Source organism: Emys orbicularis, chromosome 4 (genome assembly GCF_028017835.1).
Source record: "Emys orbicularis isolate rEmyOrb1 chromosome 4, rEmyOrb1.hap1, whole genome shotgun sequence".
NCBI classification, from domain to species: Eukaryota; Metazoa; Chordata; order Testudines; family Emydidae; genus Emys; species Emys orbicularis.
Genome location: NC_088686.1, coordinates 25,494,810 through 25,783,167, shown reverse-complemented (window position 1 = coordinate 25,783,167; position 288,358 = coordinate 25,494,810). Strand labels below are relative to the sequence as shown.

At 42.7% G+C, this 288,358-nt stretch overlaps 2 protein-coding genes and 1 pseudogene across 3 annotated transcripts in view; 2 read left to right on the top strand and 1 right to left on the bottom strand.

Annotated features, from left to right (window-relative positions):
* Window positions 1-3,129, top strand: part of LOC135878536 (extracellular tyrosine-protein kinase PKDCC-like) — a 10,097-nt gene extending 6,968 nt beyond the window's left edge. The window contains exons 6-7 of the mRNA XM_065404233.1: window positions 778-954; window positions 3,026-3,129. Of these exons, the coding sequence (XP_065260305.1) occupies window positions 778-954; window positions 3,026-3,129 (281 nt within the window). The remainder of the gene's footprint in view (window positions 1-777; window positions 955-3,025) is intronic.
* A 120,136-nt stretch (window positions 3,130-123,265) lies between these two features.
* On the top strand, window positions 123,266-245,473 carry EML1 (EMAP like 1). 2 transcript variants are annotated; one of them, XM_065404517.1, is made up of 23 exons: window positions 123,266-123,332; window positions 172,860-173,042; window positions 184,369-184,501; window positions 195,104-195,166; window positions 199,092-199,226; window positions 201,418-201,446; window positions 207,586-207,715; window positions 216,428-216,577; window positions 218,077-218,146; window positions 219,445-219,555; window positions 219,841-219,936; window positions 220,561-220,695; window positions 224,641-224,740; window positions 230,118-230,272; window positions 231,791-231,916; window positions 232,222-232,353; window positions 238,785-238,852; window positions 240,487-240,575; window positions 241,064-241,161; window positions 241,271-241,358; window positions 241,551-241,646; window positions 244,898-245,028; window positions 245,348-245,473. In XM_065404517.1, the coding sequence occupies exons 1-23, from the start codon at window positions 123,266-123,268 to the stop codon at window positions 245,471-245,473; spliced, it is 2,511 nt and encodes an 836-aa protein (XP_065260589.1). The 2 variants fall into 2 exon arrangements, with proteins under 2 accessions (XP_065260589.1, XP_065260590.1); XM_065404518.1 differs by lacking the exon at window positions 195,104-195,166.
* LOC135877081 (protein FAM200B-like) lies at window positions 159,047-161,491 on the bottom strand (annotated as a pseudogene).
* Window positions 245,474-288,358: the final 42,885 nt, after the last annotated feature.

The window sequence follows — 288,358 nt, the reverse complement described above, 5'->3', positions numbered from 1 at the left end:
TCATTGTGCAACCTATCTGCTGCTTTGAGTCATTGGTGGACCACGGATCATAGTTTGGGGCTTTGTTCCTCTGTACTAAAGAAGGGGACCCTTTACATTGTGGGGAAAAGTGGCTAATCATTCTTCCTTATGAAAAGGTTCATTCCTTGCTGCTTTGAGCACAAAAGGTGTTGTGGCCCAAGTTTCCCTAAGTGTTCCCATGCAGGCTTGGGATGGGCATGAATTGCAATATCCGTGGAGTGCCAGATTTACATCTTCTCTGGAAATTGCATGCTTGCAAGCCGAGCATGTGCAAAAATGTAGGTGCACTCTTGCACAGAGGGGCCTGCATTTCTAACAGTCGTATTTTCTAACAATGTCTCTCCCTCAGTTTATCCATCAGTGTTCATTAGCAGTGTACTAAAATTAGCACCTCTGCCCTATTTTACACCTCCACAAAGGGGCAGAAATCTTAACAGTGAGTGAGCGGTAGCCTTAAACATTGCCTGCTCTGTCATATCTGTCTGGAAGGCATTAGACAAATCTAGTGGTTAAAGTGGGGGACGGGGGGGTTAAATCAAAATGTACGTGTTCTGTGCTTGGTTCCTCCACTGACTCAGTTTGAGCAAGCTACTTTAACTTCTCTCTGTTTTACTTGAATGAAGGATGTCACGCAAGGGCAAAGTATTAACTTTATGATGTAACCGTAACATACTGCTGGGTATCTTCCTCTTGGATTATATTAAAAGTTTCCTAAAAGCTGTGTCCCTATGTACTAGTTTTTATTCTGTTTCTCAGAATACATCACCCTAAAGGGATTCCGAACCATGGAAATGCAGGACTATAAATGCTGGCCCTCCTACAGCCATCTGGGATGTTTGCTCTCCATTTATAATGCAGAGGAAGCTGCAGCAATCTGTAACTCTCAACCACAGTGCCAAAGTTTTATTGTCACTCAACAGAGAACATGGACAGGTGAAATGATTTTATTTTATTGAAAACCCAGTAAAGATCTTTCAGTACAGAGGCCAGAGCTAGTTGTAAGTTGCTGGGACTTGTGACAGCAAGCGTGCAGGAAGGAAGTAAAAAAGGTTCCCTTTAGATCCTGTGTTTAAAAAAGCATGACATTCTACTTAGGAACTGGTATCATGTCCCATTGCATAAAGCTGCTGTTCTGTTTGATTTAATAGAAGCTGGGTTCTGAGGTGGTTAGATTTCACAAGCTGTATAGGGTCTGGCCTGATCAGTACTGAGATGAGAGGCTGCCCTGCCATGAAAAATCCAGAGTGCCTAGGAAGTGGTGTGGGTGATTCAGGAGGTGGCTCTGTTCTCCGAGTCAGTACTTTGCCAGTGCCCCTGCATGGTGCTAGGTGGCACGGTTATCTTGGAAGTACCATCTCAAAGTATTGTCTAGGAGAGGCAGTGTGGCCTAGTGACTAGAGCACTGGCCTGGGACTCAGAAGATTTGGGGTCTATTCCCAGTTCTGCTGCTAACCTGCTGAGCCAGTCACTTCCCTGTCTGTGCCTCAGTTTCCCCTTCTGTATAATGGCGATAATGATACTGCCCTTCTTTGAGATTTACGGAGGAAAAGCACTATATAGGAGCTTAATGTAAGATAATAATATTGTCTTACTGTTAAGACAGGAAGCTACCTTTTGTGGTCATTAAAGATACCATTTATCTTGCAAGAATAAGGAGATTTTAGTGTCTGTGTCCATGTTTGGTTAATTACATTCTCCTTCTGTGAATTCCATCAGCATCTTCAACAGGATGTGATAATTTTCTTCACTTCCTCTACTACAGTTTTGCATGGTATTGGTTTAAATAGTTGCTAAGATCCACCCCAGAGATAGCTGCATTTAGTAGTGGGTGAGGCAATTGCTGTGGTATGTACTGTTTGTAAAAAGCCTTTGGGTCCTTTGATGTGAAAGAAGATATATAAAAGTAGGCGTTTACTATCGTTATACTCAAAAGAACCATAGTTTACAATAGTTTTGCTCCTTTTTATATCAAATTAAAGCCCCAGACCAATGAGTTTCACAAATGTCACTATAATTAGCTCTGATTACAGCCTTTCATTGAAGCCAGCTTGCATGGTTTTAGAATTACACTGTAAATCCCCTCATTTAACTGACACTTCAGCAGCAGTCCAAGCTATTACTTATAATGTGAACACTGAATAAGGTAAATGAACATTAACCAGGCATCGGTACGATGGTGCTTATGATCATGTAGCTTGTCTGCTGACATGATACATGGCTGCCCTTTGGCATTCTTTGCTTTAAAAAAATATTCAAATCGTACTCTATAAGTTTGTATGAAAATTGTACACGGATAACTTTATCGTATAAGAGAGTATTCATCTGCTGACAAAACAATACGTCAGGCCCCTGTGCACAGAGCCAGTTTCACAATAGCAATGGTTTGTGCATGCATATTGTATTCTGCATCTCTTCTAGGTTTTATAACGTGACAGATGTTAGCACATGAAGCATGTGACTATTAGAAGGAGCTCAGCTACTACCGTGATGAGCCCGATATAAAAACCTATATAGAATGGAATAAAACATCCTGCCTGTGTCGCTTGATTCTGTTTCTGCAACAGGCTACCCTGTATCAAGGCCATTCTGTAGTCTGTTTTTATTCTCCTAAGCCTTTTCTTCCTCACATTTTGTAATAAGTCTTTGTTTGAGTGGCCGAAAAGGACAATTCTGTTACTTGTGGTCTGTTTTTCTGACATGCCGAGGGCCTGGATCTTGCATTCACATTAACTGGAGCTGCGGGTGTTGGTAACTTGTTAATGTAACTCTGTAATACAGATTGAGACATAAAGTCTATGGTGCCTGATCCTGCATTGTGCACTCCTACGGAAGTTGGTGAGGATCATGGATGCATAGGGAATGTAGGAAGAATGCCTCATATGCACATAGCTGGTGTAAAAGGAACCTGCTTAGAGAGTGCTTTATATATAAATCTGTCTTGAATCTAAAGAACCAAGATGACCCGTCTCCTCTGTTTAAACTTACATTTTTATTTTCTTACCAGGACGCCCACTCGCCTCATTTCGAAGTAGCCTGACTGACTTAATACCAGACGTCAATGCTGTACTCTATATTAAACGATCTGCTCCCTCGAGGGAAAGACTTTAAAAACAGTGAGAGCTCACATAAAGCGATTTGGGGAGGAGTCATTGGGGAGAACATCATCTACCAAAAGGAATGATACTTTTTATTTTGCTTTAGATGCGATCTCCATACTAGCTTGGACTGTGTAAAATGGTGTTGTCTGCTTGATCAAAGCAGAGATTATCCATAGCCAAATGCTCTCCTCTACACAACCCCACCTGGTTGTTAACCTGTTCCCAGACTCTGCTGTTCCTTGTAAACATTTGCAGTTTTAGTTCAAATGTTGCAATTTGCAGAACCTTGGCTTGCCGCTTTCGGAACTTGTCAGCGAAGGAATAGAAATGGCCATGAGGGACTTGGCTGTAGTAGTCCTAGTTAGTTCATCTGTCTTTTGAAAATCTATGAATAATGCACCGCTGACGAACATACAACTCCCCAATGATGGGGCTGCCAAAAGGGATTTAGTAACATCATAAATGTAAAGAATCCATACATTAGTGATGAGGCCCAAGGTGCACTGTTTGGATCCAGAGCCATGATTTTGGATCTGCCCATGGGGGTGGGAGGCAGGAGGTCTAGGTATGCAGTTCAGAATGCGGGGTTTGGGTTCAGTCCATTGTGCAGGGTAAGGGGGTAGGTGTGTGGTTCAGAATGCAGGGTTTGGGTTCAGCCCATTGCGGGGGAGGAGGTATGCAGTTCAGATCCAGATGCAAAGATTGGGATGTTTGGATGCAGGGTTTGGGTTTGATGTGTGCATTTTAAAACACCCGATCCCTTGTATCAACCTTGAAGGTTGTTCAGTGTTACTTTCAGTGAAAGAAATTCTGCTGAGCAAAATGTTCAAAATATTTGTCTGAAGTTCTATTCTGTATGGTAAAGAACTGCTACTTTCCTCTTGACAATGAGGTGAAGGGGGAGGGTTGTTCTGTTGCTTTGATGAGATAATATATTGCATGGGCTCTCTGGGCTGAGTTCCTCTGAAAAGGCTTCAGGATTTCTATGCATTTTAAACTGCAATAAATGGAGACATACCCAACATTGTGCCTGGACAGGAATGACTGGGAGTACTGCACTGCCTGTTCTTTTTTCCGGACCATTTTGTGGTCCAGTTCAGGAAAGCCAAATCACAATGTGCCTTAACCCCCATCTGCAGAGGAACTTCCCTCAACTGAGAGCCCCAAGCACTGTGCATAGAGCGGGACCACGCAGTCTGTGTGCGCTATGGAGTAGGCCTTCATGGGGGTTCTCTGCACTGCTGTGAAGAAGGTGAGTATGTTTTGGACATGACCAAGGATTTCATGCCATCTAATGGTGAGTGTGCAGGGAGCAGTAAGACCATATTGGCTACTCAATCCCCATACTCTCATTACCCTGCAGTGGCCAGCTGTAGGCCACAAGGGGCCACATCCAGGACTGGCTCATGTCAGCTGATGCGGGCTGCGGGGCTATAAAATTGCACTATAGGTGTTCGGGCTTTCTCCAGCCCAAGCCCAAATGTCTCCAGTGCAATTTTGTAGCTCTGCGAGCCCAAGTCTGCTTACATGGGCCAGCCGCGGGTGTTTTATTGCAGTGTAGACATACCCGATTGGGGTCTAGCTACCCCAGAGTGAGATTCCTGAGCATTTGCCTCAGGCTGTGCTGTGTCCCATGCTATTATGTGTTTCCTAATGTAGCTGCTCACCTGTTAGCTCATTAGTGCTCCTAGGGTTACCATCCGTCCGTATTTCCCTGGACATGTCCGGCTTTTGCGTCTCTAAATAGCCGTCTGGGAGGAATTGGTAACAAGGTTAAAATGTCCGGGAGTTTTTTCTCTTTCGCCTACCTCCCTCCCTTCCATGCAGAGTGCGGAGGCTGATTGGGCGGCTGGGCCGATTGAGCCACTCCCATTGGTCTCCAGCAGCCAGAGCCCTCCCCTGCTCCCCCCTCCCTCTGTCTGCAGCCCTGTGTAACACACAAACCGACCCACTGGGCAGCGTGTTTTGCCTACACGTGGAGCCAGAATGGTAAGGGGAGTCCGGGGGGGGGGCAGTTAGGGAGCGGGGGAGTGTTGGATGGGTCCCCGGCCTCCACCTGCCACCCCCTCTCCGCGCGTACCCCCCGTGGGGCCCCCTCTCTGCCTGCCTCTCCCTTGCCTGCTTGTACTGCCAGAGCCAGCAGCAACTGCTGTCTGCTGCCCCCGGGTCCTAGTGTCCACTAATCGGAAGACAGGCTGCCCTTACCCTGCCCTTCCACCCTAGCCCTGAGCCTCTCCAATGCCCCAAACCCCTCATCCCCAGCCCTCAACCCCCCGCAACCTAATCCTCTGCCCCAGCCCTGAGCCCCCTCCTGCATCATGAACCCCTCATCCTCAGCCCCAACCCTCATCCCCCTGCACCCTAATCCTCTGCCCCTGCCCTGAGCCCTCATCCCCCTGCACCCTAATCCTCTGCCCCAGCCCTGAGCCTCCTCCTGCATCATGAACCCCTCATCCTCAGACCCACAGCCCTCACCCCTGCATCCCCTCCTATCCCCAAACTCTCTCCCAATCCCCCTCCCCCTTCCCACACCCCCCCTCCTGCCCTCAAATTCCCTCCCAAAGCCTGCACCCCCTCCCTTTGCACCGCCTCCCACCCCCAAACTCCATCCCAGAGCCTGCATCCCTCACCCCTCCTGCACACCCACCCCCTGCCCCAGCCCGGAGCCTGCACCCAAACTCTATCCCAGAGCCTGCACCCTGCACCCCTCCTGCACCCTAATCCCCAGCCCAAGACCTGCACCCCAGACCTCCTCCCCCCACCCAACCCCCCCCCCAGAGCCTTAGGCAGGTGTGGGGGGGTGGGTTCTGGGCACCACCAAAATTTCTACAACCCTGCCACCCATGCGAGTGGATAAGGGTCGGGGCAGTCAGGGGACAAGAAGCGGGGGGGGGGGGTTGGGGTTCTGAGGGGGGCAGTCAGGGGGTGGGAAGCGGGAGGGAGTGGATGGGGGCTAGGGCGGGGCTTTCCCCCCCCCCCCCAGTGTCCTCTTTTTTGATTGTGGAAATATGGTAACCCTATCTTGGGGAGGTGAGGCTCATGTCCTGTGTCTTGCAAAGGACTGTGCACACACAAAGGGCTAACAAATAATAAATATTATTTTAAAAATGGTGTATGAAGGGTTTAAAGGATCCCAATGAGCTGATTTGCACTTGGCAAGCGAGACGCCACATGTGAAAAACTTAGCCTACACATTTCAAATTAATAGATACATTTTCATACCCCTAACTTCTAAAGTGCGTATGCAGGTGCCTAACTCTAAGCATGCAAGCAGTCCCACTGCATAAGTACTATGCTGAACTGGGGCCAGTCATGTACCTATATGCGCACTAGTTCATGCATACTTCCAACAGAGTAACACCTCTGCATGTGTTAAAAATTGCACCCACAAAACGTAATGCTCCTAATCAATGTGGTAGGTGCAAATTCTAACACTTATGAATATTCAGGTTTCATTATGCTATTGGAAGTACACACACAGGTGTTTGCACCTACAAATTGAGTGCAGGTATGTATGTGCCCAGTTGTGTTGAGGCGCAAGTGGAGACCTAGTACCCACTTTGAAAATGTGCCACTCCAAGTCTTTGGGCACAATTCTCCCTGTATCCACCGTGCAGCTCCCCAGGGCATATAATATGGACATTGCACTTCAGTGGAGGGTCTGTATGTATGCAGAATGAGCTCATAGGATGCAAGGTTCTGCAGTCAATGGGAGTTTTGGGTGTGCAATGAATGCAGGATCAGGCACCTAGAAGTGAAAGACTGTCCTGCTGAGTTTTCTAAGTTATCCAGGATCAGACTTCTCACTCAATCAACATTTCTGAATTCCTGAATTGTCGGATAGTGAATTTAGTGTCTAGATTCTGATCGTCAATGGTTCCAATTCAGAAATAAACATGATTGTCTTTTTCAGTTTATTACTTTTCTAGCATTTGGATCTATAGGTTTGTTGACTAATAGATACCAAAAACTCTCATTGCACTCACTGGGCATTTTGGGTATACAGCAATTGCAGAAGCAGACCTTTGAGGGAGAAGCTGTGTTCATGCCAAACCCAATGAAGTCAGGCATTCTTCCTTCTGCTCTTTGGCTTAGTGAGTATGTGGAATCCAAGCAAACAACATTGTATCTATTTTTAATTAGTTGCTTTAACAAAACACTATCCAAACTTGTAGTTGGAGAGTGATCCCTTTGGGAGTCAGTGCCCTGGAATGAGAAAGGACTTTAGACTACACTAAAGCTTCATCAAAGGTCTTTATAAAGTCAACTGCAGTAAAATTTCCCCCTAATATCTGTATTTCAGTAACTAAAGTGCATGCTAATGTAAATAAATTTGTTGCCCAAAACCAGCTGCTGGAATAAATTTACCTCTGCTATCAGTCACACTGTTGCAGTCACCATTGTGGAAGAAGTAAGGTGGGGGAGTGCATAGAAGGAAACAGCAGGGGAATCAATTGCAAAGGAAACCATGTGGTTGGAGGTACAATATTTACCCAATATGTCTATCACATCTTCCAAAAGGACAATACTATTGGGAGAAAATGTTGTCCCTGTAGATAAAAGTAAGGAATGTCATTAAAAAAAAAACACTTTAATATTCTTCATTCATTCCAGATTGCAATAGCAGAGATAAAGCTGTATTCATAAAACAAAATACTATGCACTGCAAAGACATACAGCATAATTTAATGAATAGCAACAGATGAGGGATGACTAACTTCAAGTGTGTGAATGGGGAATTCGTACATGATTTAGCACTTGATGGGGAGCAGAACTTGATAATGAAAAAACAACACGCTATGTATCTAAAAAAGCACTTATGCTGACAAAAACAATGCTTTGCACTTGTAATACATCTTCCATTTGAGGATCACTTCATATTTTACAAGCATCAATTAATTCTCAATGACTTTAACGTCCCCATTGATGAGTTGGCTGAGTTGGTTCCGGATTCTCATGACAACCATGGGATTATCCCAGGTGCTAGGTTCAACTCCTACAGCTGGTCACACTTTGTGTGGGGTTTGGGTTAAGATTAGTTATCGGAGAGTTGGGGATTGTGTCATAGACCAAATGTTGATACCTGTGGTTAGAAGTTAGAATATAACTCTCCTTTTGATGGTCCATTTTCATAAGTGAATAGAACACAAATGCGTCTAGATGGATCTGAATACAATACTGTATCGCCAACACACTTCTCTGTTGGGAGTTTAATAAGACTTATCTTTTGTCCTGAACTATCAGTAGACTGACCCTTAGATACCATCTTCCCTGGCTCTGCCTCACAAGTCACCATGGTCTACAACTGATCTGTGACAGATGATGAAGCAAAATGGCAGCTTGTTAGAGCTCTGCTGATAGAAACCTCATGCAGAAACTGATTGACTACATCATTAATGATTTTTAAAGTCTTATGCCATGATTGTGAGGAAGGCAAAGAAATGTTTCTGTTCCTCCTCTGGAGGAACAGCTGCATAGTCTAGGACATTGGCTTTGTTCTGGGTGGTGGATAGTCTGGGTAGCCGTCTCGCTCTGTCAATCTGTTTCCTCACTTCCCCAGGTAGGTATTGTAGTTTTAAGAATGAAGAGTGACAGAGCGAGACGGGTACCCAGAAGTTACCTACTACAGGACAGGCTCAACAAGGAAAATAACAGAACATTCCTGGCCATCACATACAGCCCCCAGCGAAAACCTCTCCAGCACATCAACAATCTACAACCTATCCTGGAAAACGATCCCTCACTCTCACAGACCTTGGGAGGCAGGCCAGTCCTCGCTTACAGACAGCCCCCCAACCTGAAGCAAATATTCACCAGCAACTACACACCAAACCACAGAAACACTAACTCAAGAACCAATTCCTGTAACAAACCCTGTTGCCTACTCTGTCCCCATATCTACTCTAGTGACACCATCAGAGGCCCCAACCACATCAGCCACACCATCAGGGGCTCATTCACCTGCACATCTACTAATGTGATATATGCCATCATGTGCCAGCAATGCCCCTCTGCCATGTACATTGGCCAAACCGGACAGTCTCTACGTAAAAGAATAAATGGACACAAATCAGACATCAGGAATGGTAACATACAAAAGCCAGTAGGAGAACACTTCAATCTCCCTGGACATTCAATAACAGATTTAAAAGTAGCCATCCTTCAACAAAAACACTTCAAAAACAGACTTCAAAGAGAAACTGAAGAGCTACAATTCATTTGCAAACTTAACACCATTAATTTGGGCTTGAATAGGGACTGGGAGTGGCTCACTACAAAAGCAATTTTCCCTCTCTTGGTATTGACACCTCCTCATCAATTATTGGGAGTGGACCACATCCACCCTGACTAAATTAGCCATGTCAACACTGGGTCTCCACTTGTAAGGTAACTTCCTTCTCTTCATGTGCCAGTATATTTATGCCTGTATCTGTAATTTTCACTCCATGCATCTGAAGAAGTGGGTTGAGTTAAAGGCATATTGCCTTGTCTACACACTAGGTGGTTAACGCATGTTAACTAACATCTTCCAAATCCTAGTCTACACAAGGCCTACCACAAGGACAAATACACTATAATGCCAGCATTTATATCCAAATCCCATCAAAATCAATGAAATTACTTGGACGACTTCTATGGAATTTGGATCAGACCCATTGTTCTATTTATTGTACTGGAAATACATGAACTGTCCTCAAAATGAATTAAAGGCATTGGGCTATCCCAAAGTTATAAAACTAAATGACCAACCCTCCCAATTCTCATATATGTAGGTTACTCCTATCTAACAAATGCCTTTAGCAAGGGAATTCTCCGCTGGGAAAAAACATCCTGTGACACCCTTCATTGCTTCAGATGACAGATTTGAGACTTGTGGCTCAGATTAAAAGCTTGATAATGTACCCTTGGGACACACGTTAATCAGCATGTTGGTATAGCTGGACAGGCATTTTACTATCAGTCTTGAAGACTAAAGCACACAAATGAAATTTCCTAAAACAACAGATGGAAAATAGCAAGAAGCATTTCAGATAACTAGCTGCTGTGCTATGTTCAACTCAAACTCCTTGCCAGAGAATGTTGTGAAGGCCAAGACTATAACAGGGTTAAAAAAAGAACTAGATAAATTCATGGAGAATAGGTCCATCAATGGCTATTAGCCAGGATGGGCAGGGATGGTGTCTCTAGCCTGTTTGCCCGAAGCTGGGAATGGGCAACAGGGATGGATCAATTGATGATTACCTGTTCTGTTCATTCCCTCTGGGGCACCTGGCATTGGCCACTGTCAGAGAACAGGATACTGGGCTAGATGGACCTTTGGTCTGACCCAGTATGGCCGTTCTTATGTTTTTTTATTTGTAAATAGAGTCACAAACTCCCCCTTAATCTTGCTCTTGTTTCTTCTAATTCTTTAAATAGCCGGGAAGTGATTTGCTGTCCCATCCAAGTGAAGTTAATGCACTGTAAATAGGACTGAGTAATCAAGGTAATAGGGTAATCAAGTCCAGTCCCCTGCTATTGCAAGCAACCCCACCACATAAACCCATTCAAAAACTTTGGCCTGGTCTATGCTAGAAAATTAGCTCAGTTTAACTCTGTTGGTTAGGGGCGTGAATAATTCACACACCTGAATGGCAGATATAAGCCAACCTAAGTCCTCATGTAGACAGCGCTAGGTGGATGGAAGAATTTTCTGTCAGCCCAGCTACTGCCTCTCAGGGAGTTGGATTAACTACATCAATGGGAGAATCCCTCCCATCGGCATAGGTAGTGTTTACACTGAAGTGCTGCAACTGTGCCGCTATAGTGTTTTAAGTCTAGACAAACCCTTAGCAAGCTCCATCTTAAAACTAGTTAGATTTCTTGCCTCCCATCCTCCGACAGAAGGCTGTTCCATAGCTTTCAAGAACAGATGGCTGTTTCAGACTGGAAATAAGATGTACGTGTTTAACAGAGAAGGCAATTAACTATTATAACAATTGGGTCATGGTGATTCTCCATCACTGACCATTTTAAAATCAAATTTGGATGTTTTTCTAAAAGCTATGGTTTAGGAATTTTAGTCTGCAGAAGTTCTCTGGCCTGTGTTATGCAGGTGACCATACTAGATGACTACAATGGTCCCTTTTGGCCTTGGAATCTATTAATCTTATTCCTCTGATTGTTAGAAACCTTCTTTTAATTTCCAACCTAAATTTACTCATGACCTATTTATACTCATTTGTTCTTGTGCCATCATTATCCTTTAGTTTAATTAGTGCTTCTCTCTCACAGGTGTTTACCCCCATAGCATGGTGTTATATTTACATAGAAGTTAGGTTGACACCAGGAGACACGTAAATTGACACCAGGAGACACGTATTCATGTTGTCATGTACTTCTTGTACATGGTAGGTCACAGGTCAGGCTTCTGTATCAGATAAAGATTTACTACAGAGCTTACTTCTCAGACAGAAACACTCACACCACATGTTCACTATAAAATCCTTTAATGCCCTGCCAGGTACAGCTGAAGTTAGCTTAAATTATGTGTTTCATGCACAGCGCCACCTTGGTGGCTGAACAGTGCAATGCAGATTAGCATTCCATTACACGTCTATGTTCAAATGTGTCTCCAGTTAGCGAAAGCGCCTTATTGCAGCAACACAGTAAAACCACTGCCCCGAACAGCATAGAGCCATGGTCGACCTACTGAGATCGACACAGTGCGGGTGTAGATACTGCATGACCTTTGTCAACCCTAACAGTTCTCCAGCAGCTGTCCCACAATGCCCCGTTCCCTGCAACAGGGATCACTGTGGTCATAATTTTAAATTCCACTGCCCAGAGGTCACAGAGACCAGAAGTCACCCCCATCCCCATTTAAAACCTCCCACATGTTTTTGAAATGCCTTTTTCTGATAGCCCACCTTGGCAAGACTCCTAGCAGCTGTCCCTTGTTGTGTCCAACTGCCCAGGCTGGCGCCACGCACTTGACGCACTCTGCCTGGAATAGACAGGACGCATTGGATCTCTGGGGCCTGTGGGGAGAAGAGGCTGTGCAAGCACAGCTACAGCTCAGCCATAGAAACGTGGACAACTATGAGCAGATTGCACTGGAGACGCAGGCAAAAGGGTACGACAGAGCAACAGCAGTGCTGCCTGAAAGTGAAAGAATTTCACCAGGGATTCCACAGCAGAGAGAGCAGCAATAGATCTGGTGCTGCCCCATTGACCTGCTGCTTTTACAATGAGCTGTTGGCAGATACCGAACCAACACCGCAGATCATTGTGGATACCTCAGAGGAGGCCAAGACAGATTCCCTGTCAAGGAACAGTGGGGAAGAAGAGGAGGGAGACGCAGCAGGGGACTCCAGCAATGCCGCAAGCCAGGACCTGTTGACTCTGCCAGAGTCTAGCCAATCCTCCCAGATGAGCACAGATGAGCCTGATGGAGGGGAACGGAGCTTGGGTAAGTGTGTGCATGCATTTTTTCCCTACAAATGTTTAAATGTAAAGATGGAGGCCAGTCCACCCCAATCTAAAGACAAAGGTATCAACCTTTCATTGTTTTACTCATAGGAGAAGAGGTAGAGGTACAACAAACAGAGGATTCAGTTGGCGTCTTCTTTTCATTCCCCTGCCGGGTTAGGCGGTGGTGGTTAGAGGGCATACAGGGCACTTTGTTTATGTACATATGGCTCTCCCTTTGATCCTCCTGAGAGATCTTGATGAAATTTGCATGGAGGTATTCTGCAATTCTCTCCCAAAGTTTTTTAGGATGGCTGCCCTATTTCTTCCTCCAGGATAGGACACTTTCCCACACCACTCTGTGATGAGTTAAGCTGGCACCATTGCAGCTGTGTGGCAAGGTGGGCTGATGTCAAAATATGGATACGTGTGCCATCTATCACCCCACCACAGTCCAAGAACCACATTGCTGCAAATCCATCCACTATGTTCTGCGCATTGCCAAGAGTCACAGTCCTGCATAGCAGGAGGAAATTAATGACCCTACAAACTTGCATGACAATGGCCCTGCAACTCCAAAATGATTTCTCACTGACCAGTAGCAATCCACTGTTGCAAGCTTCCAGAGTGCAAGCCCCACTCGCTTCTCCACTGTCAAAGCACCTCTAATTTTGGTATCCAGGAGCTGGAGGGCTGGGGTGAGTTCGACACACAGATCCAGGAGCATGGCCTTGCGCATCCAAAAGTTCTGCAGCCACTGCTCGTTGTCCCAAACCTGTCAGCTTCTGTAACTGTTTTAGTACTAGCTAGGAGACTTTAATTAATGTGAAATGCTGGTCTCCAACAGAAGGTGTTATGGCCTGCCTGACAAGGAAAGCCCATCAACACCAGATGGACTAGAGTGGAACATTAAAGAGGATGCAAGACTTTGTTGTTACTCTCCCCTCCCCCCAGCTCAGTGAAGATGAGTCTTGCAAATGAATTCCTCCCATCAGCTGAGTTTGCAGCTCAAATCAGAAGGGGGAAAGGGAATAAAACCCCCTAATAAGGAGGAACTACATCTCACTGCTGCTTGGATTCTGGGGGCAAGGTTTCTAGGCATAAGCAAGGGATCCCCAGCTGCTTTGCCTGGGTTAGCCCTAAAGGACATATAGATCTTGCTTATTCTAGAAGCTTCTATTACCTTTTGAAATGTAAGACTGTAACTTGTTCATGTGTCTGTTTACCTGCTTTGGCCTTGTAAATAACTCTCATTTCTTTTCCCTTTTAATAAATTTGTATATAGTTTATTATAGGATTAACTACAAGCATTGTGATTGGTGTGAGAGCTAAGGTACAATTGACCTGGGATAATTGACTGGTCCTTTGTGATTGGAAGTAACCTGAATATTGCTGTGATTCATGGTGTAAGGGACCATCCAACACAAAGGTAGGCTTGCCTAGGTGACAAGATAGATTGGAGTACCCAAGGGGACTGCCGGTGACTCCATGTTAAGGCTGTTATAGTGCCTGAAGAGTTTACACTTGATAATTGGTTGGTGAAATCTAAGCATAGAATCCCCAGCCAAGTTGGTGTTTGTGCCCTCGTTCTTAACAGTCTGCCCTGAGGTTGGTACTCATGCTCTTGCAGGACAGCTTGACCATAGTCAGTTGTTTGATTGCTTTGTGCATGTCACAAGCAATAACCTCTTGACCTCACTGCATCCTGCGTTTTAATAGTGATTTATTTTGTCATTCAGTACTAATAGAAAAGCATGCGTTCACATGTCAGACAGGGCACAATGGTTAGAATGAGAGTGAAAATGAATTGCAAAGTGTCCTACGTGATGTCATGCAAAGTGTCAGAAGCTGTCAGCCACAAGCCAGGGACATGGAGAAAGCATCCTTGCCATACTCTGTGAAGTGAGCCTTGCCTTCTCTGAGCAATTCACACAGCATCACTCCTTACACTTCGCTACCAAGAGATAAGGAAAGACAATGGCAGCCCTGTCACACCATTCTGTAGCCAGAATGCATAATTAACGCTAAACACATGGGGGGTTCAGCTGGACTGAGTCTGCCTCTGACAGAAGGGTTGAAGGCATAACACAGAGGGAGATCGACCATCCGTTGTTTTCTCTGACAGTGTGAACTGTGAAAGATCTCCAGCAGTCCACAGTTTTGGAGAGAGACTCTCATTTGGAGCAAGTTCCTTTATTTTGACATCTATATAGGGGAACATCATGTCAGATATTGGCCCAGATTCTCCAGTAGCCTCAGTGCCAATACAGGCTCTGTCAATGATTTTCTAATCAGTACAATACCCGGCATTGTTTTGTATCTGATATTTGTATGTTTCAAACGTGGGGATCACTATTGCCTGGGTAATTTTTTGTTATTGTTTAGTCAAACAGAGAAGATCCAGACAGTTTATATGAGGAATCTTGGAGAGTTCAACATTTTCTGTCCCAGGAATCAAATCAAAGATTTATCTCAAAAATAAGTTTATTAGGTTTTACCTTGCCTGACACATCACATGCTATTGAGGATCCATAACCTGTGTGGGTCATCTCAGCACTTCTCCCATGTTTATATCCAGTACAGGAAAATGAAGAAGGAAAAATAAACCTCTACTTATTTAAGATCAGAGGGAAAGTTTAGAACCAGCCTGGAGAACTTAATTTATGGATTCAGAAGAACCTAGTTATTTTCCTTTAAATGCATAAATATGCAGATGAAAGGAGATGTGATCTGGCCACTGGCCATACTGCTTCAGGCTCAGTCTAATTATCAGCTGCCAGATCTGCTGCTTTTAAAGTGGTGAGAGTGATTAAAGATGCAAGGGCAATTGAAGAAAGTTAGATCAGTTCTTACAAGGACTTGTTTCTATTTTATAACCCCACATGGCAGCTTGGCCTTACGAGTGAATCTGCCCATACAAGCTGAGGGAGAACAGTTCTGCTGATCATAAGGGTTTTTTTTTTATTTTTTATTTTTGGTTTCAACCACATGCTTTTAAGTAAATTGTTTTCATCAGGAGATTTTACAGTGATATATTTGCCAAGGTAAACTAACTTCTTGCCCCGAGCCAAGTACAATGCTGAGCAATGTAATATGGCAGGCATGGGCAGGGTGCGTTTTCATGAAGAGCAACAACACAACCAGAACAGAAGCTGAGTCAATGAAAAGCATCCAAATGTTCACACCATCCAAACCAGAGAGTGTTGGACTTGAGATAGAATATGGCGAAAGCAGGCTCTCTCTCATGAGATTTCTGGGAATTCTCTTTTCAGGTTGAACTGGAAATGCCCGTGGAACAAAATCTTCCTGCAGTGCTTGGAGAGGAATGACAGTCTTGTGGTTAAGGAACTGGCCTGGGGTTCCTTTTGCAGTGGCTGCCATTTTCCCCATCTTAGATTTGTAGCCCTCTGTTTTTGTATTTTAAGCAAGGTCAAATAGCCTGGCAGCATCCGTCCTCTTTTTGGCCCATATTCACAAGGGGACAGAGTCTGGTTCCACAAAGTACGGCCTAGGAAACCCAGAGGAGAATGAGTCTGTTAGATTCATTTTCTCTTTTGTTATTAGGGTCACCATTTCAGAAAGGAAGCATGGGCTAGCAAACAGGGCACTGAGCTGGGAATCAGGAGACCTGGATTCTCTTGCCTGACATGTTGTGTAGCCTTGAGAAAGTCACTTCACCTGTTCCTCTTTTCTCTGTCATGTCTAGGTAATTATGAGCTCTTCAGAGCAGAACCTCTCTCTTATGATGAGTATATACAGCACCTAGCAGCACACTGGGGCATTGATCTCGGTTAAGGTTTTAAGGCACCATTGTAACCGAAATAATAACAATAATAAGGCTCTGTGCACACAAATGATTGGACACATTTGCATATATGAAACTGCAGGCGCAAGCAGAGACCAGGCCATCGCACAGACAAAAGCTGGGCCTTCAGCAGCCATTTGCATATTCATTTTCCTGATTTGTGCCTGCACGGACAGTAAGTGGACAGGCAAGTGATGCAGACACACCCAGTTGCATGCAATTTTGCTACTGAAAACGTGACCCTTCCTCCCATTTGAGTTCTTAATTTCAGATACCAAGGGAAGCAGAAAACTCTGTCTCCTCACACCTGTGTCTTCTAAGGTACAGACTCAGGGAGTCACTTTTTCCCATCAAGAATGGATGGTGCATTAATTAATGTAGGTATATCTGCCTAGGAGTAATGTGTAACCAGGGCTGGTGCAACCACTAGGCGGACTAGGCGGCCGCCTAGGGCGCCAAGTGGTTGGGGGCGCCAAAAAGCGGTGCCCCCAAAAAAATTCTTAAACAGCGGAGCACCAGGCTGCCGCTGCTCCCTGCCTCCCGGTTCCAGAGGGGCCGCCAGCGGCGCGGCTAGTCCCTCCCCCAGGGGGAGCAGCCGGCGGCGGAGCGGGGAAGGGGAGGGTCTAGCACTAGCAGCTGCGCCTTCTTCCCTGCGCCGCGGGCCGAGCTGGGCTCCCCGCCGCCCCCGGGGCTCTCAGCGGTGGCGGCTGCAGCGGCAGCAGGCTCGGGCGCGGGGGTGCTGGCTGCCTGTGCCACCGCTGAGAGCCCCGGGGGCGGCGGAGAGCCCAGCTCGGCCCACGGCGCAGGGAAGAAGGCGCAGCTGCGCTCTGCTCTTCGGGCGGGGAAGCTGGGTGTCTACTCCGCCTGCAAGGTACCTAGCCGGGCTGCGGGGAGCCACACGGGCCCGCGGAGCACCGGGAGGTGGGCAGGTCCAGTCCCTGGCTTGGGGAATGGTGTATGTGGGAGCAACCCGGGCACCCCTCCCCCAGCCAGACCCACCCTCTCCAACACCCACCGACCGGCTACCTTCTCCCCTGTGCACCCCCCGCCCCAACAACCCACCCTGTCCTGCCACTTTTGCCCCTGGGCAACCTCCACCCAGCAACACCCCCCCCTCCCAACCACCCACGGTCACCTTCACCCCTGCATCAACCTCGGGACCGCCCCCCCTCCACCTGCCATCTCCCTTCTGCCCACTCCTCCCTTGTGCAAACCCCCCCGTGCCACCTTCACCCCCCTGCAACAACCCCGGGCACAGACACCCCCCCGCCTGCCAGCCCCTTGCAACAACCTCCTCCTGCCCACTCCTCCCTTGTGCCACTCCCTCCATGCCACCTTCACCCCCCTGCAACAACCCCGGGCACAGACACCCCCCCGCCTGCCAGCCCCTTGCAACAACCCCCTCCTGCCCACTCCTTCCTTGTGCCACTCCCTCCCTGCCACTGCACCCCCTGCAACAACCCCGGGCACAGACACCCCCCCACCTGCCAGCCCCTTGCAACAACCTCCTCCTGCCCACTCCTCCCTTGTGCCACTCCCTCCGTGCCACCTTCACCCCCCTGCAACAACCCCGAGCACAGACACACCCCCGCCTGCCAGCCCCTTGCAACAACCTCCTCCTGCCCACTCCTCCCTTGTGCCACTCCCTCCGTGCCACCTTCACCCCCCTGCAACAACCCCGGGCACAGACACACCCCCACCTGCCAGCCCCTTGCAACAACCCCCTCCTGCCGACTCCTCCCTTGTGCCACTTGCTCCCTGCCACTGCACCCCCTGCAACGAGCCCCTTTTGCCTCTGTGCAATCTCTTCCCTGCCACTACACCCCCGCCCCCTCCACCTCTTGGCCACCTCCACTCCCTGCAACAATCCCGTGCACCCCCCTCTCTGCCACCTTCACCCCCTGGAAGAGCCCCCATACGACCCTCCTCTTTGCAGCCCCCCCCCCCCCGGTGCCCCCTGCACTTTGTGAACATCTGGGCCCTTGGGGGGAACTTGGCCGTAGGAAGGTGGGGGCTGGACATCGGAGGGGGGGGCGCAAGGTGGAAGTTTCGCCTAGGGCGCAAAATATCCTTGCACCGGCCCTGTGTGTAACCATTCTCCTCGGATTGCCTAGTGCCGTAAGCAGCTTACAGCATATCATCAATGTGATACAAAGACTGAAGAAAACCTTGATTATTATTGTTTGTATTGCAGTGGCACCTCGAGGCACCAGCCCCACTGTGCTTGTTGCTGTAAAAACATCTAGCAAACAAACTGTGATGTCCTTTCCCTTTAAATGTGCAAGGGGCTCTGTACTCTCCCCCACTCCACAGCCCAAAGCCTCACTTTCAGGTTGATTTCAGTTTTTCAGCCAGAACAATAAAGCAAGTACAGGAAGAAGCTGTGTGTTCATCAGCTCCCTCTGTGTCTGTTTGTTGTCTATCTCCTTCTCTGCTGGCTCCAGAGATATAACAGAAACAGTCCCTGCTATGAAGGGCTTACCATCTAAGTAACTTTCTTAGATCACGTTTTGTTAGAGGATCAACCATTTAAGGAAATGCAATAACTCTATCCCAAAGTTATGCTTTAGAAGGCTCCCACTATAATTTTATGTTCAGTGCCAAGGCCTAATATTTAAACTGAGAGACAATAGTATCATTGTTCCAGAAGTAGCCAAGAATCCTTAAAGAGCTCTTCTAGGATAAGGCTGGGATTTGCAATTTTCCATTATGATAGCCTTATGGTTCCCTGACCAGATTATAACAGGAGTACTTGTGGCACCTTAGAGACTAACACGGCTGCTACTCTGTGACCAGATTATATTTTCTAAGAATGAAGAAGTGCTTGGCCACTAATTTATAATCAAAACCGATTTCAACTCCTAATTTGTTTCACTATTTGGCAAAACAAATGTATTTAGTCCAAATGAGGAATTCATTCCAAAAAGATGAACACATATTAAAAGAGTTTAGGTACCTGCATTAATTAATTTTGCTGTAAAGGACATTTCATATTTCACACTGCTCTAGTGCATATAATCATGCCACAGAAGACTGCTTTTGAAAGTATTAATAATACATAAACATGCTGTACCTTCTAGTCCCAGCCAGATGTCTGTGTTGTATGAAACTGCTCTTGTTGATGTAATTGCTAGTAGAGGAAAGGAAGTATTAATCACATTAATCAAGGGCAGGAATTATATGTTGTGATTCTTCTCTGTCTTCTGTTCTTATTTGTTTGCATTTAAGTGTAAGGGGACTGTTGCCCCCTTACTAACATTCAGTGGGGGTGTTTTGATTGGCTTGCTCCCAGTATTAAAAGGGGAAGGGTCAATGGCAAATCAGGAGCCTGAGACTGACAGTCCCCAGGAACAATGGGGAGAGGCCAATGCTCCAGATCAGCCTGATTGACAGGGCGGGCAGGCTAATCAGAGAATCAGGAGGCGAGGGAGGTCCCGTCCTCCGTGTGAGCTGGAATTGCCTGGGTCAGACAGAGTGGGGCCGAGCTAAGGAGAAAGCAGGGGCCCAAGCTGAGCTGGAGAGCAGAACCGGGCCAGATCCAGAGGGGCCAGAGGCGCAGCCACAGAGCACAGCCAGGACAGAGAGGGGCCTGAGCTAAGTTGCTGGGAGCAGAGCTGCAGCCCCAAAGCCAGAGCACAGCCAGGAGAGAGCAGGGGCCTGAGCTAAGTTGCTGGGAGCAGAGCTGCAGCCCCAAAGCCAGAGCACAGCCAGGAGAGAGCAGGGGCCTGAGCTAAGTTGCTGGGAGCAGAGCTGCAGCCCCAAAGCAGAGTTACAGAAGCAGCCTGCAGAGCAGACCTGCCCTGGGAGGAGAGCTGCAGCAACCAGAGCCAGAGAGGCCAGAGAAGCAGCCCAGGGAGCTGGAGGCAGAGCAGCAGCAGCAGCCGTGCTGAGGCAGAGTGGAGCTGGAGCTGGGGCTGGAGCAGTCCGGAGCTGGGTGCGGTGAGCAGCTGGGGAGAGTGAGGGGGACCCTGGCAGTGGGCCCAGCGCAGGGAGACGCCTCAGCCAAGAGGCCTTGCAGGCCAGACTTGGAGGGGGATCGTAACCCTGACAGGGCGGGGGCGACGCTGGGAAGAAGGGTCCTGCCACCTAGAGCCTGAGAGCGTGTGGCCACCGCCAGAGCAAGTGTCCAACCCACAGCGTCCCTGCAGCACAGCCAGGGCCTGAGAAGGAGGCCCGGGACCTACAAGGAACAGACTGTGAACTGCCCTGACGTTCCAGAGACACTGCTTGTGATGTTCCCTGCCTCAGAGCAGGGTGATGTGTTTCCTTTAACCTTTTCCATTTTTCCTTATTCTTTTTTAAAAGTAATTGTTAATTAAATAACTTGTATTTGCTTTAAATTGTATAAAATGATCAGTGGGTCAGGGAGGTGCCCAGTGCAAAGAGAGTACCCCGGAGTGGGGACACCCTAGCCCCTGTCCTAGGTGACCACAGCAGGGTTGGGGGTCAAGCCCCCCAGGAATCCTGGGCCCAGCCTTGTCGGGGTTTACGAGGACTCTGCCAGACAGGAGAGTGGAAGGGGAGTCCTCAAGGGCAGGGAGGCCTCGGGGTAAAGGAAGTGGGAGCGAGGACTCGGATCCTTTCGTTAGCCCACTTCACCGGGGTAGTGCAGAAGCCAGGAAAGTTCCCCACAATAGCGGGACCATTCCCCCGCTTACATAAGCATGAGGAGAATCTTCCTGCTTCAGTTCATGGGCCTAAGAACGGTTAGGCTGCATTCTGTCTGTCTGTTTGTCTCTCTCTCTGGGGCATGGGAGCTATTCCTGGGTTAGTAGCAGGATAGGGAATGAGGCATTAGGACTCCTGAAGCTTCATTCCTCACTATCAACTTGCACTGCAGTCCCAATTTCTATCCCCAGCTCTGCCACCCTTTGTCTATGGGGAAATCACTTAATTGGTTCAGCCATTTGTAAAATGGCTATTCTAATACTACCCAGTGGTTAGGGTGCTAGCCTGCACTGTAGAACATCCAGGTTCAATTCCCTGCTCTACCAAAGACTTCTGTGTGGCACGTAGTCTCCCTGTGCCTCAGTTTCCCAACTGTAAAATAGGGCTACCAGCACTTACATTAGAGATTGTGAGGTGCTCAGATTACTATGGTAATGAGAGCAATATAAATGCTTACTCACACTGGCATTTTGAGGATTAATTAGTTCATATTTCTAAAGCACTGTGAATGCAGCTAGGATGATGTAAGTGCTAAGTATGTTATCTGCACTAAACAGTGTGAATAAATGCACATCATTTAAATGTCTGACTGGTCTTATATATCTTCCATGCATTCATATGCACACAGACAGCACCTAACACAAATAATAAAAATCTGTTCTCCAAGTAATACCAGAAGTGCCTCTCCCCTCACCCCCCCCCCCCCCAGCGAGTTTGCTTACCCCAGTTAAGCCAGTAGTAGCACAAACATTTTGGCATCCACAAAAGTAAATAGGTGCCTACACTCCAGATGTAGGTCCCTGAGTCTAGAGTTTAGGAGCCTAAGTCCCAGTTTTGTTTCCACTGAGATCCACAAAACACTTGCCCAACTCACTTGGTGCCTAAGTTTTTCAGAGTAAAAGTTCTCCAGGCACCTATGTTTATGCCTGTGAGTGTGTGTACTGCTGCCTCCATCTAGGCATTTGGATGCCTATCTCCCGGCTAAGCCCCAGAGCGATTCACGAACCAGGGAAAGTTAGACATTCACGTGGAGGGATTCAGAAGCGATATGTAGCGGGGGCACACAGGGTCAATTGCCTCCCCCAGATTGGCCTGCTGAGGGGTGGAGAGGGAGAGGGGCTCTGTCTTCCCACTGCGCCTGCCCCCGGCACGCTCACGCTCGGCACCTGTCCCTGGCAGCCGGGCTTGGGCCGGGAGCAGAAGGGGCGGGACTAGTCTCTTCTCACCCCCGAGTTGCTGCTCCATGCAGCACAGCAGCTGCCTGAGAGAGCTTGGCTGGGGAGGCCGTGGCCCACCCCATCCCCTCTGCTCCCTGCCTGGGCCTGGCTGCCAGGGACAGGGGCTGAGCGAGTTGGAGTCCCCCTGCTTCCCCAGCACATATCCGGCTCGCTCGGCCCCTGTCCCCAGCAGCCAGGCCCAGGCGGGGAGCGGAGGGGACAGAGCGGGGCGGGCCACTGCTGCTGCCACCTCCACCAGGCTCCTTCTCAGGCAGCTGCTGCATGTACAGAGTGGCAACCCTGAGCAGCCCGCTTCAGCCGTGTGAGAAGCAGTTCCGTCCTGCTCCCCACCTGGGCCCGCCTGCCAGGGACAGGGGCCGAACATGCCGGGGGGGGGGGGGGGAGGGATGCACTGGGAGAAGGACAGAAACCCCCTCCCCACCCCGACTTGGGGTAGGGAGGGCACGGCAGCCCCAGGCTGGGTGCAAGGCGGGGGGGGGGAAGGGTCGCTGGGCAGAGGAGACACTTGGGTCTGTCAAGTGTTCTCCCCTTTAGATTGTGGCCCCCAGGTCTGGGGAGGCATGAGTTGTCTATGGAGAGGCCATTCCAGCAGGCGTTCTCAGAGGCCACCTATCTGATTGGGTCCCATTCAAAATCCAGCCAGAGGAGGAGGTGGTGGGGGTACCTCTGCCCATATTATAACTTTTAGTCCACCAGTTAGAGCACTCCTCTGGGATATGGGAGACTGAGGTTCAATTCTTCCCTCTCTGCCAGAGTGGGGGGAAAAGAGAACTCTTCTCAGAGGGGGTACCCCTCTTCAAATCCTAACCAGTGAGCTCCCTGCTATTCTGGTGAAGGGCTCCCCCGCTATCTCCTGTTGAAGCTGTTGCACTCTGGATAAATAATGAAAAAGTGATTAAAGCAGTGAGACTGGACCCAGGATCTCTCACCTGCCAGGAGTAGATGAATTATTGTGGATGAATTTTTAAGTATATCGAGATGGGACTGGGCTGCAAAATTCAGGGGTGTCCAGACCCGGTGTTTGGGCCCATTGCTGATAACACTGAATTTACAAAGGCCAGACATATGAATGAAAAGGAAGGAAAGGAAAAGTACTGTTGGTCTATAAGAATATTGAATTCAGGGACCCTATGTTCCTTCTGCAGTTACACATAACTAACCAAGTTCAATGAGAATTATTCATGGGCAGGAAGAGAATAACACCCTAGGAATTGGACTCTATCTATATAGTTGACACATTTAATATAGCTCTCTGGTACAAACATAAACTATGTCCTCGCTCTCATTTCTACTATTATACCAGCCTTACAGGTAGGAATGTGTGTAGTGTGACCAGCTGCTCTTTGCTTTCCCATGTATTTTGAATCCTGCAACTTGGAACAGTCTCAGGAAATTTGCCTGCATTGGTAGTCAACTGTATTGCACTCAATGAGCCTGATTCACTACTGTCCTGAACCTCGTGAAATCTTTAACACCTGGGCAAAGTGTGTGTAAAATACTAGCAAATCTTGGCATTCAGTTTACACACAGTTGGAAGGTGCAGGGCAATGGCAAATCAAGCCCAGTGAGTCTGTTTGTAGTTTCTGTTGGGCTATGGATTCAGGGAGGGAGCCCCTCTAAGAGTATTTCTTAATTGCGAAGTTAGACCAGGTGGTCAGCACCCCAGTTAGCCCAGCCCAGGTGTGAGCAGCCACAGGGCAAAGCCATTCCTGAGTTGTATTCTCACTGGTGTGTTGCTAGGACTTCTGGGGATATATCCCAAGATTCTTTGTGCTGTAGTGAGCTGAGTTGCTTTATGATTTTTTCCCAGTGATTTGTGGGAGAACTTGTCTGTCCTGTGGACACAGAAGGGGAATTGTGGGAAGGAATTGGAGGACTATCAGCACATGAGTGATTTATCCTGCATTGTCATTGTGAAGAGTGTGGTTTACCAGCCTGAGTGTAAGTGGCATCCAAACTAATCCACAATCCCAGCAGAGCCAGCTAGCCTGGGTTGAAAGCACCTCCGAACTCAGGTGAGTAGGTTTTGTGTGTGGATGAGAGGAAGTTTGGGGATAACACCTGAGTTAGAACTCAAGCTAATTCTGCACTGAAGACACCCTGAGCTGCTTGATTAAAAAGAGATCCTTACACTCCACTCAGTCATACTCTGTGCAAAAGAGCTTTCATTTCAAACAATGTGGACAAGGCTTATTTCAAAGTCTCCTTGACTTGAACTGGTTTCCTAAATGCTGGGCTTTTGTCCAGATACAGATAAAGAGCAGAGTTCTACCTATGCTGCATCCACCCTTACAATAAAAAGGGAAAGTAATGGAAGCTTAATATTCATCAAAGGAAACTTTCCTGGCTTGCATTTCAAAAGAGATTCCTGGCCAATAGTCCAGATTTGTTCTTAAATTTCATCCAAACTGCAGCAAGGTGGTAAATTGATGTAGGAAACCCCCTCAAAGACACAACCTCAGTTCTCCAGCTCCCTGATCAGAGGCTTCATTCCATCCATCACCTATAGCATTCCCTTTCTGTACCAAGGAACTCAGGAACAGCTGAGTGAGCAATGCTGACCTCTGTCAGGTAATCATTAGGCAATTTTGTTACCACAAAACTCCTTTTGAAAGCTGATACTGTATTTAAGGGAGGATGCCCAGATTTTCTTAAAGGATTGATGTGTTCAAAGTCACTGATAATGGATTTCATTTCCTTTTGTGAGATTAACCTGAATTATGATTTGGTTCTGTCTGTTGTGCAGTAAATTTGAACAGGACAAATTCATTGTTGGTGTAGCTCTGTTTAATTATCCTTGCAGCAAGGATGAATTTGGTCCTACATTTGAGTCAGTAGCTGAAAATCTTTAGCCATGTGTAGTCATGATTCAAGGTGACTTCAGTACAATTATCTGGGAAACTTGAAAGAAAGAGAGTGTTTTACAGTACACTCAGCAGAACTCCAGCTCTTTGAAGTCTTTTCTTAAACACAGTGGGCTAGAGCCTTGGCTGTGGCATATCTGCCTAACTATTGATTTCAGTGGAACGATGCTGATTTAAACCAGCTAAAGATCTGGTCAGTATGTGAGCCATGCACTCAAATGGAATAAAAGTTGTAAAATTATTTAGAATATTTAGATGCTGGAGTACAGCACACTGTAGAAATGAGAGGAATGGGCCTTCTGAATACTGTGTTGTACAAGGCAGGGAATCTCCTGGGTTAGGAGGAACCTGTGTTGAAAGTGGGTGTTTTGATTCTAAGCATATAAGCCATTAGAATTGAAGACCCACCTTGCAATAGTAACCCTGTATGTCCTTGGGGTGGTAGGGTAATACTATGTTTAACATTTTTCCATGAGATTTGGTGAGGAAAAAATATTGCTGTTACAACAACTGGCAGAAATATTTGCACACATTTCCAAGGTCCCCTTTTGTATCTGGTTTGATTTGTCTGAGAGGGATCATAGTAAATTACATAGTATTAATCCTTGTTCCCTGATTGGCTGATCAGCCCCACATGATTGGGTGGGTGAGCAGAGCCATTGCAGATCATTTGCTCAGAGCTTATCCAGGAAAGTTGCACCAGTTTGACTAAATTGATTTTTAATCTGATCTAGTTAAACCCAGTGCAAATCACTAATGTAGACACACAGTAAACAAAATGACCCCCTAGTTTAAATCATCAGCAACATACCAAAGAAAGCCAAACTGAGGGTTTAAGCAAGGTTTAAACAGGTTTGAGTGCATCTACATTAGGGGTTTGCACTGGTTTAACTAAGTCAATATAAACAGGTGCAACTCTTTTAGTGTAGCACCCTCCTGGAGCACCCCTGATCTCCAAGAGTATTAGAATCCATTCATTCCTCCCTCCTCACTAGCTCTATGGCTCACCATGGGACTAATGGGCCCTGGCCTATCTCTGCACCTTCTCTCCAAGAGCAACTCAAAGGCTGTGGGTCCTGTTGCTAGAAGCCCACTCCCAGCAATCAACTCCTGCTCTCCTTTCCCCAACTGTGCCTATCTGGGCTCAGCTCATGTGTCTGGGAGATCCCAGCCATGCACAGGCTTTCTGGAGCCTGCAATTGACTGCCCTGGCATGTCAGTCAGCTTTCTTGTCTGGCCCCCACAGGTGTCTCAGGCAACGGAGTGGGCAGACAATTGGTGTCCTTGGGATCTGTCTCTTCTCTCAAGCCTCCAAAAGAGCAGGGGGTTCCAGTAGTACAGATAAGGGCCCAGCAGGAATGATGGCAGCGGAGATCTTTGTGCAGCGCTGTCTGTTGCGGAGCACTGTGGAAGAGGGACCACATTTTGCTTCTCAAATACCCTGCACGCTGCTTTTCCTGGCAATCCCTTCACCCTGAAGACACCAGATGAGAAAATAGTTCATCAACCAAAGATGCCAGAGAAGGGCAGGGATAGCAGGTCATGCTTCCCCGCAAAGAATGAGTGCTAGGTGTAGGGTGCATTGTTTAGGGACAGAGGACCACCTGGCCTGGTGGGCTGGATGGTTCAGACATATCAAAATTCTGAACCATTTGAGTTTAAATTTGTCACCAGGTTTCTGTGCAGTTTGAGTAAGCTGATTTAGAGCGTGACTTGCTTTCACATGTGCTTTGGCTATGGTAGTCTTGGGGGTGGCATGTTTCTGGGTATTATCTCTCCGGTAATTCTTGTGGGCAGGTTATAAAGATCAGCACAGCTTTGGGTGTATTGTCGGGATCCTGGTGAATGACAGGCCTGCTTATCTGCTACCATTTGGTTCCTTTGCTCTGGCTACTCAAAATTCTGATTTAAAGCCAGTTGTTCCCTTGATTGGAGGGTGCATGATTCATCACTAATCCCCATGCCAAGTCTGGAAGTTGAACTATCCTGCACTTCTAGTGCAACTTCTGCTCTCATCTGACCTGCTGTACATGTATGTACAGCTTAATGTGTATTATCAATGGATGTGTTTTCCATGTGTTTCATCTCTCCATGCCTTCTGTCCACAAGCCAGAATCACCCAAGGTATTCCTGCATGCTCCATTTCGAACGCACAAAATCTGTATCCTGAAATGAATTGCATGACTCAATCAGGGGGGAATTTTGTGGTTCGCAAACTGTCATAGTGAATGAAATGCTCAGGATTGGAAAAACCCACAGGAACGGAACTGGCAAAAATGTTCATGAACAACTTCAGCCACACCCACAAATCACCAGTATCTATTCATCCTAATTGCTCTATTTCACAGGTGGGGAAACTGAGACACAGAGAGGCTGCCAGTTCCCATTGGTCACCCAGCAAATTTGTGGCCAATGTGGGAATAAAATCAGAATTCCTGATTTCCGATCTCCTGCTCTAACTGCTAGATTACACTCCCTCCCACCCTCAGGCAGGCTTTTCAACAAACCCCAGTGTTTCTGGGCTTGGCTGAAGGGTTAAGTTACCTACCATAACAAGTTATGAGAAAGCTGAGCCATAACTCATCCTGCAATAAAACATGAAGACATCAGACATGCTGTGGGAGTCGTATGATTATTTAAAGCCTAAGCCACAGTACATCAAAAGATTTGTTCAATTAAATGACTTCACTACGCTCCCTTCCATTTAGCAATCAATGGAATTTTTCCCTCCAGGGGAAAACCTTGAAGGGGGGGGGGAGCGGAGTTGGGTCTGCTGTCTTGCCTGTGGTGCCAAAAATGAATCCAGATTTGCACGTCAGTGAGAGATTCTTGTTCTGCTGTGCATTTGGCAAGATGCTGCAGAGGAGGACTGTGGGGTTTAGCAGTCAGAGGAAATTAATTGATCACAAAAGCAGGACAGTTTGCTCCCTGGTGAGAACTGTAAGTAGGGCATTCAAAGACTGACAGAGCACTGGCTGGTTTGGCTTTCTGTGTAGCATTACTGCTGACAATTACTCAGCTGGCTACTGTCAAAATACCCAGAGTCCTTCTCCGGCGCAGGTTATTGATAGAGCATTTCACATCTCCAGTCAGCATCCAATCAATGGTGTTTTCAATTAGAATAAATGCTTATTGATTGGGACAGGACATGGCTGCTGCTCGGCTTCCCGGGGCGAGACAAGCAGCTAGCCTATGGGACTGGGAAAGAGCCTAGGGTTCTGAACGTTTCCAGTGAGTTGGACGTTTTCTGGAACATCAAACCAATGAAGATGGGCTCTGATAAAGGTGAATGGTTAATGTTGTTAGGCAATGAACGATGGGGCTGATCTAGAGCCCACTGAAATCAGGGGGAGTTTTTCCATTGACTGCAGGGAGGGATCTCAGGAGCCAGTGGCAGCCTGGTTATCAGCCTGGCCATGTGATCATTGCTGTGATAGCAAGCAGTCCCCAGAGGAACATATGGGATGAATTCCCTGCATGCTTCTGTTTGGGAGCTACAGGATTTCCTGTGGCTCCCCAGTTCATGTGACCACTTCAGGACCCCTCTCCACTTACCCCAGGTGGAAGAGAGGAGTCATGCATTATGTATATAGTGCCCACAGTGTGCTGGTAGGTGGTGATGCGTGGCAGTGGGGCACATGAGATATGGCTTCCCGATACAGAATATGAGTGTGGGGAGTGTTCGGCGGCACTGAAGGACCTGCCGCCGAAGATCCAGAACGCTGCCAGGTGAGTAAAAATAGGTCCCATCCTATTCTCGTGGGGGCCCCTGCGGGGCCTGGGGCAAATTGCCCCACTTGCCCCCCCCCCCCGCCCCCGGCGGCCCTGTTAGCTAGACAGAAAAATTTTGAGCATGTCATGCTCACACTGTCCCCCTCTTCCATCTCTGCCAATGGGGCCCATCATTAATACTGTTAGATCTGGGCACTGTGTGCTTGAAATTACTGCATCTCTGGGTATCTGAAACATTTAACCCATTAATAGACTTGTGCTATATATCATATGCACCCCTGACTTGATTATACACATTTGCCTTAATTTGGATTAATGCTCAGACTAGCTAGGCCTGACTAGAGTGTCAGGATACATTACACTGGGAGTGGGAATCCTACCTTGATCGCATTGTTACCTCAGAGTATTGCCCCAGGCCTAGGGACTTATTTATGACGATATTCTGATCAAGAATAGTTGTGTGTTTGCAAATAAAGCAGAGTGCTGGTAAGATTTCTCCCTTTAATGCCATCTGTTGTAAAGTATTTGAACCTGCAATGTATGGGTGCCCTCCCATGACTTTTCAGCTTTCCACCTTTCTCTTATAGCTCATCAGTCCTCCTCAAATCTGACTCAAAGGATTCCTAATCTTTTACTGGGAGAGGAAGGTATTCCTTCTACTGCCACCTAGTGGATTTGACAGAACTCTTAGGGGGGGGAAATCAGTGTTTGGTTTGTTTATCAAAGACTAACTCTAGGGAGTTCAATGCTGAAAACATGCGGAGGAGGAGAAAACTCGCTGAGCAGGAAAAAATAGGGGGTTGACTTTTGTTCCAGCCTGCAAGGAAGCTGGTGCAGCAGGCTTGGGGGGTGGGGGCTGGAAGGGGCCCACTCTGTGCCCGGCAGGAATTTGGTGGTTTCAAGTTAGTTGGAAATATTAGTGCACGGCGAGGAAGCAAGTCAGAGAGGAAAAGGGGGGGGGGGGGGGGGGAAGAGAAAGCCCTGAAGAAGGGCTCACATGGTTGCCACCAAGATAAATGCAGGAAGTTTTAGTCTTAACAGAGAGGCAGGGGGGTCCAGTGGGTAGACCACAGGCTGTCAACTCAGGAAAGCATGGTTCTAGTCCCAGCTCACCACTGGTGAGCTGGGGTAAGTCATTTCCCCTCTCTGTTCCTCCATTGCCTCCCCCCCCCCCCTTCTGCTCTTCTCTAGTTAGATTGTGAGCTGCTCTGGGCAGGGACTGTCTCTCCCTGATAGGGTGACCAGACGTCCCAATTTTATCGGGACTGTCCCGATATTTACTTGTTTGTTCTGCATCCCGACCGATGTTCGGTCGGGATGCGAATTGTCCTGATATTTTGCCCTCTGGTGCACAGGCAGAGGGGGCTTGCGCCTCCCTTGCCCAAACTCCGCCCCGGCTCTGCCCCCACCCTTGCCCCGCCTCTTCCCCAAGCACACCGCATTCCTCCTCCTCCTCCCCCCCCCCCCAGGCTTGCGCTAATCAGCTGTATGGCAGCGCAAGTGCTGGGGGGAGAAGGAGGAGGCGGAGCGGAGGCGAGCTGGGGTGGGGGGGCGGGGCATGGAGCTGCCGGTTGGTGCTCAGCCCCCACCAATTTTTCCTTTGCTCCGGTGGTTCTTGGTTGTGGTGTTTTTGTTTTTTCCTCTAACACCAGCTCTTTTTAAAAAAAAAAAAAAAAATTTTATTCCCCTCCCCCCTGCTGCCGGCACACCCTCTTCTTCCCCACCCCACCCCCTGCATCCCGATATTTCACGTCTCTCATCTGGTCACCCTACTCCCTGAGTTTGTACAACTCCAGCACAATGGAGTCCTGATCTTGTCTGGGCTCTTGAAGTGCTATTGAGAAACAACAAACCAGGGCCTTGATCCTTTAATGAAATGGGGTCAGACAAACCCTTGGGCCCTTACAGAGAGCTGCTGAAATCAGTGCGGCTCCGTGTGGGCACCAGGGTCTGTCCATGAGTGTCCAGTTGCAGAACGGAGGCCGATACGTGCTCTTGTGGTCTCTACATTCAGGCTAGTGCTTGTCCATCTCCCCACCACTTCTCCGGACTTAGGCATTTCCTTGGCCATGTCCCAGGGTAATTTTTGTTCTTTTCTTTTTTTCTGCCTACCCAAGTGGATGATCCCATAGAAGTTGCTGCCAACCAAAAGTGCATTTATATTTGTTCTCTTTTTGGGGGGACGTTTGTCACATTTAAAGCAAGGTGGGGATTTGACAAGGAGTTGGAATGGGATGTATCAGCATTGAGCTGTTGCATTTCTTAGCTGAATGATCACCAGTGATGCCATCTGTCTGTGGATTTTAAAACTCTCATCCGCATCGGTAGGAGCAGGATGGAGCTGTATGAGCTACTGTAACCCTCTAGTGCAGGGGTCGGCAATCTTTCAGAAGTGGTGTGCCGAGTCTTCATTTATTCACTCTAATTTAAGGTTTTGCGTGCCAGTCATACATTTTAACATTTTTAGAAGGTCTCTTTCTATAAATCTATAATATATAACTAAACTATTGTTATATGTAAAGTAAATAAGGTTTTTAAAATGTTTAAGAAGCTTCACTTAAAATTAAATTAAAATGCAGAGCCCCCTGGACCGGTGGCCAGGACCTGGGCAGTGTGAGTGCCACTGAAAATCAGCTCGCGTGCCTCCTTCGGCACGCGTGCCATAGGTTGCCTACCCCTGCTCTAGTGTGTGTGTCTGTGCCTAATCCACAGAGGATATGAGGCAGATACAACAGTGGCAACAGAACCATTGCTCTTTAGCTCACCCTGTGGCAGCTCATGCTTTTAGCTTCTAGTTCAGTCTCTGCCACATTGGCCAACGTGGTGTCTGTTGCACTGTCTTAGCAAGTCCCCATAATGGTGACTACGGCCTTGGCTACACTCGCGGATTCACAGCGCTGCCGCGGCAGCGCTGTGAAGCGCGAGTGTAGTCGCGCCGCCAGCGCTGCGAGAGCTCTCTCGCAGCGCTGCAAGTACTCCACCTCTCCGAGGGGAATAGCTTGCAGCGCTGCGAGGGAGCGTGCAGCGCTGCAGGCGCTGATTACACTGGCGCTTTACAGCGCTGCACTCGCTGCGCTCAGGGGGGGTGTTTTTTCACACCCCTGAGCGCAGCAAGTGCAGCGCTGTGAATTGCCAGTGTAGCCAAGGCTTACAGAACAGGGCCTACTCCTTTTCAGTAGACAGTATATTCTTTACCATGCCCAGCTCCCACCGCCATAGCCGCAAGATCCCAGTGTCACTCTCAGTAGCCAGGAATCCACAAAGAAAGAGAAAATAGCTGCCTGGCTACCAGGCCATGTGGAATTTAAAAGAGAAGTCAAATAATTTGAAGACTGAGCCATGAATCTCTCTATGGGAAGCAACAGCAACCAAGCTGTGGGATCCATATCCTCAAACCTCCAGGTTGATAGGACCTTTCCAGTCCTAACTAAATACAGTATGACCTTGTGCGTCATGAAAAGACAAAGTGTTTTGGACAAGCAGAAACAAAAGCACTTTCATCTGAAGGTCCAATACTGATTAATTGACCGTAGTAGCAATTCGCTAAATTATTAATGAATTCCTTTATTATTCCTGTCTGTGTCATAGGTGCTGCTAGAGAAAGTCCCATGGCAAGTACTGCATAATGGATGTCTCCAGTGATAATGCAGGTGCTAGGGTCTCCTCTGAGAGGGCTGCAGTTTTGCTCTGCCAATCCCATATGTAACATCAGTGGCACAAAAGTGTCTGTTGTGCTGAAACACTGCTTTTTTTTTTTTTTTTTTTTTTTTGGTGTTTTTTCCTGCTTGCATCCTTTGTGCTCTCATTTCAGTGTCGTAGCTCTGATGGGTCCCCTCTGGGGTGCCACCTGGAACTGAGGCACAGCTGAGCCCTCTGTTTTGTTAATCTGGGTTCCCTCTTGCGCTGTGATGTTGTGACAAGCTGCAAAGCCTTCCAAGCTTGCACTCACACCAGCATCCACTGGCAGGGACCACACCCAGCTGTGTTCATGAATGCTCTGACCAACCACTCATGAACCCACAATAGAAAGGCTACAGCCAAAGTATCCTCGGCACCCTAGCCTGGGACCCCAGAGCTGTACCATCCTGCCCTGGTCAAAACCTGACCAGTATGAATTTATTACTCAGTCCACCACTTCTATAAAGGAAAGCAGATGTGCACCAACTCTTATTCATGAGCTGAGATGTATCCCCCTTTGCACTTCAAACAATGCAGTGTTTTAGGTAAAATATGAAATAGCTTTATTAACTACTGAACGATAGCTTTTAAGTGATTATAAGCGATAGCCAACAGACCAAAGTAGATTACCATAAGAAATAAAACAAAACACCAACTAAGCCTACAATATTAGATAGGATCTGAATCAGTAATCTCTCATCCTGACTGATGATACAAGCAGTCCACCAAGTTTCCATACACAGGCTGGAAATCCCTTTAGCCTGGGACCAGCAAACCCCCCCCCCCAATTCAGTCCTTTTCCTCTGGTAATTTCAGGTGTGTTCTTGTAGGGAGAGTGAGATCCCCTCATGATGTCATTTCCCTCTTTTATATCTTCTTCCATCTTGCTGGAGAGCTCTTTTGCTGTGACCTGGGTCAAACAGTTCCCATTGTGTAGTGCTATCTTTGAGAGGTTTCTATTGTACACAGTTCCTGGAGTAATCCTTGTGCTTGTTTTGTATGTCCTCAATAGGCCATTAACATTGTTTGGCCTTTCTAGTGTTGTACTTGAAAGGCAGCTTGTGGGTGTTCTCAACCTCACAACATGTTTCAGTAGCACATACATAGCCAAACTTCATAACTTCACATACAATGATAGCACATACAATCCAATGAGAGATTAATGTCTAGCAGATGATGTCTAGAATGATACCTCACAAGGCATACTTTGTACAAAACATATCCTAATTATATGACAGTGGTGAAGAAGAGGGTGCCAGGGTGTCACAGTAGCATCATAGTATTCAAAATACCAGGTCACATCATGGATCCAGGGCCTGTATTATGCAGGAGGTCAGACTAGACGATCATGATGGTCCATTCTAGTCTAAAATCTATGACACACTGAATCAGTCTAGTCTAGTGTTGTCTACAGCAGGGGGAGAATGAGACTCTTTCCTTCACAAATCACCAAGACAATAGAGACGAGCATGAGACACAAAGTTTGATCCAGATTTTCCCTACACCCCAGAGTTTTCAGGTCTGTCCCCATTTATAGTACAAGACAAGTGTGCAATGATCTACCCAGCAGGGAAGCTCAAACATGACTTGTGTGGGTCCCACACCCTGAAGCATGAGCTCTAAGTGCCCACATCATTATCTCAGCTTGCACTGCTGAAAATGTTATCTGGGAGGGGAAGGAGCACTGGGATTCCCTGGGAACATTCATGCCAATGTAGGACAATGTAATTATTATTACCTTCAGAGGTGGGAGTGACTAATAAGGATGTTTCATCCATCCTTCCCTCTGTGGCTTCAAAGGCCACTTTAAAAAGCATAATTAAATAGCCTGAGTGCTAAACCTGCCTTGGTTCTTTTAGTTAATTTCTTTCTACTATCAGGACATAAAGTGGACGATAATTTCCCAGCAGGCTTACATCTCTACACTTAATGAGCTAATGGAGTATCCATCTGTCTATTTTTCTGCTGTGCTTTTCTACCTGTTGTTCAGTTTTTCCCACTGATTCAAGCTCTGGAGCCCTGTAAAGGTGAACGTTTCTTTTCATCACCGCTCCAGCTTCTCTTTGTAGGGTGCCACCTCCCAGACAGAGTAGCTCTACTGATGTTTGGATGGCTGTCTGCACTGAGAATTAGTCTGACTTTGGAATGAGACTCGAGTGCAATTGAACTTATTTATACCCAACATGGGCTTTTCATTGGTTCACTAGGACAAAGTCGAGGTCTGAGTCGTTTCTGGTTTTGGAGGAGGAGATGGAGATAAATATGATGAAAATCACCACTGATAGTTTGTAGGGTTTTATTATTATGTGTATTAGCATAAAGTCTAATGGCCCTAGTCGTGGTCCAGGACCCCATTGTGCTAGGTGCTGTACAAACTCAAAACAATCACATTACCACCGTGGGCGGTGATACAGAGGCAGCATTTTAATAATTGTGAAAACAGTAGTTTTAAACCAAATGCTATGGTCTGAGGTGTTACAGCTGAAATGTCTAATACAGTGGTTCCCAAACTTGTTCCGCCACTTGTGCAGGGAAAGCCCCTGGCGAGCTGGGCCGGTTTGTTTACCTGCCGCGTCCGCAGGTTCGGCTGATCGCGGCTCCCAGTGACCGCGGTTCACTGCTCCAGACCAATGGGAGCCGCTGGAAGCGGCAGCCAGTACGTCCCATGGCCCATGCCGCTTCCAGCCGCTCCCATTGGCCTGGAACAGCAAACCGCGGCCACTGGGACCCACGATCGGCCGAACCTGCGGACGCGGCAGGTAAACAAACCGGCCCGGCCCGCCAGGGGCTTTCCCTGCACAAGCGGCGGAACAAGTTTGGGAATCACTGGTCTAACACATTGGGCTAAAGAATAGAAGGACTCTGTGGGTCGTATTGGGAGGCTGTGGATATAGGCAGGTTCCCTTGTTTAAGGTGTTTGGGGGCTGCAGTTGAAATCTTGAGTTTTCTGTGATGGTGGGGAGAGGAACCATGCCAACTTGCAGCAAGCCAGGCTCAAAAGCACAAAGATCATGTCCAGATTCCTTATTGCTCACACACAGTGGCATCAGTGGCTGTCTCTGCTGTCGTAAGGGTTTTACACAGCCACCCATCACTGTAGTGTCAGAGGGCCAGATTTGTAACAATATTTCTGCATCTAAAGATGCAGACAGGTGCCAAGTAGGATTTTCAAAAACACAGAAGCACCTAACTCCCATTGAAACCAATGAACGTATGTCCTGCAAGCAACTAGCTTCCTCCTTAGCTTTTGCCTCAATGCCCTGAATGTCTCCCATTCAAGTTCACACTTCCCTCTATGGCAGAAGGGTGAGCGTGCACACCAGACAGTGCTGCTTCCCTGCCCCAGCCCTCCGTGCGACCTGATAACCTCCTGTCACATCACCAGAGCAGCACTGAGCAGGTCTTTCCCACAGGTGGAGTAACAATCTTCCTGAGTCACCTGTGTGATGGCAAATCTAGTGAAATGTTCTTATTCAGTGGCAGGTGTGGCAGGACCATGCTGCCATCAGATGAGCCTTCACAACTCAATAAGAGCTGAGCCTGTGCATCCGAGGTCAGAATTTGATTGTCAGTGCTGAAGCTGGTAATAAAGCAACTGTATTAGAACAATATTTGTTTCCTTTTCCTCTAACACTGGAACAAAAGGAAGGCATGGTCTGTTCTTTGGAGCACAGGACAGGTAGCCCCAAGCTTCTGAGTTCTGCTCCCACTTCACTGTTACCTTTGTAAGCTTCTTTGCCTCAGTTTACCCAATTGTAAAGTGTGATGAATCAATGCTTTTCTAAAATGCTAAGTATTAAGATGTACGAGGTGATACGCTTCAGAATGAAAGGTTTTAATATTTTGTTCAATTTTTAAAAATGAATGTCTGTTTTGGGAATAAAGCAAACAAGCACTTTCCTTGCCTCAACCCCCTAACATTAGTTGACCAATTTACATAATTTTGGAAAAGTAGTGCCACCAGCTTACAAACCAATCACCAGTTGGGGACAAATAGTCAGCCAAGCCCAGCTTAGTTTCTGTCTCTTCCTTCAGGGCTCTGTTTATATCAGTGATTCTCAACCTATTTACCATTGTGGGCCGCATCCAATACTACCTGTATAGCCCTGAAGATGTCACATGGGCCGCAGCTGTGTGCTGATTGGGCCGCAGGTTGAGACCCACTGGTTTATATAATGGAATGCTAAACTGTTATACTGTTTAGCCACTAGATGGTGCTGTGTGAAAAAACCTTATTTAAAACTAACTTCCGCCATACACGGCAGGGCATTAAACGATCTTATGATGAACACATCTGGTGTGCGTAAGCAAGTTCTGTGACCCATCCATACCTGGTACAGAACTGCATGATGTGGTGTCAAGATTACATTAAGAAGAGAAACAGAAGGAACAAAGAGAAACAAAGGTTGCAAAGAGAAGGAACAAAACAGCAAAGGTGGCAGGATCTCATCAACATGGCACTCTTCAACATGGCCCCAGAGAACTTCAGCTTTGACACCACCAGCAACTGAACTGTGGCCCTGCCCCCCCGCTTCTTCTGAGGCCCTGCCCCTGCGCTGCCTCTTCCCCAAGAACCTGCCCCCCACTTGCTCCTCTCTGCTCCCTCCCCTCAGTTGCTCACCCTTACGGCTGGTAAAAAGTAATGGGGCCCTGGCCCCCTGGCCTCCCCCTCTTCTGGTGCCCCTGACTGGAAGCAATATTTTGCAGGATTTCGAACTGCAAACAAACTCCACAAAGAAGCTGGAGATATACAGATATCTTCTTTAATTTATGCTACAGGGAAGCAAGAAGAGCATATCTTTAAATCCTCTTACTTTACTGAAGACGGTCACAAAGTTATCTATGGTCCTGGCTATGTTTGAGGTGTATATTTATACCTAGAGAAATGTGGTTTACAAAAGAGCATTTTTTTTCATCAGAGAATTCAAGAACCAGGGGAAAATATTGTGTGTTGTATAAGAGCTCTGCATGCATTGGCTGAAAACTGTGATTTGGGGAACGAAAATATCAGAGACAGGCTGGTTATTGGGTTAACAAATAAAAACCTTTCACAGCAACTACAGCTGAAGAGAGATTTAACTCTAACCTGTATAGCTATACAAAAAGCAAAGCAATCTGAGCTGGTGAGACAGCAAAACCAAGAGCATGTTGCCAAACTTGAAAAACAAGAAACTGTCTTAGAAGCTATTACCATCTGCAGCGTGAGTGATAAAAGTCATGACCATAAAACCCCTGAGACAAGGAGAGAGAGAGATCCCAGGCTAAGAGGGGCACATTCCAGCCTACATGCACAAGGTGTGGCAAAGAGATGATGCATATCCAGCCAGAGGCACATGATTTAATACATGCATGAAATATGGACATTTGCAGCTATTTGCCACTCCAAAGTTGTCAGGGGGTTGACTTACTACAGACAGTCAAGAGCCATCGTTTCTGGGATCTATCACTTGTGATGACATAGAGCCTGCCTGGGGAGTGAAACTGAATATTCATGGCAAGACTATTGCATTTAAAATCAACTCAGGTGCTGATGTCACAGTCATCTCAGAAGGAGTTTACAATCCCCTTCAATCCCTCTCAGAGCTGAAGTAACCTGACACAGCTCTGATTAGTCCTGGCAGTATTATGAACGATGCATGAGCCAGTACACCACATAAACAACTTACACTCTGAACACATTCCTTTTGTTTTTGTATGTGATCAAAAGACCACAGACCAATATTCTTCTCAGCTGCAATGTGGCAGCCATAATGGACCTAGTGAGAAAGGTGTAAGAACTCGATGAAATATTTGGTGATATTGGACTTTTGAAAGGAGATCCAATACAAATAACCTTGAGACAATGTTGAATTATATAGTGTACATACGCTTTGCAGGATTCCTATCCCATTACTTCATAAAGTGGAAACAGTTAAATAGAGCAGATTGGTGTAATTAAAAAAAATCTGAGCCAACATCCTGGTATGCCCCAATGGTACCAGTTATAAAGAAAAATGGAAAGGTATGAATCTGTGTGGATCTTAAGACTTAATGAGGCAGTTGTGAGAGAAAAATGTATCCTCCCAACTCTGGATGATTTTTCCCCAAAGTGAAAGGAGCTACTGTATTCTCCAGGCTGGGTGCAACAAGAGATTCTGGCAAATTCTTTTAGCCAAAGAAAGTGCTAAACTGACTACATTTATCACACCCTTTGGGAGATTTTGCTTTTGAAGATTACCTTTTGGGATTACCAGTGCACCTGAAATTTGCCAAGGAAAGATGGTAGAACTGTTAACAAACACAAATGGAGTTGTAATTTTCATGAAGAATATTTTGATATATGGATCTTCGACGGAGGAACACACCAAAACCTTCCAAAAAAAATCCTAAGCCTAATCAGTCAGTCTGGACTGAAGCTAAACAAGGAAAAATGTATTTTCTGCCTACCCCAAATGGAGTTTTTGGGACAGACAATAAACAAAGATGGAATCAGTCCTAGCCCTGAGGAAAGTAAAAGCAATTTGAGAATTGAATGCACCAGCTAATATACCACACAATATACATTATGATATAGCTTATATCCTGGGGACGGTAAATTACCTTGGTCGATATCTACAAGACCCTTTTACAATGATAAAACCCCTGAATGAACTACCATTACCCAACACATTTGGCTATGGGGCCAAATCAAGAAATTGCCTTTGGAAAGGTAAAAGAAATGATCTCAACAGCTCGGGTTCTCAAGTACTATGATGTGAACAAACCCACAGTAGTCAGTGCAGATGTAAGCAACTATGGCCTAGGTGGTGTACTGTTGCAATAACATGGCTCTGAGTGGAAGCCAGCTGCATTTTGCTCTTGCACACTTACAGAAGCAGAAAAACCATATACACAGTGTGACCAGTTTGGTCACAGAGACCCCCTTGGGACTGTCACCTGACATGCTGGAATTACCTCTGAGCCCATTTTCCATTGCCAGCTTCGGACTCCAGAACCCTGCCTTGTTGAGCCAGACATGCTAATCTGCTGCCACACAGACCCAGGTCTGGTCCATGCCCCCAAAGCTGCAGACTTTAACCAAAAACTGCTCAGCAAGTCACCTATCTCCAGCACCCAGACACCCAGTTCTCAATGGGATCCAAACCCAAAATAAATCCGTTTTACTCTGTGTAAAGCTTATACAGGGTAAACTCATAAATTTTCCGCCCTCTATAACACTGATAGAGAGAGATGAACAGTTGTTTGCTCCCCCAGGTATTAATCACTTTACTCTGGGTTTACTAATAAACAAAAGTATTTTATTAAGTATAAAAAATAGGATTTAAGTGGTTTCAAGTAATAACAGACAGAACAAAGTAAGTTACCAAGCAAAATAAAACAAAAGACGCAAGTCTAAGCCTAATACATTTAAGAAACTGAATATAGGTAAATCTCACCCTCAGAGATGTTCCAATAAGCTTCTTTCACAGACTAGACTCCTTCTTAGTCTGGGTCCAATTCTTTCCCCTGGTACAGTTCTTGTTTGTTCCAGCTCAGGTGGTAACTAGGGTGACCAGATGACAAAACTGAAATATCGTGACACGGCGGAGGGGAAAAAAAAAGCCGCCAGAGCACGCCTCCCCCCCCCGCACCAGCTCGCCTCGTCTCCACCTCCCCCCGTAGGGGCAGGTGCCCAGCTGGTGGAATCCCGTGGGCGGCCCTGGAGTGGGGGCAGCAAGCCCCAGTCCCGCTTGGGAACGAATGGGGCTGCCACTGCCCCCACGTGGCGGGAGGTGAAGCCCCCGCGGTATCCCCGCGTGGACAGCTGCTGCCCCCCTACCCCCACCAATGGGCGTGTACAGGGAGCCGGTTCCCCAGGCCAGACCCAGGGCTGCCCCTGCAGGTACCGCCCCGACCTCCTGCCTGCGCTCGGGGCCAGGCCGGACTCACTCACCCCGCGCTCCCCTGCGTCCCCCCGGGCCTCCCTCCAGCGCTTGCGCTGCCATACAGCTGATCGGTGCAAGCCTGGGAGGGAGGAGGAATGGCGTGCTTGGGGAAGAGGCAGGGATTTGGGGAGGGATCCAATGGGGCAGTGAGGGGGCGGGGCCAGAGCGGGGATTTGGGGAGGGGATCCAATGGGGGAAGGAGGGGGTGGAGTTGGGGCGGGGGGGGGGGCGAGAGCCCCTCCGGGCTCCGCCTGTGCATGGGAGTGGAGGGCAAAATTGCTTGTTTGTCCAGTGTCCCGACCGAACATCGGTCGGGACGCGGGACAAACAAGCAAATATCGGGACAGTCCCGATAATGGGAAATCCCCTAGTGGTAACTAGGGGATTTCTCATAACTGGCAACCCCTTTGTGCAAAAAGTAACATACAAAACAGTCTGGTTAAGGGTTCAGATTTGGGCCCTCTGGCCTCCAGTAGCTACTAAGCAGGGCCTGCCCCAATGCTGCAGTGTGGCGGGGGAGGGAAGATCCACAGGATGTGCCTGTCTGCAGCCTCCTGCTTTGATTATGTGGTTTATGCTCCCTCATCTCTCTTGGTTTCTTATTCCTCTTTATTATTCTCTTTATTTATCAGAGTGTCAGCATATCAGCTGCTGTTTACCTGCATCAGTGGATTCCCAGGACCCTGCCTGCTGGGTTTCTCCCAGAAGCAGGGTGGGCTGCCCCCTGCCTGCCCTGCCCACATAATTAATGGGGCAGATCGCCCAGTTACACAGGTAGACTAAGAAGAATGTGTAAATCGACCCATAGGTGCCTCTATGGGCTCTTCTTATTTGATTCAACTTCAAAGACGAGACAGATGTTGTGAAATTGTTTATACTGATGTCCATCACAAGTGACTTCATTGACATCAATATAGTAACACCAATGTAGAACAGGTATAAGTGAATGAGGGCCAATAGGTCTGATTGGTTTCATTATTACCTACCATGTTCCTAGAGTGATTCAAAAACGGCTATTAGCTGGTATTGTAAGGTGCTTGCAGGCACACAAAAGAAAACCTCTGTGACTGTAGTAATGAATATGGGGCAAACCTAATGAGCTTCTTAAATGATTAATGACGTCCTCTTTCCCACACTGAAGACTAATTAGCCAAGTCAGACCTTTTCATTCTGTAGTCGGAAGTAGGACAAGTATTTTGATCATGCTACTGTACTTTTGCCTTTGTTATATAACGAAGGAAGAAGCGAACGAATTGTTCACATCTCTGCCATCAATTAGGTGTTTGCAGCTGGGGGCCGGACAGGAATCCAGCTTGCATTTAATTCAAGCAAGTTTCTGAAACTTTGAGGACTCCATATAGAAAGCAAACTCACTTGGAATATTTGTTCATAGATAAAAGTTAACTCTGGTTGCTGCTGATCTAATGCTGCCACACAGCAAAAGCTGTGCCCAGGCTACCCTACACAAGCTAGCTTGACTCCAGTTAGCACAAGTAACAGTGAACTCAGTGCAGCAAGGGCTTCAGCACAGGTAGTACGAGCTTGGCATGGACTCTGGATACGTACTTGACTCACTAGCCTGCTCTGAAGCCCACGCTGTGCGGTCTTCACTGCTACTATTGCCCAGGCCAGCTGGATTCAGCCTCGCTTGGACAGGCTAAACTGGGTACAGCTCTTGCTGCATAGACATGTGCTGGGAAGGGGAAACGAGAGATGGTGTTACTTGTTAATAGTAGTGCCTAGAGGCCCTAGCCAAGGCATGGGCCCATTGTGGTACACGCTATACAGAGTAGAGGCAGTCCGTGCCCTGAAGATGTATATTTATAATGTAAATTGTCAAGTCAGACCAAGGAAGGATTATTAGCTCCATTTTATGTATGGGGCAGTGAGGAAACTAAGCAACTTGCCCAAGGTCACAGAGGAAATCTGTGGCAGAGCCAGGAATTGACCTCTTGTTTCAGTGGCGTTGGAACAGTTTGTATAGTGGGGGTGCTGAAAGCCATTGAACCAAACTGTAAACCCTGTATGTGATGGAAACCACCTCAAGCCAGGGGGTGCTCCTGCACCACCAGCATCCCTAGTTCCAGCACCCCTGCCTTGTTTCCTGCATCCCAGTCTAGTGGATGGGGGGAAGTGGTAGATGTGGTATAGCTTGACTTTAGTAAAGCTTTTGATACTGTCTCGCATGACCTTCTCCTAAACAAACTAGGGAAATACAACCTAGATGGAGCTACTATAAGATGGGTGCAAAACTGGTTGGAAAACCATTCCCAGAGAGTAGTTATCAGTGGTTCACAATCATGCTGGAAGGGCATAATGAGTGGGGTCCTGCAGGGATGAGTTCTGGGTCTGGTTCTATTCAATATTTTCACTAATGATTTAGATAATGGCAGAGAGAGTACACTTATAAAGTTTGGACGATACCAAGCTTACAAGTGCTTTGGAGGATAGGATTAAAATTCAAAATGATCTGGACAAACTGGAGAAATGGTCTGAAGTAATAGGATGAAATTCAGTAAGGACAAATGCAAAGTACTCCACTTAGGAAGGAACAATCAGTTGCACACATATAAAATGGGAACTGACTGCCTAGGAAGAAGTATTGCAGAAAGGGATCTGGTGGTCATAGTGGACCAAATATGAGTCAGCAGTGTAACACTGTTGCACCCAAAAAAAAAAAAAAAAGCAAACATCATTCTGGGATGTATTATCAGGAGTGTTGTAAGCAAGACACAAGAAGTAATTCTTCTGCTCTACTCCACGCTGATTAGGCCTCAACTGGAGAATTGTGTCCAGTTCTGGGCACCACATTTCAGGAAGGATGTGGACAAATTGGAGAGAATCTAGAGAAGAACGACAAAAATGATTAAAGGTCTAGAAAACATGGCCTGTGAGGGAAGATTGAAAAAATTGGGTCTGGAAAAGAGGAGACTGAGAGGGGACATAATAACAGTTTTCAAGTATCTAAAAGGTTGTTACATGGAGGAAGGAGAAAAATTGCTTTTTTTAACCTCTGAAGATAGGACAAGAAGCAATGGGCTTAAATTGCAGCAAGGGAGGTTTAGGTTGGACATTAGGAAAAACTTCCTAACTCAGGGTGGTTAGGCACTGAATAAATTGCCTAGGGAGGTTGTGGAATCTCCATCATTGGAGATTTTTAAGAGCACGTTAGACAAACACCTGTCAGGTATGGTCTAGATCAGGCCTGCACAACTCGTAAAGCGGCGAGGGCCATATTACTCCAAAGAAAACAGCTGAGGGCCGAAACCCTCCGGCCCCGCCAACCCCCCCCCCCAGCGCCACCGAACCCCACCCCTCAGCGCCACCCAGCCCCCCTGAAGAAACACCCCCCCCAGCGCTGCCCAAACACCCCCCCCAGCGCTGCCCAGCCCCTCCGAAACAACCCCCCCCAGCGCCGCCCGCCCCGCGGAAACAAACCCTCCTTCCCTAGCGCCACCCCACCGAAACAGCGGTATTGAACCTGGGTAATATGTTATAGCGGGCCCCTAAGGTAGTATAATTAAGGTAAAAGAAAACTGTCTTTTTGCTAGAAAGTAGAATAAGATCTTCCCCTCGCTTTGTAATCAATTGCCCTGTTGAATGAATGAGGTGTGAATGAGGAAGGCGTGGAAGGCAGGCACCTCCAGACAGCTGCAACCCTTGGAGAGGGGATGGGAGCCAGACCAGATCAGTAGAACAGGTCAGCCACCAACTCGCCGCTCCCCTCCTCAGCCGCCGGCTCACCTGCCCCCCCGCCATTGCCCACCCGCTCGCCTCCCCCGCCGCTGGCTCACCTGCACCCCCCCACACTGCCTGCCCACTCGCCTCCTCAGCTGCCGGCTCACCTGCCCCCCCCCCCCCACTGCCTGCCTGCTTGCCTCCTCAGCCCCTCCCCCCGGCTTGCCTACTCACCCCCTGCCACTGCCCGCCTGCTCAGCTGCCTCCTCCCCCGCCGCCGACTCACCTGCCCCCCCCGCCACTGCTCCCCTGCTCACCTACTCAGCCCCCCGGCTTGCCTAATCACCCCCCCGCCACTGCCCGCCTGCTTGCCTCCTCAGCCGCCTCCTCCCCCGCCACCGGCTCACTTGCCCCCCCGGCACTGCCTGCCTCCTCACCCGCTGCCACTGCCTGCCCGCCTGCCTCCTCAGCCCCCCGCTTGCCTACTCACCCCCCGCGGGCCACACAGTGAGCCCACGTGGGCCGCATGTGGCCCGCGGGCCACATGTTGTGCAGGCCTGGTCTAGATAATACTTAGTCCTGCCATGAGTGCAGGGGATTTGACTAGATGACCTCTCAAGGTCCCTTCCAGTCCTATGATTCTATTCATGCACAAGACCAACTTTTCTCCCTGATCCTGGGCCTAATCTGGTAACTTCTTATGCAGCCCTGGTAGTTACATAAACCCTAAACAGGGGCACAGCATTGTACTACAGGTGGTGAAAGCTCTTGTCTAGCTAACTAAGGTTTTCATAGAGCACCGTCCAGTACACCGTATAAGCACGTTGCAATGGGATGCCCAGATTAAACTCCACTCATATTTAATACCCGGATGCATAATAATAATATAATATACAATTTTGCACTTGTGTAGGACCTGCCATCCCGGGGTCTTAGAGCACTCAGTACATACAGATTTCTACAGAAATGCATGCCCTTTCCACTACAATTAACACTGAGTGAGTAAATACTAAATCCATTATTTACAGCACTTTATTCTTCACCCAATACTGTACAGTCACAGTTTAATTTTTATTTTGAGTTTAAAACAGCCTAAAGACTACTCAGTAATTTGCAATGGTGTAAGAAATGCAAATGTATCCTTCATTTAACCCCAGTATTGTAATTACTGTCGTTAATATATAGGTGAGAAAGAGGGTGTAGGTTAAAGATGGATGTACTTGTAGGTATTAGTAAAATACCTTTCAGTAAAGCTGGTAAATTGTAGTCTAGCAAGAGCCATCTGATTTACCTCCTCCTCTTGTGATACCTTATAAAATCAATCTATAACCACATACTTAGAGTTTTCACACTCACCATATAGGGAGAGCCCCCTGACTCAGGACCGTGTGCTTAGGGTGACCAGACAGCAAATGTGAAAAATCGGGACTGGGGTGAGGGGGTAATAGGAGCCTATATAAGAAAAAGACCCAAAAATCAGGACTGTCCCTATAAAATCGGGACATCTGGTCACCCCACGTGCGCTCCAAAACTAGAAGCCTACATCAATACACTCAATTTCTGTAGTTCCCCCTGGCTGGGGAAATAAATCCATTAGCATTTCCAATATGTTCCAATAGAGGGCAGTGCTATGTATGGTATTTTGCCAGCAGAGAAACAATACAGTGTATACATAAGAAAAAGGATTATTTTTAAACATTAAGATTTACCTGCTCACACTGTTGTGGCTGCATTGACTTCACTGGGTGCTGTTGGACTAAAAGATGACTCCAAACTGTAGGAGCCTTCGATACTGCATCAAAACATTTTCCTTAACTGATCTAGCTGAATCGTTCGTTCGCAGCGGCAGCCTGAACAAGGCACCAGAAGTTTCATTAAGCAACTGACAGGTATTACAATATGAAGCTAAGCCACTAGGGCAGTTATTCATTCACTTGTATTCAAAGCTCCAGGTGCATCTGTACAGGCTCTTCTCTAGACGAACGTGCAGGGTACGTTACATTGCACCTAACCCAACGTACCGGCAGCGCCTTTGTAATAGACGTTCTAAACTGCAGCTGAATCACTGGGAATCATTTGAAAGGTGTTATTAGTCTCTTTTATTATGTTAATGTAAGGTGGAAGTGAACACAAATATTAATTGTGATCCTCTTTAGTTGAATTGCTTTGAACCAAGCAGTCATCGTAATAAAGCTGAGAAGCTTTGTGTTTTATTTTAATTAACTCGACAAGAAAGGCAATTTAAATTAAATGTTTTCTGTTGTGTCTCCAGTGCTAATCAGCTGCTCATTATCTTTAATAACACTGACATTAGTATGCTCCTTTTTGATTTTGGTGATACAGAGCCTGTGCGTGGAGGAGGAGTAGCCACGCGCCTTTAACCTTTGCATCAGTACAGCCCACCGAGACAAACAGTAAGAGGGGAGCAGCCTAAGGTGGGTGTGGAATTAAAAGGGGAGCGTGGAGTGGGCCGAGCCCTTTCAGAAAGCAGCAGACCTGGTCACTGACATCTATCAGAAAAGTGAACCAAGCTGCTTTTCTTTCATTTCTGGAGTGTGTCGTGCTTTGTGTTACAATGTGTGTCAGTTTCCAGTTAGGCATTTTTTCCAAAGGGGCCTTTAAAAGAGGTGTATGGCAACAGGACCTCGCTGTCACAGAATGAATGTGCAGTTTATAAGGACTGATTAGCTAAAGCACTGACTTCTAAGGCCCAGATTTGTAAAGGTATGTTGGCAGGGCTCCACTCAGCATTGGAAGGCTTAAGTAACTTAGGATCCTAAATCTAATTGAAAGTCAGTGGGACTTAGGCTCCTATGGCCCAGATCCTCAGAGGTATTTAGGTGCCTGAGTCCACCATATAGGTGCGACTGACATTTCCAAAACTGCCACTCTGCTGGCATAGTGCTCATGTTTCCACCAGTCGACATTCGCAAAGCCTCCAAAGCCCTGATTCAGCACCCCACCTGGCTCACAGCGAAGCCCCAGAGGCAGGGCCGGCTCCAGGCACCAGTGAAGGAAGCAGGTGCCTGGGGCGGCCAATAGAAAGGGGAGGCACTCCGTCCGTTATTGGGGCAGCACGTTCGGGTCTCCAGCGGCAATTTGGCGGCGGGTCCTTCGGCGGCAGCTCGATCGGGTTTTCTTTTCTTTTTTTTTTCCTTCGCCGCTTGGGGCAGCAAAAAAGCTGGAGCCAGCCCTGCCCAGAGGCCGCAAAGCGGGACTCTAAAACTAAGCCAAAGGGCGTCCATCTTACCTGCAGGCCCAATCCTGTAGGCATGCTCTGAGCACACCTAAGACCTGATCCCAGTCAGAGAGGCGAATGCAGGCCACTGGTAAGTGTGGGGCTTGCACAGCACCTGCACAAAAGACAGCCTGTGGCACAGAGAGCAGGTGGGCTAGAGGTATCAAGCATGAGCAGGAGACAGAGAGAGAGAGAGAGATGATGTCGGCTGCCAGGGCATGGGCCACTTGAATGGCTGTCCTGGCTTAGGCACCTACCTCCAGAAGAGGGTTTGCAGCTGAGGCAGGAGTAGCAGAAGTTCCCTAAAAGTCAGGGGCCACCGGCACCCAAACTGAGGCCCTGCCCCCGCACTGCCCCTTCCCTCCAACCGCTTACCCTTGCACCGCTTCTTCCCCCCCCCCCCCCCGAGACGTCGCCCCCTTGCTCGCTCCTCTCTGATCCCTCCCCTCCATTGCTCACACTTATGGATGGTAAAAAGTTGGAGGGCATAGCCCTCTCACTTTTAAAAGTGTGGGGGCCATGACCCCCTGACTTCCCCTGTTCCGGTGCCCCTGAGCTGAGGATCCTGAGCAGGCAGAGGCTGGGGGGACAGCTATCTCTGGTCTGTCAGCCACTTAGGCGCCTAAGCCCCTCTCCTCTTCCAACCCCCCTCCTTGGCATTTACTCCTGGCTAGTTTAGGTGGCTCCTTTCTCAGCAGGCCAGCATGTAAGGATCCCTCCCTTAGGCCCTTAACTCTCCCCATGCATTGTATAGGGAGTCTGGGTACCTAGCCCAGGGCTGAGGATTCTGCTAGGTACCAGGCTGTTGAGGGGATGGTGTTGCAGTGCTGAGCGGAGCAGTGCCTAAGTACCTGTCAAGATCTGGCCCAGGATCCCAGCCGTGTTGTTTACATTATACAACTGTTTAAGACCCACTACGTCACATCACCTTCCCAGCACTTGGTGGCTCACTGAGAGAATACAGTGTACTGGGTACTCTACCTCTCCCAGCCTTCAATACTAATGCCCAAACTGCTAGTTTTATGTAGTCTGGCCTGAAATCCTGATTTTGATATTGCCTTGGATATTATTGGCTATATCCATTTCCTTTATGGCTAGCTCAATATGAATGTTCTATATCATGCACCGCATTGTATCACTGCATAGGTCATAGGGCATGCTAGAAATATTTTTTTAAACATGTCCAAAGATCAGGTAGTTCTTTCCAGTTAATGCTTCATAATGCAACAATATTTATATATATCATTGGAACCAGGAATCCTGCAACCTTTATTCATGCGAGTAGTCCCAATGAATTCAGTGATGCTACTTGTTTAAGGATTATTTACAAGGGTGAGGGTTGCAGGATTGGGCTTTTAGCATGCATATTACTTTGCAAAGTGTCAAAGATGTAGTGCCAGAGGTGTAGCGATGGATATCAAGGAATGAAATCCCTGCTTGCAAGATCTGACCGTGAAAATCACAATTACATACAATGCAGAAACACAGATGGAAAAAGAGACCAGGTTTTGGCTTCTTCCAGTCTCTGTACAAAATAATATAGTACAGAATAAATACAGCATGGCTAGTGGTCGCGAAGATAAACTGAAGGCTCAGAAAACATACAGCACCAGATAGTGAGATGGGGTATTAAAAAGTTGCTGGGTAAATTAATGGACATATTCCTTCATTGCAAATATTATACATTACTCAATATAGGCCTGCTCCTGCTCCCAATAAAGCCAATGGCAATGCTCCCATTGACTCCAGTGGTACAGAATCACGCTCTGCATCTGACTTTTACTCATCTCCATGTAAGTAAAGTCTACACACACAATCTGCTCGTGGCCTGGCAAGGTGGCATCCATCAGATGAGTGAGGGTTGCTGAGTAACTGCAGAATGCTATGGCCTCTGCTGTGATAGGGAAACCAGGCTGACCCACCAAATCTGTTACCCTCTAGAAAGCTCTTTGCTGAACTCCCAAGGAATCTGAGTGAACTTCAAATTCCTTCTCAATAGTAGCATGAAATCTGTAATTTAACCTTGTAAATTCCAGCGCTGGGAAATCTCTGGCTGCATTTATGCACCATTAGTTCTTCTGAAAGTTATATTCTTTGCATCTTAATGTACTGGGTACTGATTCACTTTTTAGTGTATTCAGGAGAGATTCCCACCAGCGTGTATACCTTATACTGACCGATCTGAAATAACTGATAGAGGTATGTTTTTGTGTTTGGACTAATTGGAAGAAATACTGGCCATACAGTCCACATTTTGCATGTAGACAGGATTTCTGTATTACTCCTCATATTTTCAGAAGGCCCAGCTAACCTTTATAAAGAAATACTCATAAGGAATGATGACAGATCCAGATCAAAGAACAACAAGCTAAATGCAGCTATAGTATCAGTGTCTCAGCCAGAACAGTCAAGTTTATACATGTGTGAAGCTCAAGTTCAAATTTCCTGGCGACAGCATCCAACACGGTATAAACACAGTGGGCCAAGTTCATTCCTGGTGTAATTTAGTCAAATCAAATAAAGTACATTTGAATCAATAGAGTTACCCCAGGGATGACTTTGGCCCATGGTGTTTAATTTAGATCCTGTTATTTCACACAGCAGGCAGGATTACAAAGAGGAGTTTTCTGTTCACCTAATGCTGTGTGTGTCCCAGTGCATCATCGTCCATCTTTGGAAAATTAAATACTTAGTCCAGTAGTGGCTAAGCAAAGTATTCATCAATAGAGGAGAAAATGTGGATTAGCCCTACATCTGCTCCTGTCTGTGCTAAGGAACCCAGTGAAGTGGAGGAGGAGTTTTGCCAGGGGAAACAGTAATAGAGAGCTGTGTAGATGTAGATAGAAGTAAAAAGTCTGCCCTGAGGACAACTGTCAAATGAATCCGCCCCCCCCCAACCCTGTTGTCACTAATTACAATTCTGAGGTGCAGAAGGAATGTGGACGTGATGGAAAAGGTTTACTTTTCCATGCATTGTTCAAGTGTATTTTTAAAGAGCCAGAATCGAGTCAGGTTTTCATCTCATAAATCTTGGCTTTTTCCTTCATCATTAATTGTTATGCCTACTAATTTTTACCTTGCCATGCTCAAAATAATATTTATACAGTAGCATGGGCTACATAATGCATTGCTGGTTTCATCTTGGGGTATTGGCCAGAAGGATTCTGAAACTAATATTCTTTCCATGGCTATATCAGTTATGTCAATGATAGCATCATTTCAACCATCCATAGCTGAACAAATAGTCCTAGATGCATTCTGTTTGTTAGTGAGATGGATTGAGGTAGAATTATGTATGAGATATGACAAGTTTAGTAATCGGGAATGCAATACACCTTTCTTTAGTAGAGTGTATTTCATACATGCTCCATCACAAAACACGTTTTAGCCAGAAAATATGCAAGTACTTAGTGTTACAGTACCATAATTACAGCCAAGAACCGGGCCTCTTCGTGATATGTGCTGTTAACAAATAGTAAGAGACAGCATGTACCCCGGAGAGGTTACAAACGAAATAGATAAAACAGAAGGTAAGTCTTGTTATCTCCATTTTGCAGATAGGAAATGGAGGCACAGAGTGGTTGGATGTTTCGCACAGGGTCACACTGCCACAAACTGAACCTAGATTGCCTGAGTCCCAGTCCAGTGCCTTAGGCACAAGACCATCGGCTTTTCTCAGACATAGCTAACTAGTATACAGCAGGGGGAGAGGGAACTCAAAAGGGAGCCAGGGAGTAATAAGATGCTCTCAGCTGAGGTTCGAAATGACAGGGAGAGTCAGTGCAGTACACGGATACTAGAAGGGTAACAGGATTTGCAGAGAAGGTGGCTCTTCCACCAACTGTTCAAGATGGCGTGGAGTGAGTGGTAGTGAGTAGCCCAGTGCTAGAAGAGTGGGCAGCCCAGGGAGAATAGGAGAGAGAAAGACGATTCAAGAGAAAGGGACTCTCAAAGACAAAGAGAATAATGTTGCCCTGATTCCTGAAATGGACTGGGAGCCATAAGTGGAAGTGTCTGAGGGTGGGGGTGCTATGCTTGGTATGGGTAAGCCAGCAGACAGCAGCATTCTGCACATACTAGAGTCTGGAGGGCTGGGACTGGAATAAACCCATCCTCACTGTGCAGATGAGCATCCGCAGTGTGTGAGCCCAGAGTAATGGGAGGAGATAGTGCCCCTGTAGCTGGAGTTATTGCACCAAGATGGCAGAATCTAGCTCTGCTTTGTAATTTGTCAGTGACAGAGCCAAGGCATGAAATAACTCTGCAGCATGTTCCCCAGGGCCGTAGACCCTTTGTTTGAAAAGGATACTGTACCAATGGTGGAGTTACCAATTTAATATCCCTGTGAGTTTATTGGTAAATAAACAACATTTTATTGGCTCCGAGTGAGCATGGGACCAAATTCTGTCTTCACCTGCACGTGCAAATCTCAGTGGCTTCAGTGGGAGAAGTGCACACCCTTCTGAGGGCAGAACTTAATCCAATGAGCCTTTTAGAATGGAGGGTCAGATTGCAGTGCCTGTACAACAGGACCACTTGCAAAATTCGGGGCTAGTCAGCGTGAGAGTGGCAGAATGAGGCCGTAAGAGTGGGGAGAAAGAAAGGAGTCTTAACCCTTTACAAATACACAGCAGCTTTTTGTGCAAATGAACTAAAATGAAAACTCACCATTACAAAAAACTTTACTCTAAGCAAAGGTTCACTCTGACTGGAAATGCAATCGACACGTTGCCCTGCACTGAAGAAATATCCTGACACTTGACTACACATGAATTTCCTTATACATGGACTCTGCTGTGAGACCGATTTCTTTGAGTTTCTGCTGCTCTCTAAATTAAAAAATTCCCTGGGGTTTTAATTTTCAGCTCTGTACCCTTTGCACTTTTCCTATCTGTTCTTGGCAAGTTAACATCACCAGTAATAAGTTCTTGTAATTTTTGCCAGTATAATTTTCTGATAAAAATAACTATAAACTGATACTGTGTTTAAAAAATGCTGGGACCCATTATTAGTTCACATTAACTGCTGCTTTGATGGCCCGGGGGTGTCATTTCAGCACATCTAATCCAGCTCTGGCAAAGCACTCCGCACAATGCGCTAGCAATTCCACGCGGACACCCCCTGCTGAATGTCTATATTCCAGGATTTTACAGCCAAGGTTTCACTCCCCTGCTTCCATTAGTTCCTGTCATTGCTGTGAGTTAATTTACCTTCCAGGGAACCACTGGACGTCACTGTTAATGTGATGCTGTAAAGTCTTGCCTAAAGTCGGGAAGTCTTTCTAAATGCATTTTCCCTGGAAAACTTTTGAATTTCCACTGAAAAATTAAAATCAGATTTCTGCTGAAAATTTTTCATTTTTTTTCCATTTGGAAATGCTGCTATGGCACCTCATAGCAGTTATAGTTCAACTGTCTCGTGTCTCCATTCTCCTTTATAAGCTTTGAGTACATCTCCCATGATGCACCACAATCTCCACCTTTGAAGAGGGGGCGGTGCATCATTGGAGTCCCTGGCCATGAAGCATTGTGGGAGTTGTTATCCAGTTGAGGAGCCGAAACCCTAGAATGAAAATGAGGACATGAAGCAACTGATGACAACTCCCACTTGTCTTCTCAGCAGCATTTCCAAAGTGAAATATTTTGGGTTTGGGGCTTTCAGTTTTTCAAAGAAAAAGGGGAAAAAATACTGTGGAAAGACCCTTTTCACGGAAAATTTTGTTTAGTTGAAAATGCAATTTTCCATTGTAAACCACTTTGACTGGAAATTTTCAACAAGCCTTAACATACTCCTGCATATGTTTCCTGGTTCTTTCACTGGTTTGCTGATCTTGGGCAAGTCAATTCTCCCTGTGCCTCAGTTTCTTAATCTATAAAATGGGAATAAAAATACCGACTTCCTCAAGCACTTTGAGATCCATGGATGCCTTGATCAACCCTGATCTAGAGAGGACACTTAAATGGCAATGGAGTTGCTCATTCCCTATTCCCACTGAGTCTTTGGCCTCTTCGCAGACATTGACAGAAAGGTCACCAGTTTATGCTAATTGTGATGGTGTTTCTTATTCTCCAAATAAATAAAAACCAAAGTTCCTCTGCAACCTTTCCTGCCATCCAATGCCATTGACAAATGTTTGCAAAGAAGTAAATGAAAATGGGTGTGAATGTGACCAGATTGAATTATGCTGCAGATTTTATGAACACCCTAGTGAATAGTTTTCCTCCATTGTTTGCTCAACTCTGCTTCCATTAGCAATCTCTTAATTCATCCCATCTCCCTGGATGGGAGACCTTGACTCTGCATCTTGAAGGTTGCAGTTGATTTCAGAGCAGGAAACTATCTGGAGGATCATCTGATTTTACCACCTATTTGGTGCTTGCTGTTCGCTGCTGATGATTCCCAAAAGTCTGAAGCTGTGGTGATGAGATGTGATGAGATTCAAACTGGGATTGCTATCAAGCAAAGGCTCTCAAACTGGGAGGCAGGCCCCCCGGGAGGCACAGAATGTATTTGTGAGAAGCTTTGGGAAGAAAAATGTACTGCACACATTTTATCCACAGCAATGAATAACTAGCAGGTCCTCAGATGGCATTGTGCATTTGACTCTAGATGGTGCTGTGCATTTTGATGGATTTCTGTTAAGCTTGCAGAGCATTATAGAAAGTCATTGCCATCTGCATGTTAATCTGTTTGCTATGACATAGGGCTTGTCTACACTTACCGGGGATCGACGCTGCGGAGAATCGATACACTGGAAGTCAATTTAGCGGTTCTAGTGAAGACCCACTAAATCGACCGCCGATTGCTCTCCCATCAACTCCGGTACTCCACCGGAAAGAGAAGTGTAAGGTAAGTCAATGGGAGAGTGTCTCTCATCAACCCAGCATGGTGTAGAGACAGTGCAGTAAATCAGCCTAAGCTACGTCAACTCCAGCTACGTTAGTCACGTAGTTGGAGTTGCGTAATTTAGGTCGACTTACCCCGTAGTGTAGATAAGGCCAGAGCGTGCACATGGACCACAGTCGCAGTTTTGCTTTTGCTCTTATTACAATGGATCCTTGGCTCATTTGTGCAACAGACAAAAAAACCCAACTCAAGTGGAAAAACAAGCCAAAACTGATTTTGAGTGAAGCACTGCTGCCTATATCAGTAGATGTACTTGTGTGGCGAGAGGACGGGGGGCGTAAAGTACTACAGACACAAAGGGCTGGTCTACACTGCCGCGCTAGTTCGGCGGCTGGGGATCGAAGTTCCGGGTTCGATTTATCGCGTCTGGTGTGGACGCGATAAATCGAACCAGGAAGTGCTCGCCGTCGACTGCGGTACTCCAGCTCAACGAGAGGAGTACCGCGGAGTCGACGGGGAGCCTGCCTGCCGCGTGTGGACCGCGTCTGAACCGCGGTAAGTTCGAAGTAAGGTATGTCGAATTCAGCTACGTTATTCACGTAGCTGAATTTGCGTACCTTACTTCGACTTGGGGGGTAAGTGTAGACCAAGCCAAAGAAGGAGGGGCGCAATCAAATAAGTTTGAGAACCACTGCTATAGAGGGGTAGATGTATCAGCCTCTAGCCTGGTCATCCAGCACACCTCTTGCTACCCTTTTAAATAGGGTGACCAGATGTCCCGATTTTATAGGGACAGTCCTGATATTTGGGGCTTTTTCTTATATAGGTGCCTATTACCCCCCCACCTCCTGTCCAGATTTTTCACACTTGCTATCTGGTCACTCTATTTCTAAACGAGTCAGCATGTTCTGGCAGATATCACATGCTTTGCTCCTGTTTCAAATATGGAGGGAAGCTATGACCTTGCAGATGCCCCTTTATGGTCACTGTTGGCGAGTATTTTTTTTTTTTAATGGTGACAATGTCTTTCTTGATTTAAATGTGCACAGGTGGAAAATATTAGAGACGAAAGATAGTGAAGCCTTATTCATTAAAACATGGGGCTATTCGGGCCTGATAATGTTCTATTTTTATTGTTCTATTTGGGCCCACTTTTAATAAATCTCCTTCTCTCAGGCGCAGGCAAGAGGTTCATCTCTGTCTCGCCTGCTCTCTCTAGTGTTCTAATTGGCATTGATCCTCATACTTTCAATAAAGGAGTGTGGTTTTCCTTCTCTTAAAACAAGATTTAGTATTCCCAGCATGGTTCCATAATTCATGGTATCTGGCACCTCACCTTCCTTTATTACTGAATTGAAATCCTTGGTCACAGACGGCAGCAATTAGTCTCCGAAGCACTTACAGTCCATAACTAAAGCGGTGGCTTTTGCCTTCTGAAAGGATGACATTGCCCCTTCTTAATTCCTCCCGGGACATTCCAGCTCTCCAGTCTTTTGTCAGTTAACCTTGGAGATCCAAGCTGTCTGGGGATGTAACTGATTCTACTCCTCTCCGCCTCCCTGCCCAAAAAGGCTGATTTATAGGAATTTTGGTAGGAAACACTGAAAACCTTGCAGAGCCCTTTCATTTGTGAATCTTTTAAGACCGGCCTCATTGCAGAGAGCATCTGTCTGCCTGAATTTGGTTTTTGCAGCTGCCAAGCCGCCTTGGTTTGCTAGACTCTCACTTGCTCCTCAGATCCACCACTCGATAACATAATATTTACCTTCAGGGATTCAAGCTCTTTTTCCTCCACAAGTGCAAAGTAAATTCAGCTGCAGGGGAATATAAAGGGCTCGATCCTACTCCCATGGAAATAAATGGCAAAGCTGCTATTGAAACCAGGGGCAGGAGGATCAGGCCTAAATTGTATAATTGTTCTTTTGCTCCTTCAGTTTCCCCTTGAGACTACCTATTAACACATGGAAAGTTTACATTGGCAACCCCCATTAACACTAATTGGAATTATGCTTGGAGATCTACTGTATATTGATGGAAGAATGGCCTTTACATTGGTCTCGCGCTCTTTCTCTGCACTGAGTGAATACTGCAAGAATGCTGGTGAACATTTGCTCACATTTCTTAGTCAGTGTGAGAAGCCCAGTTTGTCCCCTTTTGTATTCACCTTCTGCAAATAGCTGTGCAAACAAATTTTATCCAGACAAATGCTCACGGCAAGTCGGATTTAAGCTTACATGCTCAGTTTGAATTCCAGTATATTAGCAGCCATTGCTGCAGCTAAAAAACAATCCCACCTTTCAAATGGTAGTTAGCATTAATATTTTCTTAATTATAGGACCACTTAATTTCAATGGTCCTTTGTAACTTCTCCCTTGAGAAAGCAGCTGCTTATAAATAGAATGGGACTGAAATGCCACTGAGACTCATGGACTATCTACTCTTTCCTTCTCAAAGACAAATCCTCTTCCAAGTCTTTGATCTTCTTATTTTATTTACTGTATAGAAACACCTTTGCATAAAACATTTTCTTTGTGAGCCAGCAATAGACTTGTGAGATATACGTTTCTTAGAGATGGCTGGAATTTCTCCCCTCATTTTTTCTCTTTGAATGTGCAAAGTTCTATTCTGTGCTGCTGGATTGTTGCCACCTGACACAGATAATCTTCTAATCTTCTCTCTGGGGTGACATCAGAGGAGATGGAGACTTTTTCTCTCTGGAATACCAAGCTCACATTCAGTTGTGACCAGTAAGAATCTGGCTTTAAAAATCCCAAACTATAGAGCAAAATGTGTGTGTCTAATATCAGGATCTCGTATGTACAAAACTACCGTAAATTCTATTCTGTGTGTATATATATATGTGGTAATTACTATCACTTTATATATTACTGTCAGTTATAAATGTTATTGTAAATGTAAATGTCATATTCTCCTCCCTTTTTTTCAATCATCTCCCACTTCCACATCTGAAAATAATTTGAGAAAATAATCCTTAATGCTTCTTCGTGATGTATTGTCATTGTTACAAGTTACCTTGCAATATTCTTGGGGGAATTCTGTGCCACGGTGCATGCGCAGAATTCATGTCCCCCACAGATTTCTTTGCTTCCCTGCAGAAAAATGACTTCTGACAGGAGAGAAAAGGGAAGCTGCAAAAGCAGTCATGTGCCTCTCCCCAGTAGCACAGGCATGCCGTTTTGGGCATCCGAAGCAGCCAGTGGAGAAGTAAATCGTGACGGGGGAGGGGATGGGGATGCCCCGGCCGGTAGCTCCTACCCTGCACCAGGCTCAGCTACTAGTCTTGGCTGGGCTGGAGATGCGGGAGCACAGAATGACGACTTCTCCTGCAAGGAGTGGTCAGAGGCAGGCTGGGTCAGACCCACCCCCAGAAACATCCCCTGGCTGCAGGAAGCTTTGCCCCCTGCTTCTTGCCCCCATTGTTACTCAGCCATGGGGGGATCATTGCACAGGAAACAATGATCCCCAGCCCCTGTGCATCCAACCCCCCCTATGCCCATATCCCCTATTGAGCCTGACCCCCTGCACCCAAACCCCTGCCCTGCTGAGCCAAACCCCCTGCAGTGAGACCATCCCACACAGAGCCTCACCCCCCTGCATTCAGGTACCCACTGAGCCCCTCCCCTTCCCTTGCATCTGGACCGCCACTGCTGAACCCAGACCACCCTCCACTGAGACCCTTGCACTCAAACCCCCTCCCAATGAGCCCCACCCTCCTACACCTGTATGAATAATCAAGAACTGAAGTGTAACTATCACAGTGTAGGTAAAAGTTAAGATTAATTCATGGCTTTGTCCTAAATACTAGGAACTGGATGATGGCTCCCCACTTCAACCACTTCATGTCATTCTGGTGGTGGAAAGGGGCCAGAATGGCCCCCTTGGAAATGACCCCAGTGAAGCAGAGGCACCGGGTCACCATAGGCAGCCTTACCCCATGCTCCTGTGCAGCCCCCAGGGTAGGGGTAGGGCATGAGTGGGACCTGGGGCAGGAGAGAGTGGGTTCATCCTCTGGAGACTCCGGTAATTCTTGTATTTTGGAGGAGTGTTCGGTAACGGGAGATGCATTAGGCCTGATTCTCCTGTAGTTTATGTGCATTTTACAACAGTGTAACTCAAGTGACTCCAGTAGCATTACTCCTGTTTTATACTCGGGTGACAGGAGATTCAGGCCCCTTGTCTTTCGACTGGCCACAACCAGTATGTTTGTTCAGGCAAAAAATGTTTTTAATAATGAATCCATAACTTTGAAAAAAGGGGCATCCTCTGCTGTTGAGAGCATAGACTGTCTACTTCACATGTGCCTGATTCATACCTGGAGATTACCTGGGGATACTTTTAACTTGCAGGACTGACTATATTTTTTTTAATGCTCTAAGTGACTGATTTTATATGCTGATATAAATATACTAATTTCAGCCGACTGCTTCTTTCCATCCCCCCACTCAACCCCCAATTTCCTATTTGGTCTTGTATCTCCTCCAACACCTAATAGACAGGAATCTCTTCACACAGTGAAAAATATTCCAACCTGATTTACATAAATTAGAAGGGAGGAAATGTATTTCAGTCATTTTCTATTTAAATGGCATGGAAATCACACCGATGTGAGCTATAAATGCCTGTGGAATTGGACTATAAGATGCTCATGGAAAACTGCAAATGTAATAATCAGATCTGACTTGATTACCTCAAGAAATCATTCTCACTCTCAGTGATTTCCCTCTGCCAAGAGAGATAAATGGAGAGTGAATGAGAACACTTCATCTGTACCACCAGATAAGTGACGAGATTAGCTGAGCCCTTTCACGGGTAATGCTAGAGCATGCCTTACCACACTCCAGCGGGGTGTGAGGTCCAGCCAATGCCAGTCATAGCTTCCTCCACTGCATGAGGGGTTTGGACCAGCACAGCTACATCCATGGCTGGAAATGGGGCAAATTCGATCTGTAAGCCAGGCCTAAGGGCCTGAGCCTGCAAACCCCTATGCCTATGGGACCACTCAGGGAGTAAAGTCACACATGTATATGTTTCCTAGAATCATCGAATTCAAGAAGTCATCAAGTCCAGCCCCCTTTGCTGAGGCAGGATCAAGTAAACCCAGACCATCCCTCACAGGTGTTTGTCCAACCTGTTCTTAAAAATCGCAAAAGATCCATAGATTCTGTTCCCCAGTGAAGAAGGGCCGCCTCCAGCATGAGAGAACCCCATTCCTTTACCCCTTCTCACAGGGCGGTAGTCTCCCTTTCCTTGCCATAGAGAGAGAATTTCTGCTCCTCCCACAATCAAGCCATCTCTTTTGCCATCCACCTCCCTACCCTTTTCCTCTCCAGTAGGATAATTCTCTTCACACTGATGGATCTCCCCATTTTCAAAGCAATTCATGGATCAAGCCCCAGGTACATTAAAGATGGAATTTTGAGCTGTGAACCATTGTGATAGCTGCCCTCTTCAGGGACAATGAAACTTACAAAGCCCACGTTGAAGTGAGTGAATGACATCTCGGGACAGAGCGTGCTCAATCAAGGGAGTCTGGCTGTGGAACAAACTTCCAGAGGAGAGAGATGAATCCAGAGCCCTGATCAATGACCATCTTTAGAAAACTCTGCAAACCTTCCTCTTCTAAAAAGCTTTTCCACCATAAGAATAGCGGAATTGGCTCCATAAGGCTGTGGATAAAATTTTCATAAGCACCTGTGTGATTTAGGCACCAAGAGCCAGATTTTCAAAGGTATTTAGATGCCTAAAGATGTGGCTAAGTACCTAGTGGGATTTTCAAAAGTGCCTAAACAGATTGGGCACCTAATTCCCATTTGAAGGCATTGGGAATGAGGTGTCTAACTCACTTGGTCACCTAACAGAATTTACAGAAGTGCTTATCTGCCCCTTTAGGTGCTTAAATCTACAAATACCTTCGTAAATTTGACCCTTTCTCATTGAAAGTCAATGGGACTTGGGCTCCTAAGTCACTTAGGTGCTTAAATTTCTTTTTCCCTGTGTGTTTTTAGTGACCATGACTTTTGGACCCTGTGTGTTTTTAGTGACCAAGACCATGACCAAAAGCTTGCTCATGCTCAAGACTCCATGAATTCTTACAAATGTTCTGTGAATGTCCTTTCTGGCAGAGTGCGGAAGAATGATCTGAGTTTTTTAAATAGCATTAAACCACATAATGTAAGAGTAGATAACATGTTCTAGGACACATAAGACATGCTTTCTAGTTTTTAACACGTATTCCATATGGAGTTTGGTGCTTTGTTCTCTATCTGCTTTAAGGGTGGGATGTTCCAAGGCGGCTGAGGGAGAGCCAGCTCTGGAACAACCTTCCAGAGGAGATCAGATGAATCCAGAGTCTGATCATCTTTAGGAAATGTTACAAAACCTTCCTCTCTGAGAGAGCCTTTCCATCAGAAGTGACCCTCCCAATTTGAACAACCCTTTTATTTTCCCCAAATCCTTCCAAGAAAACCCTGACCCCAAGCAGAGCTCCAACCCTGTAAAGGGGGGGTGGCCCAGGAACTCCATTAAGAGACTTTGCTATTTCTATAGGTTTTACGTGGGAGGTGCTTAGATAATACAGTGATGGGTGCTGTAAGATAGATAACAAGGAGTCCGGTGGCACCTTAAAGACTAACAGATTTATTTGGGCATAAGCTTTCGTGGGTAAAAAACCTCACTTTTTCAGTCTCCATGCATCTGAAGAAGTGAGGTGTTGTTTTTTTTACCCACAAAAGCTTATGCCCAAATAAATCTGTTAGTCTTTAAGATGCCACCGAACTCCTTGTTGTTTTTGTGGATACAGACTAACACGGCTACCCCCGATACATAAGATAGACCCCCAACTCCCATTGAATTTTATGGAGCCTCACTCCCTTGCTGTCCTTTGGAAATCACAGCCTAGAGCCATTATTGACACCTATTTAACACTTTTCTCATATTATCTTAACAATTATTCAAATGTGTGTTGTGATTTTCCCCTCCCTTTTATTCTTTAACTCAAATTATGGCTCTTGCACTTTTTGCCATGGTGAACATCCAGCCTTACTCATAACTTCACCTTTGCTCTCTATCAAAAGGTGATTCCCCTCCCTCCCTGCCCACCAGAATCCCCGAGTAAATAAGGTTCTGCTCCTTTTTGAGTATGAAGAGAGTGGAGAGAAATATAGTTTTCACACGGAAAAAAAATTCTTATAACCATTTAAAAAAACCAAACAACTTTATGGCCCAGATGACTCAGGGTAGAAAGTTTAAACTGGGGATGGAAATAGCCCTCTTTGAGGATAAGTGTCATGAGTGTAAAAACGAAAATTAGTTTTTATTTGACCAAGCTACAACCATTTGGATAATTGTATGTCCTGCATAAGCATCTTGCACAGGGTTTTTCGCAAAGTCCCTGATCCTGCAAACACTTACTCATGTTTAGCTTTACTCAGGGGAGCAGTTTCCATTGACATCAATGGGGCTATTCACATGCATAAAGTTAAGCTCGAGTGGAAGCACTTGCAAGATCGGGACCTAACTGTGCCTCGCTAAGAAGGCTGTATGTGCATGTGTGGCCAATACACTTAAGTAGTGAAAAGTGCACTGAAGTTGCACAAGAAGTTGGGGAGAGCAGCTGTGCCCTTTGTAAAGTGTGCAAGACGGCACTCTGCTCTGATGCTCAACAGCTGGAGAAAAAGCAAAGCTCCAAAGGCTGGTCCAGACTGTTCCTCTCAGATCTGTGCCTGGAAGGTTCCTTCCATGTATGGATCTTCCTCTTATCCTTCTGTGCAGAAGTGGAGCTCAGCCACTTCTGTGGAGTCATCCTTCTCCCTCCAGATCTGACAGAGGGTGCTCTGAGTCTGGGGTTTATGTGGAGGAGGGAGTAGAAGAATGGACAGGGCCCAGAGGGGGCACATAGCCTCTCTCCCCAGCCCTGTAGAGCATCCCTGTAAAATAGAATGCAGGATGCTACTTTATTATCATCTCTGCATAGCTGCCATCCATGTGAGAGTCCCCTCACTGAATAACCCTCTTGTAGCTCCACCAGGAGACCTACAGGTTGCCACAGCCTGGGACACTCCCTGGTAGAGCTTCTCCAATTATGCTTCATGCAGTGACCAGGAATGAGAAAGGGCCAGAGCCTGCGCAGAGGCACAGGACCTCCCTACTTGCCCAGGAACTTTGAGAGACTAAAGGGAAGTCCCTTTTCCACCCACTCCAATGAAATAACAAGGGCAGAATGCAGTGCAGGGATTTCCTCCCCTAGCTTCCCCTCTGTAGGGTGTTTTCAGGCAGGGATGATCCAGGACAATAACTGGAGAGAGGCCCGTCCTGTGCACTTTCTGAGGTGCATGGCATAGGGCAATCTGGTGGTGTCATTGTGCACCTGACTGAAGGAAAGCAAGGGCTCCTGCATCATTGATGCCATGCATTTGACAAAAGAGGATGAGGTCCTTGGGTGTGTCTGAGCTACACTCAGCATGCACCTGGGGAGAGTATAGGTGGCTTTCTGCCTTGTCTTCCAGGCATCTCCCCTACACCAGGAGCTTCCCCAGAAGTGCAAAGGGAATGGAGCAGGAATAGGGATGGAGAACTCTGTAGAATTCAGAATGTCCTGAAAAGAGGCAGGACTCCTGTGGAGTCGAAGCACAGGACTGTTCAGATCTGAGGAGTTTTCACTCTTTGTTCAGGCCCATAGCTAGTCCATAGATCTGGATATATACCAAGGCAAAAGCTACACAGTGTATCTCAAGAATGACACAAAAAACCGAGGAGTCCTTGTGACACTAACTCAGCAGAGAACTAGGAATGCCCTAGGACAGTGGTTTTCAACCTGTGGTCCTTTGACCCTGGGGGTCAACAGACTATGTCTAAGATTTCCAAAGGGGTCCGCCCCTCCATTTGACATTTTTTAGGGGTCTGCACATGAAGAAAGGTTGAAAACCACTGTCCTAGCACTGCAGCTCCCGCCACAAACTTCACCACACAGCAATTAGCCAGTTTGTTCAATACAGATTTTCAGCTTAGCTCTTAAAAGCAGTTTCATAAATATTCTATGGCCTTTCAAGCAGTGTAATTTGCCTCTGTGACATTAAAGAGGAAACTCTGTGGAGGGGAGGGATGACAACAAATTTATCCACCAATAGCATGCTCTTTTGGCACAAAAGCACATTCTTATCTTTACATCCCATAATGAGAAGGCAAAGACGGGATTGTTGCTACAACTCCCTGGGTGGGTAGATGTACATTATAGGAGAAGGGTTAGATATTTTTTCCTCTGCCTACCCTAACAGAAGAAAGTGAGTTTGTATTTTCCTGTGGTTTTCCTACGTACGGTTGAAAAGAACTGTTCACACGATGTCAGACTGCGAGGGACTGGTTGTGGGTAAGTGCCAGATTTATATTTACCACAGTGTCCTGCCGACTAGTTCACATTCTCAGATTGCAAAGTCACACACAAACCCGCTCGGTTTTGAAGGGAGTCTGAGCCATTGCAGGGGAAGAAACCCCATGCATCAGCAGAGTTCTACATGCTCGTAGTTACAAAACATTCTCGGGTAGCTGTTACTGGGTGGCTAACCTACAAAGTTACATTTTCTTAATAAAGTCATGAAAAATAAATGAGACTGACTTTAGCTAATCAGGGAAGCAGTCTGATTCTGTCAAAATGACAATGTCACAATTTGTTCTCTGGAGCTTCCAAGCAAGAATTTCTTGGAACAATTCCTGAAACAACTGCCCTGTATACGCACTATGTTAACACATTGATTAAACTTTTCAAATGGCGAGGGGCTGCAGAAAAGGCAGCTGAATGTAATAAAGATGGGTCCTTTACTGAGAGAAAATACATACTCTGTGCACTTTATTTTCAAAATCAGTGCCTTGTGTATTCTGCCTATAGCTGAAAAGGAGTCATTCCCTGACACACATGGCTGGCTATGTCAAACTTTGCTGCACAGGAGGCTGCGGCATGTGGTAGGAAGACATTTCTTAGCTTTTTGTTTTCTGCCCTTCTGTGCATAGTGTAAACATTCGCTAGATCGTCTGCATTAAAGGAAATTCTTGTGGGGACATTGGAGCGATTCTGTGCCAAGGCTTTTGTTAAATAAAAGCATTCCATTTAAAAACACTACTTGTATTTTGTCATTGCAAGCATTTGTCTTCTCATATTTATAGTGGAATAATTTAGTTTGACTGGCTTGTGATGGCAGAGAGTCAGATACCAGGTTCTTGCTTTAAAAGTGGAGGTGAAGAGGGGGGGAAAGTGGATGAACTATTTTTCTTTTCTCTCTTTGTTTCCATTTCAGGGAGGGGGCAATATTAAAAAAAGGCTAAAAATATGAATATTTTAGTTCAGCATAAGCTGTACCATGGGCAATTTCCTATGCCAGCAGAGGGTCGCTATCATTGTATGAAGGTAGAGCAGAAGTCTAGGAAGATGAAGATTTCTTGCTTACCTTAACAATGGGCTGATCCCGTACCAGAATAGCTTCCCTTCTTCAGAAAAGTTGGCCTTGACTTTAACAGCTTGAGCTGTGTGTGCTTGTTAAGGACTCTGAGTTGAACGGGGATATTTCAGGACAACACTGACAATATTTAGCTGGCATCTGATATTAATGATGAAACTGATATTCGGCATGCAAGGCATGATGGGTGTGAAAGTTGCTTATATCTGAATTACCTTTGCAATTGCAAGGGCCCAGGATGTTTCCTTTGCAGAAAGTTGTGATAGGTGTGTAGCTTTATGGGTTTTGGTTTGTTTTTTTGAGGGGAGGGAGGATGGGGGTTGTTGGATGAAGAAGGGAATAAATATTAGAGATGGGCTGAGCTGTAAAGTTTGGATCTGGATGCAGCTCTGAAACTTTCCCGCATTTGCAGGCTGTTCAGAGCAGGAGGTTTGGTTTCCTCACCATCGTTCTCATATTCTCCCCTCCTTCTCCAGTCATCTTGGCATCGTCTCCAGTCCCCTCACTACCTCCTGTACCAGACATCATGGCTGACCCATGCTCTTTTCACTCTCTCTGATATGAGGCAGAGATAGCGCAGTGGTACCCAAATCTGTGGACACCACATGTGATTTCCTGGATTTAGTGCTGTGCGTGTGTAGAGTCATAAGTATCACTACTGCACTGTATGTGGTTATTAAACTATTTTTAATATTCCAGTTGCTGACAGTTTGTCTCATGTTAATGTATTTGGGGAAGACCAAATAATTCCCTTGATGGTAACATTTTTTTCACCACTATTTGGAAGATTAAAACTTTATCAATAAAATCTCTGTAAATAAGGGTATAAAACATCAAGAGAAAATTCTCTGTTATACTATGATTATAACGTAATGGTCCAAATACCACCCTACTGAGTCCAATGAAAATTGTATGGTGTAATTGAGGCCAGCATTTGACTTCGTATTTTTAAGACTCATGTTGAATGGGGCTAGACAGTAGACTTGCAAAAAAGTCACAGTGATATATTTAAGATTAGTATTGTAAGGTGACTAGACAATACAGACCTATTTATAGCAGAGTGTGTGTGTATGTAGTTACTCTGTACTATAAATAAGTCTGTATTGTCTAGCCACATTACAACATTAATCTTATATAAAATAATTGTAACAACCTTTTGGAATGTATACGCCTAATAAACAATCCTACAAATGTAAAGTTTATAGTTACAGTAAATAAATGCCAAAATTTCTACACTACTTTCAGCCTACACAAGAATGTAGTAGGAACAGCTGCATAATTGTTCAGATCAGATAAACATTACAGAGAAAATTGGTGAATATGTCCTTTTGATTTTAAGTAGCAGGATATGAACTGGCCAACGTAACTTTTTAACAATAAACTTCATTTAATAGTAAAACTCATATTTCTGAATTAGAAAGAACTAGGCAGCTTTTCAGGGTCTAAACATTGGGTTTTTACTTCTGTAACACAGAGGCTTGTGACTTATGTTAGGTTCCCGAATGACTACAGTCTTTCATTGGTTCAGAATAGAAAGTTAAATGTGCAGAAGACAACAGCCTGTAGAAAAAAGTTTCATTTTGTCTTTTCAATATAGCATATGAGACACAGAAACTGTCAGAGTTGCAGAAATGTTTGAAAGAAGTCACTGTCACACTGGACTGAATTCCACCCAAAATGTGCTTGTGCACTTTAAAGTGCTGAGATCAAAATGATCAATTAGTGAACAGAATTTTTAAATTTATTCCATTAATTTTCCGAGACTATTGTGACACTGGTAGATAAAGACGAAAGAAGGATCAGTCACTTCAGGACAAGTGCACTGCCTTCAGTTTCTTTCTTATTAGCAATTATTGACATACTGATGCTATCCATTAGTGCTAGGTACATAGATTTACTGTCATTGCTACATGCAGATAAAAGCAAAACACATCAATTATTTAAGTGCTTCCCCGGGTGTGTATTATTTTTCTCTTGTAAGAAGACACAGTTCAGTCTCAATACAACTGAACAGCCTTTCATGCTCCCAGCATTTTGATTAGGAACAAGTGAGTCATAATGGTTCTGGTTCTTGCCACAATCTCTCAGACTTCAGATAAACCTCTGAAGTCAAGCAAAGGACCTTAAAATCTCTGTTCACTTATTTTCCCCTCAGAAACTGTATCATGAGAGAGTAACAGTGCAGACTATTTGTGAACAGCGTTATTCTTTTGCTATAGTCCTGGAGAATTCAGCTGTGCTGTGATATAGATTTTTATTGCCAAGAGTGGGCACTACAGTTCAAATACAGAGAATCTCACCGATACATCCTTTATCTTTTATTTAGTAAAATGTTGCTCAAATATGGAAGAAAGAGAATTGATTTCTCTTGCTCTGCCGCAGGTGTCAGGGGGCCCAGTACTCTTCCTCCCAAACTCTTATATTTATTTCTACAGAGGAAGGGAAAAAAACCTATGAAGTGTGTTCTTGAACACCTCGTTAAATATCACCCCACATCAAATGAGAATTGTACATTTCAACATGTCCTAGAAAGGTAGTGGGCACCTGGCTAAAATGGTGTGCTTCTCAGGAAAGGGATATCCCAGGAACCTACAGGCAGTACAGGTGTCTTACTGGACACACCATCCAGTCAGGTTACACAGGGGTACATTTGGGCCTGCATTGAGAACTTGGTTAGCAGTGCTGTTGATAATGGGTGAAAGGAAATAGAATCCAGCTCACTCTCCCATAGTCATGTTGTCTCCGCAGGACTAATGGGAATCAGAAATTATACAAATGTACTTTTGTCACTAAAAGCAGGAGGGATGGCACAGCAGACGCACAGGGAGCAGATCTGTCTGGGGAAATTGCCCCATTTTTATGTAGTGCCTTTTGGAATTAGAACCATGCTTTTTGAAATGGTTTTTAAGTTGGCCCAGGGGAAAGTATTTAGCTTTTTAATCTTTATGGCAGGAACAGCCATTTTGCAGAATAAGGGCCCAATCTTGCAAATGCTTAGGCACTTGAGTAACTTTATTCATGAGTAGTCTCATTAAATTCATGCATTTGCAGGATCAGACCCTAACAATTGGCCCCATGCTCATGTTATGTCAGCAAGGGCTATGCGCAATATAAAATTAGTGCCCTCAATTTCCTGGGTAAGGAGGAGGCTCTGAGCCTTATGTCTTGTGTTTGCCCCAACTGCCCAATACAGATCAGTGCTACCGATTAACTGGAATTAGCCTCTCAGGATTGTTGGTCCTCTCGGGCATGAATGTTAGCTTCCCAACCTCACTCAAAATAGCCTGTGCTTTGTGCAGCACTGCCTTATGTATTGAGGTCTCTCAGCAAGTTTGCCAAGGCCAGGGTCAGGTAAGGACATATAGAGAGCTCATGCTCAGATGCTTGAAGATCTAGACCCTGCAAAAGCCCCAGACAGTAATGCAAGAGCAACCTTGTAATCAATAAAAGGAAACCACCATAAACTTTTCAGTACTGGGGAAATATGCTCTGAGGACCAAATTCTCAGCTATTGTAAATGGGTGCAACTCTGTTGAAGTCAGTGGCGCTGTGCCCCTTTACACCAACAGAAAATTTGGCCCTGAATGTTAAGTCCAGAGGAGACAGATGCCTTTGGTTATCTGGAGCTTGTGTAACCCACACACCACCTGGGTGTGGTTTTCTGTCCTATCTAGTGGCACCGAGACCACTTAAAGAGAGAGAGAAAGCAATTAATAAGTCTGCTCTACAGCCTTAGCTAACAGCCAGTTGGCTTTTGGCTCACGCACTAAGCTCCAGAGGTCCCCGGTTCAATCCCGCCCGCCGACGACCTGGGTCTGTCAGTGTTACACTTGTACAATGCTACCCTGGAAGGCCTGCAAGTTCAGCATTGCAGTTGTCTAGTACATGGCAAACCACATTTCAAATCAGTCTACACAAACAATGGCCACAGCTTAGAAATATTCCTAAAAGGGTAAAGTTAAAAATCAGCTAATAGCTAATATGTATCATGAAGAAAAATGCTGAGTCCACTTATGCAAAGTTGCTCACATCAAAAAGGAACACAACTGTGTGGCAGGTGGACGAGTGGGTTCTGTTCCTGGTTCTGCTACTGACTTGCTGTGTGCCTTTGGGGAAGACATTTCAACTTTCTGCACAGCAGTCTCTGTAAAAGTGGATTAATGGATACTTGCCCAGCTTTGCAAAACACTTTGAAAACTGCAAATGAAAACCACTGTGTGAGCGCTTCAGCATGTGAGAGATGTCCACTGAGACCATTGTAGGATTATATACATCAGAAGAAGCCCTAATGGCTGATTCCAGCAAATTGCTCTGCACCCTCAACGCCTTTCATAATTCAGTGAGAGTTTCTGATGATGAATGCACCACAGAATCATTGGGCTAGGGACAAGAACCATTTGGCAAAATTCTATGGTCTGTGCTATGCAGGAAATCAGATGATCATTCAAAGATTTTCCAGTGGAATGTTGTTCCATCAGAAAATGCTGGTTCAATGAAACCTGCTCTACTACGTGGATTATAAGTTCTTTGATGGTGTCTTTTTGTCCCGTGTTTTGTACAGCGCCTAGCACAGTGGGGCCTGGTCCATGACTAAAGTTCCTAAATGCTCACACCGTACAAATAATAAATAATAATAATGATGATCCCTTGTGGCCTTAAAAATCTATGAATCATTATGATCAGGCCCAAAGACATTGAGAAATAAATGTGAATCTAGAGTCCCCAGGAGTCTGTGTTTCACAGGAATAACATCAGAAGTAGATTTGTGGTAACAAGCGAGCCCTGCTGAGACACATGAATGAAAACATGTCAGAAACAGGCCTGAAAAGCCCTCTCTATGCATGAAGCATTTCAAGAGCACCCCATGATCCACAATATCAAAAGGAGCCAAAGAACATAAAGAGTTAAAATGTATTGTGTGAAGAATCCACCTGCTAAAGAAGGTCATTAGAATATAAACCTTGGTTAAAACAGCTCTGGAGTGAGGCCTGATTGAAGATTTTAAAAACACTGTGGTTTCAGAGATATGAGGCTGCAGTAGCCTAGTCATGGCTTCACCCCACTCCCACCCTCAGATCTTTTGTTGGCTAGTGTTGAAACCTGAAAGCTTCCTAATCAATGCCAAAATTGCCACAATCTTGTTAAAGGGAGAGAGCCATGGGCCTAGAACCTCTGCTCCCAGTTACACCTGTGTAAATCCAGACTAATGCCAGAGAAAGCAGAATCTGGTCCTTCATCATCAAAGCCAAAGAAAATGAGAACAGGGAAGTGAAATCTGTACCCAGTTATGCTCTGTACCCAGGCTTTGTCTATCCTGGGGGTTTGTCCTAGTTCCAGCCATTGGTGTAGCTGCACCAGTGCAAACCGCCAGTGCCTGTAGACAAGGTAAATCCCTAACAGTCACAGTTTGCACTATTTCAGAGGTAAGAGCCACTTATGCAAACGGCAACTCACTTTGTAACCTTGGGCAAGTCGCTTATCCAAGTTATTTGCTCGGTGCTTCAGTTTGCTCATATGTAAAGCAGTGATGATACTTAATCACCAGGTTTGTCAAGAGCTTTTATATATAAGGATTGAAAACTCTAAACAAACAAAGTATGATTATTTCAACTCATTCACATAGTAGGTGTTATGAATGTAAATCCCTCCTCTATTAACAGGGGGTAGAGCAGAGCTTTGTGAACCATTGCAACTTGTTTGCTTTTAAAATATGTTTGTGATTTTTTTCCCCCCAGTGTGTCTAAGTTTGCAGATGCTGCAGTTTGAAAGGTTTGGGTCCAAATGAATCTATTTCTTTCCATATTTGAAACTCCTTTTAAATTCAGGGCTTGATTTGGCAAGCTCTGGATTGCCTTTGGATTTGCATATGTTCACTCAGGTTCACAGATGGAATAAATATATTCAGTCACCATCTGCAATGCACACGCATGCACACACATGCATGCTAAGCCTTTTGCATGTTTTGTTTGTGGGACTACTGTTTATGTCAGAATTTTGCCTTTAAACCTGTAACAGTCATCTAATGAATCTAAAACACTTTCAACTAACTAATGGCATTAATAATAATACATTAAGCCACTGTATAGGACAGACACAGAGGTAACTCCATGTCGCTCTGATACATTACATTTATTGGGCTATTCACACACAAGATGTCAAAAATGTTTCAAAATCTATAGGAAGAGTGACTATTATCATCCTCGGCTCCCATAGAATAACGACCTCAGGATTTGGCTCCTAGACAGGAAAAGTTTCATCCCCTGGAGATAATCTTACTGTAGCCTGGTATGGCAGAAGGTACCTGTGATGGGTTGGATCACAGAAACCCCCTTGGGAGCTGCCACCTGATATGCAAAGACTACCTCTGCTCCTGTTTTCCCTGCCAGCTCAGGACTCCAGCACCCTGTCTTGCTGAGCCAGACACTCCCATCTGCTCCAACACAGACCCAGGGTCTGAATCACTTGTCCCAGAGCTGCAAGTTTACCTGAAAACAGCTCCCAGAAGTGTGCTTGTCTTTAGCACTCAGATGCCCAACTCCCAATGGGGTTTAAACCCAGATAAATCCGTTTTACCCTGCATAAAGCTTATGCAGAGTAAACTCATAAATTGTTCGCCCTCTATAACACTGAGAGAGAGAGAGATGCACAGTTGTTTGCTCCCCCAGGTATTAATGCATACTCTGAGCAAATTACTAAATAAAAAGTGATTTTATTAAATACAGACAGTAGGATTTAAGTGGTTCCAAGTAGTAACAGACAGAACAAAGTAAGTCACCAAGTAAAATAAAATAAAATGCGCAAATCTATGTCTAATCAAACTAAATACAGATAAGTTCCTCACCAGTTCCAGAATGCTCCCTTTTACAGGCTAATCTCCTTTTAGCCTGGGTCCAGCAATCACTCACACCCCCTGTAGTTACTGTCGTTTGTTCCAGTTCCCTTCAAGTATCCTGGGGGGGGTGGAGAGGCTCCTTCCTTAGCCAGCTCAAGACAAAATGGAGGGGTCTCCCACGGGTTTAAATAGACTCTCTCTTGTGGGTGGAGACCCCCCTCCTCCCTCCTATGCAAAGTCCAATTCCAAGATGGAGTTTTGGAGTCACCTGGGCAAGTCACATGTCCCTGCATGACTCAGTCTTTACAGGCCGAAGCCATTGTTCACATGGTATCTTGCATGTCTCCAGGAAGACTTCTTATGTGGATTGGAGCATTCCAAGATGCATTGTTCCCCAAGTGTTTCCTGATCAGGTACTTAACCTGGTGAATTCCTTCCTAAAGAAGCTGACCAAATGCCTCACAAAGCTTACTTAGAAACCAAGCAAGCATACAGTCCATATTCTTAACCTCAAGTAGAAAATGATATATATGTACAAATAGGATGAATAGATATAGTAGACCATAACCTTTACGGAGATATATTACATGGCACAGGCAGCACAAAACATATTCCAGTTATGTCATACATACATTTATAAGCACCCCCCCTCATAAAGCCTTATGGGGTACGCTGTCACAGTACCATGCAAAGAGTTTTCTAGCATTGGTGGGTTTGTGCCCCTAAAGTTCATTTTGGGGATACATCAGTCTGATATCAGAGGGATGTGTTAGTCTGTATCCACAAAAACAACGAGGAGTCCGGTGGCACCTTAAAGACTAGCAGATTTATTTGGGCATAAGCTTTCGTGGGTAAAAAACCACTTCTTCTTCATCCAGCTGAAGAAGTGGTTTTTTACCCACGAAAGCTTATGCCCAAATAAATCTGTTAGTCTTTAAGGTGCCACCAGACTCCCCGTTGTTTTCATCAGTCTGATAGCATCTGCAAACCGAAAGAATCTTGAGTTGCAGGGACTTGAAGGTATCTTTGAAACTGGCTATTCATGACTGTGGGTCCCAGTGAAGTCAGTGTCAAGCTCCTGTTGACTTAAGGAGGAACAGAGTCAGGCCCAAGGAGTGAGTTGCTGAAAAGAATGTTCACTATGCTTTAGATTTCCTTGTGATGCCCTTATCAGCTGACCAACATCAGTAGGTTTCCACCATGAATGATGGCCAGCAGTGATCACTAGATGAAAATTAGCAAAATTGCCAAACACCGTAGTTTCCACATTAGCTTCCCTCTTCTAAGGGATAGCTCATTGAATAGCAGAGAAGCAAAATGGTTACGCCTATGTTGCTGCAACAATTGCCAAGAGCAAGGTTGTAGGAGACACCACAGGGCAAAGTGGATGAAGAAAATGTAGAACCACTAGCAACCGTCGCAGGCCAGAAGCATCAGGACCCAGCAGCAATCCATGCAGCTGCTCACCACACGCTCTGATGAGAGAGAACAACCCTGCAGATCCTCAGCTCCACACAAGTTATTTAAAAAAAAATCTACTTGAGAACCCAACACTAGCAGATTTAAAAAGCAGGTTTGCTTGCAGTACATTTGAGCTGTTGCCTGTAGAGTCTACTGAGCTGAGTAAGTTATCCCAGCATGAGTCTCTCCTTCCCTTCCAGCAGAGATACAGAGAGATTCACACAAATTACAGGTTTTATCCATAAGTTAAGCCCTTGTTAATCACTGATATGATTGAGGAAAAAATGATACCCCAGCTAATCCACATTAAGGGTGCAGGCACCTAATTCAAACTTGGTTAATGCATACTGGCAAAAGTTTCTAGTGTAGACCTGGCCTTTGATCCAAAGACCATCACAGAACTCACAAAACCAGTGGGTGTGCCTGAAAGCACTCTCCTTCAGGCTCAACAAAAGGAGCAATCAACCCCCCTTCCGCTTATATAGTAAAACAGCTAGGCGTTGTAGGGTCCACCCAAGGCAAATGGCTGCATATCAGAATAGAACTAAGCTTATGGACTCAGGGATTCCCTGTGGCACAAATGGATGGAATAGGATATTGGTTGTAGGCTATGTGTGTTGGAAGCAGAAGGCCTGGAGAAACAGTTGTGAATGTGATCCTGAGGGGAAGCAGAGGAACAGAGTTTCTTGGGCCCAGAGCTCACTGGAGTGACAGAGTTGGGATTTTCTGAGCAATTCTTTGTTTGTGCGGGTGTTCAGGGAAATAGGACTTTGTGTACATTTTTTGTAAAATAGGCAACACTGATCCTAGGAGCATTCCGTTTTCTGTCCCTGCACTCATGGCTTCACCACACAGAACTGAAACAGTAACAGGAGCAGGATATTTCAAAGTCCCTATCATTTGTTCCAATTAAATACATGTCTCTTGTAGTTCGTGTGACACTGCCAATCCTGCCAGACTACAGTAGAACCTCAGAGTTACAAACACCAGAGTTATGAACTGACTGGTCAACCACACACCTCATTTGCAACAGGAAATATGCAATCAGGCAGTAGCAGAGACAAAAAAAAAAAAGCAAATACAGTACTGTGTTAAATATAAACTTTTTTTTTTTAAAGGGAAAGTTAAAAAAAGATTTGACAAGGTAAAGAAACTTTCTGTGTTTAAATTAAGATGGTTAAAAGCAGCATTTTTCTTCTGCATTGTAAAGTTTCAAAGCTGTATTAAGTCAATGTTCAGTTGTAAACTTTTGAAAGAACAACCATAATGTTTTGTTCTGAGTTACGAACATTTCAGAGTTACAAACAACCTCCATTTCCAAGGTGTCTGGAACTCTGCGGTTCTACTGTATCGCCAAACAACTAGTGAAGTACCAAGTTATTATTATTACTACAGCAAGCTAAGGAAGTGTTGTTGTTATCAGTGATCTGGGTATGAAATAAAAAAGCAGTTTATATTTTAAAACTGAAGTGCTTCCAGTGATGATATGAATGAGATGGTATGTTCCTGCAAGACTGATCTGTCATCTTCAACAGACTTTGGTATCTCCCAACCCGGAAGGAATTGTTTCCTACATTTACAATCCGTCCCAAAAGGGCAGTTCAGGCATAACAGTTTGTGTGAGGGTATTGAACCTATGAGATGGCAGTGATTTTCTCCAGGGAACTGCTCCTGAAATGTTTGATCCATCTCAGTGTTGCCAAGTCTCGTGATTTTTGGTGGGTTTTTTTTTTAAGCTCAGTAGCTGGTATTGTGAGACTCTCAGCTTTCATTTAACCACCCTTCCAACATTTTAGTTCACATGGGAAAAGCTGTAAAATATGAACTGAGTGCACCCTAAGGGTTCAAACCAGAAAGAGAACAAAAAGAACTCCAACTTGGAGCTGGGCAACGTTTTTCAGATGAAACTCTTTTTGGATAAAAAATGGGTTGACCTGAAGCTGCAAACATTTTGTGAATTCAGATTGAATTCACAAAGTTGTTTGTCCAAAAAATAAAAAAATCTGGAAAAAAATCTAAATATTTTGTTTCAACATTTTCAACATGAAATCTTTCAATTCTTCAATTTTAAAGGGTTTTTCATTGCGAACTTAACTTCAATTTAAAAACAAAAAAGTGATAAGCCCCCAGAAGAAAATGAAACATCGGATTTTGGGTTGAATAAATATTTAGGTGGACCTCAAATGATTTTTCCCCCCTACTTTTTCAGTTCATTAAAAATGCAAAATAATTCATGTGATTTTTTTTTTTTTTTTGAATGCTTGGGATTGGCAATACTGCTGTCGGGCTGTCCGGAGTGGCTAAGGAGCATGAGTACCAACAAACCAACCTCAGGGCAGACTGTTAAGAAGCAGGGCACACATCCCCAAACTGGTTGTGAATTCTATACTCAGATTTCACTTACCAAGTATCAAGTGTAAATGCTTAGGAACTTTAACAGCCTAACCATGGTGTCACAGACAGTCCCCTGGCTGCTCCGATCTATCTTGTCACCCAGATAAGCTTGCCTTTATGATAGATAGTCCCTTACACCAAAAATCACACCATCATTCAGGTTACTCCGAGTCCCAAAGGACCGGTCACTTACCCCAGGTCAATCACACCTTCAATTCTACACCAAAGACAACTCTTATAGCCAATCCAATAATGAACTAACTGAAGATTTATTAACTAAGAAAAAGACATGAGTTATTTACAAGACTAAAGCAGGTAAATATACACACACAAATGAGTTACAGTCTTAGGTTCCAAAAAGTAATGGAGGCTGCTGTAGTATGTAAGCTCTATATGTCCTCTAGGACTAACCCAGGCTAAGAAGCAAGGGATCCCCAGCTGATGCTTTGAAATTTTGCCCTCCCAAAATCCAAGCAGCATAGAGCTCCAGTGTCTGCCTGTCAAGGTTTTTGTTCTCTTCCCCAGAGTTCAAGCTGCTACAATGAGTCCTCATGCATGTCTCCTCTTCATGGGGGGATGTGGTGGGGGGGAAGGGAAGAGACAATCAGCAATGTCTAATGTCCTCTGATATTCCACAATAGCTTGTCTGGTGTCTATGGGCCTTGTTTTGTTGGGCAGGAAATACCTCTTGTGGCAAACTAGTATTCCACACTTGATAATGCTTCTCTCCTGACTGGGGGGGGGGGTTTACAATTTCAGAACAAATTCCATCTTATTACATGGAAAACAGATATTATAAGTCAGATTAATGCATGCAGCAACTTACAAACATTTCATAAAGTCTAAACACAGTTTTATAAATCTAATACCTGCTTCACCAATACTAACACATAGATGAGACAGGCTGTTTTCCAGTGGTGCATTTGTCAGTGTTCAGTTGAGGACTAGGGGCCTTCGCATGAGCTGGAACCTGGTCTGCCAGCATCACAACTGCTACCCACCTTCCACACCCATCAGTCCAATATCACATTTTTCCCTAGTAGGGTTTGGGAGTGAGGCTTGTCAAGAGGGTTCAGTGAGGTTTTTAGATATGTTAGTCAAAATGAGAAGAGGTGTGTGTGAGAAAGAGGGTGAATAAGAGGTTAGGCTGGGAAAAACACACAAAATCCAGGACTGAAGGGCTGGTGGAGATTTTTTTTATCTGATGAAAACTGCCTTTTTAAACACCCACCCACATTTTTGCAATAAATAAAATCCATTTTCAATCATTTTGTCAAAAAATTGGAAATTTCCAAGGAAATTTCTCATGAAATGATAAATTTTCTTTTTGTTCAAAAATGTTCACAGGAGAAACAATTCCCAATTTTTTTCAACCGAACACTCAAAAATATTTGTGGGATAGGAAAACCATTTCCTGCCCTCAGGGCCGGCTCTGGCTTTTTTGCCGCCCTAGGCAAAAAAGCCGCCGCCCCCCCCCCCCCAGCGCAGCAGGGAAGGGCGCCGAGCCCGGCCGCGGGCCCGCAATCCCCGACCGGCCGGAGCGCCGGGGGGAAGGCGGCGAGCCCGCCGCGGCTCCGCTCTCCCCGGCGGCCAGAGCGCCGGGAGCAGGGCGGAGAGCCTGGCCGGGGCTCTCCGCTCTCCCCGGCGGCCAGAGCGCTGGGGGGAGGGCGGCGAGCCCGGCCGGGGCCTTCCGCTCTCTCTGACCGGCCGGAGCGCCGGGGGGAGGGCGGCGAGCCCGGCCGGGGCCCTCCGCTCTCCCCGACCGGCCGGAGCGCCGGGGGGAGGGCGGCAAGCCCGGCCGGGGCCCTCCGCTCTCCCCGACCGGCCGGAGCGCCGCGGGGAGGGCGGCGAGCCCAGTCGCGGCCCCGCTCTCGGGCCGGAGCGCCCCGCCGCCCCGCCTCCCTCCAGGCGCTGCCCCAAGCACATGCTTGGTGGGCTGGTGCCTGGAGACGGCCCTGCCTACCCTGCTCTAGTTATGAGGCAGCACAGGCTGAACAGCTATGAGTTTATTTATTCCAGGAACCACTACAAAGACTGCCTTCCAAACATCAGTACAGCGCCACCTATCTAACTCATGAGATAAATTGCCAAACCTCCTTAGCGCAAAACCCACTACTCTCATGGGAAAGGAATCAAGGTGTGCAGTCTGGGACATAAATAGTGCTAAAGTTCCAGCGTGCCTTTTAAAGAGAGACCTACCTCAAGGATACAGCAGGAGGGGAAGAGAAACAGCTCTTTTCTCCCAGGAAAAACTACTACCCCAGGTAGGAAATGGTAGCCTGATGAAGTTCAGAGAGCAGCTGTGCTGGGTTATACTGGGGAACAAGGCTAAATCTTCAAAGACCCTCCTTGACACAACAGTGTTGCTCGATTGACAATTTTACTCATGGAGTCAAGTCCAGTTTAGGAGGAGAGAAAAACCCAAGGTAGTTGAGCAGCTCAATGAAACGGAGCAAACAGCAACACAACAGGTAGCTGCTTACCAGTTCATCTGAAAAGCTGTTGTGACACAGAGAGAGAAAGAGAAAGTATGTGTGCATGTAAGTGGTAAGTTCTCTTGAGAACCAACCAGGCAGGATAAGGACTTTGAGGAGTTAATGGGAGGGAAGTGTTGACTTTCTATATCTCAGTGTACCATTTTACTGTGAGCCAGGAATATGTAGTGCAATACTCAGAATAGAGTTGGTGAGTAATTTGCAATTAATAACATATTGTTCTGATTTCATCTCTTTTTCTGTATGTGAATCAATCAGGGACAGGTCACAAAGCCCTCAGATTCACGCAATATTTGAAACTATTTTCAAATTTCATTTCCCCATGTACGAATAACGCGTGAAGAGTCCATTCAGAAGATTCAGTATTTGAATTTCTGTACCCGGTGTTAGCAAGACAGGGTGCATGATTAGATCTCAGAAATATACACAAGCTGTGTGTAGAAGTAGCACAATGGCAATGTATTCATCAAGTTAGATCTCTGCCAGGGATATCGCCGGATTTCTCTCTCTGAATCTGCACACAGCCTAATGTGGGTGTCTGGACTTATAGGCTTATTTGACTTCAAAAGGAGACGATTAGAACTCTAATTTGTGTCTCATTATTTTTAAAAGCTTCTTTCCACTGTTCTTAGTGGAATTCATAGAGTTATTCTCATGATTCTTAGACGACCCTTCTGCAATACCAGAATCTCATTTTAAATTTTGACAAATATCTGTCCCTGGTGGACCTACATTTTTGTGGGTCACCATATGTCTGCTATGGGCATTTTATCACTGCAGTCTAAAATCACATTGTAACAGGGTGAGCACCCTGTGTTCTCTGGCCGATAGTACCTGCAAACAGTTCTTTCACGGGGGGCACCCACCTCTTGTGAATGGCCCCCTTTCTCTCAGTTAGGTGTGAGCCTGCTTTTCTTTTTTGGTCTTACATCAGGACAGCCCGGCCTCCTGCAAGCACCCCCAGCCGCTGGTTCTCAGGTGGTCTTCATCAGTTCAGCCCTCCAACTGAGCCGTACACGCTGTCCCCCTTTCTTGGGTATACAGTCCAAGTTCTTATCTTGGCCCTGGTATGGAGCCGTAGTTCTAAGGCTTCTTCCCCATGGTACTGCCTGTGATGTTGTGCAGTCTATATGGTTTTATAAAAACATAAGTGAATATAATGTAACTGGGATAGTTTTAGAAAAATATGGTAATAAGTGAATATAACGTAACTGGGATATGCTTCATGCAAAAGGTCTCTTGTAAGGTATCATTACAAAGCTTATAATCTACTGAGTGTGATCATCCGATTTGTATAAATGTACCACTCTTGTATCTAAAACTAGAAATATAAAATATAACTCTGAGGGCCTATTGTAATTATGTAAAATGTGGGCCATTAATGATGGTTTGGAATCTTGATGACTCCCATTAACAAGGACCATTATCCGCAGATGGCTGTTTTACCTGTGAGTCTTCCTGTATGTGTGTGTGCTGGCAAGTGGGCAATGAAGTCTTGCAGTGACATGTGATCATGTCACCTGAACTGGAATCCATCTTTAACCTGGTGCTTTTCCAGTGAGGGGGGGGGTGGAAACCCAGAGGGACAAAGGTTTCCCGCCTTATGCAAAAGATATATATAAAGGGGTGGAACAGAACAAAGGGGGGAGAGGAGCCATCATGAAGAATCCCCTAGCTATCACCTGAGCTGGAACAAGAGCTGTACCAGGGGAAAGAATTGCGCCCAGGCCTGGAAGGTGTCCAGCCTGAGAAAAAACTTACTGAAGCATCTCTGAGGGTGAGATTATCTGTATTCAGTTTGATTAGACATAGATTTGCGCATTTTATTTTATTTTGCTTGGTGACTTACTTTGTTCTGTCTGTTACTATTTGGAACCACTTAAATCCTACTTTCTGTATTTAATAAAATCACTTTTTATTTAGTAATTTACTCAGAGTATGTATTAATACCTGGGGGAGCAAACAGCTGTGCATATCTCTCTATCAGTGTTATAGAGGGCGAACAATTTATGAGTTTGCCCTGCATAAGCTTTATGCAGGGTAAAACGGATTTATTTGGGTTTAGACCCCATTGGGAGTTGGGCATCTGAGTGCTATAGACAAGCACACTTCTGTGAGCTGTTTTCAGGTAAACTTGCAGCTTTGGGGCAAGTTATTCAGACTCTGGGTCTGTGTTGGAGCAGATGGGAGTGTCTGGCTCAGCAAGACAGGGTGCTGGAGTCCTGAGCTGGCAGGGAAAACAGAAGCAGGGGTAGTCTTGGTACGTCAGGTGGCAGCTGCCAAGGGGGTTTCTGTGATCCAACCCGTCACACTGCCTTCTTCAGCCACCCAGCCAGGGCCCATCTCAGTACCCTCAGCTGGTGTCTTTTTCAGCAGCCCTCCCTGGGTTCAGTCTGCAACCAGACCAGCAGGGCCCCATCTCAGGACCCTCGCCTGGTCTGGCCAGGTCCTGGGCTCAGTCCCCTGGGCTCAGCTTGCCCGCACTGACCTTTTCATGGTCCTGCTGCTACTCTATCCAGCCAGCCAGGCACCTGGTCTTTGGCAGCCTTCCCTGGGCTCAGTTCTGCCTGGTGAGCTCTCTGCAGTGAGCTGCCCGTGACCTGCTGCTCGTCTAGCCAGCCAGGTACCCAGTCCTCCCTCATTAAGCTCCACACAGCAACTGAAGGCTCTGCTCTGCTGCTTGCCTTTTATTTGGCCCTTCTGGCCCCTTACTGGTCACTCCAGCAGCCCTTCTGTTGGCCACTCTTCTTAGGGTGACCAGACGTCCCAATAAAATCGGGACCGTCCCGATATTTCGGTGTCTGTCCCACGTCCCGACCAATCCGCCGGCAGCACTCTGGTTTTTTTTGCTCAGCCGGGGCAGGACTCGGCTTTTTTTTTTTTTTTGCTCTGCCGGCAGGCACTCCCCCGCCCCCCCATGTGTCCCGATATTTTCTTCCCCTCATCTGGTCACCCTAACTCTTCTGCAGCTACTCTAGGCTGCGTGGAGGACTTCTCGCTGCTCTATTCTGGAACAGGATGATGCAGGGCTGCAAGGCTTTCAGCAGAGGGCCTCCGGACCTAGTCCACCCTACGACACACATCTATTGCATAGCTAACTGGACCAGGGAGAGGAAAGAACAGGTTTCCTTTCTGATACTTACTTGTGATGCCCTTGGTAGAGTCCTATCATAAATCCCATGAGGGAATTCAACATCCTATCAATTTTGTTTCCCAAGTGTTTTCACCTACGGAGCAGCATAGGCGAATATGAGAAGCTTGTATCTGGGATTGTAAAGACTGATGCATACCTATATGGGCATCATTTTGTACTTAGGTACTAATCTCTGTAATGATGTGTTGCAGAATATTATTGAACCACTAGATGTCTCTGTGTGCTACACAGATTTCCAGATGGGGTGTGGTCCATGGTAACAAGAGAGATAAAATGGGAACTCAAGTTGTGTGCAAGACTGTTTGTGTCTATAATTTGTAGTTGCTTTCTTTTATAAATGTCTCCTGTTTAAAAAGGAATGTGATTCCATATATCATGCAATCACTATGCCCTCCAGCAGGGCCGGCACAACCCATTAGGCGACCTAGGCGGTTGCCTAGGACGCTATAATTTGGGGGCGGCGACCGCGGCGGTATTTCGGCGGCGGGACCTTCCGCCGCCTCTGTGGGGGGGTGGCATTTCAGGGCGGGACCTTCCGCCGCCTAGGGCGGCAGAAAAGCTGGCGGCGCTCCTGCCCTCCAGGCCCTGCTAACTGCTGGCAGGATGGACCATTACTCTCTACTTTTGCTTTGCAAATCTGATTAACTGCAGCAGTATTAATTTTATGTCCAAACTCAGTTGGGCTATGAGGACTAGCTAGCTGATCACCTCTTTTTAATACAATCTTTTAGGAGGGACCATGTTTTGGCTGTACAAGGAGAAGATGAAATACTTTCGGACTACTCAACACATCACAAATTATGACTTTTGCATATTACTAGTTGGCCACACATGTCAGAATTTGCTGTAGGTGAATGTTTGAGCATTCAGGCTTAAAATTTGCTTGTCATGAGTATTTGTGATAATAAATTGTGTGTATCTGTTCATGGAAAGCAAACACAAAAAGTAGTTTTTAACTTCGAGTGAAGATCAGGAGAAATTTTTTGTCTTCTACTATTTGTTCATCTCTAATAAGGAATAATGTTTCCTTAATTGTATATAATAAACTTATAATTCTATCAAGGGATCTGGTGACAACCCAAAACCAGAAAAGTGAAATGTGAGCAGCTTGTTCGTGTTACTAGAAGCCCAAACAGAATTACAGCCTTTAATTATGTGCATTTGAGGTATATTATTTGATGTAATTGAGACGGACAATCTCATTACACCAAAGTTCAACCCCACTCAAACATGGGTTCAAAAGTACAGCTGGAATTGTATTGAGTTTATCTTCCTCTTAGGAGAGAGGATCTGGAAAAAGGAGCAGAGAAAAAAATGAAAGAAAAAAATAAATGCAGTATGTGGAGGTCACACATTTGTGCCAGGTTAGCATAGGGAAGGAGGAAGAAGGGTGAGGAAGAGGGCAATGGGGCAAGACTTCCATCCCAAATACATGGCACAGGGTTCCTGTCCACTACAAAAACATGTTCCTGGGTTTTTTTTTTTAAGAAAAACTGAATCACACCTGGGTTCATTGGAATTTCAGACATGAATTTGGCTCTTTCATTTAAATCGCAGGGTCCAGTTTATTTATTTTTTAATTAACCTGTTTTATAATCCCAAAAAATAGTTTGAGAACTTCGCATAACCTCCAACTCTACTGAGCTTGTCCATCCCTATATATAAGCCATGAATACATAATTCCTCTCACATTTTATGGGCTTGCTCCTGCTTCTATTGAAGTTAGTGGTTCAGATTGTGGGCTGCGTTTTGGACCATTTACTCTGCTCTGTAGTGTAAAGGGGCTGGAAAGTAGCTAGCTCTCTCCACCTGAGAATTCCTTCAGCACAGGAGAGTTCCCTACTACATAGGGCCAGCAAAACTTCTTTATGTTGCCCCTGGCATGCCTGGGAGTCAGAAGAGATACATGGGGAGCACAATAAACCACCGACTGGCAGCATCATTGAATTTATGGATCAATATAACACACAGTGCTCTCACTATTCTTAGCTACTGGACAATTCTTTGGAAATCACAGCAGCTTGGTTGTAAGTTAGAGCAGTCTCTGAAGCCTGGAGATACAAAAGCAGCACCCTTGTCTCCTCCCATAGTTTCTATGATGCTCCTTTTGGGAGGCATAGCTTGGAACTGGAGCCAACATCCATATTTCTATTCTCTCCAGTGTCTGCTGCCACCTCTGTACCTCTAGTCCTCACTCACTTCTAATATCAATATTTCCTTCTCCCTTTTTAACTCCATGTGTTTCTAGTTTTTAGCTCTTCCCTTGTTCTCCCACCTCCCCAACTGGAGAGTATGCATATTAAAATGATCTTCATTTCAAAAAGTGTGTAAGATTATTATTTTTTCTCTGCCATATACATGTGATTTTATTGGCACTTAGCTATTATGCATAATGATGCTAACCTAATACTGCCATGTAGGTTAAGGTCTAAAATTTGAACTTGTGACAGAAAAGTAATGAATAAGAAAGAAAGAAAAAAGGAGTTGAGATTATGTATTTATTTATCTATCTGCATTTTCTAAAGGGCTTATCACCATAATGTTCAGACACTACTTACAAAACACATTTGTGATAATGTCTCCACAGACTTTTTCTTTTAATTTCAGTTAAAGCTAGACTTGTTGTTTTGGATTTAAACACCTTCCTGAAATATCTGCAGTCTAAATATTACACCATTTAGTTCGTGCATCAGAACTGGAAAATAAAACTGACTCAATTTCATTGGTTTAGACTAGTCAGTTTTCATTGTTTAAACCAGTGGTTCTCAACCTTTCCAGATTACTGTACCCCTTTCAGGAGTCTGATTTGTCTTGTCTTCACTTCACTTAAAAACTACTTGCTGATAAAATCAGACATAAAAATACAAAAGTGTCACAGCACACTATTGCTGAAAAATTGCTTACTTTCTCATTTTTAGCATATAATTATAAAATAAATTGATTTGAATGTAAATATTGTACTTACATTTCAATGTGATACTTGAGCCTGTTTTTCACTTCTGAGCCTTGTCTGAAGCCTGAGCCTCAGGCAGCAGGATTGAAACATATAATTTAGCTTCGCAGGACCCCCTATAGCATGGAACCCCAGGCATTTGCCCTGCTTGCCACCTAATGCCAGCCCTGCACTTGTCACCCCACCAAACCTGTCCTGTGACACCCCCCCTGAGGGCTGCAACCTGCAGGTTGAGAAGCACTGATCTAGATGAGTACCCCCTGGAAGACCTGTGAGTACTCCCAGGGGTACACAGTCCCTGGTTGAGAATCTCTGGTTTAAACTGAGTGAAACACAGAAAGCTAACCACCAGCATACATCATGGGAAATTAATTAATGTTCAAATTTCTTTCAGTTTTAATGTGGAGTTATTAAGGAAATTTATTTTTGAACACAATTTTTCACCTGACAGTGTCCCTTTAAAATCCCCTATGTAAGCCTATTACAAGCTTCTATATATTATTAGACTGATTACAATTAGCAAATATTAGTGGAGCAGCACAGTTCTAAGACGTTTATTCTGTTCCATTTATCCTTCCTTTCTCAATTTCTTTCCTAACATAAACCCAGCGCAGCTCAGATCCTTTCACACATCAGCCATTCTGCTAGACAAGTGATGAAAAGGGAGAAGGACAAAAAGAAATATAAAATTAACCATCAGGAGCAGCTGATGAGTCAAGAGGCTCTTGGGTTAAGTCCCTCACCAGTGTCATTGCTTGCAGCAGTGCCAATGGCATTAGTGGCACTAAGTCACTTATCTCCAATATAAAAATGATTCAGAATCATTTTATAGCCGTGGGCTTTAGTCACTGTAAATCCTCTTCCTTCTCCATTTCCTCCCCTGCTCTTTTGTTTGCCCTCCCTTGCCGTCGCGTGCCATGTATAAATTAGATTATAAATCATGTGGAGGAGGGGCATTTTTCATTTGTATATCAAGTTCCATGCACACCAGTGCTACTGTAGAAATAATAATTCCTGAAGGCCTTTCTTTGGTTGTGTATTTTATTGAGTCTTTGTTCGGACAAAACGCAATAAAATCAAAGAAAGTTTTACCTAAATAAGGACTGAGCCCAGATTTTTAAAGTTGTTTAGGCGTTGCTCTGCTCAGCATTTCAAGGCCGAGTGACACAGCTGGGGTGTGAATCTCACCACACTAGCATGCTGCACGCTAATTGGCCACGTGGATCCTGCTACTGTGAATTAACAGTGCCATAGTGTGCTTTGGTGTACTGCTGTTTCAACGGGAGACTAAAGCGCACTACGGAACACTGACTGCAAGGTAGCAGAGGCCATGTGGCCTGGTAATGCACCGTTTGCTAGATCGCTGGAGATTTACACCCCAGCTTGCCATGCGCTAACTCTGTAGAGACCTGCCCTTAGACACCTAAGTCCCATTGATGAGCCTGGTATAACAACCTGAACAGAATAGAATAGAAGTGAAAGTCAGTGGCCTTAGGCCCCTAAGTCACTTGAAAGTGAGATTTAGGCTTCTAAGTCACTTAGGCCTTGCAACACTGAGCAGAGCAATGCCGGTACCTTTACAAATCTGAGTGAAAACTGAGTAAGGAGTTCATGATTTAGGTCAGCAATACTAAGAAAAAACAGGGTGGTCTTTATGGGGCAAATCCTGCTCTCTCCTGTGGCTGTGGAAGGATATAAGTGGTGCAGTTCCCCTAGCTAGTGTGGGGCAGGAATTGGGAAGCCCCTCTGCCACCTCCACAATTCATTTAGCACAGAGGTTTTCAAACTGTGGGCATGAAAAAAGTCACCTCCTGAATCCGGTGGATCGGAATCTGGTGGGAGCCGCCCGATCCGGTTGGGCCACTGTGGGAGCTGGGGTGCTGGCTGGCAGCTCGGCATCCCTCTCTGCTGTGCTCCCCGAGCCGGACCACCTCTGCCCAGCCAGACTCTTGTCTCTTCCCCGAAGGAGCCTGGCACGAGCCGGGGACCTTCCCCGGAGCCAGCTCTGGCCTGCAGAGCCCAGCTGCCATAAGAAGCTCCCTGATGCGCTCGCTCGCTGCTGCCTTGGCACTCTTGGCTCTGCTGCTGCTCGTCAACCCAGAGGCTATGCATGGGATGGTCATTATGCGTCGTCTCTGACCAGGGCCGGCTCCAGGGTTTTGCCCGCCCCAAGCAGCCAAAACAAAAAAACCCAAAACAAACAAACAAACAAAAAAAAGCCGCGATCGCGATTGCGATCTGCGGCAGCAATTCGGCGGGAGATCCTTCGCTCCCAGGCGGAGTGAGGGACCGTCCGCCGAATTGCCGCCGAATACCTGGACGTGCTGCCCCTCTCCGGAGCTGTCGCCCTAAGCACCTGCTTGACAAGCTGGTGCCTGGAGCCGGCCCTGTCTCTGACCACCACCACTGTATGCTGCACAGCCTGGCTGAGCCAGGCCTCCCCACCACACAATGGGGATTGAAGAACAGGGGAAGGGATGGTGACAGGACTGGCTGATCTGTCACTCCATGGACCCATAGATTGTCATCCTGCAGTGGGGGCATAGGCAGCTATTATTACTTGGAGGCCAGAGCAGCAGATGTGTTTATGTCCTTGAGGGCTTCTCCACCCCAAGCCCTAGGCTAGGGCTTGGAGTGAGATGATGATTTCCTTCTCTGTGAAATGCAAAAATGCTGGAGTGCTTTGTGATTTCTTGTGAAACTATAGGTGAGAGTGGCATTGGGAAGCCATATAGGAATGTAACCTCTGGCAATCTATGGTAGCCCTCAGCTTGTTCCATAGGGTCACGCAGCAGAAAGAATGTTGATGGTCTGCCAAGCTTCAGCCTGCTTGGCTTGCTTGAGGTGGTTAAGGTTTTTATGGTCTGAGTGCCACCCACAGAAGCTGGATGTTCTGAATGCATTTGCAAGGACAGATAATAACAGGAAACCAGCGTGATTTAAAGAAGGCCACTGTTTTTCTTGGTCTGGAAAGAGGTAGCTCCAGGAGGTTCAATCATTCACCTAATTAAAGTGTTTTTAAGAAATATCCAAGAAGAATGTCACATAAAGTTCAAAATCAAAGTCTGTAGGGATTGTTTCTGGAACAGAGGAATGAAGATCAATGTTTAACTGAGATCTAAAGCCAATAAACAAGAGTTAGGGGTCTGATTCACTGATGTTTTCTATTAATTGTATTAGACTGTATCTTTTGCCCCGTAGTCTCCCTCCTTAAGAATGCACACCACCTTACTACTCTCTGATGTGAATCCCAGAATATGTTTCCTCCAGGGATGATGTCTGCTAGTGATTCAGCAATCCTGGTGTTATTTTCAAGAGCAACTAAAATAATACAGTAAAATAAATGGTATCAAATAGTGAAAGTACCTGACGCGATGCAAAGACCAGTGGGCACTTCATTTTCAGGAATACTCAAATCGTCAGGGTTGTTCCCGGGATATCGGTGTTAAAATAATTTAATTAATTAATTAATAAGTGATCTCGTGCTTGTGATGGGTGCCAGACTGGCAATACCAGGGACTGGGCTCTTCTGTTGAATCACAATCCCCTCACTGTGCAGTGGAGCTGCATTATTTACCGCCTTCTGCAGCCACAAGTTGTACAAGCTTCTTCACCACCGCCCATCAGTGTGCCTCCAACTGGATCTCGAGTTACCATGTGTAGAGTGAACGTACTTTCTCCATGCCCCTCAGTCTGTCAACAAGGGTGCTGATTCAGGAGGGAGTGCCTGTGCTATGTTAAGTGAGCTGCCCAGCAAAGACTGCAATGAGACCACCCATTTATTTCAGATAGATTACCAGACAGCCACTTCCAGTCACCTTCGCTCATCACTGGACTAGGCTGGATCTGAACTGCTGATTTAGAGTCAAGACCTTAAAACATTGTGACAGTTTCACACACTCTGAGGTTAAACAACCACATAACTAACTGCACAATTTACAACATTAGGTTTGGCAGAATTTATTTTTTTAATATAATTGCAATGGATAATATCAATGCTTATTTTTATCAAATTAGGTTTTCACAATTGCAGGGAAATATGGAGGGGGGGTTTAGAAAAGTATGTAATGACAGTAGGTGTTGAGATAAAGTTTTATAACCATTAAAGCACAAAATTTCAACAACACATGTCAAAATATAAAGTAATTTTCCTCAATCAATCTCTAATGTTCTCAAGCAGCATTTTTTTAAAATTTTGCTTATCTGTAAATTTCAATTATTATGAATGGAATTTTTTTGTCACTTTGTGTGTGTGTTTGGGGAAATCAACATTTACTGACATTTACAGATAAAAATCTATTCTTTCTATGTAACTCACCACTGGCCCCACCAAATTCACTGGACAGAGGAAGGGGAAGGAGGCACCATGGATTCTAAGAAACACCTTCCTATCCACTGTTAGCTTTGTCCATTTTGCTTCTCTCAACCTGCTGGCTCAGTCATTCACTCAGGTCACTTTGTTGGGTACACAGACACATTTTTCTTTCTTCTGTATGATAAACTTTCCCTCTGATTCAATGTGTAAATCTCACAAGTTATATGTATCCAAAGTGTTTAAAATGATTATGTATAGAAATTTAATATTTATACATTATACATACAAAAGTTGGCTTCAATTTGAAAACCCCTAGGTAATCTCTACCTTGAATAGGGAATACATTACCCCTGGATACCTCTTTGTGACATCTGCTTTCCCATCTCTCTACTCCCTGCTGTTCCCCCACATCTGTTGGATCCAGCAGCTCCCCCACATCATTTCCTTACTGGTGTTCTCTGCTGCATAACTTGAGTTAAATGTGCTGTGTACAGGACATATAGTGGTAAGAGCGTCTGTAGTCTATTATCAGATATCTCAAATTTGATGCAATAACAGTAAGATGATCAAAAAATGCCATCATGGCCAAACAGCAAAGTAAAAGGTGGTTAGAGGCAAAAAGGCATCCTTTAAAATATGGAAGTCAATTCCTAGTGAGGAAAATAGAAAGGCGCATACACTCTGGCAAGTCAAATGTAAAAGTATAATAAGGCAAGAAAAGAAACTATGTTCAAGCCTCATAGAGTGGAGAAATTTTCCAAGAACAACTCATCACAGGAAAAAAAAATTAACCCAGTAATGTCACCAGTGGCAGTGCTATGGTGCCATTACTACCACTATGTATAGCTGTATCCTCATGTTGCTTGAGCAAGTCAATCAGAGCTGACCAAGGGTAGTCCATGGTGCACATTGACCAGCCTGAAAATACTCACATCGAGCCTGACCCAATACCCATTGAAGTCACTGGGAATCTTTCTATTGGGTCCATTGTGTAGAAAAGTGCTCTAGCTGTTCACCACATGACTTTCTTTTTTATGTTGTTGTTCCTAAAACACCCAAATTATCACCCATTGTCTCTCACGTTTTTGTGTGTGACCCAGTCTTGTGTGATCCATTCGTGAAGCGAATGGTGGGCTGTCAAGTCTTTCACAAAGACAATCTCCATGGCATGGACTGATTGATCTGAAAAACTGCATTGTTACCTACTTCCATCACCTTTTCTAGAATGTATTTCAGACATAATGTAATGTCGACACTACAAGAGGTACAGCAGCATAGCTATAGCACTGGAGCTAGCTAGGCCACTGTAGCATTGTAGTGTAGACACTTACTACAGAGACAGAAGGAGTTTTTTCATCATTGTTGTAAATCCACCCCCTCGAGAGGTGGTAGCTAGGTCAACGGAAAAATTCTTTCATTGACCAAGCTGTGTCTACAGCGAGAGTTAGTTCAACCTAACACATCGCACAGGACATGAATTTTTCACAGTCCCAAGTGATGCAGCTAGGTCAACCTAAGTTAGTCCAAGTCATAGCCTAGAGATGGTGCCTTGGCTGATAAGAGTGTTAGTAACAGCACCAAGCTAAAGTCAGGCAATACAATAACGAAGAAACATTTGTTGCAAAAAAAAAAAAAAAAAATCTTAGATAGAAGAGAACAAAAAATCTATGTCACATGTAAATTTAGCAGCATTTCAAAAATGTGCCTTTTGAAATGAATCAGCTATAATACTTAAAAATCAAATATCTTTTGAGGGATATATTCCATTCCACCTTAGGTGTGATCAGTGTTAGTGGCTCACAAAAGATTTGAAAAGGAGACTAAATATTTGATTTGTCCCCAATTGCTAAAAAAATATATCTGTTATTTCCTTCTGCTTACTTAGTGTATGAGAGTCAAGGCTCATGATTCTTGTTGTGCTTGCTGACTGCTAGAAGCTAGCAGCTTTTCTCTCTAAGCTTGGAACTGTGTATGCCCAGCTCTTGAGAGGCAACATAAATAAATCAAAAGTTAGCTGATGTTGCCTCATTAGTGTGAAATATGTAGTCTGAGCATGTACAGTATGGATAACAGATGTGCTGTGGATCAGAAAATATTTTTGGAAACTTTCACAAATGGGAAGACAAATATGTCAGTTTCTATCACCTTCCTTCAATGAGTGCATTTAAGATTACACCATACACTCACTAATGAGATCGCTACCTCCCTCTTTAATATGCAGAGGTAAAGATGGCTTTTTTGGAAGACAGATTGTATCTACAGGGAAAAATCCTAAACATAATGGTAAAAAATAGTATTCTGTTGCAAAACAAACAACAACAACAAAAACAATCTGGTTAAGTGACCCTTTTAAAATGAAGAGACTAAATATTCTAAAACAAAATATCCCCATCATAAAGGACTTTCATTACTATTCAGAAATTATCTTACCAAATCTTAAATATCTTGAAAAAATAACTCGGCAGTGGCAAATGTTAAAGACAGCCATATTTACACCAGTTTCTAGAGAGTATCTGCATCAAAAGATAAAAGATGTCAAACATGAGATCCTATTATAAGCAATGGAAAGAGTCATTAATCACAGTATCGCAGACACATTCCCTCTGGAGACTACATTAATAGACACAATGAGTCGCTACTGATGTTTAAAATCCTGTTACCCATGTTCTCTTTAGTTTGAGATCAGTCCAGAGCTCTCAATTCCCTGCATGAAGATATCTCTCAGATTTCTGCATGAGCCTGCATAAGAATGCATGCTGTAGTCAAGGCGATTCTCCACACTTTCTTCATGTTTCTCAAAGATAATGGGCCAAATTCTGCTCTCTGCTAGGAGCTATACAATGCTGTTCCAGCCAGTGGTGTTCCCCAGTGTAAGGGCCTCACCCAGTGTAACAGGCTTTCAATTTTGGCCCACCTGTGTTTGTACTTCATTTAGCAAAAGGAACTTGAATATATAGATACTGCTCCGTTTTCTCAGTTAAACAAAGTAATATGTTTTGATTTTTCCCATTGCTTGAGTTGCAATGATTATACAGAACCTTTTGCACAAGGTAATCAAAGCACCACCATTACCCCTCACTCTATTCTAACCGTTGGTAATAAATCTACAGAACTCTCTTACCAAATATAAATATATACATAAATAATGATTTCAGAAAGATGCTAATATTATGAGAGCTAATGAAAAAAATCAAACAGAATCCATTTCAGTTTCAGTCTATCTCAATGTGGATCTATAAGCTAATGCAATATATTCATATAACAACCGCTTGCATGACAAGAATGTCACAGATGGGTCCAATTTCATTTTCTCCCACTGCACAGTAATTTACAGAGCTGTGATTTAAGCTTTGGTCATCACCTCTGGTGAATATGTTTGGGGGAGGGGAGACTGAATCGCACATGCAGCCCTTCTCTCGTTTGTGGAAATAGCTGTAAATAGAGTGTCCTAATATATTCAGCAAATGATAACATTACGCATAGAAAAATATTGAGAAAGAATGGAGAAACATACACTTGCTGGCTGAGAAATTAATGACCCAGGGAACAGATAGTTTAGAAAGGGGAACTTCATGGGCACTCCCCCACCTACAGCTTAATCACTAATCGTTAGACTAATTCGATTGTTTTCAGCAGCTAAACCTACCTTTCTTTAGCTAAAGAAATCTATGGGAAGTGCTAGATAAGTGTCACTAAGTAGTCACAATAGAGTGAAGCCTAGCTCCCTTACCTGGGCATGCAGTGCGCAAAATGCAGCAGAAATGCCTTATTTTTGCTGTGCAATGGGACTAGAAAATGAGCCGCCTAAGTGGAGGTAGTCCACATCCCCACTGCACACCATATTGGCTCTGAGCACCTGCGTGGAGGAAGAGGGTGGATGGTGTGGAGGTGGAGAATGGTTGTGGTCAGCTAATCTATGCTTCCCATAGTTCCCCTGGCCCCAAACCCTACATATGAAGAAGCTGCAAGTTACATTTGCTATACCTTCCCAGCCCCTCCTGATGCGTAACCGGGAGATTTCATCCCCCTGATCTCTGCATTGTTCTATTGGTAAAACCCTTTACTTGGGCCTTTGGGATCATGGGGTGCAATAACAGGAATCAGTAGATGTTTATTTTTATCATTATAGCCAATTGTTTGCAATTAATGGACTTTGAGCCTTACATGATTCATGGCAGGGCATCACATTCACGTATCTAAATAAAGTGAAAATGTCCCCCTTGGCAGCACTTAACAACTTTCTCTATTACTTTGATGTCTGATCACTTGAACAGGAAGTGCTTATACGCACCAGTGAAGCTTGTGTATAGCCTTCAACCACTGAAAAATGCTGAGATGGTGCAAAAAGTAAAACTTAGAATATGTCCTATGGGGCAAATTCTGCCCAGATTCATTCCTAGTGCAGCTCCATTGACTGCAATGGGGTTGTACGAGGTATGAATCAGGACAGAGTTGGCCCCATTGTGCAATATTTACAGGGAGAAGAACAGAGCCATTTCAACTGCACACTGCTTTTGCATGATTACCAAGTGGATTTCACAGTAAAATTCATGTATGAAATTGATGATAAAATATATACAGGTCTAAACCCATCTCATAGGGATGGCATACCAGGCACAATATGTACCCATTCGGCAGCAGAGGAAATACATTCTAGAAACTGACATACTTGCATTTCAATCCAGCACATCAGCATAAAGCCCTTGGGATGCTGTTCTTACTGTGATTACAAGTAACAACCACCAGGAGAATGGGGCGGGATGGGGAGTGGAAAGTGGGGAGACAGAAGAGGCCCATGAAGTGAACAGACATTTTTCTCTTAAGTCATACATATGATGACTACAGACACGGATAAATAGTTCTTACTGTAAAGATCTCAGTGACAAATTGATTCCCATCTATATCTCTGCTGGCGCCTCTATCTTTACCATATGGTATACTGTGATTGCTGTGTGATCATTTTATGCATGGTAAGATAAAAGATTCTGCTCTAGAGCCTGGTTGTGCAACCATTGCTCACATGTGTTACTCACACAAATATAGTTCCACTGATGCCAATACTAATATGCAGATTGCAGAGACAATTTCACTCTGCGGATTGGAAACTGAAGACAGAGAAATCAAAGATTATTTTCTTAAAGCTTTATATCCACATATCATGTTCTGACTCACTTCACCTCATGTGGGACTGATTGGTTAGAAAAACCCACACTGCCATCTTTTTACCACATTTACAGGATTGCAGCCTTAGGGTACACAAAGCAATACTCACTCCAGCTGATTCCATTAATGGTGAAGTCACAGACTTATACTGACTCAGTACTGATGGTAGAAAATGCTGCTTTATCAGAGGATTATGGCTAGAGCTCAGATGTTCAGTGTTTACTGGTGGGAATATTTCACAGTGAAATGGTATTAACATGGCGAGCTTGCTTTATTTCTTATGCAAGATTCTCTCTTAAATCACATCTTTTCATGGAAAGGGAATAGAAAATTTCAAAAGACTTGCTTCTACTACTTATTTTTATTGAACATATTAGGAACAGGATACAAAGTATTATACAAACTTAAAAACCCATCATTGGAATAACTTATATCAGCCTATTATATTTTGTGGCATCGCTGTTATATAATTAATGATGACATAGTAATAAAGCATAAACAAACCACAAGAGAACTGAATTATAAGGCATAGCACATTTGTGAGTTTTTTTTATTCATTTACCCAAGACTGTTATAGTTTCTTTTTTCCATTCAGGAGTCCTCTTGCTTTCCTGTTGGGTACTAGGAAATCTTCTATGTTTGTACTGTAGTATTTTGTGTGTTCTCAACACACTGACCATCATTAAGCATTATAAAGATATTTCAATCGTCAGTGTTTTCTCCAAAGCAAAATCATTCCAATTCATTTCTGGCCCAACTACACTGAAGTTAATAGAGTGACCCCAAAGATGAATTTGGCCTAGTGTTCCTTGGTGATGGCCAAGTGACATCTTCGCTAATAAACTATTTCACAATGGTCCTGATCTTTCTTTCTTTCTTTTTTTTTTCCTGCATGGACTGACTCTTGTGCCAGCCTGGAAACCCATTGAAATCAATGGGACTCTGAGGTCCACCCATGTGGAACAAATTCCAGAATTGAGGCCAATATTTCCAGACTGACATATACACACAAATGAAAGCACTAGAGTTTTTACGTTAGATTACTGAATACAATGTGCCTGCTTCACCAGAGCATTGCTCCTATTTTATGTCAGTGTAACTATGAAATCAATGGAGTTATACTGGCATAAAACTGGAGTTATGCAGAGGTGAACCAGGCCCAATGTATTTTTTTGTCCCGATATCTATCTTTGAACGGGTGGCTATAATAACTGAAGCAGGTGTATGAGCTGTATTTTGCAATGGTCACCATCCCTGCATGCCACCGTTTGTTTATTTCAGTTGATAGAAAAAAGCCCTCCTCCTGGTTATGCCAGGCTTGGCCATTTTAGTCTATGACAAATACATGCAGGACATCCAACAAAAGTCCTTCAAACTACAAATTGGTTTATTACTGGAATTGTACTCTCCCTTTCCAGTAACCTTGCTAGCCTAAGCCAGTTCTTATGACATCACCTTAATGCTGTGGCTTAAAGGCAGCTTAATTAATTTAGTGTCTTTGTGTGTTCAGTCTGCTCTCATTGTAACCTTTACATAAATAAAAAGAAGATAAAGGGACCCAGCAGTCTCTCTCATGCAAAGCTCTTTGAATACTGGAGATATTTCACCAGAAGCTTCTGAAGCATTTCTGACAAATATGAAATCCATTCCTGAAGAACCAGTTCAGATGGATCACATTGGAGCTCCAGAATTCTGTGCAGGTCTCTACTACTTAGCATTATTTTATTCTGCATCACCACTGACATGACGATTGGTCTGTACTTTATAACTATGCTTAAACTTTTGCCTAAATCTACCAAGTAACTCAAAATCTTTGGTTTTATTGTAATGAAGCCTCTTTGTAAGGCGAGAGCTTGTTAGGGTTACTTTAACGATGTTTTCTTGCAGCCTGGATATTATATTATAAGACGGATTCCATTACCATATTGGCATGTTTGAAATATCGTATATGGAGTGGGTAGGAGAGATAGAGGGAAAAGGTTTAATGGCTTTTTTTTTTTTTATCTTTTTGTCATTATGTTGAGCTCTGAGGCCATAAACTCATTTCTCTTAAGTATTCTCATTTCATGGTGAGCATTTTAGCTTGAACTGAAGGCAGAAGACAGCTTTCCTCTTCCTTTAGTATAATTAGAAAAGCTAGACAGGTGGCAATAAGAAAAGGGTTGTAAATCTAAACCAAGCTGTAATGCCATTAACAGTTTAATTCAATTTAATAAGAAGGGATTGGTTTGGTTATTAGCTCAGTATTGTGAACAAGCAAATTTTTGGGCAGTAAGAATAAAAGAAGTCAGTCAGTCAGTCATAATATTTGATGTCAAATGTATTTGATTTTCCTGTTTAGTCAATTTGTAAATCTTCTTTTTTATTTTATTCATTGGCTAACAAAAGAAATTCCCATCCACAGATCTGATCCTGGAAGCCCAGAAGGACTGGTATTCATGCTGAGACTAATCTATGTAGATTAAATAGCTTTGTTGTCTTTTCCTGCAAATTGTACTTTGAGAGTTATATCCGGACAACGCACTCCAGAAACAGCAGCAGATTTAAGAAAGGAGAATGTGCTGTGTGCTGCATTTCCACCCAGCTCCCTGTAGGTGTCCCAGAAATACCAGATCTACCTTACCAGCAGGTTCTAATGGTGTCCAAGGCAGCTAGTCTTACATGACATTAACTGTACTGTCTATGGGCGTAATCCTGTGAGGTGCTGAGTGCCCTCATTTAACTCAATCGGAGATGAGGGGGCTCATCATCACCTGACATGATTCAGTCCCATGAAAAGAGCACTTGTGAGGCAATTAGCATCACAGTGGCAAATAGCATTACCTGAATTATGCATATACTGAGTGTAGCCTATGCTCAGTGAGAGTAAATGAGAACACCAACAACTTTATCACAGCATTACACAGTATCTGATAGTTTAATAAAATGCAGGTAGTTGAGACAATCCAAGAAGCCACAATCCAATCCAGGTGATAAAGGTAAAATCTGGAGCTGATGGTGAGGAATTAATTTTGTTTATGGTGAGTTTTAAAAAACTGATGCTTAAGAGGAGTGATGTCAGCTTTATCAGTGCTCAAGGTCCAAATGTGCATGGTACTTTTAGGACAGGATCATATTGTTGAAGATGGAAAAGATCTATTAGGCAATCAAAGCTCTTTCCTGGCATAGGAAGGACGTAGTTGCCCAACAGAGGGTCATATCAGATATTACATTGATATTAGAAAAGGTAATGGTGGTAGACACAACTCTGAAGATACCTGAAACCATGGCACCCCACTCAGAATTGACAGGATCTTCCAGGTGACAGCCACAGAGGTAAGAGGTCTCCTGGAAGATTTTGTCTTTAATCTCAGAGGAGTCAGTCTCACAAGGCCCATTTCTTGGGTAGCTATTACAGGGAAGGAGTAGGTGGAGCTCATCAGTTCATGGGGAAGTACAGCCATCAGTTCATGGGACTAAAGCAATGTGAATGTTTTTGAAAAAGCAGCCATTTTTGCTGTTTCACAAAAATCAGTGAGAAGAAACATTTTGCATTAGTGAAAACCCAGGTCCATGGATTGCCTTCAATGTGCATCAGACACCTATTGTATTCAACAAGAAATCCATTCACAGGTCTTGGGTAACATAGGGTCCTTCCTTTGTGAAAAGCAAAGAAAAAATCAGTCACAAGCCAGGGGCAAATGAAGCACAGATCCACAGTCTGTTCATGAAAATTCATGGCAACAGTTCTGTCTCTAATCAGACACAGCAGGGCTAGAAGGGTAGACTCCGAAGAAGTGGGTTGTAGCCCACGAAAGCTTATGCTCTAATAAATTTGTTAGTCTCTAAGGTGCCACAAGTACTCCTGTTATTTTTACAAGAGCTGAGTTTCTCAAACTTTTTCATTGTGTTGACCACATTTTAAGATAGAGATTTTTCTGGTGAACAGCTGAATCCTCTCCTCTATGACTGAACAACATCTTTTTACCAACTATAGTAGCAATTGTTTACACAGAAAAATGATGCTGGGGGCTTGTTTACACAGGAGGTTAGTGTACAGCAAGTGTACTAAGCTGACCCAGGGCACTTTTAGCATGCAGTAAGAGTGCCCACTCAGGAGTTAGTGTGGAGTAGCAAGTGCACTGTAAAGTCACACCCTAGCTTTCTGTGCTTTAACATCCCCATGTAGAAAAGCCCTGGAGAAGTACATAATATATTTTTAGCTGTCTTTTAATGCAATGTAGCATTTGGAAATAAGGAGAAGCAGTGACCAGCCAGCTCTCTGCGAAGCACCAACGCATACTCCCCAGACCAGGGCTACCCAAAGGGGGGGGCAAGTGGGGCAATTTGCCCCAGGCCCCGGGCCCCGCAGAGGCCCCCACGAGAATATAGTATTCTATAGTATTGCAACTTTTTTTTATGGAACGGGCCCCCAAAATTGCTTTGCCCCAGGCCCCTTGAATCCTCTGGGCGGCCCTGCCCCAGACCATAGAGTGGGTGTACTATTGCTTTGTGAAATGCAGCAGTTTCGCTTTTCAGTGACAAGTGTGAACCATTTTCTTTGTCTTTGGCTCCCATGTTGAAGCCCTAATTTAAATTCTGACAGATCCAAAATCTCAATGTGAATCTCACTAGAAACTACCTAGCTTTTACTGCTTTGGCACTGAAACCACACAAAAGTCAATTTCACATACTTCTGACTCAAAGCCATAAATTGGCCCAGATTGACTTGTAAATTTTGCTAGCTTTTTGGCACACTTGGTCTGGGTTTTGCGTTTGTAACAAAATGCCAAACCAGATGGGTTTTGCCTAGTTTTATTGCATTGCAAACATTCCACACATCTCTACAGATGACCCATGTTTATAATCAATGTGTAGGCAGCACTAGTAATTGGAGGCTTGCTGGTATAGCATACCTCCCACGTCTCTTTCATTCCAAGCCTGCATTCTCTGTGCATCCAAAAGGACCTGTTGACATCAATTGGGTGTGCAAGGAACAAAGAACCCAGCCCTTTACAGAAACTCTATAAAACACTTGGGAAGAAATTGCACTATTTACACTTTGCAAACAATAATTGTGCTTTTCAATGTTGAGTTGGAATGTCAGTTTAATAACATTTGATTTGCTGATAATAAGTTTGCTAAGTGGCATTGAAACTGGGCCATGAGTTCCAGAGGTACTTCTATGGGGGAACCACAGAGGTAGATACTGAGCAAAAAGAGAGGTCTTTGAGAGGGTGGAGAGAATGAAATGTTAAGGCACAAGTGAGTTTGAAATGATTTTGAAGAATGAATGCCTTGAAAAAACACCTACAGTACAAATAACACATAGACCTGTCTGTGCAAACACAAGCATTAGCTTTAAAACCACTCTTTAGGAGGGTGAAGATATGTTACTTGTGGTAAATAAAATGGTCTATTACATAATAAAAGATAAATCTCTGTTTAGATGTAGTATTCCTGTGAGGAATGACTGTGTGAATCACTCTGTAGCACGTTTCATTGCTGACATTCTAATTGCAATGATGACCAACAGTTCTTACAAATTCTAGTGGCTTTCTCATTGCCTAGCATGTGGAAGTGTTTAGTAGCTAAGAGATCATGCCAAAACATGTGCAGAAAATGGTGAGTATTATCTGCACACTATCCAGAGTGGGGGTGGAAGGCAAACAAATCTGGGCAGAGAGAGGGGAAGAAGAAGATTGTAAATGTGGCTCTACATTGCTAGCCAAATGGGAAAACGATTCAACAAACAGGGTACCTGGTAGCAACAATTATGTGACTGCAGGCATTACCTGTCAGAGGTGTATGGAGAGCAATGCAGCAGTCAGCGTGGGAAAGGCATTAGTGTATGGGAAAAGCGAGTCATGTTGCAGAAATGGACAAGTATGTAAAGGGCAGTGACATACCACAGCCAAATGACTCAGGCAAAATGCCCCGTGAGTCAGATTGACAGCTGGAATGTGGGGAAGGAGAACACACACGCACTTTTGGGAAGAACTATATTAAGTTCACCGCATGCAAACACTGTGATATTGGTGGCCACTCACTCAGCATCTGCTGGACCCCTGCACAGTTCTATGTCTGCCTAGTACATGCTGAGCTTCCCCTTCCTACAGTGTGATCCTGGAGCTCTTCCTGTCTCTTTTCATCTTCATTAAACAGATTAACAGACTGCTTATGTGCTAGGGGGTCACTGACTTCCTGGGCTGTACTTTACAGCTTGAACTGACTCACCTTAATGTATACTTCTACTCCCTGACAGCTACATGTATGGAGTGAGGCAGATTGTACCCAGCTGGACTTGATCTCATTGCCGTCGCCCACATATCCCATTATCAGACAATGGTCCCCTTAAATGCATAATCCTCTTTGAGGCTGGGCCACACTGTGCTGTGCTTCTGATCATCATAACAGAGGGCCTGTTCTGGTTCACCTGGGGTTGTACCAGGAGAAATGCATACTGTGTACCCTTCTGATCTGTTGCACAGCACATGAATTAGGGGGCCATTGATTCCTACATATTTAAGGTCTGCAAAAGCCACTGATTGATGTTATCTTCCAAAAGATTTGAAGAGAAGCTTGCTGATAGAAACTGGATTTTTCTGGTCCCTTGTTTTGTCATACACACATTTACATATACACACTTTTAAAGTCACAGTAAAAGAGTTGGAAAGAATTACCATACAAGAGATTTGTGTTATTTTTTTTCAGGCAGATTAGAACTCACTGGCTTGGAACTTTAATAGTCCTGGATTTTCATAGCCCAGGAACAGGCCAATCTGAATCCAGCAAAGCCTTACCCATGTGAGGGCTATTTTCATGACTGAGAGCTACTATTGCCAGTAAGAGTTTGCAGGATCAGGGCCTCCTGTAATACCTAGACAGTGAAGAATAAGATGTTTCCTTATATCCACTCTTTGGATCAAATTCATGCCCTGCTGAAACTCCATTGATGGAGATGAATTTAGCTGGTTATGTGCTCTTAACCCCAAAGGTAGTGCATTCAGTTTGTAATGAATGAAAGGTATTTTGTGCATACAGTATGAGATGTTATACTCATTGTATATATTCACGTATACCTTGGTCAGGTGTGTCTCTGTACCTAGCTAAGTCTATATAGTCTCAAAATGTGAAATACTTGCTCCATTGAATTCAATGGGACCAGGATTTCCCCCCAAAAGCTTTGTTTCACTTGCACGTAAATCATAGGTGCCAACTTCCCCTCTTTTCCGTGGGTGCTCAACCCCCACTCTGCCCCTGGCCCCACCCCCACTCCACCCCTTCCATGAGGCCCCACCCCTGCCCCGCCTCTTCCCACCCCTTCCCTGCCCCCATTTCAACCCCTTCCCCAAAGTCCCTGCTCCAACTCTGCCTCCTCCCTGCCCCCATTCCAACCCCTTCCCCAAATCCCCACCCCGGCCCTGCCTCTTCCCCGCCTCCTCCCCTGAGTGCGCCACGTTCCCGCTCCTCCCCCCCTCCCGGAACATGTTAACGCTGCCAAACAGCTGTTTGGCGGCAGCCCGGCAGGAAGCACTAGGAGGTAGGCAGAGGAGCGGGGACGCGGCACACTCGGGAGGGGGGGAGGAGGTGAGGTGGGAGCGGGGGGAGCTTGGCTGCCGGTGGGTGCAGAGCACCCACTAATTTTTCCCTGTGGGTGCTTCAGCCCCAGAGCACCCATGGCGTTGGCGCCAATGATGTAAATAATTTGCCTTACTTCACATGTGAAAGAAACTATAAAAAAAATCAGATATCATGTGTACATACTGTTTTGTTACTCTACTAGATTAGGGGAAATCCCTGTTTTAATCTGTACTTGTTTTAGTTGAACAAATACAGCTATAGCAATAAGAAAGCTGTCACCTATGACACTAAGATCTTATCCACTTGCATGGAGTTATTCCTCTTCTTAGCCCTAGAGTAAATGGGCATAATTCCAGTAATTTCAGCCTACTTACACCACTTGAACTTTTGAGTCCAAAATTCATATATAATACTAAAATGTAAACATAAATCATGAATAACTGGTCTGCATTTTTCTATTTTTATACTGGAACAAAGAGGCTGGGAAGTCTTTGAATAACATCATGTGTCCAAAACTAGAATATAAAGGGAGTTTTCCCACAAATGCATGAATTCCAGAAGGTTGTCATTAACTCTGGTCTTAAAACATATGGCCATAGCTAACTGTTAACGAAATAAGCAGCCATAATTGTAAGTAGAGTCTTAGCAGACAACTAGCCTATTATAGTGTTTACAAGACTAAGTCGATGCCCAGTTCTGTGCCACATCACCTAGCAGTAATTTTCACGCCTACAGTTTTTAATGTTAGCCTTCGACATCTTTCTGCATTACTGCAAATGGACTAGTAAAGCAATGATTATTATGCATATGCATAACTACCTTGTCTCATAAATTATTTATCGACACACTGAAGTGTTTTAAGAAGTAGGACAACACCAGAGAAATGTGAAATACAGACAGTGTAGTAAATGGGGGGGGAAACCAGCTTTTAAGAAGGGATTTCATTTGAATCTATCAGTGTATTTTTAATATGCTGTTCCTTGAAGCACTTAGCTGCCAATGTTAAAGCACTGAATGTTTTTTTCTCTTGAAATGATATGATTTCCAATATAATTTTATTCAGCACATAGATAATTTTTCAGACACCATACTTTCTCACCTAGAAAATTGGTTGCTATGTTGTTTCTACAACAAACACTAATTGCAAAGGATGAGATAAACTACCTGTACAGAAGCACTACCCTTGATTACAACAGAGCTATAAGCCTGAATTGTTTTACATTAATTGGTAGCCCTGTGCCTGGAGTATTGTGATTCAGGCATAATGGAACACTAGAAAGGATGGGTGCCTCATAACATGATGACCACCCATTTTCCCAGATCACTAAAGATAAAGCTTAGCAATTTTGTTTGAAATACAAAACCCGTACTTGATCAACTGGGTTGGCTAAAATGCAATCTGCTATATGCAAACTGCATCAGAACTTTATTTTGCCTAAATTTTGCAATGTTTAATATAGCATCAAATGATCAAAAATGGAATTAGACAGATAGATACCTCCTCCAATTAACTCACAGAAAAAGATTGCCAGAAAATATCAGAACTGACAGAGTGTTTTATATTTTGCTAAGAAAGATGTCAATGTTAAAGTGGATATGTTCTTATTTTTATTTTTATTTAAAATTGTTCAAATATAATTTACATTTATTATAGGGGGGAAATCTCTTTACATAGTACGGGCCTAACTGGACTGTTCTTTCTTGAGCTTCATTGCCCAAGAAAGAACTGAAGGATTTGGTACAATCTGAAGTATTTTAAAAAAAACAAAAACAGCATTCCAATAGCTGAGAAAACATCATGTAAAAATCATTCCATAATATTCTGTTCATTAATTTTTTGGATGTATAATATAAAATCCTAGATATGTGAACAGTCAGTAGTAATAAACAGTGACACTAAAGCACTCCGCTCCCACAAAAAGGGAGACCATCTTTACTCAACTCATCCTATTAGAATTCTATTTTCTATTGTAGTCTATGCAGGCTTTTATATGTGCCTATCTTAGCGTCTCAATCAACAGATGGACCTTGTAGTGTGCCCTGAGAAGCATCAAATGTAACCATGTCAGGCCAAGATGGGAAGTGAATCCCAGACTGATGCACACTCCATTGAAAGTATCAGGGGGTAGCCGTGTTAGTCTGTATCTACAAAAACAACAAGGAGTCTGGTGGCACCTTAAAGACTAACAGATTTATTTGGGCATAAGCTTTCGTGGGTAAAAACCTCATTTCTTCAGATGCATGCATGCATTTTTACCCACGAAAGCTTATGCCCAAATAAATCTGTTAGTCTTTAAGGTGCCACCAGACTCCTTGTTGTTTTTGTTACTCCATTGAAAATGCTTTGCTATGTGCCCCCAAGCATAGAGGCATTGATCCTGCAAGGGTAGGGTGACCAGATGTCCCAATTTTATAGGGACAGTCCCGGTTTTGGGGTTTTTTTCTTATATAAGCTCCTATTACTCCCCACCCCCGTCCTGATTTTTTACACTTGCTATCTGGTCACCCTATGCAAGGGTGCCTCTTTAGACTTTCATGCCAGCATGGCATCCCATTGGCTTCAGCAGGACTCCCTGCCGATGTAAAGGTCAATACCAGCACATCTGATGTCATGGTTGGGGCCTTACAGACCATCAGCTTGAGTATGTTACCTGATCTGAACTCCTGAGATATATCAAAGGAGGAGAGGGAGGCTTTAAAATACACAGGAACTAAACCACAAAGGGAGAAGCTTTTAGTTCAGCGAATTTATTTTAAAGCCCCATGCTACAGCTCTTAGTCAAGCACATCTCCTATTGACCAGAAGGTCCCTGGTCCTGTTAGAATATTTTCCTAATAATCTGGAAATATCCAGTAGATGTTATTATTTTTTGAATGAGGTCCTCTGTGCAGTAGGTTTTTAAAGATCTCTTTGGTGCCAGCTTTTGCTTTCAGAATCATAATGGAACATTTTGACCAGGCCTATTAGATAATGCACAACTTCTGGAACCAAGTTCACTGTCTTCAGTTCAGTGTCCTCATGTTAGGGCTTGCCAACGTTACAGATATTAGTTTTCCATAAATTCCATCAACCATAGTAAAACTGGTTTGTTTTGGTTTGTTTCAGTTAGTCTCTGCTTCATATGAATTCACCTGAATTGCCCCAGCATTGCTGTTCTATCCGGTCATTACCCTTTTTGTATTTTTTTCTAGGCTACTTTAATTCATCTTTAAAATAATAATTTCTGAGTCAAATGGCGAATGGGTCATTCTAATATTGTTGGTCAGTTTTAGTTCTTTTGCAAGATATGTGAGCACCTTCCTTACTTAAGGTTGGGGGAAAAAATTATATTGTCCCAAACAAATGAATATAGAAATATTATTTTTGTGAATCTCAGAGAATCTCATTTATACAAATGTAAGTATCATTAATGAACCTTTGGAGAGGACCTGGAGACTGTAATTCAGTGCATATAGATAGCTTATTTAGAGTAGAAACAAATTGCCAGGATAAGTAGGTATTTCTAAGGAGGTAGCTTGCATTCTGTCAGATTGAGCATGAGAGATTTAATATGCACACACCCCTCCAAGACTATTTTTTCCTTAATAGTATATTAATGATTTCCTATTTTCTTAAGTTTTTAGAATTCCTGTAACCACAATAAATACGTTCTACTCCAAATAATGCGTTTTAGTTCCATTAAAGTCCCAATGTAAAAAACACAAAAGCAAACAAATTCAGCTAAGGACCGAAATCTGTGCTGACCCTTCATCCTCAACACCTATCCTGCTGCAAAATAAATAAATAAACAAATAAATATAAGCTACAGTGACATGAATTAATACTACAGGTCAACCTATATTTCTTAGGGCTAAATCCTGACCCCCGTATAAAGAAAATGGGTTTATCTGTATGGACTGGAATTAGTCATAAAGTTAAAGGCTAGAAGGAACCACCAAATCATCTAGCCCAGCAGTTCTCAAACTGTGGGTCAGGACCCCAAAGTGGGTCACAACCCCATTTTAATGGAGTAGTCAGGGCCAGCTTTAGACTTGCTAGGACCTGGGGCTGAAGCCGAAACAGAAGCCTGAGCCCTGCTGTCCAGGGCTGAAGCTGAAGCCCAAGGGGTTCAGCCTGGCGTGGTGGGGCTTGGGCTCTGGCCCACTCCCACTCAGGGTCATGTAGTAAATTTCGTTGGCAGAAGGGAGTTGTGGTGCAATGAAGTTTGGGCACATAGGGACAGAGTGGCTGACTGACTTCCTGTATCACAAACATCAACACTACTCAGCATACATGGACTAAATCCAACAACTGAAATTAGACTAAAGTATTACAGCCTATAGGAGACCTGTTTCAGAGCCTGGAGCCCCAATGAAGTTGATTCATGGCTGCTATTGCTGCCTCGTGGCTATAATATTCTCTTAGGCCTCTGTATGCTCCTCTACTGAGGGTTTGGCCAGTTCATTCCTATTTTCATGGATCCATTGGGCACTCTCCTGCCTACAGCGTTTGCTTCTCCAGCACTGCTCAGGAAATTATCCTGAACCTGCCAGGAGATTAACTACAGGATGTAAGTGGTTTTTTTCTATCTCTAGATTCTATGGGCCAAATTCAACTCTGGGAGACCACCATTAAACTCTATGATGAATTTGTCCCCATGATTCTAATCACTTACAATGTGACCTGAGGCAAATCACTTAACTTCCTGTGCCTTGGTTTCCCCATCCTTCTGTAAAATGAGGATAATTGCAGCAAGGACGGTTTACGTTGAACATTAGGAAAAACATCCTAACTGTCAGGGAGTTAAGCACTGGAATAAATTGCCTAGGGAGGTTGTGGAATAGATTTTTAAGAGCAGGTTAGACAAACATCCATCAGGGATGGTCTAGATAATATTTAGCCCTGCCATGAGTGAGGGGGACTGGACTAGAAGACCTCTCAATGTCCCTTCCAGTCCTATGATTCTATTAATAATGCCTAGTTCATAGGGATGAAGTGAGTCTTAATGTATTAATTAACAGTGTTAAAATGCTTTGATATCCACAGATGAAAGGAGCTTTAGAAATGCAAAGTTCTATTTTAAATTATTATTTTCAGTTTACACTTGTTCCTTGCTTCATAGTGACACTTATGGGCCGAAGTTTTATTCCTGGATGCATGTGTGGCGCTCATATCAGGTGAAATCAATGGGAGTTTTGCCACTGACTTTAATGAGGCCAGAGATTCACCCCTGGACTTGAAAAAGAGATGCTCATTAAAGTCCTCAGGTTAGACAAACACCTGTCCGGGATGACCTAGGTATACTTGGTCCTGCCTCAGCATGGGGGCTGGACTTGATGACCTTTCAAGGTCCCTTCCAGCTCTACATTTCTATGATACTATGCAGAATTTGTCCCTTTTAATTTCTGCTCCATCGGGCCTGAGTCCTACAGCCATCCCTCAGTGAAAGATAGTGAGAATTTTTCCTCCGTTAGGGTTACAGAAATTATCCCTATTTCTTTACTCTTGTTTATAGCATTCTTCAGAGTAGAAGTTCTCTAGAGCCCTCTCTTTTTCTCTGCTGTTCACTGATACACACCTGCACTAAATGCGCCTTACATGAAATAGTGGTAACTGCACTTACAAAGAGGCTTTTATATTTGAAGGAAAAGGTTCTGGTAGTGCCATCAATCAATTAAAACTGTGACTCTGAAGGGATAATAGGGGGGGAAATGTGTTGACACTGTTTGCAGCGAATTTAGCTATTACCCATATTGACATAGTAAACAAGTAGTTCAACAGCAAAATTGATGAAAAGTACATTTGATTTTTACAATCCATTCTCAGGTAAAACTGTACCATAACTTGTAATTATCTGTACAGAAAAGAAAATGCAGAGTGTTGTATAAATAAATAATTATAGGCTTTTTGACATTTATTCAGCTGTTTGATACAGCTTCTTTGAAAAAATTATAAACTGCTATGTACATATAGATATTTTCTCAGACAAGTATTGTATTTAATAGTTTGTACTGATTGTTCCTTCATCATTCCAGATATGGAATAAATAGATAAAACATTTTTAATTATTGAAATGCCAATGGACATCTTATACCAAAATCATTGTCAATTATTTATTTGCGTTGGCCAGGGAAAACATTTTTAAAGTTTAATGAAGCCAGCAGTGCTACACAGTTTTATGTTGCTGAGCAAATATACTGCTGGCCAGTATTTTTAAAGTAAAAGAATACAGCATAATAATGTTTATGCCTGGGGGCTTTGTTGTACCCTCTCACAGTATAACCCATGGGACTGGGATCAGAGAGCCCAGGACACTCTCCAGGGTCCAGCTCACTGAATTTCTGATGAAGAAGAAGGAGGGGCTTGCAAGCCAGAGAGGAAGAATGGGGGATAGGTTCCAAATTCCACATATCCAAAGGATCCACAGGAAAGGAAGCTGCAACCTCTTCCAGCATGGAAAGATTTGTATATGAGAAGAGAATGGAAAGATTGGAACAGTTTAGATTAGGGGTAGGCAACCTGTGGCACGCGTGCCGAAGGCGGCACGCGAGTTGATTTTCAGTGGCACTCACACTGCCCAGGTCCTGGCCACCGGTCCGGGGGGCTCTGCATTTTTAATTTACTTTTAAATGAAGCTTCTTAAAAATTTTAAAAACCTTATTTACTTTACATACAACAATAGTTTAGTTATATATTATAGAATTATAGAAAGAGACCTTCTAAAAACGTTAAAATGTATTACTGGCCGCGAAACCTTAAATTAGAGTGAATAAATGAAGACTCGGCACACCACTTCTGAAAGGTTGCCGACCCCTGGTTTAGATTAAAAGGGAGACATAACTGAGGTATTCAAAATAATGAATGGTACTGTACAGCATAGATAGCTTGGGCACCTCTATTCTCAGAATACAATAACAAGAGGATATTGATTAACAGTGGATGGCAGAATATTCAAAATTCATAAAAGAAAACTATTCTTTCACATAACACATAAATTACCTGTGGAACTCACAACTACAAAATATTGCTGAAGCCAGAAGCTTAGCATGATTCAGAAAAAGATTAGATATTTATATGGATCCAAAGAACATCAATAGTTACAATAGATAGGATAATTTTTCTTAAAATAAGGAATATAATTTTTCATGCTTCCAGGGATAAGCCAATTATGAATCAACAGAATTGGAGAGAAAATTCATCTGTGGGCAGGTTATTCCATAATTGTCTATTTTGGAGTTTCTAGCATCTTCCTATGAAGCACCTAAAGGCCCTAGGGTATTGGGTTAGCTGGACTACTGGTGTGATCCAGTATGGCAGTTCTTGTTTATATGTTCCTGTGCAGTGAGTCCGTCTGGTTGTATGGCTCTGAAAGGACTGTGCTGCCTTTGGCCACCATCCCTACACCTGGGCCATATTCCAGTTCCATGGAAAAGGAGTCAGTGCGAAGTGAGAGTTAACATATGCTACTTCCTCCCACAAGCCTCTGAGGCTTCAAGTAAAATTAGCAGCCTGCCGGTTTAGGAGGGACACAAAGGGATAGAGTGGCTGGCCCCCACTCCAATCCTGTCTGTCCAAACTTGTTCCCTCCTGATTTATGCAGACCCAGTCATACAATTATCCTGAGCGGGGACAATATTCAGGCTTGAGGAGGAGCATAGTATGGATCCATTGCTGGCCTCTGCTTCCCTCTGACAGCATAAGGGAGTGGGAGTATGCAGCCCTACATCAGGTTATGTAGCCACTTTCTCTACCAATAAACACATTGGTGCAGAGCAGTAACAGGCTCTGTAATGCCTAATATTATCCACTACTTGTGCATATTTATTTTAAAAAGAGTATTATGTGTCCACTGGGAGTTAAGCTTTTCAATGTTCCTTTTTCTACACTCTCTGAGTCATTTCCCCATAATTCCTAAGCTCACAATATTTTCCCATTGCCATAGTGACTGCTTGTGAGGAAGGCACAGCTGAGTAACTACAGGTTTTTACTGAACCCAAATTGCCCATTGGACTGGACCTCAGCTTGTATCTGTGTTACATAGAACAATCAGTATGAACCACATAGCCCATTATTTCGTCCGTCAGAACTGTAGCTGTCTCCCCACACAGAGAAAAATTTGCCACTTAGCTGTAAGAGCTAAAAAGCCACTAAACACTCCCAAATGCCTTATTCCCATCTCAATGAGCAGATCTGATCAGTGACTCCATGACTGAATATTGACAGAGGGACAGCTAGTATGAATTGGAAAGTTTAAAATGCCATTTTAATGAATACAATGTTTGCTTAGGTTTGTTTTTTCTTCAGTTGCATTCCTAAAAATTAGAGATGGACCAAATCCCTGAATCTGAACACCCCTATCTGTTATACATGGATAGCTGTCCTATCACTATAATGTGTTGAACTAGAACTGTGGGTCCAAACAGCCTTAACTTGATAAAAGAATTAGATTTGAACTTTCTGACTCAGGTCCATGAGTACTCCAAAGATGTCTAAGTCTTGTGAAGTTAAATTTAAACCGTAGGTAGGTGTAACCCACAGAGCTCTTACCCAAACTTGATTTTGCTTTGATTACAGAGTACCAGTTCATAAAGTGGACATTTAATTGTAGCCTTGAAGGTTAATAATTTGTTTAATGCAATTATTATGGGATTGTAGCTTGATATTGTAATTGGAATAAAGTGTCACTAGTTTCTGGGATATAAGAGAAGAAAGTTTCTATGTAATGCTGTTGTCTGTACACAGAATCTCCTTCAGAGAAATGCCTTTATGTAGCATAGAAAGTACTGTTCTCGTATGACCAGATGATACAAATGTACAAGAACATTCTACTTCCATATGCAGTGGCACTTTGTGATATTAAGCTAAATACAGTTTGATCTCAATTAAAAATAATTTTAAATATACTGCTAATGGGGAAAATATCATAAGTGTTACAATTAAGGAGCGCTGATCTTTCCCAAGATTTATATTTGTCTGATAAGCAATAAGCATATCCTTTCAAAGCAAAATATAATTGTGGGGAACCCCTCCCACCCAGATTTTGACCAGCTCTAAAATCTGGTGTGAGAAGAGAATCAGGCACAGAAACTGTCATGCTGCTTCAAGAAATAAATATAGTAAGAGTGGGTCCAGTTCTCAGCTGGTTTAAGTTGCTGTAGATCCATTGACTTCAGCGGAGCTTGCTGGTTTACACAAAATGGGCCTCTGGCCCAGTATTTGCACTTTTTATATAAGTATACTGACGAGTAGGAATTAGAACATGTTTGAACTGGAAACAGATAGGTAGCCCTGCAGTCCTTGAGCATGCAAGGCTCCCATTCAGTTTTGACTCCATGAGTTTTGCTTGTGTGAATGTTCAGGATCAGGACCAGAAAAGAAACAACACTGCACAAAAAACCCAGACTTTCTTGCATTATCCACCATTGTGATTAAACCCTGTTTTGGAGCAACCAGTTCTAAGGGTAGTTCAGTCACCAGGCCAATTCAACCCTTGGGTTCCCAGTTATTACCATTTGTAATGGTGGATTTAGCTATGTGGTGTCCCCTCTCTGTGTATTTTTTTCTTCCTACCTACTAGTAACTAGATAAGGGGCATTTTGCAAAGGCCACTAGAAAATTGCTTTTGCTTGCTACTGATAGAAAGCAAGACCAAGAGAAGAAAGGCTCTCTCTCCCCCAATACCAGTTCCCTGACTGGTAAAATCATCCCTTCCATTGGACCACTAAAAAGTTATAATACATAAATGTTCAGGTAGAAAAGGGTGGCCTTAAGTTTTGTATATTAGAATGTAATTGTTGGTTTCCCATATCTACATTGCTTTTTTTAAAAATCAGTCACACTGCTATTGATGTCAAGGAAGATTTTGTTATTGTCTTAATTGGGGGCAAGATTAGGCCCACTAATATTACAAGAGTGGACCACTGGATGGTTCAGCGGGCTTTTAATCAGTATGGAGCTTTTTACCTTTATCTTACTGGTTACTTAGTGACTGAGAATTGTTTTGTTGGTAATCCAAGTTAAATGACTTGATGGACTCAAGCCAGTTACAAGTGGGGTTTATTTCACACACACACAAAAATAAAATAAAAAACCACCTATGCAATTGACCCCGTTGTTGGCAATCTCCACAGCAAGGTAAAGGATTGAAGGAAGTGAGGTTAGTAACTTGGTGGGTTGGGATAGGGAGGTCATTTTATGCATAGGGGACAACATGGAAAAAGGACAGGAAAGGGATCAGGAGAAGAAAAATAATGGGGTGTCAAGACTTACATATATTTCCTAATGTTATACAGAAAGAAATAATCATAGATGAATGAAAGATAAAAGAAACAACTTTTGATAAACCAAAAGAGGAAAACATGGAAGGCTAATTTGTGTCAACACCTGCCACTGATTGGGTTGCACCAACAGGGTGGAATTCAGGTCAGAATTTGGTCCAGAGAGTGAAACAACAATTTTCAGTAAGATTCAAGTATCCCTGATTTGCTCAGCCAACCTGAACGGAAACAGATATTCTTGCTCTACTTCTTGTCTGTCTAATTGTATCATTTTCTACAAGGTCACACATTATGACAATTATAAATTGTGACTCATATTTATTCTTTTCCAGCATAAAGCTTTATTTATTGGTTATCCTTGGATGGCAGCCAAGTGTAATTTAAAACAACAGGACTGTGAGACTGTCATTTAATACAGTGTTATGGTAGATGCCCACTTAGATACCTTATCTGGGAGACTAACAAATTTGTTAGTCTCTAAGGTGCCACAAGTACTCCTGTTATTTTTGCGGATACAGACTAACACGGCTGCTACTCTGTAATGGGAGGTGAGGGAAAGTGGTACCATTTACTTGTTTGAAAAGGATTTATTGTTATTAATCAAGTGTGAGAAACTGTTTTACACCTACATAGATATCTTTTGTTTTTCTGCTGAAATGATTGCTGGATAAGAAAATAGTTGCTTGTATCTTGTATTGTTTGAAATAAATCACACACTGAAGAACTAAGGAAGAGATAATGGTATAGATGGGTGCAAGCAGAAAAATCTGGATCCAAATTTCAAACATTGCCAAAGAAAGATTGGGGGGTGTTTTGGTCAGGGCCCATTTCAAAATAATATGTATAACTGGTAACCATTATATAACTACCAGTGTTATTTTTAATTATTTGTTTATACAGTACCATAAATGTTCATAGCATATACAGGCACATAAAAATATGATGTCAGCTCCTCAACTGAAGTCAATGGAGCTCTGCCAATTTATACCAGCTGAGGATGTGATCCATGGTCTATATCCCCAAGAGCTTACAGGCTAAGTGCCCCATTCTCACTTACATGGGAATAACTTGCATATAGGGATGAGTTTATGGAGGAAGACAAGAGGATTGGTCCTAAATTTCTCACTCCCCTATAAAAATACTACAATATATTTAATTAGTCATTCTCATGGCCAAAGTGTGTTTACTTTAATAAGAACTGATATTTAAACAGGATGTTTAACAGGAAGAAAGAATCATAAGAGTAAGAGCATTAATTCAAAAAAGGCTGTGGTATTGGTATGATACTGATCTAGTTGAATCTTAAAGCAAAATCTTAAACTGGAATCTACTGTAGTCATGCAGTGTCCCTTGGCAACCTTCAGCCCTTCATCAACCAGTGGACACTGCAGGGGGTTTATGTTCTTATTTCTTTTGGCTCATGCCTGCATCTTCTTGTTTAATTTATGACACACATTCCACAATACTTATCTTTTGAAATTCAATCCGCTGTTTTTATTTATTTATTTATTGGGGCATGGGGGGATTGGTTCTCGCACATCAAGAAGGATGAACCTTTTTTTAATCCAGGCTTTTCCTGAATTATGGCTGCACAAGTGACAAAATCCTTTGCAAATTCCGTCCATTCTGTTATCCATAGCCATGGTGTTGTCTTGCTTCTTATTTTCTTGTAGTTCAGTAGCAAAATGTCAAGTGATAAAACATTAGTTAATGTTTAAGAGTTAAAATTCTGCATTGGACAATATTCTAAACAATTAAATTACTTGTTAGCTGAGACACATGTATAATTATTTTCTACTCCTCTTTGTTTTAGTGGCTGGCAGGCAGGCATCAGAGCCTAGGCAGTTTCTCAGTGTTTCATTCAGGGAGGGTCATTATTGCCCCTATTTTTTCCCGTGTCCATGACTCTCTTGAATGCCATCACCGAAGAAAAGAATGCTGTGCATGGTCTCCTCTGAGATGGATTAGTAATACCATGCCATGGGCGACAGAGGAGTTTTAAGAGTAGGGCAGCTGAATTCTTCCCCAAAGACAGTATATATGACCACTATATGGCCCTGCAATCTGATCCATTATGCCCACACAAAGCCCTGTTGAAGCCAATGGGGCCCTGCATGCATCCAGTCATTTATTTATTTATTTTATTCTATTTAGATTTATATAAAAAATAAAATAAAAAGAGGCACCTATCTAAGTTCTAGGCACCTCTGCCACAAATTACAAAAACAACAAAATTAAACAGCCTGTATTACACAGAACTGATGTGAATGATGTTGCAGGCTCTAATGTGTCTTCTCATCATTGCCAACCTATGGAACTCTGTGGATAAATCTGGCCCCAAAGTAATTTAATTTAAAACAAAATGATATTTACCCACAAAAATGAAATCCATAATACTTGCTAAAATTAATTTAAGACTATGTTGAAATCAGAAAGCATTGCTCCCCATTGCATTTTCTCCAACCAACCAGGTGGGATGTTAGCAGGTAATTTATCTGCTTTCTTCCATCCCCAGGTGGCTTTGGGGGTATAGTGTTATGAAGGCAGAAGAGGGCTGGGGTAGCAGAGGCAGTGCGAAAAGAAAAGGTCTTCTGTGCAGGTGGCCTTGGGCTCTGGCAGATATCAAGGGAATCTGTGTGTTTAGTGGGCTGAACTCTCTGCCTGTTCCAGGGGATTCAACTTTTCAACCCCCCACCTCCCTATGGGACAAACCAGATCAGATTCCATAAGTGCAAATTCATGGAATTTCTAGTTCCCTAGGTAGGAATAATCCATGTGATAATATGACCCATACTCTTTTTCCCCATTTGTACATATAAATATTTATACAGCGTTTGACAGAAAAACACTAGAATGTTATTGGTTACCGTAGGAAAAATACTGAGCTAGTTTAGCATAGGCAAAATTGACAAGTTTTCAAGTGTAATGGCTATAGTGCAGACTTCAAGTAAATTATATTTTTCTATACTTTTTTTGTCACATAATTAAGGTTTTCCTATCAATCTTTAATTAAAAGGCAAGCACAGCATGTATACATTTATCAAATGAGGTCTAATAAATAGTAATTCTTCTCAGTTTGCTTCTCATAAGACATTAGCCATGATATGTGTCTATCAAATTCCATTTTCTATAGTTCCATAGGAACTAAAAAAAAGCCATATACAGGCTCCTAATTTATAGTAATACAAGTTAGTAATTTAAACTCTTAACACAAGAAGAGAAAGTGAAATAAAAGATACTGGATAGTTCTTATATACAGTTGATGATGATAAGCTAACATGGTGTTTAATCTACTGCATACACTTTTGTGTGTGTATTATTTATGTGTCTGGCTGCTAATTTAACCAAATGTGCAGCAGTTCCCTTGAGATGGCCCTATTTACCTTAATTGCATTGTATCCTGATGAGAAAATTATTAAACAGTGATACAGGAAAATGGAAGATTGTAGATATCAGATGGTATAATGCATAAATAAAATAATCCCTCTGCAGATTGAGTAATGTAGCAAACAGCGGTCAGGTCTTTTCTCTGTCCACAGACCCTGACATTGTTTTGGGGTGGAGGTGAGTAAGAGAAAGAAAGAGAGTACTATCTTGAAAAGCAGTTCAGATACCCCATTTCTTCATTATTGTCTTCTGCTTCTTCTATCTCCACATTCTTGGAAATTGTTACATTCAAATCAAAATCTCATGCTAAACACTGAACAGAAAAATGTCTAGTATTAGTGCAGTATGTGTTAAATTGAGAGTTTTTATTGTACATCATCAATGACCACATTATGGTGACTTTATTTAAATATCTACTGTTATTTTAGGTTGGTTTATTCTAGAGTGTGTATATATGTTCTTAGATATGGATACAAAAATGATATGCAGATATAACCTGCCCCACCGATTCAAGCATTTTAAAGATTACTTGCCAAATTCTTCTCTAAATTACACCAAAGAATACCATTGAGTTAAGTGGGTTTACACCAGTGTAATTGAGCAGAACACATTTATTGGCCTTACACATTTATTTGCTTGTAAAATAAAGATAAAAACATATAGAAATGGCCTGCTGATCATAACAGGCTACTTGCATTTGTTTTGTACTATTAATGGGATCTTATTCACAAATCAAGAGCATACTATGTTTACACTGGCATGTATTGTTGCCAGTAATTCATTATAAAAGTCTGTAGTAATGGGCCAGATGCTGCAACCTTTAGCAGTTCTTAATCATAATAGAAGTTGCATTATATTTAATGGGACTACAGGCAGGAGAAAGAATGACCCACAGGATCAGACCCCTACTTTGTATCTTGTTACTATCACACTCTATTATCTCATTCGTCAGTGATACACTATATCATTTTATAGTTTATGACTTTTGGATTGTATCTGTGTATTAGCTGGATCTCAAAGTGTGATAAGATACTAATATGACTCAGTGTATCTCTAATAAATAGATTTTGTTTATTATCAAATTATTTACAGCTGTAACTCAGATATAAAAGATGAATCCTCTCTGGATAGATCTTCCCTTCCCTGTGCAGAAGGTATGTCTATGGGGAGCCAGCTTCTTAGCACTGTCCCTCTTTTTCTATCTGTGGAAGACTCTCCAAAGTGACTGTGCAAGGGGCTCTGCGAGATTTGGGTGTATGATAGGGGAGAGACCACCCACTGCAGCACCGTCCCCTGCTGAGCTCAGTCTGGGAGGGAATTACTACAGCTCAGATCTGTATTAACTGCCTCTAAGTCTCCTTGGTCTCTGTTAATGTGCCACCATGGGGAATCCTGCCAATGGAGGACTACTGCCATGGGGAAGAAATGACAGTTCCATGGTATACATTACAATATGGTTCTTGACTCTGTGCATCAGGGGTTCCCCTTGCTATAAAGCCTAAGGAAGCATGGGATTGGGAGGTTTCACACCCTATCTAAGGCAGGAATCACTAAAAACTGCGTTGTTGAAGGAGTGCTGCAGGGGAAACTTCTTGACGTGATCCTTGTTGAATTGTCTGCCTCTTTAGCCATGGGATGATAGGATCTGGCACAGATAGCACAGAGTTATGGTTCTGAGAGAGAATTTTTGCACCAACACCTAATATTATTAATGTCTCAAAGGCATCTGTTGCTGTTCCCATTAGAAAAAAATGTGTTGTTTTCCTGTTTATTTGCAGTGTGTTGCATCTCCTCAGACTAGTACAGGGTGTCAAATCTGTAGATCTAATGCTATACATGCTATATATTTGCTTTGTTACATGTATTGAAGTGCATTGTATCTAATTTGTTTCAGGGTAGTTATGGTAATGAGAATATTATGAATTTGGCTATTACACTTGAAAATATTTAATAATAAATTGTACAGGTACTGTCTGTAGCATTCATAGGCAGGATTGTTTAGTGGTTAAAGCACATGACTGAGAGTCAGCCTATTTTTGATTCTCCCACTGGCCTGCTTGTGTAATGTTGGGTAAGTCTTGTGATTTTTCTCATTTTCCAAATCTGTAAAATAAGGATAATACTTAGTTCAAAATGGTGGCGTACATCTAAAATCACTATTCCTTGTAAAGCACTCTAAGATTTTTTAATGGAAGATGTTATCAAAATGCAAAGTATTATTCTTTTCATCTTCAAAACACTCCATATATATTTACAATTCAACCTATTTACAAAGTGCTATTTTTCTGAATGGTTTGATTTTTCTATAGTATTTACTAATTACACAGAAAACTATATTTCATTGCCACTCAAAACAACATATTATACACAGGCATAATGCAACATACTTACATTTGGATTATAAAACATACAAACCTTTGATGGTTTCATTGCACATTTGTTGTACTGTATTTTTAATGTACCCAGACTGTGCTTGTATAATCATGTTTCTTCCCTTGAATCCCCTCTTTGCCCACATGTATGAAGCAAGCTTTGTAGTGACACTCACAAAGACCCCTGCTGGTCTTGAAACAGTGGAATCATGCTATTTAGAGTGAACCATTATTCTAGCAGTTGAAGTGTTTGCACAAAGATGACTAGGTGGTCGGCTGTTTCTTCCTTTCTTGTAGGATAAATTAAAAGAAAATCTTTATTTGAGACCGTGATAGGGCCTAGTCACAGAACCCCGCTCACAAATACCTGGAAATAGGTCTATACTTGGAAACCCTCTTCAGGGAAAAAAGGTCATATTCTGGAATTTTATCCTTTAACAATTATTAGTGAATTTAGTGCTTGCTAAGGGTGCTGACTTAACTGTCTTGGAGGATACAGTTCGCTCACTGTGCACAGATGACCTGAAGGAAACACCACTATGGATGAGGAAGCAATTCAGTCTTTGTGGCAAACTGAATGTTGGCCTTGGCTAAACCTACCCAAAAGCGGGGCCCAACTAGTTCTAGTTGTGTGAATGTTTATTGTGATGCAGACTCTTGTTCACTATGGGGCAGATTCTGATACCTTTACTCACACTGAGTAGCAGTTTATTCTGAAAATAGGCTCATTAAGGCAATGGGATTTCTCACAGACTGAAGTGCTACTCAGTGTGAGAAAGGATATTTGAATTTGGCTCTTTGAACTGAACTAAGATCAACTCCAAACAGCCATCAAATGGTAAAATTTTTCTGTCACTACCAAACTGGACTAGATTTTAACCAATCACCTAGCAGTTAAATACTCCATACCTTACTACTGATTCTATTAACTATGCGGAATGTGCTTGTGTTTATGGACTTCTCTCTCAACATTATTGTTAAATGTAAATAACATGATAATGGCTTTTATGTTCAGTTTCAGTTATTTAGCTTTTGTACAATGATAGTATAACTTTCACTAGCCTCACTTCATTTTGCCATTGTAACTGGGACTCCCTACCCTTGATCTGAAATTATATATTAATCAAAAGTTCACATTATAATGCCATACAGTTCTGTGGGATTTCCATGGATATGAATTACATTCACATGAATGATGTGAAAATGCTAAATGGTAGTGTTAATGTGAAATATGTAATACTTTTGATATTCACTGCTATTGCAAAAGGGTTAGCAATAACAAAGAAAAAGGAGCAAAACAGCAATACAGTACTCTAAATATCAAGAGTCTGATAATTGCATTGTAAATGGGTAGTGAGAGCAAAATTCCTTTGCCCTAAAATCAAAATAAATTATGTACTCACACTACACTTTGAAGTTATAACTCTGGAAAATTCTCTTAAGGATTTCCAAAAGCTCTTTCATTCTCAGTAACCAATTAATTATTTGCATTCCATTACTCAGTACAGGAAATACTTAAAGAATTAAATAGTTACAAAATTGTGTTTCCAAAAATGAGATGTTGCCCAGAAATTTAACATTTTCAACAATAAACAGACACAAACACAAACAAATCAATCCCTAATGAATTGTTCAGAATGCTCCATTCCCATTCAGATAGTTTCAGATGTCCAAATGCACTAGTTTATATTTGTACAAATTCATTAAGTATACAATTTACTGAATAATGGATTATAAAAAGATTTTTTCATTGGTTAGCTGCTCCACTAGAGCTCTCACAGACACATTAGTGAATCTTTCAGATCTATTGTTCCATTGTGCACATTGTGAAGATATAAGTTCTTTTTCATTTTGTGGTTCTGTAGTGTAGTTTAATAAGATTGTAACAAGTCTAGAAATCTTTACAATGAAATGATTGTATTGTTTTTCATTTCTAACCTTTGGCCTCAGAATATAATGGCATAACAGTGTCTAGGGACTTTAACTGAAATTATTTTATATCACAGCATTCAGCTGATTTGCACAGCATGGGTAGCTGATAGGTTTCATTCAGGTGTTACCTTTATAGGAAATTTAACAGTTAGTCAACGTTAAGGTTTTAGATATTTAATCTTCTTTTAATAGGGCTGCCCTTGCCTCAATTTTGTATTTAATTTTCTAAATGGCTTTTAATTGCCCATCTCAGAACTGGAGCTGAGCTACTCCATTTTGTCCTTTCCTCTGTTTGTCCAGATGTTGTGAAAGATATTGCCCCCCAACCATCAAAACTTCTGTAGCCCTGGGATTTTATTGTGGGTTACCTTGCTGACAGTAGATAATTTACTACAAAGGTAATACTTTTGAATGCAATTCTTAATTTAACTCCTACTGTATTGAGATCTCTACAGGCCTATGCAGAAATTGTTTTGGCATCAAAATCACACATCATAATGAGGTTTTCATAGATTTATATTGAAGTTGTTTGACATCTTAATGAGGTATAGATTCCACTTTCATTGACATCTTGCTGAGAGCACAGTAATTATGTTAAATCTGTCTGGCGCTAATGGGAAACTAGCATACCAAAACATATTTTTCAAAAAGAGAGAGAGAGAATAAACTAAAAATATGAAAAGGATGTTTTTAAAGGATGTAAATTCTCAGTTAAAATTTGTATTAAACCTGAACTCCATTTTCCTATGCCTAGATGGTGTAGCAGGTATCTATGTGCTGAAAAAAACCCCAAGATATTTATCTAAGGAACAACCGAGTGTTTTTGGAGTGGTTGGATGGACCATATATGCCTTAAAGAAAAAGCCCAGGAGAGCTGTGTTAGTTCTGCAAGAAATAATTACTGCATATTTAAAATAGCAAGCAAGCAATTGCTGGACTGACGCTAAGAAGGGATTTAGATCAGAGGTTCTCAAACTGTGGTGGTCCGCGAGCTCCATTCAGGTGGTCCACGGATAGTTCCCTCTAAGGTGCGCGCCTGGACAGCCGCACAGAAGAGAATGAAGGGCCACCCACTTAATTACTGGAGCCGCGCAGGCGTGGCTCCACTAATTAGGTGCCTGGACCCTGGAGAAGACACACATGTAAGGTGAGGTGGTGGCCTTGGGGGGAAGAGAGGGTAGGTGGGAGGGGGTAGTGGGGTGAGAAGAGGGGGTGGGGTGAATTTGGGATATGCAGGGCTGCGGCAGCCAGAGAAAGAGGCAACTTTCCCCAGCTCCAGGACTGCAGCTGCCAGGGAGAGATGGAACCTCTTTCCCAGCGCTGTGGCGGGGGACAGAGGGAGAGACCCCCTTCCTTCCCAGACCCAGCTTGGGGGCTGCCATGGCAGGGGAGAGAGGGAGAGGCCCCCCTCCTTCCCAGCCCCAGCTCCCGGGTTGCCTTGGCAGGGGAGAGAGGGCACATCCATCGCATTAGAAAGGTAAGACTACTGATATTAAAATATGAGTTGTGTGCTTTTATTTGTAGAACAAAAAAAGTTAATTATTATTACAGGTTTTTTTATGTAGCGCTTTTATCCAAAGCACCTTACAATAGTTAGCTAATGGTACAAACAACATTTGGAAAGATCTTTAAGTGGTCCGCCAAGACCCTCAGCAATTTTCAAGTGGTCCACACACAAAAAGTTTGAGAACCACTTATCTAGATAAAATAGTGATAAGCATAAATATAAAGATGGATGCTGATATGGTCTATATATGATATGTTGCACTTAGGTTGACAATATGCATAATTCATCCCCAAAACTTAAATTATTGAGATATTTAAATCTGAAAATCAAGGCTTCTGAATTTTAAAACCTGAACAGTGATAGCAGAACTTCTCAGCAGGACTCAAGTGTATTCTGATCTGTGATCCTTAATATCAGAAACTTCATTTGGGAAAGAGGAACAAAAGGTTTTGTCCCACTAAATCTGCTCAGATTTCAGAGTAGCAGCTGTGTTAGTCTGTATCCGCAAAAAAAGAACAGGAGTACTTGTGGCACCTTAGTCTCTAAATTAGTCTCTAAGGTGCCACAAGTACTCCTGTTCTTAAATCTGCTCAGTCACTTTACTGGCATCTTAAGAGATTCATTCTTACTGTACCTGGCCCCTTTGCTTAAAAACATTTTCTTTTAACAATACAACATCTGCTTTTCACTTGTTTGTATTAGTCTCTAAGGTGCCACAAGTACTCCTTCTTTTTGCTGATACAGACTAACACGGCTACCACTCTGAAACCAGTAATTTTTATAGCTTTCAAAAGCCTCTGCCCCAAGGTGCTTACAATTTAAATGGTTTAAATTTGTTAGTCTCTAAGGTGCCACAAGTACTCCTGTTCTTTTTACAATTTAAATGAAATCCGAGAAATGGAAAAAGATTAAACCCCTTTTTTCTTCTTCCTTATCCTGTATGGAGTGGAGCTAAACTTTAAAATCCCAAGCACATCCAAGCAGGAGTTTGCAGTGGAGATGCAGCCGGCCTTTAATGAGTTACAGAGCTCGCTCCCTAGACCAGAGATTGTTTTACATTAAGAGTCTTTGTAGTCTCGTCCCATCCTCGTCACCCTCCCCAGCCCACCCCGTTATGTGACTGTATGGATGCTTCTCTACATCAGTGGATGATAAAACGCCCGGACGCTGCCTTTTGGATGGGTCGAGTGGTTCAGTCATTTATTTCCATTAGCAAATCTCTCTCCCTGGCCCTTCTGTGTACTGGGAGTGGTGGCTGCTTCCCATCTGGTGGCAGAAAGGAGCTGGCTCGGTCCTCCCGGCAGAGCAGCCAAAGCTCGTGTGCAAGGAGTGTGGGAGGTTCGGGCTAGAGCCAGTGGCCAGAAATGGCTGCTTTGCTGCTCTGCCTAACATCAGACCCATTCATCATCTCTCCTACTCCTCTTCCCCACCCCCCCTCTTCCCCCTAACCCACCCCGCATTCTCTTTCACTTTCTTTTTCTCCTTCCCCATCTCTTCTCCCCCCTCGGGTTCCCCCTCCTTCCCCGTCCCCTCCCTGCGGCCGCCCGGCAGCGCTTTCACGCCTAGCTGAGCTGCAGCATCTCTCGCCCCGGGCCCGGCTCCTGTGCCGGTATTTCGAAAGGGTTTCGGCCTCGGTGCTCGGAGGAGCGGCGCAGGCGGAGACCGCAGAGCTGGGAATCGCTCTTCTCGTCGGGGCTGGGGCAGGGGCTTCTCCACGGATTCGGCTAGGAGAGGCTCGGTTACCCCTGCCTTGCCGGGGGGAGAGACAGATGCTGCCCGCCGGCTTCCCTGCCTGCCACCCCCAGGCGCAGACGCAGCCGCCCCGGGGCCGGAGGAGCCTCGACCATCATTCCCCTCACCCTACCCAGGAGAGGGAGCCACTAATCAACCCCCTGACCCTCAGTGGGAGAAGTTGAACCAGCCCCCCCACCCAGTCATAGGGAGGGGAGAAGCAGCCCCCCAGTTACAAGGGAGGGGAGAAGCAGCCCCCCCAGTCACAAGGAAGAGAGAAGCAGCCCCCCCGTCACAAGGAAGGGAGAAGCAGCCCCCCCGTCACAGGGAGGGGAGAAGCAGCCCCCCCATCACAGGGAGGGGAGAAGCAGCCCCCCCGTCACAAGGAAGGGAGAAGCAGCCCCCCCATCACAGGGAGGGGAGAAGCAGCCCCCCCCCCAGTCACAGGAAGGGGAGAAGCAGCCCCCCCCCCAGTCACAAGGAAGGGAGAAGCAGCCCCCCCGTCACAGGGAGGGGAGAAGCAGCCCCCCCATCACAGGGAGGGGAGAAGCAGCCCCCCCAGTCACAAGGAAGGGAGAAGCAGCCCCCCCGTCACAGGGAGGGGAGAAGCAGCCCCCCCCCATCACAGGGAGGGGAGAAGCAGCCCCCCCCCGTCACAAGGAAGGGAGAAGCAGCCCCCCCATCACAGGGAGGGGAGAAGCAGGCCCCCCCCCCAGTCACAGGGAGGGGAGAAGCAGCCGCCCCCCCCAGTCACAAGGAAGGGAGAAGCAGCCCCCCCATCACAGGGAGGGGAGAAGCAGCCCCCCCCCAGTCACAGGGAGGGGAGAAGCAGCCCCTACTCTCCCCCTCTCGGCAGTGGGAGAAGCAGGGTCCCCCCGGCACAGGCAGAGGAGAAGCAGCAGCCCAAGCCGCGGCGGAGTGAATGCGTTGTCATAGTAACTGACAGAGGCAGGCAGCAGGCCGGCCCCAGCCGCCTCAGCTCCTCGGTGTGTGGGTGAGAGCAGGGAGCCGCCGCCAGCGCCGGACAGACAGAGGCCGGGGGAGCGGAGCGGGGAGCGCCGGGATGGAGGACGGATTCTCCAGCTACAGCAGCCTCTATGACACGTCCTCGCTGCTCCAGTTCTGCAACGGTAAGAGGGAGCTGGGCCCCGCGAGAACCTCCCGCCCGGGTGCGGAGCTCGGTGCTCCCGCGTTGAGGGGGCCTGGGGACCGCAGGCAGCGGGCTCCGGCGGCAGCCCGGACTTCGGGAGCTGCCTTGGAAGTGCTGCTGCGCCCCGGCTATCTGCAAGTGGGGGCTGAGTGCGGAGCCAGGACCGGGCTTGGCAAATCCCCCTTCCGCACCCTCTCCGGAGAGGGCCTTTCCCAGGCTCTTGTGGATCTTCGCCTCTGCTGAGACTGCGGAGCTCCTGATTTTCACTCCGGGGAAGAGGGAGGGGAAAACTTTGCCCCGCCGCCCTCCTTCCCTCAGCGCAAAGCGGACCATGTTTGCTGCTGCTGTGTGTGTGGAGGGTAGTAGATGGCCCCCTTGTGCTGAACTTCTTTGGCATCTGCTTCGTTCGTGTGCGTGGGTCTGTAACAACGATCTGTTTTCCCCACATAGCGAAAAAGTGGACCCCCACCCCACCACTGTGTGTAAGACCCAGCTCTGCATTTGAACGTGCATGAGCCACCACCTTGTTGGTAAAACCATGTCCAACTGACACGTGTTTATTTCACATCCTCGTGTCTTGTATGGGGAGGGGGGAGAGTTGAAAGTTGTAAGTACTGTAATGTGCATTAGTTAAAGATTTTCTCTCTGAGGGTTTCATGTTTTGTGTATTGCTGGAGATTTGTTACATGTGTATACTAAGATTTATGATCCCAACTGAGGCTATTTTTAGGATAAAATGCTGGGTTGAAACTAAACCCATCAGTTACTAAGTTCTGTAGTTTCTGACATATTTCTTAGGAGGGGTTTGTTCAAATAACAGTTGTGCTTGGATGACCGCATGAAAGAGATGCAGCTTAATTTGCAGTAAAACAGCATAAAAAAAAAAAGAAGGAAAGGGGGAATAACCAATACCATCAGAGGAAATATTGGTATAATTGGCCTTGCAGGATGTTTGGAGGTGTGTTTATTTTGATTAGCTGGTGTTTGCTGCTGCTTGGGGAAAATATTTAAGATAACTTTAAAGTAATATAAAATTTAAAAAAATAATACTAACAATAGAATGCATCAAAAATATAAAGAGTTTTTCATTGCAAACCTTAGAACCCAGACTAAAATGTTTGAAATTTTGTTTATCCTTTACCACTAGAATTGTAAGTGTAAATGCAGTGTTTTATCTCAAAAGTTTTACTAAATATTGTGTGAGCACGTATCTTTTATTCCTTCTTCCCCAGATTCCTTGTAATAATCAACCAGATTCTAGCTGTTCAGGTACTAGCGAGAAGGGAAAGTTAAATTGTTTTAGGAGGGCAACTACTAAAACCACAGCTGTAACTTCTGTTGAACAAATAGTGATGGTGATAAATTCTGCCTGATTTTTCTACGGGGAAGACCTAGGCTAGCGGGGAATCTTAATACTTGTGGAACATAAGAATATGCTAACCCTTTTCAGAAGATTGAGAATACGATGCATGATCCATGTAATAAATTACTATGTGCTGCATACATTTTATTTTCTGCATCCCTCAAAACATTAAACTAGCCCATTTTGTATTAGTATTATTAGTTTGTCTGTTAGTAGACTTCTACATTATGCTTAGATTTAGAGAATAATTAATTCTGTTTCCAGGGAGGAAATACATTATAGCTAATACTTTAGCCTCTATAATATATTAGTGAGTTTTGCTGAGCAAAATTTCTTGATTACTTTCCTTTTAGGTCATTAGTGATATACATTTGTGAGCTGTAATAGCAGTCCCTCTGAATAGGTTAAAGAGAATATTATCTGTTGGACATTCCTGTTATATTGACTTTATGACTCTGGATATATCATTGTGAATGCTGTAAATATGCTACAATACATGCTAGACAAAAGTTTAAAATCTCATTTCATCCCTTCCACATTAACTGTTTGAAGGTGGCTGAATGAATTATTTACCTGTTTCTTCTGTAACATAAGACTTCTAGGTATTTTTTAAATCATATAATAGCAGATATCACAAATTGTATAATAAGTTAGTCCGTTTTATGTGGCATTGTATTAGGGTGACAAGACATCCCGATTTTATAGGGACAGTCCCAATACTCGGGGCTTTGTCTTATATAGGTGCCTATTATCCCCCACCGCCTGTTCTGATTTTTCACACTTGCTATCTGGTCACCCTACATTGTGTATGTATATTGTTCTGTGTATAGGAAGAACAAATGGTTTGATCCTGCAGCTTTTCCTTACATGAGTTAGTTTTCAATGAGACTTTCAAGGTGGGTGAGGTAATATCTTTTATTGGACCAACTTCTGTTGGTGAGAGGGACAAGCTTTCCAGCTTACATAGACCTCTTCAGTGAGACTAAAGGCTAGAGAATTGGACCCACATTCTCTGCCCTGAGGAGATCAGATAATTTAGACAAACCAGTATGGCCCATGAGAAAACAACAAAGACAGAAGATACCAATGGAGGTGCTGTATTTGAAAAAGGAAAGATTGCTTCATGGGCATTTGGGAAGCTCTTGCATGCATAATGGGTTGGTGTGAAAGATGGTATAAGGCTGAGAGTAGGGGATAGAGTATCAGGGAACAGTTAGAAGATTGGAGACAGCATAGACTGGAAGTGGCAGAGATTTGAGGAGCAAAGAAACATGGTTGGCGCCTCAGAGAGGAACACAGTTTCAAAACCCGCATTTTGTATAGAGTGGCCTAGGGAAAAGTAATATGTGAGGAGGGCTGATAGGTAGAACTTGCAAAGATAATCATTGTGGGTTTCAAGGTTTTCTGTGTTGAGAGGAAATAATTCATTTTAGTATTTTAAGAGAAGAAATAATGGGATCTACTGGCAGCTTAGGGTGTAGGGACAAAAGAAAAATCAAAGATGCATGCACCAGGCAGGGTTAAAATGTGTTTGATGGAGAGGATAGTGTAATGATCAGAGTAATTAGAGAAAAGAGGATGAGAAGAAAAATAAGCTTTTTCATCTTCATTTTGAGTTGTTTTGTTTGGTATCCAAAAGCCTAGGGGTAAATTCTTTACACAATCAGTTGGTTAAAGCAAGTGCTCCAGCCTTTTCATTTTATGGAATACCAGGAAGGGTTTAATAGACCACAATGTGAGAACCCCTAGGTTAGTGGTGGAAATGTCAGTCAGGAGTCACAGCTTCTATTTCTGGCTCTGCCACTAACTCACACTGTGGCTTTGGGAAAGTCACTTAATTTCTTTGTGCCTCAGTTTCCTTATCTATAAACTGGGAGCAAATATAGTGCATCCATACTATAGTGGGGTTTAATAAGTTAGTTTGCAAATCACCTTGAGATCTGCAGAAGAAAGTCTCTCTAGATGTGCAAAATATTTTCTTGTTTTAAAGTTAGATGGTGCATGTGTACATATTGCTTTTCTTCAAGTAAGACACTACCAGTTTCTCCTATTGATGACTGTCTTGTGCATGTTTGTCAGAAATTACATTAAGGCACCTTCTAGGCAAGCAGAGCAGTCTTTATAACAAACAGATACCCATAATTGACTTGGAATGTTAGAAATTAGATCTTGGAGGCTTGGTTATGGAGAGCCTATCTAGTATTAGAATGACTTTGCTATTATTCTTAGGAAGGAAGCCATTAAGTTTACCTAGCATATACAATTAATCATTGTGTTATTAATTTGTTCTCTAAATTCAAAAGCAGCATTGTTGAATTAGTGAGAAAGATGTTCAGACCAAATACCATTTCTCAAAATAGAAAAGGGAGTGGAAGTATTAAAAGTGGCATTATGACTGTTGAGTAAATTTGTTCTTAAGCTTGCATTTCAGCCCTGTCTCTGTTTTATGAATTGTTTTGATAGGGAGAATCGTCCTGGATGTGGAGGTCCACGGACTAAGTCAGACATAGGAATTACACAGCACCCTTCTTGTCGCCAGCTGAATTCTGAGATGCAGGAGTGAGCAGGGGTGACCCTTGGTAGGTCAGTGAAGGAATCAGGATGTGGGCAGAGGTTTGCAAATTGCATGGATCCACTGACCACAGTTCTGTATGTAGGAGTTGTAACCACTGTGATCCACTGCACATCCCTGGTGCTGCAGTAATAGCTGTGGACCTGCTTAATGAGTGTCCAGGATCCAGGTGATGGAATTCAGCCCCCCAGTGTTCCTATTTTCTGCAAAAGCCCATTTACTGAGAGTTTGCACAGGGTGTGAGCTTTTATCCTTAAATCTTAATTCAGCACTTTAAACATCAAGAGATTGTCACAGATACAGACAGTTAGCTAGAGGGTGAAAGTAAAACTGTCAAATATTTATTTCTGCAACTACAGACTTTTTGCATGAAAATACACTTCCAAATGTAGACTCTATTTGTGTAGAACACAATAATAAACTTTGATAAAGTTCACCTCAGCAATGTGGTGGAAAGGGCCAACTGATAAATTAATTTTTTTCATCCCATCCCTGTTTAAATCAATGGGAAATATTGTACTGATAAACCATGAGTATAAGAATCTTCCAAGTTTATCCCAAATTTGTACCTGATCTCTTATCTGAAATTCATGTTAGAGTTTTTATGAAACGCTGATTTTGCAAAGGATGCCATGACTGTAATTAAAACTGGGTTTGCTTTTATATCAAAAGTATAACTGCTAGCAGTAATGTCTTAAACCCTAAATTTTCCTAAAGTGATAGACTAAGTGGTAAGATACCTTACCCGCTATATTGAATTTTTGTTTTTTTATTTATGTAAATCAAGACAATAATAGTGAAATAGAAAGAAAACACAGTGGATCACCTGCCAGTAAGATTTTTGCCATATAATAGCTCTCTGTGGCCATGTTGGCAGTAACTGGTAAAGTCATAGAAAAGTTGTTAGTTTCAGGGGAGAAAATAAATTAGCTTGGGCCTTGGTTCATGTGATCGTGGTCATCTTCAGTTGTTTGTTTCAATTTATATCCATCTTTAGTGCCCATCTGAGCACTCTGACAAACATTAAAACTCAGAATCAACAATTGCAATATAATAAAAATAGACTTCTTTAATAGTTATCCACCACTGAGTGAAATAAATACATATACTCTACTCCCTACAACCTACCATCTCACTAAATACCTGTAGCTGGAGATGAGCCTTGTAGCAGATGGATTTGGGGAGAGCCAAATTCAGAACCAAGGGATCTTAATGGAGAATGCCCTGCTAACGTCTCCCTCCCTTTAAACTTAACTGCAGCAACATTGGATGGGTGAGGGAATTAGCAATGGGATATAGAGTCTATTCCAGTGATTCTCAACCAGGGCTCCGGGGCCCCCTAGGGCACTGCGAGCAGGTTTCAGGGAGGCCGCCAAGCAGGACCAGTGTTAGACTCACTGGGGCCCAGGGCAGAAACCCAAAGCCCCACTGCATGGGGCTGAAGCCCGGAGTCCTGAGCCCCGCCACCTAGGGCTGAAGCAGAAGCCTGAGCAACTTAGCTTCGCGTTGCCACCTGTTGTGTGGGGCCCCGGGCAGTTGCCCTGCTTGCTACCCCTTAATGCCGGCCCTGGCTTTTATATGCAGAAAACCAGTAGTTGTGGCACAGGTGGGCCGTGGAGTTTTTATATCATGGTGGGGGGAGGCAGAAAGAAAAATGTTGAGAACCCCTGGTCTATTCACCTTGTGGTTACTGGTTCAAATCTAGCAAAGGTTGGTAGTGATAGAAAGTAGTCTCTGTTACTTTCCAGAAATGATGTGAAATGAATCAGGTCTTAATTCAGTTCTCTGTGGACAGATGTACACATCACAATACCCGCTTCACTATGCACAAATGCATAACTGGCACTGCTTGATGCTTTTATTGTTAGTCTTAGCAGAAGTCAAAAATTGAATAGGACATAGATACTAAACTGTCTCACCCCTTATCCCTAGACCCATTTCTTCCAGGAGTACATTTTGAGTTCACATGGAGAAGCTTGCAATGTTTGTATTAGCTTTATAGATCAGTGGAAGACTTCATTCAGTAGCTAGAGCTGCTAATCTTGTATCTTCAGTGAGCGTTAATTTCATACCTTATAATAAAAAATGTTAATGGATGAAACGTCATTCTTTTCTTTGGTATTTTCCTTTCATCTGTCCTATTGCCTTTTTAAATAAGGCCATTAAATGAAAGCAACAGAGAATCTATCTTTTGATACCTCAGTGTTTGTACCACAGAATTTTGAGGATGTGTGGAATATCAGATAATTTTTAATCAAACATTATTTATGCTCCCTTAGTGAAATTCACTGCAGTGTGGAGAGCCACACAAAGCCCTTGTGCATCACATGTCTACCATTCTGAGGGCTTAATGGGGTGAAAGCAGTGCAGAGGGCCTTGTATGTACACTGAACTGGGGTGAATTGTACTTACAAACATTACCCAGTTTTCTTCTGAAGTATCACTGTATTAAGTGAGCCTGATAAAACACTATCTAGGTTTAATTTCAGGAACAGATTTCTTTCCCCCCCTTTTTTGCTGCATGTAACAGTTTATTTTGAGATCACAGACCACTTTGTAATTGCTGATTGATTCACAGAAGAACTGGAGAAAGTTTTAAAAATAGCATCTATGGACTATTATAAATGATACAATGTCCCTCCCCCCAAAAAAGCATTCATAAACCCATAATATTATACATTTGTTAATGTGGTAAATGTCCGTGGAATACAGTTGTATAATATATATATATATATATATATATATATATATATTAGGGCTGTCAAGCGATTAAAAAAATTAATCATGATTAATCGAACTGTTAAACAATAATAGAATACCATTTATTTAAATATTTTTGGATGTTTTCTACATTTTCAAATATATTGATTTCAATTACAACACAGAATACAAAGTGTACAGTGCTCACTTTGTATTTATTTTTGATTACAAATATTTGCACTGTAAAAAACAAAAGTAGTGTTTTTCAGTTCCCCCATTACAAATACTGTAGTGCAATCTCTTTATCGTGAAAGTTGAACTTACAAATGTAGAATTATATACAAAAATAACTACATTAAAAAACAAAACAATGTAAAACTGTAGAGCCTACAAGTCCACCCAGTCCTACTTCTTGTTCAGCCAGTTGCTCAGACAAACAAGTGTGTTCGCATTTGCGGGAGATAATGCCCACTTCTTGTTTACAATGTCACCTGAAAGTCAGTATAGGTGTTTGCATGACACTATTATAGCCGGCGTCAGATGTGCTAAAGATTCATATGTCCTTTCATGCTTCAACCACCATTCCAGAGGACATGTGTCCATGCTGATGACAGGTTCTGCTCGATAATGATCCAAAGCCGTATGCACTGACGAATGTTCATTTTCATCATCTGAGTCAGATTCCACCAGCAGAAGGTTGGTTTTCTTTTTTGCTAGTTCAGGTTCTGTAGTTTCTGCATCAGAGTGTTGCTCTTTTAAGACTTCTGAAAGCATGCTCCACACCTAGTGCCTCAGATTTTGGAAGGCACTTCAGATTCTTAAACCTTGGGTCGAGTGCTGTATCTTTAGAAATTTCATATTGGTAACTTCTTTGCATTTTGTCAAATCTGCAGTGAAAGTATTCCTAGAACAACATGTGCTGGATCATCAGACGAGACTGATATAACATGAAATATATGGTAGAATACGGGTAAAACAGAGCAGGAGACATACAATTCTCCCCCAAGGAATTCAGTCACAAATTTAATTAACGCGTTATTTTTTCAATGAGTGTCATCAGTATGGAAGCATGTCCTCTGGAATGCTGGCTGAAGCATGAAGGGGCATACGAATGTTTAGCATATCTGGCACGTAAATACCTTGCAACGCCGGCTACAAAAGTGCCATGCGAATGCCTCTTTTCATTTTCAGGTGACGTAAATAAGAAGCGGACAGCATTATCTCCCATAAATGTAAACAAACTTGTTTTTCTTAGCGATTGGCTGAACAAGAAGCTGAACAAGGTGGGGATAATGATATGTTAGCATGATTTCACTGAATTAGTTATTTGGAAAGTAATTAATGGACTTGTATGCTCCAAAGTTTTACATTGTTTTGATTTTGAGTGCAGTTATGTAACCAAAAAAAATCTACATTTGTAAGTTGCACTTTCATGATAAAGAGAATGCACTACAGTACTTGTGTGAGGTGAATTGAAAAATACAATTTCTTTTATCATTTTTACAGTGCAAACATTTGTAATAAAAATAATATAAAGTGAGCACTGTACACTTTGTATTCTGTGTTGTAATTAAAATCAATATATTTGAAAATTTAGAAAAACATCCAAAAATATTTAATAAATGTCAATTGGTATTCTATTGTTTAACAGTGCGATTAAAGCTGCGATTAATCGAGATTAACTTTTTTGAGTTAATCGTGTGAGTTAACTGCGATTAATCAACAGCCCTAATATATATAGTGTTAATTCCAATTTGTTACAATTTAATTAAAACAGAAGTTATTTTAATCCATGTTTTAACACTGTATTGGCTAAGAAAATACAGCATCCGGATAATGGAGAATTCTGCAATAATAGACAACCATCATTAGGAAATCTGTGTCAGTGTGGATAATATGAAGTGAAACCATCAGTATCAAGTATTTTATCATAAATAAAACAACAGTCAGAATTGTAAATTAAAGTATTGGGCTCTCACTAGGAAATCATGTTTTATCTGATCATCAAAGAGTTGTTTAAAAATTAGGGTACTTTACAGTGCTGATAAGGTGTGTTTTAATTTCTAATTAAGTAGAAATTTATTTTTGTACTGAAGTCTAAACTACATGCAGATAATTTAAAATGGATTTAAAATTTCTTTAGAAGTAAATTATTAAACCATTAAGTCAAACAATTCTATATTATTAAGTCTTAATAAGTTTTATTCTGATTTTTTCTCCTGGAAGTTTAAGGTGAAATATGTCAAGTTGATGTTGCAATTGCTTTTCTGTCACTGGGAACTTTGGTAGGCCAAAGTGGAAAGTTTTTACTTTTCATATTTATGGGTGTAGGATAAGGTTGGGGTGAATAAATAGGGAAGTTGTCTATAATAATCTATTTAGAGTTATTTGCAATGTCAATAGAAGCAACTGCAAGTTCATAGAAGGGGACAAACTTTGGCTCAGTCAGCCTGTCCATCCTCCATGAAACTAAATCTAAAATGCTCATCCATTACATGATTAAAATGTGGAAGTAGCTCCCTGGGGATTTTTAGGGAGATGGGGTGGGGATAATGATATGTTAGCATGATTTCACTGAATTAGTTATTTGGAAAGTAATTAAGTGAGATTGCCCACACTCCATTACTTTCAATGAGTGAAATCTGACATGGTCCATCATTTTCTTGTCTTCCCTTGAAATGACCTATGATTGAATAAATATAATCTGCTTGTACTAAAATTTGTATCAGAAATCTCTAGTAATTGCTTTATGGAGTTTTAAATCTGAAATAAACATCTGGTGTTAATGTACAATTTGCATTCATTAACAGTATAGCTACTATAGTTGCTTGGAAAATTATGTAAATCTCTGGTGGGCAAGAGGGAAATCAAATATTTTTTATTTTTAATTATACCTTTATAATCTGGCAGAATACACTCGTGCATATTGCACATGCCATCTTACACTTAATAATGTTAAAGCTGCCTGAGCATCATATTATGCATTTGAAATATTGTCTCCAGCATTCTCTAGAGCCAAGTTCTCAGAAGCTTAGGTTTCTGAAATTGGAGCTAAATCTTGCATGGGTGAAAATAGGCACATTTGCAGATGCAAATGGAACAGAGATGTCTATGATCATTATACCTAGAGCAGGTAAAAAAGTCAAAACAATTTCAAGAATATTTCTGTAAAATTCTTGTATTTTACCTAAACTTGAAAAATTTCAATCAGCCTAATTTTGCCGAACCACATTGAAAAAAATTGAAATCTCCAGCTGTAATTTTTAACAGGGATTAGATGACAGAAGCATGAGCAGTAAGAAGTCAAGACTGGAAATTACCTGAGGCTGTAGGAGGTTCTGCTGTTCCTGTCAAGAGCATTATTGGAAGCATATTGTTTTTACAAACAGCAAGCAAAACTACAGTTTTAAAACTTTAGAAATGCTGATAGTGTCACACTTAGTTTTTGCTAAATATAGTATTAAATATAGTAGTATTACCTCTCCGCCCCCAGAAAATGGTTTAAACTATATAAGGCCTATTATAAGCTAATGAGAAATCCTCACTGGTAAACCCCCAAATTCAGATGCTGCTTTGAATCTTTTCTGCAAACCTTTTTGGATGGCACCTCCCCACCTTTTCTGAAGACTCCATTGGAGGAGCAAAAAGGTGGGTCTGCTGACTCTTCCTTCCAACCCTGAACTGGTGACACAGTTCAAAGTAAATTACGTGGCATTTCCCTATCAGTTGTAATCCAGAATACATTGAACACCAGAAAGGGAAAGTGCATGATGGCCTGTTGGAGGTAGCTGGGGTTAGGGTTTGCTGGAAGATGGGTTGGCTGGCTAGCTTGTTGAATTTCAGACTAGTCTTTATTAGAAACTTGCTGAAGTTCAAACTAGTTTTTATTAGAAACAGACTCTCCATCCCTAGTTGTCACACACTGCCATATATCTGCATTATATTTTTCCAAAGATAGACTAAAATTATAGGTCAGTGACAGCTGTGGGTGCTAAACTTATCTGAAAAATCAGGCCACTTTTATTTAGGTCCCAAAATATAGATTCAGAAACCTAAATTAAGACACCCAAGTTCATAAATTTTGTTCATACCTATGTCCAACTACAATTAAATCAACTTTAAAAAAAAGGTTTTGTGTAAGAAAAATCGCTCTTCTGATCCAAAGGTAACATACCGAAAACATTTTTATATATGATTATATATATGGTTTGTTTGGGGGCTAGACACAGATGATGAATTTCTGGCCCTATTAAAGTCAGAGGGAGTTTTGCCATTGACTTCAGTAGGGTTAGGACTTCACTCTCTGAAGTCACTTGCAAAATTCCCACTTACTTTAATATGGCCAGGATTTCACCCAGAACTCTGTGCTTTAGCTAATGTATACTTAATATACACAAGTAATCTGGAGGAGCTATTCACTTACTGTCCTAAGCAGCTGATATGTATCATCCCAGAAGTGACTGTATTTCAATAGAGAATGTAGTAATCTTCATTGTGTGAAGTTATTTTTCTAAACTGTTTTGGGATTCTTTTGGGATGAATGGTTTTATATATAATATTATGTATTATTTTTAAGTACTTATGTAAATGTGTGTAGAATTGGAGACCTTAATGAGTAATGCTTGATAATGCAAGCTCCCTCAACTCACACTGAAGTTAATCTCATGAGATGGTCAGCACCTCAGAAGATGGAGCCTGAATGGGCTGATTCAGGAAAGCACTTTAGAATGTGTTTCAATGTTGTCCGGAATAGGGATACTTTCTGGAATCAGTAAATTTATGAGCAAAAAAGTTTAAAAGAAAAAACAAAGGACAGTACATCACAAAGTGTACTTGATTTTATTTTGTTAGTTGTCATTCATATTAAATTATTTGTATTTTTACATTAAGTACTATATTTGTAAAAATAATAAAATCTTCTTAATGAGACCCTTCTAGCCCCTACAGTAGTCTGGTATATGGTTTTGTGGTTCCTGTTATATCTTTAATGAGAGATGAGGAGAGACCACCAATCTTTTTATGTAGATTATACATTTAGTGGTATTGCAAATATGGATTTTTGAGGCTCCGTTGTATATTTTTCTTGAGAAGAGACCATTAATAATGTTAACAAGTCAATTAAGAACTCAGGTTGCACGTGAACAGCAGTTTTATAGTTTTATCAAAATTATTTTTCAATAATCCCACTGTAGATACTGAAGATGGAAAATTCATGATGAAAAATATATTAGCTCTGGATTCCTTTAGAGCAAAGACCAGTGGGTTACACTGAATTAAGCTGCATTCCTGCAACATGTAGTACGTGGACGCACTGCTGCACTTGTGCCTTGCTCCAGTAATTTTAATGTCCAGAGCAGTCGGCCTGCCTGCTGCCCATTGCAGGATCGAGGCCTTATTTTGTAGCTTGTTACTATCACTGTTTCTAAGGCTGTATAAAGAAGAACATCAGAAAGTATTTTTATTCTTGCAATAGGGTTGATTGCCATAAATGATAATTGAGTATGCTTTTACTTCACTTTATATGTCAAGGAAATGTCTAAAAGAATGTAAAATATATAACATTATTAGAAGAAAACTTTCTCAGGTTTCTTTCAATAAATTTTTTTGGTGTTAGGAAAAATAGGTTAAAAACACTAGATTGCTTTCTCATTTCCTTTAATAGCACACATTTTCAGCTGAATATGTCAAATGTTATGTGCAAATATAACATGGGACTAAATGTTCAGTTATGGATTTAAAAAAATTGTCCATAGTTCATGTTACTCAAGTGCTTTATAATTACAATTCAGTAATTTGTATTAAAAGTAGAAGAAGAACATTTAATTCATCTAGGCTCTCACAAGGATATTGTGGTATTGCGACTGTGCCTTCAAGGACTGAGGCTAGGTCTACACTACCCGCCTGAATCGGCGGGTAGAAATCGACCTCTCGGGGATCGATTTATCGCGTCCCGTCGGGACGCGACAATCGATCCCCGAATCGACGCTCTTACTCCACCAGCGAAGGTGGGAGTAAGCGCCGTCGACGGGAAGCCGCAGAGGTCGATTTTGCCGCCGTCCCTACAGCAGGGTAAGTCGGCTGCGATACGTCGAATTCAGCTACGCTATTCGCGTAGCTGAATTTGCGTATCTTAAATCGACCCCCCCCCCTTGAGTGAAGACGTACCCTGAGTTTCCCAGATAGTCTGGGCAGGGCAGTGTGAAGATCCTATTATGCACAGCCAGTTGGAACAGAACACAGAATAAGGCAGATTTCCTGCAAGCTCCTTAAGCACTGAGTGATAACTGAACAGCACAGATAAATATTTACATTTAATTGCTTTGTATTTTGTTCATGGCTTTAAGAATATTTTAAATCCTTAATGATAGCCTGTTTTATCTGAATATCAACTCCAGTATGGCTTGCCACTAGTGAAGCAGCAGCTATGACAGAGGGAATGGGAATGCCAGAGTGAACTGGAATGAGTGAATAACTGCCCATCCCCTGTCTGTAATTTCTGGGTAAGGACTAGAACTATGGCTAACAACCACTTACTTCAAGAGAGAGGCTTAGAATTAAGGATGGGGTTCATTCATGTTGAAGGAGTGTGGGGGAGTACATTCCACTGATCCTATTTCATGTTTTTTTCAGGGCAAGGCTGGGAAAAGAAAAATTGTTGTTTGCACATAGCTCTGTCTGGTTTGGTAAAGTTTGCCCTATCTCTGTTTAACACACATTTGAGTAAAAATCGGTTTATAAATTTTTGTAAAGCACTTTGAGGATGAAAAACATCACAGAAGAGAGTTTTTGTGTGTGAGTATGGATTAAATAAAACACCATCACAGATCAGGGAGGATGGCTGAAGGATGTGAAATAGGATAGGCTGCCTCCTTCACATATTAGGAGGTGGAAAAGTGTGTAGGGCTGTTGAGGGGAAGGGGGTAAGCTACCTAGAGGTGTGGGAGCCTAAAGGCTGGGTGGTAGCATGGAGCTGGGGAGAGTGATTATATTGAGGGAAAAGAGAAGTTTGAGACATCCAAATGAGTTTGTGGAGCAATGGGGAAGACATGCAGACACTATTGACTGTAAGGAAGAGGAAAGAAACAACTTTTGGCTACTACAGTCTTGATTTAGATTTGAATTTGGTACATAAAGGTAGAAGGTTCCCTTACATTGTAAATATCCTCAACAATTCAGTATTGGACTGACTCCATAGCTCAGTTATTAGGGTAAGACTATTTTCATGTCCTAAAAGTAGAAGAATGGTTCAGCAGTAACCAATTCCATGGATGAGATGTGACTGTTCTGCTCTTGCAAGTTCTAACCTGGGCTTCTCTAGCTGAAGCACCCGACTGAATACAGCTGACATAGTGAGTGAGGAGAGCGATATAGCTGGGTCATAGCCCATTTAGGGATTTAAAGGTGAAGACCTGCTCCTTGAAGTGGATCCTGTTTTGGTCTCAAAAATCTACTGAGCTTGAGGGACTCAGCACATAAGGATCCTAAGCAGGAAAAAGCACCTGTCTAGTCTAATCCTATAGAATCTAAATGAGTGGAGAGAATAAAGCCAGCTAAAGTGGCTACATTGACTCCTTCAAGGCTTTGTAGGTTTTGTCATATTTGACAGATAAATCCAGAAACAATCTCTTTGGCTGCTAAACTGCCAACCCAGGCAATTATGGCTCAGAAGGTGGTGGGGGTATGTGTATATAGAGTGAGACGGATGTACATTAGTTTTCCCCCCTTATTATATTTATTTTTGTATTAATTTTAATTTTTAAAATAAATGCTTACCCTCAGGAGCTTTTGGTGTCTGCTGAACTTGGCAGCTTCATCTTTAGCTTGAATCTCTAGGCATGTTCAGTATGAAGTCTTTGAAGTAGCTGAGGCCTGGCTGAAGCTGCTCTTATGAGGGGGTGGGGAAGGACAATAAAATACACATTTTTATCACTTTTTTCTCTGCAGAGTGGTTTGAGCCATGCAGCTATGTCAAAGACTTCACACAAAACAGCATTTGACGTTGACTATATGCCAGTTTCAGCAGATACCAAAGGTCTTAGAGTCCTAAAGAAGCTGGGGCCTCAAGTGGTTTCATTTTAAATGGATTACAGTCAACAGAAAAATAGAACCATTATAGAATTTGTCAAGTCTTAAAACGTTAACCAACTCCAGTTTTAGAAGTGGAATGCCACACTCCAGAGAGAGGCAATATGGTCTAATGAGTTGAACACTGAGTCTAGGAGGCAGAAACTTCAGAATGCTCATCCTGACTGTTTGGCCCTGGGCAGGTTACTTAGGCTCTTTCTGTTTAGTTTTTCCCTCTGCAAAATGGGATAATGTTACCTACATCACACGGCTGTTGTAGAGATTAATTAAATGTATGAAAGTCTTTCCATGACTGGAACCTTCTGTAACTATTGTAAGCAGAGTCAGGATAAGCTCTACCCTGACATCTGGTGGTGAATTATGGCGAGGGTAGAAAATAACTTCAGGGGCTGGTCTTGTTTGCATAGGCACACCCACCCGCCTAGCCTGGGACAACAACAACTGAAAGTGGTTACTTTGGCTGGTGTGGGATCCCCAGTTTCTCTGTTATTGGGGCAGGAAGAATAAAGTGTTGTTACCCTGATTCTGTGAATCAAGGCCAGTGGAACTGTTGTATGACAGAGGGACTCACCAGTAACTAAGTAGCACTCACTAGACAAGGGGCATGGGTTACAAAACCCAGTGAATTGAGAGAGGTTGGGGACAGGTATGTGTACCTGATGGTATGGGCCCTGTTTGAGGGCCTGGAACACGAATTGTACTACCCCCTCTCTCCACTGTTGAATAGCAGAGCTAAGTTTGCTTCCATTAGGAGTCTAGCTAGAAGTTGCTGAACTGAATTCACTTTGGGCCAATGGTGCACCAGCACTGGGGCTCCCCTACTACAAGCTGAAATCACTAAGAGCTGAAATCACTAAAAGAGCTAAAATTGCTGAGCTGAGATCACTGAGTGCTGTGTTAACCAGTGTGGGAGCCTGAAGATATATTGCTAAGCAGCTGGCAGAGCCGAGCAGTTTGTGGGACGGTTGGAGCGGCCCATGGAACAGCGAGCGGAGCGGCGCAGAGCGGAGCTGAGCCATTTGCGGGGGCAGCTGGAGCGGTTCATGGGATGGCTGGTGGAGTGGAGCGGCTGGCAGAGCTGAGCAGTTTGTGGGACGGTTGGAGCGGCCCACGGAAGGGGGAGCAGAGCGGAGCAGTTTGCGGGGACGGCTGGGGGAGCGGAGCGGCTGGTAGAGCGGAGCTATTCGTGGTAAAGGCTGCAGCAGAACTCCACGGAGAGGTGGGGGCAGTCGGCCTCGGACCACGTAAGGTGCCCCTTAACATCCCATGTGCCCCCCCCATTTCCGCCCAGGCTGGGGGGGTAAAACTCTGCAGATAAACTTTTGAACTCTGGGGCGGCACTGACCAGGGACAGAGACTTTGGGGTTGTTGGACTTTGGGGTGATTGGACTTAAGACCCTGAGGGGAAAAGGACACTGCCAAACTTACTTGGAGGTGGGTCTTTTGCTCATGGTTTGTGTTATGAATCCTGTTTGTGGTGTTTCCCCAACATGATGCCGCATTGTTTCCCTCCTTTATTAAAAGGCTTTTGCTACACTTAGACTCCGTGCTTGCGAGAGGGGAAGTATTGCCTCCTAGAGGCGCCCGGGGGGTGGTATGTAATTGTCCCAGGTCACTGGGTGGGGGCTCGAGCCGGTTTTGCATTGCGTTATTGAAACGGAACCCCTAGATACTGAACCCAGCCCTTGTTGCTGCCAACTCAGAGGGTCAGAAGGGTTACACTATTATAAATTTGTTTTGGAGAATAGTGTAGTTGAGCTGCTGATTCTAGTTGCAGGTTACAATAATATCTTCTAATGATCTTTTCTTCAACTTGCTAAATATTTATTCACTTCTTTTTACAAAGTATAGCATTCCTTCATATTGAAATAAACTTGTAAACCTATACAATAAAACTTAAACCAGGAGTTCTCAAACTGGGGGTCGGGACCATTCAGGGGGTCGCGAGGTTATTACATGGGGCATTGCGAGCTGTCAGCCTCCACCCCAAACCCCGCTTTGCATCCAGCAGGGGCGGCTCTATGTATTTTGCCGCCCCAAGCATGGCAGTCAGGCGGCTTTCAGCGGCGCGCCTGCGGGAGGTCCGGCTGGTAATGCAGATTTGGCGGCATGCCTGCGGGAGGTCCGCCGGTCCCGCGGCTTCGGCATACCCGCCGCCGAATTGCTGCTGAAGCCGTGGGACCAGCGGACCTCCCGCAGACATGCTGCCGTATCCGCGTTACCAGCCGGACCGCCCGCAGGCATGCCGCCAAAGGCTCCCTGACTGTCGCCCCCACAGCGACTGGCAGGCTGCCCCTCGCGGCTTGCCGCCCCAGGCATGCACTTGATGCGCTGGTGCCTGGAGTCGCCCCTGCATCCAGCATTTATAATGGTGTTAAATATATAAAAAAGTGTTTTTAATTTATAAGGGGGGTCGCACTCAGAGGCTTCCTATGTGAAAGGGGTCACCAGTACAAAAGTTTGAGAACCACTGACTTAAACCATTCTCTATATTAGAAAGTGACATTTTGCTGAAACTGAAATTCAGTAGGATCTCTTGACATGCAAATTTAGATGGTTATATAAGGTCAAAATCATCCCAAGGAAGATTGCATCCAAGGCACGATCTTAGAGTAATTTAACTGCCTCTGGAACTATAAAATGTGGGATGTTCTTGGACCTTTTGTAGGCTCTTACAGCCACAGATGCAAATTCACACTGAACAAAGCAGTATTCTAAAAATGACAACATTTTTCAGCAATGTTGAACTACTGATTATTTTTACATGCTAAAGCTTGTGGATTATAAAAAAATCATTGTTCGGAGGCTTCATCATGATAAGAAGTAGGTTGTAAAAAGACAACCTGTGATGGCTGCCAGGGCCCTAAATGTAGTCAATATGTAAAGTTGTGTGTAGTTTTTAATTTTCCTTAATCCAGCATCTGCTCACTCATGACCAGCCCTTACTATAATGAATGTGTGTGCACAAAATGGAGGGTATAATTTTAAAAGGAATCAGATTTGTTTCAATCAACCCAAAAGGAGTTGTAAACAGGCCAGTAAATGATTGAATTTTATTATAGTGATGTGGCAGTGCCACTCTAGTTAAGGTTGCGTCATGACTTCTGTTTAAAGGTTGACCTTTCTACATCCTCTAAAATCAACATGATGAGATGAATTCCTCTGAAATTTTGTGTGCCTTGGCAGGATGCAGGGTAGGGTCATTTGACATAGGGGTTGTGGAAATGCAAGCTTTGAAAAAATAGCAAATTTTCAGTTTCTAGGTATTTTGTGCTTGTTTGCGTGTGTGGGTGTGTGTGGGGGTGTGTGCACGCGCGCAAAGCTAGAGATAAAACCATTGCTGTAATGCAAGTCAAAATGCTCTTAATCTGTCAAGTTTTACTCAAGCTAGTGCATGGCACCCACTAAATATTTGGGGGACCCAAATTGAGAACAGTATGTAAGAAAATGTATATTTTTACAGTACATGTGCCAATACAAAAAAACGGCTAAAAGGTTTCCATTGTCACCATTTTATATGCTTTAATGCTCAAATATTGTAAGAGCCCTAAAATCTGACTGGTTATACAGATTGATTTGAAATTTAGTGTGTCTCATGGAGATGTGGGGTAGTATTAGTGATCCAAATTTGGGGTCATTCACCCAAGGGGTTCTTGAGTTATAGGCCCCCCAAATCCCACTGAGGAAAATAGAAAGGAGCATACATTCTGACAAGTGTACAAGTATAATTAGGCAAGCCAAAAAAGACTCTGAAGCTGCTAGCAAAAGACACAAAAACTAATAGTAATTTTTTAAAAAAGCACATCAGAAGCAGGAAGCCTGCCAAACAAACAGTGGGGCCACTGGATGATCAAGGTACTAAAGGAGCACTCAAGGAAGACAAGGCTGTTGCAAAGAAGCTAAATGAATTATTTGAACTAGTCTTCACTGCAGGGGATGTGAGTGCCAGTAGAGGAGGTTTTGGAACAAATCGATAAAGTAAACAGTAATAAGTCACCAACAACTGATGGTATGCACTCACGAGTTCTGCAGGAATTCAAATATGAAATTACAGAACTACTAACTAATCAGTCTTTGTACCAGTTGGCTGGAGGATAGCTAATGTAACACCAATTTTTAAAAAAGGATCCAGAGGTAATCCTGACAATTACAGGTCAGTAAGCCTAATTTAAGTACCAGACAAATTGACTGAAATTTAGTAAAGAACAGAATTATCAGACACATAGATGAACACAATATGTTGGGGAAGAGTCAACATAGCTTTTGTAAAGGGAAATCATGCCTCACCAATCTATTAGAGCCAGTTGGTCTATTGTAGCTGGTCTTCTAGAAAGCCTTTGACAAGTTCCACATTAAAGGCTAAAGTAGAGTAATCTGTCATGGGATAAGAGGGAAGGTCCTCTCATAGATCAGTAACTGGCTAAAAGAGAAAACAAAGAGTAGGCATAGCTGGTCAGCTTTCACAACAGAAAAAGGTAAATAGCAGGGTCCCCCAAGGTTCTGTACTGGGACCTGTGATATTCAACATATTCATAAATAAGGCTATTATGTCATGGAAGTCATGGAATCTGTGATCTATGTGACATTTTCTGCTTCAGCCCTGGGGCAGCGGGGCTGGACCTTTCAGATGGTGAGGGAACCCAGAGCTCCCAGTTGCTGCAGGCAGCGGGGGGACCCAGAGCTCCCAGCTGCTGTGGGGGGCCCCTACAGCTCCCAGCTGCCCCAGGCGGCAGGGGGACCCGGAGCTCTGAGCCAACGACCCCAGAGCTCCGAGCTGGAGCACCCCGGAGCTATCAACTGCAGTGGCAGCAGATGCTGGACACCTTCCCCCGCCTCTTGCAGCAGGGCTCGGGCTCAGCCCGATTTTGTCATGGTTATTTTTAGTAAAAAGGCACAAGTCACAGGTTTCCGTTAGGGTTGCCAGGCTGGTAACCGCAGCCAATGGGAACTGCGGGGGTGGTGCCTATGGGCGGAGGCAGTGCCCACTGCACAGAGCAACCTGGCCGCACCTACACCTAGGAGCCGAGGGACATGTCGCCGCTTGTGGGGAGCCACCTGAGGTAAGCTCTGCCTGAACCTCGAAACCTCTCCCACATCCCAACCCCCTGCCGCAACCCTGAGCCCCCTCCTGCACCCAAACTCCCTCCTGCGCACCAACCCCCTGCGCCAAGCCTTCTCCCGCACCCAAACTCCCTCCAAGAGCCTGCACTCCCTCTCGTGCCCCAACCCCCAGCCCCCGCCCTGAGCCCCCTCCTGCACCTAAATTCCCTCCCGGAGCCTGCACCCCAAACCCTTTCCTGTGCCCCAACCCCCTGCCCCAGCTCAGAACCCATCCTGCACTCCGAACCCCTTGGCCCCAGCCCGGAGCCTCCTCCTATACCCCAAACCCCTCATCCCCAGCCCCACCCCAGAGCCTGCACTCCCAGCCCGAGGCCTCACATCCCCCGCACTCCAACCCCCTGCCCCAGCCCAGATCCGCCTCCTGCACCCTGAACTCTCTGCCCCCACCCCAGAGCCTGCACCCCCAGCCCAGAGCCTGTACCCCCTCCCACACTCCAACTCCCTGCCTCAGCCTGGAGCCCCCTCCCACACTCCGAATCCCCCAGCCGAGAGACTCCTCCTGCATCCCAAACCCCTCATCCCCAGCCCAGAGCCCGTACCCCCTCACACATCCCAACCCCCTGCCTCAGCCCAGAGCCCCCTCCCACACTCCGAACCCCTTGACCCCACCCCACAGCTCCCTCCTGCACCCCAAACCTTTCATCCCCGCCCCACCCCATAGCCCGCACCCTCAGCCGATGCCCTCACTCCCTCCGGCACCTCAACCCCCAGCCCGAGCCTGGTGAAAATGAGTGAGTGAGTGAGTATAGGGGAGAGTGAGCAATGGGGGGGGGGGGATGGAGTAAATGGGGGTGGAGCCTTGCGGAAGGGGGTGGGGCAAGGGTGTTCAGTTTTGTGCAATAAGAAAGTTGGCAATCCTAGTTTCCGTGAACTTTTGTTTATTGTCCATGACCTGTCCGTGATTTTTACTAAAAATAAGCATGACGTAATCTTAACTTTATTCATAAATGATCTGGAAAAGGGGGTAAACAGTGATGTGATCAAGTTTGCAGACAACACTAAATTACTCAAGATAGCTAAGTCCAAATTTGATGCAAAGAATTACAAAGAGATCTCACTAAACTTGGTTATGGGCAACAAAATGGCGGATAAAATTCAGTGTTATAAGTGCAAAGTAATGCTGATTGGAAAAAATAATCCCAGCTATACATACCAAATGTCTAAATTAGCTATTACCACTCAAGAAAGAGATCTTGGAGTTATCCTGGATAGTTCTCTGAAAACATCTCAGTGTGCAGCGGCAGTCAAAAAACTTAACAGAATGTTAGGAACTATTAAGAATGGTATAGATAATCAAACAGAAAATACCATAATGTCACTATATAAATCCCTGGGACATGTCCACCTTGAATACTGTATGCAGTTCTGGTTGCCTCATCTCAGCAAAGATATATGAGAATTGGAAAAGGTACAGAGAAGGGCAACAAAATGATTAGGGATATGGAACATCTTCCATACAAGGAGAGAGTAAAAAGGTTGGGACTGCTCATTTTAGAAAAGAGACGACTAAGGGGGGATATGATAGATGTCTAGAAAATCGTGAATGACGTTGAGAAAATGAATAGGGGCGTGTTATTTACGCTTTCACATAATAGAAGAACCAGAGGTCATCCAGGGAATGAGGATTTCAGGGAGATGCCTTCCCTGCTTATGGTGTTGGAGAGGGCTGAGTACTAACTCCTATCGAAAATATATCTTTCCCTGTTCAAAGAACTACAAAATTTCATGGCAGAAACTACATTAACACAGAGTTAAGGTTGCTTGATGTAAGTAATCCCCTTGCAGAATGTTGAGTTGAGCAAAACTCAAACTTCTAAAAATCAGCAAACATCCAGTAAAGTTTGCTTATGCAACATTAACTCTGCCCTCTTTCAGCAATGCCCCAATGTGCCCCATTAACACATACACCTTTACCCTGCCAACCCCCCATTTGCTGAAATTACAAGGTCTTCCCCTTGTTTTACAACCCATTCACTCTCACCCACAGGATTCCATCTTTAAAAGACAAAAAGGAAGGAAGGGAAAAAAGAAAATTTTCTCTGGCAGCTTGTTCTCAGGTAAAGTCATGGGGGAGGAGATCCTTGAAGCTGATTTAGTATTCAAAGTAATCCCAGGGGAAATGGATTAATGGGTGCTGTGCCGGTGAGGCAATTGAAGGTGAATCCAATTAGTGTCAACTCCCATCACTTAATGGAATTTTGCATGGGTTTAAGGAGCTACACTAGTACATCTGTTTGCATGATCAGTGATTATGTGTTGTGTGTGTGCGCGCGCATAGGCGCCAACTCTGTGGGTGCTCCGGGTCAGGAGCACCCACGGGGAAAAATTAGCACCCACCGGCAGCTAAACTCCCCACCCCCCTGCCCTCCCTCCCCACCTCGCCTCCGCCTCCTCCCCCTCCCCTGAGCGCGCCGCATCCCCGCTCCTCCGTCTACCTCCCAGCACTTGCCTCCGCCAAACAGCTGTAGCAAGCTCCGGGAGAGAGGTGGAGGAGTGGGAATGTGGCGCGCTTTGGGGAAGAGGCGGGGCCGGAGTGGGGATTTGGGGAAGGGGTTGGAATGGGGGCGGGGCAGGGGTGGAGGCGGGGCAGGGCCGGGGGTATAGGGGGGTCGAGCACCCACCAGTGCCAGAAGAAGTCGGCGCCTATGTGTGTGCATGTCTGTATGTGTTATATTACAAATGGAGCTGGTAGCACTGCCTATTATTAAGGTTGGCTGACACTATAAGACCCTGTTTTCAGTGGCTTATTACTTTGCCAGATTTTAACTGTTTGAGCTGAAATTTTCCATGCTTGCTGTCTGCCTCAGAGAGAATTATTTTGGAAAATTTCACCCAAACTGGGTCAGCTGTTTTTGAGAATTAAGCTAGGGAAAAAATACATTGTTTTGCCTATGTTAAAAAAATTCTTGACAACTTCCTTGAAAAGTTCTAGTGTCCCTGTGCATTAGTGGATGGACTTAAAATTTGGCAGGGGTTTGAAGTTTGTGTTATGGATGTGCCTTGGAAGTTCCCATGAAAGTCCACCCAAATTTGGCCAAGTTATAAGCCTTTGAAAAATCACAGTTTGCACATGCTCAGTAGAAACTTCTTCAATTTTAGCAGCTAAAAATCTTTGACGATTCCACCTTCAGTGAGCATTCTCAAGTATCTCTCGCCAATCCTACGTGTGACAAGGTGGTGTATATGCCATCTACACAGAGTGACTGAGCATGCTTCCCCCTGGGGCTAGAGGGGTGAAGCCAGGCTTTCCTTGTAATTGCTGCTGTGTGGCAGGGTGGGGCTGGACACTAGAACTGAGTGCAGGGAGTGAGAGCCTGTGCTCTCAGGGACAACCCCCTCCCCCACCTCATTTGTTGCAAAAGTTGGAAGGTGTGTAGTGAATGAGGTAGGGAATTGCAGGAAGAGAAAGGATGGTTTCATCGTAAAGATGTTTGAATGCTGCTCTGGAAAATTGGATTTTATTCAATTGGATTTTATTCTGTGTCACAGAGTTACTATGTGATGCTGAGCAAATCACTGAAATCAGACTTTTCAAAAGTGGCCAGTAATTGTGTGTTCCTCATTTTTTGGGTTCCTGACTCAAGACCTTGGATCTGATTTGCAGAAGTGTTGAGTACTTACAGCTGCAACAGAAGTCAATGAGTGCTGTGATTTGAACATGTAAAGTGCTGTAGCTATATAAAGTTAAGTATTCTGAAAAATCAGGTCCTAAGCATTTCAGCCTAGACACCCAAAATTTAGTGGGTACTTCTGAACTTAATCTCTGTGCCTTAGTTCCCCCTCTCTAAAGTGGGGATGATACCAGACCCTCACCTCACCTCACCGAGGTGTTGTGAACATAAATGAATACTTCTGAAGCACTCATGCACTGTATTGATGAGCACCATAGAAAAACCCATAAGGAAACTAATAATTCTGTCTTCAGACCAGCATTTGAATAGTGTGTAGTAAATAATGCATGAGGCCACACATTGAACAATGGGGAGAAAACAAAATATTGAATAGCTGCTCAATTAAGAAGAAAGATACTGGAATACATTTTTAAACAATCAATTTATAAGCACATAGAGGATAATAAGGTTGTAAGGACTAGCCAGCATGGATTTGTCAAGAACAAATCATGCCAAACTAACCTAATTTCATTCTTTGACAGAGTAACTGGCCTCATGGATAGGGGTGAAGCAGTAGATGTGATATTGTATCTTGATTTTAGTAAGGCTTTTGACACAGTCCAACATGACATTCTCATAAGCAAGCTAGGGAAAATGTAGTATAGATGAAATTACTATAAGGTGAGTGCACAACTGGTTGAAAGTCTGTACTAAAAGAGTAGTTATCGATCATTCACTGTCAAACAGGAAGTGTCTCTAGTGGGGGGCTGCAGCCGTCAGTCCTGGGTCCAGTACCATTCAATATTTTCATTAATGACCTGGATAATGTAGTGAAGAGTATACTTATAAAAATTTGCAGATGACACCAAGCTGGGAGGGGTTGTAAGCACTTTGGAGGACAAAATTAGAATTCAAAATGACCTGGACAAATTGGAGGATTGGTCTGAAATCAATAAGATGAAATTCAATAAAGACAAATGCAAAGTACTTCACTTAGGAAGGAAAAAACAAACACACAGCCACAAATGGGGAATAACTGGCTAGATGGTAGTACTGGTGAAAAAGATCTGGGGTTATAGTGGATCAAAAATTGAATATGAGTCAAAAGTGTGATGTAGTTGTGAAAAAGGCTAATAACATTCTGGTGTGTATGAATAGGAGTAGCTTATTCCATAAGACACAGGAGGTAATTGTCCTGCTCTAATCAGCACTGGTGAGGCCTCAGCTGTGGGTGCCACACTTTTGAAAGATGTGGACAAATTGGAGAGCATCCAGAGCACAGCAACAAAAATGATAATTTAGAAAACCTGACCTATGAGGAAAGGTTAAAAAAACTGGGCAAGTTTAGTCATGAAAAAAGATGACTGAGCGAGGACCTGATATTCTTCAAATCTGTTAAGGGGCTGTTATAAAGAGGATGGTGATCAGTTCTCTATGTTCACTGAAGGAAAAACAAAAAGTAATGGGCTTAATCTTCAGGAAGGGAGATTTAAGTTAGATATTAGGAAAAGCTTTCTAATTATAAAGGTAGTTGTGACCCAAGAACTCCTTCATGCCAACTGACAAAGATGTTATAGGAACGTCCTGATTCTGGTATTTACGTTCTGGGTCACCAAAGAAAGTCATGCAAGGTCTTAAATGAAAGCCAGGATCACACTGGTCATTAGTATCTTTGTGAAATGTATGTATATATACTATATAAGGAGTTATGTATAGATACTGACAATATGGTTTAAAGGCTATATCAAGCCAGAGTTGACAAACAGGCTTTCTGTCAGACAAAGAGATGTGTATCCATCTATCTGGCTGTTGAAATGTAAGTTAAATATTGTCTCATTCACGATGTGTCTCCCATCACCTGTCTAAGCTGAATGCAGATGAAGGATTGTAAGAATTTCAGAAAGGAACTAACACTAACTAATTAGCAAAACATAACGAGGGAAGAGAACCTTATTTTGAGATATACGTCAAAGGTTTGCTGGACTATATTTGGGGAATAAAAAAGACACCCTGGCATCCTTCACCTAGGAACTAAATGGGCAGTGCATTTAGATTCATGAAAATGGAATGTCAACCAGCCTTGGTTGAAACGTTGCAGAGAACATTTAGGGTGAGGTAAACTTATTTAGACAGGAGGATAGCCTGTTAATAAAAGTATAGTCTCTGGAAAGCGTGTTATGATTTTGTTTTATATGTAACCTTTTGTTTCTATTATCCTTATTCACAATTGCTTGAACCTTCAATCTTTGGTAATAAACGTATCCTTGTTTTCATTCTAGATATATCTAAGTGCTGTGACATTAAGCAAGGTGCTGACCCTGAGTTGAATCATACAAGCTGATGGATACATTGTTCCCTTGGGGACAGCAGATCCAGTATTTCTGTGAGTCTTCAGTGGATAAAGAGATAGGGGAATGCTTCAAAGGGACTTGAGGACTGGGGTTCACCTTGGGGTGCAACCCAAAGCAAAATTACGGGTATCTTTGCCCAGAAGAGAGTGCTTGGGTGGCTGATAGGCTGATGGTGTCAGAGAGCTGGCAGCTACTCCCTCATGCTGGAGGCAGGGAGTAACAAGGTGACTCACGGTCCTGGGTACCCTGAGAACCATGATGGTAATTACGTTCTGGAATAGGCTTCTAAGGGAGGTTATGGAATCCTTACCATTGGAGGTTTTTAAGAACAGGTTGGACAAACACCTTCTGGGATGGTCTAGGTTTACTTGGTCCTGCCTCAGTGCAAGGGTCTGGACCTGATAACCTCTTGAGGTCCCTTCCACCCTTACATTTCTGTGATAGTTCATCTTGTGCACTGAATGAGGCTGGGATCCTGTGAGGAAAAATAGTATATGATCGTGTACTTGAAGGCTGTCACAATGCACATACACAAGATGGCTGAATTAAAGTTGTATAGGCAACCTCAATTTTAGCATTTCCTAACTTTTGAGTGCTTGACTTTGCAAATTTAATACTGTTCTTTTTACTTAATTTTGTGTGTGTAATATATAAATATGCTGACAACTGGCCACTATTCTTACAGATGTAGCCATAAACATCAGTGCTATAGCACATTTTCTCATTTTTCCTATATTCTTGGCTAACAGCCAATAAATAATACTGGTGATCTTAGTCAGCCAGCTCAAAAGGACTCTTGTTTTGAGATTCTAGTTCAAAAGGGCACTTGCGTAGTTGAAATGCAATAAGAAAGGCTGATGATCTTTTTGTGACCTCTAATAGGAAAGTCAAGGTTCAAATCTGTTTTTTACCTTACTCAGTAGCCCATAATAAATGAGTGTACCAGTTTTCTTTATTTCAGCTTAATGAGAATGTGGAATTCATTTTCAGTCACTCATTACAAATGTCTGTAATTATCAAGTTCTCTTACATCAAACTCCTTAGTCATTGTTGGATGTGTGGCATTCAGAGCATGCTCAGAGCTGTGTTGGTCTGGGCATCATATTTATTTGTTCGACTCGAGAATACCCAATGCCATATTTTATGGTCAGCTAAAGTAAGGCACCCATTCTTATGGTGGCCAGTACAAATGATATAAAGACACACTGAAGTCAAACTTCAAAAGCATGTCAAGTTGACTCCAGCAGCTGGGAAGCAACAGCTCACAACAGAGCAAGGTGGTGGCAGATTTGTCATGTCACTGTTAACCACTTTGAAGCAAGATGCATTAACACCTTATGTGAAAAACATGAACAGCGTGAAGCAAGGATACAAGAGCCTGCAATGGTCAAGGACAGTCTTGTCTGTCCTACATGTAACTGTGTTTGAAATTCTTTCATTGATCTGGCCTCTCACATACGTGTACCCCTATAGTGTTTGCTGAATCCTCCTGCGTCAACAATCGACGTGAGGCTACATCATCATCTTTATGAAGTCCTCTTATTACCATTTTTGTTACCATTTTTGAAATATCACTAGTCTGGAATTATTTTTGGCATTCAGAGGCTTGATACTGGTGCTTAGATGTTGCTTATAAATGTGAGTGTAGCTAGAACCGGTTGAAAAATTATATTTTATTCCACAGAAAATTTTGGCCAAAAATTGAAATATTTAGATTCAGAAATGATGCTGTGGTGCCTCATGTGAGCTGTAGTTCAAATCCCTCACACTCACCATCTATGGATGGGGTGTCAGACATCCCCCACAATGCCCTCTGTCTTGGTGTGGTGCCTGAAGTGTCTGGGAGAAGGCCACTCACCTTCTGGATGCTTGATCTGTCAGCGCTTCACCCCCAGAGCCCACAAGGACAGGGAGACTCATCTGCAACTCCTTCTGCTTAAGGAAGCCTTGGAGGCTAAATCCTCTGGATCTGTTCAGACTTCAGTTCCAAAGTCTAAAGAGTCGGCATTGCCCCCAGTAGCCTCCATCAGTTCTGGTTGATTGAAGGGTTCCAAGAAGCCACAACCCCTATCAGGACCAGACTTGGTTCCTGCAGGCCCTGCGGTCAAGGCCCTGAGGTGATATATGTCCCAATGAAAGCCCATGTGGTTAGATCCCATTGTCCCAGTAACAGAATAAAGGATGAGGACCAGTTCAGCTGCCCTCACTGTGCCATTCCTCATGCCTCACTGTGCCATACTCATGCCTCACGGTGATCTGACCCTGACATAACCCCTGCAGCTGCAGGACTAGGGTTGGTTTTGACTGCCTCTTCCAGATCCCAGAAGATGGATGTAAGTGGCTTTCAGTGCCTTCACTCTTGGATGCAGAGGCACCGAGGAAAAAGAAGCATAGGAGCAAGATGACCAATGTTAGCAGTGCTGATTTCTGCACGTCAGAGCTATCAGATCCATCCAGTTCTGATAGGGCTGCCATGGTTGTGAAGGGAGACCTGTTCCATCTCCAGCCTCAGTAACAAAGAAGGTGAGTCCACATGTATCAATGGATCCAAGGATGTCCAGAAAAGGATCTGGAGGTTATAGTGGATCACAAACGAAATGTGGGTCAACAACATAATACTGTTGAAAAAAAGTGAACATAATTCTGGGATGTATTAGCAGGAGTGTTGTAAGCAAGACATAAGAACTAATTCTTCCACTCTACTCAGCACTGATAAGGCCTCAACTGGAGTATGGTGTTCAGTTCTGGGCACCACACTTGAGGAAAGATGTGGAAAAATTGGAGAAAGTCCAGAGGGGGTAAACAAATATAATTAAAAGTCTAGAAAACATGACCTACAAGGAAAGATTGAAAAAATATTGGAAAACATAATCCCAACTCTACATATAAAACGATGGGGTCTAAATTAGCTGTTACCACTCAAGAAAGAGATCTTGGAGCCATTGTGGATAGTTCTCTAAAAACATCCACTCAATGTGCAGCGGCAGTCAAAAAAGCAAACAGAATGTTGGACATCATTAAGAAAGGGATAGATAATAAGACAGAAAATATCATATTGCCTCTATATAAATCCAAGGTACGGCCACATCTTGAATACTGTGTGCAGATGTGGTCACCCCATCTCAAAAAAAGATATATTGGAATTGGAAAAGGTTCAGAAAAGGGCAACAAAAATGATTAGGGGTATGGAATGGCTTCCGTATGAGGAGAGATTAATAAGACTGGGATTTTTCAGTTTGGAAAAGAGATGACTAAGGGGGAATATAATAGAGGTCTATAAATTCCTGAGTGGTGTGGAGAAAGTAAACAAGGAAGTGTTATTTATTCCTTCTCATAACACAAGAACTAGGGGTCACCAAATGAAATTAATAGGCATCAGGTTTAAAACAAACAAAAGGAAGTATTTCTTCACACAATGCACAGTCAATCTGCGGAACTCTTTGCCAGAGGATGTTGTGAAAGCCAAGACTATAATAGGGTTCAAAAAAGAACTAGATAAATTCATGGCGGATAGGTCCATCAATGGCTATTAGCCAGGATGGGCAGGGATGGTGTCCCTAGCCTCTGTTTGCCAGAAGCTGGGAATGAGCGACAGAGAATGGATCACTTGGTGATTACCTGTTCTGTTCATTCCCTCTGGGGCACGTGGCATTGGCCACTGCTGGAAAACAGGCTACTGGGCTAGATGGACCTTTGATCTGACCCAGTATGGCCGTTCTTATGTTTAGTCTGGAAAAATGAAGACTGAATGGGGACATGATAACAGTCTTCAAATACATAAAAGATTGTTATCAAGAGGAGGGTGATAAATTGTTCTCCTTTACCACTGAGGACAAAACAAGAAGTAATGGGGTTAAATTGCAGCAAGGGAGATTTAGCTTAGATATTAGGAAAAACTTCCTAACTGTCAGAGTAGTTAAGCACTGGAACAAATTACCTAGGGAGGTTGTGGAATCTCTGTCATTTGAGGTTTTTAAGAATAGATTAAACACCTGTCAGGGATGGTCTAGATCAGGGGTCGGCAACGTTCGGCACGCGGCTCGCCAGGGTAAGCACCCTGGCGGGCCGGGCCAGTTTTATTTACCTGCTGACGCGGCAGGTTCGGCCGATCGCGGCCCCCACTGGCCGCGGTTCGCCGTCCCGGGCCAATGGGGGCGGCGAGAAGCCGCGGCCAGCACATCGCTCGCCCGCGCTGCTTCTCGCCGCCCCCATTGGCCCGGGACGGCGAACCGCGGCCAGTGGGGGCCGCGATCGGCCGAACCTGCCGCGTCAGCAGGTAAATAAAACTGGCCCGGCCCGCCAGGGTGCTTACCATGGCGAGCCGTGTGCCGAACGTTGCCAACCCCTGGTCTAGATAATACTTAATCCTGCCTCAGTGCAGGGGACTGGAGTAGATGACCTATCGAGGCCCCTTCCAGCTCTATATTTCTATGATTCTATGTTTAGAACTCCCTTGAATTTCCCACTGTACTGCCATATCCCCCTTCTGCTTTTATTCTCCCAATATTAAGGCAGATGTATTGCAGAAAAAGAGGATGCCCTGAAAGGCCATCAAGGAAATTAAAAAAAACACCACCACCACCACAAAATACTACTTTTCAATCTCCCTACTCCTCCCTTGCTCTAACAAGACTGGTCAGGTTGTCTCTGCAGTACTTCTAACGGCAAGTAGTCAGGGATCAAATATTTCCATTTGAGTCTCAAACTACTATCCCCACATGTAACATTGTACTACACCTCGGCTTCTTTCTTTCCTCTTCTGTTCCCCCCACCTCTCCCCCCAATTTTTTATTCTAGGGATTCTTCCCAGAACACAGTAGAAGGAATCATAAATAGTGTTGACCATACAAACTACAAACAGTAACTATTAATTGTAAGTGTTTACTTTGACAAACCTATTCTGAGGAAGCATTCTTCAACTCATTGATGTATAGATAGAAGAAATAAACTTTTGTTTAGATAACCTTTCATTATTAAAAGAAAATTTGTAAGTCCATTTGGAAATAACCATTCCCACTTTCACCTGTGGTGGAAAACGTGGGAATCTTCTAAATATAGGGTAGATCTTGTTGGCTACATGCAGGTCCAGGGCACATACTCAGAATTTTGGTTTAGTGGATGCTGACTAATTAGCCAGGAGGAGATTGCTGAGAATTTACTGCTACGTTCATTTTATTTTTTTCTCTCATTTTGTTAATGAGTATAGGGCACCGAGCTGTGAGACTCATGATTGTGATTACTATTATAGGCTGATTTTCTTTTAAACTCTGCTGCTTATTTTAGGAAGTTTATAGTCTTGTTTAATTTTGTATTAGCAAATCTATCAGTAAAGAGACAAGAACATTCCTCACAGAGTATTAAAATAGAATACATTTTTGATAAGTACTGGGACTACGATTGGGAATATATTTAGTCTAAAGGCAGGAGGAAAAAACTCTTCTCATATTTAACAATTTTTTATTCCATATATAGGAGCTACACAATAATTTAGGTTACAGAGACTATTATTATTGTTTGAGAGCTGACAGTGTTGCTCTTCATATTGCATAAGTGTTACTGCAGTTATTTCTAAGTCACTTTTCCCTTAGTCTTCAAAAAATTCGTGAAGTGTGTGGATTTAGGTGGACATGCAAATTAGTACTGCTTACTAAAAGGTGTTTTTTGTTAATTTGTTCTTCTGAGCAGCTGGAAAAACTAATCTGACCAGTTCAGATTGCACAATATGAGATAGACCTAATCACTCAGAACTAGGGCATCTCCTTGCAATGCTAATCTGATTTTAAGTACATGTATTAGGGTAAAGACTGAACTGAAAAGTTGTCCTACCTGTTCAGAAGAATCCTTTGGATAGATATTGCTTTGTTCTTACTGGTGTCAGGTTAAAAATTTACATATAATTTCTCATCCCGCACAAACCTTACTTACTGTGTTTGGGGCTCGAAATTAATCTAGCTTTCTGTGATGAGAGTATAAACGAATAATCATTCTGCAACTAACAGAACTCAAATTACAAAGCACATTCCTTAACATTTCGCTGGCAACCAGTTTTGCTTTCTGTCTTAATGAAAAGCAAAGCAATTTCTAAATAGCTTCTAGTTATGAATTTTGTGTGTGTGTGTCTGTATGTTTAACAGCCCAGTATAACATGATTAAATAGTATCACCTTAGTCTTTAAACCCACTGCTTCTTACAGGCAAAGGTCTAATCTGGTAAAATTCAGGAAGCAACAAATTTGAGTAAATCAGTCAAGTACGCATCAGTCCCAATACGGAGAAGTTCACCTGCAGTAAAAATTCCATTTTAAGGTGATGGCAAACCTCTCCTTCATTTCAATTGTGGATTTACATTGCTTCAGAAAAATAACTTTTTTTTTTAATATTTAATCCTTCTAAACTGTTCAGTTAGTCCAGTGGTTCTCAAACTTTTGTACTGGTGACCCCTTTCAAATAGCAAGCTTCTGAGTGCAACCCCTTTATAAATTAAAAGCACTTTTTAATATATTTAACACCATTATAAATGCTGGATGCAAAGTGGGGTTTGGGGTGGAGGCTGACAGCTCGAGACCCCCCATGTAATAACCTCGCGACCCCCTGAGGGGTCCCGACCCCCCCAGTTTGAGAACCCCTGAGTTAGTCCATACAATGTATTGTAGTCAACACTAAACTTTTTGTCATAAGTACCTCAGCATGGTGTTGTCAAAGGAAACAAAGTTGTCATCTTGTTGTTATGTTATTCTTTATTCTCTCACATATAAAATCCTCTGGTGTGGAAACTGATTTGGGTTACCATGTTCACTTAGGCCATAGAAGCAGCCACCAGTAGAAGTTTTTGTGCCTTCTAGACTTCTCGTATGTAAACCTAGGAACTGCATGATTGCTCCAAATTACTGTTTCTGTGCCACAACAAAAGGCTCCTCTCAACAGCCCCACACTGTGGGAGGAGATTTAGACTGCAAACCCTTGGGTTTTGGCGGCTGTCCTCCTTTCTGATTCTCCTTTTATTCCCTCCCTGCTGGCAGCCTAGACCCAGAATGTAGCTATGGGCTAGTGGTGTGGCAGACCCCTGTGCCCCAGACTCAAAAAGCATTCCACCTCAATGACAGAGGTGTGGAGGAGGAGGGAAGACAGGGTTTTGAGTGGGTGGGAAGAGCCTTGATACAGGTTCTGCAGTGGCAATAGGAGTCTAGAGTAGGAGAGTTGTTTGGTATATGGTTGACATGGAGTAGCCCCCCCCCCCCTTCTGCCTAGCCTCCAATCTGACTAGTGCAAATGGTAGATTCATTGTAACCTGAAATCTTTAAATTAAGATTTGAGAACTTCAGTACCTCAGCCAGAGATTATGGGTCTATTATAGGAGTGGGTGGGTGAGGTTCTGTGGCCTGCAATGTGGAGGAGGTAGACTAGATGATCGTGATGGTTTCTTCTGGCCTCAAAGTCTATTAGTCAGTAGTTAAGTATGCATATAAAATGGAACAGCTTCAAGAGGAGGGACTGAGAGCAACTCACTATAGAATAGCCTATAGCCTGGTGGCTAGGCTGCTCACCTCCAAGGGGGGAGATCCGAGTTCAAGTCCCTACTCCTGAGTAGGGATTCAAGCATGGGTCTCCTACACCTAAAGTTTATAACACACGAACACTCACTCACCCTTATGAAGCTGGTCCTGCAAAACTTTTGTCCAGTTGACACTAATGAGTCAAATTTACAACTAATTTTGTGTTGACAAAAACTGCATTTTTCAGCAAATAAATTATTTGCTTGAAAAATTTCACCCTTGCAGTACCGCAACCCTCTGTTATGACAATTAATTAATTAATTAATTTTTTGTGGTAGTGACTAGAGGCCAAGGCTCCATTGTGCTACACCCTGTACAAACATATGACATAGAGTCTATGCCCTAAAGAACTTACAGTCTAGAGCTCTGATCCTTCAGAGACTTAATCATGTGGCTAACTTTACTCTTTGACTTCAGCAGAACTATACAGTGTGTAAAATTAAGTCTTTGCAGGATCAGGGCCTCACGTTGGATTTTTACACTGATGGATTCCCTCTGCAATGATCATGCCCGGATTAAACTATCACTGGGCTGTAGGCATACATACACTTCTGAGCCCTTACCTTTTAGTCCGAATAACAATAAACAGTTGTACGTTATAATCACCAAAGCCGGGCTGGCCATGCTGTGGATCCACCAGGAATGGATGCTCATCCTGCTGCTGCGTGGGGCACTGCTCACTGCGATGGAGAAGTGGCGGGTCAAACCTGAGTGGCACTGTAATCCTGTGTGTCAGGTCATAATGCCACTCGCTCAAATTTGGTCCAGCCGCCCCTCCATCATGGTGAGAACAGCACCCTGAGCAGCAGCAGGATGAGCAGCCCATCCTGGCAGATCCATAGCATGGCTAGTGTGGCTGAGGTGAGTGTGCTGTATGGCTCTTTGGCCCAAGCCCCCAATGGATTTGGGCTGTAGGCCTGTGCCTACTTTGCCTATGCATAATCCAGCCCTTGCCATGGTCTGTGCTGGGCTGTGTTAATAGGCAGCAGGTTTAACACAAAAGAATGTATTCTTCACACAATGCACAGTCAACCTGTGGAACTCATTGCCATGGGATGTTGTGAAGGTCAAAAGTATAACTGAGTTCAAAAAAGAATTAGATAAGTTCATGAAGGATAAGTCCATCAGTGGCTCTTAACCAAGATGGTCAAAGTGATGCAACCCCATGCGCTGGGTGTCCCTAAGCCTCCAAATCCAGAAAGTGGGACTGGATGATAGAATTGCCTGTTGTGTTCATTCCCTCTGAAGCATCTGGCACTGGCCACTGTCGGAAGACTGTATAGTGGGCTGGATGGACCATTGATCTGACCCAATATAGCTGTTCTTATGTTCCTATGACTTGAAATATATCTGGGTCAGTGTTTGTACATAGGTGGAACATGCTAGATAAATGCCAAGTTTTAGTTTAATGATGTAATTCTTTTTGAAAAAACTACTGCTAAGATGTGACAATTTGGGGAATCTGTCTATGTACAGTTTACAAATTACAGTTTGATTTTTGTGAACTGTTTTATGACTGTCTTTTTCTGTGTACTGCCTCATGCTCCTTGTGCTAAGGAGCAGTGGAGTGGCACCCACAAGTCTGACTTTGAAAGAAACAGTCATTAAGGGCTATATCAACCAGTGAATTGACCTGGTCACAACAGAACAATAGGATGGCTGAAGTCTGGGGGAGGCCAGTTTCCTCCAACTTCTCTGCAGGGGACTTAGGGTTTGGAGCAGTGAAATTTCACAAGCAGCAGAACAAAGAAACTAGGTGTTAGTGGTGGAGCTTAAAAACACAAGAATTCACACAGCAAGAGGCAGGGGAGAGGAACAAAGGGGGCATGCTTTTGTAGCATAGGAGAGTGTTTCTGATTTTGTGACCAGCCAAGGGCAAAGGAAGCTGATCTAGAACAGAGATTCTGTGGAGCGGGAGAGACTCCATGATTGAGAGGAGAAGCCATGAACTGCATTAGTAGGTTTCTGGACACCCCAGAGGATTCTGAGCTAAGCCAAGAGAATATTGTAATGGTGCGGAAACTGAAGTTAAGATAGTACAAAAGGGTGTAGGGTTTTATTGTTTTTGTCTAGATCTGTATATCTTTTGTACTATCTAAAGCAGTGGTTTTCAAACTTTTTTTCTTGCAACCCAATGGAAGAAAAACACTTACCCCGCAACCCAAACAATACCTTCTAACTAGAGTTTTCATAAAAATCACAATAAAGGGCAATACATGCTAGCTTTAACCACTTCACTTCAAGTAATAAATAAAATTACGCATTGACGTTACTTGTAAAACATTTTTAAATACAGCATAAATACAGTAAAGAAGACGATCAAGTTAAATTTCACGTACTTAATGTGACAGGAGGGTCTGCCTTTTGTTCATGATCTCATTCCAATCTGGATCACAAGATGAAAGTGCTACCCGCATATCAGATGTGCTGTTGAGTTGGTTTCTTCCTTTTGTTTTTAACCATGTCAAAGTCAAAAATCCCAGTTTGCACATGTAGGTTGTTGTGCAACAGAACACTAATCTTACTTAACAGTGGGTATATTATTTGAAAACACTTATCCAAAACGATGACAAATTTAATGACGTGTGGCGTGTTTTGAGTGTGCTATCACAGGTGAGTGGCAGCAGCTCTTGTTCTTGCTCAGGCATCAAGTTTAACTCCATTATTGATTCAGGATTTTTGAAAGCAAAAGGATTTTCCCCCCATCGCTTTTCCTTCAGATTTTCAAACCCCTCTGCAGGGAAGTAGCGACTAAAATTGTTAGACAGAGCAGTCAGATGTAACTGTATGACACCTCATTTCATTTTTTCTTCACTGATGCTATTCTCTTCAGAGCATTGTAACAGTGTTGGGAACATGTAGTAGCTCAGACAATTACTTTTCAGTCATGCTTGCCACAGTGCTAATGAATTTTGGAATGCTTGTATCTGTTCGCAGTGTCTAAACAAACCATTGCCTCTTCTTTGTAACTTCAAATTCAGTTAGTTTAAAACTGAGAAAATGTCAGCTAGATATGACAACTTTATTTAACCAACTGTCATCGTCAAACAAATTTGCCAAGTTAGACTGTTTCTCTAAAAGAAAAATGTGAATCTCATTCATGAGTTCGTACACCCTTGTAAGCACTCTGCCCTGTGGCAGTCACCGTACTTCAATGTGAAACAGTAAATGAATGTGCTCCGCTCTGATTTCTGAGCATAATGCTTCAAAAAGCCTGCTGTTCAGTAAGCTTCTGTTAACGAAATTAACAATTTTCATTACTTCCTCCAGTACTGCCTTAAGATTGGGTAAATATCTGGGATGCCAAAGCTTTGCGGTGAATGAAACAGTGATTCCAAACATTACCAGCTGCCTCAGATATTTTTTTCACAACTCCGCTATTTCTAGCTGTCATATTTCCTGCACCACCACTTGTAATTCCTTTGCAATTAGCCTAGTCCAATTTGTATTTTCCAATTATGCAGGCATGCAGTGCTTCAAATATCTGTGTTCTTATTCTTGCTGTATTTGTTGGTAAAATCAGACAATACAGCAAATCTTCCATAAAGTCATCTTGCCAAACATACCTCACTTGAACTAACAATTGTGACAAAGTTCCTCCTCTATCTTGGTGGGTCCTGCGCTTATTGGCGGATTTTTTTGCCTCAGAGATTCACCACGTGGGTTGGGGAACAGCCCACAGTCCAGGTCAATTGGGAGGTTTGGGGGGAACCCGGGCCTGCCCTCTACTCCGGGTTCCAGCCCAGGGCCCTGTGGACTGCAGCTGTCTATAGTGCCTCCTGTAACAGCTGCATGACAGCTACAACTCCCGGGGCTACTTCCCCATGGCCTCCTCCAAACACCTTCCTTATTCTCACCACAGGACCTTCCTCCTGGTGTCTGATAACGCTTGTGCTCCTCAGTCCTCCAGCAGCACACCCTCTCACTCTTAGCTCCTTGCTCCTCTTGCTCCCAGCTCCTCACACTCCCCCCACAAACTGAAGTGAGCTCCTTTTTAAAACCCAGGTGCCCTGATTAGCCTGCCTTAATTGATTCTAGAAGCTTCTTCTTAATTGGCTCCAAGTGTCCTAATTAGCCTGCCTGCCTTAACTGGTTCTAGCAGGTTCCTGATTACTCTAGTGCAGCCCCTGCTCTGGTCACTCAGGGAACAGAAAACTACTCATCCAGTGACCAGTATATTTGCCCTCTACCAGACTCCTGTACCCCACTGGTCTGGGTCTGTCACACAATGTTGCACAATTTGAAATATCAGTACTCTTGTCAAGTTGGATAGCAAAATCCCTGGGCTTCCAAATGCTCTGCAATATCACATATTCGCCGAGACATTGTGTTATCACTAAGAGGAATAGTTCTTAATTTTTTGGCAGACTTTTCATTGAAAATTGTCCACACCATATTCAGAGATGCTGGAAGAATAAGCTTTTTGACAACTGTAGGGGGCATTTTCTCTTTTGCCATATCCTGTGCACGCAAATATGATGCCAGTTGTGCCTTATCATTCAAAATAGTTGACCGACCAAGAACTTGCACTGATAACTTTAATTCCCATTGCTTCCTCTGAAAATATTCAAGAGGCTTAACAATGAGTTCGCCATGTTTTGTTTCTAAATGTCTTTTTAACTTTGATGGTTTTAAACTCTTATTTGCAAGCACCTCGCTGCAGATAACACACTGGGGCTTTGGATTTGGTTTGCATTAGCACAAGTGATGAAACCATATTTCAAAAAAGCATCACTATACTGCCTCGTCCACACTTTGGTTTTCTTTTTAGTAGAGGTTGACATGGCAGAAGTATTATAGAATTTTCTGTTGCCTACTACATACTTACACTTACACTTGCATTTTCATTTTCAGATGTAGATGGATTTGATGACTGTGTTTCCAAACTTCTTTTTCTTATTACAAAATGATCCATTTTTCAGGACAAAAGCTTGTTGATTAAGCCTCGCAACTCGAGTCTCCACAACATTAACAAAACTGACAGTATGCAGAAAGCAGTCTTGTTAGGTTAGGTGATTACATTCAAAATGGCTACATTGTGTATGCATGTAGTGTGTAATGCATCAGAAACTCTCTGCAAACAACTCTTACTGGAAATAAGTAAAATGTCCAACATTTAAATGATTATAATGCTATTTTGAAATGGTAATGAAAGACATTTTAAGAGATCGCGACATTTTAAATTTGCAAGTGACTAATATTCCATGACTTAGTACTGGGTCATGACTGATCTAAAATAAAAAGTGGTCATCATAGACACCTTTGCAAAATCTGTCTGTTTGCTTTCACTATCAGGTCCTACTGAGGTAATTGTAAATCCAGAGTGCCCTTAAGGTTGGAGCATCAAGAAAGGATGTCCTTCAGCTACGCAGGAATTTGGGGTATCAGCACTGGTTCTTGGGGCCTACGGTAGCTGGCCCTAGAGGACACAGTTCTATGAAGGGGTTACAGAAAGAGAACCTGTGCCTTGGATCTGTGCCAGCCAGGCCAAGGAAATCAGACAGTGCTTCAGCCTACTCAGATTATGGGAAATTTAAGATCAGATGGGCCCACTGTAGTGGGACATAAACACAGCAGCCTGGTGAGTGTCCTGGATAGTGAGTTTTCCCAGGGCTGTATGTAACATTATTTTGATGTTTTCTTGTTTAAATATACTTGTAATACTGTTGGGGAAATAAGTGGTTAATCTGGTGTCTTCTTGCTCATCTTGAAATGTTACACAGAATTTTGACATCTGCCCATGCAAAAAACTAATAGCATAGTTAAATAGGTTACTAATGTCACCTATATATTCTTCCGCAGAATCAGTGTGTACTCCAAGCTCAAACATGACATACAACCCATTTCTACTGATTTGTTAAATTTTCAAAGAAATACAAATATTAAATAATACATTTTGAAACTCCTTAATCTCCCAAACCATCAGCCCACAATGTGGATTTAGGCTTTCTGGCAATGGCATATAAGATTTGCTGTTAATGTTTGAAAATTGATCTTTGCAAATTCTCAGTTACTTTAATGACTGATTTTTAACATGCCCAACTGAATAACATTGCAAGCATACCTTCTTTTAACACTTTCCTTTGACAGTCTGGGATTCCAGAATTTACCTTTTGTTATTGTAGGCTGAACCACTTCAACCATGCTTACTGGTAAATTGCATATCCTTCTCTTGGCTCTATTTCAGACATTTCTTCACTTTTGGCTAAGTTCAATAATAAGATGCTCCAAACTGGTAGATAATTTGGAAGCAGATTTATCATCTGACTTAATCTAGTCCAATAATTTGCTATAAGGAATCTTTCCAATCTATGAGATCATGGATTAGTTAATGGGAAAATAAAGAGACGAGCATGAGGAACATTCCCTTTTGTGCAGAGTTTTCTTTGAAACTTACAGAATCTCATCTAAGAAGTAAATGCTAAGAGTTGTTGCTTCCAAGCTGTAACACAAATGAAATTAGAAGAGCACTACGTCGGGCCCTGAAATAGATTCCTCCTTGATCAAAGATCACCTGAATTAGAAAGCATTTCTCAGAAGATTAACTATCAGTTAATCAAACAGTTGTGTATTCCTCATCTCTATCAAGAGTTGCTCAATGATATAGACGCTACAGAACTTGTCCATCCAGGGATTATGGAAGCTCAAGGCTCCATAGTTTAGGTTGAGTTGAGTTGTTTGTTTGTTTTTTCAAGTAAAGTAGGGATTTAACCCACATTGTTATGTATGAAAAATGCAGCCTTACCAAAATGACAATATTTACCCTTTAAGTACAGAATACATTTTCTGAGAATTTTCAAGTAAATCCATTAATTAGTTTGGATTCAAATTTCGCACTTTGTCACATTTTTGTGTGTGTCCTCATGATCTCAGCTCAGACATTGTCTACACAAAAAAATGGTAGAGAAGTGAATCTTGAGTAGATTCAGTGAAGTGGGTAGTATTTTAAAAGAAATTTTAGAAGCAGTGGTTATTTTTACACATTATCTTTCAAAACTGGAAGTTTCTTATTCAGCAGAGGCTGAAAAATTATCTCCTTCAGAGAGAATCTCAAGAATTACCCTCTTTCAAAATGGTTGAAATCTCCTATTGTTTTCATTGGGAATGAGGCCACAGGCTTCTCTCAAGTAAGATGGCCTTTTCAAAAAGGTCACTATCTCTTTGTAGTGACAGCATGACGGGGGAAAATATGAAAACATCTAGCATGTTTTCGAAATCTGGGATCACAGACACAAACAGGCATTACTCAGAATGATCATAATTAATCATAATGATATGTTTAGTGCATGGCAAAACTACAGAGTAAAACTTGTGTGGGTGTCTTAAATATGCATTTCCTTGTATTATCATGTTTGGCTTTCTTTCAGGGTGGATTTGATTTAAATCAAATTGTTTTAAATCATGATTTAAATCACTAGTCAGGAAGACTTGATTTAATCATGGTTTTCTACATAAAAATGCATTCTTGTTGGTTATTATAACCTTAATACGGTATATTCTTCACAACTCAGAAATAGATGTAGGTTTCATTTTTAGAAGGTACACACTATATATTTTTAAACAGTGATTTATTTTGAAAACTTTTCAGATTAGTTTTACAGCTATATCAGAAAATGAATGATTGTTTGGTTATTTCATTTACCAAAGGTAATTGAAGCAGATATTTATGAAGTCATTGGGAGGTAACTATCTACAATTCAACAGATTAATCATTAATATTTTGAGGATTTTCTTGCCATGCTGTATTGGGAGGAGAGCATCACCAGACAGACATTTAAATTGTTTTATTTAATTAAAACAACAACGTTAAGTGTTCTGGATTCAACAGCAAACATATAATAGTTTAACAAAACAAGCATATGTCCCTCCCTTCTCACATTTATCTCCAGACTTCTTCTCCTTGTCCAGATCTATTCCTCCCCCAACAATCTTCTATTCATTGAACTTTTTGAAACTGCACTTTTAGAGAGAGGTAAGGGATTGACTCTGTGTACACAAATTTGCAGAGGGACAATAGAGTTGAGGTCCGTTATTTCTCACCTCTATATATTATTTATTTATTTAAAAACATTGTTGCTGTTACCTGTGGAGACACAAATCCACTGCAAAACTAAGCATCTCTGATGCTATCTTCTAGACTGAGCACTGAGTCCCATCGGATAGATAGAAAGATTAACCTAAATAATCTATACAGAAGCCTGTGGAACCCCATAAGATTGGGTCAGTGGCGTAGCCAGGTTCTAAGAGCAGGGGGAGCAAACATAAAAAAGGCGCCCCCCCCTTGGCTCCTCCTCTGGCCACGCCCCCCTTGGCTCCTCCTCCGGCCGCTCCACGCCCCCCCCCCCGCCCTCATGGGGTCCACTCAGCGCTGGCCTCCCCTCTGCGCTGCTACGGTGCCGAGCACCCCCCTCGCTGGGCCCCCCAGGCGGGGGGTGAGCGGGGAGGAGGCTGAACGTTCCAGAGCCCGGTGGGGTTCTAGAACGCTGGATGGCAGCCCGGGGCACTCTCGAATGCTGGGAGGCTGCGGGCAGCCCCCTGTCCCAAGACCTGCACCAACAATGCTAACGACGGGAACTCAGCACAGGGCATGTTAAACAGAGCCCTGCAGCGCCCCACCTGCACCAGTGCACCGCAGTGCTGGGGACACTCGTGCCCCAAAGCCCTCTGCATGCACCCTGATACTCCAATATACCGACCCTCCTGGATACCCCATGTAACCCACCCCCTCTGCATTCACCTGATCCCCCCAGACACATCTATTGCCAGGGCCCTGCAGGCACCCGGCTGCCCCCTGGACGCACCCTGACACCCCCACGTGCCCCGGGCCGGGCCGGGCTGGGCCGAGCCGCGGTGGGGTCCGTGTCCCTTTAAGAGCGGGGCTGGGCTGAGCCGAGCCGGCGGGGGGTGCCTCCGCTCCCCGCTGCAGGCTGATGCTGGAGCCTGGGCTGAGAGCCAGGCTCATCTCCTGCACCAGCTCCGGGCGAGGCTTTGCTTCGGCTCCCCCAGTCCTCCCGGGCCGGGCCGCCCCCTGCACAGTAGGGGCGGGTTGCATGAGGGCAGGACCCGGTGGGGCCGAGGGCTGAACAGGCCCGGCAGGGCGGTGCGGGGGCTGCTGGAGGGGGAAGCTGGGGAAGGGGTGGCACGGCCTCAACACCCTGGGGCTGCCTGCCCCGCAGAGGAGGCAGAGGGGCGCAAGCCGCAGCAGGACCCCAGCCCCCCGGGGGAGGGGATCTGGGGCCAGCCCGGGGAGGCAGCCCGGGAGCAGCCCCGGGGGTGCTGGGCGCGTGCAGGTCAGAGCCCCGGGAGAGCCCCAGCCCCGCAGCGGGCAGTGCTGCAGAGGAGGAGCCCGCGGCGGGCGAGGGGAGCCCGAGGCAGGGGGAGCCGGGCCGCTCGCACCCACCTCTCGCAGCCGCTCCATGCTGCTCCCGGTACCAGCCCCACTGCTGCAGTTGCTAGTGCCGCCGCTTTCTGCTTCCTGTGCCCGGCGCCGCACCACCCCACCGCAGGGACCAGCCCCTGCCCCCCCCCCCCTTGCCTACAGGAATACAGCGCCGGCCGCAGGCCAAGCTTCAGAGCGGAGCGTGGGCCCCGCCCGCTGGCGCCATGGTAACCCCTAACTAAGGCGCCACTTTTAGAAAATGTGCGGAGGGGAAGCAGCTGCTTCCCCTGCACCCCCCCAGCTACGTTCCTGGATTGGGTCCCTAATCCATGAACTGTTGGAACTCGTTTACAAAACTTTTCTTAAATATTACATGAATATATTGTCTCATACTATAGAATTAGAATTTATAATCCCTATTCCATGATGAGATATCTTTGAGCTATAATTTATCTTAATTAAAACTGTCTTTAGATAGGTTTTTCCTCAAAATGCATTTTATCCAAAAAATCCGATTTAAATAAAAAAACTCTGATTTTTTTTATTTAAAAAATAATCATTGATTTTTATTCACCCTGCTTTCTTTTGTGTTTAATCTTATCTCTGTATTTCCTGGGTTTAAAATTGCTGTAAAGTATTTTATTTTACATTACTGATATGTATTGTCAAACTTAACTCCATTTTAATTTAGTTTTTGTCTAAATAAGAGGCTGTTTTTTACTGTGGACTTGGATTTTTTTTACAAATTGCTCTGTTGATATGAAGTTGATGATCATAATACAATGAGAGGGTACTAAAAACTAGACTACCAATATGGCTTAAGTTTTTTGAACAGGTATTACAGCTACTACAGAACAGATCACGATATAGATAACTGAATGTTGTGGCTTTCTCTTTTTAAGGCATTCAGCAAGTTATGCTTATTGCAGTGGTCTCCAAACTTTTTTGATCGCGCACCCCATCCGTAAAAAAATTTTGAGCACGCACCCCCTGCTCCCGGCCGAACTGTCGAAGCCAAAAAAAAAAAGAAGCCGCTCGGACTCCCGGCCGAACTGCCGAGGTAGGGGGAAGAAAAAAAAAAAAAGCTGCTCGGACTCCCGGCCAAACTGCCGAAGGGGGGAAAAAAAAAAGCGGTGCTGCTCCGGCGGCGCTCCTCCTGCCGCGTACCCCGAAGGATCCTCTTGCGCACCCCACTTTGGAGACCACTGGCTTATTGTATTATTTTTAATTCCATTCTTCAGAACTCATACACACATTAAGAATGAAACTACACCTCTACCCCGATATAACGCAACCCGATATAACACAAATTCGGATATAATGCAGTAAAGCAGTCCTCCGGGGGGGGGGGGGGGGGGACTGCACACTCTGGTGGATCAAAGCAAGTTCGATATAACACGGCTTCACCTATAACGCGGTAAGATTTTTTGGCTCCGAGGACAGCGTTATATCAGGGTAGAGGTGTATCTCTTATCGCTCACTTATATTTGTATATGCATTCATGAGCAAAGCAGATTTATCCTAACTGGACTCTAATGCATCTCATCTCTGGTCTTATCCTTTTACTAGCACTTGGTGAATGCTCATTTTGTTCTGTACTCATACTTAATAGAGAACTAGATGTTACATTGTGCAGTCTATATGGTTTTATAAAAACTTGATAATAAGTCAATATAATGTAACGGATAGTTTTAGAGACAATACGGTAATAAGTGAATGTAACGTAACTGGGATATGCTTCATGCAAAAGGTCTCTTGTAAGGTATCATTACAAAGCTTATAATCTACTGAGTATGATCATCTGATTTGTATAAATGTACCACTCTTGTATCTAAAACTAGAAATATAAAATGTAACTCTGAGGGCCTATTGTAATTATGTAAAGTGTGGGCCATTAATGATGGTTTGGAATCTTGATGACTCCCATTAACCAGGACCATTGTCTGCAGATGGCTGTTTACCTGTGAGTCTCCCTGTATATGTGTGTGCTGGCAAGTGAGTAATGAAGTCTTGCAGTGACATGTGATCATGTCACCTGAACTGGAATCCATCTTTAACCTGGTGCTTTTCCAGTGAGGGGAGGTGGAAACCCAGAGGGACAAAGGGTTCCCGCCTTATGCAAAAGATATATAAAGGGGTGGAACAGAAGAGAGAGAGAGAGGAGCCATCATGGAGAATCCCCTAGCTAACACCTAAGCTGGAACAAGAGCTGTACCAGGGGAAAGAATTGTGCCCAGGCCTGGAAGGTGTCCAGTCTGAGAAAAACTTACTGAAGCATCTCTGAGGGTGAGATTATCTGTATTTAGTTTGATTAGACATAGATTTGCGCATTTTATTTTATTTTGCTTGGTGACTTACTTTGTTCTGTCTGTTACTACTTGGAACCACTTAAATCCTACTTTCTGTATTTAATAAAATCACTTTTTATTTAGTAATTTACTCAGAGTGTGTATTAATACCTGAGGGAGCAAACAACTGTGCATAACTCTCTATCAGTGTTATAGAGGGCGAACAATTTATGAGTTTGCCCTGCATAAGCTTTATGCAGGGTAAAACGGATTTATCTGGGTTTAGACCCCATTGGGAGTTGGGCATCTGAGTGCTAAAGACAAGCACACTCCTGTGAGCTGGTTTCAGGTAAACTTGCAGCTTTGGGACAAGTGTTTCAGACCCTGGGCCTGTGTTGGACCCGGACAGGAGTGGCTGGCTCAGCAAGACAGGGTGCTGGAATCCTGAGCTGGCAGGGAAAACAGAAGCAGGGGTAGTCTTTGCACATTGGGTGGCAGCTCCCAAGGGGGTTTCTGTGATCCAACCCGTCACACTAGATCCTAGAGGGATGTCAACAAGAAGGAGAGAATCGCAGGTGGCCTATGCTGAGAGGAAACGCAGCAACAAGGAGAGTGTGGAAGCTAAATACATAAGAAGCAGGAGGGATAGCAGCAGTAAAAGAGACAAGAATTATGTGTCTTTTTGTTATTCAGCAAGTGTGTGTGTGTAAGGGGGGTGATGGAAAGAAGAGTAGCTGCAACAGATGGGAAGTGGGGAAATAATAAAAGGGTATATATTGCACACACTTTGTTACTGGGTTGGTTGCATTACAGATCTTAGCCCTACAGGTCACTACTAGTGCCAGTAATAACAGACAGCTCATCCTTTGCCAAGAAGTCTGCTAATTTTATTTTTTATTGGACCAACTTCTGTTGGTGAGAGAGACAATTTTTCAAGCCACATAGAGCTCTTCTTGAGGTCTGGGAAAGGTACTCCCAGCATTAGAGCAAAATGCAAGGTGGAACAGATTGTTTAGCTTGTGTCTCTCACCAACAGAAGTTGGTCCAGTAAAAGGTATTATCTCACCCACGTTGTCTCTGTAATATCCTGGGATCATCACAGCTACAACTACACTGCATACAATCTTATTTTGGGGATTAATTAGCTGTAATAGCTTCAGTAGAAATATCTGTTGCTCTACACAATAGTGATTATGCCAAGATTTGAAAAAACATTTGGTGTGTGTTATGGGGAAACAATTTCCACATATTTCAGAAATTTGAGTTCTGTTTTAGTCAAACCAAGAGGTCTAAAATATAGCTTTGTTCAGTAATTTTAAACGTAAAATTGCATATAATGTTTTTAACATTGACATTTTCATTGTGTCTTATTCTAAAAAGCCCAACTAACAAACTGATTGCAAACTATTGCAGCAGGGCTTAGAGGCCCACTACTGTTTATGGTCAGGCAGTATTACTATTTCAATGTTTGAGTTGTTTATAAATCAGCTGTTTAAAAAATGCTGTCACCTGGATTTTGGTATACCAAAAGTAGCCTGTGAACAAATTTGGAAATAAAAATTATTTGAATGGATTTGGAGGCAAATAAAATATACTAATTTTATGTGCTTTTTTGAAATTCTCTAACAAAAAACCAATAGTTTAGTGATATTTTGGGCATATCACATGACATTTTTAAAAAGTATATTTAAATATTGTAATAATTGTTTGCCTGTGCATGCATAATATTTTGTTTTTGTTTGTATGTAAATTCAACACTAATGATCATAAATACACAAACCATGCAATTTTAATTTCATCCTCTGACATCTGAAAGGAAAGACACTGGTTTGAAGTATATAGGAAATGCATAGGAGAAAACAGTGGCTCCTTTGAAAAAAGATAGTGTGATTCATGTAGAGTCAGAAGAAACAACATATGCAGTGGATGTGCATTAAGAATCATTGACAAAACTAGGATATCCTAATATCTCTACCAGCATGATAAATGTCCATTTCTACCAACAAAAGAGTAGGCTAATTTTTTTTTATTTTACTATTAAGGCTTTTGGTGAAATCTGCTAAAGCAGAACTCAGTTCTCGACTCATTCTGGTTCTCCAAGAAGCCTCCCAAATTAATGACTTTTCAGAATGAGTTTAATGAGGGTTTTTTAAGCGTTTACTCTTTGTTTGGAATATTTAAATAAATAAATAAGGCTGTACTTCAGTCATCACTGGATGATTTTACTTGAAGTGACTCACTGATGATATTTGTAACAAGTTGGCTTTTCCTTTAAAGGCTGGTAGGCATAGGTGAATTGAATCAGGTAATTCCCTATAACAGGCAGCAGGTGGCCGTAGCCAAGGGGGGAAGCTCAGGAAACTGCAAGAAGAGCCTTCTGCAGGGAAGACCCTGATACCAGGGGGTTTGGAAGCAAAAGACAGAAACCAGAGGCTTCAGTCAGGTAGGGCCTGGGAGTGGCCTGCCAAAGCGGGAAAGGCCCCAGACAGGAAGGCCCAAGTGTAGGCTAAATTGGAGCTTCCTGGGAGTGAACTAGGGTGACCAGACAGCAAATGTGAAAAATCGGGTTGGGAGCAGGGGGTAATAGGCGCCTATATAAGACAAAGCCCCAAATATCAGGACTGTCCCTATAAAATTGGGACATCTGATCACCCTAGAGTGACTCGATGACAGGATAAAACCAACATAGTGTGTTTTGGGACTTTGAGTTTTATTTTGGAGTTTTATTTATGTGAACAAACTTAGGCCTCCGAGAAGGGGTGGTGAATGGACAAGAAAAGCCTGTGTGGAGCTTGTTTAAGAAGCTCTTTGAGGGAGAAATTGTTATCAGGGCACTGCAGAGGTACCTTTGGGAGGCAACTGACCCCACTACAGTATTAATAGCAATCTTTTCATAGAATTGTAAAAACAAATATTTTTGTTATAATTCTGTTTAAAAATCACTAGCTTTTTTGCTTTATCTTTTGTATATTTCTGAACATATCCAGATATTACTTTTTGTATTTGTTTTTTCTTATGTAAATCAGAAAAGTCAAGAATTTGTAACAGGAAATATGAAGTTCTTCTTTGATTGCACTCCACTTCAGTGGTGTGTATGCCCACACACACCTCACACACATTCCACTTCAGGTATGTGTATGCCCAGTTCAGCAGAGTTGGAGACTTTTCCCTTAGTGGTGCCCATTCGGGCAGTGCATGTGCCCTCTGCTGCCTTGTGTTGCTGCATAATGGTATAAAGGGTGGCGCTGCCCTAGCCCATCCTCAGTTCCTTCTTACTGTGATCGGGCCTCTACCATTTACCAGAAGGATCAAAGAGAACACAAAGTTTGTTCACAGGCCTACAATTTCATATCTCTAACCAGCAAGCTTTCTCCCTCTGGGACTATGTAGTTTTCATAGAAGTTGTCAGAGTGTGTCAGGTAGGAATTCCAGGCCATCTTAGCAGTGGGCAAACTGATGGTTAGGATTCTTTGCAAGCTTCTTTAGATGGGGCAGATTTGGCAGCCAGAGCTCATGGAACTGAGGGGAGTCTGGGGCAGCTCTGCCCTTTATATCATCACGCAGTAGCATGAGGCAGCAGAGAGCCCATGTGTTGCCCCAATGGATACCACTAAAGGAAAAATCTCTAACACACACACACAGCTGAGGTGAAATGGACATGTGCAACACATCTTGAAGAAAAAAAGTTACAGAACTGGCTAGTAACTTTTTTCTATTTAATAAGAAATGGAGTGGGATACACAAATAAGATTGCAGTCCAGAATAACTCCATTTACTGTTTTGAGGTGAAAAGAGTGCACACTTTGTCAGGTTCTAAGCATCTACCAGATTCAGTTATTTCTAAATATAAGATGAATTGTAAAGAAATGTGAAGACCGACTGTAAATTTACAGACTAAGGGCCCAGTCCTTCAAGTACTTATGCATGTACTTAATTTTTAACATTTAAATCAATAAGACTACTTTCATATATTGTTACTTATATGCATAAGTGCTTGCAGGGTTGGACCAATATTGCATCCTTTTACAAGTGTCTCAGCAAACCAAAAATGTGTATGGGCAATATTTGAGACATTTCAATCAAGTGAGAAATGACCAGGTTTATTAGATACACATATAGATGCAAAACAGCTTCTTGGTCTTTTGGTATTTTGGGTATGGATAATATTGGCGTTTCTTTATAAAGGCAGGAGCTTATGAGATGTGGGGAGAAATTGATTACACTGATACAGAATACAGTACATGCACTGTGGGTGTTTAAGAAAATGGATGTTTAACAAGAATGAATCTTGAAAGTAAAGCTATGATTTTAGGGGGCTGGATTTTTCTCAGACGCCTTTGTTTTCTCACATCGTCTCAAAACATTCCTTTTCATTATAATTCCACAGATCTGAAGAAATAAATTATGCTTCCAGATAATGTAGATACATTCTGTATTTCTTGATAACACATTGAGATTACATTGTTTTCACACCATTTTGTTTAGATGACAGTGCCTCTGCTGCAAGCAGTATGGAGGTAACAGACCGCATTGCTTCTCTGGAGCAGCGTGTCCAGATGCAGGAAGATGACATCCAGCTGCTCAAATCTGCCCTGGCTGATGTGGTTCGACGTTTGAATATTACAGAGGAACAGCAGGCCATGCAGAACAAGAAAGGACCTACCAAAGGTTTGCATTTCAAATATATGTAAACAAATGTATTTAAAATTAGTCAAACATTTATATGTGTTAAAGTTTGTTATTACTTAAGTCTTTTAAAACACTCAGGATGAACAAGAAAAATTAAATTTAAAAACAAAATTCATAGCCTATTAAATAGAATACATAAAAAAACAAAAGTAAGTGTAGCAGTCTTTCAGAAGCTCACACAACCTATCGAATCATCTGCATTTTCTTACTGTTTTAATCTACATTTTTAATTTTCACACAATTCCTATTTGCTGCCTCTTGTCCAAAATTAGATCATAAACTCTTCAAGGAGTGGGTCATCTTCTGTGGACTGAAACCCCTATTTTGTCTTGGCAATACAGATGAAGCTGATCAGCCAGTGAAGATGGCTAAGCTGTCTTTAAGTATCTCGTACTAACCTAGCTTGATTCATGTTGTGCAGAATAATGTCAATAATATACAAAGGTAATAAAAAAAATTAAGTTGAGCATCCAGTATTACATAGATAGCTAAGGTTTGCTTCAACCAGAACGACATGGTGTAAGTGGTAGTAGTCTGATGTAGTCAGATTTGCTTGCTGTAAAAGTGTGGTGAGTTTGTTGCCATTTGAAAGTTATTCAAAAATGCATGGGTTTTTTCCCCTCTTTTGTTTTGTAATCTTAATAGAAGTAATTGTGGCAAGCTAGATGTGAAAACTGTGGCTAGGTTCACAAGCTCTCTGATACCTGAATTATGAAAGTATTTTCATTACAAGTGGGATATATGTTAACTTAAAATTAACTTTTTAAATTTATATTTGATGGAAAATATGCATTTTATGGTCTTGTAATTAAGTTACAGGGCTGAGAATCAGGGATCTGGACTTTCCTCCCAGGTCTACCACAGACCTTTTGTGTGACCTTGTGCCATCAATTACTTTTTAGGCCCTGATGCAGCAAAACAGTTGAGCACATGCTGTGGTGAATTAGGGCGTTTGTATGTTTTGGGGGGAAGGCCAGCAGCTCACTGTGGAACTAAATTAATGGGTCTTAAAACACACTAGTTCTTGGCTGGAACATGTTGAAGGAGTCCACACTATTATTGTTTTGTATCTCCTATTGTTGTTAGGGTTGCCAGGTTTTCGACTGGAACACCCGGTCGAAAAGGCGTCCTGGTGGCTCCGGACAGCACCGTCTGCACTGCTGACCGGGCCGTTTAAAGTCCGGTCGGTGGTGCAGCAGGGCTAAGGCAGGCTCCCTGGCTCCACGTGGCTCCTGGAAGCAGCCGGCAGGTCCTTACAGCCTCTAGACATAGGTGCGATCAGGGAAGCTCTGTGTGCTGTCCCCATCCCAAGTGCCAGCTCTGCAGCTACCATTGGCCAGAAACTGCGGCCAATGGGAGCTGCAGGGCCGGCACCTGTGGGTGCAGGCAGCGCGCACTGCGCAGAGCCGCCTGGCCGTTCCTCCGCCTAGGAGCCGGACATGTGGCCGCTTCTGGGAGCCGCGCAGAGCCAGGGTGGGCAGGGAGCCTGCCTTAGCCCCCTGTGCCACTGACCGGGAGCCATCTGAGGTAAGCGCACCCAGCTGGAGCTCGAACCCCCACCCACACCCCAACTCCCTGCTTCAGCCCTGAGCCTGCTCCCACACTCCACCCTGAACCCCTCATTTATGGCACCACCTTGGAGCCTGCACCCCCAGCCAGAGCCCTCACCCCCTTCCGCACCCTAACCCCTTGCCCCAGCCCAGTGAAAGTGAGTGATGGTGGGGGAGAGCGAGTGATGGAGGGAGGGGAGATGGAGTGAGTGGGGGTGGGGCCTCAGAGAAGGGGCGGAGAAAGGGGGCCTCAGGGAAGGGGTGGGGCAGGGCAAGGGTGTTCAGTTCTGTGCAGTTAGAAAGTTGGCAACCCTAATTGTTGTCCTTGCTTCTTTTGCTGCCAGAAACTGTTTAAGATCTGATAAAGTAAATACTACTATAAGTAGCTTCAGAGAAAAAAAAAGCTCCATTCCAACATAATTTTTGAGGGGCTAAGAAGCCCTATGTTACATTTACATTCAAAGTTCTTTGAGGTGAGAAAACAAAGGCCAGTAACTATTGTCAAATTGCAGCCAGATCAGTTCTTATTCTTAGGCTTCATGCCAGTGTCAGAAGTACAACTACAGAGCCAATCCTGCTTGCATTGAAGTTAATGGTGCATTGACTTTGGTAGGAGCAGAACTGGATGCTAATATAGCAGATAATTCTTTATGATGGCAACTTTCTAAGGAGTTTGTACCACATACTGCAGAGGAAGAGCTTCAACTAACATGAGCTGTTCGGCCATCACAAACTACTGAAATAAGTATCAGGGGGTAGCTGTGTTAGTCTGTATCTACAAAAACAACAAGAAGTCTGGTGGCACCTTAAAGACTAACAGATTTATTTGGGCATAAGCTTTCGTGGGTAAAAACCTCACTTCTTCAGACGTATACCGGAAACCTACTGACCGCTATATGTACCTACATGCCTCCAGCTTCCATCCAAGACACATCACACGATCCATTGTCTACAGCCAAGTCCTAAGATACAACCGAATTTGCTCCAATCCCTCAGACAGAGACAAACACCTACAAGAGCTTTATCAAGCATTCATAAAAGTACAATACCCACCGGGGAAGTGAGGAAACAGATTGACAGAGCAAGACGGGTACCCAGAAATCACCTACTACAGGACAGGCCCAACAAGGACAATAACAGAACACCACTGGCCATCACATACAGCCCCCAGCTAAAACCTCTCCAGTGCATTATCCACGATCTACAACCTATCCTGGAAAATGATCCCTCACTCTCTCAGACCTTGGGAGGCAGGCCAGTCCTTGCTTACAGACAACCCCCCAACCTGAAGCAAATACTCACCAGCAACTACACACCACACCACAGAAACACCAACCCAGGAACCAATCCCTGTAGCAAACCTCGTTGCCTACTCTGTCCCCATATCTACTCTGGCGACACCATCAGAGGACCCAACCACATCAGCCACACCATCAAGGGCTCATTCACCTGCACATCCACTAATGTTATATATGCCATCATGTGCCAGCAATGCCCCTCTGCCATGTACATTGGCCAAACGGGACAGTCCCTCCACAAAAGAATAAATGGACACAAATCGGACATCAGGAATGGTAACATACATAAGCCAGTAAGTGAACACTTCAATCTCCCTGGTCATTCTATTACAGATTTAAAAGTCACTATCATTGAACAAAAAAACTTCAGAAACAGACTTCAAAGAGAAACAGCAGAACTAAAATTCATTTGCAAATTTAACACCATTAATCTGGGCTTGAATAGGGACTGGGAGTGGCTGGCTCATTACAGAAGCAGCTTTTCCTCTCCTGGAATTGACATCTCCTCATCTATTATTGGGAGTGGACTATATCCACCCTGATTGAATTGGCCCTGTCAACACTGGTTCTCCACTTGCGAAGTAACTCCCTGCTCTCCATGTGTCAGTATATAATGCCTGCATCTGTAACTTTCACTCTATGCATCTGAAGAAGTGAGGTTTTTACCCACGAAAGCTTATGCCCAAATAAATCTGTTAGTCTTTAAGGTGCCACCAGACTCCTTGTTGTTTTTACTGAAATAAGTATTGATAATATTTGTGATTTCCTGCTAATTTCCAGAAATAGGTGCGACTATAAATATAATATAAAATTTATTTTTATCATGATATTTCACCTTCATCATCACTGTCTGCTTCCCCCATACCTCTGCGGGGATATAAAGTAGAATTAGAAGCATCTTAATAATTTGTTCCTTTTAGCAGTTTTGACAAAATGCTAAACTTCAGAGGTGGACATTTTTCTTATGAATTATAGGTAAAACTATTTTTGAACAAACTGCATACCTCAAACAGCTTAACAAAACAAAAGCAACAAAAATGCTTAACAATTTCCTTCATGTTAAAATTGCAGTTTACCTCACTTTTAGGAATAATTTAATAACTTCAGAGTGATAGTTTAGAGCAGCAGTGACTAACAGTGACCATTACAGGAGGGATTTGACTAGAGGGGGCCAAAGCTGGAACTGCAGACATCTTGTCATGAGAAGCTGATTGAGACTCAAACTTTTTCACATCAACTGCACCTTTAACCCCCAATGCCACAATTATTTAACAAAAAATTGAACTTGGATCTCAAACGCTCTCGTGCAAAAGACTGACACATAACAGTCAGGATTTGAAGTGCAGTATATCTTGTTTCATGCAGATATTCAACAATTCAAATCAGAGGTGTCATGTTGGGGCCCACCTGAGAGAAAGGTAAACTCACAGCTCAACTTTTAAAACCTGGCACTGGGTATTGCAGTGGACAGCAGATTCTAGAACCACTGCAGACTGCTCAAATTTTCCCATGGCACAATAGTTAACTTTGCTTGGTTTAAAGCCTAATGAATTCCAATTTTAGACAGCACAACGAAGCTAAGCTCAAGATAAAATCAAGTATTGTTTGTGTCAATGTTGTATGAGCACTTGTGTGATCTTTCATGTAGTTAAAAAATACATGTAAGGAAACTTCAGTTGCTTACCTAGTCCAGTTAGGATTTCATTTACTAATGGCTTTTAAAAAATTTAATTAGCCTATTATGTAGAGTTTTTATGACTTCCTGCCTTTTATTTTTGTTTGTTATTCTTTCCTTTTTTCAATTATTGGTTTGTTTGTAATCTTAATAGCCCTATTAATCCATAGATCAGAGTATGACTAAAAAAGCAGCTGCTGCTGAGCCTGATAAACATGTTAGTGCTGCTACCACAGGTAAGACCCTGAAGCAACAGAACTTGCAAAATAAATATGTAACAACTGACAAAACTATAATATGAATGAGTGAATTATTAGCAAGCTAACAGTACTGACATGTTTTGAACTATTTGACAGCTATAGCTATTTAGAATAACTATAATAAATAAAACTAAAAAGCCACAGAGTACATAACTGATTGATTAAAGAATTTAAAAAGAGTTAATTATGTAGCATGTAAGAATTCCAGATTATTGCTGTACTGCACTCCCTTTTCACTCTAACTTTGTAGTAGTAACAGGGATAGAACTTGGATCCTTATGCTCCAGAAGCACAGGTGCTTGCCACTTGATTAGAAGGTGAATCTCCATTAGCTGGTAACAGTATAGCATTTATGACATACTGTGGAATAATTCTGATTCCATCAAAGTAGGAAGGTAGGTACACACTTAGCCAGCTCATTTCAACACTTTTTAATAGGTTTGGGTATTTATACATGTATCCAATTATGAAAACACAGATGCTGTTTGTCAGCATGTTAACAAAAGCACATCTAGCCAAACTGCAATTGGAACTTTTGCAAAACAGAATCATGTGAGTATTTATATGGCCACGACATTGGTGTTATGAAAAGACCATCGGATGATTAATGACCACAAGTTTTCAGGACATTGGTTTCATATGTCAACCACAAGGTAGCACCTCCATATTAAAAATAAATGAATACATGAAGAGCAGATTTATATTTTAATGTTATTAGAAAACGTTGTTTTGGTGTCTAATTTGCATTGCAAGATGCACAAATCCAATTTTTGTTAGTATCTGTAATACTTTCTGTTCTGGTATTCACATGATTTAGTGCTGTCTTCTTGTCAAATGTGCTGCAGGCTTTCATACTCAAAATGGACTTCAGTGCTCAGACATGTTGGCTAAAGTCAGTTAACATGCACAAACATATGAAAGCTTGTTTTGTTCAGAGTTGGAAAACCTGAGGTCTGCAAGGCAGTAATGACTGAGAAGCTTACAACCATCATATTCCAATGTTTTAGAAGCTAGAAAGAGTTGTTAACATAGTATAATCGGGAATCGTGCAGTTTTTTTCTTAGTGCTTTTAAAAGAGTGATTTGTTTCATTGGTGTCAGTCTGTTAGGACTCTTCCTCATTTCAGTGTGTCCTCGGAGCATCCTCTGAGTCCTTTTAGATGTAATCTACATTCCCACTAGGAGCATGAGAAAAGAATTAACTTCTTTCCTCAACGAATAGGGTTTAATGCCAAAACCGAGTTACCAAGTTCAATGGGGCAGTGATTGAAAGCTTTTAGTTTGTAGAAATAAAACCAGGGTAGTCTATTAAAGCTCGGGGCCCCATTATTCTAGGCATTGTACAGACACATAGGAAAACATGGTCCCTGGCCAGAATTTACAAACTAAGACCCCAGTCCTGCTATTTACTGCATGTCCATGTGGAACCCCTTTGACTTCAGTGGGGCTCCATGCTGGTCCCACTGGCTGCGTTTCACTGCTCCAGGCTAATGAGGGCTGCGGGAAGCGGCGCGGGCCGAGGGATGTGCTGGTCACCCTTCCTGCAGCCCCCATTGGCCTGGGACGGCGAACCGCAACCAGTGGGAGCTGCGATTGGCCGAACCTGCTGACGCAGCAGGTAAACAAACTGGCCTGGCCCACCAGGTGCTTTCCCTGGCGGGTCACATGCCAAAGGTTGCCGATCCCTGCCTTAGTACCTACTCTAGAAACAGAATGGACATCTATGATGGGGTAGTCTGCCCCCGTAAGGGTGCCAGTCAGCCCATCCCTGGTCATGTGACATGGCTGTTTAAAACGTTGGAAACTTTCTGGTGTATGCAAAGGCCTAGGAAGTAAGCTGTATTGGGGGAGAGGAAGTGGTCCCAGGAATAAGTGTTAATTTGGAGACAGTCACTTACTGTTTCTTTAAGGGCCAGGATCAGGAGCCTTGCAGAGTGGTCAGGGTAAGAATCCCCTCTCACCCAATCAGTTGGGAATGATCTGGGAGAAGGGGACTAGCATGTACGCCACCTCCTCTCTCATAGCAGGGCAGAGATCAGCAGGAGAAGGCTGACCTGCGGAATCCTCCAAGATAGAGGACTGATTGGGAAAAGGCACCCACCTGAGGGTGAAGCTGGCTAAAGCCTTGTAACTTAGAATCATAGAAGATTAGGGTTGGAAGAGACCTCAGGAGGTCATCTAGTCCAACCCCCTGCTCAAAGCAGGACCAACCCCAACTAAATCATCCCAGCCAGGGCTTTGTCAAGCTTGGCCTTAAAAACATCTAAGGATGGAGATTCCACCACCTCCCTCGGTAACCCATTCCAGTGCTTCACCATCTTCCTAGTGAAATAGTGTTTCCTAATATCCAACCTAGACCTCCCCCACTGCAACTTGAGACCATTGCTCCTTGTTCTGTCAACTTGCCCAAACCATTACCCCAGCTCCATAGAAGAGATCCAGTGGAGATTCCTGTCTGGAGTAGGGAGATCTGATTGCCTGAACCACAACCCCAGCTCCAGGAGGAGGGCCGAGGTGAGCCCCTGCCTGAAAAAGATAGCGCATGACCTGCATGGCTCATAACCTCAGCTCCAAGAAGAGAGCTGGGGATGGGTGGGGGTGGAATCCTGCTTTAAGGAAGGAAACAATACAGATGGTTTGAAACATAACCTGGTGAGTGCCAGAGAGGCTGAGAAGCCCCTGGGAGTGGAGCAGGGGCTCACAATACAGGCAGAGGAGAAGCCACCCACAGAATCTCAGGAGGAGAGTACCTTAGGGTTGAACCAGGGAAACAGTATACAGGAGGAGCTCAATAGAAAGCAGGCCAGGAAAACAGTATAGGGTTGGGGAGAGATTGGCGTAACCACTTTATACTGGGCCTTGGCCTGGAACGTAGGGAAGAGGCAGGACTGGGTTCCCCTACCAAACTCAGCAAGAGGGTTTATTAAGGACTGGACCAAGTTGGCCAAACCCAAAGAGACCAGGGGCTGCATGCCCCAGTTAGGAAGACTGGCCTCCTGAAGCACTGGACTTTTCAGCACCCTGAAAGGGGACAGGACTACCAACAACCCAACTGGAGGACTGAGGTCTTGACAAAGGACCAACAAGTGAGCTAGACAGCAAAAGCTCCATCTGAATGTTGACTTCTTCTCACGGGATCGTGAAGAGCAGTTGGGGGAGGGGAGGCAGACCTCAAATGGAGTCATAAGGGGGAGGATTTGTGAAAGAGCAGAGAAACTGCTGCCTGGCACAGCAGGGGTTAAAGAAAACCTGTGGGCTCAGCTAGCCACGCTCCGCTATACCTGCAGCCAATGCCAGGCCCGGAGGGGGGAGAAAAGGAAGGAGCCTGGCTCAGTTGGGGGCTGTCTGTCAAGATCTCCTGAGGCACCCCGACTTGAGCGAAGATCCTCATAAGCTTCATAGTCACTGTTTTGGAATTCATGGAGCATAATGGCATGGCTTTCACGTCTAAAGCACGATATGTGGTCTGTGCTACCCCGATTAAGTATGGGGCCAGCACTGCAACCCATTGGTCTCGGGGCTACCATGGCTATCCGCTCAAAAGTTTCTAAGGAAGCCTCGGGATCATCCTCAGGCCCCATTTTGGTAAACCGGATAGGGGCAGGGTTAGCTGACTCTGCTGGAGCACTGAGTCGCAGTATGGAGGCCACCTGCTGGACTAGCTGCTGCTGCTGCTGCTGGGCTGCCAATTCACGAATTAACTGCTGCTGCTGGGTGGCCATCTGCTGCAGGAGTTGTTGCTGTTGCTGTTCATGGTGGGTGTTTTGCTCGGCCATCCATTTCAGCAGCTGTTCCATCTCCATTCAAGGTCTTTCCTTTTGTTTGGACTTTTGCTTTTTTTTTAATTCCCTTCAGCAGGGACTAGGGCGATACCCGTGTTCTCCACCACCTGTGATAGAGCCTTCGGTGGCCAGGCAGCCTAGTGGCTAGATCATTGGTCAGCTAGGTTGGAGGGGGACCCAGACTCTCCCCAGGGCCCTGTGTAGTTCACACCCCCTAAACAGGTTGATGGATCTGCCTCTCTGCCGGGGGGTTCAAGACCCACTTCCCTGGGCTGCTACTTATTAGAGTCTCTTTATTTTGGGTATGGCCCCATTAGTTCAATTACCCCACAGTTGGGGCTTAGCTGCAGGCTCCCCTTGGCAGGGGAAGGTTTCCTTGCCTCCAGTGGCTGTGTTGACTGTACGGTCACTGATCCATCCCTTCAGGCAGGCAAACAGAGAGCTCCTGCTTCCTTGTCAGACAGCCCCCAACTGAGCCAGACTCCCTCCTTTTCTCCCCCCTCCAGGCCTGGCATTGGCTGCAGGTATAGCAAGGCGGTGCTAGCTGAGCCCACAGGTTTTCTTTAACCCCGGTTGTGCCAGGCGGCAGTTTCCCTGCTCCTTCACAGGAGCAAAGCTCATGAAGTCGTATGGGCTTCCCGGACGTGTACTTTGGGATGCAGGAAAGGGGTGCCAGTTGTGAAACAGCCCAGCAGCTGAGACTTGCTACCGGACTAGCTGCTTCCAGCATTTTAATGATTGTTTACATTTTATATAGCATCTTTTTGTATGGATGGATTCTAAAGTTCTTTACAAACTGATATATCAACTATTTACCTAAACCATTTGATGGGCATCAAGCACAGCAACTGTTTAAAACAGCCTAGCTCTACTACATTTTAGGGCAGGATTTAAAATGGAAGGAGAATTTAAATAGGCAGAATATAATTTTCAGAACTAGAATTTTGCAAGGAGATTGAAGTTACATTTCTGGTCTTGTAATAATAATAGTAATAATAATAATTATTAATAATTGGATCTTTTAATGATAACAGTTGGTTAGAACCTGGGTTTTATAGCTTCGCTGAGAGATGGTATCTCCAATAGTAATGCACCTTGTAATATCAGACTGAGGTATTGGTTAAATACTAATTTTAGAGGGAAGAGAATGCCTCCTGAATCACACTTCTCCTGAAGATGCCTTCTTTTGGTTAGTGTCTTCCTCTAAACCCAAAGACTTTGTTACCTTTAGAAAGGTGGATGGAGATGACCTAGCCCAGCCAGTAGCTCCACTCTCCTCACAGTTAGGAAGACCCCAAGTAAGGAAGAACTTGAAGTAATTTGTAGCAGAAGTTATGGGAGGTAAAGTTCCATCAAAGTTCAGATAGCTCTATGAACGTTGCAGTTCTTTGCTTTTTTTCTGTAGATAGAGAAAACTAGCTATGTTGAAAGCAGCTGATATAAATACATGAAGAAAGTTACTAAGTTCATATTTGTTAATTATTTACGTAAATTAAGAGAAGCCGTTTAAAATCCAGCTGTGGAATTAAAAGATCCTGTTTCAAAACACTTTCTCTAACAGTATTTCCTTATCTTTATATTTTCTATTGTTCACAGCCTTAACCATTGTTTGTTAACTAACATATGGTTGATTTGAATGAAAATCTTTGATAAAAACTGTTCCAAAATTAATTACGCATATGGTGTGTACCTAATTTATTTTTCTATATTGTGTTTTTTTTGTCAAGATGACATGAGAGTAGAACATCTCCATGTTCTATTGATTCCAATGGCATTTTCTCACTTGAAAAATATATAACATATATATCTACCCTGTTTGCTGGGTTCTCAATCACAAAGCCACATACTTAAAAGCAAGTTTTTAATGCAGTATATAGACCAGTGGTTCTCAGACTTTTGTATTGGTGACCCCTTTCACACAGCAAACCTATGAGTGCAACCCCCCCCTTACAAATTAAAAACACATTTTTTATATTTAACACTATTATAAATGCTGGAGGCGAAGCGGGTTTTGGGGTGGAGACTGACAGTTCGCAACCCCCACATAATAACCCTGAGGAGTCATGACCCCCAATTTGAGAACCCCTGACGTAGACCTTGGGAAAGCTTGTTGCATAAGCAACAGTGTATAGCTTCTTTATTGAAGAACACAGGCCTCTCAGAAGGCTATTCGCCTTTCTTTCTGGTGCTACGTTGAACATGCTCTAGAAGGGAAGTGGATTTATTTTTTTGGAGAGTGGGGTGATTTAGGGTTGCTCATGTAAGCAGTCCCATTGTACTCCAGTAGCTCTCAAAATGAGTAGAGTTGCAGAATTAGGCCCTTAAGCAGTACAAAGGTTATTTCACTTATGTCATTATGAATATGTTTAACAATAAAAATGATTTACCCCTTGTAAACTGAGATTTAGCAAGTGAAATTTCAGAAATGTGACTACAGGCTTATTGTAATGAGAGATTTCTGAATGCAATAAATTATTCAAGCTGTAACTTGTTACTAGTTTAATATTCAGTTTAAATTCTTATAGGAAGCCTATTCCAAAATGATTTCCTTACAATAAATAGGGCTATGGCTGAAGTTTAGTTAATTTGTCCCTGTTTAATTTTTAATCCCTACTTTACTGAAACAAAGTTAACACTTCAAAAGCATGTGTGAAATGTGTGTAACCTTTTTTGTTGTCTGCAGAAATAAAAAGTGACCTTTTCAGTGCAAGCTGTGATTTTACCATCTGCTTGTCTTACAGCTAGACCGTTGGTACAAACACTGCCATTAAGGACAACTGTTAATAATGGAACCGTGTTACCAAAGAAACCAAGTGGCTCTCTACCTTCCCCATCAGGAACCAGGAAGGAAACTGTGTCACCAGCAACAAAGAGGTATGGAGAAACTTGAAATACGTGTAAGGATATTAAATTAATTGAGAAAGTAGTAAATGTCATTGTTACGCTTTTATAAGAGCATGAATGTGCAGTTTTTCTCTCTTTAGATAACACTTTCAAAGCAATGGTTTAGATAATTTAAAGTGATTTACAGTTAAAATCTTGTAAAAATACTTACAACATCTTTCTATTCATACCAAGTTAATTAATCAGGCCTAATGTTATTGCAGTAAATACCATAGAAATACACAATGATTAGTCTATTATTTATGTGTTTCTTTCTTGATTCTGCAGTCTTGTAGATTAAGAGTAGGAAATTTCTGCTTTGGATTTCAGAACACGTTCTGAAAAGTAATACCAGGGTTCTTTGTTTTAGACAATAGAAGAAACAAAATCTGGGGAAGGCATGCGGTCCCGTGACAAAGTCATATAATGCTATTGGTCACTTTTTCTCAGTAAAATTATTTTATGTAGAAATCTAATTTGCTGTGTTGTACAAGGAAATTCACTTATTTCAAACCACATCTAGCAAATTCTTATACCAGTGAAAGAAACCCTGCTCTGACTTCTTACTATTAACATGTATTTAAGTCCCTTTAAAAAATTCCTTAAATGTCTTGGGTGTGGTTTAAAAATTAGTATGCTTCATATTTGTGTATTCCTTTGCATAGCCAAGCTCTGGGAAACTTAGTGGGGTGGGTGGAACAGGTTCAATTTGGGCAAACCAGAGATGCACTACAGAGCCAGTCTGTTATGCCCCCTGGTGCAAAAGATAAGATTCTGTGTATGATTGATTTTTCCTTCTACATTCCCCTACCTTGAATGGCAAACCAGCTTTGGGTGGTAGTAATACTATCAGTCTGTGGAAGGCAGATTGTAGAGATAAGAATAGCAATGTGTCCAGAAATTACTTGTGTTTGTAGAGGATACAGATTTTACATTAAACATGAGGTAGAAACCAATGATGTGCTATGATGGAAACCAGCCATTGACATGATGAAAGGGGAGTGTTGCTGATTACCCAGAATGCTCAAGTTATTGTCACCACAAAGCTCTCAGCACAAAGTGGCTTATACTCTACACCACACAGTGATAGAATCAGTAAACATCACGCTGTTGTTTCTACCTACCTGAGATGGAGCTGACCTCTATGACCTGGGGGCTCAGTGCAGTTGCAGGTTCAGCAGTATTGTTTGAACCAGCCCTGCTGATGGGAAGGCAAGATAAATTTAAATGGGTGAAATGTCATCAGAATGTTTAAAAGTAGATGAGAACCTATTTTAAAAAGGAAAAACTGTTTTTAGTGTTTCAGAAGTAAAGTAACACCGATTTGTATATACTGCATTTTTAGAGTGTTTAATTTTATTCATCATAATTCCTTTCCCTAGCACTAGTAAAGAAGAGTTGTTGCACATAGTAATTGCAAAATAAAATGCAGCATATGAGTATTAACACACTTCAGATGTACACGTAGAGTGTTATTTCATGCTCTGCCTCTAAGGGTATGTCTACACTATGAAATTAGGTCGATTTTATAGAAGTCGATTTTTAGAAATCGATTTTATACAGTCGATTGTGTATGTCCCCACTAAGTGCATTAAGTCAGCGGAGTGCGTCCTCACTACCGTGGCTAGCATCGACTCACTGTGCACTGTGGGAAGCTATTTCACAGTTCCCGCAGTCTCCACTGCCCACTGGAATTCTGGGTTAAGCTCCCAATGCCTGATGGGGCAAAAACATTGTCGTGGTTTGGTTTTGGGTACATGTCGTCAGTCTCCCTTCCCTCCCTCTCTCCCTCCCTCCCTCCCTCCCTCCCTCTATGAAAGCAGCTGCAGACAATTATTTTGTGCCTTTTTTCCTGGGTTACCTGTGCAGACGCCATAGCACGGCAAGCATGGAGCCCGCTCAGCTCACCGCTGCTGTTGCGAGCATTGTAAACACCTTGCGCATTATACTGCAGTATGTGCAGAATCTGGCTAAGAGACGGCAGCACGAGGACAATTGTGAGGAGGACATGGACACAGACATTCCTGAAAGCGTGGGATGTGGCAATTGGGACATCATGGCGGCAGTGGGGCTTGTTGATACAGTGAAACGCCGATTCTGGGCCCAGCAAACAAGCACAGACTGGTGGGACCGCATAGTGTTGCAGGTGTGGGATGATTCCCAGTGGCTGCGAAACTTTTGCATGCATAAGACCACTTTCCTGGAACTCTGTGAGTTGCTTTCCCCCGCCCTGAAGTACAGGAATACCAAGATGAAAGCTGCCCTGACAGTTGAGAAGTGAGTGGCAGTAGCCCTGTGGAAACTTGCAACGCCTGACTGCTACCGGTCAGTCGGGAATCAATTTGGAGTGGGCAAATCTACTATGGGGACTGCTGTGATTCAAGTAGCCAATGCAGTCACTAACGTTCTGCTATCAAGGGTAGTGACTCTGGGAAATATGCAGGTCATAGTGGATGGCTTTACTGCAATGGGTTTCCCTAACTGTGGTGGGGCAATAGACGGAACGCATATCCCTATCTTGGCACTGGACCACCTTGCCAACCAGTACATAAACTTCAAGGGGTACTTCTCAATGGTGCTGCAAGCACTGGTGAATCACAAGGGACGTTTCACCGACATAAACGTGGGATGGCCGGGAAAGGTGCATGGCGCTCGCATCTTTAGGAACTCCGGGCTGTTTGAGCAGCTGCAAGAAGGGACTTACTTCCCAGACCAGAAAATTACTGTTGGGGATGTTGAAATGCCAATAGTTATCCTTGGAGACCCAGCCTACCCCTTGCTCCCATGGCTCATGAAGCCATACACAGGCAGTCTGAACAGTAGTAAGGAGCAGTTCAACTATAGGCTGAGCAAGTTCAGAATGGTGGTAGAATGTGCCTTTGGATGTTTCAAAGCTCACTGGAGCTGTTTGTTGACTAGGTTAGACCTCAGCGCAACCAATATTCCCATTGTTATTACTGCTTGCTGTGTGCTCCATAGTATCTGTGAGAGTAAGGGGGAGACATTTATGGCGGAGTGGGAGGTTGAGGCAAATCGCCTGGCTGCCAATTTTGAACAGCCAGACACCAGGGCAATTAGAAGAGCACAGGTAGGTGCGCTGCGCATCAGAGAGGCTTTGTAAACCAGTTTCATGACTGGCCAGGCTACGGTGTGACAGTTGTGTGTGTTTCTCCTTGATGCAAACCCGCCCCCTTTGTTGATTTTAATTCCCTGTAAGCCAACCATCCTCCCCCTTTCGATCACAGCTGGCAAAGGAAATAAAGTCACAATTGTTTTGAAACCATGCATTCTTTGTTTATTAATTTTAAAAAAGGGAGATAACTGATAAGGTAGCCTGGGTCGGGTAGGGTGGGGTGGGAGAGGAGGGAAGGACAAGGCCACATTGCTTATTGTAGCCACACTACAAATCAAAACTGTTTGAATGACAGCCTTCTGTTGCTTGGGCCATCCTCTGGAGTGGAGTGGCTGGGTGCCCGGAACCTCTCCCCTGCCCCGCGTTCTTGGGCATCTGGGTGAGGAGGATATGGAACTTGGGGAGGAGAGCAGGCGGTTGTACAGTGGATGCAGCAGTGGTCTGTGCTCTTGCTGGCTTTCCTGCAGCTCCACCAGATGCCTGAGCATGTCCGTTTGCTCCCCCATTAGCCTCAGCATCGCATCCTGCTTCTTCTCATCGCGCTCACTTAATGCTTTCCTGGACTCTGCCACTGAATGCCTCCATGCATTCAGCTGTGCCCTATCAGTGCAGGAGGACTGCATGAGCTCGGAAAACATGTCATCGCGAGTGCGTTTTTTTCGCCTTCTAATCTGCGATAACCTCAGGGACAGAGATGATTGGGGGAGCATAGAAACATTTGCACCTGCGGGGGGATAAAAAGGGAGAGTAAAATTTAAGATGATACATTTCTGAGAACAAAAGGGAGACTCTTTCACAGTGAATCAAGCAATTCACAGCAGACAGCACGTGTGCTTTAGGTACAAGGTCACATTTTGCCTTTTATATTGAGCGCTTGCCGGTATGGTGACACATCACACACGGCTGGGCAACAGAATTCGGTTTCCAGGCAGCCATGGTAAGCCAAAGGGTACGCGGGTTTGGCTTCTAACGTCCTCCTAAACGTGTGGGAATGTTTTTAAACTGCAGCGCCCTCCTTTCCCATAGCAAGTAATGCCAGTTGTGTGTACCATTTAAAAGGAGGGGCTGCGGTTTTCGGGTGGATGTGCAGCACACACCTCTCCCCAGCCATCCATGTGGCTATTTGGGATGATCCCTTCACCCCTCCCCCTGCCGCGTGGCTATTTTCAGGGATGGTCCCTTTTAGCCAAGCGCAAACAGCCCAGCATGAACGGGGTCCTTTTACTGTTCCCTTACAAAAATTCCCCTATTACAACCAGGTGACCATGAATGATATCACTCTCCTGAGGCTAACACAGAAAGATATAGACCGAATGTTGCTTGAATATGACCAAAACCCAGGACCATTCGCTGCCAAGCTTTGTGCTGCAATGATTCCAGACTACTTGCTACTGGCTTGGCGTGGTTAAGTGTCCTACCATGGAGGACGAAATAAGGCAGCCCTGCCCAGAAACCTTCTGCAAAGGCTTTCAGAGTACCTCCTGGAGAGCTTCATGGATATGTCCTGGAGGATTTCTGCTCCATCCCCAGACACGTTAACAGACTTTTCCAGTAGCTGTACTGGCCGCGAATGCATCCCAAGTCTTCCGGGCAAATCAAACATTAAACACTATTGCTTTTAAACCCTGTACTGTAGTTACAAATGTGCACTCACCAGAGGTGCCTTCTCCACCTTCAGGGTCGGGGATCCCGCTTTGGGAGGGTATTGGCTCCAGGGTGATGAAAAGGTCCTGGCTGCCGGGGAGAACAGATTCACCGCTTGCCTGCTGCGCGTTCTCCTCCTCCTCCTCCTCTTCCTCTTCCTCATCCACAGAATCCTCCTCCGTGTTGCGTGAGACTCCCCCCTTGCAGGTGTCTACGGACAATGGTGGGGTAGTGGTAGGGTCCCCCCCTAGAATGCCATGCAGCTGATCATAGAAGCAGCATGTATGGGGCTCTGACCCAGAGCAACCGTTTGCCTCCTTTGTCTTTTGGTAGGCTTGCCTGAGCTCCTTGACTTTCACATGACACTGCTGTGTGTCCCTGTTGTAGCCTCTGTCCATCATGCCCTGTGCGATTTTGGCATATATATTAGCATTTCTTCTTTTTGATCGGAGTTCTGCCTGCACAGATTCTTCTCCCCATACAGCAATCAGATCCAGTGTCTCCCGTTCACTACATGCTGGAGCTCGTTTGCGATTCTGGGGGGACTGCATGGTCACCTGTGCTGCTAAGCACGCCACGCTGACCACACAGGAAATGAAATTCAAAAGTTCCCGGGGCTTTTCCTGTGTACCTGGCTAGTTGAAAGTGTTGTCCAGAGTGGTCACATTGGAGCACTCTGGGATAGCTCCCGGAGGCCGATAACGACGATTTGCGTCCGCATTACCCCAAATTCGACCCAGCAAGGTCGATTTTAGTGCTACTCCCCTCACCGGGGAGGAGTACAGAAGTCGATTTTAAGAGCCCTTTAGGTCGACGGAACGGGGTTTCTTGTGTAGACGCATTTATTATAAAATTGACCTAATGCGGCTAAATTCGACCTAACCCTGTAGTGTAAACCAGGGCTAAGAGGTGCAGAACAGAAAGAACTTGCAGCCCAGGGCTGGGGGTGGCTAAGATGGGTTTTAAATCATTCTGGCACTTTCCTGATTCTGACAGCCCCACAGGCTAACCCCTGCAGCCTATATGCCTCATCATTCCCTGGAATCCCTGCTGTGTTAGCTATGTGCTGCAGCCTTACCCTTCCATAGCTTTCCCCCCAGCATATCCCCTGTGCTAGGGCTTGTTCGAGGACAGCCTGTGGTTGTCTTCCTCAGTTTCTGTTCTATGGAAATTCTTCACTGGCCGTTCTACCCAGCGTGAGGGGGCCAGAGGGGGGATGAGAGTCTCACCCATAGATTTTAAATAAACAGTGAAAAAATAACCTGAGACGCCTCCACATGGGAGAAGAAACAGTAGACATAGGCAATCTTGCCTGTTAACTGGATGCTTATTAAGACAGTGTTATTTCTCTCATTCTCACAGAAATATAATTTATAAATTCAGGTACTATAGTATGTGAGATAATTGTTTCTTTTAAAAAATCATTTTTTGAAATGAACCGGTACAATGTCATGTAGTTATAAGTAATTTTCACTTTATAGATTCTAAAATGTAGGTTTTAATATAGAATTTGCTACTTTCAAATTTATTTAAGTCTGTCTTTCAGAAATTGATATTGTACAGTGTTACAGTTCATCATGTAACTAAACTTCAGGAGGAATAGATATTTTAAAAAGCTACTTCTTCAATGAATTTCTGTGAAAGGAAGACTGTTTTTACTTCGTAGATTATTGTCCACTGCTGAAAGCTTTTGATATTGACCCCAAAATTAACTGGTAGAATTCCCAGTTTTTATGGTAAATTATGCTCCAGATATTCCATATTTGGAGTAGCTTTACTCTGAATAAGTATTTTATGCTTACAAATGGTGAGAAAAATGAATTCATTAACTGTTTTACATTTATATTGGGCCATTCCATATTCAAATACTATGGAAGAGCATGTGTGTGATACAAATGAAAAGGTGTCAGCAAAAAGGAACTTTTTTTTTCATAACCTCTTTATTTGCATTTAGAAGCTTAACTTGTTCCTTCATTTATATAATATGTGTAATTTTAAAGAAACCATTCTGTGCTGACTTCAGCTAGTAAAAACAAAAACAAAAGATCATTGTTCTTTTTACACTGAAGGATTTGAAAACATTCAGCTGCTTGTAAACTTAGATATTCTAGAAGCAATCCACCGCATAGTGGCAATGCTTTGTGTTCCCAATTAAAATCTAGATTTTGGAGCTGATTTGGGATAGCTTTGTTTCCATTAGACAAAAGTAAAAGAGGAGAAAATGTAGGGGAAAAGAATACAGGCCATATCTTGCTCAGTAGGGATTCTGGTGTAGTCTATAGATTAGCATATATCTTAGCTTTCAAAAGGAAACAATCACTCATTCTCTCTGCTTGAGGAGATTGTAAGATATCACAATGGGGCAAAACTGTGAGGACTGGAGATCAAAATAAAGAAACTGGTACAAAAAAGAACACTATAAAAAGCATGGTTTTGTACAGAGTATAAAATACTTTAATATGATACATTCCTGTTGCTTCCAAACTAGCAACACATGCCCTCTGAGAAATTGCTCTATCTCTTGGAATTAATGTACTACATTCTGTACTGGAGCAACAGTGACTTTTAACTGGCATAAATACAAACTCAATTTGCAGTTTCAATTAATTCTTCTGTTTTAATACCTCAACTATCAAGAAAAAAGTTTTTAAATAAATGGAAAATAAACACAAACATTCTCTCTAAAGTGAACTTTGGGTGGCAAAACTAATCTATTACATGGCGTCACTAACAATAGAAGATATTAATGTATCACACTCAAAGGCATAATGCAATTAAAGCCATAAAAGAGTTCTTGAATTTATTCTAATTAATTTAAATGAAGGTGAGGGTGCATGTTAGACAAAAATGTGAAATATATTATTATAAGTATTGTAATAACTTTAGTTAGAGTTTTAACCAAATTGTGCACCATTTAAAATTACCTTAATTGGGTTTGGCAAATTTTCTGATTCAAATTTTGACCTCACTTCAACATTGTGGGTCTGAAAGCTCAGCTTGAACTTGAATATTATTAGATTCCTGTTTCATTTAGGGGAGAGAGAGAGAGAGAGTGTGTGTGTGTGTGTGAGAGAGAGAGAGAGGCAGAGAGAGGAGAGAAAAATTCCAGTGGAAATATAGATACAGCAGGCCTGGTTCTCTTCTCTGATGTTTGTACATAGAATCATAGAATATCAGGGTTGGAAGGCACCTCAGGAGGTCATCTAGTCCAACCCCCTGCTCAAAGCAGGACCTAATCCCAACTAAATCATCCCAGCCAGGGCTTTGTCAAGCCTGACCTTAAAAACCTCTAAGGAAGGAGATTCCACCACCTCCCTAGGTAACCCATTCCAGTGCTTCACCACCCTCCTAGTGAAAAAGTTTTTCCTAATATCCAACCTAAACCTCCCCCACTGCAACTTGAGACCATTACTCCTTGTTCACATCAGGGTAAAGTCAATGGAGTTACACCAATATAAACTTTGGAAATTTCAGTAAGCCAACTAGAATATTTTCTTCTGGGGTTACCCCCATTAGCCAGGCTAACACAGCCCAGGTTTCCCGTTTAGTTAGCAAAACACTTCACTATTGTTGATATAGATATCTATATACCATACAGTCATAGTATGTTTAACATAGCCTTTAATACATATGTGATGAATTAGTTTGTCAGATACCTTTTGACCATTGCACCTCTACTCTCTCCACTTACCCATCTCCACCCAGACTTATTCTAATATTGCAAACCTCTGAGCAACTTCAAATATCTTGCACACTTTAAATACCCTGTTACACAACTTACCTAATTCCGTCACTAACCTGCCCAGTTAGACTGGTCTTTGATTCAGGATGGGCTGCTATCAGCCCTGGATAGGGCCTAAGCCCCAATATTTTGGGACTGTGTATGTCAAGAATTAGGCTCTTTATGCTTTTTGGGAAAAACTATTTCCAGCCAGGGTGTAGCAACACTTGTTCTAGTCCTGGAAAGGCCCACTATATTAGATTTTAAAGCTGAGACCTTTGTAATAGAAAAGCTATTTCAGGGTACATTTAGATGTTTTCTTCTCCCTCTGAGTCCTATGAAGTTACTTAAGAATGTAAGAACATAAGAATGGCCATACTGGGTCAGACCAAAGGTCCATCTAGCCTAGTATCCTGTCTTCCGACAGTGGCCAATGCCAGGTGCCCCAGAGGGAATGAACAGAACAGGTAATCATCAAGTGAGCCATTCCCTGTCTCCCATTCCCAGCTTCTGGCAAACGGAGGGTAGGGACACCATCCCTGCTCATCCTGGCTAATAGCCATTGATGGACCTATTCTCCATTAATTTAACTAGTTCTTTTTTTAACCCTGTTATAGTCTTGGCCTTCACAACATCCTCTGGCAAAGAGTTCCACAGGTTGACTGTGAGTTGTGTGAAGAAATACTTCCTTTTGTTTGTTTTAAACCTGCTGCCTATTAATTTCATTTGGTGACCCCTAGTTCTTGTGTTATGAGAAGGAGTAAATAATATTTCCTTATTTACTTTCTCAACACCAGTCATGATTTTATAGACCTCTATCATATCCCACCTTAGTCGTCTCTTTTCCAAGTTGAAAAGTCCCAGTCTTATTTAATCTCTCCTCATACGGAAGCCGTTCTATACCCCTAATAATTTTTGTTGCCCTTTTCGGAACCTTTTCCAAGTCCAATATATCTTTTTTGAGAAGGGGCGACCACATCTGCACGCAGTATTCAAGATGTGGGCATACCATGGATTTATATAGAGGCAATATGATATTTTCTGTCTTATTATCTATCCCTTTCTTAATTATTTCCAACATTGTTTGCTTTTTTGACTGCAACTGTACATTGAGTGGATGTTTTCAGAGAACTATCCACAATGACTCCAAGATCTCTTTCTTGAGTGGTAACAGCTAATTTAGACCCCATCATTTTGTACGTATAGTTGGGATTATGTTTTCCAATGTGCATTACTTTGCATTTATCAACATTGAATTTCATCTGCCATTTTGTTGCCCAGCCACTGAGTTTTGTGAGATCATTTTGTAGCTCTTCACAGTCTGCCTGGGACTTAACTATCTTGAGTAGTTTTGTATCATCTGCAAATATTGCCACCTTACTGTTTACCTGTTTTTCCAGATTATTTATTAATATGTTGAATAGGACTGTTCCCACTACAGACCCCTGGGGTATTGGTATTACTTATGGTAAATATACAATACCTTGTTTTCCTAGTATAAGGATACTAAAAATTACTTCAGTGTGTTTAAACCCTCTCAAATATCTGTAAAATAGTTTTATGTAAGATAATATGCTGTAAAGGCTTTACTGCCGTAGACTTTCATTGCCTTGTTTATCTCACTTGTGATTTCATCACAGATCAATGCAACCATCCTAAATATTTATACCATTACCGCACCTTTGCATTGTATATATGTGTGACGATTTATATTCTTATGCTTATCCTTGCTAGGCTAGTAGTAATAGCATCTTGTTCTCTAGCTTGATATTATCCATTTTGTTTATGATATCCACTGATTTTTAAGAGAACTTAGGCTGTTTGTTGAAGCTGCGGAGATGGTCAACATATATATAGTATTGCTAAGCATTCTTGTCATGCATGGATATATTGCTGGACTGTAAATACGTATTTTGAACTGACCACACATCTGACTGAGGAGCCAATAAAATCCATGGTACTTCATTCTTGCATGTATTTTCATATCTTGAATGTGCAGTCATGTGTGTCTTTAATTGTAAGTTTGTTTTAAATGTGTCTTGCTTCCACACTTGTTGTATTCACTTTTATTCTGCTTTGTTTATGCACCTCTCAGTCATGGATTAAACAGGTCTGTGAGTCTTCTCAATGCATGCAAACTGAAAAAAACTACTGTAAGGTGAGGGATTCTTAGTAGTATTGTAGTGTCATAGTTCAGTAGGTTTTCCCTTCTATCATAGCTCAGGGGGGTTATTTTAGTGGTGGTGTTTATATCATAATACATAATTGTAGTAATTATTACAATCTTTAGTATTCTCAGAAATAAATTTTGCAACATATACTCATAACCAATGTGTTTAAATGCACCAGAACTTTTATAAAGTAATTAACTCAGTAATGGTACCTCTACTTTTCGTGCTAACATTATCTCACTTATAGTGATGATTTTTCATAATGCAAATTCCTTCAAACATAATTGCTTATTGCAGCTTGTTTCCTAAGTATTGTAAGTCAAACTTTTTGTCCTGGTGTTGCACCATTAAAAACTACATTTTCTTAAGATTAATTATGAAGGCCAAATTCTGGACTCAATTATGCTTGTACACCCCTATAAATCAGTGTCCTAGTTTCTGTGATCCTTACGCTTCTCATTTAAATTCCACTTGAAGTATCAGTATGTCTGCTGTGTCCAGAATAAGCATGTCAATAGTGTTCACTGTAGCATCTTAGTTTTTAATTATATAAAAATACGGTATTACACCTACCAAAATATGTGCATGCTTAAATTGATTTAACAGTATGATGGTGTTGCCATAACCCTTATCTTTTCTTGCCTCTTCACTTCCCTACTGCCTGTCACTATTGCTCATTGTGCCAAGGCTAAAATCTAAATTGTAAATTCAATGACGCAGGGACCATGTTCTTGTGAAATGCCTAGCTCTCTCTTGAGTCCTATAAAATAATAGAGGTTTCAGAGCTAGGGTGACCACCGGTCCCTTATTTTAAGGGACCATCCTTTATTTCATTGATTTATCCCTTTCGGTGACCATTCATCCCTTATTTTAAGATGTATTTAAATGTATTAAAACTGTTAAGTAATACTTTAAACATTAAATTGAAGCTTACGATAATTTCATTCTATATTTGAGGGCAGTAGAAATATCCACTTGAGAGAGAAAAATACATGATATGCTAAAGGCAATGCTGTTTCCTTGAAATATCCCTTAAAATAGAGCGTTGTCTCCTATTTTTCTTGTAGTTTTCCCTTATTTTCTATTCAGAGGTGTAATTGAGGTTAGAATTTGGCACATAATCATAATTAAGGATGCACAAAGGATGTATTAGCATGCATGTGTCAGTATTAATGTCTAACATACTGTGTCATAACTGATGAAATAGTACTAGTCCAGGGGTGGGCAAACTACGGCCCACAGGCTGGATCCAGCCCATCAGGGCTTTGAATCCGGCCCACAGGACTGCCACTCCCATGGCGCAGCGGGCCCCGTGCCGCTCGCAGAAGCGGGCAACACTTTTAAAACTCTGTGCGCTGCCCTCGCCTGCCGGCACCCTCCTCCCCCCGCAGCTCCCATTGGCCGGGAACAGGGAACCGTGGCCAATGGGAGTTTCGGGGGAGGTACCCACAGGCAAGGCCAATGCGTGGAGCCCTCTGCCCCCCCCCCCAAGGGCCGTAGGGACGTGGTGCCGGGCTGCTTCTGGTAGTGGCGTGGCACGGGGCTAGGGCAGGCAGGCAGGGAGCCTGCCCTGGTCCCGGTGCGCACCACTGCCACCCTGGAGCTGCTCCAGGTAAGCGGCGCCGGGCCGGAGCCCACACCCTGAACCCCTCCTGCACCCCACACCCCAACTCCCTATCCTGAGCCACCTGCCACACCCTGCCTGCACCCCAACCCTCAGCCGTACCCTGCACCCCTCCTGTACCCCAACTCCCTGCCCTGAGCCCCTGCCGCACGCTGCACCCCTCCTGCACCGCAACCCCCTGCCCTGAGCCCCCCCACACTCCGCATCCCTCCTGTACCCCTACCCCCTGCCCTGAGCCCCTCGTACACCCCACACTCCTCCTGCGCCCCAACCCCTTGCCCTGAGCCCCTTCCTGCACACAGCACCCCCTCCCACACCCTGCACTCCCTCCCGCACCCCAACCCCCTGCCTCAGCCCTACATTCATGGCCCTGCATGCAATTTCCCCACCCAGATGTGGCCCTCGGGCCAAAAAGTTTGCCCACCCCTGTGCTAGTCAATAGCAGTGTCATACTTAGCCATCAGTTTTATATGGAACTTTTCTGAGAATAAGGTTCAAACTTCTCAAGTTGCCACACATTTTTTAACTGAAGACAATGCTTTAGTTAAAAGAAAGCATTCTTAATTTCAATTCTCTTGTCCTTGTAATTTTTTGTTTTCAGGATGAGCTTAAGAACTTTACAAGTGAAATTGAAGGCATATATTTAAAGGCATATTCAAACATTAACATTAATGGTAAAATATGAATTGTAAAATATTTTTATTTAAGAACATTGTTTTTGTCCTTCCATGTTAATATACTTTTTAAATGATTTCTTTCTCCAAAAAGAAGACAGCATTTTGTGTTGTGGACAGTAGTGAAGTTATTTAATATTTGTTGCTAAGTTTTTGACATTTAAAGTGAGATTAAAATGTGCTCTGTAACTTACTAATTATCTAATATTAATGCAACAAGTTGCATTTTTAAAGTGATGTTACCTTTTCATTCCATAGCTAGTGAACATAATACAAAAGATAGGTCCTGATCTGAGTGTTCCTCCTTTATCCCTTTCACCCAGGGCCAGCCTAAAACGTACTGGTTTCTGAAGCGAAAGCAAGATTTGATCCCTTACTACCATCACTTCCTTGTTGGCAATTTATTTTTCCCACCTACTTATGCAGCTTAGCAACCCACATATTTTCGGTGTTATTTCATCACCCAAAAGAATATTCTTATTTAAACTTAATAATTTACATTTTGGTTGGGTTTTGTATCAGAATGCATCCAAAACAATTTGTACCACCATCAGGTGCTCCAAAAGAGAGAATACGGTAGGTGACATAAAGCTTTCCAGGATGCATCTGATGTTTCTGACTGTGTAGAACTTAAAATGGAGACATCCTTTCAGAGTAGTGCTTGGTTAGGTAGCAACTTAGCAGCTAAAGAATAGTGGTTCAGGTCTGGCAAGTTGGTGAAGTGACCACAGTAATCTCTCTCCCCCTTTCAATATAAAGTCTTAAGTGGCCAATCTATTTCACTAGTTACTAAAACTGTTTATGGTTGAGTCTTCTGTCTAACTAAAGACAGAACCCTCCTGGTAGAGACGTTTGGAGGAAGGTTGGAAGGGGAAATTAGCCCTCTGAGAACTCCCTCACAGAGGAAAAGGGAAAAAGATCTTTTTAGGATCTATGTTTTTTTTCATAAATGTAAGTAGAAGTGTCACATATTGATAAGATAATGACTGAAACTGCAGAAATATTTAAGAGGTCTCAGTTTACTCATTACCTTTGGGTATATTAAAACTGGGTTGAAAGTACAGGATAGAGTATTTGATACTGAATTAAAGACTGAATGGATATGAAAAGACATGGTCAGCTTAGTGCTCAAAATTTGACCTACTTTGAGAATTATGTGTAATATGGCTAGGAATGTCACGTTATACTTTCTTTTTAAATCTATCACTCCATTCTCTAAATTTAGGTAGTTTGGACTGATATACAAAAATTGTAAGTGTGACCTCTCTGATATTCTGCTTCAGAAGTCTATGTATTGCATATACCTGAGCAGTGGATATTCCAACTGGTATCAGTGATACTAGTATAGCACCTCTTGTAGACTGAAAAATAAGCAAAAAGGCAGCCATGTTAATCTCCATTGCAGTAGATACCCAGCAAAATAGTCCGACTGCTGCAGTTCAGTTCTTAGTAACCTAAATCATTATCTGTTCTAGAAAATAATTTGTTTAATAGTTATGTTAATGCTCTTAGAAATAAAAGTTCAATTAAACTTTCTGAGGTATTTATCAAAATCTTTTTGTAATAAAATACTTTTATATGTACTGCTATATAACTTACTCCCTTTTTTGTTAGTACTGTCAAAAGAACCAGCTCAGCTGAACGTGTATCCCCAGGAGGTCGAAGGGAAAGCTATGGAGATTCCAAAGGCAGCCGCAATCGCACTGGTTCCACCAGCAGTTCTTCTAGTGGTAAAAAGAACAGTGAGAAGTATGTGATGTTTTTAATGTTTCCCTCTTCCCCACGCTGACTGCCCTAATAATGAAGTTACTAATTTTAAATAAGCAACTATTGAAAGGTTGGATTTTCTGATGATACAGCAATCAGACATGAGATGCCTATTGTGTATTGAACAGAGGATAGTTTTAAAGTACTCCGTCATCTAAACACTTTTTCAAATTGAGATTACACATTTTGTTTGCCTTATTGTATTCCAAGCCATGAGCCATGTGAAAATTTTGAGTTGCATACAGTAATGCCAAAAAAGCTTAGAGTTATTAATCCTTCTTTCCAGTATGTTGTTGGACTCCTTCATGTTACTTCTCGTGATTTTTCTCTTTGGATAATGCAGTCACTTGTCTAGGGCATCATGTCTTCCCTCTGCTGATACATTAGCAGATTTTTAAAGTGACTGTTCATACTCATGGAGGCATTTGGTAATGTCTCCATAGTTAAGGTTGTGTTGAGATTTGCATGTAAAGCAGGACTACAATCTCTGTTTCATACTTTAAAATCTGATTTTAGTTTCCAGGTTTGGCACAAAACTCTTTATAGCACAACTGAAGTTTCTATATTTATTTTAGGGAAATATATACTAACTTTTGCAGAGGAAGCATGTAAACTCTGTTTTGGAAATGTTGTCCTGTTTTCCTTATTTCTTTGATTCCTTCTAGATAAATAATCATGTAGCTCATAAACTCTGTGCACACACATGGTAATAACCTCTTGGACATAGGCCGTTTTTAAAATTAAACAAACAGAGATTCCAGGCTAAAAAGAAGGATCCAACCAACTTGGATTACCTCTTGGTGGCACTGTGATGATGCCTTAACCAATAGTGAACAGATTTACCACTCAGATCCATTGCTACTGTAGGTTATCAGATTCGACTAAGAGCTGATGGTTTTGTTGATCACAACATGTTCTGCATGAAAGATTAGCTTTCTATGGAAGCAGTTTCAGTAAATATTGCCATTTTGCACTCCTTCCTTTCCCTACTTTCCTTAACTCCATAGTGGCTTTTCAATACAAATGGTTTACCAACAATCATGGCACAGCGCAGTGAATTACAGAAGGGGGGGGGGGGGGAGAAGAAAACAAAATAGCTTACATCTCTTGAAAGCAATCCCCTCTCTCTGACCACTTTGGTCTCTTTGTCAGCATTGCACTTAGTGTCTAGATAGCAACTCCTTTCTTGTCCTCCACAGACATGCTTATTAAATCCCCTTCTGAATTTTCCCAAATAGTTTGCTGAAGACCTACACAAACAATAGGGTTTGTCAATAGCTTTAATCTCCACCTTCTGGGAGATGATCCACTGAAGAAGAGGAAACACTTAACAATGATTGGTAGTTGCCTTTCAAAGGCTTACCGACCTAGCTCAGATACCACCTTTCACAGACAGGGCTGGCTCCCAGGGTTTTGGCCGCCCCAAGCAGCCAAAAAAAAAAAAAAAAAAAGCCGCAATCGTGATCTGCGGCGGCAATTCGGCAGGAGGTCCTTCGCTCCTAGGCGGAGTGAGGGACCGTCCGCCGAATTGCCGCCAAATACCTGGACGTGCCGCCCCTCTCCGGAGCGGCCGCCCCAAGTACCTGCTTGACAAGCTGGTGCCTGGAGCCAGCCCTGTTCACAGATGAGTTTGGCTGGTTGTGCCCATTTATGGACAGGGTACATAAATACTTAAATACTCCCCCAGTTATGTTTTTTCTGTTGTCAATGAACTGTGAATTATGGACAGAGGCCCAGACCTTCTGTCACACTGATATACAGATACTCTTTTAAAAATATAATATCTTTCTTTTTTGGTGTAGTTGTACACTGGTTTTGGACTAACAAGCATTGGTGGCCAATGAGCAAAATAATGATGGGATACTGTAGATGCTAGAGACACTTAACGTCTGCCATGGTTGGACTAGATTTTCAAAGGAAAAAACTTGACATCTAGTGGGAGAGAGGCTGGGATCCCAGGGATGTGAAAATGATTGTATTAGAAATGTGAAAAAAGTTTTGGCATCTGTGAGTAGGGTACCACAAGGAAAATGTTATTTTTACCATGTCCACATGTTGTATGTGGTTTTTAATTAATTGATTTTATAAAATTATATGAACTATTACTATGCCATATGAAAAGTGTTGTGTGCATGGCAAACTTTACAAGAAAACTCCTTGATTATTTTCACAGCAAACCCAAGGAACCAATGTTCAGTGCAGGTAGGTTCTGTTTTATTTTTCTCCATTTCTAAAGAGATAACTTGCATGCTGATGCATTTCTTATTGTACAGTGATTTATCAGGGAAATCGGCATTAGGATTCAGAGCCTTTCACTTACAGGCCACTGGTGGCCTACTTCCTAGTGGCCAATGTGTCTGCATTGCGACTGGAATCCTTTTTGGCAAGAAGGCCAAGAATAAAAAGCCATGAAAATGGAAACTACCTTCTTACCCAATAGAGATATTCCTGTTCAAAACAGGATTAAGGTTTTTGTGGGTTGAAGTATATGTGAAGCTCAGACTATGGCTCTCTGCATTATACAATATTTTAAGTGTGATTCTACTCATAAAAATGAGCAAATGCAATTAAGAGATTTCATATTTATGTCTCAGTTCTTTCCTGAGCAAAATTGCCAAGTTACCAATAAAAATATTGTTTTTCTAACTGAAGCTCTGGAAGCTCATCTTTTGACTTGAAAGTCAATGTTCTTTTCTTTCCTGCTCATGCATTATCACCATCAATAAGATTCTGTAGGCTACATTCTAAATTTAAATAAGGACAGAGTTTATTTGCCTCTGCCATTAAAACTTTACGATCAATCCTGTTGATGGCATGTGACACAAAATAGAGTACAGCTTGCTTCCCTGTTGATTCTGCAGAGCCAAGCAAAAGTAAAAAGTAGTAAAAACTTACTTTGTCATTGGAATAAGCAAATGGGATGGAATGCACACTGAGAACAAATCTGCTGGTTCAGCATGTGGTGTTTTTATAGTTACTTTTCAGACTGTAATCATAATTTAAATTAAAGATGGAGGATTTCTGTTTCTTGGGCTGATAATCAAGGCCCCCCAGCAAAGCTCATAAGCCTGTGCCTCACATCAAGCACTTAAGTAGTCTTGTTGATTTCACTGGGACTACTCATGTACTTATTGCTTCTCTGGATCACAGCCCAATTCCCTCTCATGGACACTTAAGCTCTTGAACAAGAAAATAGCTTCTGATATGCTACATTTATAATTTTGTCTCGTAGTAACTTTTTCTTTTTCACTTTCCTGGAAAAAGGCACATATGGCTTTAATAGTCTTTGTTTCAAAATTTTCCATTGAGATTCATAACTTAAATGAATAATTTAACCTACGTGAGTCTGATCTTACCCTTCTGATTCAGGCAAAATTCCCACTGAAATCAGTTAGAGGTTTTTTTTCTAGGCAAAGTATATCCAGTATTCCTAAATATTGAATTATTTTTAGCATAAAGTTACATAATGGAGCTTAAACCAATCTTTTAATGATAAAATAGCTCTAAATGTATTACTGTTGGCTTGAAAAACAGAGTTTTGAATGCAGTTACACACAATCCACTGAATGGACCATGGGTCAATGTTTTGTCAAGCAACAGGTTAGCCTCTAAGAGGATACAGCTGGACAACCAGTAGAGCAGGGGTGTAGGTGAGCCTGACTGTACTCAAACCCATCTTTATCTAGCACTTCTGTCTCTGTCTCTGTAATCACAAGGGAAGCGCCGTGTGACACACTGCAAAGGTAGGCGTCACTTCCAAAACCTCATAGCTCTCTAAGCAAAACTGTTACCAGGGTGACAGAAGCTGTGTTTTTATACAGCCAATATACATTTTTATTGCAAAGTTAAAACTCTTCAATTTATTTTGAGTAAGGTTAAAAATATTCATGTAACAGTGACTGAATTATAACCCTTGGATGCACTATAATGATAACAATGGGTTATAATTTAGATTTTGGTTGTCTTTGGTAAATGACTTTTTAAAAAATTCAGTGTTGAGAGAGCTATATGGCAGCACCTGGATGTCTCACTGTGTTTGAAATGCTGTTTTGCACCTCTGCTGACATGCCCTATGATATAGAACCTGCCCTGTTTTTGCTGTTTTGCTGCAAATCTAATGTATGCTTATAGAAACATTGTTTTTCCCTCTGCTTATATCTTCCTTGGTAGATTGTAGATTTGTCTGAATTATCAGTAAGCAGAAGTAGGTGTATAATTAATTTTAAATGCTTTTTTGCACAGTATAGTAATACAGAATTATGTTTAGTAAGTGTATAGTATTGATTTCTGAAACATAATTGAATTGAACTTTAAATATGCACATTTGGTACATGTCTGTAACTTGTCTCTCTGGTATAACCAGAGATCTTGTCTTGGATTTTAGAAATTGCTTATTCTTAACTAATTTTTCACTAACCTGCATCTTTTAGCTTTACATCAATTAAGTTTAAGCCCTTATAAAGGAATGACTGTTTTACTCTCAAAACTAAATTTTGGAAGGGGCCTCAACCCCACCACTGTGTATTCATCATGCAGTTTTATGTCTGTAACCAATAGTGGGTTCAATTGCAGGTCCAATTAGCATTAAGACACCTGACTACTAGGGCTGTCGATTAATCACAGTTAACTCACGCGATTAATTAAAAAATTAATCACGATTAAAAAAATTAATTGTGATTAATCACAGTTTTAATCACACTGTTAAACAGTAGAATATCAATTGAAATTTATTAAATATTTTGGATGTTTTTCTGTATTTTTAAGTATATTGATTTCAGTTACAACACAGAATACAAAGTGTACAGTGCTCACTTTATATTATTTTTTTTATTACACATATTTGCACGCTAAAAATGGTAAACAAAAGAAATAGTATTTTTCAATTCACCTCATACAAGTACTGTAGTGCAATCTCTTTATCATGAAAGTGCAACTTACAAAGGTAGATTTTTTGTTACATAACTGAACTCAAAACCAAAACAATGTAAAACTTTAGAACCTACAAGTCCACTCAGTCCTACTTGTTCAGCCAATTGCTAAGAGAAAAGTTTTTTTACATTTGCAGGAGATAATGCTGCCTGCTTCTTATTTACAGTGTCACCTGAAAGTGAGAACAGGCGTTCACATGGCACTTTTGTAGCCAGCATTGCAAGGTATTTATGTGTCTGATATGCTAAACATTCGTATGCCCCTTCATGCTTTGGCCACCATTCCAGAGGACATGCTTCCATGCTGATGATGCTTGTTCCAAAAAAAAAAATGCGTTAATTACTTAGTGACTGAACTCCTTGGGGGAGAATTGTATGTCTCCTGCTCTGTTTTACCCGTATTCTACCATATATTTCATGTTATAGCTGTCTCGGATGATGACCCAGCACGTTTTTCGTTTTAAGAACCCTTTCACTGCAGATTTGACAAAACGCAAAGAAGGTACCAATGTGAGATTTCTAAAGATAGCTAAAGCACTTGAATCAAGGCCTAAGAATCTGAAGTCCCTTCCAAAATCCGAGAGGGATTAGGTGTGGAGCATGCTTTCAAAAGTCTTAAAAGAGCAACATTTTGATGCAGAAACTACAGAACCCGAACCACCAGAAAAGGAAATCAACCTTCTGCAGGTAGCATCCGACTCAGATGATGAAAATGAACATGCGTCAGTTTGCACTGCTTTGGATTGTTATCAAGAAGAACCCATCATCAGCATGGACATATGTCCTCTGTTGAAGCATGAAGGGACATATGAATCTTTAGTGCATCTGACACGTAAATATCTTGCGATGCCGGCTACAACAGTGCCATGCAAATGCCTGTTCTCACTTTCAGTGACATTGTAAACAAGAAGCAGGCAGCATTATCTCCTGTAAATGTAACCAAACTTGTTTGTCTGAGCGATTGGCTGAAGTAGGACTGAGTGGACTTGTAGGCTCTTCAGTTTTACATTGTTTTGTTTTTGAATGTAGTTTTTGTGTACATAATTCTACATTTGTAAGTTCAACTTTCATGATAAAGAGATTGCACTACAGTACTTGTATTAAGTGAATTGAAAAATACCATTTCTTTTGCTTTTTACAGTGCAAATATTTGTAATAAAAATAAACATAAAGTGAGCACAGTATACTTTGTATTCTGTGTTGTAATTGAAATCAGTATATTTGAAAACATATAAAAGATCCAAAAATATTTAAACAAATTGTATTCTATTATTGTTTAACAGTGCGATTAATTGCGATTAATTTTTTTGATCACTTGACAGCCCTACTGACTACCTAAAAGGAGAAAATGCACCTGCATTTGCTTGGGCTCACAACATTTTTGGCTGCAGAAATACAGGCTATGTAATAATTTGGTCCTTGGGTTCTTGTTTCTAGTCCTCTGATGCCTCTGTCTGTTTACGTTTATAGTTTTATAGTGATCTGATATTTAATGACCTTTGCTAAGGAAAGTAGGGGGAAAGGAGTGTGCAGTATTGTATGTGTATTTTTCATGCTTTAGTAGTCAAAATTGTAAAATTCACTATGGTTCAAGTGACCAAATAATAATAATGAGAGACCTAATAATCTCCTCCCTTACCTGCCTTTTAATAATCATGATTAGAGTTGACATTACTAAAATCTGTTAACTTTCCAAATGTACAGTCTCATAATGCCTCAATAACTTTAATGCTGGTAATATATTCTCAGCCTAATCACAGGGGTATCACATGCTAATATGAACAGCGATGTAGTTATCTATCTTGTGCAGTGCAAGAGCATATTTTGTTCTTGATAGAGAACTAGAAATCTAATTATTTATAAATATCCAAACATGTCTTCAGTGTTATCAGTCATCTTGAACTCCACACATCTGTTAACATTTTAGTTGTGTCCACTTTTAACATTGTTTTCCATTCTTTCACTAGAAATCTCAATTAAAAAACAGTCTTTTTAATATAGTGCCATAATTGTACATGACATCATGCAAGAGCAGTGCTGTGGCAGAACAACTAGGTTTCCTGAGCATATACATTTCTGCAGTTCAATAGCAAAATATAGTTTAAACATATGACATTTCTTTATTGAATGAATTCTTGATATAAACAAGACTAGGGCCAATAATGCATGCATGTACTCCCATTAAAACACAGCTTTTAGTTTTTAAAATTAAAATAATACTGGCATGTATGTTAATGATGCTTGAAAATCCTTAGCATAACTTTAACAGACCTAATTGTATAAGTTTTATTTACATAATTTTGTTACTTCTGCCCTTCCATTTCCTCTGTGCACATGATTATTCTGTCTAGTAACTCTACAGATGTCACTGACTCCAAAACTGCTTGATTCACATGAGAGCAAGGCTGAATCCTTTGATCTGCTGATGGAGCAGCAGGAGCCAGCAAGTTTTGAATCTGGACAAACTTCACCAGAAGTTCACAAGACACCCTGTTTGGCCCTGCCAATTTCTAAAAGTCCTAGTCAGAGCTTCATGCCATTTCCTAGATCTCCTAGTTTTATAAGCCCCATGAAATCCCCAAGTCAGTACTTTCAGATCTGTTATTAATTCATGCTTCTGTTCTCAGACATATTTCTTATAAGACCCCCCAACTACAGTATTTCTAGTGTTTTCTCCTCTAAATGTTTACTTTCTATTAGCAAAGTTCAGTTTTGTAGCTTCTTTCCTGTACATCATTTTTCTTTCTATAATGTGTTGTCAGTTTGTCATTCCTGTTTCAATGTTTAGCTATGCTTTAAACACTTAACTGTTTTTGCATGTACGTCTGCATGATTCTTTTTACTAATTGTTTGTGTTTATACGTGATGTACCTTTCACATTATGTATCAAGTGTAAAGTACATCTTTACACTGAGATGCAAAGAATGCAACTAACTGTTTAAGTATTTTTAGATGCTGATGCTCAGAACTGTAAATATCCATCAAAAACTAAATAAAAGAATTTTAAGTGGCATTCCTGCGTTAATTGTAATTTTTACTTTGGTGTTTTTCCTCAGTTCTGGTATAAAAAGGAAATATGTACATACGGTATTATTTTCCCCTGAAAGTAATGGTTTGGTCTTAATCTTTTCATTTCTATAGTTCTTTGTTGCATAGTCTAGTTGAAGAGTTTGCTGATAGTCTCAAAATATTTAGACCAAAAGGGGACTTCATGCCCTTTGTTTGATAACCCCTATCTAGCGTTAGTTTGTGACTAAAATAAAAACAAAAGCTACATGTCCTATAATATAAGTTTGAAAAAATATTATGCAAAAATATTATTCACTGAAATGATAGGTGGGAGCAGTTGGAGGAGAAATCTTTGCTGATGTGTTTATGTATAACTCTCTAAACATTTCTGACCCTTTTTGTAGAAGAAGGATATGTAAAAATGTTTCTGCGTGGACGTCCTGTTACCATGTACATGCCCAAAGATCAAGTGGAATCTTACAATTTGGAAGCAAAAGTAGAACTACCAGCCAAGAGGCTTAAACTGGAATGGGTGTATCCTTTTTATGCTAGAGTATTACTGGGAACTACTAATTTCTTAGCAATTGTCTTAAAATTTTGTTTGAAAAATTATTTAGCAAAATTGAGGTCTTTATGTTGAATTAGTTTCTTTAATGAACTATTAGGCCACATTCACTTTTAAATAGGTGATAATTTCTTGAGACTGCTGCTCCAGATTTTATGCAAAATAGTCAAGCAGCTCGAGGAAGGTTTCACTTAAATGTTGCCTGAAGGTTATGTTTAAAACATGTTAACTATCACAAATTAAAATTAGGCATATTGCAAGAATTTAGTGAACTGTGATTACTAATTATAGTGTACATAAAACAAGTTTGCTTCTTTTCTGATACACATCTGTACTTTATTACGCTATTTTTTTTTTAAATTGCACACTTGTCTTTTTTAAGAGTTGCTATAATTGCAGTACACGGATAACAAAAGGGGTCTTATAGAACATTCTTGTACATGACAAATTCTCTTCACTGTAGTTAGAAATTAAATTTTTTTTTTAAATTGGAGCCTAAAGTTAGACTCAGAAATCCACATTTAGATGCCAGTCATCTATTATCAAGTTTTGTTGTAAGTGTCATGGTAGAAGTGAGACTTTAGTGGGGATTTGATGGAGGATAATGTGATCATTTTACACATTTTTATTGGGCACTCCTTCTCCGCATAAGGGCAAGCATGGGAGAATGCATGAAGGTACTTGCTAGAAAATTTGACAGATGGGCAATGAAGGCTGCGTTGGCATAGACCTCAGCCTCCACTCCCTCCACTCCGCCAACAATGTTTCAATATTGTATAAAAAATTATAGTTGGGATGGGGATAGGCCATGACTTCAGTGTGAGTATTCCTATGCCTTGTTTTTTAAAGTGTGATATCCATAGTATAACCTATTAGAAAGCTAAAGTTTTCAATCCATGGAAATATCTCAAAGGTTAACAGCCTCAAGCCAGTGCTGGGTAGTTAGAAGGTTAGAAGGTAGAGGAGGAAAAATATTTCCAAAGAATACCATGCTGAATTTTTCTTTCAGACTTTTCTTTCTTTGGACGTAGTCAGTGGGACTGTTTGCAGGCTTAGAAGTTAAACTCATGTGTATGTCTTTGCAGAATACGGGCACAAAGATGTTACTATTTTTTATTATTATTTGTATTACCATAACACTTAGGAGCCCTAGTCATGGACCAGGACACCATTGTGCTAGATGCTGTACAAACAGAGAACAAGACAATGGTCCATGCCCCAAAGAGATTACAACATAAGTATGACGATAATGGAGTCTCACGTCCGTGTCGATGTACAAGGATTCAGCAGGTGAACATGTATATGTAGGGTGACCAGATGTCCCATTTTTAAAGGGACTGTCCCATTTTTGGGGACTTTTTCTTATATAGGCGCCTATTACCCCCGACCCCCTGTCCCGTTTTTTCACAGTTGCTGTCTGGTAACCCTATGTATATGTGAGATCAGACCAATGAGAGAAATGCAAACATGGTTACATGTGGGACAGGCAAGATTGTCCATGACCATTGTAGGCTGTTGTATCCTTGCTTTGTGTTATTAACGTTTTTCACATAAGGTGTTAATGCACCTTGCTTCAAAGCAGTTAATAGCAACATGACAAATCTTCAGCCATCTTGCTCAGTTATGGGATCAACCTGACATGCTTTCAAGTTTGACTTCAGTGTGTCTGTATATTGTTTGTAGTGGCCTCCAGGAAAACAAGTGTATTGCTTTAGATGACCATAAAGTATGGCCATTGGTAGTTTCAATTTGGTCATACAAATGAGATGCTTTGACCAATGCAGCTGAGCTTTTATGAGCATGCTTTGAATGTCAGACATCCAACAACAATTAAAGATATCAGTATTGGGAATCTTGTCCTACCATTTGATTCTGCAAACAGACTGAAGACAGCACATATGGAACTGATCAAGTTTCCTAATGTGGCAGAGATATGTTGTCCAAGTCTCAAAACCATATAGAAGCATTGTAAGCACGACTCTCCAATAGACATTTAGCTTAGTGCTTATTTTGATGTCCCTATTGTTTCATAGGTGATGTGTGAGCATTCCACATGCAGAACTGGCCTTGGCTATGCGATGGGTAATCTTGTCAATACTCTTCTGTCAATGTCAGGAAATGCATCCATAAGCATAGCCAAAAAAAGATGGAAAAGAGTTAGAGAGCCAGCAGGCAACATTGTTTGGTGCCATTGATGACCATTTTCCACCACTCTGGCCATCATCCCATCATGGAAGGACTGAATGACAAATTTGGCAGGGCATCCAGAGATAAACAAAAATTTCCAGAGTCCCTCATGATTTAGAGTCCAGAGTTTTAACTAATTTGGTAAACACCATATAAAGACCTCCGTTTTGCTCCCAGCAGTCTTCCTGAAGCTGATGAGCTGTGAAGATCATGTCTGTAGAGCCCCATTCAGACCAGAATCCACATTGGGACTCGGAAAAGTTGATTTCCACAAGATAGGTGTTAAGTCTTCAGTATGACCCATGCAAGAATTTCCCCAGCAACAGAGAGTAGGGAAATGCCACAATGATTATCAGTTTGCCATATCACCCTAATGTTTATAGAGGTGGACAATGTCATCCTTAAAATCCTGTGACACCTACTCCTGCTCCCAAATAATGTGGAAGAGCCATGTGACGTGCCTTCCAGTGTGGTAGCCACCCTGCTTATAGATATCTGCTAGCATGCCATCCAGTCTGAGTGCTTTGCTTTGTGACATCTGCTTGATTGCTGTTGTGTTCTCATAAGGTGGGCGCTAGTACATGTTCTCCTTTTAATGGATGTTGTGGAAGAGCATTAATTGCATCCTTGGAAATTTTGGAAGGGTGATTAAGAAGTGAGCTGAAATGTTCTGCCCATTGAGCATGTATTTCTTTTTTCTCAGTTGAGTCAATTGCCGTCCAGTGTGCATACAGGGGTTATCTTGTTGCACTGGGGTCACCACACCACATGCAGGGTCAGCTAAGTATAAGACAAAAAACAACAGATGGATACAGACAGGGAGAGCAAGGAAACAGTATGACAATATTGGTCAGCATGATAGGCAGTGGTCTCAGCACAGCAGAGGCCTAACCATTGTCAAGATTTTTGTCTGCCTCTAGGCAGAGGAAAGTTTTAAGGAGGACAGTGAGGTAGCTTTGCAGATGTTTATGGGGTGCTCTTTCCAAGCAGGAGGAGCAGCACAGGAGAAAGCACAAAGGTGCTTGTTTAAAATTTAACAAGTGGACGATGGAGGCTGGCATTGTAAGAACCTGCAGGGCTGGAATTATGGGGGTTATGGTCTGCTGACACCCCCACATCACAACAGGAGGCTTAGACTGGGCTTCCGTGGGAGGACCTGTGAGGCTAGGCTCAACAGGAAGTACTGTCCAGCAGGACCTGAGTGGCAGCTCCTCACAGCCTGCTGACTGGCTGGCACTAGTACATAAACCAGGAAGCTATGACAGGGAGTTTTCTGAGCAACAGCACAGTCTCCCTGCCTGTCTCTGCTTCAGACCCCGCATGTAAGAGCCCCGCTTCCAGATTCCGACTCTGCCTGTCTCCTTACGCCTGACTCTTGGTTTGCCCTCTGGCCTGTCTTGGACTCTGGCTTTCTGGTACTCGACCCAGCCTGACTCCTGCTCTGACCACTAGGTCTGACTGCCCATGTCCCTGTCATGACAGGCATTCTCTGATTGGAGGTGGGAATCAACATCTCAATAGGTAGGGTGGGGATAGGCCTTCAAGGTAAAATGAAGACAACTAGCATATGCGTAATGCTTCTGCCAGGTGGTGTAGGCAGCAACAAGGGCTGGGTTCAATACCTCGGGGCTCCTCTGAACAATACAAAACAGAAACCACTTGAACCACCACCCACTAATCTTGAAAAAATAAATACCACTTCTGGGTGTCTTCAGAGGCAGCATTTCCCCTCTCACAAGCACTGAATCTATGTATAACAAAATAAAACTTTTATTAAAAGAAGAAAACACAGCATTAATTTGGGAAAACACTGCAACAATTACTTGAATGTACACAACCAATGAGTAAAACACCTGCCCCATGGTATCTTGGGCAGTGTCCTTTTTTTCGGTTTCCCACCTTGCAGTATGAAAGTCCCAGGGATGAATGTCTTTTTAACATTTTTCATCTGCTGCACTCCACTCAGTTCGTTGTCCAAGGTCAGCAATGTCCCCAGAGTCCAGGGATGTGTTTGGGTGAATTCACCTCCCGTCCCTGAGGGGAGAGGGTGGTTGAGTGATGCCTTCACCTCTGCCCATCTGTGTGTCTGCAGTCTCAGCTGCTGTTTGTTTCTGTCAATGTCTCTGCATGTAACTGCTGCTGCTGACAGCTGCCATCATCACTGCTGCCTGTACCTGCAATGCTGTGTTCTGAGGTTCCACCACTTAGTCCCTTTCTCAGTGATTTCAGCTCTGTAGTGATTTCACTGGATAGTGGGGAACCTCTCTGCTGCTACCCCTTCTGCACTGTCTTTTCACCTCAACACTGTCTGTATACCAAGTCTAAAGTTCCGCTCCCTTAGATCAGCTTATCAGTGAGCTCAGTTCCAGTAATCACTAAGAAAGAACCAGGACTTTCAGATCAGTCTAGTCAGCTCTGTTTTTTCAAACACTTGAGGAGGGAGGGTCAAATGGCTTCTGGGACGCTTTAAACAGGTCCACACTACCAGGTAGGAACATCTGTCCCTACTGCCTCTGACTCTTACTTGGATATGGCATCACAACCGTACACTTAGTGAGTGAGGTTAACCTTAGGGTGACTCCCTTAATTAGAGCGGGTTAATTACAGCCCTTCTGCCCTTTACTCATACAATGAGGAGAACAACATTTCATTTCCCCTGCATTCAATACTAAAGTGAATTTTAACCCCAAATAGCCAAAACTGATCACTTTGTCAACGAAGGACTGACTGCTGATACCCTAGCCAGAAAACATGTAGCTATGCAAACAGTCTGCTCCTGAGCTCTTTCCGCCCCCCCCCCCCCCCCCCGTTTATCACTAGATGTCAGGGGAGAGCTCATTCTGACCCTGCTTACATATGTTCAGTGCAATAAAGAAGCGGGAGCCAGTGGAGAGATGTGAAGAGAGGGGTGATATGGTCAAGCAATGGGCTAGGAGATTCTTGCATCAGCATCGTAACTGGATACGATCAGGGCAAAATTGCATTTGTCAAGGCCAGAGAGAAGGATGTTGTAGTAATCTAGATATAAGATGATGAGAACCTGGACGAGAATAATTGCCTTGTGGGTAGTTAGGAAAAGCTATATCTTAGAGATATTATGCAGAAAGAATTGGCAAGCTTTAGACATAGCCTGGATGCAAGGACCTAGAGAGAGATCTGAGTCAAAGATGACACCCAGATTATGAGCCTGAACGACAGGCAGAATGGTGATGGAGATAGGAGGGTTTGACTAAGAGCACTGTTTTATCCAGGTTGAACTTGAGCTGACAGCTAGACATCCATAAGGAGATATCAGAGAGACAGAAGGAAACAGGTCTGGAGTAAAGAGGTAGATCTGTGAGCTGTCATCATAGAGATGGGAGTTGAATTTGTGTTTGCAGATTGTAGGTGAGATTATCCAGAGAGGGAGAACAGATGCGAACCAAAGATATAGTCCTATGGAGCCCTACACAAAACTGGAGGGAGAATAAGGTGGATCCTCTGGAGGACACACTGAAGGAGGGATTAAAGAGGAGGAGGAAAACCAGGAAAGGATATAGTTACAGAAGCCAAGGGGAGGACAAGATTTCACAAAGAAGAGGATGGTCGACTGTGTCAAAGGCAACTGACAGGTCAAATAGGATGAGGATGGAGTACTAGTTCTGACCTTAGGCTAGGAAAAGGTCATTAGAGACTTTGGCAAGAGCTGATTCAGTGGAATGCAAAGGGCGGAAGCCAGACAGGAGAGGGTTTAGGATGGAACTGGAGGAGAGGACCCCCAGACAATGACTGAGAACAGCTCATTCTTATCTTAGAGATAACTGGGAGGAGTGGCAGTAGTAGAAGCAGCAGGGGTGGGTTTTTTTTTCAAGATTGGAGAGACTAAAGCATGTGTGTATTGTAAACCAGAGGAGAGTGAGAGGTTAAGGAGAAGAGATGGGGAGGGATGAGAATGAGCATAAGGGAGCTCAGCTGATAGGATGGTTTCACTGAGGCAAGTACCTGGGTTAGAGGAGGAGAGCAGATGAGGAAGCATCTGCAATTGTGATGGGAGAGAGTTGTAGGAGGGGAGGGGAGAAGGTCACTTTGTATTTTGTTCAGTTTTCTCTTGGAAGAAATCAGTGAGCTGTGTGGAGAGAGAAGTAGAGGCAGGAGGAGGATTTGAGGAGTGACTCAAAGGTGTCAAAAAGGCAGCTGGGATTGAGGACCTGAGACTCAATTAAGCTGGCAAAGAGTTGTTTAACTAGGAAGATGGCAGAACTGAAAGAAGAGAAAACAGATTTGTAAGGGAAGAAGTCAGCTTGTTCCTGAGATTTCTGCAGCGTGAGAACAGGAGCAGAGGAAGCAGGTGTTGGGGGAGAGCCAGGACTAGGGGTTGGCAGGATGGACCTTGTGATCAAAGAGTGGGGCAAAAGAGTCAAGCGTGGAGGAGAGTGAAACATGGAGAGAATTAACAACCATATAAATGAAAGAAAGTGAAGAGAGGGCTGAGAGCAGACGAGAAGTCACTAATGCTGATGGATTGGAAGTTATGTAAATGCCAAGTGACAGGGCATGAGGGAGGGGCTCATGAGTGATGCTAAAAGAGACCAGGTAATGGTCAGAGGGGGGAATTCAGCAACAGAGAGAGAGAGCAGTGCCCCTTTTTAATGAGATTTGAGCCATGGTGCAGATCAAATGAAGGGGGATGGGTGAGGTAACACACAGCTAAGGGGTTGGATGGGTCATCAACATAGAAGTTGAAGTCACAGAGGATGGGGGTAGGAGATTGTGAGGAGAAGAAAAGAGAAAGCCAGGAGTTGAAATCAGAGAAGAAGGCTGATGGGGAGGAGTTGGGTAGATGGTAAATGACAACATAGAGGGGTATGGAAAATTGGTTGCAATGCTGCTCAAAAGAGAAGAGAGTGGGAAGTGGGAGGAAAAAAGATATTTTTTCCAAACTAGATAAATATTTTATATATAATAGTTATTTACTTAAGGATTTCCTCCATATAAATAAAGTTATATGCCATAATATTACTTAACTTCTTGACTTTCATACACTCCGACTTCTAACCTCTATGGGCTTGATTCTGCAATGTGTTGAAGTCTAAGGAAGTTTTGATATTGACTTCAATGGGAATAGGATTGGACTTTATACAGACAAATAGGAAGATTGAGCCAATAAAGTGGTGTCCTGTAATCCAATGATAAAGTTTTCTTAAAAATAGGAAGCTTTAGTTTTCCTCTTCATTACCAATAAGTCATCCGTAAGAGAGACACTTGCTATTTTCATTCACGCATGCTTCTTTATTACTTTACAGTTAGGGTATCTCAAAAAACTTAACGGAGTGTTGGTTGAAACTTTCAAATCTGGTAGCCTAAAATTGGGTTCCTGAATACATATTTAGGTGCCCAAATACAAGTGGCTGTATTTTCAGAAATGCTGAGCAATCACTCACTAGTCCTGTTGAAGTCAGTGGGAGGTGCAAGAGTTCAGCACCTTTGAAAAGTCAGGAAACCTTTATTTAATTGCCTAATTTTAGGCACCCAAGTTTGAAAAATTTGGCCTCACTTCCTGCATCATATCAACGCATGGTTGAACAGCAGGGTCAAACCATCTTTGCCCATAATGAATGGAGGACAAAATATGTATTCATTTCTATATTCTTTTTATTATTAAAAATCACTTCTAAACCACAGTAGATTTATACTGCACTTTATAAACATTATCTCTGCCTCAAAAAGCTTTACAATCTAATTGTATATACTAAAAGACCTGGGGGAAAATAAAGCATTGTGTTATATTAATGTTGTATGTCAGTGGTTGTCAACCTTTTCCATAACACAACCCCTTTCTTCCATACTGGACCACCTCGGAATATCCTCCCATTTAGCCAGGACCTAGCTGAGACCACACTCTCCCATATTAGCAGGGTCGCCATGTCCCCTGATGCCTGTTTATTACATACTTGAGTAAGACAACTTAATTTGGCCAAATTGTGATCTCATTTACACAGGTTTAAACCTGTATTAACTCCAGTTATTTCACTGGACTTAGTTTGGTTTATCACTGATGTGACTGGCATCAGGATCTGGCCCACTGCCTTTTCAATACTGTACCAGTTAATTGAAATGTATGATGCAACTCTTTACTATCCAGATAGATATGAAACTGTAAATGACGAGGATAATGAATCAATCACCCTGAACAAAGGATAAGGCAATCAGTCCTGATATGATGCAGAGAGTGGTACTGGATGACCTACTAGAGTTCGCTTCCAGCCCAAATGATTCTTTCATATAACCAATCAATTTAAATAATAAGTGCACTTGAAACAAAGCTGGTAGTTTGCACAAATGTCAAAGGATAGTAAAGACACCAGGAATTGCCATGGAAGTATATTGCCTGCACTGCAAGTTTGCAGGGATCTGGTATTTTCACTGTACAGAAGGGGCTACAATATGTTATTTTCCATGTGTCAGTCTCTTAATTCATAAGAAGTAGTGTTATTTCTTCTTAACAAGCATGCTAGCTATGGGTATAGGGGTCGGGACTGTCGCAGTAACCTATACCTACTTCCAACGGGCGAAACTGTGTATTTCATTGCATCAGTAGTTGTGTTATACAATGTTGAAGAACAACTTCAGAGACATTACACTGGTCACAATGATGATGTGAAGTGGTAAGTCTCCAAAACATTCTTATTTTTTTATAGAAATGGGGTTCTGAGAAATGCTAATGTTGCCTTTAAAAAAATTAATTAATGTTCTTTCCTCTCTGAAAAGAGAATTCTAGTAATTTAACCTCTAAATCTTCATGTGTTAGATGTTTGTTACCTAAGAGACTGCCTGTCATCTTGGCTCATCTGATAACTCTGCATTTCCTTCCAGAAGATCTATTCTAGTCCATCTATCACCATAATATTTATATGCTTTTTATTCTAGATCCGCACAGAGTGGTTATAAAGTGCAGTTTCAGTTTCCAGTGTTTGGTTCCCATAACTGGTCTCTCTTTACATACTTAGAGAAGGTGGAAAATCTAGATATTTGACTTTGTTGTTAGACCTGCTTACCTTCAGGTTCTATGGTCTATTTGTCTATATTCCCCTCCCTTATGTCTTTGTTGTTAAGATAATTTGGTCATGACCTTTGTTTATTCTTAAGGCTCCTCTTAATACTTTTTAGCATGACTGTATAAATGCTTCTAGCTTCCTTTATCTACATTTCTCTAGGTTAAGCATTATGAAACACCTTTTTGCCTCTATAAGAGGCTAAAAATAGTACTGATAATGGAATCTGGTTGCAACCTTAGCTATATAGGGCCATGAACATGCTCCATGAAATGAATTCATCGCATAGCTTAGTGGTTTTACAGTGAGATTTTAACTTGGATTTTGATTAACTGTTCCATCTCATCTATCTTTTTCAAAATCTCCTACTCCTTTGAATTTTTCAAAGCATTCAGGGTTTTAGAGAGTGGATAATATTCTGTATTGAAAGTAGAGTGAATTCCTTATCCCCTAGCTGTCAAAGTTCATTTTGCTTGGCACTCTGCCTCCAGGACTAAGTGAGAAGCAGCTGCAGTGAAAGAAGAATTAACATATTTGCAGTATTGCTTGCTCTCGTCTTAAACAATACATTGATGATTTCTCTTCTCTTGGGTACAGTGGTAACTGCTGAGTACATTTTGTTTATCTGAACAGCTGATTCTAGGGGTCAAATGGTTTAATTTCTTGGTTCTGGAATTCTGTTTCTGAGACTTAGATTCACTGACCTAAAATTTGTACCTTTGTAGAATTTTGAAGTGGATAACAATAGTATTTTTCCAGAGCAAGAGGAAGGATAATCAAAGCCTAAACTTGATAAAAAGAACCAAGTAGTACTGTACTACTGTACTGTATGTTAAGAAACTGGAAGGGCATAAACGAATCACTAACTGGTTCTAGTGTCTGAGTTGTAGTGATAGAAGAGTTTGGGGAATAAAAGGTCATGAAAGTAGTTTTGTCTCTATTTTGGGGATACATTTTTTAGATGTTACATTCCTAATATGCATTTATGTAACTGAAGTAATTAGACTAAGTCTGTAGACTCTTGTTTTAGTCTGCATGGAATTTGGCATTTGGATGTTACAATATATCATCAATGCTTTAAATATGAAGGTTGACAACTTTTTCTTTTCCAGCCTAGCTGTCCATCCTGACCGGATCACCATAGCAACGGGTCAGGTTGCAGGTACCTCTAAGGATGGAAAAGTGAGCAAACCTTTTGTTTACAGTAACATGCTCATATTTCACAAGACATATTTTTGTATTGTAGTTAGTAGTATATGACCTCTGTGCAGTAGTTAAATCACCCTTGAATTTTAAAAATTAAAAATGCAAAGCATTATACTCTTAATTTGACAGAAGCTAATTGAATGATGCCAAGGTAGCCAATGGAATTGTCAAGTTCCATCAGCTAGTTCCATTTTCTGATGCCGTCTGTCTGTCTCTGACTCTCCAGATCCATTCCTTACAGAGAACACGAGGAGGTTTGGAGGTGGGCTCCAGAGGAAAGATGGGACCATGAGATCCAAAATTTTGATAGCTGTGTTTGTCTTGTTTTTAAAAATAATCAACACTGTTATTTGAAAGAAGCTGAGTTTTCTTTAAGGGTTAGTTTTATTAATTAATGATCAATAAGCAATCAAGAGTAATAATTGGGCCTGATACAGCATTAAAACGTCAGTTAACTTAAAAGTTTTACACACACACACACATTTTAGAATTTGGCCTTCATTTATTAGTCTATTGTATACGTAGAATAAATTCTCTGCAATTCTTCCTAGTTGCTTTGAGGTAATATTTTTAATTAACACATATTTACAGGGACTGCCCTCTAGTGGATTTAAGAAGCATTTAAGTCTCCATCATATTGAGCAATGTGCTCTATTATCTTTGTATTACTGTAAGTGATTGTTAGGAGAGAACTTTAAACATGTACATTTGACATGCAAATAATTTTAATTATTCATATATTGAATTGATTTTAGGCTAAACAAAGATGGTTCTGACCAATGTTATAAAAAGGGAGACTAATAATAAAGTCCTTTTCTATGGCCAACTTTCCACTGTTGTTGAAAGTAATCAGCCAGTAACTGATTTTCTTGTTTTTGTTTATTGTGCATTAGTAATTTGATACCAGCTAGAAACAATATATTGTTTGCTGCAGTTAAGACTCTGTGACCTTGGAGCAGGACATGAAATGGGCTAATTGTAGATCTGATCTTGCAAGGTGCTTAACACCTCCCACTTAGTACTGGGCACCTGGGATTGGAGGTTGCTCTTTGCCCTGCCGGATTAATCGCAATGACTAGGCATATGTGTGGATATTACTGGGTCATTTGCTAGGCCATCTGTCATTATACAGCAGGAGAACTATATTGGTGTTACTAATAATACTGATATTAAATGTTAATAACATGGGTTTTCACGTATTTTCAAATTTTAAAAAATGCTGATACTCTTTCCCAACATTTTTTTTCAGTTGCTTCTGCTTTAATTTTTTACAGCAATTACCACCCCATGTACGTGTTTGGGATTCTGTTACTTTGAATACACTGCATATCATTGGGATGGGCTTTTTTGACCGTGCTGTCACCTGCATTGCTTTTTCTAAGTCTGTAAGTAAATGCATGTATAAAGTGTTTGTGTGCTGAATGTATAGTTAAATTATTTAAAGTTTCATATACACAGCATTCTGAAAAAATTGAGAGCTAAATCTTGTACTACTCAAGCAAAACTCCACAGTTTACTTCCGTCTGTAGGATTTGGATCTAAAGATTTTAATTGGAAGTAGAATAACATTTTTCACTTTCAGTTAGGCAGTAATGTTTAATAACTTTTAGATTTGTACCTACACATTTCTGAATTATTTTATAAATGATTTTTAAAATGTTTTGCTTCAGAATGGAGGAAGTAACCTTTGTTCCGTGGATGATTCAAATGACCATGTGCTTTCTGTATGGGACTGGCAGAAGGAAGAGAGGCTGGCAGATGTCAAGGTGTTGCAATAAGATATTTTGTGCAATAAAATGCTTGCTTGTATGCAGATCTGAATTTTTGTCGTCAAATTTCTTTCTGTACCTTTTAATTCTTATTAGTGCTTTCATTTATAAAGGACAAAGAATATAAAGTACAGATACCTGAAATATTTCTTCTCATGGTTGAAAATAATGTGGGGGGCTTTTCGGAGGGAGGGAGGGAAGGAAAAGGGTCTTATTTTTGCTTTGCTGTCACAATCATGTTAGAGTTTATTAAGAAATTTTAAAAAGCAACTATAGGGATGTATAAGAGGGCATACAGAAAAATGCTGTAAACAAATTTTAATTTGAGAGCTTCCTCTTAAGAATATCGGACACAGTTTTGAAGACATGCTTCAAATGTATAGACATTAGAAAATGTTTTCACTTCACTCTTTCCTTCAAGACATTTTATCCAAAGTGCTTGTTATATCAGTCTGTTGTCACTTAAAGTAAAAAATCAGCAAAAAAATTTCAATCCAAATATGGTACATAATTATGTGTCATAAGTTGACTAATTTGTTTAACAAGAACACACTTGTAAATTAATCATTTTGTTTTATCTGTATTTTAAATTTTGATACATTGTTTTTCTTTCTTTTCAAGTGTTCTAATGAGGCGGTATTTGCAACAGATTTTCATCCTACAGACACAAATATAATAGTTACATGTGGAAAATCACACCTTTACTTTTGGATGTTAGAAGGGAACTCCCTTATTAAAAAGCAAGGATTATTTGAGGTAAAGTAGTATATGCTCCTAACTTTTCTTTTATAGCAATGCTATATGCACACAGCAATAACGTTTATTTAAGGCTGGAATGAATCAAAACAACATGGTAATTAAACCTGCTATTTTCTAATATTGTATTTTGTACAGCATTTGTAATATATTATTACAGTACCTTAGCATAGCGTGCAGCAGTCCTAGGTGGTTATCACTACAGTGAAGGTCAAAATCTGGTTTCCATTCTAGCCTCTACATTCTTGTTTTCATTTTCTCTTAATTTTCTCAAATTCCTTTTGGGTTGAAAGTTTCCATGTTTGGCCAGAGCCCAAAGGTGGTAGGGGTTTTTTTAGGTTTTTTTCCCCTAAGGGTAATTTGAGAAATACAACTTGACTGAGTTGCAAATTTATGTGAACATTAATTTTCTTTCCCATATGTTCTTTTCAGATCTAAAGTTCTGCACGTACATATTTCAAAACGAGACAAAGCTAAAAATTCCACTCTTAGTCTATTTTGTAAATATCATTTTTACTTAAAGGTCTTGCTTTTAAAAAAGTAGGTCTGAACTCCACTTTGATTTTTGCATTTCCATTTGCATGCATAGTTACTACAGTTGCAAGCACAAATAAAATGTTTCTGCAGTGTGTACAGATGGCTACTATAGTGTCTAGTTAACCATTGCTTGTTTAAATTATCTGACTTGAAAGTGCAATCAAAGTAACTGCATAAAGAAATGTCAGCATGCATAATGTGTGTGTAACGGGGATGGATTACTAAAATTCTATTATGCTTAACTATATTACATTTCCCTTTTTTCTGCACCTCAGCTTAACTCCTTGCTGAAGCACAGGCCAGATTTCTGTTTTTTCAGGACTTTTCAGAAAGCATTACACAGAGTTAAATCTCAGGGCTGAGCATAAAGGGGCATATGAATGTTTAGCATATCTGGCACATAAATACCTTGCAACGCCAGCTTCAGCAGTGCCATGTGAACACTTGTTCTCACTTTCAGGTGACATTGTAAATAAGAAGCGGGCTGCATTCTCTCCTGTAAATGTAAAGCAACTTGTTTGTCTTAGTGATTGGCTGAACAAGAAGTAGGACTGAGTGGACTTGTAGGCTCTAAAGTTTTACATTTTTTTGTTTTTGAGTGCAGTTATTTAAAAAAAAAAATTCTACATTTCATGATAAAGAGATTGCACTACAGTACTGGTATGAGGTAAATTGAAAAATACTGTTTCTTTTGTTTCTCTTCTTTACAGTGCAGATCTTTGTAATCAAAAATAATATAAAGTGAGCACTGTACACTTTCTATTCAGTGTTGTAACTGAAATCAATATATTTGAAAATGTAGAAGAACATCTAAAAATATGTATAAAACTTAAATTGGTATTCTATTATTGATTAACAGTGCAATTAAAACTGCGATTAATCATGGCTATTTTTTTAATCTCACAATTAATAAAAAAAAAATTAATTGTTTGACAACCCTACATTAAGTAGTAAATCCTTATACAGACTTCTTCACTTTGTTGCTGTTACATATATTTAAATGAAAGGGTTTAACGTGACATTTACACTTCTATACTTTACTACACATATTCTCCTCTGATATTCTTTCAGAGATAACTTTTCAAACTCTGTATAGTGGTCATAATATGCAGTGTGTGTCACCTGGATTCTTCAGAGTCTGAGAGGAATGGCAGCACCTCTGTTCTTTTCTGAATGCTTCAAAGCCTTATCAGCAAAAAAAAGTCTGGGGATCCTTACAGCTAGCAGCATTCCAGTCCTTGAGTTAATAGCTGATTGGTTTACTCAGCTGCTGGTGAAACAGGAATCTATAGCCTATATCCAAAGAGTTAGCCAGCCCTCACAGCCAGGGCCGGCTCCAGGCACCAGCTGAGCAAGCAGGTGCTTGGGGTGGCCAAGGGGAAGGGGCGGCACCTCAGGCTCTTCGGCGGCAATTCGGCAGAGTGTCCCTCGGTCCCTCTCGGAGGGAAGGACCTGCCGCCGAATTGCCGCCGAAGAAGAAAGCGGCAGGGTGGAGCTGCCGCGGATCGCGATTGCGGCTTTTTTTTTTTTTTCCGCCGCTTGGGGCGGCAAAAACTCTGGAGCCGGCCCTGCTCACAGCAGACATTTCTCTTCGTTCTGCTGAGCCCGCAGCCAGTCAGCCATAGGGCTGTCTTTAACTTCTATATCTATAACCTTCCCTCCCCGCCCCCCAGTTCTGATTGACTAAGCTCTCAAATGATGAGTATGCGTGGGACCTGCAAAACTTACTGCTGGGGGAATTCTGCACATCTGCAGATGTGCAGAATTCCTCTGTCCACATAATTTTGTATTTTCCCGCATAAAATACATTCTGCTCAAGAAGTGCTGCTGTGCCACCTTTTGCCCACCAGAGGACACTGTGGCACCAGAACAGCTAGCTGCAAGAATGCATCATAGCGGCCTCTGGTGGGCAAAAGGCAGACTGCATCACTTCTGGAACAGTGTGTATTTTCTGTGGGGGGAAAAAAATTCTCTGCCCAGTGCTGCAGAATTCCCCCAGGAGTAGAAGTTCATCACAGCACCCTGCCCATGGAGCCAGGTTAGGACAGAGCGAAGCACACGGCTGCTGGGGGATCATAGATTGGGGTTCAGAATGGCTAGTGGGGGGACAGACTGGGGCATGGACTCAGGAGCTAGTGGGGTGACAGAATTGAGCCTGGAGATGGGAGAGAGGGGCTGCAGAGACATATGGGGATAGGGGTGCAGGGACGGGCAGATGTGCCTGATTGAATAGGAGGGGCTTGGGGTTAGCCAGGGTCTGCATGGGGGAGGTTTCCCAACTCCCTAACAATCCCCGCCCAAAAAACCTTCTCGCACCCACACCCAACACCCTCCAGGTTCACTCCTAGGCTCCTTCCCTCTCCCTCAGCTCTTCCATTACTCCTGACTCCCCCAAGCCTTGCACTGCTTCTGACATGTGCAGGAAATACTGTTCTGTATTGTAATTTAAATGAGTTACTCAAAGTTCTGTATTAATATGCCTAGTAAGGAATTTGTCAAAAAATTTTTTACCAGACTCTTTACTTTTGGTCTGTATTGTTACAGACATACTTGCTGACAGATATTTTGAAATAAATTACCCAAATAATTGAAACTGGCATGATTATATTGTGTTATTTTGACAAATAAAATATGCAGAATTTTGAAGAATTTTCAAATAGTATGTGCAGAATTTTTAATTTTTTGGAGCAGAATTCCCCCAGGAGTGAAAACTGCTTGCCCTAAATGAAAATGTCTTATACAGCTTCACAAACAGCTACAGAGCATGCTTAGTAACTGCCATGCCCTACTTCTGGATGTTTCTATGCCCTCTAGCTCAGTTTCTCTGGACCTGTGCACAAAACATAGCATATTCAGAAAAAAAAATCCATGTCTCCTCCCCACTGCTTCTCTCCCTTTCTTTGGGCTATTTTTTTTTCCAAATGCTGCAGTATAAAGCATGTGGGCTATACATGTGCCAGTTGGCTTCTACTTTTTAAAATCTGTCTCCTTAAGCAAGCCAAGTTGAAGAAAATTACTCAAGTAATTGTAAAGTTAAACATTTTAAAGTTGGAACTCTTAAATATGTGCCTTGACATTTTCTGTTTTCATTTTTAAATGCATTTTTAAGGATAGCCTCAGTTAAGCTGAGAAAGTATTACAGATGCATTTGTTACTTCCAGAACAAATATACCTGGAGCACCTACGCCTCACAGAACTTCCTCATTGTTCTTCAAAGAAATCTCAAGCTTTTCTGACAGTGTTTGCAGACCTTAATTTCTGAAAGCCTATAGTAGCTCCTGCTTTTTTTTTCAGATGAATAAAAAGAAAATTACAGCATTAATATTAGGACTAAATTGAATTAAATATATACAGCTAAAAGGAATGGACTGTGTGTTGCTGTAAATGTACTCATTCTCTACCATACAGAAACAAGAGAAGCCAAAGTTTGTCCTGTGTGTGACCTTTTCTGAAAATGGTGATACAATTACAGGAGACTCAAGTGGAAACATCTTAGTCTGGGGAAAAGGTAAGACAAGACAGATTATAACAGTGCATTGTATACTACATTGAAATAGAACAACTGTTTATTTTCCTTCGAGTGATTGTGCACGTATACATTCCACTGTAAGTGTATCTGTGCCCAGTGCATTTGAGTCAGATAATTTTGACAGCAGTACCACTAGGCAGCACATGCGACCCTGCCCTCCTTGTGGTTAGAGCCAAGGGCATAAAAGGGGCATGACTGCTGCCTACTTCTCAGTTCCTTCTTATGGCAAGAACTGGAGCTCTCCATCACTCTTGAGCCTCGGTTAGCCAGCTTAGAAAGAGAATTTCTCACTTTGTATATAGTTATAATTCATTTACTATTGTTATAGTTTAGTAGGCAATTAGCGGACAGTGATTTTAGGGATTTTTGCCATGCAGAAATACCCCGGATTTAAACAGTGTGCCACATGCCGGGCTGTTATCCCTGTCACTGATAAACATAACAGCTGCCTAATTTGTTAGTGTGGAAGAAAACAATCCTCACTCTGCGTTTGTTAGCAACAAGTCAGAGGGAAGACTGCGGTCGGACAGAGGGGTCCCCTGACTTTAGGCAGATCTTCCCCCTACAAGCAGTACAAGACAAGTATTTATACCTTCCCATGACATACATCAACGGCTAATTTGTTTTGTTTATACAAATTCTCTCCAGATGCTACCTTATCTCAAGGTTTCTGCTTAAGTCAGCATTCCATCCTTATCAACTGAAAGCAAGGCGAGAACAGCATCTCCTACAACTCTCGCATTGTTAGGGTTAGGGTTTCCTTTCGCCTAATCCTTAAATGGTCTAAAGACATCTACCCCCAGATCCTCTTTTTTCTCTTACTTTTCTGCTTCCACATTAGGGAATTTCTCCTCCACATGTCTCGCCTAATCATAGATTCATAGATTCTAGGACTGGAAGGGACCTCAAGAGGTCATCGAGTCCAGTCCCCTGCCCGCATGGCAGGACCAAATACTGTCTAGACCATCCCTGATAGACATTTATCTAACCTACTCTTAAATATCTCCAGAGATGGAGATTCCACAACCTCCCTAGACAATTTATTCCAGTGTTTAACCACCCTGACAGTTAGGAACTTTTTCCTAATGTCCAACCTAGACCTCCCTTGCTGCAGTTTAAACCCATTGCTTCTTGTTCTATCCTTAGAGGCTAAGGTGAACAAGTTTTCTCCCTCCTCCTTATGACACCCTTTTAGATACCTGAAAACTGCTATCATGTCCCCTCTCAGTCTTCTCTTTTCCAAACTAAACAAACCCAATTCTTTCAGCCTTCCTTCATAGGTCATGTTCTCTAGACCTTTAATCATTCTTGTTGCTCTTCTCTGGACCCTTTCCAATTTCTCCACATCTTTCTTGAAATGCGGTGCCCAGAACTGGACACAATACTCCAGCTGAGGCCTAACCAGAGCAGAGTAGAGCGGAAGAATGACTTCTCGTGTCTTGCTCACAACACACCTGTTAATACATCCCAGAATCATGTTTGCTTTTTTTGCAACAGCATCACACTGTTGACTCATATTTAACTTGTGGTCCACTATAACCCCTAGATCCCTTTCTGCCGTACTCCTTCCTAGACAGTCTCTTCCCATTCTGTATGTGTGAAACTGATTTTTTCTTCCTAAGTGGAGCACTTTGCATTTGTCTTTGTTAAACTTCATCCTGTTTAACTCAGACCATTTCTCCAATTTGTCCAGATCATTTTGAATTATGACCCTGTCCTCCAAAGCAGTTGCAATCCCTCCCAGTTTGGTATCATCCGCAAACTTAATAAGCGTACTTTCTATGCCAATATCTAAGTCGTTAATGAAGATATTGAACAGAGCCGGTCCCAAAACAGACCCCTGCGGAACCCCACTCGTTATGCCTTTCCAGCAGGATTGGGAACCATTAATAACAACTCTCTGAGTATGGTTATCCAGCCAGTTATGCACCCACCTTATAGTAGCCCCATCTAAATTGTATTTGCCTAGTTTATCGATAAGAATATCATGCGAGACCGTATCAAATGCCTTACTAAAGTCTAGGTATACCACATCTACAGCTTCTGCCTTATCCACAAGACTTGTTATCCTATCAAAGAAAGCTATCAGATTGGTTTGACATGATTTGTTCTTTACAAATCCATGCTGGCTGTTCCCTATCACCTTACCACCTTCCAAGTGTTTGCAGATGATTTCCTTAATTACTTGCTCCATTATCTTTCCTGGCACAGAAGTTAAACTAACTGGTCTGTAGTTTCCTGGGTTGTTTTTATTTCCCTTTTTATAGATGGGCACTATATTTGCCCTTTTCCAGTCTTCTGGAATCTCTCCCGTCTCCCATGATTTTCCAAAGATAATAGCTAGAGGCTCAGATACCTCCTCTATTAGCTCCTTGAGTATTCTAGGATGCATTTCATCAGGCCCTGGTGACTTGCAGGCATCTAACTTTTCTAAGTGATTTTTAACTTGTTCTTTTTTTATTTTATCTGCTAAACGTACCCCCTTCCCATTAGCATTCACTATGTTAGGCATTCCTTCAGACTTCTCGGTGAAGACTGAAACAAAGAAGTCATTAAGCATCTCTGCCATTTCCAAGTTTCCTGTTACTGTTTCTCCCTCTTCACTAAGCAGTGGGCCTACCCTGTCTTTGGTCTTCCTCTTGCTTCTAATGTATTGATAAAAAGTCTTCTTGTTTCCCTTTATTCCTGTAGCTAGTTTGAGCTCATTTTGTGCCTTTGCCTTTCTAATCTTGCCCCTGCATTCCTGTGTTGTTTGCCTATATTCATCCTTTGTAATCTGTCCTAGTTTCCATTTTTTATGAGACTCCTTTTTATTTTTTAGATCATGCAAGATCTCGTGGTTAAGCCAAGGTGGTCTTTTGCCACATTTTCTATCTTTCCTAACCAGCGGAATAGCTTGCTTTTGGGCCCTTAATAGTGTCCCTTTGAAAAACTGCCAACTCTCCTCAGTTGTTTTTCCCCTCAGTCTTGATTCCCATGGGACCTTACCTATCAGCTCTCTGAGCTTACCAAAATCTGCCTTCCTGAAATCCATTGTCTCTATTTTGCTGTTCTCCCTTCTACCCTTCCTTAGAATTGCAAACTCTATGATTTCATGATCACTTTCCTGTTCTCCATGAGATTTCTGTCTGAAGGTTCATCTCCCCTACAAGGTGATGGGTCCCTCTTCAGAGCCTGACCCTGACCACAAGAAAGTAGAGAGTCCTCCACAAGGAGTGCCCTTCTGGTTGCCACAGCTCCAAAGCTTAGATCTTCCTGTCTTGCGGCTTCATCAAAGCTTTCAAAACTGTCTGAGGCTGATAGGCCACACTCTTAATCTTAGATTGGAAAAGAGAAGACTGAGAGGGGACATGATAGCAGTTTTCAGGTATCTAAAAGGGTGTCATAAGGAGGAGGGAGAAAACTTGTTCATCTTAGCCCCTAAGGATAGAACAAGAAGCAATGGGCTTAAACTGCAGCAAGGGAGGTTTAGGTTGGACATTAGGAAAAAGTTCCTAACTGTCAGGGTGGTTAAACACTGGAATAAATTGCCTAGGGAGGTTGTGGAATCTCCATCTCTGGAGATATTTAAGAGTAGGTTAGATAAATGTCTGTCAGGGATGGTCTAGACAGTATTTGGACCTGCCATGAGGGCAGGGGACTGGACTCAATGACCTCTCGAGGTCCCTTCCAGTCCTAGAATCTATGAATCTATGAATCACAAAAAGTCCTGTGGTGCCAGGAGCAGGTCCCTTAATTAACAAAAAACCCTTGACAGATTATTTGAGGTGTCACAATAACAGTAGGCCTGAAAAGGTTACAGTGCTTTTATTTAGAACAGTTAGAACTAAAAATGACAATATACTGCTGCTCTACTTATTAATCTGAATCTACAGTTTTAATGACAGAAACACCACCTCCATCAATTTCATTCTCTAATAAAATGTGAGAGTTAAACGGAGTGGCTCAGATTTTTAAGCAAACAATTGTGGATAGCTTCATGGTCCCTCACTAATTCTCTGTTTGTGATTTCTAGAAAGAAAAGCCTCTGTCTTAGGCTTCAGGCAGCAGCATTTGCATGAAGACAAACAGCAACAATACCCTAAGGATATTTACTGTTAGGGGGACAATGGGCTTAGGAGAACTCCACAACAGGGTCTGCCAACAAAGGGAGATGGGATATGGGTCATAGGCACCTCTGTTCCATCTCCCAAGAGACTGAAAATCAACTCTGTAGAGCAGAGGAGGAAGGGTTGGTGAAATCCCCAGGAAAGGCAGTATGAACTGAAACCCCAATGATCTACTCTTGTAGAGCTTTGCCCACCTGAGTGCTGTTGGTCAGCTCATCTCTGCTTCTACTTCTGCTCCTCACAGGCACTTTGTACTGCTGTTGGGGAAGACAGAGGAAATAGTATTTTAGCTCAGCTCCTTTCTCTCTCTTCTCTTTCCTCAGATCTCCACCAGTCATACCTCAAAGCAAGAGATTTGACACCCATCCACTCCAAGTAGAGTTAGACGGTCTGGGCTAGGAACTACACAGCTGTTTCCTCTCCCTTCCTCCCAGCTATTCTTTTGTGCTGTTGGAAAGGGAGCAGGGGTAAACAGGTGGGCGGGCAGCAGCCAGTGGCTTTGCATGGGGAGCGCAGTGCTCAGGAGGTCAGTTTGAGTTAATGCTAGTTGGCCCACTAGTTTCTCCTATGGCCGGCAGCACTCTTCTTCCCCCCACAGACAATTTTAAATCTTTCTTGGGTGGTGGGAGGAGGTGGTAGTAGCAGAGGGAATACTTGCCCTTGCAAAGACTGCCTCACCTGGCCAATTCTTTTGGGGACAGGCACAGGTGTTTTTTCCTTCCCCATCTCTGTGCTGCAGAGATTCTGATTTTTGCTGCTGTTTGAAGGCAAATATTGCTTCTACCTGCTTGTAATATCCTAAGTGAAAGGCTTTTCCCCTCCTAAAAACAGGAAACAGAAGAATGTTGTGATCCAAACAAATTCAATTTATCTGCAGTTAAAATAAACATGATTAAAAAGCAAACAAACAATATCAGTTTATTAACTTATATTGGCCCCTCACTTTTTTAAGATGTAAGGATTGCTTAAAAAAAAAAAAGTTACCCATGCTTGGTTGGAAAATGCAAGTTTAAATAATGGAATTGTTAATATTTTCTCCTTGTCGTTCACAATCGTGATTCTCAATTGCAAGTAAAACCTGTAAGTCAACATAGTTGGGTATATGCCACTTAAGAGATTTACTCTTTGAGCTATGACACATAACCATAGACTATAACTCCAGACTTGAGGTTGCTGTGAAAAATAAAGTAAAAATTATCCAATGAAATAAATATTTCAGTAATAACCTCTTTTCTCCATATGTCTAGGTACAAATAGAATAAGCTATGCACTTCAAGGAGCCCATGAGGGTGGCATTTTTGCACTTTGTATGCTGCGAGATGGTACACTGGTATCAGGAGGCGGAAAAGACAGAAAACTAATATCTTGGAATGGGAATTATCAAAAACTTCACAAGACTGAGGTGATATTACTGATCTTTAAATTTTACTTATTACTTTAAGTGGAAAATTAAAACGAACTTTCTTATGAACTGTGCTCCCTAAATCAGTACTCTTGTTTAGGACTCCTCATTCTGTGGCAGTCCCAGTCAAATCAATAAATAGAAAAATAAAATGATACATTAACTGATTTGTTAAACAGTCTTTTTTAATTTAATACATCCATTAGTTGGTAGGAAAGCGCCTAATTAAATTTTGCTTATATAAATTCTGCCCTTCTTTGTCAAATTATTAATAGTGACAGGCATTTTTAAATTTCAGGTTATTACAGTGCTTGGCAATAGCCAATACTAAACTACTTTCACATGTTTTATTTTCCAAAACCATGATGGTGATGATGATGGTTTTTATCACTTTCCATGCTTGGTCTTAGTCCAGCGGTGAATTTTAACATTTTTTTACTAAAATTTCTTGAGCCATTATGTAGGAATTTGCAAATTCAAACTTTATACAGGAATAGTCCCAGTGAGTGCATTTGTTACATCTGAAAAAGCAAACAGAGTTATGTGGCCATTTAGACATTGTGTAAAGAGCATGATCAGAGGAAAACTGTATATTCTGGTGGGTGAAGTTGGTAGGAAAGCGCCTAATTAAATTTTGCTTATATAAATTCTGCCCTTCTTTGTCAAATTATTAATAGTGACAGGCATCTAGAGTACTAGATGCTCTAGAGGCATTGCACATGCATTGGCAACTTGGGTAATGTGTCAGTTTTCTAAATCAAGTAAGAACACCTGCTGTTGGGCTTTCCCTGATTTTAACCACTGAAAATGTTCAGACTTCCTGCTCGGTTATTCTCACCCTACCCCCCCACCCCCAATAATGTTTTTTTTTATAATGGCTTATTATTAAATCATTTATTCTATTCAGATTTTCCACATTGTTGAGCTCTACGCACCAGATTGCACCAGAGTCTTCTAGGAAGCAGAAAGTTGGGTGCAATTAAAGCAGTGTACACTTGCAGAAGCAATAGATGCTGTACTTATGCAAAACCTGTCAGTACCTCCAAGAGCAGCTTAGTGATTTTTAATTTCTTTAAAAAGGAAAAGGATTTTGTATACAAAAAGACTTGATCCAATATTAATGTTTCACAGTTTATAAAATGTGGTTGAATTAATTGCTATAGGAAACATAACATTTTCATTTGCTGACTTACTTGGTTTTAGTTGCACAGATTTTATGTCCTATTAGTGTAGATGCCTTTTTGTGTAGTATTATATACATTATTGTAGCTCTATTGAAGTCAGTGGAGCTATGACAGTTTGCACCAGCTGAGGATCTGCCCATGGTGTCCTCTATTCTTTTATATTAAATTGTATAGCCCTGTATTTGACAAGACTCAGAGCTGTGTGACTGCTTTAAAAAAATCCATTTGTAAGGCCATATATCTTGAAATAAATACTTAAAAAAAACAGATTAACACTTGAGAAACCATTTTGTACCATCTGACTTACCAGTCCATTTATCTATTATGATCACAGATTCCAGAGCAGTTTGGTCCAATAAGAACAGTAGCAGAAGGGAAAGGTGATGTTGTGTTGATAGGCACTACTAGAAACTTTGTTCTACAAGGCACTCTATCAGGAGACTTTTTTCCAATTACCCAGGTGAGCTGTTTCCTCGCAAACTAATAAAAAGCATTAATGTTTTAAAATATGTAAGCGCAATAATAGAACTTGTCTAATGTTATGAAAATACAGAACTATTTAATTAATTTACTAGCACAGTGACTTCAGCAATAAAGAATCTGATCAAATAAGTACATACCGAAACTCAGCAGAATTTCTGAAGGCTTATTTATACAGTAAGCTAATTCTAATCATGTTAATTGGGAAGAATTAAACTTCATTAAAGGTGTTAACTTGGATGTTACTGTCCATCATCTGAAGAAACTTTGTTTGTATTTGTATAGGGTCACACTGATGAGCTATGGGGACTAGCCATCCATCCCTCTAAACCTCAGTTTTTCACTTGTGGACATGACAAACACATTACTCTCTGGGATGCTACCAGTCATCGTCCTGTCTGGAACAAAATTATAGAGGTATATACTATTAAGCCCACACTCTTCTCTTTCATAGAATAAAGCTTTTCAAATAAGTTAATTTAAAAAAAAATGTTTGTTAGATTATAAAAGGAGGGGAAGAATCAGTGAGATAGTATATACTTTAACTTTTTGAAAATGTTTCTACAATTCTAAAACCTGTAGCAGTGTTAAGCCAAACATTCTAAACCACTGACCCTTTTGCTAACCCAAAGCTAACTTGACTGTGGTATAATACAAAAAGTATACTGTGCTTTAGGCACTTATTTTATTCAGAAGAAAAATCACAAAACTGAAACTGGAAGACATTTGGCATTTTATCATTTTTGAGAAGTGGCAGATGTGCACAGCCTAATAATTATTTGTCTATATGAAGCAGCAATGCACACTATGGGGGATTTCTAAAGCTCACTGACGTGTTGCACATTAATTGGTCTCTGTAGACCCTGCTATCTAATGCTAAGTGCACTAAGGAATGTTTGGTACGCAGCCGCAGGATCTACACAGATCAGTCAATGCTACAACATGTTAGTGCACTTTAGAAATCACACCCATGTAGCACACATTACCCCATTGTGTAGACAAGCCTTTAGTCTTCAAACTAATTTCTACCCTCCTCCCCTCTCTGGTATGCAACTTTTGTTCTATGGATATTGAGGGAGTATATTGATGCAGGGTCTAAATTCCTTACTTGTACATATAAGTTAGGTCACCTAATTCTGCATTTGGGAACTCATATTAGTTATGTTATAATGCATCTGTTTTTGAGCACTTAAAAGAAGAAATAAGTACTGATTTAGTCCTTTTTTAATGCCTGGTATAGCTTGTTTCCTTTTCAACAATCTAGATAGATAAGATAGCACGCAAGGGAGGTTAGTGCTGTTTATAGGAAACAAGCTACGGATTCTGCTCCTCAGCTATGGAAATCCACCATCACAGCTACGCAGCAGTCTGTATTTATAATCTTCTTTTTACAGTAAACAGAGAGTAGATTCTTCATATGAGCCATATAGTGCCCTGTGGTGACTTAAGCTACTTCTCAATTTTCCCTTCTTGCCCTCTTTCACAGGTCAGGGCAACTACACTTGCATTCCCTCTCCACAATCCACTTAGGGCACCCACTTAAAGATTACTGGATCCCAGCCATCACCTCTCTTGGGCAGAGACCCATGTCTCTCTGCCTCCTGACTTGGGTGGTAAGGCTGCACGGCTTTCTGATTTACACTGATATTCCCAGCAAGCCAGACTACCTAAAAGGCCAGCATCTGCTCTTTGCTTTCTCTCCAAAGCCTATGACCAGAGCAATTGTCAGCAGTTATAAATTACCACACAGTCCTTTATAAGTGAGCACATTTATTCTTAAGGTGAAAGCATTACAAAAAAAAAAAAACATGTTAAAAACAATAAAAGAACCTACACGCATGCTAAAAAATTTACCAGAGATTACCCAACTCCAGCCTTGGGCTCTGGTAGGTATCAGTCCCTCAAAACCTACAACTGGGTTTTCCTTGTGATTACAAGTTCATAACTGTCTTAGATTCAGAACCAGTACCAAGGCAGGCAGAGAAGCTGTTTCTTTATACAGCTTGGAGCCTTTGATCTTGGTCTTTTGTGACAGGTAAACAGCAGACAAAGACCCTCTCCTCAGAGTGTAGTTTCAACAGGCTAGATTTTTGCATAACTGGAGTCAGGTAATTTGCATTAACCTCTCCCTAGGGTATCCCAGGAAATCCACTTAACACTTATTGTCCCAAAAGTCGATTCTGTCTACAAAATTTTCAGTATACTCCTTTGAACTCCCAGCCCTCACATCACATGTTTCCCCAAAGGTTATATTCAATCCCATTCCAGGACCACACAAATAGGTAACCTTAATACACTACGGTTTTTTAGTAACATTGCAGGAAATTTCCATATCTGTAATACCCTCCATAAACGGGAAAAGTTCGACAGTAACTTATAAAGTAAATTTTAAAAAATCTGGCATGGATTCTCCATCAGCCACCCAAGCTCTCAAGTGAAAACTACCACACTAACAAAGGGCTAGTCTACACTACACAGTTAGGTCAACATAAGGCAGCTTATGTCGACTTAATTATGTCAGTGTCTACACTACAGCCTTCCTCCCACCGACATAAGGCCTGATCTACACTGTGGGGGAAGGGGGAAATGGATCTAAGTTACGCAAATTCAGCTACGTGAATAACGTAGCTGGACTCAATGTACTTAGATCTATTTACCGTGGTGTCTTCACTGGGGTAAGTCGACGGCTGACACTCTCCTGTTGACTCTGCCTGCGCCTCTTGCCCTGGTGGAGTACCGGAGTCGACGGGAGAGTGCTCGGCGGTCAATTTATCGCATCTAGACTAGACGCTATAAATCGACCCCTGCTTATGTTGACAGGGGAAGCTTCCGCCTTGATTGGAGAGACCATATCAGCTGTTTTTACACTTGTGAGAACTAGGACACTGCAGAAAGTTTACAGTTCAGTGCCTGGGAGATAAAGACAAATTGGCCTGTACTAGCTAAGCTTAGTAACCAGCCATTTAAAAAGGAGGGTGGCAGTCCAGATTTTAAAAATCAAAAGCTAATCATTGTGAGAGATAGGATGGAGACTTTTCAGGTATGACCGTGGCATTACATTTTCCCTACCTTTCTAATTACTGTACTGTGTAATGGGGTCAGGATTCACCACTGCTGGTGCCTCCTGCTGGTTGCTCCTGGAATTAGCTAGTCAGCTGTGGAGCACCCTCTGTGCATGGTGTCTCACCCGCTGTCTGCTCTGCTGATTTGGGAACCGCCTTGCTCCCCACTCAGCAATGTCCGCTTCAGGACACTGCTGTCCAGCAGCACCCACTACCCCATTCTCACCCCCTTCCAGGAGGCAGAGGGGGAGGGGAGGGTAACAACAGTCCTTCAGCTTACACCTGCCTCAGTGGCCAACCACAACCCCAAAGTCTAGCCCCTCACCTCAGGGGCAAGTTGCAGTCTGTCTCGGCCACACTCCTCCATGGCCAGGTGCAGTTCAAGGAGGGGACCCAGGCCCACCCGCTACTCTGGGTCCCGACCCAGGGACCCTCTAGCAGCAGCTTATCTCCCCTCTTGTCCGCCTACCTTCCCTGGGCCACTTCCCCTTTGGCCCCTTGCACCTTCTCAGCCCTTCTAGTCAGGGGCCACAGCCTGGCAGGTAATGGGCCGGAGTTCTCCTCAGCTCCCCCAAGCCTGCCCAGCACTGCTCTGTCCAAGGTACTACCTCCTTACCTCAGGAACCAGTCCTCCTCCCTTGCTAGTCAGGGAGAGACTGTCCTCTCCTTTGCTAGGCAGCCTTTATATAGGGCCCAGCCCAGCCCTGATTGGCTGCCTCTTTCTTTGCCCTGATTGGCTCTCCACAGGCCTTTGCTGATTGGCTGCTGGTCTGGGCAGCCTCTCTGGCCTGTTCCAGCCCTTTTTCTCATGGAGTGGGACAGCTGCCCCACTACATACTGTTTAACATATTTGTCATGGAAAGAGAATTTCCAAAGATTTAAAATAAGCTTCTCTGTAGGTTGCCCTTAGGAGCGGCCAAATCAAAATGACAGATACAGTTATTCTTAAGAGAGACAAAATTCTTATTGTTCATGTGAAATTGTGTTGGGTTATAACCTAGAGGCAAAAAATTAATCAATACGCTTTAGGTAAAAACTTACTTACTGTGATAACATATTTTTAAAAAGTCACGACCAATTACAAATGAAACTACCAAAACACAGGATCCTGGAAAACCTGTTCTAAGGAAATATATGCTACAACTGGCACCTAAGCCTTTGATGTTGCATTTTGAAGAAGAATAAACTTTGGAAACAAGCTTCCTGTTGTAGTGGAGTGTGCAGGAATGTGAAAAAATAGATTTTAGTAGTTCCTTAAGAGAAGTTAAAATTGATTTGTACTATGACCTGGGCTATAAGATATTAACATATACCCCTCTCTGGTCTTATCAGACTTCAAACCAGACTTAAATTAATTTAGAAATGGCACACACTAATAATTTTAAAACTCTTTACATTGTGGTATAACATTAGTAAGACTTGGATACATATAATGAAGTGGAGAATGGATCCATGAGGTCTCTCTGCATATATATTTTTAATGTATGTCAGCATTGTATCAGTAAGCCACTGCATGTATTCAGTTGAATATGTTGATGTGTGCCTCATACCTCACTCTGTTGAGTATAAAAATATACTTTTATTTTATATATATATAGTAGTGAAAGGTTGGAGATTACTGTTACTATATCTGAGCCGCTTGTTCTTGTTCTGAGAAAAAGATCAAATTAGAAAATTAAATAGGTCTAAAGTGGTGAAACAAGACTTAAAATTTTACTTAATATCCTTTTTTTAGGACCCATTTTGAGACGGGGGCATTTAGAAGTCATTGTATTGATGGCAAAGGACAACAGAATATTATAATGTACCACCATATAATCTATTGAGTAGTCTGTTAGCAAGATGAAGTTCTTCCTCAGAGCTCTCTGAAGTGCAGCAAGTTCCACTAACTAGCAAACCAGGTCCTTAACCTTCTAACCTTGTCCTGAAAAGAGACGAGTAAGGATCAGTCCATGATACAGCTTAGTTTATTTTTTGCTCTCATCTCAAAAGTAGGATTAAGGGTTTGGCTGGTTATGAGTAAATGCTAGAATTAATTTGTCAATAGTCAGACAGGCCTTTGAGGATATAAAACACTAAATAAATGAGTAAATACTAGAATTAATTTGTTAATAGTCAGACAGGCCTTTGAGGATATAAAACACTAAATAAATAAGTATTTTTCTTATTACCGAGGAGATGAAAATCCACGCTAGTCATTTTGATTCTTCAGAGAGAGGTACATTTTAACTATAACAGCAACTTAGTCTATTGAAATCAAGGACTCATAAAAATAAATCCATCTAGCCAGATTTTTATAAAGATAAGGCAGTCATCCAAATACTCTTTGCTTGATTAAAGCAGGATTTCAACTATCAATCACCTTGACAATAATCTTCTCACATCCACTTTGAAGCATCTTAGAGACCTTATTTCGTAAGTCACTGGCTTCTTACCTGGAGTGGATAAATCTTTCATTTGATACTATAGCCTATTTGTGTTAGAAAGAACTATATAACAATGAATGTCTTAATATTATGGTTCACCAGCAGGTTGTTGTTGAGATTAAAATCTTTATTTAAACTCATGTTTTATGTAAGGGAGAATTTAAAACCACAGAATTTGCTCATTTGTTTGGGTCCTAGGAACCTTGGAAAATTGAGCACACTTGGGCTACTATAATGATTTGACTACATAAATATAGAAACAACAGATATTAGCTACCAATATCCATATGATTTTGTGAGTAAATTGCAAAAACATAGGTCTCTCTCTCTACCTCTTGAAAGTAAGGAGAATCTCCCTTAGAACCAGCAACCACAGGCAAGGCAACTACAAATTGATAAACCTGTTAGCAGGTCTGCCATACTCACTCCAGTATGAGCAATGACTAGAATATAAAAATATGAATAAATTATGTGGGTTTTTTGCAGTACTATTATTTTATCCCGTTTAGCTCTTTCATATACATGTTAATTTTGACATGCCATGACAAAAATCTGCCAAAAAATTTAGCCACTTATGCTTGAGTTTTCTTCTCTAATCTACAGAATTCTACAGCTCATTCTTTGTAGGTTGTGACATAAAACTAGTAAGCCACTACTAACTTTTCATATTTTTCAGATGTTATAATGGCAGGTGAAACATTGTGGTTCTCCAGATACATCAGTAACAACATAGTATCAAATATGCTTAAACATTTATGCGAATGAAAATGTTGTAATATCAGACATCAAAGTGAGAGACCCACGTTCATTATTTAACTCAAACTTCCGCTGACTTGTAACTGGCAGGGTATTGCAAAGATACCTTCTGAGTTGTTAGGGGTAAGGTCAGGCCCTGCCACTACAGCACTCCATGCCATGTGATATATGCAGCAGTAAAATCAACTGCTTGCTCAGCCTTCAGGTAGTAAACAACTGCCATCTACTGATTAGACATTTATATAACTAAATTAGAACTGAGTGAATAATTTATTAAGTTAATTTTACCTCTTTCCCCTTTGGGGATTTGTCCAGAAGCAGCTTTTTCTCAATATTTTTTTTGTTTGAAATTATTTGCCCAATAAATCTTAGGTTAGACTGTGCACAAAGGAAAACAGTGTGGCATTGAATATAGGAAACACTGTGTTAGGTAATTTTTAGTGGATTTCAAAATGTACTTGGTTTTCCCTCAAATATAAAAAGAGGCGTTTACTCTAAAAAAAGAATGAGGAGGCTTAGTTTGTTACTGAGTAAGCAATTTTAATTGTGTTTTTATTATTACTGTCTCTGGGTATAAATGTATACTTCCTTTGAAACGTTATAGGATCCAGCACAGTCTTCTGGTTTTCATCCTTCAGGGTCTGTTGTTGCAATAGGAACACTAACTGGAAGGTAAGAAGAACAAAAGCGCGGGTATCAATCGACAGTGGGTATCTGTCCATCTCACCAAATCAAAGTTGATATTCTTGTTTCTCCAACAAATAGGGCAAAATTCTGCCCTCTGATGCCTATGCTCACCTCTTGTTGACTTCAACAGGAGCTGAAGGTATTGTTGGTGGTGTTTATTATTATTGTATTGCTATAGCACCTAACAACCTTAGTCCAGGACCCCATTGTGTTTGACACTGTACAAATACAGATCAAGAAAGACTATCTCTGCCCCAAAGAGCTTACAATCTAAGTATAAGACATGAGGCATCAGATGGATACAGTCAGACGGATGGAGGAGTACAGGAAACAATGAGGCAGCACTGGTAGGCATGAAAAGCAGTGGTGGCAGTGCATCAGCAGCCTAACCTTTCTCAGGGGTTTGATGTTGTTGTTATTGTTGTAGGCATAACAGCTAATGAGAGTTTTAAGGAGGGTTCTGAAGGATGTATACGGGGAGCTCCTCCTCTCAAGTGTGAGGGACAGCACAGGAGAAGACAAAAGGTGTTTGCTTGAAAATTTAACATGTTGTTTTATTATTTTTACCATAGTAACGTCCAGAGCCCCCAACCAAATTTTGGTCAAGGCCCCATTGTACTAGGCACTGTACAAGAACATAGATAGTAAAGAGACAGTTTCTGCCAGGAGAGCTTAAAACTTAAATAGATGAGACAGATGAGGGAGAAAAGAAGTACTACCTCCATTGTATATAGAGAACTGTGGCCCAAAATTGCATAGGGAATCAGTGGTGGAGCCTTGCTTTGAACCCAGAACTCTAAGTGCCTGAAGTACAAAACCCTCCTTTCCTTCAAGGTTTACCTGAGGGCAGAATTTTGTTCCTAATATTTAAAATATTTGCACTTCATTCTAAAATACCTTTTTATTTGATGACGTGGTTTTAGTAAGTATTGAAGCAAAATTTATTTGGTTCTCTGTTTCCCTTAATATCTAAATAAAAGTAAGATGTTTTGGGAGCAGTCTTTATTTTTGATACTTAATAAACTGAAATCAGCATTAAAATGCAGCTTTTCAAAGTGAAATAGTTGTAAGTATTTGTAGAAACATGTCCAGAGAACAATGTATAACAAAGCCCCAATCCACCTCATAGGAGATTTATTATGATCTAATTTTTATTTATCTAATACATAGTGGGCCTGATTCTCAGAAACACTAAGCCACCTTTACACTTCTCTGGCCTTTAAAGTAGATATAAATGTAATTAAATTACATTTAATTAAATTAAATGTCCGAACACTGTAAAAGGGCCTTAAAGAATGTAGTCCAATATACACAAGATACACAAAAGTATACATCAATCATACTTGCATATAACCAGTGACAATTTGTAAAATGATAATAAAATCTGAATGTAGACATCTGGCTCAATATTTGATTGATATTCTGTTTATCTACTGTTGAAAATGTTACTTTCAGTTGGCTACAAGTAACGCAGAAAATGTCCCCTTCCTATTCTTTTCCTTTTATTGCAAAACATATGGAAGACTGCTATTTTGACATAATGAACAGTTGATTAAAACTACTGTAGATTTGCATTCTTTACTGAGCAATTTATTGGCCTTTTTCTGTGTTTACAACAGGTGGTTTGTGTTTGACACAGAAACAAAAGATTTGGTCACTGTACACACAGATGGAAATGAACAGCTGTCTGTAATGCGTTATTCGCCAGGTTTGACACACTACTTACTGGTTTAAAAAAAGAAGTGATTGTATGCAATATAGGGTTTATTTTTTAAATTCCCCACATATATTTAAATTGGGTATAGATACATGAGTTGAAATCCTGCCTCCATTGAGTCAATGGAGCTAGGATTTTACCCAGAGGCTTTAACTCCAATTTCCTGTTGTTGGCCCCTTCAGATCTTGATGTTTAGCAGAAATCAGCTCTCTCGCTTAGATGTGTATGTAGTACCATGTTCAGGTTGGCTTTTTTCTCAGTTTCCTTATGAGGTTTAACTTCAGTATTTGCTATATAAAGCTGCTGTTTTATTTGCAGTGAAACATATTCCATCAAACAAGGAGAAGAAGAAAATTCTGGGTTTTTTACTTTATTAATAAAAATTTTAAGAACAATGCCCATTGTCCATGACACACTAGAACTTCATAGATTAGTTTAATTCTTTCTTGCGGGTATAATTATAATTCACTTTTTTATAGATGGAAACTTCTTGGCAATAGGTTCCCATGACAACTGTATCTATATATATGGTGTTAATGAAAATGGGAGAAAATATAGTAGAATTGGCAAATGCTCAGTAAGTGACCTCCTTACTACTTATTTACTAATAACAAATAAGCATGTATACTTTATAGTACATATTATGCTATGTTGGTGGAATTAATACAATACACTTCTCTTCATAGGGTCATTCCAGCTTCATTACTCACTTGGACTGGTCTGTTAATTCACAGTACCTTGTGTCCAATTCAGGGGACTATGAAATCTTATACTGTGAGTAACAAATAGTTTTCTGTGCTTTGTGCAGAGTTGATTCTAGGATATCTAATGAATTTTTAATTAAGATAAGATCATATAATCGCTAGGCTGGAACATATATTTTAATTAGTTGCTACTTTTTAGCTTAAATCAACTCCCGTGCAGCTTAAAAACTGAAAATGTCATCATTTGTTTCTCTTTCTGTAGGGATCCCCTCTGCTTGTAAACAAGTAGTGAGTGTTGAGACTACTAGAGATATAGAATGGGTTACCTACACCTGTACTTTAGGATTCCATGTTTTTGGTAAGTTTTTTTTTCTCCCTCTCACAAACTTATGATTCTTTGCTTTTCCAATTAGCTAACATTCAGACTGTCATCTTTATTTGAAACATTACTATTCAGATTTCAAAGTGCAAATATAAAACTTCTATTGCACAATTTTTATCACTATCTGTCCTCTTATTTTGATACAGGAGACCTCTGATTTAATATTCTTGGTAGCTTCTGATACAATTATTAATTTCAACAGAAGTGAAAACCAATCACAAGCTACCTGCTATGAGAAATTACAATTGTTTTTAGAAAGCATGTACTACAATTAGAGAATTTTCATTTATGTATTTGTATTCCTACAGCACCAAAGACCCCATTTAGGATCAAGTTCCATTGAGCTAGGTGCTGTATAAACAGTGTACAATCCAGTCCCATTGTACACGGTTCTGTACAAAAAGTGACAGTCCCTGCCCCCAAAGAGCTGGTAGTGTAAATTGAGATATTCATAAGAAGTGAGTGAAATGAACAAAAAGAAAGAGAAAGGAAAAGGAGGACAAATTCAGCAAAAATAAGGTGTTCCAGTTCCAGATGGTTTTGGTTTCTTTCATTGATTTGGGGGTTGTAATTTTTTTTTTTACATATAAACAAAATAATCCCCTGTGATCAACCATCACTAGTGGTTGACTGCTTTCTTGTAGGCCTCAAAGCACAGGTTTGTTGTTTTGAGGAGGGATTTGAAGGAGAAGAAGGTACTTGCGTTACAGATTAATTCAGGGAGGGCATTCTGTATATAAGGGGCAGCACGGAAGAAGTCATTGAGACGGTCGTGGGAGAATTCGATAAATGAAGACTGTTATCATTGGAGCTGAGGAAGTGGTAGAATAACACAATAAGAGACAAGTGTGTACAAACAGGAGAGGTAAAGCGGTGAAGGGTCTTAAAAGGTGAGGACAAGATACTGAACTTGGTATGATGAAACAGGAAACCAGTGCAAAGATTCAAAAAAAAAAAAAAAAAAAAGTGGAGTGGTCAGAGCAATAGGCAAGAAAGATTATCCTAGCAGCCATGTTTGGAATGGAACAGAGAGGGTAACATGTTGGAGAGAGACCCAGAAAGAGGAAGAGATTGCAGCCAAGGGCCTGAACTAGAGTTTTAGAATAGTGACAGAAAGAAAATGTTAAATTTTGGAAACATTATGGAAGAAGTGGCTAGGTTTGGATATGGATTTGACATGCAGGTCTAGAGAGAAGACAGAATCAAAGATGACTGGCTGCATATTATGCTGAGATGATAAAATTCTTCTCTCTGCATGGACAGCCTCTACTGGGTTGTTAATATATTTCAACTTCTTAGGGCTAGGGTTTGAGAGTCCCTGACACTTTTAGTGTTTTAGGCCCAGATTTTTAAAGCTATTTAGGTGTTGCTGCGCTCAGCAGTGCAACACCGAACTGATTTAGGAGCCTAAATTGCATTTTCAACTCTTGATGAAATGTAGACTAAGTGCCTAAATCTTTTTTGAAAATGAGATTGAAGCTCCTATACCAGTTAGGTGTTGCAATGCTGAGTGCAACAATGGTTAAATAGCTTTAAAAATCTGAGCCTCGGTGCTTAGCTTCAAAGGCTCTGAAATGATGCATATTTTAAAATGAGGATTCTCTAGTGTAAGTAATAGTTTATTTATATCAGATTTGTAAAATGAATCTGCTGCCTTTTTCATGTATCTAAAGAAATGATCACAGTGGTCCTATTCCCGCCCCCCTTAACTTCACTGATTCCCAGTTCACTTCAGGATTCGATTCAAAACTGCCATCTTTGGTTTTATACTGTAGTTCCTCCATTAACTCTATCCAGCCTGTCTTACAGACTCTCCTCCCCTCTCAGCTAGCTCTCTACCTTCATATAGTTTTGACTCTGTTGGTGCAAAAGCCTTCTCTCTGTCTGCACTAGCATCTAGAACAGCTTTTCTCTACCTCTTAAACTTAATTTCTTTAACCTCATTCATAATTTTATCCCAGAGGAAAGTGCATTTATCTTTCCTTTGCATATCTCTCTTTATTTATTTTTACATCTTGATCATGCAAAGGGATATTTCTGCACAGAGTCCCATTGAAGTCAGTTGAATTTGGGGGTTCAGTAGTTTCCTTTCTTATTATATTGTTTTCAGTAATCCTTTAAACTGTTTTGGGAGAGTTTATATAAAAGATGCTATACAGAATAAAATTATACCAGTGATTAAAAACATGAAACCACTTCCTTTCCGTATTTCTGAAGTCATTACAGATTTATAAGTGTGGGGGGAGGGGAGGAATTGCTCTTAACTCAAACACTGAATGTCATAATAATTTAATACTCAACAAAACAAAAAAACGCACCTGACTACAACATTGGACTCTCTCAAATGATTAAACAACCTCTGTGCTGAATGGGGGAGTAGATCAAATCTAAAGGACAAAAAACATTAAAAATCTTAAGCAGCAAATAGCTATACATAATGCTGTATAAAAAGAAAATTTAAGTTTCCATAACCTGTTTTATCATTTTTTTACAGCACACGAAAGCATGCAGGGGCTTTACAGACCAAACACAAAAACCTTGTCCTTCCCCTAAAGAGCTTACAATTTAATGTTAGAGGTGTCACAATATGTGAGACCAACAAGCAGTAGGGGACTGCGATGAGGAAGAAGGGTTATTGTAACAAAAGCATGTCATAATTCAGTTATAACAAGTTCCTATCTTCTTGATCATTCATTAGTCACTTTATTATTATTTTTAATGGTATAATTCTTGTAAACACCACAAGTGGGGTTTTAGGATAGATTTGAGTGAGGAGAACCTGGTGGTTGTACCTTTTTAATAAGCCTCCTACCTACAAGAAGTCATTCATTATCTGTAAATTATGGAGAAGGGAAGGAGAAAACCAGTAGTTTAAAATTGTACCTCCAGTTGTTGTCTCTTATGTACACATGTATTATGATATAATACCTGAAGGCTCACAGCTGAGGCCCCAATTCAGCAAAACACTGCTTACATCCCTCTTGTTCAGCAAAGGACGTATGCATGTGCTTCATTCGCATTCAGATTTTGGGTCTTATGCACATTTTTAAAGTTAATTATTTGGTTTTTGAGTCAGGGCCTGAATCACTAGTAATTTTGAGGGATTTGGAGGTTGGTTGTTTTTAAACAGGTGGCCTCTTCATTAATGTCATAACAAAAAAAATTAGCTAACATTTCTGTTCTGTATGTGTAGCAGAAATATTAAAGTAGTCACTACATGTTTTCAGGGGTATGGCCAGAAGGTTCAGATGGAACAGACATCAATGCTGTCTGTCGATCACATGAGAGAAAACTGCTATCAACAGGGGATGATTTTGGCAAAGTACATCTCTTCTCTTATCCGTGTTCACAATTTAGGGTAAGATATTTACTTTGTTAGAGTACAATCTTGCAAACCTTCACAAACATGGGAAATTTTGTTCCTCTGCTGAGTGTCAAAAAAAACAAAATTAAATCAACAGGACTTCTTATATGCGTAAGTGTGGATTTACATGTGTAAGTGTGGATTGGCACTTTAATATAGAAGTCTGCATTTTAAAATAGTCTGACTTCATTGATAGAAATAAGGTGACAATTTTATTTCATTGTCGTTTGAATGCTATACATAATTAAATATTTGTTATGGTAATGTATATTATTTATCTGCAGTAATAACATCCTGTATTGATATTTTCCAGGCTCCAAGCCATGTGTATGGTGGACATAGTAGTCATGTAACTAATGTAGATTTTCTGTGTGAAGACACCCATCTCATCTCCACAGGTGGAAAAGATACAAGTATTATGCAGTGGCGAGTCATTTAGAGGAAACATCGGTGTGAACACACACAGTCATGAGATGACCATGCACAGAAGTTCTGTACAAACTGTATATTTAAAACTTAAACAGTACATTTGCAGTTTAGCCTGGTCACTGTGATTCTGTTTAAAAATTCTTACAGACCTCAGGAAAATTAAGCCCTGTGCTGATTATCTTACTCAGTTTAGTGATTCATTAAGTATCACTCCTAAAGAATGAGCTATATTTTTTCTTTTGTTGTACAATATATGCAGCAGTACAAGTTTAATATAAAAACATGGCTTGAAAGTTTTCAATACAGTGATATCAGCAGAACTGGTGACTATCGTAACTGTTTTCTACAAACTCTACTAAAATGGTCACAAAAATGCCTTTCAGAAAACTGTATATACATGCTTAATTGTCTCACTGTCTACACTTTGTACTGTATATCTACCTATTTAGAAAAATCTATGGCAGCAACATTGAGGTACTGAATTGTTTCTGGTAGATGGTGATGAATTCATACTAAAAGAATAAACCTAGCTAGAAGACACATAATAATTAACATGTTAGATATGAAAATGTGAATGTTAGAATTCAGTAATTTGCATTTTCTTTGGGAATAACAAATCTTTAAATTCCACCAGTGAGGAACTGTATTCTCTTTCAAATCAGCAGGTTATACTCCAGTTTAACTTGAATATCTCAAAAGGGTTTACAGACGTTTATCTAGTTCAGGTATTCCATATAAGCTTAAATTAAAAAAATCTTTTTTACTTGTATATGAACAACTTCTTATCAAAAACAAAAAGCAAAACTTGACCACATCCCCACTATTGGTTAATATATTTAACTAATATGTATATTAATCAGCATGATGCTATATTGTACATGTATAAGATTTTAGCAGTTCATTATACATGGTAAGGCAATCTAGGCTTTACTTTTTTATGCTTATGGATATTGTATATTTGTATTTTAAGACCAAGTAGACCAAGTCTAAAGATATCTTTTTAAATGTACCATAAACCTGCAAAGGGAAAAGGAAGTATTCGAAGCCTACATGAAATATTAATGTGTAACTTCTGGCCCCTGTGTTTTGTGCATGGATGGATATTTATAGTATGACATAAGATTGTGTTTTGCAATGAAGTAATAGTGGAGGTGGTATAAAATGGTTAAGAAGGCCTTATCCATTTTGATTGTGAAACAGATTGAAATGTATTGTTTACCTTGAGGAATGTATCTAAAGAATTTAAAAGAGCAGAGTAATAAGCAGACTCTGAAAAGTTAATATTAAAGTTTTGCTTGTAATGGACAGTAAACGTTTTAATTCTCTGAACTCTAAAACACTGGTTGGTTGTTTAGAATGGTTAAATGAAATGAAATCAATGAATTTTGAAACCTTTTTTATTACATCTCCAGCCTGCTATACTGAAAGTGCAGGACAATAATAAATCATGTATTAAAGTGCTTTGTTTTGATGTATTCTTCCTGTGCAGTTTAACACAAATTCATTTCTACATTAAAGCTTTACTGTGATCTGCTTTCACTTAATGGGATAAATTTTTAAATTCCAAACCACATGTGAAAAGATTGTTGGGGAATGAAATCTGAGTTTTTGTGTATGTAATTATTTGCATACCTATAGAGCAGGGATCAGCAACCTTTGGCACGCAGCCTGCCAGGGTAAGCACCCTGGCGGGCCGGGCCGGTTTGTTTACCTACTGCGTCCGCAGGTTCAGCCAATTGCGGCTCCCACTGGCCGCGGTTCGCCATTCCAGGCCAATGGGGGCTGCGGGAAGTGGCGCAGGCCAAGGGATCTGCTGGCTGCCACTTCCCGCCGCCCCCATTGGCCTGGGACAGCGAACCGCAGCCACTGGGAGCCGCGATCGGCTGAACCTGCAGACGCGGCAGGTAAACAAACCGTCCTGGCCCGCCAGAGTGCTTACCCTGGCGGGCCGTGTGCCAAAGGTTGCCGATCCCTGCTATAGAGGATGCTTTTGAAGATTTGACCAATAGTGTGTTCATATAGGGTGAAAGTCAAGAGGACCAGGATTTCAACCTACAAGTTTATTTATTGATTCTAACTCCTTAATACAACAAAACATTTCAAAGTTCTGCTGTTTATTTCTGTACTTTCCTTATATTGTGGAAGAGAGATGTTTTTCATGCAGTAAATATGAATTTAAAGAATTGACCTTAAAGAGAATATTATCCCACAGTGGGGGAGATGGTCTTTATATGCAAACTTTGCAAATGATCCATATACAAGCTTAAGTTCTGTACACTAAGTATTATCACTACTTTCCTCCAAATTGATGAAGTGGTATATTCAGCTTGTTTTCTGGGGCCACAAAATTTCCAAACTGGTTAGTTGCTAGGTTTGGTTAAAACAAACTCTATATGTCTGAAACTTGTCAGATGACAACTTATTAAATCTCAAAATCATACCTGTTTTTACAATACTGTACTGTTTTCCAAAAGTCTATGAATAAAGAAATGACAAAGATAAGTTGACAAATATCCACTGCTTTCAGGAATATGTCCTTTTTTCCCTGTTTGTTTCTGATTATAAAAACAAAAGAAAAAATAAGCCAGAACTTTAAAACATAGCCCATTTTTAAATGAATATTTTGCTTGGCTGCATTTTCCCCTCCTGTTCGTTTTTATATATTCTTATTTTTAAAGCTTCTTTTCCCCTTTCCAGCTGGTGCTAGAAAGTATCTGTCATGAATGAGAAACATCTCATCTTGTTTGGAAGACTTGGCTTGTTTATACTGCTGCTAGGAAATGACACACTGCTGCAATGGGAGAAAAGAACTGACTCAAAAGCATAGTTTCCTTTGAAATGATTGATGGCAAGGAGCATAAGGCATGAAAGATAATTGGATTACAGTTACCTAAATTCTCTGGATGAAATCTTGCTCCATTGAAGATGATGGTAGTTTTTCCTTCGACTTCAATGTGACCAGGTTTTCACTCCTTAGAAGATATACAGATTTGTATGTTAATGTATTCTATGGCCTGTATTATATAGCAGGTCAGATGAGATGATCACAGTCAGTCCTTCTGGCCGTATCATCCATGAAAAGTACAATACTGTTCAATTTAATAAGCTACTTTTTACTTAAACCATTGCCTCAAATCTATTAAGTATTTGTTTATGGTAGTGCCTGCCTTGTGCTAGATGCTTTGCAGACATTCAAGAACTGTCCTGACCCCAAGAAGCTTACAGTTTAAGGACAGACAGACAAGTAGATAGAGGTTGGGGAAAGGAAATAATAAAAGGACGATATTTTTTTTAATTCACACCAACAAGATTGACTAAAGGCAATATGTTGTATGCAGTGTTGTTATAGCCATGTCGGTCCAAAGATATTAGAGAGACAAGGTGAGTGAAGTGATATCTTTTATTGGACCAACTTCTGTTGGTGAGAAAGACAAACTTTTGAGCTTACACAGAGCTCTGTGTGTCTCTCACCAGTAGAGGTTGGTCCAGTAAACTATTACGTCACCCGCCTTGTCTCTCTAAAGGCAACATGGCAAATCGAGTTTTAACAGGGAGTTAAAACTTGAGAGGTTATCCTAGCAGATAGTCCCTAGACAATCAGTCGCTAAACTGAAGCTTCAGGGAGGAAGGGTGTGTGTGTGTGTGTGTGTGTGTGTGTGTGTGTGTGTGTGTGTGTGTGTGTGTGTAAACACATTACATAATTTCCCTGAGGTTACTGACACCCTACAATAGTCTCAAAATGTCAAACAACTTCAAATGACACTTTCTTTTTTGTATTTTCATAACTCAAAAGGCCAAATTCTCATCTGTTACAGTGTTGTAGCTTTATTGAGACCAAGTCATTTAAAAAAAAGTGGGGTGGGAAGGAAGGAGGAGAATTTTATTTTTTCAGTTTCATTCAACCTGCATAAAAAAATTGGTTCAAATTGTTAAAAAAATGGAAAACTTCAACCAATATGACAATGGTCACAAAAAAATTCTTATAATTCTAAAAGCCATTTTTAATCAAATCGTATTTGACCAATCCTAATTAATACAATTTCCCATGTGATCTCAGGAAAGCATGACTGATATTCATCAGTTCTCCAAAACACATTAATGTAGAAAATATATTGGCTTTTTCTTAACATCTCCTTGCACCATGTGATACCAATTCATTGGAAAAATAACTAACCTCTCTAAAATGTTAAATTCCATTTTATCTAGTACTGCTTTGAGATGTAAAATTTTTGCCTAGAACTGGAGCCCTTCAGAGAGGGCTAGATCAAATCCTTGAACATACCACAGCTAATGGGGAAAATCCTTTAACTGCCTCTGACAAAGTCCAGTACTTATGAGAAGCCTAACAAGTAGAAATCCCTCTTTCATACCCTGATGGAGCTGCATTTGTAGCTGGGCAAGATCAGGTGAATGGCAGCTCTCCATGCTATCATCCCCCATCAAACCTCTGGGGGCTTCCCCAGATAAGATAATGGCATCCATACTGGCATGTTCTTCCATGGCTCCCGCTCTGGAAGGTCAGTCTGGCAGAGCTCGGAGGCGTGCATGGATGGGAAAGCAACTCCCTCCCATGAGTTTAAGGAGGAAGGTAGTGGTGCGGAGTCCAGGCATAATTGTTCCAATCCTCTGGAGTCTTAGCAAAATCTGAATAGTGCCCTCACCAATCTCAGGGTCTCCCCTGGTCTGGCAGGCTGTGTTACAACTCCCCAGTCCAAATGGGCTGACATGGAGTTTCCTACAAGAACTGAAACCTGAAGTGTCCTAGCCTGTAGACAGACTCTCCTCCTATAGGACACAACCTAGCTCAGGGTTCTGAATTCCATTCTCACCTTAACTGCTAAAATTTTATTTTCACAGGCTTCCAACAAAACAGTATTAGCTTGTTGAAAGAAGGAACTCATGCTATTCCTCATTAAACTAGAGGCCCCCTCACACCTCTGTATTGCTGTATCCCTCCATCCTCCTTTACTTGATCTCCCCTGGTCCCTTAGGGAGAGAGTTCTGGATCAGAAACAGAGGTTCTGAACCTGATTCACTTACGCATGTCTAACCCTCTCTGGCTAGGTTGGGGAGACACTTGCATTTGTGTAAATTGGATGTAACAGCAGGATCAGATCAATCCTTCAGTGACTAAACTCTATGTTAGCTCATTTCTTGTTAAAAATTTTCTGTCCTTTCAGGTATAATTAAAGCTGTGTGAAAAGCTTTATAATCTATTTCACAAAATGCAGTTTGGCAAGCTGGAAATTGTGTTCTACTCCATAAATATTTGTAGACACTAACAGTTCATAGTGGGACACTTACCTTGGGTAAAAAGCCACTTCATATATCAGCACCGGAGATGGGCGTTCTTAAGCAAAGCATATGCTTACAGAGCTAATTTGCATGCTAACTCCCAGAATGCTTTTGTAGCTCACAGCAATGCTGCCATGTGGAAATTGAAAGGTCTAATTGTGCTTGAATATGCACAGACACTCCAAACCTACAGTAAACTGTGTCAGAGATGTTCAGTGCCCCCAATTCCCATTGAAGTACCAGGGAGCCAAGTTCAGTCAAGGCATCCATCAGCTTGCAGGATTGGACCCTGGGTTTATGTCTGCCATGAGCTTTAGACATGTTCTGGCAATATCGCTTTTTGCTGAAAGCAAATGCCTTGTCTGTTATAACAGAAGGCTGCAGGTCCAAAAGAAAATTCTGCTTGCCCTAATGTATTTTTAGTTTAATCTGCTCTGCGTGATGTTCTCAGACAAGGGAGAGCTTGGTGACATAGAATCATAGAAGAGTAGGACTGGAAGGGACCTCAGTAGGTCATCTAGTCCAGTTCCCTGCACTCAAGGCAGGACTATGTAATAACTAGACCATTCCTGACAGGTATTTGTCTAACCTGTTCTCAAAAACCTCCAATGAAGGAGATTCCACAACCTCCCTAGGCAATTTGTTCCAGTGCTTAACTACCCTGACAGAAAGCTTTTCCTAATGTCCAACCTAAACCTCCCTTGCTGCAATTTAAGTCCTCCTCCTTGTAACAACTTTTTATGCACTTGAAAGCTGTTATGTCCCCCCTCAGTCTTCTCTTCTCCAGACTAAACAAACCATTTTTTCAATCTTTCCTCATAGAACTTGTTGTCGAGAACTTTAATCATTTTTGTTGCTCTCCTCTTGACTTTCTCCAGTTTGTCCACATCTTTCCTGAAATGTGACATCCAGAACTGGACACAATATTCTAGTTGAGGCCTTATCAGTGCTCAGTAGAGCAGAATAGTTACTTCTCATGTCTTGCTTACAGCACTCTTACTGATACATCCCAGAATGATGGTTGCTTTTTTTTGCAAAAGTGTTATACTGTTGACTCATATTTATTTTGTGATCCACAAGGACCCCCAGATCCCTTTTTGCAGTATTCCTTTCTAGGCAGTCATTTCCCATTTTGTATGTGTGCAACTGAGTGTTCCTTCCTAATTGGAGCATTTGTCCTTATTGAAGTTCATCCTATTTACTTCAGACTGTTTCTCCAGTTTGTCCAGATCATTTTGAATTTTAATCCTATCCTCCAAAGCAGTTGCACCCTCCCAGCTTGGTATTGTCCACAAACTTTATAAGTGTACTCTCTATACCATTATCTAAATCAGTGGTTCCCAAACTTGTTCCGCTGCTTGTGCAGGGAAAGCCCCTGGCGGGCCGGGCCGGTTTCTTTACCTGCCGTGTCCGCAGGTTCGGCCGATCGTGGCTCCCAGTGGCCGCGGTTCGCTGCTCCAAGCCAATGGGAGCTGCTGGAAGTGGTGGCCAGTACGTCCCTCGGCACGTGCCGCTTCCAGCAGCTCCCATTGGCCTGGAGCAGTGAACCGCGGCCACTGGGAGCCGCGATCAGCCGGACCTGCAGACGTGGCAGGTAAACAAACCGGCCTGGCCCGCCAGGGGCTTTCCCTGCACAAGCGGCGGAACAAGTTTGGGAACCACTGATCTATATAATTTATAAAGACATTGAAGAGAACTGGACCCAGAACTGATCCCTGCGGGACCCCACTCAATATGCCCTTCCAGCTTGACTGTGAACCACTGATTACTCTCTGGGAATGGTTTTCCAACCAGTTATGCACCCACCAAACAGTAGCGCCATCTAGGCTATATTTCCCTAGTTTGTTTATGAGAAAGTCATGCGAGACAATAGCAAAAACCTTACTATAGTCAAGATATACCACATCTACTATTTCCCCCCTAGCCACAAGGCTTGTTACCCTGTCAAAGAAAGCTCTTAGGTTGGTTTGACATGATTTGTCCTTGACAAATCCATGCTGACTGTTACTTATCACCTTATTTTCTAGGTGTTTGCAAATTGATTGATTGATTATTTACTCCATTATCTTTGGGAGTACTGAAGTTAAAATAACTGGTCTGTAATTCCTTGAATTGTCCTTGTTTCTCTGTTTATAGATTAGCACTATACGTTTTTGCCCTCTTCCAGTCCTCTGGAATTTCTCTGTCTTCCATGACTTTTCAAAGTTCATCTCTAATGGCTCAGATATCTCCTCAGTCAGCTCCTTGAATATTCTAGGATGTATTTCATCAGAGCCTGGCAACTTGAAGACATCTAACTTGTTTACATAATTTTTAACTTGTTCTCTGGCCTCAGATTTTACTTCATTTTCATTGGTGTTCACTATGTTAGATGTCCAATCGCTACTACATTTTTTGGTGAAAACTGGCACAAAAAAAGGCATTTAGGACATCCACCATTTCCACATTTTCTCTATTTGTCTCCTCCCCCCCACTGGATAATGGGCCTACCCTATCTGTCCTTGGTCTTCCTCTTGCTTCTAATGTATTTGTAGAATGTTTTCTTGTTATCCTATTATTACAAAACCTAAATCTAATTTTCCCCATGCTAATTTCCCTCTACTGTTACTCACACCTTCTTGTCAACTGTTTGAAATGGGCCACTCTCACTACCACTACAAAAGTTATTTTTCCACCCTTGGTATCCTGTTAATTGAATTGTCTCGTTAGACTGACCTCACACTTGGTAAGGCAACTCCCATCTTTTCATGTATTTAAACCTGCTCCTGTATTTTCCACTCCATGCATCTGATGAAGTGGGTTCTAGCCCACAAAAGCTTATGCCCAAATACATTTGTTAGTCTCTAAGGTGCCACCAGGACTCCTCGTTGTCAGGGCCGGCTCTAACTTTTTTGCCGCCCCAAGCAAAAAAAAAGAGTGCCGCCCACCATAGCGCCGCCATAACACACCCCCTCAGCACTGCGCCGCCACCCCCCCCCCCCACATGGAGCGCTGCACCGCCGAACCTCCCCAGCACCGCACCGCCAACCCCCCCCAGTCCCCCGCGAAGCACTGCGCCGCCGAACACGCCAGCCCCCGTGGAGCGCCACCGAACCCCCCTGCCGAACCCCCCCCCAGCCCCCCGCGGAGCGCCGCGCCGCCAAACCCCCCCAGCCCCCCGCGGAGCGCCGCACCGCCGAACATGTCAGCCCCCCGCGGAGCGCCGCCGAACACCCCCCCTCCCCCGCGGAGCGCCGCGCCGCCGAACCCTCCCGCCACCACACACACCTCCCGCGGAGCACCGCCGAACCCCCCCGCTGAACCCCCCAGCCCCCCGCGGAGCGCTGCCGAACCCCCCAGCCCCCCGCGGAGTGCCGCTGAACCCCCCCCCCGCGGAGCGCCGCACCGCCAAACCCTGCCGCCACCACACACACCTCCCATGGAGCACCGCCGAACCCCCTAGCCCCCCGCGGAGCGCCGCCGAACCCCCCACCCCCCGCGGAGCGCCGCTGAACACCCACCCCCCCCGCGGAGCGCCGTGCCGCCGAACCCTGCCGCCACCACACACACCTCCCATGGAGCACCGCCGAACCCCCTAGCCCCCCGCGGAGCGCCGCCGAACCCCCCAGCCCCCCGCGGAGCGCCGCTGAACAGCCCCCCCCACCGTGGAGCGCCGCGCCACCGAACCCTCCCGCCGCCACACACACCTCCCGCCGAGCGCCGCTAAACACCCCCACCGCCGAGCCGCGCTGCCGAACACCCCCCCCCCCCCGCGGAGCGCCCCGCCGCGCCGCCACCCCCCCCCCCCGGAGCGCCGCTGCCGAATCCCCCCCCCCCAGCCGCCAAAACAAAAACAACCCACCCCACCCCCAGCACCGCCCGACCGAACTCCCCCCCCCCAAAAAAAACCCTGAGCGCCCCCCGCCACCCCAAGATTGGCCGCCCCTTACTAGGTGCCGCCCCAAGCACATGCTTGGTCGGCTGGTGCCTGGAGCCGGTCCTGCTCGTTGTTTTTGCTGATACAGACTAACACGGCTACCACTCTGAAACTTGTTATCCTTTATGTCTCTAGCTAGTTTAATCTCATTTTGTGCCTTGGCCTTTCTAATTTTGTCCTTACATGCTTGTGTTGTTTTTTTATATTCATCCTTTGTAATTTGACCTAGTTTCCACTTTTTGTAGGACTCTTTTTTTTGAGTTTCAGATAATTGAAAAGCTCCTGGTTAAGCCATAGTGGTCTCTTGCCATACTGCCTATCTTTCCTATGCAGTAGGATTGTGTGCTCTTGTGCCCTTAATAAAGTTTGTTGGAAAAACTGCCACCTTTTTCAAACTGTTTTTCCCCTTAGACTTGTTTCCCATGGGATTTTACCTACCAACTCCCTGAGTTTGCTAAAGCCTGTCTTCTTTAAATCCATTATATTTATTCTGCTGTTTTTCTTTCCTACCATTCCTTAGAATCATGAACTCTTATATTTTCATGATCATTTTCACCCAAGCTACCTTCTACTTTCAAATTATCAAACAGTTCCTCCCTATTTGTCTAAATCAAAACTAGAACAGCCTCTCCCCTAGTAGCTTTCTCCAACTTCTAAAAAAAAAATGGTCTCAGATGCATTTCAGGAATTTGTTGGATAATCTGTGCCCTGCTATATTATTTTCCGAACAGATGACTGGGTAGTTGATGTTCCCCAGCACCACTAAATCCTGCGCTTTGGATGATTTTGTTAGTCGTTTAAAAAAAACCTCATTCACCTCTTCTTCCTGGTTAGGTGATCTATAGGAGACCCCTACTATGACATCACCCTGGGTTTTTACCCCTTTTCTCCTTACCCAGAGACTTTCAACAAATCTCTCTTCTATTGGCATCTCAATCTCAGTGCATGTGAATTCAGCTCTGATATACAAGGCAACACCTCCTCCCTTTTCTCTCGGCCTGTCCTCAGGGCCGGATTAAGGCAGGGGCGTTAGGGGCTGCAGCCCAGGGCCCCGGCTCAAGGGGGGGCCCACAAAAATAAATCACAGGCAATGATCTCCAACTCCGGGCCGCTAAAAATCCCACTGAGGAGCGGGCCACTCAGACAGGCTGCCTGCATGCCGTGGCCCCACACCACTTCCGGAAGCAGACGGCTGCTAGCACGTCTCTGCGGCCCCTGGCAGGGAGGTGGCAGCTCCGTGCGCTGCCCCTGCCCCCAGCACCGTCCCTGCAGCTCCCATTGGCCAGGAACCGGCCAATAGGAGCTACGGGAATGGGCTTGCAGGCGCAGGCAGCACACAGAGACATGCTGTCCCCCTCCCCTTAGGGGCCACAGAGACCTGCTAGCAGCCAGCTGTTTCCGGGAGCAGCGTGGGGCCACAGCATGCAGCGGCCAGGAGCCGCCTGTGGCAAGCACCTCCCGGCCGGAGCCTCCACCTCTCACCCCCTTCTCCACCCCAACCCCCAGCCCCAGATCAGAACCCCCCTCCTGCACCCCAATCCCCTGCCCCAGCCTCCTCTTGCACCAAACTCCCTCCCAGGAAAAAAGCCTTGTATACAGGGGCCCCACAAAATCTAATAGCCCCAGGCACACAGGAGAGTTAATCCGGCCCTGCCTGTCCTTCCTGAGCAAGCTGCACCCTTCTATACCAATATTCCAGTCGTACGTATTATTCCACCGTGTCTCTGATGCCAAGTATGTCAAAGTTGTGATTATTCACTAGTATTTCTAGTTCTTCCTGTTTATTCCCATGTAGGGAGGTTGCCTAAGTGTAAGAATATCATCAGGGTTCTCAAACGGGGGGTCATGACCCCCTTAAGGGGTCGCAAGTTTATTACATGAGGGTTGTGAGCTGTCAGCCTCCACCCCCAAAGTCCCCTTCATCTCCAGCATTTATAATAGTGTTAAATGTAAAAACATGTTTTTAATTTATAAGGGGGGTTGCACACAGAGGCTTGCTGTGTGAAAGGGGTCACCAGTACAAAACTTTGAGAACTACTGTGTTATCGGGATGTTATGGGGGGGGGGGGAGAAGAGTGCTAGTAAGTGGCTAACATTTTCTCAAGTAAATTTGATCTTAATTTCTTTGAAGACAAAATGTTAGCGAAAGCATTAAGGAGGCAGTTTTACAGTGGAGTTAGTGATGGCACGTGACAGGAAGGGGGACTTTTTGTTGTTTTGGAGACAGGGATCCTTCCAAACCCTAAGAACAGGGCATAGAAACGTGTGTATGTTCCAGTTAGAGAGAAGGAGAGAAAACTTCCAGCCAGTAGCCCCCAAACTTAGAGCCTCATTTTCTGCCATTTAAATCAACAGAGGGGGATTGAACTTGGTTTCTTAATAAAACAACAAAAAGGCAAGTGATTGAGGCTAAATTTAAACTACACATCACAGAAAAAAGTGGAGGTTTGACCCCTGGATATTTTAAATATAGATCAAGAGCCACTGAAGAATGTCCAGGACAAACTTGGCACTTAGAACTGAGTCCAATAGTGCTTCTCTGCTCATTTGGAACCCTGATCGTATCGTGAGGGTGAGTTATAATTTTCTATGAAAATTGGCCTCAGGAACCTTGACAGTCAGAGGACGATTCATAGCAACATAGAAGTTTTTGCTGGCATCATGGTTGTGATGTGGGTGCAAGATTGTACAATCTCCCTCGTTGTAAATGGATGAGGATTGTGTATTGTTATTGTTTCAGCGTGGTCTCCTTTTGGCTCCTATATTTCATGTCTTTTAAGTATAGCTTGAAGTCTTGTGGGAAGTGGGTTCTTCACCTCTAGGTTGCCGGTGCTAGTCCAGCCCATGTCAGTTGTTACCACACTGTGGGTAACCTGTATGAAATGAGGTTAGTGACCCCTGGTTGAATTCTCTACGGATATGTGTCAACGCTACAAAAACTGCCATCTAATTGTGAGTCTTGTCGGCAGTCTTGACATAATGGTCAGTGATGGAGTAGGTCAGACCTCCCCCGTGGGATGGTTAGGGTTGAAGCACATGCCAGCAGGCAGAGTAGAATGAGAACTGGTAGAACATTGTGTGCTGCTCACCATTCTGACCCTGCTCTGAACAAACAGCAGAGTTCTTTCAACTCAGTGCATTTCATGAGCACTAAAGACAAAGAGAAGAACATATTAAAAAAGAAAAATTCCAATAAGCAGGCCCTTTCTTCTAGCAGGGTCTCTGTTTTCACTGTTTATTCTGTACAGAGATCTGTATGTATTATTAATAACTACAGCCCCTCAATTCAGGCTATTAATCAGAGCAGAGGTTTGAAGAACAAATTGGGCATTCCTGCTCATATTGGGATCCTATTTGCACTGTCCTAGAGAGAGATTTCCAACAGTTAGCTGTCCAATTCCTATTGTATTTCAGTGGGACTTGGTTGCCTAGCTCTTAAGGCATGTCTACACTGCAATTAGACATCTGCAGCTGGCCCGTGCCAGCTGACTTGGGCTTGCAGGGTTATTTAGTTGTGAGGTGCAGCCCGAGCCGGAATGTCTACACTGCAATTAAACGGCCCCTTAGCCCGAGCTCTGCAAGAATCAGCTGGGCACAGGCCAGACGCAGGTGTCTAATTGCAGTGTAGACAGTGTCCATTGAAAATCTCAGCTCTAGATGTCAGTTTTCAGCAGAAGTTTTGTTAGCCTGAAGCACTTAGGGCCTGATTTTCAGAAGAGCTCCCTCACACTTAGGCACCATTAGAAGTAGCCAGATTTTCAGTGGGAACTGCTGGGTGCTGAGCAATTTTGAAAATCTAGCCACTGATTTAGGTACCTAACTGGGAGCTGAACTTTTTTTGAAAATCTGTCTCTTACAGGTTTATCTAGAACAAAATATATAGTCATTTCAGGAGGAAACAACCCCTATTGTTCTGTGGGGTTTAACTGTCAGGACTACACAAGCTGCATTGTTCCAGGTTTCAGACTGTTGGCTGAAGGAGTCCCCTCCAGGCTGTTGGACATTATTGTTAGATGGCAGAATTAAAATGTTGGCTCTGTTTCCCAGCTGTGTTAGATTACAGTAATCTATCTGTCCTCCGCATTGCTCTCTCACTGCTCAGACATCTTAAACATGGACTTTCATTCTGGCAGTAACCTGAAGAGAGTGCACTGACACAAGAGCAATTTACTTGGCTGTTCGCTCAGTGTTCCCTTTTTTGTCAAGACAGATGTCAATGTTTTTAAGGTCTCCTTCCTTCCCTGCCCAACCTCTCCTCCAGCTACATCGTTCAGTGAAATCTTAATCCTGTATTTATGATGTCAGTGTGTTGCCATAGAAATGATTGTTATGTCACACATTCAAGCACTGTGGCCTCACGATGGCATCTAAAAAGAGCATAAGGTGTGCGCTAAGAGACTCTGGCTGGGCCACAGTCTGAGTAGCTGGAGAGAAAGTGAGAGGAAGCTCAGTTTAAGCTACAAACTCGCTCTGGCATTTCCAGTTCATTTCCAGTTCCTGTTTAGCAAAGGATCTGGTCACATGCAGTTTAACAGTCTGTACGTTCCAAACTCTCTGCAACCAAACAAACACAGCACCTCCTCGGTATCCAACACAGTCTTAGACTGGCTTCTGATTGGAAAACCTGTTTTTTCCCCACATGATTAGTCACATCCCCAGCCAGGTTCAGCTGCACTTGACCTTCTAGCTGGGATTCTGAAAAGCACTGCTACAATTTAATTAAAAAACAAACAAACCATGACACTATTTGGCTCAGTTGACTCCTTAGGAGACAGCAGAGATGCAGGCCCCTGCCAAAGGGCCCCCAATCATCTATATACCCCATCACAGAAATCAAGCCTTGTTCAAACGCACACTTCCATTTTTCTCTCCTGCTACAGTTCCTGCCCCATCCCATCTTACTGCAGCACAGGTCTACTTGTGGGTCTGCACTATGCTTAGTGTGTTGCCAACTCCAGCACTAGCCTGTAGGCCCCCCGTTTCTCATCGGTCAAATCTTCTGGACTATCATAAAAAGGCCAGGGCAGGACCTAGGCTATTGCCATGAGATAATACTACAGCTATCAGTGAGGATGCAGCTGCTGTTGGTGGTACAGCAAGCCCAGCATAAATCTATGGTGATGGATGGGCCCAAACCCAATCCCCACATCTAAACACCATTGCATTTGAGGGAAGCTTGGATATGACTTTGTGGCTACTCCACTCTACAATGAGCCAAGGCAAAACTCTGCACTTTATATCCCCCCCTCAGCTTTGGGGAAGTTTAGAGTCAAACTTTGCCATTAAGTAGACCATCTTTTAGAAATAAATATATAAAAATGACTTGGAGCACTGCCACATCTTCCCAGCACATGCTAAGCCATCTCCTTGCTGTAAGGAGTTCTTCTGAAGAGGTACTTTAATGAAGTAATGTTCTACACACTTTGGCAAAATCCTTCAGAGGAAGTACATAAATCCAGATGATGGGAAAATCTGACATCTCTGAATAGCATCCAGCTTTATACAAGAGTATGAACCTAAGGAAAGCATGGAAGCTTCATGTCACGGGGTTTACTCACTGCGGGGATGCCCCTTGTGGCTGTCTCTGGGGATTAGCTCTGCCTGGTCTGATATGCCACAGCCCCAGTTGCTCACTAGGAGTAACAGGGCTTCCTCTTCCTGGCTTGGCCCTCTGGCCAGGTCACTATGCAGTGTTCCCCTTCTGAGGTAGCCAAATTGTACCGGTCAACCTGCCCATGTGCCATCTCAGGCAGTCTTCTGTAAGTCCTGGGCTGTGCCACTTTCCCAGTGGCTGGTAGAGAAACCCAGGTCCACCCTCTACTCCGGGTTCCAGCCCAGGGACTCTGTCAGCAGCAACCAAGGTCTACACAATCTCAACACTCAAAGCTCTTTCCCATGGCTTCTTACTACTCTGCCTTCCACAGACTTTCTTCCCTGCAACTCCTCAGGATAAACCCTTTCTGGAGGGCTAGGATCCCAGGGCTTTTGCTCCCCGCCGGTTTCCTCCTACCCACCTCTCTTGGCCTGCAGCCCCCTTCTTCAGTTTTGTGGTGTAGCAGACTTGCTTCCTCAGCCTATGACTACCATACATTGTATCTTGTACCTTTGTCATGACTTAGAGTTTCACACCTTCCCCAGTATTCTTAAAGAAATGCAGAAGAGCTTTTTAAAAAAAATTGGCCCCCATTTTCCTTGTATTCTTGATAGAAGTTGCAAAGAAAATTTTGTTACTCTGAGTTTTCGATATAAACATTTCCTTTCACAGGTATAGCCTTTGCAATCCCAAAGGATAGGATTTATCATTTTCTGGACCTTAAATGTTAGATATAATCCATTTTTGTGCATGTTAATTAGAACTAAATTACTATTTAATCCACAGTGCCCTGTTAGAATTCTAAATAGTCATTTCACTCTTCCTTTCAGGGCCTTGGATTACATCAGCGTTGTCAATTGTAGGGCATACTTAGCCCCTAGCTGCTCTAACTTGCTGGCTTTATACAAGCCGCTCCTGCTCCTGCCCAGCTGGGCTTTGTCTTCAATTAGTGCTTATCATTCAAGCCTGACTTTCCCCCAGGTGCAGCCTATAAGATTGATTGGACTGTTCTAAGCCACCTTAGCCTTTTCAGGGGTTGTGTGGGGTAAACTCCCCATCATGTTTCAGGAGAAAATTGAGAAGATGGACAAATCAAGTAGCAAAAAATCTCTTAATGGGACACTTCCTACATCCAAGTGTAGTTTCTAAGCGTCTCTCTGATGGGAACAGCTCAGTAACCCACCATCCAGCTATTGATGTGACATCTCAGGCAATGGAGGGTTTGCCCAGAAGGACTGCATGCAGTTTTTCCACTGACCGTACCATTCCAGAGAAGGAGGAGGTGAATGGCTAACATTGCAATCTAAGGATAGAGTAGTAGTGGTGGAAGGGGTCGCTGGTGCTCTGCACCTTATGAGAGAAGATTCCATCCAATCCATAGGGCTTCTAAGAGAAAACCCTGCACCAAGCCCTTTCATGTAGGCTGGGCCCAAAATACAAGATTGAACCCCTTGAAAAAGGTACTTTGCATGTGGTGGATCCAAGTGAAGACAGCTGAGGGGGTGGTGTCATTATGATCAAATGCTAGGGCCACTGCAGTCAACAGAGAAGCTTTGTGGTTTCCAGTGGGACCAGGATTTGACTTGTAATGCAAGATGCTAATTTGTAATCTGCAGCCTGAGAAGCCTAAAAGGTAGGTTGTGCTTTTATGGCAATATGTGAAATGCCCTCTCTCTCTTTTTTTTTCTTCTTCTTTAATACAAGAATATATCATTTGTAAAATATTTGGCTATTGTGCTCAGATAACTCTGCACTTTTATATCACCTTTCATCCTAGTGTCTCAAATCATGTTACAAATAGTTAAGTCTCACATCACCTTAGAGAGATTGTTATTATACACATTTTACAGCAGGGGAAAGTGAGGCACTGAGAGGTTGTAATGTACCTGAGGGCAATATCTAATAAGAGCTAGGATTAGAAGCTGGGAATCCTGACACCCAACATTGACTCTAACCAATGGCCTACAGCCCCTCCTCATGCACAACTGTAGGTGAATAGATGTATCATTACTATGGCAGGCATCTTTTGTAGTATACTCTATTTCTAAAGACCCACAAAGATTCTGTATAATATCCGGTGACTCTGTATTGTGCAGCTGAGGCCTAAGATGTCTGAATATATGTTGCAGCCTTACATCAGATTTTCTTGCCTATTCTGGTTTTAGATCTTAACCATATTTACACATGTTCTGATCTCTGCTCCCCTTCCTTCCCGCCCCTTTGATACTGTAATTTGTCATCATGGACTTTAGTTTTAAGAAAAGATTTTATTTTAAAATAAAAATCAACATTCTCACTTTTATTCATAGTTCAGATGCAATTAAAATTGTCATGAAACTCCATAGGTTAATAAGAGAACAAGGGCAATCTGCCATATGACATATGGGTTGGTTAGTGACCCATGCTTTGAAGGGTTCCTCACAGATAAGCCAAAGAAAATGGGTTTTATTTTTTTCTCATTATTTCTCGATAAGCTTACCTCCCAGTAACCCCATCAGAGGTGATTTGGATGAGTTTATGCAGCTGAATGTAACTGATGGCACACCTTGAGTCTCATGCCTGCTTTCTGACAGACTCTTCTGTTCCTTCATGCAAGTAAACATGACTCTTGGACAATCTGGGCCAGATGTATGGAAACAATCGAGAGAAGATAATTCTCACTTTCCAAGTATTACTAAATCAAGTTAAGCATATTTATGAAAAATGTGTGTGAATGTAAAGTTTACTTTGGAACAAATAAATAGAACTATTGGCCATTTCTAATAGTTTCCTATTTATTAAAAAACTGGTTCACAGGCCCTTAACTCATACTGTTTGTTCATAGGGTGCCTTATTAACCTCTGAGCATCTGAATGAAAACTGAAAATAGCAATTACCAGAAATGAGTGCATAAAAGCCCCAGAACCAGTATAAAATGTACACAGCATTATGATGATGTATTTCTATAGCACTTAGGTGTGTATATGCAGCACTGCTTGTATGTCTAGATTGCTGTTTGTTCTGTGGGTGCATGTGCTGTGCTCAGTATCCTCCTGCGTGTGTGTTTCTGGATGGTGTGTGTGTTGTGCCTGTATGTATACTGTGTTGTATGCATGTCTGTGCATGTCCTCTGCGGGCACTGTTCTCTGCATTACGTGGGAGGTGCATAAACACACTGTGTACGCCTGTGTGCACATGTGCATGACTGTGTGCTCTGTGAGCGTTAGCTGCATGTGTGTGCACTGCGTGTGTGTCTGGGTTGGCTGGTAGTGCATGTAGTGGGCTGGCTGCCGTGGGAAAAGCCGAGCTCCCAGCGGCAGCAGCAGGAGCGGGGCTGGCTGCAGGCTGGCGGAAGTGTTTGTCAGCAGCAGTGGGCAGCAGAGCTCCGCTGGCTTTGTGTTTGTTTCCTCTCTCACACGCGCCCAGGGAGCGGGGAAGATGGCAGGGCCCCGGGAACAGCTGTCAGCCGCCGAGGACCAGCTCCACAGCTAGCGCCATTGACGCTGGAAGATGCGATTGCAGGGGCCGCGGGGTGAGAGCAGGAGCCCAGCGAGGCAAGTGAGCCCCGGAGCAGCAGGGAGCCCCAGCCCCGCTTCTTGCAGCAGATGCAGCAGCCTCCGCGCTTCCCTGGCGTGCACCGCGTTCGGGGGGGTCCGACATTAATCACCCGGCCGCGGCTCGCCGAGCCGGACTCGCAGACCAACTTCCCCGGGGACGGACAGCGCGAGTCCCCTGATCTGCAGGGAAGATGAGGTGAGTGGGGCCGGGGGGAGGCGACGGATCCCCCCTCCACCCCACCCCGCCCAGCGGGACCCAGCAGCAGCAGCGGGCTGGCTTGGGGAGGCAGCTCGGGGGCTCCCTGGCTCGGGGGCGGCTGATCGCCATGGTAGGAGCGTCCCATCTGGCGTCCGATCCTCCCACGGGCGGCCGGGGGGAGAACCCGTGCGCCCGGCTGCAGCCCCGCCTCTGCCCGGCTGGGTGGCTGCTCGGGTAGCTCCCCCCAGCTCGGTTGCCAGGCGTGTGTTTCCCGGGGGCCGCGTGTCCCCGGCCCCGCTGCCATGGCTGCTGCTGCCGCCTGGTTCCTCCCACCTGGCTGGGCTGCGCGCGTATCCCCGGGGGGCTCGCCTGGGCTCGGCTCCCCGCGCCGCCCCTTGCCCTGCCCGGGCACGCCGGGCTGCGAGCTCCGTTCCCCGCCCCCGGACACGCACCTGGCTCGCTGCGCGGCGGGGGAGGCTGTCGGCTCAGGGGGGGGGGGGGGGGGCAGACGTGCTGCCGGATCCACGCGGGTCATTCATTCGCCTGTGATTTATGAAAGCGGGTGACTGGCGAGGTTGCCGGGGTGGAGGCTGGATCTGTGTGCTGGGGCGCTTGGAGCAGGGCAAGAATAATGGGGGGGGGGGTCCTCCCCATTCTCACTCCGACACCCCCACCCCAGGGTGTAACACAGTTGCTCTCACTCGCACTGCACTTACTTAGCTCAGTGTTTGTGCAGGGGGAGGGGACCCCTTGAGACCCCCCCTCCGCCGAATTTGGGGGGGATTTCCAGTGGGCGACTTTGTTTGTTAGTTAGCTGTCTCTCAAGGACTGGTGTAACTTGCTGCCCTTTGGGGGAAGCGGGGGGGATTTCCTGCACAGGGGGAGGAGGTTAAGCAGCGCTGCGCCTCCTTGTCCTTCCCCGGATGGATAATGCTAGTGGGTGGTGACATCTTTGGCATGTTTGACTGTCATTACTTTAAATCCGTAGGACAGATTATGTCAGTGGTTATAAAAGGCTGCAGGCGGGTTTGAAAATAGTGCAGCAGCACAGAGCCGGGAATCTCCAACGCTGATGTTTGGGTTGGGTAGCACACTCCAGCTTCTGCCGAGGCTCATCTTCCCTTGCCCTCTGGGCTGCAGGCCAGCGTGTAAGATTGTAAAAGAGCTTCAGGGAAGCAGAGAAAGTGCACCCTTGAAAGATTCCAGCGTAGATCCTTCCTGATTGTGCAGAGACCTTCCTCTAGCAGTGGGAGCTGGCCAGATTGCTGTAGGTTTTTCCAGGGCAGTTGGGCTATCATGACTCTTAGGAGCAGAGAACATAGATTTCATGTAATCAGAACAGAGCTGGAAGGAAGAGGAGGTCATCTATTTCTAGACCCGCAAAATGCCTCCCTCCCCCCCAGCAGTGCAGGAGTTCAGTCTCCTTGTAAATGTCTCAAAGCAATGTGTCTTCCACTGTTTTCCCCATCCCACGGTATAATACTGTTGATTCCTTCTGCTTCATCATCTCCTCTGTTTAATAAAGCACTCTGGCTTGCCTCAGGAATGGGAATCACAATCAAAGACCAAATTGTCTTCTGTTCTCTGTCTTTGGTGACTTTTGTATTGCTCATAAGAAAGACAATAGAATTTTAAAAACTTTCCCCATAGGGCACTCATTATATGCAGCTATGTCATGCTTCAAATAGTCTCTTTAAAACTATTCTTTTCTTTGGAGAGAAATTTGTTTTGCTTTCTTAAGTGGGTAAGTTTGTTTGTATTTTGAAAGGTGTCCATTGTTGACTCTTTTGGATACAATCATATTTTAATACCTACCATGGAGATTAGTATAAATACTGAATTGGTTAAATCAGATACACCTCTACCCTGATATAATGCGACCCGATATAACACGAATTCGAATATAACGCAGTAAAGCAGCGCTCCGGCGGATCAAAGCAAGTTCGTTATAACGCGGTTTCACCTATAACACGGCAAGATTGTTTTTGTTTTTTTTTGTTTTTTTGGCTCCCAAGGACAGCGTTATGTCGGGGTAGAGGTGTATATACACATTTACTGGCAGGTTCTATCTAACTTATTTTATTCTTCCCTGCTCAGAAGGCAGAGAAAACCCACTTAAAATGTATTTAAGTAAAAAATTCTCCTCCTATAAATGTAGGTTGTATTACTCCAAGAGATCCTGACAGACTGTGCAATCATTTAATAAAAACCTTCAAGAATTTTTCTATACGTGTATTTTTATTTATATTGCTTTTCAGTGGTGAATAGATTACAATACCTTTATTTGCACTGAAATGAAATGTTTCTCAGTTTGAAGTAAAAACTTGACTGTATATTTTAATTTTTCCTTTGTGTCCTCAGTTTTGTCTCATTCCAAAGAGATGAGCTAGAACGTAATATATGAATAGTGAGCATGCATATATCATGGCTTACCTATTATAACTTGTTTTCTCACTGTCTGATAAAAGTGCTTTGAAATCCTCCAAAGATAGATGCTATATAAGTGCAAAGTATTATTATTATTACTTATTCAGTACTTAAACGTGCAGAAATATTACCTCCCACTCTACAATGAATATAGCTAGTTTTTTTTTAATAGCAGATTTTATTTACTTTTGCAAGTTTCATGCAGTTCTATCATTTTACAGAAATACATCTATAAACATAATCTTTTCATGTTCTGGCAATCTTTGTATAGTTTCCTCCCTGTTTGTTAATCTTCAGTATGGCTTATAAAACATCTCCTTGTGTTTGAGAGGCAGCCACAATAGAAATACCTGGAGCCGGCCATAGTATTTTGGGGTGGGTCTGTGGAACAATTTTTCCCGTTTGCCCACCCAAGTAGCTAACTTATGTCCACCTCGATCATACCACTGTACACACGGCTACATGCTATACACCAGTTGAGAGGGCTAGACCTCAACCTATGTAATCGGGTTTTATCCAAAAATGGGTACTGAGAAGCTGCACCTCCTTATTAACAGTGAGGGTGATTTAGCCATTGGAACAAACTACTGAGGGAAGTGATAAACTTTACATCTCTCAAAGTCCTCAAAACAAGACTGGATGCCTTTCTGGAAGACAACGTGTGCTTGACTAAAGTATATTAGCTTCAATACGGAGGTAACTGGGTGAAATTCTATCGCCTGTATTAGACAGGAGGTCAGACTAGATGATCTAATGGGTCTCTTCTGGCCTTAAAATCTATGAATCTCTCTAGACTTCTGTGGCAGAAGTGGTGCCGGCTTGTGCTGAGTTGCCTACTTAAAAAAAAAAAAAAAAAAAAAAAAAAAAATCCCAGGAAGATGCCATATCTAGGTATAGAGCTTTGTGTTTTTTCACCAAAGTGAAATAAAACAAATCGACGTACGTAACAAAAACTCACCCTGCAGTGATGGCTCCTGGTCACAGGGCCATTCACATGTGTCCTGGCCACCCCCTTGTCATGATGGAGGGGCAGCGGGGCCAAATTTGAGTGAGCGGCATTGCAACCTGATGACGGAAGTCTCACTCCCTTCCCATCCCTGCCAGGGGCAAGATCCAACCCCTCCCTCTCCTCCTCCCCCAGGGCATCCTGTGCTCTGGGGCAGAACCCAGCCCCTCCGCCCCCATGATGAAAAAGAGAAAACAATAACATGAAATTCCTAAAAATAAAACAAAAAATTACCCCCCCCCCCAAATCACAGGGCTCTATCTATGTGCATCCCTAATCTGAAGGGATGAAACCAACCTACTGCCCTGGGCCAAACGGAACCAAATATGCATACAGTAACCGTGTACAGTAGTAAGAGGGTGCATCATGAGCTTTTTAATCCAATAGTTTTGATTGAAGACTTACCTGAGCGAAGTCTTGACATTGTTGCAATAAACCCAGCATTTCAATTATCTTCTTGCCCTCTCATTTCTACTCATTTAGCAGTTCATGTGGCAGCATATATATAGTTGCCAGCACTTTTAGTTTGATGTAAAGAGAGCTGTATATGCAGCTTAGTTTTAATGTTTGCTTTATTTATTTGCTGTAAATTCCTTTGTTTTGCCCACATAACAATCAGGATTATAATCACAGAAAAGGAGAGTGTGCTGGTTTTTGTATATCATCTTGTTTTTAATTGCCTTATTTGATCAGACCAACAGGTCCATCTAGTCCAGTATCTTGTCTCTGTCAGTGGCTAGTACCATGTGCTTCAGAGGAAGGAGCAAAAAAACCCCAAGTGGGTAATCGTGTAACAACCTGCCTGTAGAGGAAGTTTCTTCTGTCCCTATCGGTTAGTAATTGACTTAACCCCTGAAGCAGGAGTTTGTAGCCTTTCCAAACTTTGTTTTAATCCTATCTACTGTAACTGTGGTGTTCTCATTGTCTATATAAATGTCCCTTTGTTTTTTAGTCCTACTAAGGTTTTTGCTTCAATGATACCTTTTGATAAATGAGTTCCACAGGCTAATTACGAGGGAGAGCGGGTGGTAAGCAGTAGAATTTCCTTTTTATTAGTTTTAGATTTGCTGCCTTGCAGTTTATTGGAATGTTCTCTTATTAAGAGTAAGGATGAGCAAAAGAGTCTGGTTTCAGAGTAGCAGTCGTGTTAGTCTGTATCCGCAAAAAGAACAGGAGTACTTGTGGCACCTTAGAGACTAACAAATTTATTAGAGCATAAGCTTTCGTGGGCTGTAGCCTCACAGTTTTTTCCAGTTCTGACTAACTTAAATAATGTTGTGCAGAATTTGCCACTTCCCTGCTATAACCTTTTCCAGACCATTAATGAACATGTTAAACAACACTGGCCCTGGCACAGAATCTTGGCACATCTCACAGTTAATAGTGCGCCATAATGAAATTTGACTATTTACTTCTCTTCTGTGGTTTTCTGCCTTTTAGTTTCTGTTCCATGACTTTACAGTACCTCTCTCCCTTAGGGCTGGTCTACGCGAATAGCGTAGCTGAAGTCGAAGTATCTTGGATCGAATTACCTGGGGTCCACACGGTGCAGGATCGACGGCCGCGGCTCCCCCGTCGACTGCGCTACCGCCGCTCGCTCTGGTGGCGTTCCGCAGTCGACGGTGAGCACGTTCGGGGATCGATCTATCGCGTCTTAACGAGACGCGATATATCGATCCCGGATAAATCGATTGCTACCCGCCGATACGGCGGGTAGTGAAGACGTACCCTTGGTGATATTTAATTTTCCTTAATAGCCTCTTGTGAGGGACCTTGTCAAGGGAAAGTAAATTTTATCAACCCGCTCTCCATTATTCCCTACTTAATTGACATGCTCAAAGAATTCTAGTAGCCTAGAGAGACATGGTTCTCCTTTGCAGAAACTCTGCTGATTAGTCCATATCCCATCATGATCACCTAGGTGTATTATAATTCTATTTTTAGTTTATTGCTTCAACTGGTTTTCTGGCTAGTGAAATAGGTTTCACTGGTTTTGTCATTCCTAGAATCACTCCCTGGTGGTCCAGCAGACTGATTCTTTTGCAGGTTTCCTGCTTCTGATCTACTTAAGGGATTTCTCATTGTTCGTCCTTGTATCTTTGACTATTTTTTCTTCAATTTCTACCTTGGCTCTCCAAATTTCCATCTTGCACCTTGCCCATCATAGCTGATGCTCCTTTCTATTCTCTTCATTAGGGTTAGATTTCCATTTTTGAAAGGATATTTGTTTGGCTCAAATAACCTCTTGAACCTTGCCATCTAGCTATTTTGCCATTTCTTACCACCTTGCTTGCTGCTCTTGGTACTCTTTCTGTGCACTGGCCATTGCGTGTGATAAACCGTATTGAACTTCCTTTTTGTTTTAGGTTTGAAGTATTGAGGGAATTTATTAAGCTCCTTCCAAATTAAATGGATTTTCCTTATTGTTGAGCCCACAAATTAAATTAATTAACTCAAGTATAGATTTCTTGTATCTGAGGCGATCCTAGTAACAACCTCATGTTTCCTTCCTGAATCGGGACCTGAAGATAAATATTCAGCTCTCCAATCTGCTGTTTTATTTCCTTTGATCAGAGCTCTAGAAAATTTAGTTTGTACCTCGGTGTCAGTCTTCATCGATGTAGATCTGATTTCCATAGTCTCCACTCATTTAAGCATTGGCTTTATTCCTGTAGAAGTAGTTTGAGTTTTAAAAGATGTCCTAAATCATCTTTGCGATCATTTCAGAGCTGCCAGTGATCCATAAATCTTCTCTTATCCACCCCAAACCTTGGATCTCAAAGGTACTGAAGTAAGGTTGAAGTAACTGCCATAACTTCTTTGTGTGGGCTGATACAGTTGGGTAAATAAATACTTCTTGTCCTTACTCTTACCCCTAGGCAGATTTCATCAGCGGAAATCCAAGGCTTCCATTTCGTCTGCTCTTCTGATCTAATGCATAATAATGAGGGCAGTTGCTATCTCCACTGTAACTCAGAGCTCTACAGAGATGTCTAAGCTATTCATTGACAAAGCTCCCCGCCTCCGCTCCCTTGCTGAAGTTTTAGAGAGTTGTATACTAATAAAAGTGCAGCTCTCATAGGAACAGAGGCATGACCTAGTGATCGGAGTCAGGCTGTGTAAAATTGCAAACATTTCAGTTTTTTATGAGAGACAATTTTGCCACCACCAGATTTTTCACAATGGAGTGTTCACATCAAAATGCAAACATTCAGATTTTTATAGCTTGAGTCTCAAAAATCAATCTTGACCCATATGAAATTTTGAAATTCAAAATTAGGGAAACAGTAAAGTTTTTCCAAAGAGGGATGAAGAGGCAAACCCTCCGTCAAAATAATCCTGCAAACCCCCTGCCAGCAAAATGACCCCACAAGCAAAAAAGTCAATGTGTCAATGTTCCACTATGGTTGACTGAAATCCTAACAAATTGCAAAGCTTTCAAATTTCACTGAATATTTCATGCAACCCTGATCTGAGACGAGGCTGGGGAGCCAGGAGCTCATGAGTTCTGGTCCCAGTCCTGACGCTGACTGTATGTGTTCACTACACAGTCTGTCTTCACTTCTGTTGCTTGGATGCTGGCCCAAACCCTTCTCTTGTCCACTCACACAGCCCTCTACCCTAAGTGTAGTGGTGCTTTCCACCAGGGCTAGCTGGCCCAGCTGGGAGTATTGGTTAGAGTTCAGATGCTGCTTTCACGCAGGCCACCCGCTATGCAGTGAAGACGTAAGCTAAATCACTTGAATGTTGATAGACTTTCAGTACTTTCCCACCGTTTATTTGGAAATAATGCTGCTCCGCTTGTTGCAGCACCCAGAACCATGGGATACGCCCCCAGAAATCCTAGCAACACACCCAGGGGAGTGCAGCACCTGTGAGGACACCGTAACTTGGGTATGGCTTTCCATTGTGGCTGTTCACACCCAGGCTAGGCTAACCCAGGCATTCAGACCTGAATGCTGATCACCTGGATTAATTTTGTAGTGAAGACATACAGACTCATGGTGTTCTGCAGCAATTTAATCATTTAACTACTTCGGCTCCACTACCCTATTTGCAGAATGAGGATGATAGTACCTACCTGATGAGGTGTTAAGATATATTAGTTAGGTCCCAATCCAACAAAGTATTTAAGCATGTGTTTAATTTCAAGCACACGAGTAATCCCATTGAAGTGTTTATTTGCTTTGCTAGAGCGGAACCTCAGTATTTGTGAAGCACTTTGAGGATGAAAAGATACAAATGCTAAGTATTCTAATATGTATTCCATGCACCTCTCTCCCTATGTGTCCTTCCTTCTCCCATGTGCTTGTCTCTCCCTCCTCATCAATGCCTCTATTCCTCTTTCCCTGACTCTCATGCATCTGTTAACTACCCCGCCGCTGCTCCAATAATAAACATAATAGAGAATGAAAGGAAACTCAGGGTATATTTACACTTGAGCTGGGAGATGTGATTCCTAGCTCACACAGACATACCTGTGCTAGCTCTTATTAGCGTGTTTAAAAATAGTAGCTTAACCAGAATTAACGTGGGTACTAGTGCACTAAAAATAGTAGGGTAGCCAAGGAGGTGGCTCAGGCTAGCCCCCCAGAATAAGTACCCACCTGGACCCCTGGATACATAGGTGGCTAGCCCAAGCTGCTTCTCAGGCTACCCTACTTTTTTTTAGCATGCTAATAGGAGCAGAGCTAGCACAGGTTGCCTTAAATACCTTTTAATGGTATGCTCTCCCCTTTTCCCTCTTCCCTTTTTTTTAATTGTTGGGCAATAACAGCGCTCCCTGTGTGTGCATGTATGTATAGCAACTAGGACAATTGGGCCCCGATCCTGATGGGACCTTTGGGAGCTGCCACAAAATACAGTATAAATAAATAAAAGTGCAAATACTGTATCTGATACAGTAATACGTGGGTTTTTTGTTCAGTTGTTGGTTAATATCTGTTTCAGTAAGTAGGAACTTTAGCACAGACTAAAACTATCTAATAATGTAATGAAGTAATTTTAGTAACCTACTGTAATTTTACTGTATTATGAAAGTTGCAAGTTGCAATTTGTTTATATGCTAATCTCTGTTGACTGATGGCATCTGGTGGGTTGATTCAGATGAACTTCTGATCTCAGCAAATATTTTCTTAAGAAACAACAGTTGATGGGCCACTTAATAAGCCGTGCTTGCTTTCCTCATTCAGCTAATCTCATTGTAGCAACAGTAACCCAGTCAAGTCAAGTAAGTAAAGCAAACAGGACTTGGCCTGTCACAAATGCACCAAATGGTATATATTTACTTTTTATTTAGCGTTTTATACAGTGGCCTGGATACAGAGTCACTTTCTTTTTGCCATATTTGTTGCTGTTGCATTTTCCTCAAAATAAGAATTGTCTGTTCTTGAATAAATGGATTGGAGAGTTGTGTAGCTTCTCAAGTATAGTACTTCAGGTTCATTACTGTATCTGAAATGCTGTTTTGTAGGCTGTTACAGAAATAGCCCTAACCGTGCCTTAGTAACTTTGTATAACAGTAAGTATTTTCCCTTTTTCTCCTCTTGCAATGGACTGAAAGCAAACTTTTAAACCAATGCACTGGCTATTTTCAAACTAATGGTTCTGCATTCAGGCTGAGGAAAGCAAGGTACAAAAATCAGCTGTTCTAAGTCGAATGGTTCACTCCTTTTTGATTCGCAGTTTGAGACTTTTTTTCTTGATCACACCTGTTTGTGAGTAGAAGATTATCAGCATGGCAAACTTCCCTCGCTTCCCACATGAAACTTTTTCATATGGAGGAAACATCTTAAGGCAGCATTTAAAACAATTCTTTTAATTAAAAAGGAAAAAAAAAAAAAAAAAGAGGAAATTCTGTCATCCAGAGAGCTTGGAGAGCAGAGATGTGTGCAGGTGGCTATAACAGAGTGGAGATGAGTGTCAGATACAGATTAAGAGCCAAGCTGTGCCCTAGGATATGTGTATAAAACTCCCATTGAAGTCAAAAGGGATTAAGCATATGTACTGGATTCAAGAGCAATATGTACTCAGCCAAATGGGAGAGTGAAGAGGATTTCTGGAGTCTGAATTGCTTGCTAGACTCTAGCCGCATCTGTCACCCTGACCGAGTGCTGGAATGTAAAATATTAAACATGTACAAATACTGCAAAAGTACCTATGAGGGGCGGTACAGAGACACCATGATAGTATATAAGACATCGAATCCCCAGCAGCCAAACCAAACCACATCTTTCTCTCATCTCAAGACCTTGCCAGATTTGGGCTCTGGTGGAGTCTGGAGCCTCCTGACCATCCTTGCTGCTCTTAACTGCTGCCCTAACAAGGTATAAGATTGGAGGCAGCAATGAGGCTGGCTGATGCCAGGCATTAAGACCCTGATTCTGTGAACACTTACACACACGCTTATGCTTACTAATGTGGGATATTTCATTGAAGTCAATGAGTTCAGCGCATGCTTAAGTGTTTGCAAGATTGGGGCCTAATACAGGAGCTGAAAATACTGTCCTGATCTTAATGTACCTGGATTAAAAAACAAAACAGTAACAAATATTTTCCCCTTTGAATTTTAAAGAACATGACACAGTAAGGGAAATCCTATACTCTAAAGAAAAGAACACAACATTTATTCTATTCCTTCTTTGTGTGCAGCAGTTCTCTCAGCTAATATACAGGACTCACTCTGAATTATATTTTCATGTTGTTCTTAGGTCCTGGCCATATGCCGGTATCTGAACTAATTTCACAATGAGATAAACACATACCCTGCACGTACACCTTGTTTCTTGTACATCCAGGATATTGCTGCCCAAAGTCAACCTCAGGGGTATATGTGACTACTCCTGTCCCAAGGTCTTTGGAATGTAATTGTTTGTTGTTTATACTGCATCTTGGGTATGTGTGGTGCTTTGCAAGGTGTTCTGAGAGGATTACAATCTGGAATTAGAGCAAAATCATAACTTAGGCCTGGTCTACACTAACCCCCCCACTTCGGACTAAGGTACGCAAATTCAGCTACGTTAATAACGTAGCTGAATTCGAAGTACCTTAGTCCGAAGTTACCGCGGTCCAGACGCGGCAGGAAGGCTCCCCCGTCGATGCTGCGTACTCCGCTCGCCGAGCTGGAGTACCAGCGTCGAAGGCGAGCACTTCCGGGATCGATCCGGGGCACTTCCGGGATCGATCCGGGATCGATTTATCGCGTCTTAACCAGACGCGATAAATCGAACTCAGAAAGCCGATTGCTTACATCCGGACCCGGATGTAAGTGAAGACGTACCCAAAGGGACAAAATATCAGGAGCAGTAAAAGAAAGGAGCTGGATATGTCCCTTGCGAGATGACGTTTCTTGCAGTGAATAAGAAACAAAAGGTTGCATCGTGGATTTCTAATTAGTTGCTTTTAAAATATATAATATAGATTTAAGGAAGGAACTAGCTGTGGTACAGTGGAGACTGAGAGTCACTAGGCCTGACAGAAGTGAACGAGGAGGGGTGTCAGGACCAGGCAATGGGCGATCTGACCTAGTGGTCACAGCAGGAGTCAGGCCAGGTCCGATAGCAGGAGGTCAGAGTCCAAGACAAGCCAGAGGGTAAACAAGGTCAGGTGTCAGGAGGCAGGCAGGGTCAGGTTACCAGGAGATCAGCAGCAGGCAGTAGGAGCCGGTATCTCAGGGGGAATAGCCCAAAGCAGGGAGAACCCAGTTGCATGGACAACTTCCTGTGCCTGTGCTTGGTTCACAGCTTCAGAACCCATCCGGACGCCCAGCAGTCTGCCAATCAGTTTCCAGGACTGGGGTCCTCTGTCAGAGTTCAGCGCCTATTCTGATGACAGTTAGCAGGTCACTGGGTGGCAAGTTGGAGCTTATAGCTCCAAAGAACCCTGTGCAAAGCCAGACCAACGCAACTGAGGAGGAGTGGGGGGGGGGGCAGGGAAGGGGGGGGGGAATGGCCTGATTCTGGGCCAGCTTCAAGACTGCTCCAAGTTACCCCAGCTACAGGGGAGCTGTTTCACTGGCTGAGGATGAGAAGCACAGCTGGGGTCATGGATCTGTCCTAAATTCAAGTTGCCTAGATTTGTTTCTTGACAAAGAAGTGCTTGAAATGTGTCATGAAAAACAGGAAGGTGGAATTAAGAGACACCAAAATAGGTTGCTTGTGTTGAGCCAGGTGGCCTTTCCCTTGTCCTAAAGCAGGGGTAGTCAATTATTTTTATCAAGGTTGAAATTTCTTAATCAAAGCATAGTCAAGGTCCAGACTCCAGAAAAAATAAGTAAATAAAAAGATTTTAAGGGTCCATTCAAAAGTGTCTTGTGGTCTGCCTATTGACTACCCCTGTCCTAAAGTTTCTTATTTTTTGTGTATTGTTTTCAGTGGTGCAGTCATGAGACAAAAAAAATATAATCTGTGTTTTTTGACTCTGCTATATTTCTCTTCACACTGGCTCTCTTAAGGTACTAAAAGGGCAAAAGCCAAAGGGATTGGATTTCTCCTAATTAATAGTCTTCCAGCCTAACCACAGAAAGTCAGTGCTTTTTTAAATCATTTATGATATGGAAGGGCACAGAGGACCATTTTCTGACCTTACACCCTATGAAATCCCATTGACTTCAGGATATAAATCAGGGCAAAACTTGACCCATTGTCTCTGAATTAGTGGAGTGACACACCAGTAATTTCAAAAAATGCAGATTAGTAGATTAAACTTTTGACAAGAATGAGGCAGGGTCCTAAACTTTTTGCTTTTTGATTTAATTAAAAGTTCAGATCTAAACTTTACAATTTCCATCCACTCAATGTAAATAAGACTTGCTTGTTTTTCTGTCCTGAGCTGATAAACACAAACTATTGGCAGAATTGTAAAACCAAATATAATTACAAGTCTTTGCTGGAGACCCAAAAAAAGAAGAAAAAATCCAGCAACCCATTGTTTAGAAATTGTATAATGTGAAAGCTTGTGAGCGTTACAGAAATAGCACAGGAGAAAGTTTCGGAACTAGACATTGAACTGGAGAAGATGGAAACAAGTTCACAAAGGGAATAATTGCATATTGTGACATACCTCAAACGATGAAGCACCTATGTTGAAAGGTCTGCAATATGAATACTATTTTTCAGTTTAGCATCATGCAGTTAGTCAGTAACTCAAAGTCTGAAATCTGGGTTGAATACTGGTTGTGTTACTGATGGATTTTTAACACTGCTTCCATTCTGGAAGGAGGGAACATGGAATGAATTGTTCCTAGTGCTTAGGGCTCAAGGCCTAAATTTTCAAAAGGAGCTAGTGATTTTTGGGTAACATCACTTTTTAGGTGCCCACTTGAGACACTACCAGGTCACAGATTGTTTTGAGTAGATAAAGTCCTTTGTAATAATTGCTGGAAAGCCACAGATCTTGACTCCACTCCCAGGCAATGTATTCTGCTGATGTTTCATCAGGTGATGGAAACCTTTCTGCCACTGCTTGTATGGGCACCAGTGAGAAAAGCCAGTCATTGTAGATTCTATATACAAATATGTCCCAGAAGCTTTATAGAAACACTCTAGCAGTAAGGTCAAACTCTGGCACATGTGGTCAATGAATATTTATTTAATTACTAATTTTAATTCAGCGATCAGATCGATTAACTAATATGAAGGGGGTCAGATGTATAGACATACAAGACTTCCAAGCTCAGGTGCTAAAACAATGCCTTGGTGTGGTTTTTTTTTTTTTTTTTTTTTTTTTAATTTAGTGTACACCCTCCATAGCCGCTTGGGTATCTTGTCCTTGATATGAGTCTGTTCTTTCAGTCTCCATCTCTTGTTGGCCAAAGTGTGTGGCCGCAGATCCAATTAAGGCCTGATCCTGTGAACTTTCTGTGAGCAGAACTTCCATTCACTGCCGTGGTCATTCCTCACACGGGGATGGTATGGTAAGAGCCCAGTCCTGCTAACTCAAAGTGCGAGGATCCTGCTTTGACTATACAAATGAGAGCAGAAGATTCCCTGAAAAAGCTGCTTTAGAGATAAAAGAATGAGGAGTACTTGTGGCACCTTAGAGAGTAACATAAGCTTTTGTGGGGCTAAAACCCACTTCATAGGATGTCATTAGCTACTAGAGGTCATAGTCCAAATGTGACTCTCTCTTGGAAGCATGGCCTACGCCTCCATGTCAGTGAGGTGGGGTTGGAGTGTTGGGTCAAATTTGAGTTCCCTGAGGCCAGAGCCAAGAAATGTGATGGATCTGAATTGCAGTTCGACTCCCACAGATGGCACTTGCATAGGAAGGAAGTTTTAGAGATTCATGCCCTAAATATGATGTAGTGCATTTATTTTGTGTCCATATTTTTGCATGCAGGACACAATCTCAATGAAACTGAGTACCATAGGACACACGTGTAAAGTACATTAGGAGGACCCGCTTCTGAACTTGCACCACTGAGAATTGGAAGTGACGCTGTGAAAGTCAGTAGAGGGTAAATAAGGTGAGAATTAGGTTAGAAACTGAATAAATATGAAAAGTGACTTTCACACTTATCTGTAGGACGTGAACCCTTTATGGCTACTTTTTTCCCCCCCCTCTAACACCCCCCCCCCAATTAAAAAACCTGGGCAGTTACAGTGCTTTGCGCTTTTTTTTTTTTTTTTTTTTTTTTTTTTGCTTTAACGTGCAGGATGTTTTCAAATATGGATTAGTAATCTTTTTTTTTTTTTTTTAAATAGCCATATATTCATCCTTTTTCTAGGATTTTTTTTCCAGTAATGTCATTATAATGTCCCATTAATATCAGCCAGGATATTAAAAATGTTGAAAGACTGAGAAATTAAGATTTGCAATTGCCAGGTCTCTCATTTCTTCAGTAGACTCAAGATGAGTTTTAACAAAGCTGAAAAGCAAGAGAAAAATCACGTAGACAGGGAATTAGCTGATCCCATAACCTGAACTCAACAGAGCACACCGACCTTGAGTTAGTGTCCAAACCCTACCCTGGCCTGGGGAATGAATTCTTTTGTATCTCCAAACCACTATCAACAAACTTGGCTGTTCCTGGGGGTTTCTCCAGGATTTTCTTTGTCCTAGTTTCCTTTAGCCCAGTGGTGTCAAATATCATCTGTCCTGCATGTAGCACACCTGGGCTACACCGAGTCAATAGAATCTAAGGTTTCATTTGGGGGGAAAAAAGGCAGTTTCTAACCATCATGGTTGGAAAGATACCCTTCCAAATTTGAAGGCTGTATAACTCGGTGTAGTGATGTCTTCCTGAGTGTGCAGAGAGCCTGAAACAATGGCAGTGTATTGCAGCTAATTGCTGTCCCAGACCCATAGGCAACAAAATCTAAGACAGCAGGGACTCCGGGTACCATACCAGTTCCAGACAACCCCAAACCTGTCATCTACAGAAATAATTATGATTAAAAATTGGAAAAGGTTCTGAGAAGAACTACAAGAATAATTCAAGGTCTGGAAAACATGCCTTACAATGAGAGCTCAATCTGTTTATCTTAACAAATGGCTACATTTAGAAGACTAAACTCTACCGATATAAGCACTTATATCAACACATGCTAGAGATCCACGCTAAGGAGTTGTGCCATTTGAACTATATCTGTTTCTAACAGATTTAATTAAAACTGTGTAAGCCAAGCCAAAGAGAAGGTTTAGAGGTGACTTCATGGTCCATAAGTACCCGTACAGGAAGATGATGTCTGATACCGAAGGGTTTTTCTGTCTAAGAGAAAAAAGTGTAACCAGATCCAATGTCTGGAAGTTGAAGCTAGATGAATTCAAACTGGAAATAAAGTGCAATATTTAACTATGAGGGTAGTTAACCATTGAAACACTTTACCAAGGGATGTGGTGGAGTCTCCATCACTTGAAATCTTTAAAACAAGCCCGGATAGCTTTCTAAAAGATAGGAACTAGTTCAGACGCAAGTTATGGGCTTGATGCAGGAATTACTGGGTGGAATTCTATATTGTCTGTTGTGCAGGAGATCAGACCAGGTAGATAAACATAATGATTCCTTCTGCCCTTTTAAAATCAATGCATCAATTAATAATCCTAATTAAGTACATTAAACTAATTAATTTACTCTTCGCTGTGATTTCCATGCATTACTCATGGCCTGATTCTGTATTGTATTGCTTTCCCTTGATGTATAATCCCTAGCCATGGAATTTAAGTGCATATACCTTCTGAATAGCCACCAGCAGCACTGTTTTGGTCCGCTCCACCCAATACCACAGGCTCCCTTAGCTAGTTTTCATGTTGTTTTTCCTACCTTTTCCCCTTTAACTTCCTTTTATCCTCTATGATGATCTGGTGATTTGGCCTTATGTATACTATATGGATGAGTGCAAAAGAAATGCAAAGATAAATCTGAAAATGGCAGATTTCCCCCCCTCCCCCGCCTCCCAAGAGTGGTTACTTATTGAACATGGATAATTTTAAAGTATAGAAATGGAAGAGTTTCTAATCAAATAGCACCAAGAAAATGCAGTGGCATTTATTTTCCCCTTTATGATTTTATCAATATTAAGGAAAATTGCTATTAAAAAAAGTGTGTGTGTGTATGTATGTATGTATGTATGTATATGTGTATATATATACACACACATTTTATAAGTAGAACATGCAAATGTGAAAAATAAATCTTCTTACAATATTTAATAACATTTTAATAGAAAAATGTTAAATGATAGAATTAGGATTATATTAACTTTTATCCAAAATTATAATTTTGAAAGACTCAATCTGTACAATTGTGGTAATATAAATTGTACATATGATTTAGTTAAGGCCTTTACAAATATGAAGAAAATTATAGAAACATTAGCCTTGACCCTGTAAATATTTATGCACATGCATAATTTTAAATGAGTAGTCCAGTTGGGCACTACTCGCCTGAGTAAAATTGCATCTGTGATGAAGTTTTTGCAGGATCAGGGCCATAGACATGGAGCTTTATTTTGATCTCACACTGGCGTATTTCAGGAGTAAATGAATGGAATCACTGGAGCTTCACCTTTTTAAAATCAGGGATGAGACATTTGTTAAAATCAAACTACTGTGCTTATCTTTGAAGTATAGTTATCATAGGTTCTGTGGGACACTGGGACAGAGTATGTGTTAGTTCTGTTATCTAGAAAGCAGCTCTGTACTTTTGCATACGAGGGACTTCTCAATAACATCTTAAAGATAAGTTTAAATTGTATTTATAAATTATCAAAATGACACAGCAGTCATGGTGTTATTAGAGATGGGTGAGCAAATGTTGAGTAAATAAAGAACTTATCGGAAACTTAGCCCAAAATTTAGCATAGTGCTCCTAATTCCCTTTGAAAATCTGTCCCTAGAGCAGTGGTGTCTGAACTTTTCCTGTCACACCCAACCCTTACCAGTAACGAAATCTGTCTGACACCCCCCTCCCCCCCCCCCGCATTACTACACAGTTGGCGCAGCAGAGGAGCTTGGGCTGAAGTGGGCCGAACTGGGTATGGGGGAGGAGCTAGGACTAGAGGCAGAGTTGACCTGGGAGCGGAGAGGGAATGAGGGCAGAGCTGGGCTGGGGGTAGAACAGGGGGCAGAGCTGGGCTGTGTGGCGCTGCCTTCCCACTCCCCATGGGGGCTGACTGAAGCCCCACTGCGTGCCCCCTCGAATGTTTTAGGGGAGGCGTGCCCCACAGTTTGGAGACCAGTGCCCTAGAGAGAGGAAATGGTTATCTTTTGGTTTTAATTTTATGTACCTATACACTTCCTGGTATCAACTTGGACTGGAAGAAATGCCAAAATACTGCACAAAAGGCTGGTCTCACCAGCTAGGAGGTTCCAGAAATCTTCTGGGACTTCCACCCCAATTTGATTTGAAACCAGCCTTTGAACTCTACCCATCTCACCTCTATTGTAATATCAGCAAACCAGATGTTTATAAACAATATGATTCTTCATTAAGCGACGATGATTAGTAAGACTTTGAAAAGATGTGCTGTTTAAAGTTATCACCTTATATGGAGAGTTGCTCCAAACTTGGCTGTCACCAGAGAATATTTTTGGCTCTGGGACAATTTCCTTTACATGGCTCTTCAGTAAAGAATCTCCAGTGTTTGGATAGTGATGGTTAACAAGAGATGGGACTGTTGTATAGGATTATTTTTGTATGAAGAAGAGGATGGAATGCAATAAGTAGGTCAAAAATAGAAACAAATTTTGTTTGGCCAGAAATTATATGTGTAAATCTTATCTGACTTTTAAAAGTGGCCCGTTTCAAGGCAGATTTTTTTAGCACGTTAAGTTCTGTAGATCTGTTTGCTCATTGTTTTGTTGTTGAGTGCTTCTAGATTTGTAGCTGTTTAGCAGGATTCTGTAGATGCCACTCTAGGATGGGGACAGAGATCTGATCATATATATTTCTAATTTCCCCCCCATTGCGAACTGGCTCATTGGGAAAAGTTACAGTGGGGAAGGGGGGCGAGAAAAAATAGGAGAGGCAACTATAATATGGTATGTCTTCACTGCCCAGTTAACCTGGGTTTTAGCCCCAACACTATCGTCCACACAGCCAAACCTCTGGTTTGGAGGTGCTGTAAGCCTGGAAGTATGGATTACAACCATGTCTGTCCTTCACTGGGCCTAGAACAGTGGTCCCCAAACTGTGGGGTGAGCCCCTCTAGGGGGCTGCAGAGAAACCTGCAGGGGGGCATGGTGGGGCATGGGCCAGACCCCACGGTGGGCAGGGACTGAGTGCCACCCAGTCCCGCTCTGCCCTCAGCTCTGTTCCAGCCCCAGCCCTGCTCCCACCTGAGGCCCGGGCCTTGTATGCTGACTGCTGCACCGCTCCTGGCCCAGGCTCCCGGGGTGGGGCGGGGCGCTCAGACAGATTACATTACAGGTAAGAGGGGGCATGACACACAAAGTTTGGGGATCACTGGCCTAGAATCAGCTCACTTTGCAGTGAGCATGCAGGCTAAACCATTCAAGTGCTGACAGTCCAGTCCATCAGTGCCTTCCCACAATTCCCCCCCACCCCCCGCCCAAGTTATCCCTCATATGACTGGGCAAGAATCTTCGAGCGTCTCAGCACAAAGAATTATGGGAGATGCCCCCAGACACACATGGGTGCGTGCAGAGACTGTGAGGCCTCGGCAACTTGAGTAGGGCTGTGCTGTGGGAATGCTTGCATTTGGTCTAGGCTAATCCAGGTGCTCAGACCCAGGTGAAGAGAGGCAAGTGAAGAGAGCCTGAGAGGCCAGTAGCAGGCTGGAGAGAGTGACCGGAATGGAAGGACTGAAATAGAGAGGAGCGTGGTGAGTGAGAGAGGAGGACGATGGCATTAGCAGCAGCATTTTGGAATGACTTGAGTAGAGATAGTGGAGAGACTGTGTGGCTAGACTAATCTGAGTGCAGAGCTCCCTGGCCATTTCCTGTCCCACTCCTCATGCTGGATGGTGTCCAAGAGAAAGGGGGCCTGTGCTGCCCCATACATGGCAGAATTCTCTAGTGGCTTATTGCACCCTCTCTAGGCTGCTCCAGGGTGGATAGAAACTATCCCATTGTACTATGCCAACAGGGAAACCCTTGAGATTTTCCAGGCAGATTGCTTAGGAAGTCTAGTTTAAGTGATGGAGATGACATGGTCAACTTAATGTGGAAAGCAGTAGCTGTACTGAAGCTAAGTCATGGTACTGTGTGGAAACCGACTCCACAGCCCCTTACTCAGATGTGAAAGTGCTACCACTAGTGCTATACATGGACAATCCCAATAGTAAAACCTAGGTAGATGTGCTTTAGATAGTGTGAGAATGGTGGCCTGTGGTTGAGAAATGACATCACTGGCAGTTATAGTTACCTTTCTCTGATGGCTTTCGTCCATCATTGCACATCATTGATCGTACACTTCTATGGCTACTAAAGCAATTTGTTTATCATTGATCTAATAATTGACCCCGGGGTCAGGTAGTAGATTAAAATAAACGAATAACCAGGAAAACATGTGCCAGTGGAACCCAGAGAAAATTGTTACATGCTGGAATGTTATGATAACCTTTTGAGAGGCAGCATGGTTGTCTAGATCAAAGTTTCTCAGGCTGTTCAGATTGGTGACATCTTGTTCAAATTCAAAAATGTTTACAACCCATTTACATTTATTATAAAATGATTAAAAAATGTATCAATCATAACACTAAGTACGGTATATATCATTTCTTTATGTGTGTGTTACAAGATGTTGACAGTGAATACTTGACCGTGAAGGGTAAGGGTGTGTGGAGAGTGGGGGAGCAAAATTTTCTTTGCTTTAGAAGGTTTAGAAGAGGTTTTCATCACCTCATGACGTTTCCCCCCCCGCCATCCTCAATTGTCTTTTGTGACCTCCTGGGGGTCATGATCCACAACCACTGGACTAAAGCAATGAGTGCAAGGATTGGAGTCAGCAAATCCTAATCTTGGTTCTGTCTAATTTGCCGCATAGCCTTGGGCAGATTGTCATCTCTCTGACTTGGTTTCTCCATCTGTTTAAGAACATGTAATATCTGCCTCACATAGATGTTATAGGAGTTAAATAATTAATTTTGATTCAGTGCTTTGGACATGGAATGCAAGCATATATACAAGGGCTAAGGTGAACTGCAAAGTGGGGGGGGGGGGGGAATGGGCTTGTGTCCTTTTCAGTTGCTTGATGATATGTGAAGACAACCTGTTTCTCTGCTTGTTTAATATATTAGAAAATCAGGTCTTGTCTGTGTTGACTACAGACCTACTGACACTGAAAGCTGAGCAGTGGGGTGTGTTGGTTTTTTGTGTGTGTGTGTGTGTGTGTGTGTGTGTGTGTGTGTTTAACATGCATTTAACTCCAAGGCTTAATGTGCAGCTGTGAGACATGATGCCTTTCTTACCTATCGTGTGTGAATTGATGATAGTTCATAGCAGACTTCCACCTTTCCTTTCAAAGAACACCGGGACAGAGCAGACTTGGAAATCCTGCTATGTATAAGGTTTTAAAAAAAAAAAAAAAAAAAAAATCAAAAAGGAAAACCAACGCAATTTAAAAAGAAACCATTTGTAGGTCACTCCGTAGTTGTACATCAGTTTTATTTGTCATGTGATGTCATGGGGCTGCTGCCACATGTTTTTGATACCTGACTCTGAAAGCAGAGGCCCTTGCTGAAGCTCTGCAAAGAAGTTTATAGTGCTGGCAAAACCCCACATCCATTTCCTCTGGTGACCTCTTTCAGAGCATGTGCTCCTGATCCATGGATATTCAGGAAAACAAATTCCTGCGCTACCTCCGGTATCTTAAAATTATAATCATGGCCATCAGTGACCCAGAAGTTCTTTTGTAGGAGAGAAGGATGAAGTCGCAATGTTGTATCCTAATAACACTGAAATTCCAGGAGGGTAGGTACAGAACTTCCCCCCGCATCCTTGTGCTCTCATGCCACTCAGGGAGCACAGCTGCTGTTTTCTCCATGTATTTGCTCTCTATAAATACACCAGAGGGATAATCATATCTCCCTTCAGCCTTCTTTTGTTTAGGCTAAATAAGACAAGCTCTTTGGGCCTCCTCTCATAAGGTAGGTTTTTCCATTACTCGTATCATACTAATAGACCTTTTCTGCACCTGTTCCAGTTTGAATTCATCTTTCTTAAACATGGGAGACCAGAATTGCACATAGTATTCCAGATTAGGTCTCACCACTGCCTTGTATAATGAACACTTCCCAGTCTCTAGTGAAAGTGCCTCACCTGATGCATCCTAGGACTGCATTAGCCTTTTTCATGGCGGCATCACATTGGCGGCTCATAGTCATCCAGTGATCAACCAATACACCCAGGACTTTCTCCTCTTCTGTCACTTCAACTGATGGTGCAGCTTATGATCTCTTCCTGTTCATTGGGGAACTCTGGAAGATACAGTGTCTATAGGGTGGTGCAGCTACATAATGCAGTCCAAAACCTAAACAGCATGACGTGTCCCTAAACTTTCAGAGATCCTTTAATGGAGGCATATTCTAGTGGTAGGAGAGCACTGATTTCGTTTGCCTTCCCACAAAGTTATCTGACCCATACACAGTGCTCAAAGACACTCATCTGTTAAGAGGACTAACTGAAATTAAAACTTCCATTAACTTCCCCCGTAAATATTTTGCTGATAAAAGTGAATGAATACTGGTCTGAAATCTCCAAGACATTGGGTTTTGATGTTGATTTCTAATAAAATAATTCCACAGTGTATTCCTGCCAGGCAATGGCTCTGACACCTTTTGTGTCCGTTATCAGGCAAAAATTATTTTTATTTGTGTTCTGAATATACAGAGCCCAGGAAGTGAGGATGTAGATACCTTAACTAAAGCACTGGGACATCATGTTGAAGGGCAAAACCACCCCAAAACCCAACAGTGTAGTGATTCCAGACCACTTGGAAGGAAAAATAGTATCAAACTTTATATTGGAAAGTTATATACTGCCAGTGGTTTATGATGGATGATTGCTATATACATAGTGGGTGAAATTCACCCTCTTTCACAGAGCCAGTCTAAAGCATAATGCCCCATACCAGTTCCACTCAGAGCCTCAAAATAGGGCTTACATGGGACGTAACTGGCGCATAGGCCTTGTGGTAGAGAAACTTCACCTAACAGATCAAATTGCACTGCCATTTACACCTGTGCAATCTCGTTGACTGCAGTGGAATTGCAGTGGTGAAAGCAGAATTAGGCCCTCAGATGATATTATATTGTAGTTGAAAAGTGAGCTTTTAAAGTCTTAATTCTCTATGCTGCATCCTACCATGTCATTAAAGAGTTCACTACTAAATGTTAGGAAGGTTTGTTCTTCTTCCTATGGTTATTCAGGTAGATGCCAAGGAATACATGGTAATATTTTCACAGGGTAAGACTTACCCGTGTCCTGACAACATGCTTGATAATGACACCGAGATTTAATAGGCATTAATATGCTCAGCTGTGTGTGGGAAGTTGCTTAGTTCATGTTGACGGCAACTTTTGACTGCAAACACTCTACCATGTAATTAAATGCTTTAGAAGATCCTCTGGGCCATTTGGTTACTTGAAAACTACTGCAGATATCCAGAGTATTTTTGGTGGCGTGTGAATATTCTTCTTTGTATTCATATAACAGTATTCAAATATATATCTAATATTTACCCACTTTTACATGTGCATTTTGAAAGCCAAAAGGTCCACTGAAACGGCGTGACTACTGTGGGTATCTATTTTATATATTGTTTTAATTTGTGCTGAATATTCATTTGGTGGTGATTCTATTGTAATACCAACACCCCCTCCCACCCAAAAAAGCTGGCTTACCTAGTGATGGCCAGTTTGAGGGACATTTCTATGGAAACTTGACATCTGTAGTTCATTTTATTTACTCATGTAGGGCCGTCCCTGTCTGCTGTTTAGTATCCTAATAACCTATTTGAAAACTGATCAAAAGAGGTGTAACTACTATAAGATGTTATGGGTGTTTTCTTGTGAATGTTCATGTGGTATAATTCTTAATTGCTAGGACAACTTTTATGCTGTATGAGTCAAATTAAACTTTGCTGCATTAAAAAAGCTGTGGTTTACCATATTTTTTTTTTTTTTTTTTATCTAGGAATAAATAATACATTACTGCCTTTGATTTCAAATTCATGCTGTCCTGTACCTTTCCTTGGTACGGATTTTATAGTACATTAAATCATTTTCTGTACGCGGGCAAAAATCTAGGTCAGGTATACATTTTGAAGATTTTGATCATATACAGTAGTGTTTCAAACAACGTATCTGAAAACAGTGAATCTTGTTAATTTTTGGTTAGGCAATAATGTGAATGCATTGGTTTCCTCATTACTTTTGACATTCAGAGCAAATGCGCTCGCGCTCTCTCTCTCTCTCTCTCTCTCTCTCTCGCTGTTTTGCCATGTCTTGTCTATTTAAACTGTCGGCTCTTTGGGGCAGGAACCATGTCTGCTATATATTTATACAGCACCCAACACAGTCGGCCTCCAAAACCCCACTTGGTTCTTTGAGCATGACCCTAATGTAAATGATAAAGAATGTAACTTTTTTGTAGTCAACTTTAAGTTTTAATTGATTGTTTAATTAGAATTGAATCAGTTCTGTATTATTGCAGAATCTGATATCACTTAACCCCAGTGGTTAGAAAGACGTTCGGAACTGTGTCCACTCTACTTGGTCTCCCCACCCTCCTTGAAGTATTAAAGCAAAGCAAATGGTTGTGCTGAAAGCATTTCCATTTCAATGCTGTGATGAGTCGCTGCTATGTGCTCATCAGCACCTTGGATCCTGTACAGAGCACCTATTACAGAAAATGGGTGTGCTGTCCAAGCAGCAAGACTGGCCTCAGAGGAGCATAGGCTTGGGACTGATCTCAGGACGTCCACTCCTATGGTCACCCCTAGGCACTAGATGGATTGCAGGGAGTGAAGCAGTTGATGATCAGACAGAATCAGAGAGGGGTGAGGGCAGATTTTTGTTGTGCAATTGTGCCTGCTCTGGCATACTTTTAAAGCGTCCTCAGAAGTGCCTCTATGGGACAGGCGAGCTGGAGGAAGGGGAAGCATGCTCATTAATGCATTACTGCTATGCTAGCTTTTTCACAAACCAATTGTATTTGCATTGAATATTAACAGTATTAAAGAGTATGTGGGGGGGAGGGGGGAATCTGTTGCCAGACATACTCATGGAACCCCCCGTGGGATTGTGCAGGTGATGGTCTTGGGTCCTGTGTTTTTGTAACCTTTTGCCATCAGAGTATTTTTCTCCCCACACACAGATCCAAGCTTCTTTTTCCAGAATAACGTCCATGCTGGTCAAAATAAAGACCACAGAATGAAGGAAGTGAGAAATTTCTCAGTCAAGAGTTATTGAAATGAACAAGAATATAGTTTTCTTGTCTTATCACACCATGTCACTATCTC

Coding starts and splice junctions, on each gene's coding strand:
- EML1 (XM_065404517.1), top strand. CDS start 123,266: ATGGAGGACGGATTCTCCAGCTACAGCAGCCTCTATGACACGTCCTCG. Junction 219,937..220,560: donor AGAGGCTGGCAGATGTCAAG/GTGTTGCAATAA, acceptor TTTCTTTTCAAG/TGTTCTAATGAGGCGGTATT. Junction 232,354..238,784: donor TCTGGAACAAAATTATAGAG/GTATATACTATT, acceptor GAAACGTTATAG/GATCCAGCACAGTCTTCTGG.